The following is a 249,043-nucleotide window of genomic DNA, read 5'->3' on the forward strand; positions in this document are numbered from 1 at the left end:
TCGAGCTACCCCGCCCTGGGAGAAAAAGGCAGTGCAACAAGTGTCTTCACTTTGTTTGGGATTATGATTGGGTAAAAATATAATACAGTAATGGTAAAAAACACCCTAAAAGGTCAAGATGATGATCTTATGTCCGGGGAGCTGAATCCCACCCCGTGAGCAACAGGTACATAAGGTGTTGTGGTGACCAAAAATTCTCAGTCTGTCCTGTCTTCTGTCACTTTCCTGTGGAATAAATGCGTGGTTCAACCCTGGATCTTACTGCTCTGGACTTACTTGCAACCTGGCCTTCTGAACTTAAACAAATTTTGTGATCTTGCTGTTTATTTTCCACACTTTGGGAATTTACTAATTTTTTGGAGCCTTACCTTATTACTGTGGATTATTTTAGCTTTGCACCTCTTTTCACCTCTGGGAATTTATTAATTTTCTGGAACCGTACTACAGTGGCTTTAGTTCATTTTTCCACCTTTTGGAATTCATAATTTAATCTCTGGAATTTATATATTTTTAATTTTATCATCTTAACTTAAAGATAATTTACACCTATTGGATTTATAAAAGCTCAGTCAGATTGGAATACAGGACGTGGTTTTCCAGCACAGCGTCCGCGGCAGGTCTTTTAGTAGCAGCTCAGCGGGGATCACGTGTCTCTCCTTGGGGAGGACTGCAGCGCTGTGCAGGTGCTTCACGGTGTAAACGGCGTGCACTCCGATGCACATTGTCGCTTTTAGCAGCGTTTGTATTGCACCACACTTAGAAAAATTATATACAAGTAGTGTACAGATTTATGTACACTAATATAAATAACAAAATCAAGAGAAGAATAGGCTCAAATGAGCAAAGAAAGTAGTAAACAGAAGGAAGAGGACAGGAGCTGTGAAGCAGCACCAGAAGTAAAATATAAACCATCATGTCTTAATTGTGATTACATTTTTTTCTTAACTAATCTTTGTTGTGGGACAAGATTTAAGAATAAAATCACTGATATGTTAAACACAAATAAAACCACCAAGCTAAGGAAGAGACTTCTTGAGGCCACAGTCCAGGCAGCAAAGAGATAATAGCCTTTGAGTTTATGGGAGGCTAGAGAAATAGGGTCTAAGGTTCTTTCATAGGGTCAAAGGGTTCTGAGAAGGTCACATAAATATCAACCTGTTCAGACTTACAATATACTGTAAATGACAATGATGACGTCAGAATATGGATGGAGGCCGGAGCGAAAGAGAGAGAGAGAGAGAGAAAGAGAGAGAGAGAGACCGGAACTAATGAGAAGCAGGAGGAAAGTGAGACGACTCAGAGAGACACAGATAAATGAGCTACATGAGCAAAACTCTGCCCAGGAAGCTGAGTGAGTCCTCAGCAGCTTCTCTCCTCTTGTGATGGAGACCCTGGAGGATGCTAAACTTTGCTTTCCACATCTCCTTAACGCCTCCTGCAGGAAACATGCTCGTCCTCACTCTGAGGCAATGCTCATTTATGTTCTAGTTTCCTGCATGTCTCTGCTCACTGCGAGTCTCAACCTGCTGGTCATCGTCTCCATCTCCCACTTCAGGCAGAGACTGATGTTTTCACTTTAACATGTTGTTGTACTGACTGCCATTGGAAAATGTTTTCATTGATAGCTTGTAAAACCAATTTTATTACTAAGAAACTGTTTTACTGATTTTCACTGTGGCTAGGAAATTATTTTGAATTAGTAATAATTCAGTGTCAGCAATGTTCACAGTAATACTGTTCTCTCCCTCCAGGCAGCTACAAACTCCCACCAACCTCCTCCTCCTCTCTCTGGCTGTCTCTGATTTCCTTGTTGGTCTAATCGTGATGCCGTTTCAGATCCTCTTCCTAGAACCTTGCTGGTTTCTAGGTGACTTGGTGTGCACTTTTTATTTTTTTGTACCATGTATCACTATTTATTCTTCAGTGACAAACATGGTGTTGATCTCAGTCGACCGTTATGTGGCCATCTGTCACCCTCTGAGCTACGCCAGCAAATTTTCTCAAAAAACAGTTAAACTCTGTGTCCTCTTGTGTTGGCTTTATTGTCTTATGTACAGTTTCCTTATTCTGTATGATAACCTGAAGCAACCAGGCAGGTCTAACTCCTGCTATGGTGAATGTGTGATTATTGTAAATGGAGCAGCTGATCTTGTTTTAAGCTTCATCGTCCCCATCTCAGCCATCATCATCCTGTATGTGAGGGTGTTTGTGGTGGCTGTGTCTCAGGCTCGTTCCATGCGCTCCCACGTTGCAGCTGTTAAACTGCAGCGTTCACTGACTGTGACGGTCAGGAAATCAGAGATTAAGGCAGCAAAGACTCTCGGTGTGACGATTGTTGTGTTTCTCCTGTGTTTTATTCCTTATTACTGTGTGTCTCTCTCTGGATACAACCTCACAATCAATGCTTCAACTAATGACTTTTTACTTTTTGTAGTTTTATCAAACTCTTGTCTGAACCCTGTGATTTATTCTTTTCTCTACCCCTGGTTTAGAAAATCTGTTAAACTCATTCTTACTTTACAGATACTGCAGCCCAAATCCAGTGAGGCCTGTGTAAAGTAGAAGGACTGGATCTGTAAATATTAAACTTTGACTATGCAAAATGTCACTCTGTTAATCACAAAACACTGACTACAGTAACTGAAACATGTAAACTATACACCTCTTCATATATGGAATATGGATTCATCACAGCATCAATTGTCTTGTCTCTTTAGTGAACAGTAAACATGTTTTTTATTTACTTATACATAGTTTCCTGTTGATCATAAATGTTTGTGTTTGAGTGTTTACATAAACAACTATAAATTAATTGTGCTTGAACTAAATTTTCCCCTATTTAAGAATAAACACAAATAAAATTGCTCTTTTTTGACCGCTAGCCTGATCGTTCTTCCTCCACACTTACCCCTCTTTTGCTTTCTTTCACATCGTCCATGGTGCTTCAACTGTGGGTCCAAGGGCAGCAGGGGCCAGCAGAGGAGCAGTGAATTTGAGTTGTCCTTACTTCTGAGCTTTTCATCAAGTCTGGAGTCTATTTCCACTTTGGCAATTTTGTTTGTGTAAAGGTTGGCTGTAATTGAATGTGCACTTTAGATGTGACCAAGACATTCAAAAATTAAAAAACAGTTTCAGGAGAGGGAGAAGCTGCAGCATGTGTCTTAGCCGCCATCTTGAAGCACTATGGATTTAATGTCAGCTTCAGGTTCTACTTGTCACTATCTACCATCAAAGAAGACGAATTGAATCTGTAAGTCTCTTGAAGCGGGTCAGAGCAAATTAAATTTAACTCTAAAATTAAACTCTTTAATCAAAAAAACTGAGACTGTTTGAATGACATCGGTGTTAACTGTTTTGCTTTAACTGCTTATTTTTATTTGAATATTTATTGTGTGTTGATATTTATTTAATTGTTGACGTGGACCCAGAACACAGTTTGTGTTCTGCCCAGACATTGCTGGTGCACAAGTGAGAAGCATGTGGAGAGAAGTGAAAGTGTACTGTAAGCAGGACAAGAAAGTAAAAAAAGATCGTTTTTGATGATGCATAACCATTCCCTTGCAGCCAGCAAGGTGTGTTTATTTTGCATCTGTTCTATGTCGTGTATTTATTTATAATTCTATTTGTTTTTTTCAAAATGTAATGTTTTTACCGTATGTCATAGTTCGATGGTGGATTTTGTTCGATACATAAGGAGCAACAACTGCTCAGAAGGAAGAATAAATACATTAGTGACGATAAAGAACTGCTTTGTTGTGTCATTGGGGGGCGTGACAGTCAAACTCGATTGCAGTTGTTGAACACAAGTGCTGAAAGTCTAGGTCGCACCTGCAGCAAGCTGAAGCGAAGCAGCCGAAAGTCGAAATCAGACCTGCCGAATTACTCCTTTCCTGCAAGACTCCCGACGCATCGTCAACAAGAATCTCAAACGTTAGGACCGTAATCTAAGTTACGTTCGGACAGTTAAGCGTAATCGTAGTATTTTTTTAAGTTAAATGTTGTTATTAAAGGGTCGGTCAATTAAGTTTAATTAAGTGCCATAACTTGTTACTCTGTTATATAGTTTGTCATTTTGTTATTTACCTTATGAAAAGGAAATATTTAGAAACAGTAACTTGCTAACTTGTCTTGGTTGCTTGAATAGTGCTAAATTAATGCTGGTTAATTCCATTTAGACTGTGACTTAGTTTCTAGTAATTAAGATGTCTCAGGCAACCATAGACACTGAGAGAGCCTTAGTTGGTTTAGAACAAGAGGTACACTAGTCAGATGTTCCTCTACCAACAACACTGCCTAAAGAGGAGAAGTGAAAAGAACTTGAACATTAAGAGAAAAAGGAGACGCTAGTGGTTCTCCTTCCACGCTTTGACAGTATTTATGAAAGATGGAAAGCTCTGACCAAGGTTGCAAAGAAATCTGTGATGGGACAGGATCCCAGTAAAATTCTGCAGGAACATATTAGCAGCATTCAGTAAGAGGAATCTGAGCTGAGCAATATTTATGACCACTATAGAAGGATTGACAGTCCAGCTCATGGACAGCTGTAGATCTGTACATTACTGAAGTAGTGGTTCAGAACGCCCAGTTTCAAATTTCAAGTAAGAGAAGATACAAGAGTGAGTCTATGAACAGTTCATAACCAAGGGGAAGGAAGTCCAAACCATCCTCTCAAGTAGGGTGGAGACGAGGAGAGTCTTTGACTCCCTTCATCCAGGACATCCAGGACAGCACCTTTAGTTCCCAGGACTAAATGTTAAGTTCTGGGAGGCTGATGTCGTAACAAGTTGCGTCCAGAGGCCCATAGGAAGTGACAATATCCTCCAGGCGGAGAGCTGCAAAGGAGACAGGAGAGTTGAGGGGGCCGTTGACGAATGAGACAGCACCACCATTGCAGCTGAAGGCGAGGCCATCAGTCCGGCAGCGGAGCACAGAGCGACCAGGGGGAGTCGCTTGGACCACCAGATGCAGTAGAACAGTAGAGCTTAGCTGCAAGATGACGGCAAAGGCTTGAGACAGGTGAGCAAGAACAAGTTGCCAGACCAGGACTTGGAAGGCAGAACAGAGCAGCGGCAGGACAGGAACCCATGAGGAAACCTCTGCAGATGCAGGAGCCAAGGGGAGGGGCTGACCAGCCGAGGTGCTACCAACAGGAACTCCGGGGAAGTTACCTTGACATGTTACAGCAGAAGAGACAGGAATGGTGCCCCCCAGGAGCTAGACAAAGACCAGAGGACAGGACAGGAACTGATGAGAAGCCACTGGGTGCAGTCAGCGGCGTGACCCCAAACCTCTCGAGTCTCCCACCGGACACAGGGTCAGAAGGCGTCCTCTCAGGACCATCACAGGAAACAGGGTCAGAAGGCATCCTCTTGGGTCCGCCACAGGAAAGAGGGTTATCAGGATCAGGGCTGGAATGTTCACTTCCAGACCAACAGGAACTAGGGCTGCAATGGTCGCTTCCGGACCAACAAGAAATAGGGCTGGAGGGATCTGCTTTACTGGGCCGTCAGGGACGAGGGCTGGGTCTTGAGCTAGATGTGGCATAGCTTGAGCCTGAGCATAACATGGCTGAGCTGAAAACTAGGGCTGGGCCTGTAGACTGGGCTGGAGCTGAAGCATGGACAGGGTCCAGTCGGGAAACTGAAGCAAGAACTGGGGAACAAGGGTATGTTTACCACACTCAACCAGGCTTCCGGGGTTTGCACTTTAGTGAAAGCTTTCAGCTGTGCTCCGTAACAATTTTGAAAGTCTGTGGTCAACTCTGACTAGATGAAATCCATGGCACAAAAACAATACATATAACAAAAATAAAATAACTGGAAACTGGATTACCAACAGGCTGGGGCTGGCTGGGCCCAAGCGTGGCCAGATTGTTCTTTCAGAAACTGAGCAGGAGCGAAGGATGTAGGACCCACTTGCACAGCATGAGAGACAGCTTGAATGAAGAAGGCTTTAATAGCATCCATTTCAAAAACACAGCAGGCAAAATCGTGGTAAGGCAGGCAGTGGCCGAAAACAAGTAAATCAAACACAGGCAAAGGTCTAGGCAAACAACGGAAACAAGAACAAGAACTGGTACTGAGTCATTGTCACTAGGGCTGGAATGTTCACTTCCAGTACAACAGGAACTAGGGCTGCAATGGTCGCTTCCGGACCAACAAGAACTAGGGCTGGAGGAATCTGCTCAAAACACAGGCTCAAGATACTGTAGACCAGCAAATACCACACAAACTATAAGAACTTCATGAAAGACCTCATAACTCATGGTGAGGCAGAAAAGGTCCCAGACGAATTATTAAACAACAAACCACCTGGTGTTCTCGGGGATTCCAGAACAGGCGGAGGAAAACACGGAAACCACAATTAAAAACTTCATTAAACAACAGATGAAGATTCCAGCGGAAGTTGTCGACAAGATGGCGTTCCACCGTTCGCATAGACTTGGAGGAAGACGACCGGATGGCCAGCGCCCCCGACCCATCGTTGCCAAGTTTCATGACTTTAAGGCGAAGGAACTGGTTAAGAGCCGGGGCAGACAGCTGAAGGGAACCGACTACAGCGTCAACGACCAGTTCCCCAAGGAGATCCTCGACCGCCGCCGCCGACTGTTCCCCATCCGTAAGAGGTTCATGGCAGAAGGCTGCAGGGCTGTCATCAGCGTCGACAAACTGTACGTCAACGGAGAGCTCTACCGGGACCGGGAAGCAACTCCGTGGCTGTACTAGCAGGTGGTATGTAAAAACAATGGTTTAATATAAAAGGTTTGTTAAAAAAAAAACAATAGATGCAATGCAACTATGTGTTATAACTTTACATCCAGTATTCAAACTCGTTCTCTCGCAGATGTTTCATATAAATGTTTACTGTCATTCTAATGTCACTCACTCACTCACTTTGCAAAGCGCTCACCATACGTAATCACTCACTTTCCTTTCACTTTAATTTTCCTTCCCTTTACTCTTTTTCCTTCACCTACTTTCACTCCACACTGTCTACATCCTTTTCTCTATTCTTCTTCCACGTAGTCAGCCAGCTATGTAGCCCTCCAACAGCCACACACAAACATCTACTGCACAGGGGAAACACGTGCACATACATAGGTAACACACAACTCAGAATACACAGGTACTTAAGGTTAGCCACACACCTAAAGTCTGTCACACTACATACACACAAGACTAGTGATCCACAGCAGTCAGGTAAGATATGACACCACTGAAGATTGTCACTTGGAATGTACGTGGAATCAATAAGAAGGAGAAACGATTTAAAATATTTAACCATTTGAAAACCCTACAAGCAGACATTGTTTTACTACAGGAAACTCATATTCCCAAAATTATAAATTACACTCTGGCATCAGCAGAGTTCCCACATGCTTACTTAGCCGGTTACAATTCTAAACAAAGAGGGGTCGCCATCCTGATAAATAAAAAGATTAACTTTACGCATAACGATACCATTGTAGATCCAGAAGGGAGATATATAATCATTAATATCTTGATAGGAAACATTGAATATTGCATAGCTAATGTGTATGGCCCTAATGCTGACGACCCCTCTTTCTTTCACAGCTTCTTCACATCACTGTCTGCTCACTCTGGTTCCAAACTTATAGTAGGAGGGGACTTTAATTTAGTATTTAACCCAGAGTTGGACAGGCTAAGCAAAGCTGTGAGCAACAGGAACTGGCAATCAGTACAGACCTTAAAACAGTACATGGATGACTTTGGTCTCTGTGACACATGGCGTTCTCTTCATCCTACATCCAGGGAATATACCTTTTTCTCACCAGTTTCACCACTCTCACTCCCGTATAGATTATATTTTAGTAAATAACTCAGTCTTACAAGATGTCTCTGACACCAATATTCACTCTATCACAATCAGTGATCATGCACCAATGTCCATTTCGTTGATTAAGACAGCCACACCATCAACCAGGAATTGGAGGTTTAATACATCATTACTCAATGATCAAGACTTCATCAGTTATGTCAGGAGAGAATGGAAAACCTTTATAGAAATCAACGATACACCGGAAATCTCACCCTGTGTTCTTTGGGAGACTGGGAAGGCAGTTATTCGCGGTAGAATTATTTCATATTCATCACACAAGAAAAAAAAGGACATGTTACTTGAATTAGAATTAGAGCAAAAAATAAAATCTCTAGAGATTAAATATGCAGCCTCTCCAACCAATGATGTCCTAGAAGACCTAAAGAATCTAAAGCTGAAATTAAATAATATAATTGATTGCAAAACTCAGTTTCAGATAGACCAATTACGCTGGGAGAACTTTGACCATGCTAATAAATGTGGTAAATTTCTAGCTAACCAATTAAAAAATAATAAAGAGAAACAAATCATCCATTCAATAACTAATAAGGAAGGCAACATTACTCGTGATCCCCATGAAATAAATGATACCTTTAAAAACTTTTACCAAGAGTTATATACGTCCCAAATAGATCCACCCACCTCAGCCATAGAGGCGTTTCTGAATAAACTAGAACTGCCAAAGCTAAATGAAGAACAATTTACAACTCTAGACTCATTGTTATCTTTGGCAGAACTACATGAAGCTCTGCAGGAGATGCCCAATAAAAAAGCTCCAGGACCAGATGGATTCCCAACTGAATTTTATAAAGAGTTCTGGTCCATGCTGGCACCCAGCTTTTACAAAATGTTAGCTGAAATTAAACAACAACATTCATTACCCACAAATATGAATTCTGCCTTCATAAGCCTGCTCCAAAAACCAGGGAAAGACCCTACACTCCCATCGAGTTATAGACCAATTTCACTAATAAATGTAGATCTAAAAATAGTGTGTAAAGCACTTGCTAGAAGATTAGAAAAAATCACTCCATATATAATTCACTCTGATCAAACAGGCTTCATTAAAGGTAGACAGTCAACAAACAATATGAACAGACTAATTAATTTAATTGATTATGTCACCATCCATAAACTAGAGACAGCCATCGTCTCCTTAGATGCAGAAAAAGCTTTCGATAGAGTAAACTGGAAGTTTCTTTTAGCCACTCTGCACAAATTCGGCATTGGGGAAACATTCATAGACTGGATCCAAATATTATACAACTCAGCAAACGCTGCAGTCAGAACAAACAACCAGATCTCACCAAGGTTTAATCTGCATAGAGGGACAAGACAGGGCTGCCCACTGTCCCCATCACTATTTGCAATATTTATTGAACCTCTAGCCGCAGCAATAAGACAGCATGAAGGAATTACTGGAATACCGACCAAATCAGTAAATCATAAAATAAGTTTATATGCTGACGATGTGTTACTGTTTCTCCTTGAGCCACAGACGTCTCTTCCTACAACTATCAGCCTCATAGATGAATTCTCAGGACTTTCAGAGTACTCTATTAACTGGACCAAATCTATAGTGCTACCACTTAACCTTAAGGTGACTAACATCTCCTCCACCACACTCCATTCAGGAAACATTAAATACTTGGGCATTGAATTGTCGTCTAGGCTATCAGAGCTTATTGATCTAAACTACAATCCATTATTAAAACAAATAGAAGCCAACCTCAAAAGATGGCAGTCCTTACCCATTTCACTTATGGGAAGAATTGCCACCATAAAAATGATGATCCTGCCAAAAATTAATTACATATTTTCAATGATTCCAACTCAGCCAGCCCAGGCGTGGTTTAAGACATTAGACTCCTACATCTCACAGTTTTTGTGGAAAACCAAGCCACCACGAATTAGTTTAAAAACTCTTCAAAAATCCAGACGCTGCGGCGGCCTAGAACTACCTACAGTAACTTCCACCACTATTTTCTTGCCAATAGACTGAACCATGTCCACAAATGGATAAAACCCATGCCAGCAGACTCCTCCTGGATAGACATTGAACAAACATTTTGTGGAAATATTAAAGTTGCAGATCTGCCCTTTATCAGCACCAAAATCAAACATCATAGTTGTTACCAGAACATTAGCATAAAAGCATCTCTGCAAGCCTGGTGGGAGTTTCTTAAAATTAATGGGTCTTCGCTTACTCTTTGCCAAAACACACCTCTCTGGAACAATCCAGACATCATACAAAACAAAAAGGCAATACACTTTCCAACTTGGCATATCAAAGGGATAACACATCTGAAACATGTTTTCACAAGAGACAAGTTTACCTCTTTTGAAGAACTAGTGTCTCACTATGAAATCACTAGTGCCAATTTCTTAGAATACCAACAACTAAAGTCAATACTTAATGCAAAAAGTAAGAATACTGCCATCCACATGCAACCACCACCAGTAATAGAGCGATTTATTGATATATCAGGGAAAAGGACAGTATCCAAAATCTATATCTTAATTTCCAATGTAGACCAGACAGTGAGCCTTCCGATCTCTAAATGGGAAGCTGATCTCAATATCACCACTAATTACACGTTCTGGAATAACATATGTTCTAATTTATTCAGAATGACAAAAAATACAAATTTACAACTAATACAATACAAAATTCTTCATAGAACTCACTATACAGGACAAAGGATGTTCCAAATGGGTCTCACAAACTCAAATATTTGCCCTCACTGTACAGATAACACAGCAGATAGATTCCTACATGCATTCTGGTCATGCTCACCTGTGCAGCAATTTTGGCAAAGAGTATGTGAACACCTGTCAACCCAGTTAAGCTGTCCAATCCCAGCAGCCCCTGCACTTTGTCTTCTAGGAGATCTAAGTGGGCTTGATCTAGAGACAAACTCATCACACACACTTCTTTCTGCCCTCTGTGTCGCAAAGAAAATCATCCTCATGAACTGGAAAACTAAAAAAAAATTAAGCATTACTCAATACCTGAACAGCTTGTTAGATTATACCACCTTAGACACATTGTCTGCTTCATCAAATCAATGACCAAAACTATACTCTGATTGATTCCATTTCCAGGTAAGGATGCGTGGGGCTCGGGTGCTGCGTCATGTCTGGCACAGTGGTGGGGGGGTGACTGGTGGTTGGTGGTGCCTGCCTGCCTAAGGAACCGGGACGGGTTGGTGGACTCAGGGCTGGCCGCATGGGTCCCCTGCGGTGGGGGTGTGGTGGCTGCTGGGACCGGCGGCCCTGTGCCGGGGTGGGACCATTTTGAGGGTTGGCGTGTGCCTGTCTCCGGGGAGCCGGAGGCGGGCCTCCCTGCCGGTGTGCGGGGGCGGACCTGGGGGTGGAGACCTGGGTAACCTGCGTCCGGGGGACTCCCTCTGGGGGTGCCTGCCTGTGCCCGGAGGGGTGTCTCTCCCCTGGGGCGCTGCCCCTGCTCGGGTGGGGCGCTGCCTGCCCTAGCGGTCCGACGCCCTCTGGTAACTGCTCGGGCCTGTTGCAGGGGGGGTTGGCGGACTACTCAGGCTAGAACCTTCATTGGGCCCTGGGCGGAGGCTGGCCCTCAATGCACAACCGCAGAGTATGTGTGTGGGTTTGAGTGTCACACTACACGGGGCGAGCGTGGGCATACTTGAGCGAGAGAATGGGTAAGTGTGAAAGAAGGGTGAGGATGGCTCTGGCTGTGCTGCGTGTGGCGCCTGGGCAGTAGTACTGCGGTCCCTGGGTCTCGGCTGTCCCTTCCTGGCTGGGGGTTGTGGGGCGGGGGTGGGATAGGTAGCAGAGCCAGTCGGGAACCTGGCTCTGCGGACCCTGGTGCTCTGCTTCCCAACTACATTTCTCCGCATTCATCCACTTAGGTCTGCAAGTGGAGGGACCAGGGCTACTGGGAAGTGGTTCCGTCCCTTCCAAGTGGGATGCTCTGCAGTTTTAATTGCATTAGTCATACACACTTGTCCAGGAATCTGGGGGCTCCTTCCGGGGGGGCCAGTAGACTTCCCATTGATGGCTCTGTCTGCTGGACCCCCCGGAGAACTGGGTATCTCCCAAAGTTCCTCATACTTAGCTACATACACATACATTTAGGGCCGGGGGTGGGCTCTTTCACTGGGGCCTGGGGCTCAGGCCAGTTGTGGCCTCGGCCACTGGCCCTGATGGAGAGATCACCACCCAGTTTTAACTGCAAAAAGACATTTAGGGCGAGGGGGGGCACTGTCCGGGGGACACACCGTCAGCCAGCGGTTGTGCTCCTGGAGGTGTCACCCACCTTCAGTGCACTTTAGTTCCACACACTCACGTCCAAGCTGGGTTGCAGGGTTCTGGGGTACCTATTTCTACTGCCCTCTGCCTCCCCCGGGTTGGGGGGGTTGGTCGGGGCTCGGGAGGAGCTGCGGTCCCTGCCTGGGGCCACATGGACGGCAGGCCGGAGACCTACCCTCCCCACGAATGTGATCAAGCGAATGGTGTGGGTGGGAGAATGTATCTGAGAGTGCATTGGTTCACGTATGATTGACTAGTTTGTTGTGAGAGAGTCTATGGTGTGTGTGTGTGTGTTGATGTGATGATGTGTGTTGCACATGTGGATGGGTGTATGCGTCTGTGTTTGTGTGAGTTGGTATGCCTGTGGTGCGGTTGAAGTGTGGGGGGTCCGGTTTTTCGCCCGGGGTACGATGATCGTCTGCCTGGGTGGTCTCTTTTCTGCTGACCCCACCAATTGCTGGCCTTGTGCTGCAGGCCGCTGTAGCGCCAGGGGATGAGGTCGGGCCGATGGGGTAGGCCCCGCTCCGCCCGTGTGGGGGTGGTGGGCTGGGGGCGGGCCCCACTCTGGGCGCGGGGGCATCTTCTGGCGGGCTCCCTACGGACCGTGGGTCCTCGGGCTCTACTCTTTCAGGCCGACCCTCCCGCCGGGGGGAGTGTTTGCCCCTGGTTCTCATGGGGCGGACAGCGTTGACCCCCGGTGGCCCACTCTGGCCTCGGGTGCTGTCTCTGTGGCTGCTGCAGCTCTGCCTGGGGGGCTCTGTGTGGGCGGCTTGGGTCGCAACACCTGCCCTCCTGGAACTGAAGGTGTGTGGGCTCCCTGGCTGCTAGGATTCCTTCCTCTGCTTGCTGGATGGGCGTAGTGGCGGAGCCCCTCACATCATCCTGGCTTCCACAAGTGGCATTGTTCATGCACCAACGTCTGCCTCACCCTTTGGGTGAATAATGATAAGCTACAGCCTTACTAACCTTGTAGTGGGACACTTTCCAAATCCAACTGTAAGTATTATTGATACTTATCACTACCGATATGAATAATGTGTGAATATGGAATTTGTGGTGTTGTATGTCATGACTTTTATTAAGTAGTATGGGATATGTATAATAATGCACATATGTATGTATATTGTATGTATATGTTTGTATTAGTATGTGCACATACCTTAGCACTATTATTGGTATTAGTATTAATCTCCAAGGTAAACCACAGTACAAAAATTGTTTAGTTATGAATGTGTTAGCCTAAGGTACATCCATGCTTCTTATTTATTTATTTTTTTGCTCCGATTGTTTACTTAACAGATTTGCTTGGTTTCAACAGCTAGTGTCACCCCTTATCCCCCCTCCCCCCCACCCTCCCGCATACACACCCTAAAGCAGAAACCTAACCTGTCCACCAACACAGCAACATCACACACATTTTGGATTAGCTAAATAAACCATTAAATAAACCATAAATCAGGAAGAGTATATATATTCTATATATACTCTTCTTGTTAAAGCAAAGCTGTCCATCACAATATGGCATTCAGCGTAATATATGCTGCTTGCTTAACTGCTGGACAGAACAAAAAAAAAAAAAAAAACAACAAACCAGCCTCATCATGGCATATATCACCCTCAAAAGCCAGGGAAGATACGAGTACTCTTTTATTGCGCCGTAAGGTTTCAAGACACTTCCTTGAATAACCATCTTCAGACATTACAAATAACTTGGTGGGAGTTCTTTGTGGGGTTTGTAAGGGACCCATAGCTGTCATGTATGACTTAGAATGCATGTTCCATCAGTTTCAGGTCAGGCTTAAAGACCCGGACTATTTAAGGTTCTTAAGGTGGGAGGATGATGATCTAGAATCTCGTCACCTGGTGTACCAACTTTGGGCTGGTTAGCCAGTCAGTGTCACGATGAGTTCAGTTAAAGCACTGTTAAATTTTAACTTTTTACATTGACGACAGATTATTGAGTGTTATGTCTGATGCTGAGGCAATCCAACTCATTAAGGAAGCCTCTCTGCAGAACAGTCAAGCTTAGACTACGAAACTATACTGTAAAGTTGGTTCCAACAGCAAGCCTGTATTGGAATCAGCATCAGAGAAAGAATGTGCTGATAGTGTTAAAATCCTGGGCATGGCACTGGGAGAGACATTTTGTGAGAGAGCTCTTGGTGTTGAGTGGTGCATATCTTCTGATGACTTTCAGCTCAGAATTACTGTCAAGGGACACCCACTAACCAGAAGAGGAATATCGTCTCCAGTAGCTTCCGTCTATGACCCGTTTCTTAGTACTGTTTGTCCCAAGGGGAAAACAAGTTCTACAGAAACTGTGTTGAGAGAAGGTTGGTAAATGTAAATGTCATGACTGCTTGATCTTCAGAATTTGTCCAAAGTGAAGATCAAAAAATCTGACTTACCAGCAAGCTTCGCTGAGGTTAAGCAATATGAGCTACATCATTTCTCAGACGCGAGTGTCACAGGTTATGGGGGGGGGGGGGGTGTACGTACTGTACCTTAAACGATTAATGCTAATAAAGAAGTCCCTTGCTTTTTTGTTATGGAAAAGGCACGAGTTGCCCCTACTAAGGTAACCATGGTACCACGTCTAGAGCTTTCTGCGACAGTTGTAACAGCAGTGTTGTTCTCAGAGAAGAACATGAACTGTATGATCTTCAAGAACATTTTTTAGACTGACTCAAAGGTAGTCCTTGAATACCTAAATAATGACACAGGTATTTTAATGTGTTTGTGGCAAATCAAGTCCAAAGAATTAAGTCAAGCACAGATTCACAGCAATGGCATTACGTATGTGCAGTTGGCAAATAACCCTGCAGATCATGCATCCAGAGGACTAACGACAGATGAGCCTATTGCTTGAAACTGGCCCACTGACACAGACTTTTTGTGGGAAAAGGATTTACACACAAGTGAAGTGGAAGTGGAAAAAGTCAATGACAATCATCCAGAACACTGAAAGATGCAGGTGCTTGAAGCCAGTGCAAAGGAGGACAGGTAGTTGTTAGATCTTCTGACAAAGTTTTCTGATTGGAAAAGAGACATTAAGGCTATTGCTAGTCTCAATTGCTTAGCTCAACAGATTAAGGAACTGAAATCTTAGGTAAATGAAGGCACAAATGTTGAAGAAAGACAAGAAGCAGAACGCTTCACAATAAAACTAGTCCAAAGAGAAAGATTCAGCAGTGAAATAAAAGATTGTTCTACTGTTTGAAGCAGAGTAAAGGTTATACTTGCTTTTCAGGTACTGTATATGCTATGTATGGTCTTCAAGAGTTAAGTGAAGGTTCAATTGTTCAAACATTGTGATTTGTTGGGATTTTAACTGACATAAATCAAGTGAAGTCATCTTTATTTTTTGTGTTTGTATTTAAATGTTAACACGGACCTGGAACAAAGTTTGTGTTCCGCCGGACATGTTTGCTGGTGCACAAGTGAGAAGTATGTGGAGACAAGTGAAGGTAAAGGCGGCACAAGAAAGTGAAAGTTTTACATTGTTTTATTTTTGATGATTTGTAACCATTCCCTCTGATGTGTGTGGTGAGGTATGTTTATTTTGCATCTGTTTTATGTTGTGTATTTATTTATAATTCTGCTTGTTTCTTTAAAATGTAATGTTTTAATGTGTCGACGCTGGATTTTGTTTGATACGTAAGGAGTGCTCAGAAGAAAGACTAAATCCATCAGTTAAGGTAAAGAACTGCTTTGTTTTATCATTGAGGGAGTGGCAAAAGGGAGGATTGACTGATCTGTCAATCCAATAACATCAGGTTTACATTTTGCTACCGTTATGTGTCTGATGCTCTGCTGAAATAGTGATGATGAAAACTGAGTGGGAACTAGTTTCGTTAAACAGGTCAAAGTGATCAATAAAAACTGTACAGAACTGTCCGTGGGTTTTAAGGAGGTCACATAGTTATTTCTAGTTTGTCCTCATTTACTAGGTTACAGTACCATGTGCATAAGTGAAAACAAACCAACATCATCCTGTATGTAGTATGAGGGAGGGAGGTCAGAGAGAGAGAAAGAGAGAGACTGGGAATAAGGAGGAGCAGGAGGAAGGTGAGATGATACAGAGAGACACAGATAAATGAGCTACAGGAGCAGAGCTCTGCTCATGAAGCTGAGACCTCAGCAGCTTCTCTCCTCTGATGATGGAGACACTGGAGAAGCCTGAACTCTGCTTTCCACATCGCCTTAATGCCTCCTGCAGGAAACATGCACGTCCTCACTCTGAGGCAATGCTCATTTATATTCTAGTGTCCTGCATCTCTCTGCTCACTGCGAGTCTCAACCTGCTGGTCATCGTCTCCATCTCCCACTTCAGGCAGAGACTAATGTTTTGACTTTAACATGTTGTAGTGAGTCTCATTGGAAAACCTGACTTTTGAACATTTTCATTTACAACTTGCAAGCACAAATGTATTACAGAGTCACTGTTTTACTAATATGTGCATATTTTCATTGTTGCTTAGAAAATGTTTTGTATTAATAATAATTTTAGGTTTGTAATGTTTACAGTGATGCTGTTCTCTTCCTCCAGACAGCTCCACACTCCCACCAACCTCCTCCTTCTCTCTCTGGCTGTCTCTGATTTCCTTGTGGGTCTCATCGTGATGCCGTTTCAGATCCTCTTTCTAGAACCCTGCTGGTTTCTAGGTGACGTGATGTGCACTTTATATTTCTTTGTACCGTATATCACTACTTCTGCCTCAGTGGTGAACATGGTGCTGATCTCAGTTGATCGTTTTATGGCCATTTGTGACCCTCTGAGCTACTCTACAAAATTTTCTCATAAAACAGTTAAACGCTGTGTCCTGCTGTGTTGGCTTTATTGTGTTATGTACAGTTTCATGATTTTAAATGACAACCTAAAGCAACCAGGCAGGTTTAACTCCTGTTATGGTGAATGTGTGATTAACATTAATGGAGCTCTTGATTTTGTCCTAAGCTTCATCATTCCCATCTCAGCCATTATCATCCTGTATGTGAGGGTGTTTGTGGTGGCTGTGTCTCAGGCTCGTTCCATGCGCTCCCACGTTACAGCTGTTAAACTGCACCGTTCACTGACTGTGACTGTCAGGAAATCAGAGATCAAGGCAGCAAAGACTCTTGGTGTGACGGTTGTTGTCTTTCTCATGTGTTACTTTCCTCCTTACTGTTTGTCTCTCTCTGGATATAACATCACAATCGGTACTTCAACTAATGACTTTTTAGTTTTTCTGCTTTTGTCGAACTCTTGTCTGAACCCTGTGATTTATACTTTTCTCTACCCCTGGTTTAGAAAATCTGTTAAACTCATTATTACTTTACAGATACTGCAGCCTAAGTCCAGAGAGACTTGTATAAAGTAGATCGTTTTTAAATATAATGATTGCAAAAAAATTGAATATAATTATTAAATATAATAAAAAAACTGTTTTCAAGTTAAAACTCTGACTATGTGAAATGATTAATATTGTTTGTTCTGCTGATTCTCCTTGTCTTCTGTAATTTTCTGTCTCTCAGGCACTGTCTCTAGCAGCCTTCAGAATCAGAGGCTCCATGCTCACATGATGACTTCACATCAATCAGTATTGCATTTATTACTAAACCCCCACTTTTCACTTTGTTTACCACAAACCACACTGTCAGTGACAAGTGAAACATTAACTGGACACGTCTTTAAACAAGGGTTAACCATTAGGAGTGGGCGATACTGCAAACTTTGGAGTCGATCCGATACCAAGTAAATACTGGACCTGGATTAATGCATTATCAAATATAAGTACATTTTCATGACTTTCAGGTGTTTGGTTTTCAAATTGTTTTCATTTAATAAAGTTCAACAGTAAATATAAATATATAAAATAATTTGGTGGTGTTGCCACTGTATTCAACACCCTTTTTGCAGATTGTACAGGTTGATGTTGTTTCATTTTTGTCTTGAAAATATAACCTCACTCTGCTACTTTTTTTTGCTTCCATCTTTGTTCTTCGTCTGTGTCCTCCTGCTTGTTTGTTTGCCGGCCTAAGTCGCTGAGTCACGTGAGATCTCAAAGCAAATGGGTGGAGGGGCGTGTTGTGTGTGTGCCTGCTTCACTCTGCTATACGGCGCACAGGCACACCGCTTACACACAGGCACTTAGAGGTGCAGACAGGAAAGGTAAGGATATCAATACTGCCGTTGGTATCGATATTATCGATATTAGGATTGATCCTCCCACCCCTATCAACCATATGAACGGACTGATCACAGCATCAGGTCTTTCATCTGTCTAGTGAACAGTAAACAACATAAGGTTAGTTTCCTGTGGATCATGAATGTTTCACAAATTTGTTCTAGAAAGGTCTGTGAATCCCAAAAAAGGGGACACAAAATTAATGACTTTCAGGAGGGTCTTCATGAATGTCTAGGTTGTTTCCACAGCGCAAGATCCGAACATGAGGCATAAAAACACAAGGCATTGTGATTTATTGTGACATAGGGGTGGGCGATACTGCAAAGTTTAGAGTCTATCTGATACCAAGTAAATACTGGACCAGTATTGCCGATATTGATACCAATACTGATACTTTTTGACAATTATTGCACTATCAAATATAAATACATACTACAAACACAGAGAGGGGAGAAAGAAAGAAATGATCAGGCAACCAATTAATGAACACAAAGTAATAAACATGAACTAAGATACACTATTTAAACAATGAGGCTAAACATGTAACATAGACAAGAACAAGCACGGTACGAACTAAAGGCGAAAGCAACACAATAGACACAGTGGCACAAACCAGCAAACAGACGAACTGAGTAGGCACCAACATAGTAACACAAACTGACAAAGACTGCTCAAACTAGGATCTTAAATACTAAATGGGTGAAACTACAATCACTCAAGGACTAAACAAGAAGTGATGTTGATGACCACAAGAACAACAAGTACCAACAAAGATGCCAGTGAACTAGTCATGGGAAGTTTGGCTCTTTTCAGAGAGCTCTTTCGGCTCAGCTCCCAAAGAAGAGCCGGCTCACATTTTATTGAACAAAACTGCAAATAAATCCACAGAACAGAACTAGAACCAAACTCAAGTAAAATAGTTTTATAACAACCTTATAATTGCCTAATTTTGTGCATTCATTCTGTTAAAAAAAACAGTTCTACCTTTTGTTTACTATTTTAAGCAAACACTTTTTTGCACAAATTAACAAAAACGAACTGCATGAACACATCCACAGAACAGAACCAAACTGAAGCAAATAGTATTATGGTCCTCAGTAAAGGCTGGCATTCAAAAAAGTCAGATGCCTCAGCTTAGATGAATTGATCTGATTTCCTTTCTTGGTGAGTATCTGCCCTGTTTTTGCCATTGCTGACCAATCAAAACAAAGTTCTACCTTGAGCAGAGCTCAGGGTGAACACTGAGGTAAGCAGCGAAAAAGGAAAAACTGGGAGCCGGCTTTCACTCGATGTGAGCCAGCTCTTCTGATTGATTAAGAAGCATCGTCTCTCGGAGCCAATTCTTTTGCGCATGTCACATCACTACAGGGAACAAAACTGAACAACAGGAGCACCCCCGGTGGCGTGACTGGTTGCCACAGTTCGCGGCCAGAGTCCAGGAACAGCCTCTGTGTGTTTGTGAAAGAGGCTAAGGATTAGGAAGTAGAACAGTCTAATAGTCCTGTCATAGGGTCAATGAAGGCAATGCTAGTATGTCGTAGTTACCATGTGCATCGGTCACGATAGGCAAACATTAACCTTTTCGTACTATAGACAATGTAAATTAGGATGACGATGTCAGAATGAGGGAGGGAGGTCAGAGAGAGAGACCGGGAGTAGAGGTGAGACGACTCAGAGAGACACTGATAAATGAGTTACAGGAGCAGAGCTCTGCTCAGGAAGCTGTGAGTCCTCAGCAGCTTCTCTTCTCTGATGATGGAGACACTGAAGGAGCCTGAACTCTGCTTTCCACATCTCCTCAACACCTCCTGCAAGAAATACGCTCGTCCTCACACAGAGGCAATGCTCATTTATGTTCTAGTTTCCTGCATGTCTCTGCTCACTGCGATTCTCAACCTGCTGGTCATCGTCTCCATCTCCCACTTCAGGCAGAGACTAATGTTTTGATTTTAACATGCTTTCATGATTTGCACTGGAAAACTTGACTATTGACCATTTTCATTAACAGCTTTGCAAAATACATTTATTACAGACATGTACTGATATTTGCAAAATTTAATTAGTAATAAATTGATGCATATAATATTCACAGTGATGCTGTTCTCTCCCTCCAGGCAGCTCCACACTCCCACCAACCTCCTCCTCCTCTCTCTGGCTGTCTCCGATTTCCTTGTCGGTCTTCTTGTGATGCCATTTCAGATTCTATTGATAGAACCCTGCTGGTTTCTAGGTGTCTTGGTGTGCACTGTGTGTTTTTTTGTACCATATATCACTATTTATTCCTCAGTAACAAACATGGTGTTGATCTCAGTCGACCGATATCTGGCCATATGTGACCCTCTGCGTTACTCCACCAAAGTTTCTAAGAAAACAGTTAAGTTCAGTATCCTCCTGTGTTGGGTTTATTGTGTTACATACAGTTTCATTGTTTTAAATGATAACCTAAAGCAACCAGGCAGGTTCAACTCTTGCTATGGAGAATGTGTGATTAGTGTCATTGGAGCTGTTGACTTAATTCTAGGCTTCATCGTCCCCATCTCAGCCATCATCATCCTGTATGTGAGGGTGTTTGTGGTGGCTGTGTCTCAGGCTCGTTCCATGCGCTCCCACGTTGCAGCTGTTAAACTGCAGCGTTCACTGATTATTCACAGGTCACAGCTCAAAGCAGCCAGGACTTTGGGTGTCATTGTTGTTGTGTTTCTCATGTGTTACAGTCCTCCTTACTGTGTCTCTCTCTCTGGATACAAGCTCAAAATTGGTACTTCAACTAATGACTTTTTAGTTTTTCTACTCATGTCAAACTCTTGTCTGAACCCTTTGATTTATACTTTTCTCTACCCCTGGTTTAGAAAATCTGTTAAACTCATTCTTACTTTACAGATACTGCAGCCTAGGTCCAGTGAGGCCTGTGTAAAGTAGACTCAATTTGATTTTTTATATGTACTAATTGTTATTAAAAATGTTTTGAAGTTTAAACTAAAGTTGAAACTTCTATTTAAAATGCTCAGTAATGTTAACTGTGATCTCTAAACACAGGCTGTGTTAAATTATCCTGAGAAACTCAGTTTTCTGTGATTGTAAAGTGGTTGTATGTGCTGAATGAAGACGACTAAAATGTGATGTCTCCTCTCTTCTGTATTTTTTTGGTTGTTAGATTGTTCTCTAAAGTCTGATCTGTGCTTTTCTCTCCTCCACTACAATAATGCAGTTTCAAACTGTCTGTGGATTTGACGTTTGTGTTTTACGTCCAACAGCTGTTGTAGAACCTGAGGCGTCACATGATGAATTCATATGGTTTATGTACAGCAAATGCATCCGTGTTGCTTTTATCTATAACAAAACCACTGTTCACTATGTTAACCACAGACTATGTTAACCACAGAACATACAGTCAGAGACTAGATGTAATGCGTGAAACGGACATACAGACTGACTGAATGAATTGAAAACCTACGGCCGACAGAATTCCATCCATCCATTTTCCATCCATACATCCATTTTCTAAACCGCTTACTGCCTAATGCGGGGTCACGGGGGTGCTGGAGCCTATCCCAGCTGGCTATGGGCGAGAGGCAGGGTACACCCTGGACGGGTCGCCAGTCCATCGCAGGGCAACACAGAGACAGACAACCATTCAGACACACACTCACACCTACGGGCAATGGAGAGAAGCCAATCAACCTAATACACTGTGGACTGTGGGAGGAAGCCGGAGAACCCGTAGAGAACCCACGCAAACACGGGGAGAACGTGCAAACTCCACACAGAAAGGCACCAGGACCGCTGTGAGGCGACAGTGCTACCCACCGCACCACCGTGCCGCCCGACAAAATTCCGTTAGTGGGAAATATCAAAAATACTATGCCAGTGGCCAGACTGACTGACAAATGGAGAACCCATAATCACGACCCACAAAACATTAATAAATAAATTAGTTAAAAAAGGATAGAAATACAAACACAAAACCCAGAGATAGTGACAAGATGATGTGAACTGTCTGTAAACATGGACTCAACATATGAACTGACTAAACTGAGCATTAATTGTCTTGCGTGTGTACAATAAATATGCTTATTATTTACTAATAGTTTTCTTGCTGATCGTGAATTTGTGTAAAACTATTTAAAACTCTGTCACATATTTCCTCTAGAAATGTTTATGAACACAAACAAATAAACTTAAACCTAAAGAATTATGTTTAAACTTCAGTTTTATTCTAGAACACTTAGGCAAGGGCTTGGTAATTTCCAAGGACACATGTAATTGTGAAGACAGGACCACATGTCATACTCATCTACACTCTTAATTTACAAAATACATATATATGCTCATATATACATATATAAAACTCCCTTCTCACCCCACGCGGGTGGTCTCATCCGTTTTCCAAGCTCGGGTCCTCTACCAGAGGCCGGGAAGCTTGAGGGTTCTGCGCAATATCCTTGCTGTTCCATAAGTTCCATATGTTCCATGTTCAAGGTTGCCATTCGCCTGTGGTATTCCAAGGTACTTGTAACTGTCCTCAATGTCTGCTATTGTTCTATTGTTCCTTCTGGGAGTGAGACCCCTTCTGTGTGAATAACCTTGCCTCTCTTTGTCACCATCCGCCCACATCGAGTCCGAATGACATCCCAATGTCCGAGCTGTAGATCCTGGTGGTGTGGATCAGCGAGTCGATGTCTCACTCACTCTTGGCGTACAGCTTGACGTCATCCATGTAGAGGAGGTGACTTATGGTGGCCCCGTTCTGGACTCGGTATCCATAGCCAGTATTGTTTATTATTTGGCTGAGGGGGACCTCAGCGTATCTGTCATTGGGGCTTTTTACCCAATTTCCGGTTGGGGAGATGGTGAAACCTCCCTTCTGACCTGGCGTCCTGGCTCCCCCTTGCCGTAGCATTTGTGTTGTACCCCGTCAATCTCAAGTTGTGATAGCAGTTGCCGTTTGTGGATGTTGGAACACTGAGCTACTAGTTTCGTACTGAGCTACTAGTCTTGAATGTGGGTTTCTCCGTTCCCATTCGCTGCACATTCTTTTCATGTAACCCCTCTGACTAGGGTTACTTGAGTAGTAGCATTCCAACAGAGCCTTGTTCTCGCTTAGCCATTTCTTTCTTGTTCTAGTAGTCCACTTCTTGCCAAGGTGCTGTGGTATCTGGTATCTCATGTGCTTCATTGTCTCTCATCATTATGAGGTAGGCGGTAGCTTGAAGGGTCTTGCCCAAGGACCCAAACTGGATGCTTATTCGCCCTAACGGGGATTCGAACCAGGGACCACCCGTATACAAGTCCTGCGACTTTACGACGACTTTAGCCAACTTTGAGCTATCCAGCTATCCTTTACAAGAGCAGACACTATGTTGTTTGTTTCTGAATTTGTCTTGTTCTTTTCTAAATTTGTCTTGTCTTATGTGTCAAAAGTAATCAGACTTTCACCTGGTGCCGGTCAGACCAGCTTACTGACTTGGCCTGTGGAAATGGTCTTAGATTGCAAGAGTCCACGGCTCGATCTACCAATGTCAGCTGCATTGAGGAGTGCTGGTCAATGCCATGCCACTAGCCCCACGTCGGTCTCCAGCTCAACGCCCACTCCAGTTCACATTGACTTCACCTCTTGCAGCTACAGCATCATAAAAAAAATGATTTTTAAGAACATGTTCAAAAATTAAGTTGAAAAAATGTTCACTCTTAGTTTAGACACCTATTTCCACTATTATTGAGTATTGGTGTCGTGTTCCTCTGCCACCTCTGCCTGTAAACCTGGACAACTGTTGGAAAGCATACAATACATCTGTGATTGCATGATATCAAACTAGACGTACTACTCACAGTTAATCAATGCAATCCTACACAGATCCATGTCATAAAAAATCTTCACTTTAAAGAAAAAGACAGTAGACAATAGTGATGTGTTCGTGAACGATTCGTTCAATATGAACTAATCTTTTATATGACTCAGGGGGGAATGAGTCCTCTCAGTGAACGACTCGTTCAGTTGCTTGCAGTACCTTCTCTCGCCAAATGGCAGCAGCTGCTTAAGCTCAGTCAGCAGGACCGGAAACGAAATGATTTGTTCAGGACTGACTCAACTGAGCGTCGTTCCTCAAGGATTACTTCTTTTGTCACGTGACAGCCGAACTGCGCAGGCTCTGTAGAGCAGCAAGCGCTCTAGTTCGTTTCTGATTCGTTCCTACCGATTCTTATGGAACGTTCGTTCGTTCTTTTGTCACATCACAGCTGTGGCTCAGCTACGGTGCTGTGTGGACTAATAAACAAGGAAATGAGCGATGTCTGATTTCTGACGTTTATTTATTTGTCACCTGACAGCCTACATATATTATTTAATAATGGAATCATAATTAATTAGTGGTCCTTGATTCTTGTAGATGTGTGTAGTGTTATTATGTATATAATGTAAAGTGTGTTTGTAAATAAATACTTGTGAACATTATATCAACATGTTGATTTTGTGGTCCTGTATACTCTGCCACAATGATAAAATATGATGACGACAACAACAACAATAATAATAATAATATTAGTAATAATAATAGTAATAATAATAATGTCATGCACCAGGTAAATATTTTAGAGAACTTATTGTTACTTTTTGCTTTAAAAGTAATTGTCAAAATAACTAATTGTCAGTAATTGTCAAAATAAGTTTTACTTTTACTTTGCAAGCCAAAGGCAGCTCGGCTGCACGATTTAGTTCATTGTTCTCGTTCTCGTTCATAGTTCATCGTTCACAGCTCAGGCTCTGTGGCGAGCACTAAGTACTATAGTTCTTTTGGGACTCGTTCCCATGGGTCGTTCGTTCATTCACTTGTCATGTGACAGCTGTAGCTCAGCTACGGGGCTGTGTGGACTGATAAACAAGGAAATTACCGATGTTTGGTTTCTGACTTTCATTTCTTTGTCACCTGACAGCCGACATACATTATTGATTCATGGAATCATAATTAATTGGTGGTCTTCGAATCTTGTAAATGTGTATATAATGTAAAGAGTGATAAGTGTGTTCATAAATACTTTTGAAAATTCTAGTAACATGTTAATTGTTTTATACTTTGCCACAAAATAATAATATAGTGGTAATAATAATAATAATATAGTAGTAATAATAATAATAATACTACTACTAATAATAATATTAATAATAATAATGTCATGTTTAGGCTTTGCTTTAAAAGTCTCACTGTCACGCTGTTAGTAGCATAGTATATAGTGTTTGAGAACTGCAGCCATTATTACAACACCCACAGCGCTACCTGCTGTAAATGAACGAAATGAACGACTGACTCGAAATGATTCGTTCACTTTACTGAACGAGACTTAAAGATCCGAGTCAGTTGAAAACAGACACAGACAAACATTCAGTGATGAGATGAGACTGATAATAAACCCCAGGAGGTAACAAATTCTCCCAAAAGATAATTAGACGATGTATAAGACGCATCATTGTAAAAAAATATATTGATAAAAAGGTGTTGTGAATTGTTCACACCACCCATATAATCAGGGTGTTGTGCTGTGAAGTTGGCAACATCCAGCATGTTGTAAGCTAATTTTTGCCTCAGTTTAACTTGATTTAGCTCTGCTGGGTTAAATTTACAGATTCATTTGACCACTTTCTAAACCAGGTTGTCTGAAAGTTGAGTCATTACAACACATTACTTCTAGAGTCAAAATGTTTATCTGGGAGCTTCTACAGTCGGTGTTCTTCATGGGGCACTTGTTAAATGGTCTTCACACCACACAGTCCTTTGTTTAACTGACGAGCCAGTCCTTTCCAGGTGGGAAGCCTAAACACGCAGTAAACAAAAGACACCAGAGACATGGTTTAGACCAGGGGTCTCCAGTTGAGAGTTCTGTGCCTTAACCACTAGGCCGATGGTCCTGTGAGGGTTACCTACGAACAGACACTAAGTCCCCCCATACAGCATCATGTTAACAAAGCCTTGATTTGACAGCAATCTTTAAAGGGATGGAACCCTGATGTATTTTCTTATTAAGCAGTTTGCAAATATATCTGGTTCCCATAACTCAGATGAGGTTGTCTGACAGTTGAGTCAAGAGTTTGTAGTTTCTTGTGTGAAGTGAAGTTGAACTAATGTGTGCAACTTTCCTTAGACTGAAGAAGCTTCTGGACTTTGTTAGTTGTTACGTATTTCTGGCTGGTTGAAAAAATGGTCAAGTAAATTTAGCGCTCATCAATATACATATAGTAGTAAGTAAGTAGTTTAATGATTAAATTCTCATTATTTAATAAAATATCCATGTGGTTTATTAATGTTTGACTAAAGGGTGTTTTATTCAAAACTGCTACTGTATGATTTTCTGCTTTAAAGTTAGAATAGACTCTTGCACATAAAGCAGGTGATTCTTCAATACTAAATCAATGATTGAGTTACAGTTTAACCAGATATTCTATTTTATGTGATTAAAACAACGCTAAACTTCAACATTTATTCACTGATAGTTTCGTTAACGCATAAAACATTGATTTAATGTTTATATGTCTGTTTAAAGAATAAAAAAACAGCTATACAGTAGTTTTTGTACTTATTCTAATAAACTTGGTTTCTTATACAATACTATTTACTGATCCTACATTGGGGAAATGTTCTTGTTGAGCAGCTCACAGAAGGAAGCTAGTTTAGGAAGAAGCCTCAAAGGGGGGGCACACCATTAACACCTGTGTGATGCACAAATGAATGGTAAAGCATTTGACAAGGCTCAAACTCAGAGTTCTAGGTTTGGGTCTTGTATTTGGCACTTAATTTTACAGCTACCTAAAAAACTCTGACCCCAATATTTAACACTGCATACAGTATGTTTGATGATTGATAAATACTATTTCTAGAGTGATTAACAACTTCCTAGTCATGGCACAGAATAATGTTCGTCTAGAATATATAAAGCATGTAATATTACTCGACTGATGATTATAAATTATTCCAAATTTTTGTTTTGGTTAAATATTATATACAAATTAGTTCATTAATGAGTTGCCATTTCATTTAAGTCATGTATTACAAATGTATCCTTTAAATAGAAATGTATTTAATTTTAAATCAAAATCAAGTCAGGTAACAGTAACCTGAGCAGGACTCTTCTCTTTGGGAGAAGGCGCTGGTGTAAAACCAGTCTGACCAGGTTTGTATATCGGCCGTTCTGCTTGACATGAGGCTTCTATTGTTGTTCTTATCTGAGCTTGCTTAGAAGAGTCAAATGCTTTTTTCTAAAAGAAAACAGCTCCTGAAGGACACACTACATCCAAGTTTTACAGAAATTTTACAAAGTTGCAATTTCTCAGCTTTTCAGTTGAGGCTGTAAGGTGCCTGTTCTCTCTACAGTATCTTCCAAAATGAAAGCTTAAATACACACAAGAAAAACAGGCACAGGTGAAACCAATCAGAAAACCAGTTGCCATAATTACCGATGCTACAAACCCAGAAACAGACCAGAATAAAATACCCAAATTGCTGCAAAACATGACACTGTCATGTTGGTGCAGTTTCAAAATTTTCACCACCATCCAGTGGCTTCTTCAGTCTGAAGGAAGTACCTTCAGTACCTTACCTTCAGTAAGGTTTCCCCTTCCACCTGTAAACGATGGGCTCGTTATCAGAACAAAGGGCTGGGGGAAGGTGTGAACAATCAACTACTCTTACCAGGTGTGAACTCTCAAGTACTTGGCTCCTCCTTCATCGTTACATGGTTGTTGAGTGTGTCCTTTCTTTTGCACTTGTGAAGTAGTTTTGATCTTCTTTGGAATAGATGATACCATCCATCCATCCATTTTCTAAACCGCTTACTCCCTAATGTGGGGTCACGGGGGAGCTGGACCCAGCTGGCTATGGGCGAGAGCCAGAGTACACCCTGAATGGGTCGCCAGTCCATCGCAGGGCAACACATAGACAGACAACCATTCGCGCACACACTCACACCTACGGGCAATGGAGAGAGTCCAATCAACCTAATGCACGTCTTTGGACTGTGGGAGGAAGCCGGAGAACCCGGAGAGAACCCACACAAACACGGGGAGAACGTGCAAACTCCACACAGAAAGGCACCAGGGCCGCCTCCGGGAATCGAACCCAAGCAGAGTGTTTGAACAAACAAGTGACCACAGCTTAGACACAAAATATGCCAAACTAAGGAGAAGAAGGTTAGTGTTACAAATTGGTGTACGAACATTAACTAGTGCCACTCACTGAAGTGGAAAGAGACAACGGGCTACTCTCAGTGGAATCTACAGCCAGTGAAACTAAGCGGTGCTTCCGTGCAAATTAAATCCCACACAGGGAAGCTCAAATCTATGCTGGTCTGCTCAAAATCTGAGCCACGTCAAGAGAATTAAATACAAAGGGTTAGGACACACACACACAATAAAAATATGAGTGTCCTCTGTTGGCTCGAAGGGCCAGTTGCCACAGTTCAGGCAGCAAAAAGGGAACAGTCTTGGTGTTTTTGTAAGGAAGAATGAAGATCAGGAGGTAGAACAGTGTAATGGTTCTTTCATACGGTCAATGGGCTCAAAGTAATATTGTTTTTTTTTACTTTGTTGTCACAGTTACCATGTGCATCAGTGAAAACAGACCATCGCTAACCTGTTTAGACTGAAGACATTTAGGGTTTCTGTATAAGGGAGGAAGTAAGAACTGGGAGTGAGGAGGAGCGGGAGGAAGGTGCAAAGACAGACATAAATGAGCTACACAAGCAGAGCTCTGCTCATAAGGCTGTGAGTCCTTAGCAGCGTCTTTCCTCTGATGATGGAGACCCAGGAGGAGCCTGAACTCTGCTTTCCACATCTCCTTAACGCCTCCTGCAGGAAACATGCTCGTCCTCACTCTGAGGCAATGCTCATTTATATTCTGCTGTCCTTCATCTCTTTGCTCACTGCGAGTCTCAACCTGCTGGTCATCGTCTCCATCTCCCACTTCAGGCAGAAATCTAATGTTTTCACTTTAACATGTTATTGTAGTCACATTGGAAAACATACTTTTAAACATTTTTATTAATAGTTTGCAAAAACCCATTCATTACAGAGCTACTGTTTGACTGATATTTGCACATTTTCACGTTTTCACGTCAGCGATGCTGTTCTCTCCCTCCAGGCAGCTCCACACTCCCACCAACCTCCTCCTCCTCTCTCTGGCTGTCTCCGATTTCCTCGTCGGTCTTCTTGTGATGCCATTTCAAATTCTATTGATAAAACCCTGCTGGCTTCTAGGTGACGTGTTGTGCACTGTTTGGTTTTTTGCACCTTATATTACTATTTATTCTTCAGTAACAAACATGGTTCTGATCTCAGTCAACCGATATCTGGCCATATGTGACCCTCTGCGTTACTCCACCAAATTTTCTCAGAAAACAGTTAAGTTCTGTGTCTTGCTGTGTTGGCTTTATTGTGTTATGTATAGTTTCATTGTTTTAAATAATAACCTAAAGCAACCAGGCAGGTTTAACTCCTGCTATGGAGAATGTGTGATTAATGTCATTGGAGCTGTCGACCTGGTTCTAAGCTTCATCATCCCATTCTCAGCCATCATCATCCTGTATGTGAGGGTGTTTGTGGTGGCTGTGTCTCAGGCTCGTTCCATGCGCTCCCACGTTGCAGCTGTTAAAGTGCAGCGTTCACTGACTGTGACTGTCAGGAAATCAGAGATTAAAGCAGCAAAGACTCTTGGTGTGACAGTTGTTGTGTTTCTCATGTGTTACTGTCCTCCTTACTGTGTGTCTCTCTCTGGATACAAGCTGAAAATCGGTACTTCAACTAATGACTTTTTAGTTTTTCTACTTTTATCAAACTCTTGTCTGAATCCTTTGATTTATACCTTTCTCTACCCCTGGTTTAGAAAATCTGTTAAACTCATTCTTACTCTACAGATACTGCAGCCTAAATCCAGTGAGGCCTGTGTAAAGTAGACTGACTATAAACGCTGACTATGTACACGTCAACAAGATACTTAATGATTTTTTACTTTAATAATGCACTAAACACGATCTGTTAAACATTGTGGCAAAGAATTGTTTACCCAAAGTGGTTGTATGTGCTCAATAAAAAGGACTAAATTGTCATTCTTCTTTTTTTCTGTGCTTTTCTCTCCATAATAGTCAAATATCATAATCTCCCTGGATTTGGACCAATCTATGTTTCACATCAAGCAGCCGTCAGAACCGGAGGCCTCATGTTCCCATGATGACTTTCTGTAGTATATGTACAGGACATGCATCAGTGTTGCTTTCATCGCTGACACCTATAACAAAATCACTGTCCACTCTGTTAACCAAAAAATACACAGTCAATGACAAGATAAAATGTCTGAAGCGGACACCTGAGTAAGTATAAAAGTACTAAGTACGAATCTAAGCATGTGTCCTTTGTACATCCCATTAAAAATAGAACTGAGCGCAGGTTATTGAGTAGCAGATTCCTCCCATGACACGCTTCTATATAAATATGTTAATTCATTTAAATACCCTTGGGGAAAAATTGAATCGCCTTTTAGTTATAGCTTAAGTGAAAGAGATCAGTTGAGACCTTTTAGGATCTTTACTTGCACAGGAGTGAGCAGTTTACAGCAAAGGCAACTCCCTATCACTCAAAGAGAGAAAGGAGCACAGCTTACAGCAGTTATATAGTTTCCACCCTGGGAGAAGCATTCTGGACCATTCCTATGACTCTGGGTCATGTTTACACAAACTAAGCACGATAGAAGTGCATTTCCTCCTTTTTTCACATTTTGCGCTTTTCTCCAATCGGGTCAAAGCAAGTTCGGTTCTGAAACCATCCTTGCTTTCAAACGCCGTAAGGCGAGAGACTCCTCACAGCAAAACCTGGACCACCACCCCCACAATGGTACCGAACCAAAACTGGACTTCCGCTATTATCACCCTCTCACTCACCGTGAACAGACGAACATGGCGGCTGTAACCACACACGGGGGGAGAAGCTAACAGCTATGGGCCTTTGAGCGGCTACAGACAGAGAGCGGTGGATCAAGCTTTTGTCCTATTGAAATGTGCTGCTGTAAGCTGCTGCTGTAATCACTGCAGACTGTTGGTACACAGCCATCTGCTACTCAGTTCAGGAGTTTACATTTACCAACTGTAAGGTCATTTCTTAGGCAATAGAGGATTTTATTGGTAGATTTTATATTGAATTGAATTGAATTGTTACAACTATGTTTATCTGTTGTTTTAGCACAAGCAGGCTTGTCCTCTTGTGTGGTCTAATCTATAATTGTGTTTTGTTACATTAGAGAAGGTTGTGACCTACTTTAAACATTTCACTAATCCACAATTCTGATTGCAGTACCTTTTTGATGAAGTGATGGTGAGAACAGCCACAGCCTCCATCTGGTAGAGGACTGTTTCCGCTCAAAGTTTTCCAAATAGTGATCAGAACAAGGATTACCACATCTCCCTGGTCATCTATTTACAACTATACCTGTCCTGCTGCAGAAACAAATCTCCAACATAACCAAGTGTACCCCCTACCCAGGACATGGACTGTTTACCCTACTTCCATGCATTTCGTCTGCAAGGCCCTGCAAAAGCTTCTGTCCCCAAACACCCAGACTTCTTAATTAACTCAGTAACCTATACATTGCACATTGAAGTGTGTGTCATAGATTCAGCATCATTGTCTGTTTTCTGCCTGGTTTCCTGTTTTATTTTGTCAACTTTCTGTTTGTTCTTGTTTTCGCCTAGGTATTTCATGCCTTAATTTCCATCAAGGTTTAAGCTTCAAAGTTTTGTTTTGCTAGCTTCTGATTTTACTTTGTATCATCTTTGTAACAGTACAATCTGGCCACACGTGGACCCAGCTCCTTCCATTGATTTTTTGTTCTGGATTATTTTTTGATGATTTTTTGTTCTGGATTATTTCCCTTTTTTTCGTGCTTGGTGGAGCTGTTCATTTTGTTGCCATGGATTTTGTGTGGTTGGACTTAACTGGGGACTTCCGATTGTGCCACAAAGCCCTGCTGAAAGCCTTTGCTGAGGAGCCAAACCCCGAGGTTTGGCTGTGTGACACATACTGCCTCATGGACATGCTCACGATGGAGCCCGGGTGGCTTGACAACCACGGCGAGAGGGAGCTGCTGGTCAGCCTGTGTGTGGAGCGCAACAGGCTGAGTCTCTCTTGACCTTCCACACTCGCCAAGACTCGGACTTCCCGCCCTCTTCCTGTTCAAGCCTCAGCCCCTGCTCTTGGCTGCCTTCAGCTTCCCGTCTGCCAACTGATGCAACTGATGTCTCAGCTCCAGCTTCTCGACGTAATCCACTTAAGAGCTTTGCCCCAGCCCTGCATCGCTCTCCAATTCATGCCTCGATGCTGCGGTCCCCTGTGTCTGCTTTCACTTCAGCTCCAGTTTCTCATCATATTCCACTACTGTTCTACTGCACCTGTCGCTCAGCTGCGTCAGGCCCCTGCTGCGCCTGTCGCCCAACCGCGTCTGGCCCTTGCTGCGCCTTTCACTCAGCCACGTCAAGCTCCATCACAACAGCCAATTTGATCAGCTCCTGCTCAAGCATCGGTTCTGTACCCACATCTAATTACAGCCCTAGCCCTGCTTAATCAGTCAGCCCCAATCGCTGCTGCCACTGCCCTGCCATGTCAAGCTCCAGTACCAGTTCAAGCTCCAGCCATGTCATGTCAAGCTCTAGTTCAAGTTCCACCCCAGTCTGCAGGCCCAGCCTTGGCTCCAACCCAGCCATGTCCCGTTCAAGCTCCAGCTCAACCACAGCTCGCTCAAGCTCCAGCTTCAGCTCAGCTCAAATTCATGATCAAGATCCAGCTCGAGCTCCAGCCCAGTAAAGCCAAGCTACTGCATAGTCCAGTCAAGCCAAGCCTCTGCCCAGTCAGGCCAAGCCTCTGGCCAGTCAAACCAGGCTGTGTTTCTAGTTCCAGTCCCTGTTGGCCTGGAGGAGGACATTTCAGTCCCTGTCCCTGGCAGCCCAAATAACCCATTCCAGTCCTTGTCCCTGGTGCATTATATGGAAACTTGATGCCTTGCTGACATACGGATAATTGAGTCCCACACAGCAGTAACTGCAGATGTGTGGCTGCCTCGTATGTCTAGTAAACAGCAAATTTTGTCTAAGGAAGGTTATTAACCCCAACAATTAAACTTTCATAATCATGTTTAGTCATCAGTTTTAGTTTAAAAGTAATTCAAAATAAGTTGGAGTAGTATGGGCTGGGAGTAATTTTCTTCAGGGAATGAGGTATGTCACTGGGGGAGCGTGGAGAGAGAAGATAAAAACACAACTCATGGTCATTTATTGCGTGGCAGTGGTTCAAGACTTACATATAGGGTCGACAGTCGACAACTTGACTTTAGTAAAACAGAAATCAATGATGAGACAAGGTGGGAAACACAGGATGAAACATGGGTTAAGCATGGGCAATCATGGAGTGAAACATGGAGCATCTTTGAGGAGTGGTGTCAAGCGTAGAGCATCAAATGCAGCATTAAATGACACAAACCAGGCAAAGGTGAAACGGGTAACCGGGTACCAAAATTAACAGTGAGGCAAACCGAAAACAGACCTTTCAGAATAAAATAACAAAAGCTGAAACCAAGCTGCCAAACATGCTCATATTGCTATTTTTAGTTTGTCTCCATAGTTACCATGCTTCATTCCTGACTGGCCAACAAGGACCTGTTCAGACTGAAGACAATGTAATTGAGGATGGCAATGGCATAATGAGGGAAGTAAAAGAGAGAGAGAGACTGGGAGTGAGGAGGAGCAGGAGGAAGGTGACGCAGAGAAATCTGTTACAAGAGCAGAACTCTGCTCATGAAGCTGTGAGTCCTCAGCAGCTTCTCTTCTCTGATGATGGAGACCCTGGAGGAGCCTGAACTCTGCTTTCCACATCTCCTCAACGCCTCCTGCAGAAAATACGCTCGTCCTCACACTGAGGCAATGCTTATTTATGTTCTACTGTCCTGCATCTCTCTGCTCACTGCGAGTCTCAACCTGCTGGTCATCGTCTCCATCTCCCACTTCAGGCAGAGACTACTGTTTTGACTTTAAAATGTTGTTGTAGTGAGTCACATTGAAAAAACTGACTTTTGAAAATATTCACAATAACAAAAGCAATAGCATTTTTTTTTTATTACTGAGATACTGTTTTTAGAAACAACATGTACTGTACGACTGAGATATGCTGTTGTTTAACTGGCATATGTTTAATGCTTTTGGCATAAATTGTGCGTTTGTACTAATGATTAATAACATTAACAGTGATGCTGTTGTCTCCCTCCAGGCAGCTCCACACTTCCACCAACCTCCTCCTCCTCTCTCTGGCTGTCTCTGATTTCATTGTTGGTCTCATCGTGATGCCCTTTCAGATTTACCTGAAAGAGCCCTGCTGGCATCTGGGCGACCTGGTGTGTGTTCTGTTTTATGTCTTATCCTTTACTACAGTCTGTGCCTCAACAGTTAACATGGTTCTGATCTCAGTTGACCGTTTTGTGGCCATCTGTGACCCTCTGCGTTACTCCACCAAAGTCACTCAGTGGAGAGTTAAGCTCTGTGTCGTCCTGTGTTGGATTTACTCTGTCTTGTACAGTTTTCTGTTTTTATACAACGACCTGAAGAAACCAGGCAGCTCTAACTCCTGCTATGGAGAATGTGTGATTAACATAAACGGAGCTCTTGACCTTATTCTAGGCTTCATCATCCCCATCTCATCCATCATCATCCTGTATATGAGGGTGTTTGTGGTGGCTGTGTCTCAGGCTCGTTCCATGCGCTCCCACGTTGCAGCTGTTAAAGTGCAGCGTTCACTGACTGTGACTGTTCAGAGGTCAGAGCTGAAAGCAGCCAGGACTCTGGGTGTGGTTATTGTCGTGTTCCTCATGTGTTACTGTCCTCCTTACTGTGTGTGTTTGTCTGGATACGACATCACACTTGGTACTTCAACTAATGACTTTTTAGTTTTTCTACTCCTGTCAAACTCATGTCTGAACCCTTTGATTTATGCCTTTCTCTACCCCTGGTTCAGAAAATCTGTTAAATTTATAGTTACCTTACAGATACTGCAGCCTAAGTCCAAAGAGGCTGTTGTTCTGTAGAGGTTAAGAGACATATTTTCCTGTGGTGAATCTATGTGTGTGGCAGTTGTAATTTTGTTTCTGTATATGAATGATTTGAAATTTAATATACAATAAGTTTAAGTAATATTTTTTCTTGACATATACCAGTGAATGTTAAATGCACCACTGCTAATCTTTGTTATGCAGCACAGTCTTTGTGTTATTACGACTTCAGTTTTCTGTCTGTGGTTTTTATCATGATCACATCTATCAGATTAGCTACAGTTTCTAATTGAAGGAAATTAGAAGCCGCTGCTGACTTCCCCTTGTAGTATTTTTATGCATGTGTAGTAAACATAATTTGTGAACGTTATGTGGACGTATAAACATTAGCCCGGGGTCTGAGATACAGTATGAACTTAAGGATATGTAGAGATAGTGAATAATTATCAATTTTCATCCCTGTATAGACACACTGTGGAGCCACTGAAAAGACAAACAGTCTGTTGTTTAAAACTTAATTCCTTAAAATTAAAATAGTTTTAAATATTTTCATCTGTTTCATACTTTCATCTATCAGCAGTTTTGTTCATCTGCAGCTGCACTGTTCCAACAAAAGTCGGCCATGCATCATATTGATGTTTTTATTTGCACTCTCTCTCTCTTTATTGGACACATGGAACATAAACATAAACATCGGCCTAACATGCATATATCAACACAATGTGACAAACAATGCAACTTTATCTTCTCTGCTCCCTTCTACCACAATGCTCGGTCATCATGTCCCTTGATCTTCTGCAGTCACGTGACTCCTCCTAAAGCGTTCACCTAACAGTCTTCCTTAATACATTTACGGGTTTATAAGGTTTTAACACCTAATACATGAATATAAACTCTAAAAAAATATATAATGCAAGCATTCACATGCGTCTTTAGACAGTTACATCATCTGTCAATCATTTCATCCACATCAGCATTGATTTTACAGAGCAAGAAAAAGAGTGCATTTTACTACAATAACTGAGCTTGGGGCGCCCTCTGATGGCCTCTTTGGTGAAACACAGTTTGACGCAGAAAAACCAACCATCTTATTTCTGTACTTTATGTGACAACACAGCTGCTGTTGGTTCCAGTGTAAATATTTTAAAACACATAAACTACAACAGTAACAGGCTCCAGCTATTTATCACCTCTCAGAGGACAGATCACACTGTTATATATAATACAATATAACCTTTGTTAAGAATGTAAAGCAATGTCTAAACGTTTGCCTGTTAGATTCAGTTGTGCTTCATTCAGTGCAGAGACATGATGCATCGCTGCCTGAGGCCAGCTCTCAGCTCTCTGCTACGGGTGCCGGTTCCTCACGGGCAGCCTCGTACTCCTCCATACCGTTGGCGCTGTACTCTGTCCAGTACTAATAACCATGAATATCAGACTGTAGAACTCACTGTCCTACAAACAATCTACAGTGGGACCGTGAATATCAGTGCTGTATGGGTCTGCGAGGAAAAAAACAACTGAGCAGTTGCGCTCCATCAGGCTGGCCCCGCCCCCTCTCAGCCTGGCTCCGCCCCCCTCTCAGGCAGACCGTTGCTGGGGCAGGTACAGATGGAACCAGAAAGCATCAGGACCACCACTGCATCATGATCACATCTATCAGGTAGGCTGCTGTTTCTAGTTGAAGGAAGTTTAACTGCATGCAGATATTGACCTCCTAAACGTGATCATCAGTCTTAAACTTTCCCTTAGTCAATCTTATGTTGTTTCACACGTTTATCTGTCAACAGATTAAGGTGTTTAGTCACGGCACCCCCTTTTGGAACTCTATGTTTGGGAAACATAATTTGTGATGGTCTTCAGGACAGAAAGTTGTGCGGATGTATGATTCTGGCTAGTGGGCTATGAACCTAGATATATGTTTAGATAAGCAATATTGTGAATAATTATCCATTTTTATCCCTGTAGAGAGGAAAATGGAAAAACCTATGTTATAAGCAGAGAGTGACTGTATCTGTCAGGAAATCAGAGGCAGCAAAGACTCTTGGTGTGACAGTTGTTGTGTTCCTCGTGTTACTGTCCACCTTACTGTGTGTCTCTCTCTGGATACAAGCTGAAAATCGGTACTTCAAACATGGCATGGCAACAAGGCTAACTCAAACATGGCATGGCAACAAGGCTAACTAATACATGGCATGGCAACAATAACGAACTAACACATCGACCAACCTGACACGAACGGCATAGTGAAACAAGGGCAGAGTGGCGTACGGCAGTGGTATACGGCAGTGGTGTATGGCAATGACCCAGCACAGAGTGCTGTGCTGCAGGAGTCTTTGAAGGGATCCAGAGGCCAGGGCCCAGACCCAAGCCGGGCGGGCGGATGGCCGGAGGGTCAAACAAGAGACCGGTCACCTCCGGGTACGTGAACTTGACTCGGCCCCCTCACCCGGGGAGCCTCTTGGACGTGAACTTGACTCGGCCCCCTCACCCGGGGAGCCTCTTGGACGTGAACTTGACTCGGCCCCCTCACCCGGGGAGCCTCTTGGACGTGAACTTGACTCGGCCCCCTCACCCGGGGAGCCTCTTGGACGTGAACTTGACTCGGCCCCCTCACCCGGGGAGCCTCTTGGACGTGAACTTGACTCGGCCCCCTCACCCGGGGAGCCTCTTGGACTTGGCTCGGCCCCCTCACCCGGAGAGCCGCTTGGACTTTGACTATACCGAGGCGGCCGTCGTCGTCGGAGGCGGACCACCACCGGGAAGCGAAGCGTGCGTGGTCTCCTCCCGACCACCACCGGGAAGCGAAGCGTGCGTGGTCTCCTCCCGACCACCACCGGGAAGCGAAGCGTGCGTGGTCTCCTCCCGACCACCACCGGGAAGCGAAGCGTGCGTGGTCTCCTCCCGACCACCACCGGGAAGCGAGGCGTGCGTGGTCTCCTCCCGACCACCACCGGGAAGCGAGGCGTGCGCGGTCTCCTCCCGACCACCACCGGGAAGCGAAGCGTGCGTGGTCTCCTCCCGACCACCACCGGGAAGCGAAGCGTGCGTGGTCTCCTCCCGACCACCACCGGGAAGCGAAGCGTGCGTGGTCTCCTCCCGACCACCACCGGGAAGCGAAGCGTGCGTGGTCTCCTCCCGACCACCACCGGGAAGCGAGGCGTGCGTGGTCTCCTCCCGACCACCAACGGGAAACGAGGCAGACGTGGGGTCTGGGCGAGTCTCAATGGTCTCAGGGATAAAATCCAATAGTCCCAAGGAGGTGGATAGATGGACGGCCACCTCCCATTGCCACTTGTTTGCCGCCAATAGCTCCCTCGTGGAGTGGCGGCGGGGTCGAGCCGGGGCCAACACAAACACCGGGACCCAACTTGGGGCAGATGCCATGGCAGACACTGAAGCGGGTGTTGTGGCTGGGGCAGGACACAGACCAAATGCAGCGGCAAGACCTGGGGCTGGTGTGAAGCTGCAGCGGGGCATGAGGCAGGACGTGGAGCTGCAGCGGGGCATGAGGCAGGACGTGGAGCTGCAGCGGGGCATGAGGCAGGACGTGGAGCTGCAGCGGGGCATGAGGCAGGACGTGGAGCTGCAGCGGGGCATGAGGCAGGACGTGGAGCTGCAGCGGGGCATGAGGCAGGACGTGGAGCTGCAGCGGGGCATGAGGCAGGACGTGGAGCTGCAGCGGGGCATGAGGCAGGACGTGGAGCTGCAGCGGGGCATGAGGCAGGACGTGGAGCTATTGAGTCCTCCAACAGAGCCATAAGCTGCTCGACTCCTCTGAAACCCTCACAGTCTTTCAGCCAGGGTGTGGCCGAACACACCTCCCTAGCCCAGTCCAGTGTGGACTGCTGGGCCTGTACATTGGGCAACTCCGGGATCGTGGCCAGGAGTCTATACAGAGTCCCAATAACTTGGGTTCCTTGGCCTTCTCTGACTGGGCCCGTTTGTGGCTGGGTCATTCTGTCATGATCCGCCACGCAAGATGGCGGATCATAGGAGTCGTTCTGGGCCAAGTCAGAGAGCCGTGAGGACCGGGAATACATTTTAAACTGTTTATTTTAAGTTCAACACCCCCAAACCGTACACACAAAACACTCCCTCCTGGAAAAAAAACACAATACAGCAGGGGCGAGCCCCACACACACACACACAGGGCAAATTTAACAGGCCTAGAAAACAAAACCACACTACTCTGGCGAGAAACTAAAACATGGTAGAACTAACACCTGGCATGGCACCGAGGCTAACTCAAACATGGTATGGCACCGAGGCTAACTCAAACATGATATGGCACCGAGGCAAACTCAAACATGGCATGGCATGGCAACAAGACTAACTCAAACATGGCATGGCAACAAGGCTAACTCAAACATGGCATGGCAACAAGGCTAACTCAAACATGGCATGGCAACAAGGCTAACTAATACATGGCATGGCAACAATAACGAACTAACACATCGACCAACCTGACACGAACGGCATAGTGAAACAAGGGCAGAGTGGCGTACGGCAGTGGTATACGGCAGTGGTGTATGGCAATGACCCAGCACAGAGTGCTGTGCTGCAGGAGTCTTTGAAGGGATCCAGAGGGCAAGTGCAGGTGTGGCAAGTTGAACTGATTACTATGTCTACAGAGGGAAGGAGAGGGAGTGGGAATGGTCCAGAGCTGAGGCGTGGCATAGTGAGGGAGAAGGCGTGGTACAGGGTGAAAAAAGAAAACAAACAGAATGGCTGGCAGAGCCAGCCCAGGATCCTGACAGGCAGAGCCAGCCCAGGATCCTGAAAGGCAGAGCCAGCCCAGGATCCTGACAGGCAGAGCCAGCCCAGGATCCTGACAGAGGTAGGCTAAAAGCTAGCTATGCTAACGGCTACAGCCAGTCAACTGAGCCTTTGTCGCCTTGAAATGTGCTTATGTGGGCTGCTGTAACCACACACGTGGGGTATCAGGCTTAGGCAGAGATCGGACCCACATTGACAGCGTGAGAACACAAGGTAGGTGGTGAAAAATCAAGGTTTAATCCAGCAATCGTTAACAAAGACAGTCCAGGTCATACAAAGCAAGGCTCAGGATTAGGTACAAAAGGAGCAGGCGTAATCAGGTCCAGGGACAGGCAAGGTTCAGCAACAGATTAAACACGGCTACAGTACCAATCAGGGTAAGCAGGAGTCGGCAGTCAGAAGTACGAAACAGGATCAAAAAAGAGGTAAACTGAACTGAGAAACTGCTGGAAAGTGATGACTTGCATTCGATGATCTGGCAACCGGCTGTGGTGACTGGTGGCGGTTAAATACACAGGTGAGTGATTACTAAATGAGAGCCAGGTCTGCATGATTAACTGAGGGCGACATAGAAACAGCTGGGACGTGGGTGATACAGGAAGTGCTTCCAAATAAAACCGGAAACTGAAACCACAACATGAATGAAAACAAAGTCCCAGAAATCTAACAAAACGAAACAGGAAATAAACTCAGATTCTAACATGAGGAGAAGCTAATAGCAATGGGCCTTCGAGCGGCTACAGACAGAGAGCGGAGGATCAAGCTTTTGTCCTATTGAAATGTGCTGCTGTGAGCTGCTGCTGGAATCACTGCAGACTGTTGGTACACAGCCATCTGCTACTCAGTTCAGGAGTGACTGTGGTGGAAATTTTCCATAAAGAAGTAGATGAAAGAGTTGTCCTTTTGTGCGATTTATTGAAATAATAAAGAAAATAAAAATAATGGGGAAAGCAAATAAAAAGCATGGATGTTGATCGTGCACATCAACAAACCAAAAACCAGCTGGGGAGATCAGTGCACACACCACAAAGGTGTGATGCAAAGAGCCCACGATCCTAAAGTTGCTTCTGCCTTTTAGCTTCTCTGTCCGACTAAGGTGGAATGTCTTTCTAACCCAATCAAATTACATGCACCATCTCCTCCCTGTCGCAGTGTGTGTGAAGATATTTACATTCTTACACCTGCATCGCTGACGTCCAACTATCTTTGAGAAAAGAGCACCAAGTCTCAACAGACAGAGACACAACTCCCCGACCTTGGGCTTGGGAGCTAGAGTTGAGAGTCTATCAGGCAGAGACAACCATTGAACAATGTAGGTGAAATGTCAAATGCATACAGTAAGACAAAACATAAGATATTAATTGCAGAACATAAGTCATAAATCATATAATAACTGCATAGAAATAAGGAAGAGACATAGAAATAAGGAAGAGACAATTTTTGCCATAACACTCCCCCCTTTTGAGTACACGTTAATCAACCACTAAGAAGAAAAATGTCAACATCACATTCTGTAATAATAAAAGATCCTTGCAAATGAAACAATAAGGGTATTAACTCATCAAGATTCAAAATACACCTTCACATAAAATGCAGGTAACTTAGGGACAAAAGGTTGGGAGCTGTTTTGGTGGGTAGTTAAACAAGAATAACCGCTGTATTGGCATGTGAAGAAAATGAGCCCATACCATCGTCAAAGTCATTAAGTGAGTTAGAGTTGGGGTTTTTGAACATAGTGCATTGTGTCATTTGATACGAGAGTGTTGCTGAAGTCGCACGCATGATGAGACCTCTAACCAGTGGAATAACGCAAAAACCAAACAAGAGAATCACAGCCATCTCAGTGATAAAGGAAACAGCTGCAGACATGAGAACAGATTTCCATTTTCCAGACATTTCGTCTAGCCAATTCCAAGAGGAAGAATCTATACCAGAGTTAGCTGAAATTCTGAAGGCTGTGGAGCGCCTTCGCCACAATACCATTAGAATCAGTGTTATTCAGGATGTAAGTACAACATGCCTCTCCAAACATAACACAAACGCCTCTTTTCTCTGCTAACAACGTGTCTATGGCCATTCAATTGTAATGTAATAAATACAATTAATGTATGATAGCCATAGGTTTCCGATGGGGTTCTGTATCATATAATCTTAAGATAGATTTCATGCTTTCGGATCTTTAATTGTACATTTGCGTCTAGAGCGAATAGGAGATTCAGGGATTTAACCACAATGATGATGCATATTTCCGCTTGTGTTGTCTTAATAGATAGATAAAAACTAATTGTAGCAGTGAATAAAGTGATTGTAAGCAAATTAAACACCAAGTCAACTTCAGGATATTTAAACTCAGTGTCGTTGTGAATTATGTGAAATTTTCTCATTCAAAAGTATTGTGTAAAGTTACATAGAAACATCATGTGATAAAGGCAATAATCAGAGTAACAAAATGAAGTCTAACACAACATGGTTACAATTGATGTCTCGTAACAATCTGCTTCTTCCTGTTGAACAGTAGCGTTAGATTGTTTCCAACCTGTGTGTTGAAGTATTGACAGTTCGTTGGGGTTCTTTAGGTTGTGATCAGCTGATCACAGAGACACTTGGGATTCGTTATCACCGCCAGGTTTCCTCCCAATGTCGTCTGAGTCACTGTCACTCCCGTGATGTGAAGAGTCTACACGTCGTCCAGCGTCGGCAACTCAAGGCTGCTCGTGTGTGTGTTTTCTCAGGAGCGTGTGTGTAGATGTATGGTCTGATAGTGTGATTCACCGGCGCAGCTTCAGGCGGCGCTTGGCTCACACCTTTAGCTGAACGGTCAACGCAGCCTCGCCTCAGTGCGTGTGTGAGCACAGCGAGGGTCGTCCTTCTCAGTTCTTTTCGTCAGTGGTGGTTTTCTCGTGTGGTGTAGATGGAGGGTCGTCTGTTGGATCTGGGACCTTCCTGGATGGAGTGGATCCAAGTCGCTCCCTCTGCGATCTTTACAGTCGTGTTGGTCGTCAGAAGGACTTGAAAGGGGCCTCGCCACCGTTTGGAGTCCCAATGCTTCCTCCTGAACTCCTTAACGATCGCCCAGTGCCCTGGTTGGATGGTGTGTAATGGTCCTGTCGACTGTTTTCACCTGTTGGGAAATCTGAATTATGGGGAAAAGGTGTTTGGGCGGCACGGCTGCCATCAGGCCCAAACCAGACTCCATGGCTACAGGTGGAACCATTCAGTCAGCCAGAGTCTGCGTTCCTGTGAGGTAGAAAATGTTTAAAGCACAGGGAGATGAGGAAGGAGAGGGTAGAGAGAGTTGGAGAGAGGGAACAAGGATCAGGAGAGGGAGGGGTTGTTGGGCAGTGACCTTCGCAGCAGCGTCTGCAGCTGCATGTCGGCACAAACAAAGTCGTCACTGATGATGTAAAAACAGCATTAGCTGTAGGTGGCAGGACAGCGTCCAGCAAAGCAGAACCTAATCATGATGTAAAATAGGTTTGCAATCAGACTTCAAAAGCTTCCTATGCTTCCACAGAGAACCAACGTGTGACAAGCATCTGTGGAGTCTGTAGATGGTAACAGACTCTCCTTCTGCTAGTTTACTAGCTTCAGTCAACGCAATCAACTCTGCAGCCTGAGCAGAGTAGTGTCTTAGCAAAGAGCCAGACTTCAAGACGACCTCTTGATAATAATGTTCAGCATGTTGAGTAAGGTGGTGTTGCATCTAAGCCATCAGGCTGTAGAAAATGGGATCTATTCCAAAAGAATCAAAGACACAGTATGAGGACAAAAGAACAGAAGTCGTAAAACTTGATTTCTCATCCACTGTTTGAGTGAAAGGTCGCGTAGGGTCAGATCAGGAAGACCCAAAGTAGGAACTTGACTGAAGAGCAAGCATGAGGTCAGTGAACGTTGTTCAGCCTCAGACGTCCATGTGAGACAAGAAGTGGACGATGAAGATGTCTGCATCAGAACCCTGCGTGGGGCCTCAAAGACAGTAAAGTTAGGAATGAAGTTCCTACAATAAGAACGAAGACCTAGAAAAGACATCAGCTGTTTTTACGTGCACGGTTTAGGCAGGTTTCACATTGCTTTAACTCTGTTGGGTGAGATGGATTTGCCATCAGCTGTAATTACAATGACCCAGAAAATAACCTTTGTCTGAACAAACTGTAATTTAGACAGGCTCTCTTTGTGGCCTGTAGCATCCAATGTTTCAGTAGCTTAGTGGTGTCTGCAGTAATGCCATCTATGGCTCCTTTAAGAGGGTGTTGTTGTTTACATGGTTTGTGGTCAGATTTAGTTGTGATGACCACTGGTTCACATCCTCTGATCAAACCTACATCATATGTGTGTGAGTCACAGGGAAGCAGGGCTTCCTGTGAGGCTGAGTGTTGAGTCAGAGCGTCCTCTGAAAAATGAAAATAAAAACAAAAGCATGTAATGTGGGTAAATACGTCACATAGGGTCGGAAGTCGTTCACCAGTCTCCACCCCGTTGACATCTGTTCACGAAAGGACCCACGTCCTGCATCTGTCTCCATCATGTTTTCACAGAGGGACGTGTGGAACTGTAGAATAAACATCAAAATCTTTTTGTTCGTTAGTAAAAGAAATCGCAAGCGCAGACCTGTGTTCATCCCAAAAGAGGGAAGTTGAGGTCAGTTTGTGTGTGTGTGTGAAATCATAAACAAGCTGTGATGCAGCCTGTGTGAGGGCCTCAGTTACAGCCCCCCCTCAGCAGCCAATGATAAGAGCACAGCTGAGCTGAAGTTAACACTAACAAAAGAGGGATTATTTAGAATGTCTGTAGATGTGACCTGCACTCCGTCTGGAGTGGAAATCAATTAAATACCTAAACTACACATGAGATCTCTTCCTAAAAATTTAACTGGGCATAAGTTTGAAAGCAAAAATTAATGTTAAGGTGTCTTTCTGTCAGATGTTGCACAAGACAATGAAACAGTAAGTTTTTCTTTAATAGTCCTTTACGTACAGTAATTATTATTACTTCTCTCTAATAGTCATCTTCCCTTTAATAGTCATTAATAGTCTGTTTCAGTCTCAGTCTTCCTATAGTCTGTTTTTTTGTTTTTTCTACAGTCTGTTTTTTTGTTTTTTCTATAGTCTGGCCAGACAAACCTATATTGTGCACAAATCTTTTTAGAAACATGAAGGATTTTATTACTGAATTTGTTGCAAGTTAAAATAGTTTGAACCCATCAGACTGTAAAGTCATGCAGCAGTTGTCATTTAGCTGTTTGTCATAATTTGAAAATCACTCTGTGGGATTTTTTTGAGCAAAAAGCGATTCTTCATTGCGAGCAGATAAGCATGAACATGAATTTGAGCGTGTATCAGCTGTAAGCGTGTTTCTTCATTGCGTGTATGAATGTGTGTGTGTGTTTGCGGTACCGTCTTGTACGTCACGTGAAAAGGAACCGTCACCTTCCTCCTTCCCCAACCATCAGTCTGATGTGAGCGCCAGCGGGTGAAGCCTTTCGATGGGACAGTTGTTCCTCGATGACAGACCTTTCCTGGATCCTCAGATGCAGCTCTATTGGGCCGATCACGTCTGAAGCCTCTCCTGTTGTTTCAACCAGTGTCTGTGTCAGAGCACGTCTTCTCACTCTACTGTTGCTCTGTCCTTGTTTTCCTTTGCTGATTGTCATAAGCAGGTGTCTGTGTCAGACACACACGCTTGTAGTAGCTGGTTCATCTGATGAGCCCAGAACGTGATGGCTGCAGACGTTGTGAGAGTCGCTGAGGCGTCCATGCTGTGGTCTGTGTCCTCCAGCTGCTGTGGTGTCAGAGCTTCCACCCCGTTCTGGTTGTTGGTCGGCGCTTCTTCTCCTTCAGTTTTTCTGCTGACAGTGGGAAAGGAGTCCAGATCCGGATTTACCCTCATCGCGCTCAGTTCTGCATTAGAATAGAGAGCAGAAACAATGGGAGCATTTGCTCTTGACATGATATGTGTGTGTGTGGTGTGTGTGGCAGAGTGCAAACAATTCTTCCCCAGAGTTGTTATCTCCTTTTTTTCTGTTACTCTCATCTCTCTTTTGTTTCTTTTAGGGCTTTAGTTTTGATAGTTTTGCTTTTTCAAATCTCATCTTTTGTATCTAACATTTCTGTTAAAGGTGCATATGTCTTTTACACTAAGTGATTCTCCTTTTGAACCCATAACCAGTTTTCCACTCATGGAAACATGAAACGCACTAATAACCATATTAACTTTTTACTTTAATTACGTTTAATTTTGCAATGTTCCTGTCTGGTGGTGAAGACTCAAATTGCCCCGAACCCATCTTTCAGAGTCCAGCGGTTTCCTGCCTTAGATTTTTTGTGTGTTCCGGCCGGAACCTTCCCAAAATGCCTTTTTATCGGACGTCTCCGTAAAAAGGGAACCAACCTGATCTGGCGACAGAGCCTTTCCCGTATTTCCTCAACGTTAGGCCCCTCTAGGCCCGGGTCCCTCGTATCTTGAAAATACTTCACTCTGCGCTCCATCTTTCAGAAGCCGTCTTTTATACTCAGTACCCCACGTGTGGACCACGCACAGATAAAAAAAACATGTCTGTATTCTCAGTACAGATGGAAGCTCGGTTCCACGAGCCAACCCTTAGCAACCGACGTCTCACCACCCAGAGCAGACTTTCACCTAATTAAGAACATGTAATATTGGGATTTTTTGTTTTCTCGATCTAATTAATTTTCCTAATCAAATTTAGTGTTTCAACCAAATAGAAGATTCCTTTTCCTTTTCTTTTTTTTTCAACCAATTGAAATGTTTCAGCTAAATTAAAAATAAAAGTTCCAATCAAAGGAATCTCTCTCACCGGGCCTAGCCAAATTAGGATTTGAGTTTGAATCTGAGTTCGTGGATCTCGTCAGAGGCGATCCAGACGGGTGAGCAGTCCTCCCAGCTCTGAACGTCTGTAGAGGTTTGGAGGCTGAGCGAACCTAGTCCTCAGGACTATCGTCCCTGATCACACCGTCCAGACGACCTGCCGCGGGATCCTGCCGACAACGCCAATTTCTGTGGTGGAAATTTTCCATAAAGAAGTAGATGAGAGAGTTGTCCTTTTGTGCGATTTATTGAAATAATAAAGAAAATAAAAATAATGGGGAAAGCAAATAAAAAGCATGGATGTTGATCGTGCACATCAACAAACCAAAAACCAGCTGGGGAGATCAGTGCACACACCACGAAGGTGTGATGCAAAGAGCCCACGATCCTAAAGTTGCTTCTGCCTTTTAGCTTCTCTGTCCGACTAAGGTGGAATGTCTTTCTAACCCAATCAAATTACATGCACCATCTCCTCCCTGTCGCAGTGTGTGTGAAGATATTTACATTCTCACACCTGCATCGCTGACGTCCAACTATCTGTGAGAAAAGAGCACCAAGTCTCAACAGACAGAGACACAACTCCCCGACCTTGGGTTTGGGAGCTAGAGTTGAGAGTCTATCAGGCAGAGACAACCATTGAACAATGTAGGTCAAATGTCAAATGCATACAGTAAGACAAAACATAAGATATTAATTGCAGAACATAAGTCATAAATCATATAATAACTGCATAGAAATAAGGAAGAGACATAGAAATAAGGAAGAGACAATTTTTGCCATAACAGTGACCCTATGTACGTTTACCAAATGTAAGGTCCTTTCTTAGGCAATAGATTTTAATTGTTAGATTTTATATTTTGAATTGTTACAACTGTGTTTATCTGTTTTAGCATAAGCAAGTTTGTCCTCTTGTGTGGTCTAATTTATTATTGTGTTTTGTTACATTAGAGAAGGTTGTGACCTACATAATACTGAACATTTCACTAATCCACAATTCTGATTGCAGTACCTTTTTTGATGAGGTGATGGTGAGGACAGCCACAGCCCCATCTGGTAGAGGACTCCTCCCGCTAAAAGTCTTCTAAATAGTGATGAGAACAAAGATCACATCTCCCTGGTCATCTGTCTAAAACTATACCTGTCCTGCTGCAGAAACAAATCTCCAACATAACCAAGTGTACCCCCTACCCAGGACATGGACTGTTTACCCTACTTCCATGCATTTCGTCTGCAAGGCCCTGCAAAAGCTTCTGTCCCCAAACACCCAGACTTCTTAATTAACTCAGTAACCTATACATTGCACATTGAAGTGTGTGTCATAGATTCAGCATCATTGTCTGTTTTCTGCCTGGTTTCCTGTTTTATTTTGTCAACTTTCTGTTTGTTCTTGTTTTCGCCTATGTATTTCATGCCTTAATTTCCATCAAGGTTTAAGCTTCAAAGTTTTGTTTTGCTAGCTTCTGATTTTACTTTGTAACTACTTTGTAACAGTACAATCTGGCCACACGTGGACCCAGCTCCTTCCATTGATTTTTTGTTCTGGATTATTTTTTGATGATTTTTTGTTCTGGATTATTTCCCTTTTTTTCGTGCTTGGTGGAGCTGTTCATTTTGTTGCCATGGATTTTGTGTGGTTGGACTTAACTGGGGACTTCCGATTGTGCCACAAAGCCCTGCTGAAAGCCTTTGCTGAGGAGCCAAACCCCGAGGTTTGGCTGTGTGACACATACTGCCTCATGGACATGCTCACGATGGAGCCCGGGTGGCTTGACAACCACGGCGAGAGGGAGCTGCTGGTCAGCCTGTGTGTGGAGCGCAACAGGCTGAGTCTCTCTTGACCTTCCACACTCGCCAAGACTCGGACTTCCCGCCCTCTTCCTGTTCAAGCCTCAGCCCCTGCTCTTGGCTGCCTTCAGCTCCCCGTCTGCCAACTGATGCAACTGATGTCTCAGCTCCAGCTTCTCGACGTAATCCAGTTAAGGGCTTTGCCCCAGCCCTGCATCGCTCTCCAATTCATGCCTCGATGCTGCGGTCCCCTGTGTCTGCTTTCACTTCAGCTCCAGTTTCTCATCATATTCCACTACTGTTCTACTGCACCTGTCGCTCAGCTGCGTCAGGCCCCTGCTGCGCCTGTCGCACCACGTCAAGCTCCATCGCAGCAGCCAATTTGACCAGTTCCAGCTTCTGCTTAAGCACCGGTTCTGTACCCACGTAAAATTACAGCCCTAGCCCTGCTTCATGAGTCAACCTCAACCGCTGCTGCTGCTGCACTGCCATGTCAAGCTCCAGTACCAGTTCCAGTTCAAGCTCCAGCCATGTCATATCAAGCTCCAGTTCAGGCACGTCTCACTCAAGCTCCAGCTTCAGCTCAGCTCAAACTCAAGCTCAAGCTCAAGCCCAGTCAGGCCAAGCCTCTGGACAGTCAAACCAGGCTGTGTTTCTAGTTCCAGTCCCTGTTGGCCTGGAGGAGGACATTTCAGTCCCTGTCCCTGGTGCATTATATGGGAACTTGATGCCTTGCTGACATACGGATAATTAAGTCCCACACAGCTGGCATGGCTGACCTGATCGGTCTGCAGCTCCTTCTGAATGCCCCCATGCCTGAAAGCCTATGACCACTATGGTCAGCACCTGGATGTGACTTGGTGGTTCTCTCTGTGTTGAGCTCCAACAACAGACACATCTAATGTATTCTGTAATTAAACCTGTAACAAATAATCTAACATGGCTATAGAATGCACATATGCACCGTTTTGCTCATATTTTTATATCCTCTGAATAAAATCATTGCAATGATAATCTCAACATACGTGACTCGTTTGGGTGAAGTAAGGTGTGAGGAGGGGACACAAACCCAAGGAGCAATAACCAACAGGTTTGGAGCAATGAGAAAAAGGTGGAAATTACAGAGCAGGACCCCTCTATTTCCATAGTGTGAGATCAGAAGGTAAAAACACAACGCATGGTCATTTATAACGTATCATTCCTGACTGGCCAACAAGGACCTGTTCAGACTGGAGCCAATGTAATTGAGGATGGCAATGGCATAATGAGGGAAGTAAGAGAGAGAGAGAGAGAGACTGGGAGTGAGGAGGAGCAGGAGGAAGGTGACGCAGAGAAATCTGTTACAAGAGCAGAACTCTGCTCAGGAAGCTGTGAGTCCTCAGCAGCTTCTCTTCTCTGATGATGGAGACACTGGAGGAGCCTGAACTCTGCTTTCCACATCTCCTCAACGCCTCCTGCAGGAAACATGCTCGTTCTCACTCTGAGGCAATGCTCATTTATGTTCTACTGTCCTGCATCTCTCTGCTCACTGCGAGTCTCAACCTGCTGGTCATCGTCTCCATCTCCCACTTCAGGCAGAGACTACTGTTTTGACTTTAAAATGTTGTTGTATTGAGTCACATTGAAAAACCTGACTTTTGAAAATATTCACATTAACAAAAGCAATAGCAAAAAAATTTTTTAATGATCAATAACATTAACAGTGATGCTGTTGTCTCCCTCCAGGCAGCTCCACACTCCCACCAACCTCCTCCTCCTCTCTCTGGCTGTCTCTGATTTCATTGTTGGTCTCATCGTGATCCCCTTTCAAATTTTCCTGAAGGAGCCCTGCTGGCATCTGGGCGACCTGGTGTGTGTTCTGTTTTATGTCTTGCCTATTACTACAGTCTGTGCCTCAACAGTTAACATGGTTCTGATCTCAGTTGACCGTTTTGTGGCCATCTGTGACCCTCTGCGTTACTCCACCAAAGTCACTCAGTGGAGAGTTAAGCTCTGTGTCGTCCTGTGTTGGATTTACTCTGTCTTGTACAGTTTTCTGTTTTTATACAACGACCTGCAGCAACCAGGCAGGTCTAACTCCTGCTATGGAGAATGTGTGATTAACATAAACGGAGCTCTTGACCTTATTCTAGGCTTCATCCTCCCCATCTCAGCCATCATCATCCTGTATGTGAGGGTGTTTGTGGTGGCTGTGTCTCAGGCTCGTTCCATGCGCTCCCACGTTGTAGCTGTTAAACTGCAGCGTTCACTGACTGTGACTGTTCAGAGGTCAGAGCTGAAAGCAGCCAGGACTCTGGGTGTGGTTGTTGTCGTGTTCCTCATGTGCTACTGTCCTCCTTACTGTGTGTGTTTGTCTGGATACGACATCACACTTGGTACTTCAACTAATGACTTTTTAGTTTTTCTACTCTTGTCAAACTCTTGTCTGAACCCTTTGATTTATGCTTTTCTCTACCCCTGGTTCAGAAAATCTGTTAAACTTATACTTACCTTACAGATACTGCAGCCTAAGTCTAGAGAGGCTGTTGTTCTGTAGAGGTGAATAGACATATTTTCCTCTGGTGAATCTATGTGTGTGGCATTTGTAATTTTGTTTCTTTATATGAATGATTTGAAATTTAATATGAAGGAAGTTTTAATATTTTAATATTTTTTCTTGACATATACCAGTGAATGTTAGATGCACCACTGCTGATCTTTGTTATGCAGCACAGTCTTTGTGTTATTACGCCCTCAGTTTTCTGTCTATGGTTTTTATCATGATCACATCTATCAGGTTAGCTACTGTTTGTAATTTAAGGAAATTGAACTGCATGCATGCTAAACTTGAGCATCATCAGTTCTAAGTCATCGCTTTGTCAATATGTTATGTTGTTTCACAAACGTTCACTTATGAACAAGTTGAGGCGTTCAGTCACGACCGCTGGCTCCCCCTTGTGGTATTTTGATGCATATGTAGGAAACATAATTTGTGAAGGTCTTGAAGAAACAACATTATGTGGACGTATAAACATTAGCCAGGAGTCTGAGATACAATATGAACCTAAGGATATGTAGAGATATTGAATAATTATCAATTTTCAGCCCTGTATAGACACACAAACAAACTGTTGTTTAAAATTTCATTCTGTAAAATTAAAATACTTTTAAATATTTTCATCTGTTTCATACTTTCTATCTCTCAGCAGTTTTGTTCATCTGCAGCTGCACTGTTCCAACAAAAGTCGGCCATGCATCATATTGATGTTTTTATTTGCACTCTCTCTCTCTTTATTGGACACATGGAACATAAACATAAACATCGGCCTAACATGCATATATCAACACAATGTGACAAACAATGCAACTTTATCTTCTCTGCTCCCTTCTACCACAATGCTCGGTCATCATGTCCCTTGATCTTCTGCAGTCACGTAACTCCTCCTAAAGCGTTCACCTAACAGTCTTCCTTAATACATTTACGGGTTTATAAGGTTTTAACACCTAACACATGAATATAAACTCTAAAAAAAATTATAATGCAAGCATTCACATGCGTCTTCAGACAGTTACATCATCTGTCAATCATTTCATCCACATCAGCATTGATTTTACAGGGCTATAAAAAGAGTGCTTTGTACTACAATACCTGAGCTTGGGGCGCCCTCTGATGGCCTCTTTGGTGAAACACAGTTTGACGCAGAAAAACCAACCAGCTTATTTTCTGTACTTTATGTGACAACACAGCTGCTGCTGTTGGTTCCAGTGTAAATATTTTAAAACACATAAACTACAACAGTAACAGGCTCCAGCTATTTATCACCTCTCAGAGGACAGATCACACTGTTATATATAATACAATATAACCTTTGTTAAGAATGTAAAGCAATGTCTAAACGTTTGTCTGTTAGATTCAGTTGTGCTTCATTCAGTGCAGAGACATGATGCATCTCTGCCTGAGGCCAGCTCTCAGCTCTCTGCTACGGGTGCCGGTTCCTCACGGGCAGCCTCGTACTCCTCCATACCGTTGGCGCTGTACTCTGTCCAGTACTAATAACCATGAATATCAGACTGTGCGCGCTGAAGAACTCACTGTCTTACAAACAATCTACAGTGGGACCGTGAAGATTAGTGGTGTATGGGTCTGCGAGGAAAATAACAACTGAGCAGTTGCGCTCCAGCAGGCTGGCCCCGCCCCCTCTCAGCCTGGCTCCGCCCCCCTCTCAGGCTGACCGTTGCTGGGGCAGGTACAGAGGGAACCAGGAAGCATCAGGACCACCACTGCATCATGATCACATCTATCAGGTCAGCTGCTGTTTCTAGTTGAAAGAAATTTAACTGCATGCAGATATTGACCTCCTAAACGTGATCATCAGTCTTAAACTTTCCGTTAGTCAATCTTATGTTGTTTCACAAACGTTTATCTGTCAACAGATTAAGGTGTTTAGTCACGGCGCCCCCTTGTGGTACTCTATGTTTGGGAAACATAATTTGTGATGGTCTTCAGGACAGAAAGTTGTGCGGATGTATGATTCTAGCTAGCGGGCTATGAACCTAGATATATGTTTAGATAAGCAATATTGTAAATAATTATCTATTTTTATCCCTGTAGAGAGGGACTATGGAACCACTGGTAGGACAAATAGACTGTTTTTAAAAATCTAATGACTTCTAAAACACTGACTCTAGATCTGTCTGTCTAGTGTTGTTTTTATTAAAGGAATATTAGGTAATGTTTGCCATTGTGTTTGTAACAAATAGTTCCTCAGTGGTCTCTGTTCTGCAGAAATGGAAACCTTGGAGAATATTGATGGTATTTATCAACAACAACCTAAGTTGAAAACAAAACATCAGCTGTTAAAAACAGGAACAGCTTCAGCTGATGATTAGTGTGAAGAACAACCAAGCAACAAATCACAGCTGACAGTAATTATTATATTGTTTGTTTAATGTGTATCTGTATGATTAGCAGTTTACTGTTTTATGAAAAAGATGTTTCCAACCCAAACCAGGTAAGATTTCAATGTAAACCACAAACATTATAGATAATGAAACCTTTTGCTAAATCATTACTTTGCTGATTAAGATGCTTTTCATTGGTAGGAAATCCATCTCCAATGGAAAACCCTATGTTATAAGCAGAGAGTGACCCACAGCTGGTGAGACATTATTGTTTTGTTCAAATAGCTTTGGAGAAGAGGTGTAACAGATTCACATTTTATTTGCATATTTAAATAAATACCCAGATGTCGTGTATCATGCTTAACCCAGAGTAAATGTTCTACTGAATGTCTAGAAATGGAATAGAATATTGATGGTGGATCAACAACAACTTAATTTGAGTTATGACTTACTGTGAAAGTGTGATTTATGTTTATTTATAAAAATGTTGTGGAATATATTTTGAACATTCAATCTTGTCTAATTAGTCATACACATTGCTGACACCATCTGTCAACATGTGCTTCCTGCTCTAAATTGTTCTGATAAATAATTGGATTGCCTTCAGAGCAGCTGACTTGCAGACACCTTTGTTTACTGACATTTTCAAGTTAAGGTTCAAGTTTTTATTTGTACTTGCTGACACACACATCACTCAACAACAGCCTCGGTCTTTTGTCTCGTACTTCCACATCCACTACGACTGCCCTTTGCTAAAAGTAGTACATACAACTACTGTATACTACTGTATTGTATACATGTTTTAAACTAAAAAGGAAAAGGCCTCCTTTAAGTTCACCTTTGTGCACGTATATACTAAGATATACCAAACTAAATTATATTTAAGTGATCAAGTATACTTCTACTACTTCTACTTACAAGTATAAAAAGAGGTTGTGTTTTACATCAAGATTTGTAATTATACTCCAGCATACAGTACTTGACTTTAACTGACAAGAATACACAAAAGTCTAAATATGTTACTGTACAGGTAGGTGAATGACTTATGACTTAACTGAATGTATAAGGCTACTGCTTGGCTCCTTCCTTTGTTTTTTATGGCCAGCACCGGGTTTTGCAGAGCTTACAGTTTGTTGGTGTAAAATGTTTCGAATACAGGATGCAAGATGATTTTGGCCTGTCTCTCCATAAAAGAAACAAGATTCGGGAAAGGTGCTTTTTTGTCCACTAAACCGTGTAAAATCCAATTTTTTTTTCTTAGATTTTTCATCAGCAGGTTATGAAAAAAATACAGTAGCTCCTCCCCAGCTTGGGGTCTTGCTGTCAACGTTAGCATTAAACATTAGGATTAAACGACATTTCAATGTTACATCAACATCACAAAAACGACTGACATTACTTCAACCATATTTTAACAATGAAGGTGGTTGTGTGCTTCTGGGTCTGTACACTGTTTTGTGTTGTTGTCTTCTTAGTTCAGGGGCCCGTTTCAAGAAGGAGGTTTAACAAACTCTGAGTTAAAACGAAACTCTGAGTTGATTTACTCTGAGTTTGCAAACCTGGAGTTGTCGGTTCCAGAACAGCTGAAAAGAGTTGGTTTAAGCAACTCTGAGTTGTCTGACTCAGAGTTAAGCACGTGCACCGCGACGATACAAAGCCCTGATCAATGGAGTGAAGATATTACGAGTCACCATGGCAACAGGACAACAAATGGATATGTTACGTCAAGCAAATAGCGACTACGAGCCTATAATCCGTAGAAAAGGCAACACGGCTGCAGCGGCGCAAGAGAAAGAATTAGCTTGGAAGAAAATAGCTCCTCGAGTCAATGCGTAAGTTTACATTTTAATCATACAGCGTAACTAATTACTAAAGAATTTTAGTATTGTTGTTATATTTCACTCGTAAAGTAAGGACTTTTTCACTCATGTAAGGCGTTACTTCAGTAATTGCATGAAATACCGACGTTTGTATGAATTAAAAGTGCAGTGTTATGTCTATGCATTTTTAAAATTCCTGTTGTGGTTGATGTGGGATTTGTAAAGTAATGATAATTCAATAATCCAATACGTTTTATGGAGAGCAATTATTACATTAATCTAATTAGGTTTTTAAAAGTTACCCAAAACACGTAATAATATAAGAAATTAATTTCAGTTTTCATGTAGGCACAATCCTGCAGACATAGAAGAACGTGGCTAAAAATGAAATATAAAAACATAATTCAAACAGGTATAAGGCACCATCATGTCATGGGTGTAGACTACCTGACTTTACAATATTTGATATATTAAATAACTAAATAGCATGCAGAGTATAGCAGTGCAGCAGCATTTTCAACATGGCTGTAATGTTTTCACACAGTTAAACATTTGACTTCTACTCAGCCAACAGAAAGAAGGCAGAGGCTAGAACAACTGGTGGAGGACCTGCACCTCGCAGGAGGAGGTTAGTCACATTTGCTGCACAGATGCACACGGTTCAGTGATGTTCAGTAAATGCCAGAGTTCAATTCTGTAAGTGTAATGAGGAACATGTCATGTCAAGATGTCATGTAACTCTAAATCTTCTGTATTTTAAGTTACCGGTTATTGAGTTGTATAAACTAAATCTCAAGGAAATGTTATACTTGTACCACAAGATTGAGAAGCCAGATCTAGAAATTGAAATTCCCAAACACAAGCTGGAGATGAGTGTATAGTTAAAGGTGAATTGTATGAATTATTGGAAGAATCATAAAATCTAACATTTACCTTTGTATTTGTAGGAAATGAAAAAAAACAAATTATGATTTACATCTATTCAGTTTCTTTTATTGGTGGTGGTGGGGATGGTTGATTAAGACATTAAAGCAAATCTGTCCATCCACTCTGCAGATCACTGTGATGGAAGGAGTCTCCTCAGGGTCTTGTATTTGTAGGGCAGGGTGTTGCTCCTCTCTAATAATTGCAATAATGTGGAGAACAACACATGTCACATTAATGTCACAGGCCTCTCAGGTATTTCCCTGAGGTGACGTAGACGCTGAAGACATGCTTTCAACAGGTCTATGGTCATTTCCACCCCGGCTCTTGTTCTGCAGGGCCACATTAAAGCGCTGCTGGGGGCCTGCTTCAGGTTCTGGGTCAGGCGTCAGTAGTGTGCGCCTTCATGGGTGACCCCTATCTCCAGCAGAAAGCTGTCAATCTCTCCTAGAAGAAAGTTCACATTACTTTAGTGCTACATAGAAGTGTTCCTGTGAGTGTGAGTGCATGCATTGAAATAAGTGTATAGGACATACATGTACTTACCCCAGTGCAGCCTGTTACTTAGGGTTGACTCACTATATATTCATGAATTCACGTTTATGTGCAGCATCACATATGATCTTGGTGATGTAAACAATGTAATGTCAGTTACAGTGACCATTAGAAAGAGTAGTCAGTGCACCTGCAGTTTATTTCAGATCACAGCAAGATATTATTAACTGATCATCATTTTTCAGATTAGCCTCAATGAAACAAATTAAATACCACATACCTGCAATCCTGTGAAACTCCTCTTTAATGGCTTTAAGGAGTTTGTGTCAAGGAAAGCGCTTGAGGTCGAACTTTTCTACATACAGTGGCTTCACTAATGTGCTCAGCATCTCCAATGTTATAAAGAAAACTACCGTTTGCAAAAAAAAAACGTAACGCAACACAAAGAATCTGTTCGGATGTAAAAGCACGGCCACGATGGGTGATGTGTTTGACGTATGGGTGAATAAGATGTATGTATGGAGTCTCGATAAAAACGGTACAGCTAAAATAAATATGCACGGCGATATGACAGAAAATTAAACGTAAATTCAACGTCGTGTGAATTAATACAGCGTCCTCATCTACAGGATCCTCTAGAAACGGACATTTTGGTCTCTGCGCGAAGGAAACAGGTGAAATCTATGAATGAACTGAAAGATTAAACGAGGTATTTAAACACTGTTCACTTTAAAAAGGGGCGGAGACCGAAGGAAACTCTAGGTTTCCCGAATAAAACCTGCTCGCGACCAGGTTTGGTTCAGAGTAAGTTGCCATAGTAACTGACTCTGAGTTTCGATTACCTCGCTTCTTGAAACGGGCTTAAACTTACCCCGCTTTACGGGTTTAAGTTACCCCGCTTTCTGAAACCGAAAACTCTGAGTTTTCCTCATTTCGGGGTTAACAAACTCAGAGTTTCCACAAAACCACCTTCTTGAAACGGGCCCCAGGACATATTGATGTCGACAATATTATAATGTCACTAAATTAAGTGATTCCTCTTCTCTCTTTAGCTCATTTCTCGTTCTGAAGATGACATAGTTCGTTAGGTGAACAGGTTTGCCTTTATGCTACAAAGTAACAACTGGACTCTGTAGGACAATAGCTCTGAAGCATATGACTTCTGGGTATTGTTTGTTTGCTGGTGAGAGAAGTATGTATAGAAAAATACATCAAACATGAACTTACAGAACAGGTGATACTGTGAATCTGTCATTCGTCTCTTCAAGAACAAAACACCCATGTTTCACCTGCTGTGGGTCACGCTGTCCTCTTTGCTTATAACATTATAGAGTAGATGGATTTTCTACCAATAAAGAACATCCTAATCAGCAAAGTAATCATTTTGACAAAATATTTTATTATCAATCATGTTTGTTGTCTCTAGTGAAAACCTACAGTATTTGGCTTGTGTTGGAAACATCCTTTCTAAACTGTTAATAATACAGATACAGAAAAAACAACTGTGATTATTATAATAATAAATATTAGCTGTGATTTGCTAGTGTTAGCTTGTTCTCCATACTGAGTATCAGTTGAAGCTGTTTCTGGTTTTGACATCTGACAATTTCTTGTAATACATCTAGAATTAGCAGGAACGTGGAGAGGTAGGACCCACATGCACAGCCAGACGCACTGGAGCAGAATGCAATGCAGCAGTCGAAACAGACTGGGGCACTGAGGCTGGAACCGACTGAGGAACTGTCGCTGATGCCTGCTGAAGTCTGGTGGTCCAAGCATCAGAGGAAGGCAGGAAGTCTGCAGTAACAGCCTGTAGATCAGTAGCAGGAATGAGCTGGGGATCTGTTGCAGAGCGATGCAGCGAAACAGAGGTAGGTGTAGCCGGTGAAAATCAGAACAAACTTGGGTTCAATATATAAAATCGTTTATTCCTTTACTTACAACTGACTATATAAAAATCATGACTTTGAGAGAAGCAGCAGCTGCAACTGCAGCCGCAGAGATAACACTAGAGGTCAGAATGAACCACTGTTGGGTCAACACCCGTCCACCCCAGGAGAACCAAAGGCAAACATTCTGCCTAGTAAAAGTGGAATCCTAGGACAAGTCAGTGTCTAATAGGAACAGGAAGACAGCAGAACTAAAAAACAGAAAGTGAAAGAATCTAAGCTCATTTGCTGTTTGCAGCTGCTGAATGCTAAAGTTAAGGAGCTTTTCTACCTTAATGCCTGGAAACCATAACGCTTTTTTTGAGATATTTTCTGTTGAATTTGTGTCACATGACCCAATAGGTGGAGCCACAAAGTAACACAGTGTCAAAGATCAGTCTGTGCTTGTAACCTTGTTTATTTTTGATCGACTGTGTGAAAATCCTCCTGGATTTCTCAGTTCAGCGACTTGCCAACAGTTTGGAGTATGTAGAGGACAGACGTTAAGAGACTAAAACAGGTAAAAACGTGCATTAGGTTGATTGACTACTCTCCCGTAGGTGTGAGTGTGTGTGTGAATGGTTGTCTGTGTGTTGGCCTGCGATGGGCTGGCAACCTGTCCAGGGTGTACCCCGCCTCTCACCCAAAGACAGCACACTCGCAACCCCGTGTGTGCTATGGGGGTGGAAGCGGTACATCACTTCAACTGCTGATTAGCTTTACTGTTAATTTGTGTCGTATGTTTCAGAAAAGTAGCAACAAAACCAAACTGCACTGGTCCAACCAGCTCACTGTGTTTAGGGCGGAGGGAATGTAGGTGTTGATTGAAGGTGGTGAAAATACCAGTTCTTCAACTGTAGCAGCTAGTTTCCCCAATGTGTGTTGTAACTTGAATCATTTATTCACAGAATTCCAGAGCAATATTGTCATCACCATCATTTTTTAACCTGGAACTACCAGCTTCAAATGCAATGTGACTCCAGGCTGGTTTGTAGGAAGGAAGTTGGCTGCTTATTTCAATTTTATATTAACCAAAGGAACACAATATGCCAATGGTTATAAAACATTACACATGCATATTTTTGTACATTTCAATTTTGTAGGCTGAGTTTGTGTTTATGAACTTCACCATTATGAGGCTACAGTTTCTTTATGGATCGGACCCTTGTACAACAAACAGTATTTTATTAAATATGTTTACAATACGTTACACGTGTTATGCATCTTGTCTTTTGTTAGCATTAGACTGTTTGTGCGAACGGTTTATGAACAGACTTCCTGCTGTGTTTTTGTACTCAGGTCGTTCGGTGTTAATCCTTCCACCTGCACAGAAATTAGTGTTTTATTTACTTTTCAGATTTGTGAACAGATGCCACTGAGAGAAACACGTGTTTCCGAGGTCTCTTGAACGTGTCTTTGCTGTCGTGAAGGAACTCGCAGTTTGGCTCTGATCCAAAAACAACCCAACCCAATATAACAACGGCGGTGAATGTCTGGGTAAATGTCAGGTCCGTCACTGTTAGAACTGCATGGCTGCCCACAAAGCCTTTTTGTCAAGGACGAGTTAGAACATGACCTGTAATAGAAAAGTTAACCGTTACACGATGCGAGTCAGAACAAAACTGCTGCTCTCCGTTTTAGAAGTGAAAGTAAAAAGCAGATAGTTTGTAACTGTGTTACTTTAAAACTGTTTTGGTGTTTTTTTTTCCGCAAGTTAATAAATTTTTTAACCAAATCTATGATCTTATCATTTGTCAAACATAACATAGAAGAACCTGGCAGCAGGCTCAAGAAAATATTGAATTTATTTATTTACTTTACTTTATTTACTTCCTGTTTTAATTGCAGATGCTTTTCTTCTGTGTCTGGAAGTTACAACTCAACGAGCCTCATCCCAAACCTCAGTGAGATGGTGTCTTCTGAACACTGTCAGTTTGCTGTTGAAGATGATTTTGAGGAGGAAATCTATGAAAACTACTGTCCTGTTTATTACAGTAAATAACATCTTAATATTTCCTTAACCTTTACTTTTACAGAAAAGAGTAGAGTTCTTCCAACAACATGCACATTGATTGTAGGATCTAGTAAACATCTGAAACCTCTGAGGCATTTTTGTTGCTGTTACACAAATTGTATAATGTCATCAGCTGAACAGAGACAGAATATTTGAAGCTGTTACTGGTAGTTTAACTCTGGTTAAGTAAGTAAACCAAAGGGAGCTGGCACCAGTAGAACTATCACCTTTCTGACAGATTCAGCTTCAAAACTAACTAAGTACTGAATAACTTGGTAAAAGTAGTACGCAAATGAATGTTACAGCTGTGTAAAGTCAATCTGTGGCTGGAAAGTTGATAACGTGGTTTTAGAAAGGTCAGAGTGTAGAAGAGTTCCAGTCGTTAGCACTTCTCAAAGTTTTAAAGAATACAGTTAAGCAGAATCCTTAGGGAGATGCCAGATAGTGTAATATAATATAATAATAGTATAATTAGAGTATATGTAATACCTCTTGGTATCAGATGAAGTTGATGTCAGCTCTGCATGATACTGCTATGTTACTGTAAGTGCATTTTAATGAATTATGTGTGGAAACATACATAGTCACACACTTGTGACTCACATGACACACCTGTCCTGTGAATACTGGCAGTTAAATGGCAGTAAACTGCCATTTAACTGCCAGTTAAACAAACCTCCTCTCCTTTCCTGATGGTATTTACTTTGTCTTCTTGACTTGACTCTGCTTGTGATGATCAGTTCAGTGTCTGAATTTTAACCAGTCTTCATTCATACAAACTCTGTTTTGTCCTCACAGATGATAGAGATGAACATCTTCAGTGGACAAACACTCAGTTGTGATAAAAATGAGTACTCGATTGAAAACAGGTGCTGCCCCATGTGTAATTCTGGTAAGATCCAGCTGAGGGTTAAAGGGACCTTTCACTGTAGTTACAGTCATTTATATCATGTTGATGATGTTGTCATGTTTTTTAAACAGGACAGAGGGTTAAAACAGTTTGTGCAGATTGAAGACCTACGTCCTGTTCTCCCTGTTTAAAAGGAACGTTCATGAATCATTCCACTGAACTCAAACAGTGTTTCCCGTGTGCAGACTGTGATCAAGGTAGATTTACATTTTTGTCTAACAGTCTTCAGTGCAACAAACAGATAATCTTCATGAATGTTTACATCTGTCATCATCATAACCTTATATAACAAAATATTCCACACCTAAATACAACATCATGAAACAATAACAGCTACTATGATGATGAAAGGTTTGTCGTAGCAGTTAAGACACAGCCTTTAGTTACTGAACTCCAACTCAAACTTTATCTGTCAAATCTTGTGCTTTGGTAAAAGTATTTGAGGAGCTGATAATTCAGGAAAATAACAGGGAAACAAGGGAGGAAGATTAGGCTCTGAAAAGGATGAAGAGTGGAGAGGCTGTTGGTCCTGATGACGTACCTGTGGACGTGTCTAGGGGAGACAGCAGTGGAGTTTTTAACTAGCTTGTTCAACAGGATTCTAGAGCATGAGAAGATGCCTGAGGAATGGAGGAGAAGCGTTTCGGTGTCCATCTTTAAGAACAAGGGTGACACGCAGAACTGCAGCAACCACAGAGGAATAAAGTTGATGAGCCACACAATGAAGCTCTGGGAAAGATTAGTGGAAGCCAGGCTTAGTAAGGAGAAACGGGTGAAGGTTTGCTCTGGAAAGAATAGGTATGAAAGTCAGTCATAAGTAGTAGTAGAAAGTAGTCGTAGTACAACAAGGTAAAACAGTGAGGCTACAGGGGGCTGAGGTGAAGAAGGTGCAGGAGTTCAAGTACTTGGGGTCAACAGTTCAGTGTGATGGAGAGTGTGGAAAAGAGGTGAAGAGGAGAGTGGAGCGGAGCGGGTGGAGGAACGTGTCAGGAGTGTTGTGTGACAGAAGAGTGTCAGCAAGACTCAAAGGAAAGCTGTTCAAGACAGTGTGTGTTTGGACATGTGCAGAGGAAGAAGAGAGAATATATTGGTGGAAGGATGTTGGAGAGGGAGCTGCCAGGCAACAGGGCAAGAGGACGACCAAGGAGGAGATATATGGATGTGATAACAGAGGTGATGAGGTTGGCTGGTATCAGTGTAGAAGATGCTCAGGATCGAGTGAGGTGGAAATGGGTGATTCGCTGTGGTGACCTCTGAGGGGAAAAACAAAAGGAAGAGAAGATTGTAAGCTGGTGGCTTTATTCTCCATGTGTTCATAAATTGATGAAACTGTAACATCCCTTTACTTTAATATGAGAAAAGATTAAAATTTTTGTTCTTTTCCAGATTAAATGTTTTTGATTTTTCTTACTTGTAATGTTCATGTGTTCACAGGTTCCGGGTTGAAAACAAAGATGTCATGCACGACAACATCAGACACAGTCTGTGAACCACTGGAGGGATTTTACTGTGTGGAGCCTTCAGATAACGGTTGTTATGCAGCAAAGAAACACAGACGCTGTGAACCAGGACAATACGTCAGTAAAAATGGTTGCTGTCTTTGAACGAGAACTGTTAAAATACATGTTCATCACAGTGTTGTGTTATCATCATTGTGGATTTATTAACAGATATTGTACATGTTGGTTTATTCTCCTGTGCTCTTTCTTCACTGGTACAGTCTTCCCTTTTTCTTTATAAAACAATTTGACCTGTTTGATCAGGAACAGCGTTCTCTGACACAGAGTGCTCTGACTGCTGCAATGGAACCTTCTCATCGTCATCATTTACTTCCTGTCGACCACACACACAGTAAGCCTCACATTAGACATGTTCACACATAGTCACAGCAGGAAGTTCATGAATCCTACAAATGTACAAAACCTCTGTCATTTCAGATGTGACAGAGAAAACCTTCAGCTGGTAAAAGCAGGAACAGCTTCAACTGATACTGAGTGTGGAGTACAGCCTGATACCAACGAATCACAGCTGACATCAATTATAACTTGTCACGATCTGGGTTTTGTTTTGTTTATTGTTTCCTGTTCAACGCAGTAGCTTCTGTTTTCACTTTGTGTAATACCTCCGGCTCCTGGTCATTGTGTTAGCTTCCGCTTTTATACTGAAAGGACTTCCTGTTTTATTTTGTATACTTCCTGTTTTATTTTGCATACTTCCTGTTTCTCTGTTCAGTCCCCGGATCACTCAGCACACCTGTTAACAGTTTACTAATCAACACCGGTATATAGCATTCACCCCTCACTAGAGATGTCGAAATCGAAGCTTCGTGAATCACTGAGCAACTATGACACAGTTGGTCTGAAATCGACACATTACTCGACACCATTTGACACAGTCACAACAGCGACATCTGCTGGTTGTGTGTGAGAACTGCATCAGAGCAGACTGACCATCAAACTCTCGCTGATACGTGGTTGTTCAGGATCACAGTCCATGTTTTATTGTCAAATAAAAGTTGTTTAATCAAAGGTGTGTAATTGTGTTTCTCTGTGGATAATAATATATCAGCAATACACATCAGCCTTGATGTGGTGAATATTTTTGATAGTCAGATGTTATTAGAGCTGTATTTGGTGCTTCTGACACTGTTTATTACCACATTGAGGAGACATGTTTTTTATTTAGGTAAATCAAAGACTTTTATTTTATTTTATTTTTCCACAGAACATGACTTTAATCACATTCTCACCACCTCTCCAGCTTTAGAGAGGAGCCGTTTGCACGGCACTGATGTCTGACTAATAAAGGTTGTAGTCTTTAATTACATTTTGAACTTGTCATAAATAAATTAGATATCCGTAATGTGAAAATTGTCGATCTTAAAGATCATCTATCATCTTATAGATCATCTCCGGTCCGCTGCCACGTTTATAAAGCTCTGAAATATTGAAACAACCAGTCAGTTCAAACTTCAGATAAGCCGCTCGGCAGTCACGTGACGTATCGACGCCTCTCGCTCTCATTGGTCACGTGATTCGGAACGCGCTCGAGTTTCTGCTTGACGACACTTCCGCTTCAAGAGATCGATGCTGAGTCGAGTGGGGGGTCTCGAGTTGGACATCTCTACCCCTCACAGACTCCAGTTGCCAGATTGTTGCGTGAGATCACCACTTTCCAGCGTTCAGTGTCGTATCTTGTCGTGTGCCGTGTATCCTGTTCTGACCTCGGATTCTGAGCCTGCCTAGTCCCTGTCTGCCTTGTCTGCTTGGATTTACCTGTTACTGCCGGTTGCCGAACTTGCCTGCCTGACCACGATTCTACGCCTGACGTTTGGTATTATACTCACCTCTTGTGTATGACTGTGCCTGTCCCTGACGCTGTCTCTGCCTGATCCTGCTTAGCCCGCTCTGATCTCCTGTGTATGACCCTGCCTGGATTTGACTCTGCATACTGGAATAAACTGTACTCTTCACATCGGAAACCTTGTATTGTGCTGTGCATGTGGGTCCTTCATCTGCCGTTCCTGACATAACTGGCATAGTTATTGTTTTAATTGCCATATCTGTAGCATTAGTAGCAGTTTACCATTTCAGATCTTTTCAACGGCAACCAGGTAAGATTTCAGACAACAAACATGACTGATGAAACCTTTTGCCAAATTATTACTTTGCTGAATACGGTGGGTTTTATTTTATTATTGGTAGGACATCCACCTGACACAGAAGAGCATATGTTATAAGCAGAGAGGACAGCAGGTAAAACATCAGTGTTTTGATCACATAGAGAGTGAGATGATGTGTAACACATTAACATTTAACTGATTCTATTTTAAGTTTATATTTTATGTGTATATTTATATGCATATTTTTCTTGTCAGGATGAGACGTCAGAAGACGAACAATACCCAGCAGTGAGTAATTTACGCTGCTGAGTTAATGTTCTACAGAATCCAGTTGTTACCAGTTGGATTCTAAAACATTGTCTTTGTAGGATAAAGATAAAACCTGCTAATTGAATGTACCATGTCATCTTTAGAACTACTGATCAGCTGGAGAAAGAAGAGGATTACTTCATTTAGTGAATTCACAATAATGTTAACATCAAAAACAGAACTGAAGAACAACGAAAGTACACAACAGTGTACAGAGGAGATACTGCATTTGTTTTAATGTATGATGAAATTTCTAAGAAGAAAAGAAGGATTTTATAGTTTGTACTGTATCATTATGAGTCTGTTAGTGAAGAAAATCACATAACGTTGGAACTAACTAACAGCAACACGCAACAGAGCTTCACAAATCTCAACTGTGTTAAGACAAGAAAGGAACAGAATCAAGAGACTTGTGCCTGAAGCATTTTTGATAACGATGCTTCTGTTCATACTTTGATGCTGCAGCAGAAACTGAGCTCAGCAAACACAGAAACAGCAACCATCCTGCATCCAATAACTAGTAATATTCAGGTGTTAAACCAAGCATCTGGAGGGCACTAGGAGGGAGAGACGTTCATCCTGCCACTCGTGTGCTCCCGTAGCTTAAACATGTTGGAAAAATAATGCATTTAATCATTGAAACATATTTTGCTCAAGCCTCGTTAGCTGTGCTATAGCCTTGAGGTTTTCTTCCTTCTGCTCTGCAAGAAATAGGGAGTACCGGTGTGTAGCATGCTTATCTGATGAGCCCAATGCTTTGTGCAGGAAATATTTCCCACGTACTGTGTGACTATGCACCTCCCAAAATGCAATACATATTATGAGCTGAATCCTTGTCTTCTCTTCAGTGAGAGGAAGTTGCCTTTGCTGTAAACTGCTCACTCCTTGCAAGTAAAATCCTGAAGAAGGTCTCAACTGATTGTGTCTGCTTTATTTAAGATTTACAAAGGGAACTAACAATTTCCCTAACAAAACATAATTTCAAATTTGCACTCAATTCTGTAACAGACTTATTGTAAAACAATACACACGCTGTCTTACATTAGACACTTTGTTCAAAGCCGAAATCACCTGTTCTCATTGAGAAAACACAAAAGTTCAAAAGCAGTGCTCATCTGTCAACTGGAGTCACTCACACACAAACATCTGAAAACACCTGCACAAAAAACACAAAACTGAAGTCTGAGCCTCAGCGCTACAAACAGGCCCCAGGTCAGACGTAGAGAACTATGCAAACATGGAGGCAATGAGAGTCAGAGTGAGAGGAGGAGAGAGAGAGATGAGTTGGATGTGGAAGAGGATGAGGACATCGCTTTTGATGTCGATGATGTCTTGTGGCCAGATATAAAATGAGATCCATCTATTGTGTGTAGAGTTTGAAAGTGTGTAAGCAATAGACAAAAACTGTAGTGAAATCTTTGGAGATCTTTTTGATTATAGCGCACCCTGCTGTAAAATATAATATACTAAAGAGAGGTCACAAAACCTTTAATTTGTCACACTCACGTTCAATTATGCTTCCTGTGTTTAATTATGGAAGTGGTTCTGTCAGGAATCCTGTTGTTGTTCAGCTGTTCTGCCCATTTCTGAGTTTTATTTTGAAAGATTCAGTTCTTGTTTCTATTTTACACTGCTGTTCCTTCTAGTCAGTTGCCAGATAGTCTGCACTTCTATTTGCACAGTCTGTCTGTTTGGATCCAGCCATTAGTGAAGCCTAACAGCAACTCTGAATGTGCAGTGTTTGCAATTTTTTGTAGCTGATGGCAGCAAAAGCAGCTTGTTGGAGTGAGCTTGTGTCACACTCCAAGGAGGGGATTCCAGAACGATAAGCAATAAGAGGGATGGTTGCGGGTTCTTGAGATGTAGAAGGCTGTACAACTCAGGCGTCCGCCATAAAGTTTGTGGCCTGTGCCCCTGAAGCATCTTTGATAAGCGTCTGTTTCATTCTTTGATGCTGCAGTAAAAAAACTGAGATCTGCCATGGTACAGTAATAATTATACTACTACTACTACTACTACTACTACTACTACTACTAATAATAATAATAATAATAATAATAATAATAATAGACATCTTATTAGTTATGTTGTTTTTTACTTTCTATGAACACTGTACTGGTGACTGCTCTGGTAAATCACCCAAGACACAATAATAAAGAGATTCAGTTTGTTATGGTGTAGTGTGTTGTGTTTTCATCCTTCACACCTCTACACAAAGCCCTGCACAATCATTCCTGGGAACTTACCTGGACCCGTCTACCTACCGTGAAACACAAACTGGAGGAGGATGGTGTGGACCTCCATCTGACGGAGTGGTTTATGTATCCCAGCGATGCACATCCAGGGGAGTGACATTAAGAGAGTGGACTCTTACAAGTACCTGGGTGTGCATCTGAACAAAAAACTGGACTGGACTCATAACACGGATGCACTGTACAGAAAGGGTCAGAGCAGACTCTACCTGCTGAGGAGACTGAGTCTTTTGGAGTGAGGGGCCACTCCTGAAGACCTTCTATGACTCTGTGGTGGCATCAGCCATCCTGTACGGTGTGGTCTGCTGGGGCAGCAGCATCAAGGTGAGGGACAGGAAAAGACTGGACAGGATCATAAAGAAATCCAGCTCTGTCCTGGGCTGCACTCTGGACACGGTGCAGGAGGTGGGTGAGAGAAGGGTCCTGGTTAAACTCACATCCATCCTGGACCAGGACTCTGACCCACTGGAGTGAGTAGCAGTAGTAGCAGTAGCAGCCGCTACTTTCTTGAAGATCTTTCCTTCCTGCTGCTATCAGACTGTACAATGAGAACTGTTAACTGCATTTGCCCTGTTTTTGGATGTGTCTTTGGATGGTTTCTCTCTGTCTTCTGTCTTCTTGCTGTTGTAAGGTGCAGTTTCCCTGAAGTGGGACTAATAAAGGCAGTCCTATTCGTTTTTCTTATTTGACAGATACACATCATGTAATAATTTACTTGTGGTCAAATTAAAAGACCTTTATTGCACAATTGACAACAACAACGTACATATAGAAACAGTGGCCATTTGAATTAGCAGTGTTTAAGATAAGCAGCTTCAGAGGGAAAAACAAACAAACAAATAAATAGAATGAAGTAAAAGTGACATATTTTTAGTAAGTTTAGTAAAGAGGGAAATTAACTAGTAGTTGGTGCTACTGTAAAGTCCAAGCACTTAAATTATACTACAATTATTTAAACTTTATTTATTTAGTGCTTAATAACTGCGCAGTGTTGAATTGGTGCTAAGTAATAGCAGTTTTTGCCTTTTACTTTCACACAATCTGCAAATTGTTGCCCATTATGTCAAAACACATACAAGCCAGGCAGACATCAGTACTTTACAACTCACATCTTTACCAAAATGAAACACTGTAATCAAAACTTAACACACTTTTTTAAAACACAAATCATTGCAACAAAACCTAACATACAAGCCCTATTTAAATCACCCTTTCATCACCAGCAACACACTGATGAACTTTATATAAAACACTCCAGTCTTTGTGTTTTTGCTCAGACGTCTTCTGTAAAACTCAAAAGTAACGTTTCTGAAGTAATTGTACAATAGTTTTCACACAAACAAAAAACATTCTTACAGAAATATATCAACAAAAGATACAGAAGAAATAGTGTGTGTGGGTGTTGGAGGGGCTTATGGATCCCGTCTTCTTTGTGGGTTTGACCACAAGACCTCGTCCACATCACAGGTGTGTGTGTGAGTGACTCCAGTTGCTAGATGAGCATTGCTTTTTGAACAGTTTTTTCTTAATGATAACAGGTGATTTTGGTTTTAAACAAAGTGTCTAATGTAAGACGTGTGTATTTTTTTGCAATAAGTGTGTTACAGAATTAAGACCTAAGTGCAAATTTTAAAATGTGTTTAAGCTGTGGTTAGTGTGGTGGAAATTTTCCATAAAGAGGCAGATGAGAGAGGTGTCTTTTGTGAGATTTATTATAAAAATAAAGGAAAATAAAAATAATGGGGAAAGCAAATCAAAAACATGTTGATTATGCACATCAACAAACCAAAAACCAGCTGGGGAGATCAGTGCAGACACCACGAAGGTGTGATTGAAAGAGCCCACGGTCTTCAAGTTGCTTCTGCCTTTTAACCCCTTTCTCTGGCTCTGGTGGAATGTCTCTCTGCACCAATAGAATTGTTTGCGCCACCTTATCTTGCCTTGAGTGAGAATGTTTACGTTCTCACTTCTGCATCGTCATGTCTTGTTATCCAAACGAAGGAACACCAAACTTCCAAGACAAGATGCATTCGCTTTAACAGCCTTGGGTCTGGTGGGGAGTCAGATAGGATGGAGACCGGCTGTAAAAGACAAACTATATTAAACTATTAGTCAGTCAAATGGAACATCAGATGTTTAAACTTAATGTACGTCAGGGCACAAGAGACTGGTTGTTTGTCTAAGAATGTTTAGTTCAGTATTGCACTGAACCAGCACATGACAACTGTGTTGAAATAGCACAAAGGCACAATTTTTCCATTACATTAGACTGCGTTCAACATTGTGCTACAAGAAGTTTAAGTATTGAGGCTTTAATCTAAGCATTCGCTTTTAGTGTGTAAGCAATAGGTAAAAACTGTAATTCTAAAAAATGTAAAACTGTAAAATTCAAAAGTAACATTTCTGCAGTAATCAAACAATAGTTTTCACACAAAAAAGATGATAACAAAGCTGGGCTGCTCTGGTCTGTCCTGCACATCTGCATGTAGTGCATCTAGAAATGACATTATCTGTCCAGTGTTGAAGAGACCTAGTGTGGCATGGTGATGCGGGACTCCTTGGACACTAATTGCAGCGCACAAGGTGATATTCACCCCACGTTGGCCAGGGATATTTACAGCAGCCCTTTGACCAACTATGTTGTGGCCTTGACGTCTGGTTTTGGCCAGATTGAAGCCTGCCTCATCCACATAGATGACCTATGTGGCAGTTTAGCAGCATCAAGTCTAGAACTGCCTGTAAATATTGAATAGCATTACTGAAAACGCATACAGTAACTACAATGTCTTGATTTTGAATCACTTAGGGGCTGGGATGGGCAATATAGACAAAAAGTACAAGCTACAGGCACCTAAAACCCTCATCCCCACATCACATTATATAGTATGTAAAGTAAACATACCTGCATATAATCATGGTGCAGATCCTTGATTCTGACACTGTTCCTCTCAAATAGAACCCTGTACAGCTGCTTTATCCTGAAGTGATGTTGCTGGAGGATGCGACTTAGTGTGGAAATGTTGACCCTGTTGGTATTGCTGAATGTGTTCCCATCTTCCATTATGTGTTGTTGCTACTCACAAAGTCAGATGGTGTTACTGTATGTTGTCGCACCATTTCAGTAATGGCCAGTTCTTGTTAAGTAAAAAGCCGCTGCATTCCACCTTGACAAGGTCGTCCAACCATTCTGTTGAAAATGCCACGACAAGATGTCATTGGTTGTGTTCTTTTCCACATATGTACTTTTAAACTGTACACAGCACTGTAACATCACAATCACAATGTACTGCACAGCACTATCCATTTTTGTATGGTACAGTACAGTTACTGTAATATTGTATGATACCGGATCACGTGACACATACAGTAGGCAGAGTATAAACTTGAAGAAATACCTGTTCTCCAGGCGGAATGTCCTTGGATGGATGGATGCTACTATCAACTGTATGGACTGAGGTTAGAGTGGACTCTTTGTCTAGCCTTTCTCCCATGGTCCACCAGAGCAGCCCTAATTTCATCTGATACATGTCTCTGCACTGGTCCTCGCCTACTGTATGTCCTTGTCCTCGTCCTCTTCCACGTCCACGTCCGACTCCGCTCTCTCTCTCCTCCTCTCACTCCTCCTCTCAATGCCTCCATGTTCTCCACATGTCTGACCTGGGGCCTGTTTGTAGCGCTGAGGCTCAGACTGTTTATCATGGTGTTGTGTTTTTTGTGCAGGTGTTTTCAGGTGTGTGTGTGTGTGTGTGTGTGTGTGTGTGTGTGTGTGTGTGTGTGTGTGTGTGTGTGTGTGTGTGTGTGTGTGTGTGTGTGTGTGTGTGTGTGTGCGTGTGTGTGTGTGTGTGTGAGTAACTACAGTTGCAAGAGGAACATTGATTTTTTGAACATTTTGGATTTGAACAAGTAATGTTTTGCAATAACTGTGTTACAGAATTGAGACCTAAGTGCTGTAGCAAATCACATCTGGACCTAGGTAACTTAACACCATGTGTAAGCTTCACTCCCTTACACAGAGACAAAGCTATGATTCACCAGAATAAGAATACACGGAACTCTTGTCTATTCCACAGCAGAACTTTAGTTTAACATAAACAACACACATATGACTAAGTGCGACACCAAAAGACCATAAGTACTTTTGGGTGACGCAACCTGCCTTATCACTAACCAGACCAAGACGTGTCTCATAATTTCTCTACCTAGACTCACTTCATGGACTCTCCCACTAGCCCAGGAGATCTGGATCATAAACCAAGAGTGTGAATTAATAAAAAGAAAAACTCTCATTTGGACACAAGTTCTGGTTCAGATGCACGAGAACTTTCAACTGTCATGAAACTGATGTCATTGTATACTGTGTACAAAATGCTATTATTTGATATTAGATTGGTTTCTGTGTGATGTGTGTATGTTTTAGTGTTTAGTTAGTGTTACATAGGGACAAGACCATTTATCATGGAATAACATTTCATTTGTTACAGCGTTTTAAAGGACAACATATAAAGCCTTAATAATCGATGCATTTATCTTTGGTGTTTAACCATTCTGACTTCTCTGCTTATTTGAGTGTCAAAGTGATCGTTACATGTGTATTGTGTTATGGTGTGATGGAACTTTGAGCCTGATGAAAAGAGGAAAGCGTAGTTATTCCAGATTTAGGAGCAGCCAAAATCAAATAGTGTGATACCTGATCTGAAGAGGAGGAACTCCACCGGTTGGCAACCGCGGTGGTTAGTTTGACATTCGACCAAAAGTACCTCCAGACAAGCGGCCCGTGTGTGAACAAGCGATCTGCGTTTTGTGTTTGCTACACGGACACACTGAATGTAGTCAGTGGGTATGCTCCACAAGTATGTGTGAGTTGGAAGAAAAGAAGAGACTCTGCAGTGAGTTTGATGAGGTCATAGAGAGTATCCCTAGAGGAGAGAGGGTAGTGGTTGGAGCAGACTTTAATAGGCATGTTGGTGAGGGGACCAGAGGTGATGAGGAGGAGATGAGCTGGTTTGCTGTCAAGGAAAGGAACTTAGAAGGACAGATGGTGGTGGACTTTGCTAAGAGGATAGAAATGGCTGTAGTCAACACTTACTTCCGGAAGAGAGAGGAACACAGAGTGACGCACAAGTGTGGAGGTAGGAGCACGCAGGTGGACTACATCCTATGTAGACAAGGTTATTTGAGAGAGGTTAGTGACTGCAAAGTGGTGGTACTGTAGGAGAGAGTGTAGCCAGATGGCACAGCATGTTGGAGTGTAAGATGACAGAAAAGAAGACCAAGTGGTGGAAGCTAAAGATTGAAGAAAACTGTGAATCAAGGCAGATGTTGAGGCAGACTCTGGGTGGTCAGGAAGAGCTTCCAGATGACTGGAAACTACAGCAGAGGTTATCACGAAAACAGGTAGGAAGGTGCAGGTGTGTCATCTGGATGGAGGAAAGAAGATAAAGACAATTGGTAAGTACAGGAATGCATCCAGAGGAAGAGGTTGGCTAAAAGGAAGTGGGAAAGTAGACAGGACTACAGGGAAGCGAGAGAGGGAGGTGGCAAAGGCCAAATAGAAAGCTTACAATAAGCTGTATGACAGGTTAGACACAAAGGAAGGAGAAAAGGACTTGTATGGGCTAGCCAGACAGAGATATAGAGATGGGAAGGATGTGCAACAGATAAGGGAGATTAAAGACAGCAATGGAAAGGTGCTAACAACCCAGGAGAGTGAGTAGAGAAAATGGAAGGAGTATTTTGAGGAAGGGAGGAAGATGTGGATGTTGTGGAGCAGGAAATAACAGAAACAGGTGAGGAAAGCTTTGAGAAGGATGAAGAGTGAAAAGGCTGTTGGTCCTGACGACGTACAAGTGTGAAAGTGTCCAGAAAAGACAGCAGTGAAGTTTCCAACCAGTTTGTTTGAGAGTGAGAAGAGGCCTGAAGAATGGAGGAGAAGCGTTCTGGTGTCGAGTATGGTTTCATGCCTGTAAGAGCACCACTGATGCCATGAGGTAAAGAAGGTGCAGGGGTTCACGTACTTGGGGTCAACAGTTCAGTGTGATCGGAGTGTTGAAAAGAGGTGAGTGCAGGCAGGTTGGCAGGTGGAGGAAAGTGTCAGGAGTGTTGTGTGACAGAAGAGTGTCAGCAAAACTCAAAGGAAAGGTTTTCAAGACAGTGGTGAGACCAGCTCTGCTCTGTAGGTTGAAGACGATAGCAATGAAAAGAGACAAGAGGCAGAGATGGAGGTAGCGGAGATAAAAATGCTGAAGTTAGGAGTGACAAGATTGGACAGAACCAGGAACAAGCTCATCAGAGGAACAGCTCACGTTGCATGTATAAGCAACAGTCAGAGAATCCAGACTGAGATGGTGAGATATAGACACAGGACAGCACGTCTTGGACCAGTAGGTCACGTGGTTTGGGCAGTATTGAAATATTACAGTATTATTCATACTAAAATATAAAAATTATGCAGCATGACTATTGCCTTAAATAAATGGTAGTGTCTTGTGAAGGAGAGATAGACACAGGTTTTGGAGCAGGTTTTGAACTAGAAGGTTATATGGTTTGGACGCTATTGAATTATAAATTTTTTGAAAATCCAAATAGTTTATCGATGGTCCCTAAGTCAACGTCTTCGTGTGCCAAGCAGTCTCGTTCTGTGTCCGCGTAGCGAACACGAAACACAGACCGCTTGTCTGGAGGTACTTTCGGTCAAACGTCTGTTGAATGTCCAACGTCAAACTCATTTCTCTGCCCTAAAGTAACCACTGCCCCTCTGGGGTATTTAAGCAAGTGACACCCTAGTAGAAGGTACTACACCTATACATTTTTGATTGAACTAATTCAATTAGATTCCAGTCCGTTTCCTTTTTTGGGCTAGTTTAGTAGCGCTGACGCTTTGAAACACCTTGGAAAGTCCAGACTGGCTGACTGTAACTGTAACTGAGTCGATAATCCCTGGCCCAGAGGCCGTGGCACCTGGATCAGAGAGGGAACGCCTGCTCAACCAAGCCGGTAACAGGACACGCTGTTATGGGGTGCCAAATGTAAAAGGAGCACCTATAACTAGTTTTCTCCCATTTAACTAAATGACACAACATGTTTTCTCACATTTAGTTAAATGTGCAAAAGTCTAAATGTAAATGTTAAATCTAAATGTAAATGTTAAATGTTAAATCTAAATGTTAAATCTAAATGTTAAATGTTAAATGTAAATGTTAAATGTTAAATCTAAATGTTAAATGTTAAATGTAAATGTTAAATGTAAATGTAAATGTAAATGTTAAATGTTAAATGTTGAATGTAAATGTTAAATGTCAAATGTTAAATGTTAAATGTAAATGTTAAATGATTGAACTGAATATTTAAGTAGACTCCACCCCCTATTATCCTAGATCAGTGACGCGGACTCAAACACGTCAAACAGTACGCATAGCCCCGCCCACATCTGACTCTGGATCGGTGAAGCCTGAAGTCGAAGCCATCATGGCCGCCAGCTCCGACTCCCTCCCGTTGGGGGAGATTGAACGGGCTGTAACGGCAGGTGTGCGGGCTGAGGCTCTGCTTCAAAATGCCGTTCTGTCGTAAACACCATTAATGAGGAGTTAAGTAGGTTTAAAAAGAATATTTCTGTGGCGCCGGGTGAGAATTAGTTGGCTAACTATACTAGCTAGCCGAAGTTACGTCCAGGCTAAAAACAAAAGTTTCCAGATCAGATGTGGGCGGGGTTTGCGCGCACTGTTTGAGGTGATTGAGTTCGCGTCTCTGATCTGAGACCAGCGCTGTTTGAGGGTAGGGGTAGAGTCTACTTGCCCATTCATGAATATTCAGTTTACACTCGGCGAACATTTAACATTTACATTTAACATTTAACATTTACATTTAACATTTACATTTACATTTACATTTACATTTACATTTACATTTACATTTACATTTACATTTAACATTTACATTTATATTTACATTTAACATTTACATTTAGACTTTTGCACATTTAACTAAATGTGAGAAAACATGTTGTGTCATTTAGTTAAATGTGAAAAAACTAGTTATAGGTGCTCCTTTTACATTTGGCACCCCATACGCTGTACAGTGGCCTACAGCTCCAAACTAAGGCAAACATCTCTAATCCTCTGAGAAGTCTTGTGTTTCTCAAAGCGCCAAAATTGAATATTCCAAATTCAAAAATTAGTTTTCTTTAGATTTTTATAAGTTAAATAATTAGTCAGAAATACTCTTTTCACTTGATCAAAGCCATTACACACTTAGGTCTTGACCATTCCGTGTCCTTTCACTAATTAATTAATTAATTGCTGTGTTTTCTGTGATTATGTTCACATATCTTCATTGATTGCCGTTAACATTATCTGTCAGACAAAGCTTTCAACACACACACACACACACACACACACACACACACACACACACACACACACACACACCCTCAATCACCAACACTCTGTTCTCTGTTCATCCATTGCTGATAATTTTATGCTGATTGTTTGCTCTTTTCCTGTTTTGTTTATTTGAGTATTTTTTCCTATATCCAGTAGTATTAGAAAAATACAATGTTAAAATGAATCTGGTTTTGTGTCCATTGTTCTTCAGATTTAAGCAGAAGTCACTGAACAAGAATTCATTACATTAGAGACTGATTTGGTTTTATCGCAAGAAAGTTGTTATTGTTGTTCATAACTAGTAACTCATTGAATTGACATCTGGCGTTGACTAGATTAATACAAGCGTGGTTTTAGCTTTAAAACAAACCTGGTGCCCCAACTTGGAAGAATGTTAATGTTTCCATATTAATATCAAACTATTCATTTGAATCCGCTACAGTGCAAACTTGAAAATGTGTTTAAGCTACAGTTACACTATGTTTAACATTGTGCTACAAGAAGTTTAAGTATTGAGGCTTTGGTCTAAGCATTTGCTTTTAGTGTGTAAGCAATAGGTAAAAACTGTAAAGCATGATAAAATTCATATTAAAACACTATCTGTGCTACAGTAACAAAGAAAGAAAATAGAACTCAATGTCATGTTTATAAATATATAAATAAAAAACAATACATCATACTGTATACCCACTCAAGTGATGTGTGGGAATTCAAATGCCATAAGGAAAGGGTGGGTTTTCAGCTTTGTTTTACAGGTTTTGTCTATTGCTTACACATGTTTTGTGAAATTTGGTCTATGATCTAGCACTTGAAAACTAACAACTCACATCTTTACCAAAATGAAACACTGCAATCCTTAAGACCTGCTATACTTTCCACCGCCTCAGTTGCATTTAGAAAGGGGCTGTAAGGGGGCAGGTAGGTGAACTGCTTATGGTTGTTGAACCAATCCTGGACCAGAGCTGCACCCTGGAAACTAACACAAACCTGGGCTGCTCTGGTCTGTGCTGCACAACTGCATGTAGTGCATGGGACCTAGTGAGAGTGGCCATGATGTCATCTGATACTGTACACGTCTCACACTATTCCTCGCCTACTGTATGTTCTTGTCCTCGTCCTCTTCCACGTCCACGTCCAACTCCCCTCTCTCTCTCCTTCTCTCACTCTGACTCTCATTGACTCCATGTTTGCATAGTTCTCCACACATCTGACCTGGGGCCTGTTTTTAGCGCTGAGACTCAGACTGTTTGGTGTTGTTTTTTGTGCAGGTGTTTTCAGGTGTATGTGAATGAGTACAGTTGCCAAATGAGCACTGCTTTTTGAACAGAGTGTTTTCCCAATGATAACAGGGGATTGTGGTTTTGAACAAAGTGTCTAATGTTGCTTAGGATTCTCTGTGCTTAACAGAGAACACACATCATATTAGAGGTCAGCTTGAAAGCATGACACATGATTGTTTGATGATAATTATTAACATTAACACTGACAGTAAATATGTAGCAGTCACATGATCAGAACATTATTTATCCCACTGCTCAACTGATGTGATCACAGCTGTTCTCAGCCTTCTTCTTCCTCATCACAGGTTCCTGTTTATGTGTTTTTTACAGTTTAAACATGATTTTAAGCATACAATAGCTGGATTCCCTTTATTACAGTCTCACCTACACAATGTTAAATGTGTCATATTTACTGCAGGTCACCAACATATTAAAGTTAGTAAATTCTGTTTTTTCTGTGATGTCAGGGTGGGTTCAAGACACTGTGGGAGGATGTGCATAGTTTCAGTAGAGCGATTTAACCCACTTGTTGAGCTGCACCATCCTTTAATGGCTGTAGCTGCTCTGTGTTTACATTAAACATGTTCCTGTTTATATAACTTTAAACCTTTAAAACAATGGGCCGACTAAACAATGTGTGTGTGACCAGTGTATAAACATTAGATTTAACTCAAGCTAAAACTGACCTTCATGTGTTGAAATTTCCCTTCAACAGTTTCATCAGGGATTTTTGTGTCTCGTGCCTACGTTTCATAATTAGTGTGGTTTTACTGTAACAGCAGCAGCAAGACTGGAACTTTACTAAAATCAAACCAGAACTGGTTTGTCACCACTTTACTCTTTTTAATCTCTTTAGTCTAAATGTCTGAATGCTTCAGTCTATCTGTTGAAGTTTTGAAATACAAGGTTAAGAAAGAGAATATGACTGCACAGTTACATGTCCTTTAGAAGAAGAAAACAAAGCAAATATAAAGTCTAATTATGTGGAATTAAGTGAAAGACAGACTCTGTTCACAATATAAGGTCCAAAAAAAGAATAGATAAACTGGTTTATCTGTATGAGCTGATAGTGGTTCTTATAATAATGTCAATTGTGCAGTTTTAATAGTGATACTTCCAGTCAGCGTTTTTTTATTTCACTCCAGCTGACACATTGAAAAGCCTGTTAAAATGAAAGAAGTCACAAGATGCAATCTGTATAAACATCTTGGTTTAATGAACTCAGAGCAGGATGTGTGGAGACACTGTTCTCATTCAACAGTTCTCTAAACTGTAACAGGCTTTTGAAAAGGGCAGTTCTTCATCTATAACATCTATAACAGCAAAAGCTGCCAGTTACTGCCGTTTCCACCCTCACTCAGTTTGTTGTGACTTGTACTTGTACAACCGGCTTCAAATGCAAAGAAGCGTAAAAGGGAAAGGACACATAGACAAGATAGAACAGAACTGAGTGGTTTCATAAAAGGCAATTATTCTTGTACTGTCAGGACTCTAGGTCTACTTCCTGTTTTAGCACTGTAGTTCCGGTTTCTAGTATCATTCTGTTCACGCTAACTTTACTTCCGGTTTTCAGTACACGCACCTGTGTTTCATTTGTCATTACTTACCAGGACATTTAACCACCACCTGTTACCTCAGTTATCCGCCAGATCGTCGTACGCATGTCGTCACTTTCCAGCAATCAGTTATTCAGCTTACCTCGTCTTCGACCCTGTTCCGAGTTCCCGACTGTTGATTCTCGCCTGATCCTGACCGGTACCGTACTCTGTAGATTCTGTTGCTGAACCCTGCCTGTTATCTGGAAGTGATTAAGCCTACTCCCTCTGTGCCTCAATCTTCGTGCCTACACGTGTATGACCTGGACTGTCTGAGAATACGATTCTTGTATTAAAGCTTTTTTTTTTTTTACTCATACCATCTATCTGCTGCATCTTTGCTGTGCATGTGGGTCCGATCTCTGCCAAAACCTGACAGAACGATCTGGCCAGACATGAATCCAGCCAGCGTTGATACCCTCTGTGCTGCGCTTCTCGCTCAGGGACAGCGGCTCAGCAAGCAGGTGGAGAGGACAAACGACGCGCTGCAGAAGCTGGCGGACTGCGCACTGCGACAAATGGAGGCGGTGAGCCGGCTGTTTCAGGGCACGACTGGAGAAAAGAAGCCGATCTAGGTGCCCGTAGCCACCGCCGGGGCAAGCGCGGCCGCTGCCGTTCCCATGGTCGCCATCCCGGCTCCCGACGCTTGTTGGGGAGCACCCACACGCTTCTCGGGTGAGTCCGGAGACTGTCGCGCGTTCATCACTCTGCGAGATTTACTTCGAGCTGCACTCACCTGCTTTCCCCACGGATAGATCGCGCGTGGCCTATGCCATTTCCCATCTGACAGGCGAGGCGGACACAGTGGGTGATCCATGCCTACTGGCTAAAGAAGCTCACTGCAATCCATGAGCGCCTGGCAGCACAAATGAACCAGCTGCTAAAGGATGGGACTCACCCTGAATGGATAACTGAAGGGCGAACAATCCTGATAATGAAGGATTCCTCAAAGGGTACAGTCCCATCCAATTACTGGCCAATAACCTGCCTCTCCACAACATGGATCACTGAATGCTTGGAGCTGTACAACATCAATAGAACTCTAAGGGCCTTCATTGCAAACTCAATGAGGTTGTGGAAAACCACCCTTGAAGCCAATGGGAAGCCACTTGCCCAAGTATCCATCAAATGTGGCATATACCAAGGAGATGCACTGTCCCCACTGCTGTTCTGCATAGGTCTGAACCCCCTCAGCCAAATAATAAACAAGACTGGCTATGGATACCGACTCCGGAACGGGGCCACCATAAGTCACCTACTCTACATGGATGACATCAAGCTGTACGCCAAGAGTGAGCGAGACATCTACTCGCTGATCCACACCACCAGGATCTACAGCTCAGACATCGGGATGTCATTCGAGCTTGAGAAATGTGGGAGGATGGTGACAAAGAGAGGCAAGGTAATCCACACAGAAGGGGTCTCACTCCCAGAAGGAACAATAGCAGACATTGAGGACAATTACAAGTACCTTGGAATACCACAGACAAATGGCAACCTTGAACAGGCAACAAGGAATGCGGCAACAGCCAAATACCTCCAACGAGTAAGGCAAGTCCTAAGAAGCCAGCTCAATGGCAAAAACAAATCCCACCATGCATGGAGGGTTCCACCCCAAATCCAGCACCCTGAGACTGTACGCTAGTCGCAAGGAAGGAGGTAGAAGACTAGTGAGTGTGAAAACCACTATCCAGGGTGAAACATCCAAGATCCATAAGTACATCAAGGATAAGGCCCTGACAGATGACGTGCTGAGTGAATGTCTCAGGCAGTGGAGAACAGAGGATGAGATGCTGGAAAAGGGACAAAAGGAACCATCATGGGAGGACAAGTACTTACACGGGATGTACCATCAGAACATAACTGAAGTGGCTGATCTCAACAAATCCTACCAATGGCTTGAAAGGGCTGGGCTGAAGGACAGCACAAGGGGGACTCATTCTGGCTGCACAAGAGACAGGTCCTGAGCACCAGAGCCATAGAGGCCCAGATCTACCACACCAGACAAGACCCAAGGTGTAGACTGTGCAAAGAGGCCCCTTAGACAATCCAGCACATAATTGCAGGGTGTAAGATGCTGGGAGGGAAAGCATAAATGGAACGCCATAACCAAGTGGCTGGCATAGTATACAGGAACTTCTGCGCGGAGTATGGACTGGAAACCCCAAGGTCAAAGTGGGAAACGAGCGAGCCAAGATCCTGTGGGACTTCCAGATACAGACAGACAGAATGGTAATGGCGAACCAACCAGACATTGTGGTGGTGGACAAACAGTTCAGTACAGACAGATAGAGACTGGTTAGCAAACCAAGCAGCTTCATCAGCCTGTCTGGGAGTTAGACGCTGTGTTTTAGGGCTTTAACTTGTTGCCTCAAATGAGGCTATAGCCTTTTACCGATACTGCTATGTTCAAGAGGTATCGGACATTACAGTGTTCAAAAACACGCCAAAGGAAAATTCAACAACATGTGCACATATAATACTGTGTTTTTAAATGGATTGTGATTTTTGAAGTTGTTTTCTGTTCGTATGATAGTTTGTGTCAAAATACTTATAATTCTTACTAATAATACTTGTTACAAATAATACCTTTTAAGCAACAGTACCATATTTATTCATTTCCCATCTGGCAACACCGATAAGACATTCCAGCTACCCTGTGCCTTCCCCTCTGTCAATGCAAAAGTCATTCATTTGGGCCAGTAAACAAACAAGCAGGAGGAGGTCACAGACACACAGATGGAAGCAAGAAAGAGTGTGGCTATATTTTCAAGCCGAAAATAAATGTAGCGAGCTGATTCGTCAAGGAATTAGAATATTGTTTCTTTTGTTTACATGGTTCATCATAATGTTACTTGTACTATATTCCATGGAAAAATAATTAGGTTTATAATTTTATTATAAAAGTTAATCTATGTTTGAAATGTTAAAAATATTTCTCAGAAGGAGTTTCTTTATTTTTTTATTTGTTTACAAGAAAGAATGACCCAGATATTTAATTCACTATTATTTCGTGATACGTTGAACGCATCACGGGAGAGAGCGAGAGACGGAAGTGGAGAGCAGGAGAAGCAGGAAAGGAGAGGCGGGAAGAGATCGGCAAAGAGAAAAGTACGGAGGATGTCACCGAAACGAGTGGATTTTGCTGAAAGTCATCTCCAGTAGGCCTGGACAACTGCTTGTAGTGATGGGTAGATGAGGCGTCATGAAACGTTTCGACACATTGCAAAACTGTATTGATACTGTGTCACTGAATACTGACACCTGCTGGACATTAAAACTCCCTACAGGCAACCTAGTTGACGTACTCAGCTGACACTGATTTTGTGACTTAATATATACAATAATATAATTTGAGCTATTGTATGTTATATAGTATTATTTCATATCTTCATTTACATTTAAAATTTATATTTTTAGATACAGTCGATAAAGTGGACATGTATCATAACGTAAAAATATAAGTGAACATGTTGTGAATGAAGATGCCTTTTTTTTAAAACAAATTTGGTCTCTTTGCCCACTGCAATGAGGAGATCTTGACAAAGGTTATCTAGAAACAAGACACTGCCATTTTAGTGCACCATTTCCAAACATCAAGAAACAAATAATGCTGAATAACATGCCTGAAGTGGGTGTAGACAGCTGCTGTTCTGACTGCAGTCTACTGACGGCCTCATTGCACTTGGAGGAACTGCGGAACCAGAGTGATTTAAATCTGGGGTCTAGAAGTGTTGCTGAGGTCAGCAACACTTGAGGTGGTTTTGTTTAAATATGAAAGTTCTGTCGAATAAATACGAAATTTAACCTGCATAAAATAATATGATTAGTAAAGAGTCACTTCAATTAATCTGAATTCAAATAGATCAAGTGAAAGCTTTTTTAAAATTATTTAATTATTTTAATACTACACTTTCACTTTATCATAAAATTAAATCATAAAAGAAACCTTATTTTCCGATAGGAGATGAATTATAGATGAATTTGACGATGAACGGCAAGCGCTCATGGATTCCATTCGGCAGATGCAGCCCGACACATGCGCTTCCTTATATATGGCGGGCGCGTCAGACAGTGACCGATACAGGAACTGTATCGGTCACGTGCTTTCCCAACGCGATACGCGCACCGACACAGTGTTTAGCTCTAAGAGCTCGACGCAGGCGCCGACGCATCGGTGTTGCCGGACCCATCACTAACTGCTTGCTTCCCGGTGGATCGCCGGGGAAGTTGGAGAACGACCCGCGCTGTAGGGGAGTAAATTGGGCTGCGTTTTCAGGGAAGACGGAGTGAATTCAATGCTAACGCTAGCGCTAGCATCCTCGTGTCCGAGCAACCTACCTGGGTGCAGAAAGGAAGTAGACGGAGTTGTCGTCGGACATTCACCGCTTCCCCCTGCGTGGAGGACGACAGGACAGTGGAGTTCTGGGTGGTAAGCCTGAACACAACTTATTCAGACTAACAAGGAGGAGATATTTTCGATGGAAATGGGCTCCAACGCGCGCCAACGCAGGCCTGAATGAGACTTTCAGTTTCACAGTGAGATTAACTGTTGTGGATAAAAAATATTATTTGCCTGTTTGACTGGGTACGTTTATGGTTATGTTTGCTTAATACAATATATAAAGTCTTGATGTGTGTTGTTTTTTTCACTGTGAACATTTGGGTAAGGCGATAATCATACCTGACCCTAGACTGTTTTATACATCAGAATGTCTCTTTTGCCCATTGATTATTTTAATGTTTAAGGGGCCATAACATCTATTAGTTATTCTTTTTTTTTTCATAACGAGCTGGGTGGCAAAAGGGTTACATAAATGTTAATGCTAAATGCAATATGTTAAATACAGTGGCGACACCATCAATTTATATTATATATTTATATTTACTGTTGAACTATGTCTGAGTTTTATTAACTTAAATTTTTAAAACAAAACACCTGAAAGTCATAAAATTGTATTTACATTTGATAATGCATTAACTATTAAAAAATTAGCTGGCGAACGTCTCCATAGGCCAGAATGCAGCTCATGTCAAGCACATGTTCCCACCTGTAAATGGATGATGGGAGGTTTAACAGGATGCCTGCAGGTCTTCAAATAATCACAAGCCACTTTGTTAAACGCTGACCTGCACTAAAGCAGTTATTGTGTGTTGGTTGATCTATTGTTGCTGTTTTGGCTCATTTTATCAGCGATACTGGTCCAGTATTTACTTGGTATCTGATCGACACCAAAGGTTTAAGTTTCACCACCACTAGTGTTAACTGTCAAGCTCCTCCTCTGTCATTACAGAGTCCTTGGGCTTGTTCTTTGGGTTGGACTTGTGAAGTGGTCTTGAACTTGTTGGGACTAGGTGAAAGGGCAGCATGATAAATGAGAGACAGATTGTGTCCAAGTCTTCCTCTGTTCAGTGAGGGTGCATTAATGTGTACAGGCTCAAACCACTTTTCTTCTCTGTTCAGAATGTGAACATTGTCCTCAAACTATTGGCCTTCGTCATTCAGAGGGAGTCGTCATGTTTCCGAGGCTACCTGAACGTCTCTGAACGTCTCTGAGCTGTTATTGTGAAGAAGCTTGCTGTTTGGAAGCGATCGACAACGGCAAAGGTACGTTTCTGGGTCAACGTGACCAAAACACTGTAGAACCGGTTTAGGACAAGGTTGTTATTGATACTGATATCAAATCATTGATTTGTGAAAAACTTTGTACTAACTCGGGCTAGGCCTGTGTGGTATATATTGCGCAGTTGTATTTAGTGATTACACAAGACCTTAAAATGTTTTGACCAGTACAGACGTGTCGCAGCTAACGTTCCACGTGAACGAACACTGATGGTTCATGTGAACGAACTCGGATCCAGTAGTTATGGAACTGGGCCCAGGTCCGTCTTTTTTAAAACTGTAATGGCTGCGCGCACAATGCATTTGTCTCAAGGACGAGTTAGAACATGACCTTTTTATTAGAGAAGTTAATCATTACACAACACGAGTTGGAGCAAAACTGCAAACCTGCTTCTGTTTCGTTTCTAAGTAAAAGTAAAACCTGAAGCAAATTGTTTGAAACATTGTAATGGAAAAATCTATGCGGCTGTCACGTGATTTATAAGAATAAGAAAACCTTTAATAGTCCCGCAGTGGGGAAATTACGTCTTACAACAGCAGTACAGATGAGCGAGAATACAGGTACAGAACAGTTTGTGTTGGCACAGTACAAAGCAGTACAGTACAGTTAGAGTGAGTATGAGGTCATTGCAGGGTTATTGCACGGTAATGGGTATAAGATTTGTACAGGTAACATTATACATGATTGTTCACAGATTTACACAAATACTGTGCAGAGCAGGTTGCTATATAAACCACTGATGCAGTGGGTGAGTGACTGTAGTGGGACTTGGTCAACAGTTCTGATTGTACAGTCTGACAGCAGCAGGTAGGAAAGATCTACGATATCTCTCCTTCACACAGGGAGGGTGGATCAGTCTGCTGCTGAAGCTGCTCTCCAGAGCAGACAGTGAGTCCTCCAGTGGGTGAGAGACCTGGTCCATGATGGATGTCAGTTTAGCCAGGACCCTTCTCTCACCCACCTCCTGCACCGTGTCCAGAGTGCAGCCCAGGACAGAGCTGGACTTTCTGATGATCCTGTCCAGTCTCTTCCTGTCCCTCGCTGTGATGCTGCTGCCCCAGCAGACCACACCGTACAGGATGGCTGATGCCACCACAGAGTCATAGAAGGTCTTCAGGAGTGGCCCTCTCATTCCAAAAGACCGCAGTCTGACCCTTCCTGTACAGTGCATCCGTGTTATGAGTCCAGTCCAGTTTATTGTTCAGATGCACTCCCAGGTACTTGTAAGAGTCCACTCTCTCAATGTCCCTTCTGGATGTGCATCAGTGGGATGACAGATGGCGGAAATCCACCACCATCTCCTTCCTTTCCCTGCATTGATCAGGAGGTGGTTCCGCTGGCAACAGTCCACAAAGTTCTGAGTGAGTCCTCTGTACTCTGCATCGTCATCATCGGTGATCAGTCCGACGATCGCAGAGTCATCAGAGAACTTCTGCAGAACACAGCTGTCCGTGTTGTGTCTGAAGTCTGACGTGTAGAGGGTGAAAAGGAAGGGGGCCAGTACAGTCCCCTGTGGGGCCCCCACACTGCAGGTCAGAGTGTCAGACACACAGTCCCTGGCTCTCACAAACTGAGGCCTGTTTGTGAGAAAGTCCATAATCCACTCCGTCAGATGAAGGTCCACACCAGCCTCCTCCAGTTTGTGTTTCAGAAGCATCGGCTGGATGGTGTTGAAGGCCCTGGAGAAGTCAAAGAACATGATCCTCACATTGCTGCCGGGCTTCTCTAGGTGGGAAAGGGCTCGATGTAGGAGGAAGATGACAGCGTCGTCTACTCCTATGCCGTGTCGGTAGGCGAACTGCAGCGGGTCCAGGTAGGTTCCCACTGCAGAGCGGAGGTGACCCAGGACCAGTCTCTCCAGTGTCTTCATCAGGTGTGATGTCAGAGCCACTGGTCTGAAGCTGCTGGGGTCTTTGGCGTGCGGTGTCTTGGGCACTGGTACCACGCAGGAGGTCTTCCAGAGCTGTGGTACCACCCTCAGCTTGAGGCTCAGGTTGAAGACATGCTCCATAACTCCACACAGTTCGCCTGCACAGGACTTAAGGAGTCTGGAGCTGATGCCGTCTGGTCCAGCTGCTTTCCTGGCCTTGATCTTCCTGAGCTCACTTCTCACCTGGGTGCTGGAGAAGGATAGGGGTGGAGGGAGTGTCTTAGTGTGGTGTGAAGTGAGGGGTTAAGGAAGTGACTCAGTGTGGTGTGAAGTGAGGGGGTGTGGTTGGGATGAGTCACCAGTCGTCAGGGCTGAGGGTAGAGGGCTTTGTGTAAAGGTGTGAAGGGCTGTGGGGGCTGGTAATCCAGTGGTATGAGGTGACAAGAGGTTCGGAGGCAGCTGCTGGGAGGTGTGAGTGGGTGCTTGGTCAAACCTATTAAAGTGTGAGTTCAGCTCGTTGACCCAGCTCAGGTCCCCCTCAGCCTGTGGGTGTGGAGCCTTGAAGCCTGAGATGGTTTTCAGGCTCCTCCACACCTCACTCACATTGTTCTGCTGCAGCTGCTCCTCCATCTTCCTCCTGTAGCTGGACTTCCCCTCACGGATTTTCCTCCTCAGCTCCTTCTGCACCCTCCTCAGCTCCTCCCTGTCCCCTGATTTAAATGCTCTCTTCTTCTCCTTTAGCAGAGCTTTAATATCAGGGGTGACCCATGGCTTGCTGTTGGTGAAACACCGAACCCGCCTGGTGGGAACAGTGTTTTCACAGCAGAAGTTTATGTAGTCCGTTACACAGTCTGTTATTGCGTTAATGTCCTCCCCATGTGGGTCGCAGAGCTCCGTCCACACAGTGGTGTTAAAACAGTCCCTGAGAGCCTCCTCGCTCTCAGCTGTCCACCTCTTCACTGTGCGGGGCACCACCGGCTGCCTGTGTACAACAGGTTTATACACAGGCAGGAGATGCAGGGTGTTGTGGTCAGCTCTGCCCAGCGGTGGGAGGGAGGATGCAGCGTAGGCCTCTTTGGTGTTGGCGTAGAATAAGTCCAGTGTTTTATTGTCTCTGGTGGGGCAGGTCACATACTGGGTGTATGTAGGCAGAGCAGCTGAAGGAGGTGCATGGTTAAAGTCCCCAGAGATCAGGAAGAGGGCCTGTGGGTGCTGTGTTTGCAGCCTGCTGGTGACTGAGAGCAGGGTCTCAGAAGCTGTGTCAGCGTTAGCGGAGGGTGGGACGTACACAGCAATTATTATAACGTGTGTGAACTCCCGTGGCAGGTAGAATGGCCTCATGCCCACCGCTAACGGCTCAATGTCTCTGTTACACGGCTTCATTTTGACATACACCACCTGATGTTCACAAACACAGCCAGACCCCCTCCCTTCCTCCTACCGCTGTTCTCCGTTCTGTCCGCACGTAGCAGATGAAAATTGTCCAGTGCGACAGTCGAGTCCGGGATGAGTGACGTCAGCCAGGTCTCCGTGAACAGCAGGACGCTGCTCGTTCTGTACTCCGGCTGGTGCCGCGTGAGCGCCGCGAGCTCGTCGATCTTGTTGGGGAGAGATCTCACGTTCCCCATGATGACGGAGGGGACAGCGGGCCTGAAGCGTCTCGTTTTCTCCCGTCGTAGTTTTCCGGCGCGGCGCCCACGTCGGGTCTTCACCAGCACCTCAGCGGTGATCTCGTGTCTGTCTCTGGGCAGAACTACGGCGCTGCGCAGCGCGATCAGCTGCTCCGCGGTGTAAACAATGCGCGCTCTGACCCCGACGCACATCGTAGCTTTAAAACAGCGTTTGTACTGCGCCAAACTTAGAAAAACTATATACAAGCTGTGTACAGGTTGTGTACACTAATGCTACTAACAAAACACTAGAAAAGTAAACTTAAATAAGTGAAGAAAGTAATAAATGGAAGTAAGAGGACAGGAGCTGTTGTGACCAGCAGCCAGCTCGACCGGCGCCGGAGAAAAAAAAAAAGACTTATGCCCTGCAATTAATATCTTGTGTTTTGTCTGTTTTATGTATTTGACATTTCACCTACATTGTTCAATGGTTGTCTCTGCCTGATAGACTCTGGACTCTAGCTCTCAAACCCAAGGTGGAGACTGCGGTCAAGTGAACCGTCGTTCGTTCATCCGTCGTTCAGCCAGCCGCGCTTCAAAAACGTCTTGCGCCCGTATTACGCGCTTTACAGCAGAGCACAAAACACGCTCGTCGCGACTTCCTCTTTTCATAGCGAGACGTCGGTCTGTTCAAAAAATGGAAAACTACGAAACAAAATATTACATATATAGAAAAACTGTCGCCCAATAAAGATCTGTGTACTTTTACTGTAAAATTAAGCATTTATTAGTATTTAAAAAAAAAACATGTCATACTGTAAAACTTTTATAATTAATAACTTAACTTTGGTGCATAGTTCCAGGCTCAGACCACTTTCCCCCTGATCTACTAGAGGTGTACTATCACCACACAAAGATGTGTGTATTTTTACTGTATAGTTTAGGATTTATTAGTATTAAAAACTACTATTTCATACTGTAACTGTAGGGGCTGTATAGTCAACTTTAATCATTAATAACTTGACTTTGGTGCATAGTTCCACGCCCAGACCACTTTCCCCTTGTTCTACTAGAGATGTACTATCACCCCACAAATATTTGTGTACTTTTACTGTATAGTTATGATTTAGCAGTACTTGAAAGTACTATGTCATACTATAATACAGTCAACTTTGATGATTAATAACTTGACTTTGGTGCATAGTTCCAGGCCCAGACCACTTTCCCCTTGTTCTGCTAGAGGCGTACTATCACCCCACAAAGATTTGTGCACTTTTACTGTATAGTTTAGGATTTATTAGTATTCAAAACTTCCAGGTCATACTGTAATACTCTATGGGCCTTATATTCAACTATGATGATGAATAACTTGAATTTAGTGCATAATGCCAGACCCAGATTATGTCACTTTTCATATGAAAAAATGTGAGTGAGGCTAAGCACGCACACATTAAATCCTTTTTTTACCATCTGTTAGGTCTCCAAAGTGTGACTTTTAATATTGAAACTAAATTTTTAATGTTTAATATAAAGTCATGGAACAGTCAAAAACTGAACATTTATGTGTGAAACATACATTAACGTGGTGGAGGAGTTTGTGTGCCTGAATGACCCCGGGAGCTATGTTGTCGGGGCCTAAATGCCCCTGGTAGGGTCTCCCAAGGCAAACAGGTCCTAGGCTTGGCTGAACTGGAGGAAGTGTCCGGAGAGAGGGAAGTTTGGAGTTTGCTTAGACTGTTGCCCCCGCGACCCGCCCCAAGAAAAAGCAGTTGAAAATGGATGGATACTGAAATCGTTATTTGTTCTCATCAAACCATTTCGCATGTCTGGAGTTTGTTTTATCAAAGTTATTGCCGTCTCTGTTCTTGCACATTGTAATATCTAGTTTTGAACACTAAAATGTAAATACAAAGTGTATATAACCAAATGTGCAGGATTAGATTTAATGCAATTATTCTCTCTTCACAATACAGACTTAAACAATAAAAAAGAAAGTTACACACTACACTGTTTGTAGTGCAGTACTTAGTGGTTTTGTGCTTGACTGTAAGGGCCATATTACAGCATAACATGGTACTACTAAAATCCTAAACTATACAGTAAAAATACACTAATTTTTGTAGGGCGATAGTACACCTCTAGCCTGAATATAAGGCCCATAGAGTATTACAGTATGACCTGGACGTTTTGAATACTAATAAATCCTAAACTATACAGTAAAAGTGCACAAATCTTTGTGTGATGATAGTACACATCTAGTAGAACAAGGGGAAAGTGGTCTGGGCCTGGAACTATGCACCAAAGTCAAGTTATTAATGATTAAATTTAACTATATGGCCCATACAGTTACAGTATGACTTGGTAGATTTGAATACTAATAAATCCTAAACTATACAGTAAAAATACACACATCTTTGTGTGGTGATAGTACACCTCTAGTAGATCAGGGGGAAAGTGGTCTGAGCCTGGAACTATGCACCAAAGTTAAGTTAAGTTATTAATTATAAAAGTTTTACAGTATGACATGGTATTTTTAAACACTAATGAATGCTTAATTTTACAGTAAAAGTACACAGATCTTTATTAGGCGACAGTTTTTCTATATATGCAATATTTTGTTTCGTAGTTTTCCATATTTTGAACAGACCGACATCTCGCTATGAAAAGAGGAAGTTGCAACGAGCGTGGTTTGTGCTCTGCTGTAAAGCGCGTAATACGGGCGCAAGACGTTTTTGAAGCGCGGCTGGCTGAACGACGGATGAACGAACGACGGCTCACTTGACCGCAGTCCAGGGAGTTGTGTCTCTGTCTGTTGAGACTTAGTGCTCCTTCCTCCCTGATAGTCAGACGCCAGTGATGCTGGTGTGAGAATGTAAACATCTCCACACTCACCGCGACAGGGATGAGATGGTGCATGCAGCCTGATTGGGCTACACAGACGTTCCACTGTAGTCGGACAGAGAGGTTAAAAGGCAGAGACAACTTAAGGATCGTGGGCTCTTTGCATCACACCTTCGTGGTGTGTGCACTGATCTCCCCAGCTGGTTTTTGGTTTTTCAACAAACCAAAACCAGCTGGGGAGATCAGTGCATAAACCAAAATAAAAATAATTTATTATTTTTATTTTTCTTCATTTTTATAATAAATCACACAAAACACAACTCTCTCATCTGCTTCTTTATGGGAAATTTCCACCACATACATCAAAGCATTTAAACCCACATTTTGGTTGTTTCCTGCAAGTTGATGTATTTCTTTACCAAATCTATAATGTGATCATGTGTATGACATAATGGACCAAAACAAAAACCTAGCAACCGTTTGATGTCTGTTCTTTTTGCTTGCAGATTCTGTTTTGCTGTGTCTGGATTTTACAACACAACTCTCATCCCAAACCTCAGGGAGATGGTGTCTTCTGAACACTTTCAGCTTGCTGTTGAAGATGATTTTGAGGAAGAAATCCATGAGCTTTACTGTCCTATTTATTACAGTAAATAACCTATTCTTAATATCCCTCCTTGTTTTCATTCCTTATTCCTGAACCTTCACTTCTACATAAAAGACTATTGTTTTTCCAACAACTAGAACTTACACGTTAGAATGTAAGAGGTGGTAAATCTCTGAACTTTTTCAGGCATTTGACCATTGTTTGTGAATTTGTTTTAAAATACACCAATTATGTGATGTCATCAGCCGAATGGAGCCAAAATTTTTAATATAGAAGTTGATACGGTCATTAGTCTGTGATGATCATTTCAAATTAAACCAAAAGGAGGTGCCATCGCACACTTTATATTCTGGTACACAGGTTAACAGAGGCAGTAGAACAGACAGAAATCAGGCAATCAGCAGTTAATCTCCAGCAGAGGTCAATACACAAGACACAGTCCAAACACCAGAACCGAGGGAGCAGGCAAGATCAGACGCAAATCAGACGCATTAAATGCAGAAACTGAAAATTACAAAGTGTGCAGCTGGTAAGGCACGTGACATACAAAATACAATAGGAAACTAAACTAAAACAGGGCTAAGGCACAGGTTCTGTGACATATCTCTTAATACAGTATAATGACTCCATTACAACTCCAGCTCCTCTGTGATCTCAGTAATAAATATACAGTACGATTATCAGGGTTCTGACAGATTCAACTTAAAAATTAACTAATTATAACTGGATAAAAAAATAATTAAAAGCAATATTAGTGAAGTGGACATATTAACTAGCAGTTGATAATGGAACTGTTCTTTTGCATTAATTTTTCCTGCCATATTTAATTATGCCAGTGTGATTGTGGGTACTTTCCATCTCTTGAACTCTGTTCATCTCAGTATAATGTGAGTGATGTTGGAAACGATACTGTTTTTTGTTGAATTACCTGCCGCGCTGTGGGTGATCTGCTGACCAGGTCACACCTCAAACAAATAAAAGTCGGAGCTGTGACGCTGGTGAATGTTACAGCTGTGTACAGAGAAACTACTGTGGCTGGAAAATTGGTATTGTGATTTTATAGCAAGTTCAGAGTCCAGAAGACTTTGCATTTAAAGAAGCATTTAGCACTTTATGCTAAGTCTCAACAGGTTTAAAAAAACACAGGTAAGAATAGTTTTAGTGAGATGTCAGACTCTGTAGTCATACAATATCATAATAGTATTGGTGAGGAAAATGTGATACCTGCTGGTATCAGATGAAGTATGTTGTCAGCTCAGCATGATACTACTGTTTGTGACTCTACTTAGTATCAAATGACTTAACTTTCATGTGAGTACTAGAAGTTAAATGAACTGTCAACTTCTAGCAAGACTAAAATAAAAATACATAATAGGTTTTGCACTTTGCACTTGCACTTGAAGATGTTTCCAGACATGTAACTTACCTTCCTTTCCCACAGTGTCTAAACAATAACAAAACTAAAGTTTAATAAACACATTATGAATTTCAAAAGTAATACAAAACATTCACAGCAAAACAATAGGCAAGATGGTGAAAACAAAAATCAAATAATTTTATAAAGAAATATCAAAGAACACAAAACAAACAACATGAAAAAAACAATCAAATGCTGATGCATTATTCTAAAACATAGAAAGCAAATATAAAATAGAACACAATGGGGAGGAAAAAGTTAAACAAAAACAGCTGCTTCACTAAACAAAGCTATCGTAAAACAAAATAAAACATTTTACAAAAATACAAAACATAATATAACACACAATGAAAAACAGTTAAAGTAACACAAAATAAATAGAAATTAAATAGAATAAAAAAGCATACGGTAAAATAGTGCATAGTTCTACACATTTTATTCACTGTTTTTATTGGTCGCTTTGACCTGTTTTACAAAACTAGTTTCCACTCAGTCTTCATCATCGCTATTTCAGCAGAGCATTGGACACATAAAGCAAATGTGTGAACCTGTTCTCACTGGTTTGACACATTTTCTCCTCCCTATTGCAAAGCAATTAACACTGATGTCATTCAGTCTGTGTCTGTCTGCACTCTTTTTTCTGAAATAATTTTGTATTTATGTTGCTCAAGTGTTCCATTAATAACCTCTAATCACTTTAGAGTTTATTATTACATATTGCTCATAATATGGATCTTCCATAACAGTAAAAGCCTACTGTACTGTGTAACATGTCAATTATTTATTTCTCTGTATATTTAATTGAACATACATCTAAAACACTGACTCTAGACCCCCAGTTTTGATTGAACAGATTGAATATACCCAAAGAAAAGTTACAATAGTTTTGTTTTAGCTTGTGATTCCATTATGATGCCTTTTGTTTACTTCCTGTTCTGCTATATTTTATCATTGTAGGAAAGTCTTAAACTTTCCAGGTGAAGGAATGGTGATTGGTGATTTCCTCATTGCCTGTAAATCAACCTCTTTTTCCTGGTGGTGATGGTGTTGTTTTTTTTTTTTTGTTTTTTTTGTTTTTTTAATAGGAACATTAGGCAGCGTTTGCTGCTGTGTTTGTGGCAAGTAGTTTGGTAGTGGTCATTCTTTCCTGTACAAATGGAAACCGTGGAGGATGTTGACGGTAGATTGACTCAGCGCTTCAACAGACCAACACCAACAACTTAATTTGAATTACGACTTACTGTTAAATGTTGTTATGTTCTGGTTTAAAATTTTTTTTAATATGTTAATCTATAATTAGTTGTACACACAGCTGTCAATGTGTATTTCCTGCTCTAAATTCTTTAGCTGATAAGTAATTGAACTGATGTCAGAGCAGCTGACTTGCAGACACCTGCGTTTGCTTTGTGACCTACTTACATCAAGACTAAGTTTTTATTTGTACAACATCTAACATCAGGTCCCTCATTGCTTTGTCTCATCGTTCACTTCCACATCCAACATGACTGGGCATTACCACACATTCACCATAAGTCATTGGCGTCAAAAATCACAGGACATGCTCACCAAACCACAAGAACAAAACCGTAATGACTGACGGTGGGCACCAGGTTAAACCCAGGTTCTTCTGGCTGTAACAAAGAGCTGATGACCGTCATCACTGACATAATGCACACATACAGGAAGCTAGTGAGTTGAAAAGTATTGTAGTTTCTCATCCAGTGAATGTGGGATAGTCACAGTATCTGGTAACAATGAAATGTTATTTCTTTGTTTCTGAGATTCAGATTTCAACCAGGCTTTCTTCAGACAAACTCTTTTTTTATCTTCACAGATTTTTGTGATGACTGTCTTCAGTGGACACACACTCACGTGTCATCAAGCTGAGTATCTGATTGAAAATGAATGCTGCCCCATGTGTTTACCTGGTAAGATCCAGCTGGTTGATAAACAAAGTCACACTTATTGTAATGGTGTAATTATTAAATATTACGCTATTATTTTCAACAGGAAGTAGAGTAAAAACTGACTGTACAGAATTCAGAAGCACATCCTGCCTATCGTGTTTGGAGGGAACCTACATGAACCAGCCCACTGGACTTAAATACTGTTTAGCCTGCACAAATTGTGATCAAGGTTGTTTCTGCATCTGTTCATCTTTCTTAAATATTTGAAAACATGACCTTTATGTGGAGTTATACCTGCAATTCTTACTGCGTTCAACAGTGTCTAACTTACATTGAGTAAGTTAGCTTCATCATCATCATCAGGACTGACTCCTGTTTTTAATATCACTCGATGAGCTACTAACGTCAGCTGAGCCTTTGAGGTTGTGTTAAACTAAAAAGACACTAGCTTCACAGTTGTGTACACAAATTGTTTAAGATTAGTAAACAATTGTTTTAGGCTTAATAGTTAGAAACTATAGTTCTTAGTTTTTCTAAAACTGTTTTCATCTCTATAACCCTATCTGTAACATCTGTGTCTTCACAGGTTCTGGTCTGAAGACAAAGAAGTCATGTACGTCAACGTCAGACACAATCTGTGAACCACTGGAGGGATTTTACTGTGTGGAGTCTTCAGATAACGACTGTAATGCAGCACGACAACACAGACGCTGTGAAACAGGACAATACATCAGTAAAAATGGTTGGTGTCTGAAGGAGAACTGTGATACCTTGGATGTTCATGCACATCTTGCATTGTCAACAGTATGGATTTATGAACAAACTAATTTTTACTTTTTTTTTTATCACTCTTCCTTCGCTGGTACAGTTTCACTTCTTTTTTCTTTATAAACAGTTTGACCTGTTCTAATTTAAATGTACATGTCTGCTCAGGAACCTCGTCCTCTGACACCGAGTGCTCTGACTGCAGTGATGGAACCTTCTCAGATGGATCATTTACTTCCTGTCGACCACACACACAGTAAGTGAAGCTTCACATCAGCCACGTTCACACATAGTTTCTTAAAACAGCAGGAAATTCATGAATCCTACAAATGTACAAAACCTTTATCATTTCAGATGTGACAGAGAAAACCTTCATATGGTAAAAGCAGGAACAGCTTCAACTGATGCTGAGTGTGGAGTACAGCCTGATACCAACGAATCACAGCTGACATCAATTATAACTGGCACAGTTATTGTTTTAATTGCTTTATTTGTAGCATTAGCAGTTTACCATTTCAAACTGAAGAAAATATGCTTTCAACCGCAACCAGGTAAGATTTCAGACAACAAACATGACTGATGAAACCTTTTGCCAAATTATTACTTTGCTGATTAAGATGTTTTTTTATTGGTAGAAAACTCACCTGCCACAGTAGAGCCTATGTTATAAGCAGAGAGGACAGCAGGTAAAACCTCAGTGTTTTGATCACATAGAGACTGAGATGACATGTAACACATTAACATTTAACTGTTTCTGTTGTAAGTTTATATTTTTTCTTGTCAGGGTGAGACGGTCAGAAGACAAACACCTCCCAGTAGTCTTACGCTGCAGAGTTAATGTTCTACAGAACCCAGTTGTTACCAGATGGATTCTGAAACATTGTCTTTGTAGCGTAAAGATAAAACCTGCTCATTTAATGTACCATGCCGTCTTTAGAACTACTGATCAGCTGGAGAAAGAAGAGGATGATTTTATTTAGTGACTTCACAATAATGTTGACATCAAAATGTCCAGAACTGAACTAAAAGGACATCGACAGTACACAACAGTGTACAGACGAGATACTGCATTTTTTTAATGAGCTGATGATGAAATATCTAGAAAAGAAAAGAAGGATTTTATATTTTGTACTTGTCACACTGTATCATTATGAGTCTGTTAGTGAAGAAAACCACAAACCTTTGGAACTAACTAACAGCAACACGCAACAGAGCTTCACAAATATCAACTGTGTTGAGACAAAAACAGAATCAAGAGACTTGTGCCTGAAGCATTTTTGATAACGATGCCTCTGTTCACACTTTGATGCTGCAGCAGAAACTGAGATCTGCAAACACAGAAACAGCAACAAGAAGACAACAACAAACTGCTATAACAATACACTGTGTCGTTCAAGATGATGCAATATCTTAAAAACACAATTATAGTTATATATTATATGTGTATAGAGTGAATGTGAGGTCCTTCTGAGCAGGGATGAGTAATACAATACATTATAATACAGCTTTTGTGCAAAAAATGTATTATAATTATAACACATTGTATAATTATTCTAAATTGTGCATACATTGTGTATACAGTTTGTATAAAGGTGTACATTAGTTTGTACATGTATCATTATTGTTTTATATGGTCAAATGTAATATTGCATCTGAATATTTATTTGTTGTGATTTGTTTATGTTTTGAGAAGTAATGACTCATCAGCCAGAAAACCATGACTTGGAGAAGACAACCAGAGCTGTGTGTTTCCAGTTTGCATTTAGTGGTCCATCCTGCATCCAATAACTAGTAATATTCAGGCGTTAAACCAAGCATCTGGAGGCCAATAGGAGGGAGAGACGTTCATCCTGCCACTCGTGTGCTCTACCGGTAGGCGGCGGTAGCGGCCAACGCGGAAGTGGGAGTAATTTTTTTTATTTGCAATGGTGGCAGAAAAATGTTCAATTAATAGATTCTTAATATATTCTCATGTTTTTAGTTAGTTGAGTTAAATGTGACATGTTCCCCACGTTGTTTTTGTTTGGTAAGTCTCGTACGTTTGGTCAAATTCCGTCGTTACAGCTAAAAGCGTTACACCTCCGTAATGAGTGTGTCCTAGCTCGCAGCTTGGTTAATAGTTAACTTTGGTTTTACAGGGGTCGTCGCCGTCTTTGTCTTTCCGGGATCGTGCTGCCAATCAAACGAATATACGGCACGTGACGGACAGTGTTGCCCGAGATGTCTAGAGGGTATGAAAGCAAGTCGGGACAAGCTTCGAGACTTTAGCTGAAGGGTGGCGGCTATAGGTTCCGTCTCTTTCTAGTTCAGAATATTTATATTCATAACATCCCGATATTCAGATATTACAGTGTAGTGAAACATTTGTGTAAATAACACCCAAAAACCACAAACTGGTAAATAATATGAACCAGTGTCTTCGATAAGCCGAGACTGCAGGGATGTTGACGGGTTTGAACCACTTCCTCATCGCCTCCTTCATAGTATTAACAGAGGAGTTTGTTACAGTTCTGCCAAACTGAGTGTGTTGCCACGACCTTTTTACATCACCATTATTTTTAGCTGAAACCTTCTGAGTCTGTTACTGTTTGTGCTGTTGATCTACCCCCGGTGCAGGCATGTGTCCGCATATTCTTCGCACCTGCGACCGTGGCAGGTATTCCTGCATGAAGCAAGTTTGTTTAAGGCGCTCGTTAAACAAAACCAGTTGTCATTTTCAATTTCTATGAAGACCGAATGAAACGTTTCTACATGCAGGGCAATGGCTGAACTGCAACACTTAATACACAAAGTCCTAATTATCATTAGTTTAAAGTTACCATCATAAAGCGCTGATTGGACTCTTTCATAAGGAAATTGTAGTTTCTCAATTGGATAGACACTTTCATGATTTTATGGTTTAATAAATCGTTAATAAACCAGTATTATTTGTCATATTACTTCATAATATAATTTGTATTTCAAACAAATCTTATGTTTTCATGTGATGCTTTCACCAGGCACAGTTGTTCTAAGAGACTGCAAAGCAGAGTCAGGCACCCAGTGTGTTCCTTGTGAGGAGGGGACTTACATGAACCGACCCAATGGCCTGAAAAGCTGCTTCCCCTGCACCTCATGTGATCCAGGTACAGTTAGACATGCTGTTATGAGTAAGTGTCTGATCATGTGGAATAAAGCTTGTTTAAGGCTGTCTCTCTTTTAGGTGACGGTCTTTTCAAGAGGTACAACTGTACAGTAAAAGTTGATACAGTTTGTGACGTTTCACCTGGATATTTCTGCAAAAGCTGGGAGGAAACAATCTGCATTTTTGCAGACAAGCACACGGTCTGTAAACCTGGACAAAGGATAAAAGAACCTGGTAAGATGAACTCAGGTCAGCTAGTTTGACAGTGAAGCGACACATTTTCAGTCTGATGAAGGTTTTACATTGGATGTTTGGTAATCCTTGCTGCTAATCCTTGTTTTTCATTAAGGAACCGAAAGATCCGATGCAGTGTGTGAAGACTGTCAACCCGGCTTTTTTTCACCGCATGGTGTGAACTGCACAGCTTGGACAGTGTAGGACAATGTTTTTTAGATATTCAAAAAAATATGTATTATACTTTTTCATATTTACACACATAATATATGTGAATAATCTAAACTACGGTTATAATTGTATGTGTTAACAAGGGCTCATTAATGTTGATTCTGTATGTAACTTTAAATAATTCTGAGATCTAAGTCCAAATACATATGTCTATAGACACTCATGCAAAAGATAACATAAAAACTCATTAGCCATTAAACACTTGAAAATATTTTTTCTTGTTTTTTCACCTTTTGGTCCAAAAGTTGCTCAGACACTGAAATAAATGTCAGAGCAGGCGACGCACAGACTGACGTTGTCTGCAGGGACGCATCAAGACATCATTACTTCCTAGTTTTTGGTATTTCGTGTTCTTTAGTAACACTCTGTGGTGTTACAATCAAAGGTTAGTGCTTGTTGCCTCCTGTTGATTTCACTAAAGGTAGCTTTAATCATTTTAAATTTTAACATTTCCTTCTACTGTAGGTTGGATTTCAAAAAAAACAAAACACAGCCACTCAGGTGAGACCTTTCAACATACAGTATATGTTCACTTTAACCAAGTTTGTGTTCACAGATCTAATGGTGGTGTTCAGCTTACCGTCAGGCAAAGCACATGAGCCCTTCATTATGTGTATCTATCATAAAGGTTTAGTGTGAGCATCTTTAGAAAGGAGGAGGTTCAGTGAATTACTGTAGTATGTATTAGAGAAAATGCTTTAGCACAAATATTTCTAAAAGTATAGGTAGCTGATTGGTCATTGGTTTAATGTTCACATGTTTAATTAACTTTACAAAGAAATTGTTGAAATGTTGGTTTTATTAGTAAGTTATTTAAGTTAAGGTATTTTATAATTATTAAAAAATGCTGCAATTTTCTTTTAAAGAGTCTTTGACTTAAAATAATTAAAAATAACATTTAATTAAGCATTTATTTAAGCCTGGCTGAAACCGTTCCCCTTAATATTTTGCCTTTTTTTTCTGTTTCATAGGTTGTGAACTCCAGACTGCTGATAAACAAATCACAGCTCTTGGCTGTTCGAAGAAGGTCATGTTAGACACCAGAGATGAAGCTGCTGCTCTCTAGAAAGACACGTATGAAGATGTCGTGGAGCAGTTCACAGCAAACATTCTCATCTGAGCTGGTTTCTTACAGTCCCTCACCGTCTGATCACAGGGTTAATTTACATACATACATACACACACACACACATATATATAAACATTTGACTTAACACTACCTTTACTATTTTTGATATGGGATGAAATTCATTTAAGGTTCGGCTCAGTTTTACATAATGTTGATGTTACATCTCACCAAAGGTTCCTGAATAGGTGACCACAGTTCTGTTTATACTGTAGGTTTTAGGGACCTAGTGTTCAAATTTCTACGTGCAGCTGCAATTTGAATATTATTGTTGAATTTAACGTTAAAGTTGGTCAAGTTATAGTTAGATAATGGTTTGTTTTTTGCCTGTGTATATATCATTAATGTTGCAGACTTTGGTTAAAATATTGAATAAGTTGCTGAACCTTTAACTTTGGAACCTTTACCTTTCAAGGAGCATGGTGGCTTTCAACATCATTATTATAATGAATAACCATGAGAGAGTTGGAATAAAACAGTTTTGTATTTGTGTGTGTCATCTTAAAAACATCAGTGTGTTTATGACCTTCTGCTTTTCAATAAATGCATTATGTATTTTTAATTTATGTTTCTGTCTGGGTTTCAAGTTTCTGTTGTTGTCTCAGTTTGCTGATAGTTTTGCGTTTTGTTGCCCAGTTCAGCACTTTTTTGTTACAGAAATAGGGAAATGGTATGTTATGCTGCCTCATATTCTCTTGAGGTTTTAACTTTAAACCCTTCCCACTTTCCCATCTTACTTTTTTAACTTGGGGGCTTTACAGTCAATGAGCATCAACAGACCTCAATAAACTTAGTTGGTCAAAGTGGGCTGCTAAAGGATGATGAAGATGTCTCTGTTAATTTACAGTAAACTACTGGCAGATACTGTTTTACAGTAGGTACTGTACTGTACAAAAACAGCTTCTTAATGTTAAAAAATACAGTACTGTACTGTGTAGAATAAATAATTTACTGTATAATACTAACTATACAGTAAATTATAGTAATACTAATAGTAAATACTAATTTACTAATATAATACAGCCAACCCACAAATTATTATTTTACTGTTCCTACTGTAATCTTAATAAACAGTATACTTCTATAAAATGTAAAATGTGAAAGTGGAGTCATGGCAACTGGATTTCTTAGTGTAAGTCTCGCCAGTGTACCAATTCTAGTTCTTGCTTCTGACCTTGCCTTGCCTACTCCCTTGGTTCTGGTATTTGGATTTGCCTTGTGTTTTTGACTTCTGCTGAAAACTGACTGCCCACCGCCTTATTCTTGGCTGTACTGCTGCTTTCACTACTGCAAACCTGTGTACCGACCTTCGCCTGTCTGACTACCGAGTATCATTAAAACTTCAAATCCACTTCCTGTTTAAGCCTTGGGCGTCTCTAAGTGCCTGTGTGTAATGGCGTGCCTGCGCTTGTACACCGGAGCGAAGCAGACCCCCCCCCTCCTCTTCCGTTGAGATCTCACGTGACTCAGCGACTCGGGACAGTAAACAAAGAAGCATGAGGAGGAAAAAGACCAAGGATGGAAGCAAGAAAGAGTGTGGTTATATTTTCAAGCCAAAAATGAAACAATGGCAACCTGTACAGTCTGCAGAAAATACATGTTGATGCCAAATACAATATGTTAAATACAGTGGCAACACCACCACTTTATATTATATATTTATATTTACTGTTGAACTTTGTCTGGGTTTCTATCTACCGGTCCAGTATTTACTTGGTATCGGATCAACACCAAAGCTTGCAGTATCACCCACCACTAGCCTCTAGCTAGCTCTACGGCTAGTAACTAATTAACAAGTAGAGGACAAAATGCTCACTAGTAACACTAGTTGAATAAATTACTATGGTGGAGATGGTGGGGAATTATGTAGACTGAGGCATCCTATTGTCTCTGAAATAAAAAAAAAATAACTCAACCAATCAGGATTCTTGATATTGTTAATATTTCACCCTTTGCATTTGCAAATTACACAGTAAATAACATGTTTGTCTGAGGAACAGCAACTAGCAACACTAGCAGTTAAATAAAAACTGTCAAGTTTACATGTTATCTAGTGGAAGCAAAAATCCATACTACTTCACTAGTTACATCCACATTACTCAGCTAGTTAACTAGTAAAAACACAAAAACTCACACTAATTATCTAGTGGAATTCCAATGGTTGACCGGTGAACTAGTTATGGTAATTTTCCACCACTAGTTAACTAGTGAGAGGAAAATTTGCTCACTAGTGAACATGTATGTTATACTTGATAACGTGTAATTCACCCGAAATTTAACAAAATGGCGAACTAGTCATGTGTGTCCTACTAGTTAATATGTATCGGACTCCGAGTGTGATACATGTTAACTAGTGGAGTGTTAAGTACTTCACTAGTTAACTGGTTCACTGAGCATGTTAACTAGTGTGTCATTTTGTTGAACAACTGTGACATACATGTTAACTACTGTGCTGCACATGTTGTCTAGTACGATAGCGCAGGGCACAACTTCAAACGTGTGGTAGTTATTTGCATTTGCTAGTTAACTAGTAGACACCACGCAAGTAGAACCAAAAATGGCTTCAGGTAGGTAAGTAGTGATGGTTTTAGCCACTAGTTAACTAGGTGCACATTTTGATGTCACTTGTTAATTTGTAAGCATTTTTATTTGTGTGTGCTGACATTTTCGGCTAGTGAGTGCTTACTAGTGAACTAGTGTATGAAAATGTACTCTGATATCAGTGATATGTAATAAATGCTGAAAAGGCTTTCCATAGAAGTCCAACCTTGCCAGCTCCAGTTCCTGTCGTGGACTCTGAGCCTTGTCGAGGAGCAGCCCTGCTACCAGGGACCACTATTCCTGTCTCCTTCAGTGAAAAGAAATTATTCAAGCCAAAACATCTTGAAGTCATGTTGCATATTTTCTATAATATTTTTGTGTAAATATTACTGTGATTTTTCAATACCGTCCACACCATATGACCTACTGGTTCAAAACCTTCTCTAAAATGTTCATCTACATCTCCTTCACAGGACACAACCATTTTTATGAGGAAATAGTCATGTAGCATATTTTTCTATAATATTTTTGTATAAATATTACTGTAATATTTCAATACCATCCACACCGTATGACCTGCTGGTTCAAAGCCATCTCTAAAATGTCCATCTACATCTCCTTCACAGGGCACAATATAATATATATATATATCTACACAATATATATCTACACAATATATGTCTACATGTCCTTCATGGGCACAACCATTTCTATGAGGAAATAGTCATGTTGCATATTTTTCTTCAATATTTTTGAATAAATAATACTGTAATATTTCAATACCATCCACACCATATGACCTACTGGTTCAAAAACTGCTCCAAACTGTGTATCTACATCTCCTTCACAGGACACAACCATTTTTATGAGGATCCAATCATCCTGCATATTTTTCTATAATATTATACTATAAATATTACTGTAATTTTTCAACACAATCCACACCATATGACCTACTGGTTCAAAACCATCTCTACAATGTTTTTCTATTTATACTATTTTTCTGACGAAATAGTCATGTTGCATATTTTTCTATAATATTTTTGTATAAATATTACTATAATATTTCAAAAATATATTTTTATATACAAAAATATGATAGAAAATATGCAACATGACTACAGGTATTTCCTCATAAAAATGGTTGTGCCCTGTGAAGGGGATGTAGATGAACATTTTAGAGAAGGTTTTGAACCAGTAGGTCATATGGTGTGGACGGTATTGAAAAATTACAGTAATATTTACACAAAAATATTATAGAAGAATATGCAACATGGCTATTTCGTCATAAAAATGGTTGTGCCCCGTGAAAGAGATGTAGACACACAGTTTGGAGCAGGTTTTGAACCAGTAGGTCATATGGTGTGGATGGTATTGAAAAATTACAGTAATATTGATACAAAAATATTATGGAAAAATATGCCACATGACTATTTCCTCATATAAAATAGTTGTGCCCTGTGAAGGACATGTAGACACATAAAAAAAGAAAAATATGCATGATTTGATCCTCATAAAAAATGGCTGTGCCCTCTGAAGGAGATGTAGACACACATTCTAGAGAGGGTTTTGAACCAGTAGGTCATATGGTGTGGATGGTATTGAAAAATTACAGTAATAATTATACTAAAATATTATAGAAAAATATGCAAGGACATGTGGACACATAGTTTGAAGCAGGTTTTGAACCAGTAGGTCAGTAGGTTTGGACGCTATTGAATTATTAATTTCTTGAAAATCCAAATAATTTATCGACGGTCCCTAAATCAACGTCTTCATGTGCCGAGCGGTCTCGTTCTGTGTCCGCGTAGCGAACACGAAACACGGACCGCTTGTCTGGAGGTACTTTCGGTCGAACGTCTGTTGAATGTCCAACGTCAAAAGCGGTTTCCCCAGTCAGAATATTTGGATCACGCTTGATATTGACGGTGGTAAGTTGCTAAATATGATCGCTATCTTAATCCAGCAGCATCAATGTTCGCATGAGCCACTGCTGACGTCCGTGTGTTGTTCTGTTCGTGGCCTCGACACAGCTCTGATTATTTCGAAAGACAAAGCAACGGGGTTTGCAGAGCTGCGACAGACGATCTCCCATCAGAATCAGACTTTAAATGAGTAACACGGTGAAAGTGTCTTTGTGTTTGAATCACAGGCGCTGAACACGGCCAGAATAACGAGGACGATTACATAAGAGAACATCATGTGAAGTCCTTAATCCTACTCCGCCTCCCCAGAACCACAGAACCATGCAAATGATAAAGGTATTGGTACCGTCAATAACCCGACATGTCTTTGCTTTCTGTAGTGAAACACCGAGCTGATGGTATGAGAGCGTCTGAGCACAAATGTCAGAATAAAGCTTTTGAAAGACTGGATCCAGTTTATATGTTACTAATGCACATATTACCAGACTGGGACCCAAACGCAACCAGGAAACAAGGTCTTTCAAAACCAAAATTACAGAACTGAAAATTACAGCAGGGACGGTCAACACTTTAAAATTTAGAAAAAGCATTAGAACTAAACAAAAACCCTGCGTTGAGCAGGAACTAAAAAGGTCAAAAATAAACGATCAAAAGCTGAAATTACTAAAAATTGTACTTACAAAAGAACAAACCTCACTTTGGAAAACGCTATAAAGAAAAATTCTTGCACAGCAGGAGCAAACTAAATTAACTATGAAATGACCGGGCAATACTAACACACGAGAACCAGGGAAGACAGACAAGCAAATGACAAGTGTCTGCATCTACACAAGTTAATAAGAGACGCATGAGAGAAAAAACTACAGGGAGAATAGAAAACAAAACATTTATTCGCCACCTGGTGGCTGGGGGATGAATTGCCACATAGTTTTACTCAAACTATTTCTGTTGTTTGTATTGGATGTTATAGCTGAGCCTCAGAAGACGATGGACAGCTTCTCCCATGATGGTAAAACCCTCAATAACAGAAATATTATCCTCACTTTTCACTTTAAGCTGGTTTGAACCAGTTTTACCTTGAAGCTGTCAGCTAATAATTCTACTGTGATGTGTGCTTGTAAAAACAAATAAATATTACCCATTCCAATAAACCATGTTTCCTCTCCTGTGTTTCCATTAGTACCTGCTGTACTCTTTACCTTCCTCCTCTTGCTTGTCTCTCCTCTTGACTTTTCTACCTCAACGTGGCCTCTGTCAGTCACATTTCACTTTCATTCTCTGCCTGAATCCTCCACCTCAGTGTTGAGTTTCAACCAGGCTTCATTCAGACAAACTGTTTTTCTGCTCACAGGTGTTAGTGATGAGCGTCTTCAGTGGACACACACTTGCGTGTCATCCAGCAGAGTATCAGACAGAAAACGGATGCTGCCCCATGTGTTTACCTGGTGAGATCCAGCTGAGGGTTAAATGTCCTATCACACATCCATGTTATTCTGGAGTCACTGATTCTGTAGGGGACAGGCTCAGGGGGGGATCACATGATAATAAATTGTCACAAGGTCACATGTTACTGATGGTGGTAATGACTTAAGGTGCATCACCTGCAAGTTTTAGTATTTGCCAGTTTGCAGTAAGCGGGTGATGGGGGAAGGCCTATTTTCGTTGACCGCTGTATTATGGCGATACAATACGTTACTCTGGGGATTACTGGATGACGTATTTGAATGTCATTATTAATGGTAATGGAAAAGAATAAACGGAATTACATATATTGAACCAGACTCCGTCAATATTTGTACAGATCGCATCAGACAAGCTTCCCTCAATCAGCCACTCGGCTACTCTGGAAATATTGAAGCCTGGGAGAGTCGCCAACAGATACTCTCAGTCTTTTTCTTTGATTTTAACAGGGAGTCGAGTAACAAGAGTCTGTACAGAGACGATGAGTACGTCCTGTCTGCCCTGTTTGGACGGAACCTACATGAACAAGCCCACTGGACTCAAACAGTGTTTCCCCTGCACAAACTGTAATGAAGGTAGATCTCTGCTTATTATTTGCTCTGTGAATTAATGGGGTAAGTAATTAATACGTCTAAGCTCAGATTTTAAGACAGGGCTGTATTTAAGATTATTTATAAAATTGTGGACTAGATTCTGAATCAGCTGATCAGTGCAACTTATTGTTTTTTTTCAGATTAAATGTGTTTAATATCTCTACCTGCAATGTTTGTGTTACTGTTTCACAGGTTCTGGTCTGAAAACGAAGACGTCATGTAAAATAACATCAGACACAGTCTGTGAACCGCTGGAGGGATTTTACTGTGTGGAGTCTTCAGATAACGACTGTAATGCAGCAAAGAAACACAGAAGCTGTGAACCAGGACAATACATCAGTAAAAATGGTTGGTTTTTATTGTACAGTCGAATTACACACCATTAAAATTTGAATTTGCATGAGTTTGGCCTCTATGAGCTCACGTTAATGCTACCATGTAAAGACCTTTATTATTGGATATAAGTTAAAGGTATGACTCCCATACTCCAATAAACCATACACATAATTCCATCATAATGTATATTTGAACCAGCTTAACTGTGTGTGATCAGGAACAGCGTCCTCAGACACAGAGTGCTCTGACTGCAGGGATGGATCCTTCTCAGATGGATCATTTACATCCTGTCGACCTCACACACAGTAAGTGAAGCTTCACATCAGCTACATTCACACCTAGTTTCTAACAGTAACAGGAAGTTAATTAACCTTCAAATATGCAAAACCTCTGTAATTTCAGATGTAAAACAAAAAACCTTCAGCTGGTAAAAGCAGGAACAGCTTCGGCTGATGCTCAGTGCTCCTCTGAGGCAGTAACGTCGAGGAACGTCTCACTCATCTTATTATTTACTGCCTCATTTTTATCATCAGTTTACTTTGTCTGAGAGAAAAAAGGTAATATTTGCAAGCAACCAGTATGTGTCTCATACCAACTCATGAACTGTATCCTCCTCTGATGCACAAAGACATGGAAGAAAAAGACGTGACCTGTTAGTGGTGACCGTGACCATTAATAATGTAAACTAATACTCTCACACCAAGTCACTAAAAGCTCAATATTTATTTCAATGTATTTGTATATTTGATAAACTAATTCACATAACTGCTATGGTTGTTTTCTAGCCCCCTGACGTACACCCAGTAATTTGATGACATCATCAGCCTGACCCACTGCATCGCAAGCTTAACGTCTGTGTGGAGACCACTGTACCCACTCAGAGGCTGAAGTTCTTCTTTAAGAACAAGCCCTGAGTAAGGTGCATCTCAGGAGGAGCAGCAGAGAGTCAGTACAGTGCCAAATCAGTGTTGCAATCCACGTCTGGACTGAGGTAACCTGACCTACAGTACATGTGAACTTAACTCCCTCATTGAAGAGCCTCTACGTCCTTTCCAGTCCCCAGAGATAGGGAATCTGTGAATCTTTCTCCATCACAGGAGACTGGTTTCTATCATAACAGGCACCAATTGGCACCAACATCTCACATGTCCATATTAAAGAACCATGAGCCTACTTTGTTGATCTACCTGTAAATCTCTCAGGATTCCACCTGTGCTTATCATTCCAAAAGGACAGGCTGTCACATTTATCACTGAGAAGCTGTCTCTCCCAGAACTGGGACCACCAACCATAAATGTGGAATGTGCTCATCAAGAGAACAAGAGACTTCATTTGGACACTGATTCAGATGCACCAGAACTTCCAACTTCCATGAAACTGATGCCATTGCATTCTGTGGACAAAATGTTTTCATTTGATATTAGATTGGTTTCTGTGTGATGTTTAATGCCTGATCTACAGATTTGCCAGGAAATGCCTAAAGTCACAAAGGGACTCCAACTTATCACCACCCTTTCCTTTGTGTGTAGGCACAAAGTTGAAACACAGATACTCACCTTCTTCACTTCTTTTAATCTGTGCATCATGCATATTGGCTATGTCCACCAGCTGAAATTAGCTAGCCTCATTATTGTATTGCATTTTAAGTGTTACAATAGTTTAATTAGTAATATCTAGATTAATTCATTTACAAGTTGATTTTGCTTGCATTTATTATTTGTATATGTTATGGTGTGATGGAACTTTGAGCTTGATGAAAAGAGGAAAGCTTAGTTATCCCAGATTTAGGAGCAGTCCAAATCAAATAGTTTGAGTTAGTTAGTTGAGTTTGAGTTAGTGATTCCTGACCTGAAGAGGTGAAACTCTCACCACTTGTTGAACTCATTTCTCCGCCCTCAAGTGACCCAGTCCCCAACTGCGGTTAAGCGCTTTACAGCAGAGCACAAAACACGCTCGTTGCGACTTCCTCTTTTCATAACGAGATGTCTGATTTGTTCAAAATATGGAAAACTACGAAAAAAAATATTGCATACATAGAAAAGCTGTCGCCTAATAAAGATTTGTGTACTTTTACTGTAAAATTAAGCATTTATTAGTGTTTAAAACTACCATGTCATACTGTAATACAGTCAACTTTAATTATTATTAACTTGACTTTGGTGCATACAGTAGGTCCAGGCCCAGACCACTTTCCCCTTGTTCTAATAGAAGTGTACAATTACCACACAAAGATTTGTGTACTTTTACTGTATAAATTAGGATTTATTAGTATTCAAACTATCATGTCGTACTGTAATACAGTCAAATTTGATGATTAATAACTGGACTTTGGTGCATAGTTCCAGGCCCAGACCACTTTTTCCCTGTTCTACTAGAAGTGTACTATCGCCAGACAAAGATTTGTGTACTTTTACTGTATAGTATAGTATTTATTATTATTCAAAACAACCATGTCATACTGTAGTAGCGTATGGGCCCTATAGTCAAGTTTGATGATTAATAACTTGACTTTGGTACATAGGTCCAGGCCCAGACCACTTTCCCCTTGTGCTACTAGAAGTGTACTATCACCCCACAAAGATCTGTGTACTTTTACTGTATGGTTTAGGATTTATTAGTATTCAAATCTACCATGTCATACTGGGAGGCATCCAGGAGGCATCTGAACCAGATGCCCGAGCCAGCTCAGCTCCACTCGATGTGGAGGAGCAGCGATTTCGCCCAAGCTGGAGCGAACAAACCACATTTTTCAGGTCGAGAACCATGGCCTCAGACTTGAAAGAGTTGATTCTCATTCCACCTGCTTCCCACTCAGCTGCAAAACGCCCCAGTGCATGCTGGAGGGCCTGGCCTGATGAAGCCAAGAGGACATCTGCAAAAAGCAGAGACGCAATCCTGTGGTCCCCAAACCAGACCCCTCAAGTCCCTGGCTGCGCATAGAAATTCTGTCCATAAAAATAATGAACAGAACCAGTTAAAAAGGGCAGCCCTGCCGAAGTCCAACATGCACCGGGAACAGGTCTGAGTTGCTGCCGGCAATGCGAACCAAGCTCCTGTTCTGGTTGTAAAGAGACCAGCACTCCCCAACAGAATTCTACAAGGGACGTGGTCGAATACCTTCTATCAGGCCACAAAACAGATGTAGTCTGGTTGAGCAAGCTCCCACAAACCCGCGAGCACTCTGGTGAGGGTATAGAGCTAGTTCATTCCAACATTCCAAGACCAGGTCAAAAACCACATTTATCCTCCTGTATCTGAGGTTCGACTATCGGCCGAATTCTCCTCTCCAGTACCCTGGCATAGACTTTCCCAGGGAGGCTGAGAAGTCTCATCACACTCTCCTGTCCCCAAGAGGAACAACCTCCCTGATTGTCCAGTTGATGTCCGCGCGATGTTGCAGAGGCGTGTTACTTAGGACAGCCCCACAACTTTGACTTGAGGTACTCAGGGTGGATCTCATGCAACCCTGCTACCCTGCCACCAATGAGCTTGCGAACTACCTCAATGACCTCAGCCTGGGTGATGGGCCAAGCCCACCTCTGAGAGCCCTGCCTCTGCTTCCTCATCAGAAAGTGTGTCGGAGGGATTGAAGAAATACTTCTTCTACCATCTAATAACATGCTCAGTCGAGGTAAACATTTCACTACATCCACTTAAAACAGAGTTGGTGGAAAACCGCTTCCTCCTCCTGAGATGTCGAATGGTTTTCTAGAATCTCTTTGAGGCTGAATAATAATCCTCGTCCATGGCCTTCCTAAACTCTTCCCAGGCCCAAGTTTTTGCCTCCACAACAGCACGGGCTGCAGCATGTTTGGCTCGTCGGTACCCATCAGCTGCCTCAGGAGTCCCACAGGTCAACCAGAGCTGATAGGACTCCTTCTTCAGCTTGATAGTGTCCCTTACCTCCGGCGTCCACCACCAATTTTGGGGATTGCCACCATGTCAGGCACCAGAGACCTTGCTTCCACAGCTCCAAACAACCATGTTGACAATGGAGATGGAGAACATGGTCCACTCAGACTCCTGTAGCCTCCCTCAGAATCTTGTAAAAGCTCTCCTGAAGCTGTGAGTTAAAGATCCTTCTGACAGAGGGTTCAGCCAGACGTTCCCAACAGACCCTCACGATGCGTTTGGGCCTGCCAAGTAGTTCTAGCCTTCTTCCCTTCCAGTGGATCCTACTTACCACCAAGTGGTGATCAGTTTACAGCTCAGCCCCTCTCTTAACCCGATTGTCCAAAACATGGCTGAAGGTCAGGTGACACGACTACAAAGTTTATCATCGACCTTGGGCCTAGGGTGTCCTGGTGCGCTGATGGATACCCTTATGTTCAAACATGGTGTTAGTTATGGCCAGTGTGTGCCTAGCACAGAAGTCCAATAACATAACACCACTCGGGTTCAGATCGGGGAGGCCGTTTCTCCCAATCACACCTTTCCAAATGTCTCTGTCATTGCCCACCTGTGCGTTGAAATCCCCCAACAGAACGATGGTATCCCCAGAGTGCTTTCCAACACTCCCTCCAGAAACCCCAAGAAGGCCGGGTAGTCCACATTGCCATTCGGTTTATAGGCACAAACAACAGTGAGTGACCTATTCCCAACCCAAAGGCACAGGAAAGCGACCCTCTTGTCTACCAGGGAAAATGGCGTCTGAGCAATAAGCAAGCCCACATCAGCCCTTTGCCTCTCACTTTGGGAAACTCCAAAGTAGAAGAGAGTCCAGCCCCTTTCAAGCAGTTGGGTTCCAGAGCCCAGGCTGTGCGTGGAGGTGAGCCCGACTATTTCTAGCCAGTACTGCTCAACCTCCTGCACAAGCTCAAGCTCGTCCCCCTGTCCCCCAGTGATGTAACATTCCATGTTCAGATAGCCAGATTAGTTTTCCTGAGATTGAGTCACCGAACTTGACCAAAGTCAGGTTATTGATCATCAAAGTTGGCTATAAGACCCAAACGCTATTTCAGTATGACATGGTAGTATTGAATACTAATAAATCCGAAACTATATGGCGGTGGCCCGGCACCGACTACGCCTGCCTTGGTTCCTGGTGGCCTGGCACCAACCATGTCTGCTTCGGTTCCCGGTGGTCCGGCTCCAACCACATCTGCCTCCGTTCCTGGTGGTTCGGCGCTGACCACGTCTGCCCCAGTTTCGGATAACCCAGTGACGTCTATGTCTGCCCTGGCTCCACGTCTGGGTTCGTCTCTGGTGCTGGCTCCTGTGTCTCGTCTGTCTTCCTCCCTGACTTGTCTCTTGTCTCTGGTTCTGGTTCCATGTCGATCCTCGTCTCAGGCTCCAGTGCCTCGCCTGGCTCCGGTTCCTCGTCACCCTTTGTCTCTGGTTCTGGCTCCGGCACCACATTTGTTCTAGTCTCTGGTTCTGGTTCCATGTCTATCCTTGTCTCTGGTTCTCTCATCTCGTCCGTCTGACTAGTGGCCTCGTCCTTGGCGCAGCCTGCCGCAGGGGTGGTGCTGCCTCCTGCATCGTCGTCCACCTCAGCGGTCCTGCCTCTGGGGCGGCTCTCTGCCTGGAGTACGCCGTCTTCTGCCACAGTGATGGCGCGGCCTTTGCTGTCGCTGGCCGCCTTGGCCCCTCGGCCTCCTGGAACGTCGCTCGCCTGGAGAACGTTGCCACTCGTGTCAGGCCGTTGGAGTCTCTTGCTTAGATGTGGGCTCCTTGGACTGTAATTTTGCCCTTGGGCACTAAGAGTGCTGTTCTGACCCAGCGACTGCTGGGGGGTTTGTTATTGTGCCCTTCTCCAGTCCGCCCTCTGCCCGCCCTGTTGGTGTTATGTGCCATGTTTGCTTGGTGTTGTTTTTTTTTCTGCCTTTTGGTCTCTGCCAGATAGTTTGTTCAAGCACCCAGGTTGTCAGCCTTCCAACGATATCTAGTAAGTCAATGGTTTTTTGACTCGTGCCTGTATTCTGACCGTGTTTTTGCCTTGTCCCTGCCTGTACCTTTGCTAGACTTTGTGATTACTGTTTTTTGACGATTGCCTGCTTGACTCACGTTTTCGCATGTATGTGTTCAACTGGTAAGATCCAGCCAAGGCGTAAAGGTTCAGAGGTTGTTTTACTATAGAACTTTGATCCATCTTTGTTTGTCGTGGTCATTTTAACAGGAGAACATGTTAAAACTGAGGTAAGGTATCCAGACCTACTGTACTTCCTGTAAGCCCTGTTTCAACCAGAGCTACATGAATCAGTCAACTGGACTCAAACACTGTTTTCCTTGCACACATTGTGATGGTGGTTCAAGCAAAAAGTTTAGTTTTAGTTTTCAAATTACCAGATCTCTATACACAACTATTTTTAATCACAAAATTGAGAGATCATTTTTCACATACATTTTAGCAACAACACCTTGTTGCTGCACTGTAATGTTTGTGTCTTCACAGGTTCTGGTCTGAAGACAAAGGCGTCGTGTTCAGCAACATCAGACACAGTTTGTGAACCACTGGAGGGATTTTACTGTGTGGAGTTTTCAGATAAGGACTGTGAAGCAGCAAGGAAACACAGAAGCTGTGAACCAGGACAGTGTATCAGCAAAGAAGTTTGGTTTAGCCATTGTTCACTGGGCAGGACACAGTACGTTAATGCAGATATTTGTTAATGGTGCTGTTATAATACATCTACTGAACCTGTTTTAACTGTGTCTGATTAGGAATAGCGTGCCTGGAGTCTGCAGGCTCATGGTAAGACTCTATGGTATCCTCTGCTGCCCACGTGGGCACGTTTTCTACTTCCTACTGTTTTTGCATCTTGTTGTTTCTTTTTTCCTGTTCGGGCCATTGGCCATCACTGTTTGATAAATGAAGCAGATCTTACTCAGTGTCTCTATAACTTTGCTTCCGCCAAACTGTAACAGATTCTGTCCTTTCCACCGGAAACTAGAGGGAGTTGTGTTTCCAATGACACTAAGCTCAATAATTCAGCTCTGACTCATTTTCATTTATTATGCACCAAACGAGCTTGGTTGACACCCACAAGTGTCAGAGACCAACACTGATCCTCTGTCACTGGGCCGATGTACAGACTTGTCTTTGTAGTGATGGCTGCTCAAAAACAAGACAATCATTGTCACAAAACAGCACAAAATAAAAAAGCCTAACAAGTGGACGGATGGGGATGCACGTTTGTACTGCAGAAAAGAGCAGCTGCCTGTCATGAGACTTTTAATTAAAAAATGTGCCAGCTGTTAACGGAGAAATCAGCTTTTTTGTCTGTTAACCAGGTAATGTGTCATTTTTACCACAGTAAATGCTTCTTGTGATCGTATCATTAAATCCAGTGTAGTTTGATTTCATGGATTCAGCCTTCATCAGAACATCTGGTTCATTACAGGCTATCATTTATTTGAACTTTTCATAATTTGTCACAGGTTATTGTTGATGCTGTTGTTTCCACTGTGGCTTTTATTAATTTGTAACACATGGAAAAACTACTTGTATAAAATGTGCAGACAGTCATGTAGTGATCTACTCTGTGTGGTTGTGGTTGTTATGCTTCATGCCCAGAGCAGTTGGAGTCAATTTCACTAAATAAAGGCAGATATAAAAGTGAAACAAAGCAGTTCTAAATCATTGTGAAATAAAATCTTAATCTCAAATCTGCCTTTTTTTGCATAAAGGTCACAGTTGTCCACGTTCTCTTTCCCACAGTTTCTGTCTGTTTCCAGTTCCTTTTCCAGCTCAACTCCACCCAAACTGTCAACCTGCTCCTAACTATGACTTCCAGCAGAAGATACTGGACGGTTGCATCTCTCCTGGTAAAATACTTTATTGGCCTAAATAAACCTAAAGTCCTCTTTTCATAATTGTGTCTTAAAATTGAGTCTTTCAGGTCTGAATTCGTTGGCGTCTAAGCTTCAACCAGACTTTATTCAAACCATTTTTCTGCTCGTAGATGTTGTTGACCAACGTCTTCAGTGGACACCCATCAACATGTCGACCAGATGAGTATCCGATAGAAAACAGATGCTGTCGTATGTGTTCACCTGGTAAGATCCAGCCAAGGCGTAAAGGTTCAGAGGTAGTTTTACTATAGAACTTTGATCCATGTCTGTTTGTCGTTGTCGTTTTAACAGGAGAACACGTTAAAACTGACTGTAAGGTATCCAGACCTACTTCCTGTAGGCCCTGTTCCAACCAGAGCTACATGAATCAGTCAACTGGACTCAAACACTGTTTTCCTTGCACACATTGTGATGAAGGTACAAGCAAAAAGTTTAGTTTTAGATTTCAAATTACCAGATCTCTATAAGACAAAACTGTTTTTAATCACAAAATTGATCACAAAATCATTTTTCACATACATTTTAGCACCAAAACCTTGTTGCTGCACTGTAATGTTTGTGTCTTCACAGGTTCTGGTCTGAAGACAAAGGCGTCGTGTTCACCAACATCAGACACAGTTTGTGAACCACTGGAGGGATTTTACTGTGTGGAGTTTTCAGATAATGACTGTGAAGCAGCAAAGAAGTGCTCTGACTGCAGCACTGGAACCTTCTCAAATGGATCATTTACTTCCTGTCGACCACACACACAGTAAGTGAAGCTTCACATCAGCCACGTTCACATCTGGTTTATAACAGCAGCAGAAAATTCATGAATCCTACAAATGTACAAAACCTCTCTCTCATTTCAGAGGTAACACCGAAAATCGTCAGTTGGTAAAAGCAGGAACAGCTTCCACTGATGCCGAGTGTGAAGAACATGCTGATGCCAACGAATCACAGCTGAAATTAACCTTGATCCTCGTCACCTCAGTGGCTGTTTTAAGTGCCTTAGCACTATGTGCAGTCTGCGCTGTCATATGGACGAGGTAACGTTTCCATATAAACATATGCTGGTCTTCATTCAATTTGCTGATGCTTCATATTCATTATGAGTTGGTTGTGTTTTCTTCCATATTTATCCAAAACGAAACGTCATGAAGAAAGCAACAAACACCGCAATGTAAACTAAAAAGTAAGTCCTCAGTGTGTTTTCCACGTCCTGATGTTTTCAGCTCAATCAGCTGTTGCCTCATTTTTACTCCTGCTTCTCTCCTCAGAATGAAACCAATGGCTCGGCGCTGCAGCGATTCATTTTTGATTCTCCTTTTTACTGTGACTTTACTGGGCAGCTACTCCAGTCTCCATTATAGGGACACGGGCCTCTGTGGGAAGGACTCTGCAGACCTTTAGTTCAGCTGGATCCAAGAAGACACGCACAGCAGTGAACCTACGCTCCAGCAGAGGTTGTTGGAAGCCACATTGTAATGTCATAATAACTACAGAATAACTGTCTTGAGAAGAGCTATACGCTGTCTAAAATAACAAGTACAGAAGGTTCATACTTCACGGTCTAATCTTTATTTTTAGTAATAATGTAACGTAGTGTGGGTGGAAACCAGTCAGGTTAAAAGCACTCTGTTCACTGCTGGTTTGCCCAGTTTTGACATAATGGGCCAAATTTTGCAAAACGTGTGTAAGCAATAGGAAAAAACTGTAAAATGGTGATTTACAATACCACACAGTCGAGCCCAATCCAAACACAATAACCAAAACGAAACCAAACAAAACCCCAAGCAGAGTATACAAAAAGCATTAGTGGCGTCTACAAAGAAAGTCACAAACGAATACAACAATTAAAACAAAACAAAAACGTCTTGCGCCCGTATTACGCGCTTTACAGCAGAGCACAAAAGGCGCTCGCAGCTACTTCGTATCTTCGTAACGAGACGTCCGATTGGTTCTATGGAAAACTATCCATCCATGAATCAGTTTTCTACCGCTTACTCCCATGCGGGGTCGCGGGTGGTGCTGGAGCCTATCCCATCTGTGTTTGGACCAGAGGCAGGGTACACCCTGGACCGGTCATTAGTGTATCGCAGGGCAACACACACACAGGCCACGCGAACACGGGTAAAGCATGCAAACCCCTATGGAAAACTAGAAAGAGGAAAATTGCATACATACAGGATGAGAGAGTAAAGTCTAGAGAGTATACAGGGTAAAGCTCTCGCCTAATACAGATCTGTGTAATTTTACTGTGTATTTCACTATTTATTTGTTTAAATTGGAATCCAATGCTAAAAAACAGTATTACTGTAGTTTGGTTTTGAGAACAATGACTTTGATCCATAAGGCCAGACTCACACGGGTATGTCCTTGTACTAGAGGTAGTACTAGTATAACCTCACAAAGATCTGAGTACTTTTACTGTATACTGTATATTGGGATTTAGTAGTACCTAAAAATGTCATGTACTGTAGTACTGTGATACAGTAAATTTGATGGTGAATAACTTGATTTTGGTACATAATGCCAGACCCAGACCATGTTCTACTTGTTCTACTAGAAGTGCACTATCACTCCACAAAGATCTGTGTATTTTTACTGTATTCTTTAGGATTTACTAGTGTACCATGTCGTAATGTAATACAGTCGACTTTGATGTTGAATAACTTGACTTAGGTGTATAATATGCTATGTGCATAATGTACTGTCACCTTTTCATATAAAGAACTGTGAATAAGACTAAGCAGGAATACAGACATTAAACCCTTTTATTAACATACTGTAAGATTCAAAGTGAACATTTTCGAAAATCTTCGGAGCAATAACAAATATTACTGAATATGTTAAATGTTTTATAGAAAGTCATGGAACAAGTCAAAAATCATGACAATTTTTCTGTTAAACATGTAAACACATGCCAATATATTTATGCCAATAAAAACAAACAGTAAGTCAAATATTCAGTTGTTGCTTTCATAAATGTGTCTTCAGATAGTTGTGCATGAAATACAGTATATCAGGCTGTTTACTGTAAATGCATTGTTAACGTAAACGTACTAAAGCAAACGTGTGGTTTAATAAACAATCACACAGTCACAACAGCAGCGTTACTGGAACAAACCCACCTTAACTCCAGCTGCATCATAACATACTGTACTGTAGCATGGCATTGCTAATAGCCTGTCGGCTAACATGCTACGTTAACGTCTGATCAAAACACCAGTTTAACGTTCGCGTAACTGCATCACCTCTGCAAATCGCAAGAGTAACGTCAGACTTCATAAACATGAATATGAGTCGTCATGTCTATCTGATCATTAAATATAATTATTTTTTATCAGTCGCTTTGACGCTGCCGTCCAGTGAAACAACACATTCTCTTAACAGTTCACACACAGGTCTAAACAGCAACTCTAATGTCATAAAGACACATTTTGTTTGCTAAAGGCTCTAACTGTGTCAAAACACTGGAAATATGCAGCAAAAACTCATTTTGCCTTCAAACAGTACAATTTGCAACCAAGTATATGAACACAACCAATCAGTCATAACACAGTGGACAGCAAAATACAAACCACTGATCTCAGTGTGAATCACTGCTTCATTGATTGTCACTGTAGCCTGTTGCTATTCGTTGTCTTTGTAGTTTATGTCAAATTTACCTTTTGTGCAAAGAATTGGATTCAGATGAAGAAATGCTTTAATTTATTGAATCCATGACATTCATTTTTCAAACTGTGGCAGAAATATTGTAAATATTAGAGAATATACATGTAAACCAAAATACAGTCATATCTATTGGAGGATGACACACCGCCACTGTTGACAGACAGACCTGGTGCCATTTTTAAGGTCTAAGGACTGATAGCAGAGTTTTGTGGAGGAGTGTCAAACAGGTGCTATGGTGAGTTCATACTGGTCTTACTGGTTTCTAATATTTAGGAACAGATGGTTTTCCTTTGGCCACAAAGCTAAGACAATGGAGTTCAGACTGTTTGAATGACGTCAGTGTTAACTGTTTAGCAAAAGGGAGAAGAAAATGTGTCAATCCAATGAGAACGGGTTCACACATTTGCTACTGTACATGTGTCTGATGCTCTGTTGTAATAGTGATGATGAAAATAAATGGAACCTAGTTGTGCAAAACAGGTCAACGCGACTGATAAAAACTGTAAAGGTATGAATCAGTCCACCAGCTTGTTGCTGCTTGTGGAGCTTTCAGGATCTGCTGTGCCATTTTCAAAGGACTGCGACAACTTCCTTGTTCATCAGCCAATCAGAATGTGTTTTGTCTAATTTGGGCAATGCAGAGCATGTAGGAAAGGCAACGATGTGTACAGCCGATCGTACCTTATGTGTGGCACTAAAACGGTTCCTGCACACTGTTGTACAGTTCCCAACCACAAACCTGTGTGTTATTAAAGATAAATTCCACAGAGTGGCAGGTTTGTCTTTCATATAATAATAATCTATCTATCTGTCTGTCTGTCTGTCTGTCTGTCTGTCTGTCTGTCTGTCTGTCGATCAATCGATAGATTAGATCTATAATAGATAGATGTTTAGTGTTTCCAGATGAGCATTGCTTTCTGAGTGTTTTCCCAATGATAACAGGGGATTTTGGTTTTTAACAAAGTGTATAACGTAAGTAAACGTGTGTAGTGTTTCGCAATAAGTGTGTTACAAAATTGAAACCACATTGCAAAGTTGAAATTGTGTTTAAGCAATGGTTAGACTGTGTTTAACATTGTGCTACAAGAAGTTTATGTACTGAGGCTTTGGTCTACACACACTTTCCATTTCAGGGTTTCCAAATGTGATTGGGTGCATTGATGGCACCCACATTCCTATTAAAGCTCCTTCAGTCAATGATATTACAGTTTTGCTGAAGCAAACACATCAGCGTCTGACAGGAATATGTGGGATTGGAGCCACGATGGAGGAAAACACATGTGAAAGGAGCCAGCCTGTAAACGGACTGGGGGAGGAGGCTCTGCTGGCGTTTGCTGTTTTGCTCTGGTATTGTACTGTACGCATTTCTTCTGTTGCTGGTGCAGTAACCATGACAACAGCAAAGCGCTGTTCGTACTTGTATAGTTTGTATTCAATAGTTTGATTTACATCATTAAGACTATTCAAGAATGATTCTGTGATTGATTCATTGTAAATTACTGTGTTAATGATTTTGACCATAATCAGCAGAATACACCACAAAGACACTATTTGATATTGTTAAACTTTTTTTTATAAATTTTGACTCTTGAATTTGATGCCTGCAACATGTTGCAGAGGAGCTGGGTGTGTGAAAACAACTGGGTGTGTCACAGTGTGTCCACAACAGCTGGACAGTGCATTAATGCGAAAAAGGGATTGTTCCTGTCAATGGTAGAACGTGCAGCGTGTCAAACATTTAGAAGACGATTGGTTTAATATTTGCGTCACAACTGAGCAACTTGTTTGATTTCAGCCACCATTTACTCCTGGTACTAGTGGAAATACACTGAGCTTCTAGGATTTTTAGGATTTATTCTTATTTGCACCTATTGTATGTATTGTGTGTATTGTAGGTTTAGCCTGTGTTCCTTCATACAGGAAATGCTCCTACTCTTGAGTAACCTTCTCTGAAGCAAACACATCAGCCTCTGACAGGAATATGTGGGACTGGAGCCACGATGGAGGAAAACACATGTGAACAGAGCCAGCCTGTAAACGGACTGAGGGAGGAGGCTCTGCTGGCTTTGCTGTTTGCTCTGCTTTATGATGTACACATTTCTTCTCTCCTGCCTTCCAGAGGTTTAATAATTGTGCTAATAAACGTGTATCGGTTGGATATTTCTTTGCTGTGTTCCATGTTGAGTGAAAAGAGAAAGACAGATTGATTGACAGTCTACTCTACAACAACATCTGATTTCTGGATACGAACGACAACGCAGGTAAGAGAGTTACATAAAAAATGTGAGTCCTCTGTGGTCAGGATCACTGGACCCAGCTTTGCTTTGCTCTGAGAGTTAGATTCTTGGTGGGGTGGGGTTCAGCCAGAATTCAGAATGAGCAGATGGTTTAAGACGCTGAAGAGCTCTGCTGGGACGTGGACAGAGGTTATTGAAGCCAATACATTTGCCACTGGTTTTTCTCTGTTTTTCAGATTTAAATCTTATATCTCACCTCTTTCCAAACCACCAACCTGCTCTTTAAGATGACTTTCAGTGGCCAGCGCTGGACATTTGCTGCTCTGTTGGTAAAAATGCTTCATCAGTGATTAATTAGTTGATTGTACGTCTCTTTCACTCATAAAAGCTGACTTTATAGAAAGCAGCTTGTGAGTCTGGATGCAACTGTGCACTTTATTTCTCTGATTCATTCAGACACACTCATTTGTCGTCACAGATGTTTGTGATGAACGTCTGCAGAGGACATGCACTCACATGTCATCAAGCAGAGTATCTGATTGGAAATGAATGCTGCCCCATGTGTTTACCTGGTAAAATCAAAGCGAGGTTTAAAGGTTGTTATAAAGAGGCTGATGCTCAAGATCTTTGTCTTTGGTTTCAACAGGGAATCGAGTGAGAACAGACTGTACAGAGTTCAGAAGTACGTCCTGTCTGCCCTGCTTGGATGGAACCTACATGGACCATCCCACTGGACTCAAACAGTGTTTCCTCTGCACAATCTGTCATCAAGGTGCATTAGTGTTTACTAATCTTTACTGAGTCACATATAGTACACATGCACATAAATAAGGTTATTTGCATATGTACTTTACATAATTATTGACATTTTGACTTACATCATGACATTTTTAGGATTTTTCTCCTTGTGTTCTTATGTAATCTCCATTTGCTGACAGGTTCTGGTCTGAGGACAATGTGGTCATGTACAAGTACATCAGATGCAGTTTGTGAACCACTGGACGGGTTTTACTGTGTGGAGCCTGCGAGTCATGGTTGTTATAAAGCACAGAAACACACAAGCTGTGAACCAGGACAGTACATCAGCAGAAATGGTTGGTTCACTTGTGCTGATGTTCACCCTTACCTCCAACCTTTACAAGTGTTGTATCACTGAGCTAAATGCAGGTTTCTGTCTTTATAACCCATCTCTGATCAGGAACAGTGTCCTCAGACACAGAGTGCTCTGACTGCAGCAATGGAACCTTCTCAGATGGATCATTTACGTCCTGTCAACCACACACACAGTAAGTGAAGCTTCACATCAGCTACATTTACACTCGTTTTTCAATTCATGCATCCTACAAATGTACAAAACCTTGATCATTTCAGATGTGACTCTGAAAACCTTCAGCTGGTAAAAGCAGGAACAGCTTCATCTGATGCAGAGTGTGAAGAACAAACTAACCTAATGGCTCTCGTTTGGAAATATGCTATACTAAGAACTAAGCTTTCTGTCCTCAGTTTATTGATTCCTGCAGAAGATGGCCAAAAGGCAGATGTTCATTAATACAGCTCTCAAAGAAAATGAATAACATTTTAAATAAGGTTTATAGATAAAATTCAGTAATGCAAACAACATTTAAACCAAGTACATTTTCAATTTATCACAGCTGACAGCTGAGTGTGTGTGGTGGAAATTTCCCATAAAGAGGCAGATGAGAGAGTTATCTTTTGTGAGATTTATTATAAAAATAAAGGAAAATAAAAATAATGGGGAAAGCAAATCAAAAACATGGATGTTGATCGTGCACATCAACAAACCAAAAACCAGCTGGGGAAATCAGTGCACACACCACGAAGGTGTGCCACGATCCTCAAGTTGCTTCCGTTACTACGTTTGAACGTCTGTGTAGCCCAATCAGACTGCATGCACCATCCCATCACTGTCGCTGTGTGTGTGGAGATGTTTACATTCTCACACCTGCATCACTGGCGTCTGACTATCAGAGAGGAAGGAGCACTAAGTCTCAACAGACAGAAAGACACAACTCCGGGGAGTCCAGAGTCTATCAGGCAGAGACAACTACTGAACAATCTAGGTGAAATGTCAAATATATCAAACAGAAGTAAGACAAAAAAAGAGATATTAATTGCAGAACATAAATAATAAATCATATAATAACTGCATAGAATAAGAAAGAAACAATTTTCCCATAACAGTGTGCTTATTTGTTTTCTTAGTATGAACTTTGCCTTAGTAATGTAGGCAAACATATCATATATGTATATTATAATTGATGAGAAAATGTGGACTCAATGAACAATATACCACTTTACAAAAAAGAAGAACCAGATGAAAGTAAATCATAATGAAAACAGTGTGGAGCCACGTTTTTGCTGTAACCTGCAGTAACCATGACAACGACCCAGCAAAGCGGCCTGCTTTGGTTTTTATTCTGCAGTTGGAAGACAGAATGATTCTGTGACTGATTTGTTGTAATAAATGTCCAGTGTGATTCCAAATTTGTTCAAATCAATCAAATCAATAAAAACAAATACAATGACACCCATAATCAGTTGAACACAGCATAAATGTAAATTAACTTTTTTGGTAAATCTCATTTGATGCCTGTGTCATGTCCCGGAGGAGCTGAGCGTGCGGAAACAAGGGACTGGGTGTATCTCAGTGAGGACGCTTTGTGCAGGATGTTAAAGATTTAGAAGACATTTGGTTTATTATTTGAACAACTTGTTTCATTACAGCTGTGTTTAATCCTGGTACAAGTGAAAATAAACTGAGCCTGATGTTTGAGGTAATATGTATTTTTTTTACATTTTGTCGTTGGGTAAAACATTAGAATGTTTGAAATATCTGCTGACAATACATAAAGGCAGCAACATTCGAGACCAACACACTACAACCTTTGTACTGAACTACAGACCTGTCTTTGTTGTGGCAGTTGCTTTTTTTTCAAACAAGAGAACTAGTGTGCCTGTAGAAGAAATAAAGGCTCTAAAGGGCGTGGACACAGTTTTCTTCCAAATACAGAAATCGTAGAAAACACGACGCGCCAGCATTTATGGAAACAAAACTACAAGTGAAGCTCAGGCTGCTAATGGTCTAAAACTTGTCTGACATCAGTTTTCAGCAAGATCTCTGTCAACCAGGTAATGTTTAACTTTTTACTTTTTTACTAGTCATCAGGTTCCCGTAGACATTTAAAGGCTGTTGTTATTTACACTGTTTAATTTATTAGAGTAACATCTAGCTATTCCTCAATTATAGCTGCGCTATTATTAATATAACACAGGATTATATGTACTTTTATCTGTTTCATTTTATTTGCAGATCTCATTTTGATTAATAATCATACAACACAATGAATTCCACCTCGAACCTCAGTGGGACCTTGTCTTCAGCGCATGGAACCCTTTGACCGGCAGTAAGTGACCCTGGGGAGCACAACAGCTGTTTTCCTGGTAAAACAGTTTGTTGCAACAGTAGCTGTAGAAAGTTTCTCTTCATTGTCTCTTTCAAACATTTGGTTTCTCACCATGTTTTTATCACTGATTTATGTTCAAGTATAATGTATTTATATTAAATATGTTTATAATAAAAGCTGCAGATCTTAAGTCAGATAATCTTATAGTCACTAGACATGTACCACAAAGTAAATGTAACAGTATTTGAATTTAAAAACAGCTGCAACAGAACATGAAGAATATTTTTGGAAATAGTAATTATTATTTCCTAGTCGACTCGAATAATAAGTGACAAACTCATTAGCATTGTGTCACTTTACCAATGGAGTATTCAGTCCATTAAAATGATCAGATCTATTCTTCAAAATGAGGCTAAGAGGAAGGAACCAATATTGAACATAGTAAAAGATACTGTTTGGGGCGTAAATGGTTTCTGTTTGAACCTTATTAGTTCTTTTTTTTTAAATATGAAGAAAGGAGACCTGATATAGATATCTGACTCTTACTTCTCTCTGTTCTTCAAGTGATCTGAACACCCTGACTCTGAAACTATACCCACTTAAAATGAGATTCGGGAGACAACAGTGGTCAACTGCATCTCTGCTGGTATGGTATTACAAGAACCAGACGCATGACAGACAACATGGACACTTCAAACTAACAAACCAACCAATGTTGTTTAACAGTGAACAAAAACCATGGTAACAGACAAGCAGAAACAAAGTAACCAAAAATGGCCACTTTATCTCTCAGTTCCCATTCTCCTGTCTTATTCTGAGCTGTGTTATTCGTCTTTCAGTTAACTGTTTTCTGTCTGAATCCTTTATACTGCAGATATTGATGGTGAAAGTCATCAGTGGACACACACTCAAATGTCAACCGGCTGAGTATCAGATACGAGATGAATGCTGTCCACTATGTCCTGCTGGTAAGTAGAAACATTTCTCTTTACTGTACTTCCATCGTTGTTATGATAGTTTCATATATAAATTAATTATAACATGTTTGGTTTTGCATTTTAACAGGAAGTCGAGTTAAGACAGATTGTAAAGTGGATAGAAGTACATCCTGTCTGCCCTGTTTGTCTGGAACCTACATGGATCATCCCACTGGACTTAAAAAATGCTTAATTTGCACAAACTGTGATAAAGGTAATGTCCTCCTTGATGTTTTCTAATTATAAGTAGCAGCACTGGGTTATTACTCTTTTAGTAAAAGAGCTGTTTTAGTCCAACAAGACCACAGGCCCCTGAAACAGAACAGCTTAGAAAAGACAGCACGTAAGGATGTTTATATTATTTAATTTTTTCCTAAGCTAACTTGTTTTCTAAATTCCAGTCTCCACCCAGCCTTTTATTCCAGATAAAATCCTTTCCAATTCCACCTGCCATTGTTTTTCTTCTTTAAGAAGATGCAGCCTGTGGCTACATCTACAGTATGTGTCCCACCGTGTCTTCTGTTGCTGTGCATGCTGTAAACGTACTGTGATGGTGTTTTAGCTACATGTAATATCTAATTTTCTTTATTGCATTTATTTACAAGTGTCTTGTTTCTACCTCTAACATCTATGTCTTCAGGTTCTGGTCTGAAAACGAAGAAGCCATGTACAATAACATCAGACACAGTTTGTGAACCACTGGAAGGATTTTACTGTGCGAAGTCTTCAGATAACGACTGTGATGTGGCGAAGAAACACAGAAGCTGTGAACCAGGACAATACATCAGTAAGAAAGGTTGGTTTTAGCACTGACTTAATGACTTAATCTAAGTTATGATTTAGATTAAGTTACAGAGTATGTTTCAATTGTGGACTCTATTGAAGTAAACTTCAATTCAATTTAATTCAATTTTATTTATATAGCGCCAAATCACAATAAAGTTATCTCAAGGCACTTTACAAAGTAAGGTTTAAGACCTCACACAACTAAACCCAACAAATCCCACATACAGCAAGCATTTAATTTGACAGCAACAGTGGAGGGGAAAAACTCCCTCTCTAACGAGGAAGAAGACTCCAGCAGAACCAGGCTGGATGTGGGCGGGCCCTTCTGCCTCGACCGGTTGGGGTGAGGGGATAGAGAGAGAAACTTGCAAACAAGAATTTGGGTGACCTGTTTTTTCTGAAAATCACATGTCGTACCTCTTAATGTCAGGACAACAACCTCCTGCTGTTTCTACTTTTTCATGAATTTTTTGTGAAAGCTACTATAGAAAGGTTGGTTCAGTGTCCACATTTGAAAACGTGTCCTGTGTCATAAGTTTCCATAAGCACAAATCTTCTTCCCCAATTTTTAGCCAAGGCAGTTGATCTTTAACATTGATTTAAATTCCTTATGTTCTTGAAGCCCTCAGTCTGTTAGTTAATCAGGATAAAACTATTAAATGTGTATTGTTATAACGTTTTAACTTTAAGTGCGTGATCAGGAACCCTGTCCTTGAGTCATGGTTGTTATAAAGCACAGAAACACACAATCTGTGAACCAGGACAGTACATCAGCAGAAATGGTTGGTTCACTTGTGCTGATGTTCACCTTCACCTCCAACCTTTACAAGTGTTGTATCACTGAGCTAAATGTAGGGTTCTGTCTTTAAAACTCACCTCTCAGGAACCGCATCCTCTGACTCTGAGTGCTCTGACTGCAGTGATGGAACCTTCTCAGATGGATCATTTACATCCTGTCGACCACACACACAGTAAGTGAAGCTTCACATCAGCCCCGTTCACACCTGGTTTCTAGGTTTAGCGGTTTATTCTAAAAATGGCCTATCATTCCAGGTGTGAATCAGACCTTCAGGTGTTAAGACAAGGAACAGCTTCAGCTGATGCTGAGTGTGGAGAAGAAGATTTGAAGAAGAAAACAATTTGGATAATATTATCGGTTGTTGTATTTCTTGCCTTAATAGTATGTACAGTTTTCTTTGTTAGGTGGAAGAGGAAGAGAAAAAGGTAAGATTTTTCTTTAATGGATGAACATACCTCAGATACTTTACTTAAAACCTTGTACCAAACAGTTGATGTGCTAAAGCTGTCTTTTTCTTATTGCGCCTGATTTTTAGGTTAAGGTAACACTGCATACAGTAGCTTCAGAGGCAGCCTTGATGCTAAGAAGAACTCTGGCACCAGTTGTGTCCTTGAGCAAGACACAAGCTGCATGTGGCTGCACTGCTCCCCCAGGGGATGGGTTAATGCAGAGACCTATCATTGCCATTTACAGTACTCGTGTAATGACAATGAAGCGGTTTCAAACGCACAATGACGAACAATTTCCACACACACACTGTTGTAATATGATGGCAGCTAATAATATTAGTAATAATAACTACATTTTAATATTGTTTAATATATTAATATATATTAATATATTCTAATATCACTGTAACATCAGTGTTCCTGTGCATATAAGACCAATAAACTTTGTCAACTGACCATTCTTTACTGGTTTGTTAGAGCTAAATTCAGACTGAGGAAACATCACACCTGAGAGTTAAATTACAACATTTTTCATTTTATTTTATTTACACAAATTATAACATACAGTTTATGAGCAACGGCTGCTGGCTGTTGTTATATATAGATTATTTCCTGTTCGTTACAATACATTTTTACCCATATGAAGCGTGGTTATTAAATCATCCAACAGAGGGCGCTCAACCATAGTTTATTCTCACTGAAAGCCTGAAACCGCTGTTCTAAGTCTTTAGTGATGAGGCTGCGGGCGAAAGCATTAATTAAAACAAAGAGCATTAGAATACACCTCATTAGCTAATTTTCTAACGTGATGAAAAAGCTGACGGAGCTGGAATATTATAAAGACATAGATCCGTGTAGAGCCGCTTTAGAAGTAGCAGAAACACAATATGACTAAGTAGTAATGTAAAGTACCATTATCCAGAATACAGTACTTTCAGACTAATGTTACTGTCCATATAATAATCACAGTTTAATGCTGGAAAGTCAGGAACGTTAAAAACAGACACAGGTAAATGTAAATTAGTCACCATAGTGATTCGTCAAGTTTCTCAGAGTTACAATCCAAGCTTGACAAAAGCTCCTTTCAAAATAAAAGAACTCTTGTATTCAACGTCAAGGCAGCGTGTTTTATTTCGAGATGTCAACCCGGAAGCTGTGACATTACTCAGTCCGCCTTGACTCAGACTCCGCCAGCGAACCTCTTCATGTCTCAAGGAGAGAAACTTCAAAGCTCGATAAGTTTCCACTGGGCCGTGTGGTACCGAGACTAAACGTCCCGACCCAGAGATGTGTTCGTGTCGGCTCTGTTAATGTTCGGCTCGCGGTGAGGAGAACCAGGCTGTGTGAGATGCATACGCGGGCGTCAAACGGAACCATAATGGACCCGGAGTCCGAGCCCGGGCTGGTGAAAGTTAAAGCGCACTACTGTGGGTGAGTAGCGGTGCGGAAACACCTGAGGCGGTTACAGGTGCCGCGGGTCCTGGACTGGGCCGGGTCAAACCCGCTGAGCAAGAGAACCGAGACGACCACCACCATGTTCTTCATAGTTCTGTTTGTCGGGCTTCGGTACCTCCTCAGTGTTATGTGGTGCTGTGTTCACGTGCTTCTGAAGTTTAGCCGTAATTATATTGCTGGCGGTATCATGACGTCATTGTAATGTACCAGTAAATATTTTAATGTTTTACAATACAGACTCTGTTGCTCCATAACGCTTATTATTTACTTTATGTCATGTCGTTTATGTCAAGATGGGAACTTTAACTTATTAAAAGTTGAGTAATGCTAAAACGTGTACAATATTACTAAACAGTAGCATTATAGCTATTATATTCTCATAATAATAGCTTCAGATAGATAGAATAGATTCATTATAGCTATATAACTAATATGACACATTAACTCTCTGTTACTGTGTCAGTGTAAAGTTTTACTTTTACTTTAAAGCTTGACTCTGGTTCATCCTCTCAGGACACAGTCACCAATCATATTAGACACTGACTCTGTGTTACCTTTGATTATACTGTAAGCTCAACCTGGACAAACTACATCTGCTGCTCCTTCAAACACACTGATGAGGAGCACAAGTTTGTTAGTCACTGACACATTTCACTCTAGTAGTAGTAGTATTAGTAAAGGTACATTATAATATATTTGTAAGTATTCTATGCTGTTCCTTCTGTCTACAGCTCCAGTGTCAATCTTGGGGTACTTATACATGTATCAGTCTGTGCCTTTATAATTTGTGTTCATCATATAGATATGACACATGGCTACAGTTAAATGGTTTAGTTTAATTATTCTTAAATACTTTAAGAAATAATAATATTCACTTTGCCATTGCTGCCCTGGGGTTCAGATTTAGTTTTTTGACCAATAACAACAACAACAGTAAATGTTTTTGCTTTATTTCTTTTACACTATTATGATGTACATACATTCAAATACACAAATGTTCAACACACAATAAACAAAAAGATCCCATTACCAAGATACATGTTGAACATCATAGAGATGAGTCTAATCACCATGCACATGACAGTTGTACAGTGATGGAGGAGTCAGAGACGTGCCGCCACCACAGGTAGCTTAGTGTAGTTTACTGATGTAGAACCTACTCACAAGTCGAAATTGGGTCACAACTCCGAGCCTGCTTGTGTATTTTTAGCAGAGAGACAGTGTATACGGAGTCTGGGGCGGCGATGTGGCCCCATTTAAACGCAGCCTCACTTTAATGTACTGTAACCGCTACAACAGAATGATCGTTTGACACTGTTAACGCTCAAATGGTGATGCTGCCACGTGGCATCTAGTGAGTCTGGGCAGTCATAAAACTACTAGATGGTGAAGTTTGAAAGTGAAAATGACCAAATGGTGATTACTGGACTAGTTGTAGCAGGTGCAAACCCACTAACACAGTCTTATCAGTTATCAGTCGTACGTGTTTGAGCTGCAGGTGACTCAGATATTTTGATAACAGGGATCAAAGATCAACGCGTAGATTTGTATAGTGTGTGCTCCTGCGCAGGGCCGAGCCCACAGTGCTGAAGTGCTGAGCCTGCACCAGGTTCTTCACTCAGCAAATGGTGCAAAGGCCACACGGATGCTTGAGTCACTGCATTTAAAAGTGTTTAATTAGTGTATTTTATGTCCAAATGCTGCTGAGGTTCATCATCGTGGTCTTGATTAAATGTCACAACATTAATATAGCTTTGATTTTATGGGCTCTGCACAGCAACTCAGCTGCCGTGTTTAACAGCACCGTTGAGTCAACCAGATCTAATGTGATTATAGGCAAATATTGGATCAGTGTGTTATGGGCGAGCCTCTCGCACACAGGCCTCCTTCATGAAGGTGTGTGATTCCTCAGTCCACCCCGGCCCCAGCGGAGCATTCCCTGCTGAGAAGCAAGCTGTCTGATAAACCAATGCATTTATAAAGGCCAAACCGAAACTCAAGTAAAACTTGTGCATGATTTCACAGACAGACGTTTGAACACAGATTTCCATGTCGGGTTTGTATTAAATGTCTCTCACTCGATGTAAATCATAAACCTCATCAATAAACTTTATGTTTAATTTGGATATACATCTACCGCATGGTTTAAATGTTTTCACTCCGAAATATGTGGTTGTCAGAAATAACACAATTCTTTGTGTTTGTGGGATGTGAAGAAACTTTTCAATATTTGTTTTCTTACTAATATTTACTTCCATAGACCATGAGATTCACATTCAGGTGTCAGTAAAACACACTCACTTTAGATGCTGATTTAGACTGGGCTGCGTTTGAAGACTCAAACGGTAATGAACGAACGTCCTGGACCAGAGTGATGATGCAGGTGGAAAACTCTAGGAATGAAACACTGTCCCATCCCATAATGCAACTTAGCAACATGTTTCACCCGTTTTTTCTTGTGGATTGGTTAAAATACAGTGTTAAGAATATTTTGTCAAAATGCTGCAAAACATTCATGAATAAACATTAACGCTATTGTGAAACTGCTTTCACAGCCTAAATAACATTGATTTTCATCTTCAGGTCCAGGATCAGCCTCTTCATTATCATCCTTAAACTACTGACTGCATCCTTCTCTCATTTCACTATGTTTGCATGCTGTAAATACTGTGACCCCAATAAAGTGTCTTCCTTCCTTCCACTGAGGCGTCTCCTCATCTGTGTGACTCATTCTTGGCGTTCTCTCTGTGTTTGTGTATTCAGGGACATGCTGATCGCCGACTTGGCTGCCACACTAACCTTTGTGGAGTTGTGTGAGGAGGTGAGGATCATGTGCAGCGTTACCAGGCAGCAGCCCATCACGCTCAAGTGGATCGATGACGAAGGTGGGTGAGCGGCGCGGCACCGCCCGGTCCTGGACGTGGGCCCGCGTGAGGTCGAACTGAGGCCTCAGAGTCAGTTTGATTTTGACATGTAAACACATGATGACATTTAAATCAGCAGCATCTGCAGCGATGTCTCAGAGGGAACTCCGCTACTGCAGTTTGTGATTACACAGGAGGCTCAGTGTTGAGTCACCTGCACTGATCCAAACACATGGGAGCAAAATGTGAGGAAATGTACCCCAGGTGTAAAAAGACAGATTTTAATTCCTTCATAAATTATAAGGAATCAGGCTGAGAAGAACAGTTTTGTGGTTTAATGATGGAAGATTCTATTCACTCGTCTCGACTTGTACCTCACTGAATTTCAAAGTGCGGTGTTGAAGGCTTGGGTTTAAGGACGCTGGAGGATGAGGATGTTACACTGACGCTGCGTTCGTGTGCACAGGGGACCCTTGCACCATCTCGTCCCAGATGGAGCTGGAGGAAGCTTTTCGCATCCACAGTCGAACCAAGAGGTCGGGACTGTTGCTGCACAGTGAGTTCATTTTTCACTTTGAGTCACAAATGATTGTGACTGTTTGTGTTTTATCGACTTGTTAAACCTTGTTTATTTGTAAAGTTCGCTACCTACTTTATTCTCTACAACAATAAGAGTTATTATGTTCAAACAGTTATTATGTTTTAAACATACCAAAACAAGAAACAGAATTTTAATTGAGCATTCTCAGACTGTGGAGTCTGATTACTATTTTCTTAACAGTAATTCATCTGGATGCAGGCTGTGCTCAGCTGCTGCTGCTGTTTCATCTCTTGGGCTTTTCTCACTCATGTTCTATGAAGTTGTGCTCTCACACATGTGCTTCATGACGGGAGAAGACAACAAACACTGAGGCTTCCTTTTTCATTTTGTGTTTCCAGTTTTCCCCAGCGTCCCGGAGAGGCCTGGAATGCCGTGCCCTGGAGAGGACAGTGAGTCCATCATGTCTGCTTTCATTCTGTCCCCTGTTAAGCCTCTGAGTCACGGTAGCTGCTAAGGCCAAGTATCGGCTGTAGAAGGACGTGATCTGGGTCTGAGCCCTGTGGTGTGATCTAGCGATCGGTGAAGCTAGGTTTTGGTGACCTGCAGTGGAAATAGGTGAGGTGGACCACAGTTTAAAGCTGCGGGTTCTGGATTTGCTTGAATCCCTGTAAGAAATAGGAGCTGGCTTCTTTGTGTCTCTGCTTTGCTTTTGTTGGGACGTTGGGTCTACTTGTTTGCCATTATTCACCATAGTCTTGTATTTAATACAGCCTCTGACACCTCTATTGCTTTTGGGGTCTTTGAGTGCTGTTGGTTTATGCGTTAACGGCAGCTTTGGGCTTTGTTGGACTGAATCAGGGACTTTTTTATTGCTTTTGTAATAGTTTAATCGAAAGGCGAGCGAGATGCAGCGAAGCTCCTCAGTCAGCGTGAACCAAGGTCTTTCCTCGCTCAACTCCTTCTAGCCGCTGCACACAAAGCTCTCTAGCCCCTGAATACCTCAGCAGCCCATGACGGGATACATTCTTTCATATTGTTTGTGTGCCTCAGGAATTTTTACAGGAGTCCAGGAATTCTTTCAGAAACTTTTCATCAACTTTCACCCGAGGAGTCACATTTTTGTCCTCAGCTCTGTTTCCAGGTGCTGAGGAAATCCCGGCTCCTCTCGATGCCTCGCTGTGCCGCATTGTTTGCTGCCATGACGTGAGCTTGTTGGATGCGATTCCTCGTGTTTGGCAGGTCCTCGTAGCGTTTAACCGTTAAACTCTCCTTTCACGCTGCACATTCGAAGGGCTTAGCCGAGGTCCAGGACACGCGGTCATTAAAATCACAGAGCTTGTGCTCCTTGGCGCATGACCGTGCTCAGCCAATTTCATGGCACTTCTTCTATTACAGTATAAGATATCTCATGTGCAAATTGGAAAGTTTGTCCCAAGGACTAACTCAGCAGAGGAATCGCTCGTAGAGACTGTGAAATGAGGTGACAAAACGTGTGACGCAGCGTCCACCTGCAGCCGGTTCGGTCCTTATAATGACTCATAAATAAGCCAAGTCAAGTCAAACACTATCCCAGAAGAAGTTTCTCTCCTGTGCTATGCAAACCCTGTCACTTCATTGGGTTTTATTTAAGTTAAGAAACTAATACAATGCATTCATCCGCTGGGGATCATGGGCCTTTTCTGTATCAGCAGCTCCAGCGCTCACACAGGAGCATTAGCATCAGCCAGCGTGTTTCTGTATACTGGACCCAGGCTTCAAACATGCTAAAATAACAAACTGGAAATTTTAGATGAAAAATGTACAAGTGTTTTTTTATACAGGGAAACTTGATGGGGGAAGTCAAATAAAGGTCAGAGGTCAACTTGAGGCTGGGTATTCATTGCGTTAGTTCTTCATTGCATTTATTACTGGTGCGGCGTGTGCGGCGTGTACACAAGCCTGAAGACTGATTGGAAAAACGATCAGCTGTTGCAGTGTAAAGGCGACCGGTTGCTGTAGTTTCGCTCTCTGGCTCTTTCTCTCTCTCTCTCTCTCTCTCACGTTTACTGCCCTCTCTCGCTGTCTGTTTGCTGTGACAGCATGTTTCATGCTCGCGCTCCTGCATGTGTGCATGTGTTTGTGCGTTTGATGGGAAGGGACGACTGTGCTCGTTCCCTGAGGCAGACTGCTGGTTTACTGGGTGAGGAGCAGAGTGGGACTGTCCTTCTCTAGGTAGGTAATGAAGGATGTGCCACCAAGTTGCTTGCTTTCATGGCTGCTGCATAAAGGTTCTTTTTCTGCATCAAGCTCAAAAGGATTGAGGAGGAGGAGGAGGAAGAGGGAACAAGTGGAGGATTCAAGAGGAGGAGTGTTATGCCTTCGTTGTTACCAAGTTGTGTTATCAAGGTTGGCTGTGCTGATAGGACTTGAAACATTGTAGGGTCAGTTCATTTGTTAACACAATAGGCCGCGTCTCCTCCTGTGGAAACATGAGAACACTTGAGTTATGTGGATTTACTCTGACGTACGTCAACTTGGAGTCAATCAGTCATGACTCTGACTCAAGCTGCAAAGTTTACCGTCACCATCATGCAACTTAACTTAACATTTTTATTATGTATCCCCATGTGGAAAGGTGGTGAATGTGGGATGTCAGAGTTTGCTAACAGCTTGTCTTTTGTTTTAAATTTAATTTAAAGTTGTAGGAAGGTTAAGAGGAGTAGCAATGAAGAACATAAGGAATTACTACAGCAGCATGCACACATTCCCAGTAATCCATCCACTAGTGTTCTGACTGGTGTCAGCCAAATGTCAGCCTTTTCCTGGTTGAGTGAAAAAAAACGCTTCATCTGGTTCCATTAGGTGACACATATGTTTATCAAGCCAATATTTGTCCAGACCACAGTGAAGAAAAAGCAGTTTTCACCTCACTCAAAACAAAAAGGTTGTTGGTTTTTCTCATTCCTCCACTCTTTGCTTTGTTTTACTGTGACTCTCAGGTTAAAAAGGCGACTTGCAGCTTTTTCACGTTGCCAAAATAGGCAAAGAGAAGTTTAATATCTGAGCTTGAAAATGGCTGAAGTCAATATCAAAGGTAGAACTGCCAACAATGGACAAGGCTTCCCTTAAAGAGCGGCTTCTGGGTATGTCTTTGTCCGGCTCAACGTGTGACTGTGTGTGTTTAGTGAATAGACCCCCTCTGTGCAGAGGGAGCGATGGAGGATGGGTTCAAATCCTCTGTGATGCGCTCAGTGGACGGAGGCTGCCCTGCCTTGCACCGGATTCTCCAGCAGAGTCCCCACCCCGCTGCCTCCGCTACCAGGCCCCCATCAATCCCCCGCCCGCCCCGCCCCTCCCCTACCACTGCCATGGCTTTTTCCCAGCATCCCCCTCTCTTTCGCTCAGCTGTGTGGCACCGCTGTCTCTCCAGGGAGGAGCCTGCAACGCTGCTGCATCACACAAGACACAGAGGAGGGCAAGGGACACAGCGTGGAGGAGAGGGAGGTGGAGCCTTGTATCGTGCCCTTATATCGGCTTTTTTTATTTCTTCTTGTTTCATGCATTTTTTTTTTGGACTCTGCCTGTGCCAAAAAAAACAGGGAGACACGACTTCATCGGAGATAACAAGCCCTAAAAGCAGAAGGAGAACCAGGCAGAGAGACAATTAAATAGCCTTGAAAAACAGGGAGGCGACTCTATCAGCTGTGAGGAGAGGGAGCGAGGGCGAGCGAGAGGGAGGCAGGGAGGAAATAATGCAATAATCCCAGGGAGGAGAGAGAAAGAGGGAGGGATCGTCAGAGCGAAGGAGAGGAGGGGATGTAGCAGTGTGTATCCTCGCCAGCTCGTCACACATACACGCGTACACACACACTCACACACACGTACACGCACACACACTCACACACACGCACACACACTTACCCTGGATAATGTGCTGAAAGAGGTGGAGAGAAAGGAAGACGGCAAAACCGGTGAGCTATCCGTCCTTGCATCCCATCACCCATCCATCCGTCTTTCCATCAAGCTGTCAGTTTTTCCACAGCAAACAAAGGATGTGGACGAGCGTGTCCTTGTGTGTGTGTGTGGTGTGTGACAGTGTGACTGGGAAGCATCGCTCTGCTGTAGCATGTGTGCTTGGTGCTGCCTTCGTGGCCCGTCATGTCACGGACTGCAGGCGGTGGATGGTGATGGTAGCACGCTTGCTGCTAGCCGCGCTAGCTGGCCGGCCCCCCCTCGCCGGGCCGGAGCCCTGGAGGGAGCTCCGCCGGCCGTGCACCTGCCGGCGGGCGTGTGCGTCTATGGCGCCGGCATTGTTGTGGTGCTGCATGGTTTTAGCCGTGGTAATGAGGCTGGTGCTGCAGCTCTGCATGACGGTTGCAGAGCACAAAAGTAACACAGGCTGCGTTCCTAACCTAGATGGGCTCTAATGGTCTAAATGTTGCTGCTGAGGCTCATCCGTCCTGACGCGGATGAATTTCTGCCTTTTTTGGTTTCTAGTCCAGTGAAGATTCAATTATGTGACAGTGATGATAGCAGCTTAAATCCAGACATTAATATTAAAGCTTGACCTTCAGAAGCCTCTTGATGCCAAATTAATGATAGGCCAGGACGTAGACCAGATTGAAATGCAGGTATTCTTACCTGGCAGCTGTGCTCGAAGTGCAAAAAGTCCAATTAAAAACAAGCGTTGCGTTTTCGCGTCTGTCTGAGAGAGAGGATGGAGACGTGCACAGCTCAGAAGCTTTAAGTGGACAATTACACAGCTGCTTCTCGTGGCTGGTTCTTCCAGCTCTTATCAGGCTGAGACTTGTAAAAAAAAGCAGTGCTGATGTCATTGGGGTTACCTCAGCTTTGGCTTTGGCTTGGAGACAGTGTGTTTGAGATTTAACAGACCAGATAGACTGGAGGGGGGGGAAATGTAGGATGCACCGTTCTGGGGATTTGACCCATAATGTGTGAAGAACAAGAATCTGTTGTGGTCTCATTGTCATGGAAATGCCTGCAGATCATTTTATTAGGTCCGTGTCAATTTTAGTTTGTTTAATAAGAACAAAATCTTATTATGTGGGCTGAGCTGGACGGTGGTTCTACAGCTGATTCTGATGGATCCATGATTTGCAGACACAATTCTGACACTATAAATATAATAATAAGAAAATGTTGAAGTCTGTAGAGTATGACAGAAACACATGGGTCTTTATCCTTTATTGTGTGATATTAGGACAAGTTCACAGGATGTGATTGAGCCATTCATCTGTACTTGTTGATAAAAATGGCCATTGCTCATCCAGAAAGCTTTTCATTATCAGCCCCAGCACCGAGCTGAGAGCTCATCCTTCTCTCGCTCTCCTGTGATTCATTGTCCGTTACCACTGCGTGTTAAATCCTGCACCGGGCTCACCCGACACTGCGCCGCTGGCCGGAGCTCAGGCCTCTGTAATCTGCACCTTCCCCTGCTGGAAGTGACGAGGCGTTTTAGCATTCAGCCCCTCCGTCCTCACCTTCGTCTGCAGCTCTGGGAGCTGAAGCCAGGCCTGGAGTACTATTACACCTCAGAGGCTGGATGTGGTCTGGGGGCATTTGGGGCTGTTTGGAGCCGTGCAATCGGACTCACCCTGTGCATCGATCACTGTGCTGTTTGGGACTATTTATGGGCCATGTAGGAAGCACTGTGCCAGTGTGTGTGTGTGTGTGTGTGTGTGTGTCTGGTTGGAGGTTGCTTTCCTCTGCGTCCGTTTTGCTGACCACACTGCTGGCCACTGACCTATTAATAGCTTTATGGATAATTCTCAGTTGAACATGTTCTGCAGTGCAGTCACTGATGTTGATGCGACAGCGCTTGCATCTGTTCCCATTCCCTCCTGTTAGTGAATATGACTGGCAGTCTGTGTGTGTGAGCGGCTACAGGCCCTTCGGCCCGCTGGGACCCTGTTAACGAGCCCTAGTCTGACTTTAAGTGGTTAAACGGGTTAAATGGAGACCAAACTCAATGGACTGCTGTCTTCGGTGACTGGCTGGCTGTTGTGTAAGAAACATCTCATGATGCGTGCGTGAGTCATTAATCTGTTTTCCCACCGTTGGGCCAATGCCACGCTGGTCTTCATAGCTGCCCGCTACCGTTACATAACGCACTACACATTCATCCGCTCCCGTCACAACGCCAACAGACGCACACCTTCCCCTCTAACACGCCTCTGGCTTCGTCTCAGTCTGCTTCAGTTGTTTATTCCTTGACCTTGGTGCAAAGAGCTGTGAGGCACAGCCGCTTTCTGGTCGATCACGCCACATTAACGCTGCCATCAGAACCAGGCTCAGCTTTAAAACCGCCACACGTTGCCTTTGCAGTTAGCGATGAAGGCGACTGCTTGTTGAGGCGCTGCTGTGGACGGACATCGATGAGTATGAGCTTGTACGAGCCATCTGGAGCAGCCGGGTCCCGTTGAAGCACAATGCATTCTACATACTGGCAGACTGGGATTGCGTGAGCCCATCAGGCTGGCACCTGGCTCAGAACCAAAGATGGGGCAAAATCCAATTTCATCATAGTCAGTACAGGCTTTAAGTTGTAGCCACTGATGTAATCCTCAACAAGGCCTCAAGTCCAAGAAGTTGATTGAACCCCAAAATAACGTGGACTATAATCAGACTAGTCTATTTGAACTACAACCATCAGAACAAAAACATTTGGAAATTTTATCTTAGTATTCAGACTAATGCAGAGATATCGTCAGGGCTCACATTCATTCCCATGCCATCATTGTGAATGTCGGCAATAAAACGCATTCCTGCACTTTGTTGCTTAGTTATTCGACCTTGAAGCCGCCTGCTGCTGTGGGCTGTGAGCGCAGGCTCCTGAGCTGCTAAACTACCCTCATCCTCATTTAGAGTTTAGCGCTGAGACACACATGATGGAGGACTAACGGAATACATGGATTAGCATTCTCCAGCTCCTCGATTCAACAGTAACTCCATTAATCCCTAGTTCCACCTCTCTGGGTGTGTTTGCAGGCGTGTTTAACTTGGTTCTGTGAACAGTATCCACAGAGGAGCCGCAGCCTTGAAGGAGGCTGTGTAACGACATCCTGATTCAATCAGCTCGGCCTCCTTTCACCGCGCCTGCTCTCCTTACTCGCTCGCCCCGTCCAGGGAAACAAGTGGCTTTATGATGCCGTGCGTTATATAATCACTGTTAATGCTTGCTTTGCTTGTACTGGTGCAGTGGCACAGATCCACTACTACTACTGAAGGATGCAAGGGTCACACTAGTGTCTAATAGCAACAGAAGGTCTCACTTAAGCTTCATGAAATCTAGTCAAGGCACCTCAGCCGTGCTCACCACCACCTCAACGTTGTGGCTCATGTGTGCGTTGATCTCTGGAGGTAAATAAACCCACAGCATGTACAGGAGCTGAGATGGTGAGTTTAGTGTGTGCGCGTCGCTTTCTGTGTCGGCTCCACACGCAGCCGCTGGCGTTCGATATCAAGCTAATGATGCTGTTTTCCGATTTGAATCCTTGTGTTCAGAATCACTGAGGCTGAAACATGCTTAAACAATAGGACACTAAAACACAATCAGGTAAATGAATAACCTGCTCAGCAGTGCAGCGTTAATTCACTGTAAGCGGGGCCCGAAGTGTTACGTAATGAACTGAAATTAACGGGCGCCCTGAAGCTCTCGCCGGGTTCACGGCGTTAACAACAACTATAGCAGCCTGAAGGCAGGGCCTCACCACGGGCCCCGGAGACAACATCAGGCTTCTGTGTAGCAGCTACAGCGGAACCCAAGGGCAGTCATTTCCTCTGTGATGTCAAAAGTGATATTTTATTTGTTGTTTATGGGTGGACATTTATCCCAGCTGTCAACCACATCTGTGCTGCATTTGAGTGCAGACTGGACGACATGCGACAAGGCTTTGGTGGGGTTAGGGTCAGTATCATTTGAACTCATCCCACAGAGACAGACGCCTGTGATTAAGGGTGGTGCATCGTACTAAAGTTCAAAAGTTCATTCAAGTATAAAGTTATTTTAGCACCAACGGTTGTTTGGTAGTTCACCCCTTAAGGTTGCAGCGCACTTCATCAAATAAAGCCACACTTGTTTTGTAAAGCCTTAATATTAATGTAGTTAATTGTTCTACTTCAAAGCAAACGTAACCACCAGCTTACTGTTAGTAGTTCAGCCTTTCTCATCCTTAATCCTGAAACGTCTTCAGTGAATTAGAAGCTTCCTGACTAATAAACACACCTGTGTCCTTCATGCTCGATTTCCTCAGTTAACACAGTTGATGTCCATTTACAGTAGTTGAGAAGTAAATAGACTGAGATGTGTCATATTAAAAGGCTCCTGTATTGTGCTATTTATATATGTTGCTTATTTGCTTTGTATATATTTGTATTGTATTTACTAGTGGGTGAGACTTTTCAGAATCCTGTGTAAATACAACAATATATGAGTTATACGTTAAAGCCCAGGTGTGCGCTGGTCTTTCACAGCTCTGCTCATGCTTCATTAAATGAGCCCATTACTCATGTCCTGCCTCTGTAAATGCCTCATAATTCTCTCCAGCTGAAGGTCGAAGACGGTTTTTGTGAAATCTCTCCCACTGATGTGTTGGTTGAGGACACTGTAACTTATTTCTGTTACTTATAAGCGAGCTGTGGCGTCATCCTGTAAATGCCTGCTGCAGGTCTGAGACGTCCCCTTTTTGTAACAGGCCAGATAGTAAAGTATCTGGGTTGACGGGCCAGCAGTGGCTAACCGGCTGGAAATGATTTGAAATGTTCTGTATCCGATCCATGCCCTGCTCTTATTGTGAAATGGACCTTCTTCATGGATCGGATTCACGCTGTGATGGGCAGAAAGGCTGCATTGATTTTTCTTTTTTGATATTATCCACATGCCGAACGTGTCGGGCACTTTGAAACGCATCAATTCACAGCCGCATAATCTTTAATCCACTTAAAATGCAACTCGACCACAATACAGAACTGGATACGTTGGCCTGTGACTTTTGCTGATATGTTTTATGGATAGTTTTTTGGCCCTGACTCTCAATGTAACTGTGAGTTTGGCAGGGTTGGCTTGTCTATCAAATGAAAATCAGCTGCAGCCCTGTTCTTGCTGTGCGTTGCTGGAGTTTCACTGGTCGTTTGCCGCTCTACATTCTGTATAGACTAACCAGCAGTAATGGTGCCTTCGCTGTGCAGCGGTCATTTTAAACTTGTGGGTTTCGGTTTGATTTGTCCTATAACTGTTTGTGTTTACAGTGGAAACAGTTGACGCTTCTAACCGGTGTGTTCACAGTCCAGATACTGAGGATTTCTCTGTCTGCCCAGAGTGGAATAGTACAACAAACGTGTTAACATGACTTTATCCTGTGACTCTGAATATGTGTGATGCTGATGGTGCAGCTGTTGGTGGTATATGGAGCTTTCTGGGTCAAATTGAGTCGCGTGATCCTGCCTCTGTGCCGCTACGGTAAATCTCTGTTCAGGTCAGCGCCGTTTCTACCTTTGTCAGTGTGTGACGTCTCACTGGCTTCGGTTCTGGCTCCAGCTGTCGGAGCTTAACTCGTACGACAGAGGGGGTCAAAGTGCGTCGCGCTGAAAGAGAAAGGACGAGGGTCTTACAGCTGTGTGTGTGTGTGTGTGTGTGTGTGTGTGTGTGTGTGTGTGTGTGTGTGTGTGTGTGTGTGTGTGTGTGTGTGTGAAACCTTAGCCTTGGTGGACGCGCACCAGCTTTCGCGTGCTGTGTTCGCGTGCTGTGAGAATGAAGGAACGTAGTCTGTGGGAGAGGAAGAATAAGAACGCAGGTCCTTCACGCTTCGCAGGACTGACTGTCAAAGTGTGGACGCCAGAGTGACGGCAATGAATTACTTTAGTCTGGGACACGTGGGAAGGATGAATTTTAATAGGCTGAATCAAACCAGATTCAAGTCTGAAAACGCTGCACAAGGAGGGATTCACTAGAATCATCAAGCCTCCTGTTGGATTTTGCCAATGGAGCTGTTGTTCTAGGCCTCTGTCTGTTATTTAACTCAGAACGTTTGGTTGTCTTAGTTGTGGGACTCGAGTGTAACGGGGCAGAGCTACAGCAGGTCAGTGAAGTGCTTTGCTAATAAAGCTGGTATTTTGTTAAAATCCCAGCTGAAACACACCAGTGAGCTTTTAATCTGACGGGTTTTCCCTTCTTTTAAAACTCACTCTCTCATTTAGTCTCAGAAGAAACAGCATTTTTCACCTTCTGGTCTCGTGGTCTAAACATTGTGTATTCTCTGTTGAGGCGATAACGCTCCGTGTTGGTTCCAGCTATTCCAGATGTGTCCATTCAGCCGCGTGAAGGCCGCCGTTGCTCGTACAGTGTTGTTTTTAGGGCAGCCTTATTTTTAGAAATGGAGCTGGTGAAGTAATAGAAGCACCAGAGGCTGTTTTCCCTTCCCTGTGTAGAACACACTCATTAGAATGAAAACTAGTTTAGCTTACAGAATAAAATTGTGTGTTAATGTTCAAGCGTGTTCTTTATGAGGTGTAAATTTAGCATCTTAACACATTTTCGCGCCAGTTTAATCAACATATCTGGGTTTGTGATGTCACTTCCTGTCTCTGGTTTGTTTACGGCACTTTTTTTTTAAGAACAGCTGTTTGAACGTCGCTTTCAATGTTGCATCACGCATTGTGATGGTTGCCATGACTCACAGTGACATTATTTCTGTGTGTGTGTGTCATGTCAGGGTGACGTGACGCATCCTGGGGCTGGTTCATGTCAGGTCGCCTCCTCTAACACAGGCTGAGTCTCTCAGAGTTTCCTTATGACACGACCTGAGTTAAAGTAGAACTTGAACTTCTTTGTCTTTTGGATCAGTCTGAATTCAAACAGACAATTGGTTCACGTAGCAACAAGTGTGAGCTGATACAGGAGCAGAGAGAAGCTCCTTTATCCTAATTAGTCTTTCTTTTCTTTCCTGAATGTGTAGTTTTACAACAGTGATGCTAATTCATTTAATTGTTATGTATTAAATCCTTACAATGATCACGACTTGGCTAAAGGTTTTATTGCATAGTTTCACATTCTTACTCAGCTCTTCTCTCACTGAAGGAAATCCAGAACTGAATGATATGTCCGTTACTGTATGTGCATACAACGTAGTCAGATTCCACAAAGAAAGTAAAATGATTCATCACCGCTCAGCATTTAGCACATCTGTCCCAGTGTTTCTGTAGCAGCTCCGCGTCTCCTTGGAGAGAATGCAGACGCCATGTGACAGATGTCATCTGTGGTTACAACTGGACGCCCGTAATCCTCAATGCAGCTCTTGACTTATGAGCATTTCTTGCACCAGAAATAACAGCGGCGATGCGATGATGTGATGTGGGTGAGCTGTCGGGCAGCAGCTCACCCACATCTGCTCCTTCCCGCTCATATCTGTGCAGCTGAGACTGTTTTTGAGATGAGTTGCGAGTCGTTGTCAAAATAAGACTTGACAGCTTTGACGTGGCAGTTTAACATCAGAGTGGGATCGTGATTTCTGCTCCCCGGTGGTCGTGTTTCTCTGGTCATTCGTCTGGTTTCAGCAGCAGGGTGTAGCGTTCAACACGCTCTGACTCAATGGTAGTCTTGTTGTGACACAGTGACATACTGTAGCAGAGCACGATTGTTCTGCCTTCAACCCAAACCTTGGTGATGCATTGTTGTTTAACTCAGACATAAGTAAAATAAGCTTTTCAGGAAAGAAACCACTGCATTCAGTTTATTTGTAGTCTATGTCTACAGTAGATTTATTAGGCACAGACAAGTGCAGGTGTGAAAGATGAACAGTGTGGATTTAATATCTCCTATTTATTTTATTCCTAGTTTCAGAGACATTCTACTGTTCCTGTCAAAATCCATGAATGAACCAGAGGAACACTGGAGTACCTTGAATGGCTGCAACCATCCATGTGTCAGTGTTACAGTCTCCAGGGGCAAATGTAGTGAAATGGTGTCTAACAAAAGCTTTCGCTGCCTGTGCTGAAAAGCTGTGCATCATCTGTAAGAAGATTAAATACACAGATCTGTCCAGCAGACCTCATCAGTCTCCTTTAGTGCGTCAATGATAGCGAGCGGACCGAGCGCAGAGGGCGACCAAATGGAAAATGGTTCCACGCGGCCCTTCTCGCGTCGGCTGAAGCAGCTGATGTGAAGTCACGATGGCCGGCTCAGCGTTAGCCGTCGACAGGCAACGTGTCCAAACACCCCAGCGCTTACACACCATCCATCACACCTCTGTTGAGTCTCCACTCAGGCTCTAAATGATGTTCATGGATGCAGATGAGCGTGATTCTTCAGCGACCACAGTGTAAAACGAGGACAAACCCGCAGGTGGAGGCGTCCAGAGCAGCAGAGCGTGATGACGTGCAAGGCGATTAATAACCTCAGTCATGAATCAGATGATGTCTGGACAGTGAGGCTGAGATTCCACGAGCTTTCGCTGTCTAATTCCTCTATGGACTGAGTGGGAATTTTTCCAAACGTGGCAGGATTGTGTTGATTTTTGACACTGGCAGAGCCGCCTCGCACATGCAGTGGTTAGTAGTACTGCTATACCATGAAACAGCCTTGAACTTATTAAGCAGATGGTTTGGTCTCCATCCACTCCTCAGGGGCTGAGACGCGTGTTCACGGGTCAGCCTCGCCGGCCGTCGGGCTGCAGCTCGGTTCTAGCCCGGCCTGTGTTCACTGGATTTTATTACATCCCACCATGTTTTCTTTAAATCCCACAATGACGGAAGCATTTAGGTGGTGCATGTGTGACTTTGTGCAAACACATTCCTCAATATTTTAGCAAATATTAACAGAGCCAGTCTGGGTTTCTCGCACCCACAGCGTCAGGATGTGGCAGTTGAGAGAAAATAGTCACAGTCATAGCCACGAATGTGTGAGTCTCATTTAGTTTGTCTTCTTGATTACAAACTACACTGTCCCTGCCTTGGCACATGCCTGTAAAGTGGGCCGGACACGTGCTTCCCTTCTGATTAAAAAGCCTTAGCCCGACCTTTTCACTCCTACACTCTTAGACTTTGTCCTGTTAAAAAACAGTAAAGTACAGGCAGAACAGTTGCCATTATTTAACTGTAGATTAACAGTGCTTTTATGTAGCTGAAATTTACAGTTTAGTTCTGTTTTTGGAAATACAGCATAGAGATTGACACTACTTTTTACCAAATCATTGCTAGCAAACATGCGCAAGTACAGGTGCACATAGCAAAGGTTCAAGACAGTGTAAATTTAAACTTACCATGAAATTTACAGGGTGACAATAAGAAGTCCAGTGCCAGTTTATAATGTCACAAATTCCTCTAAAGAGAGAGAAAAATTACTACCATTCCTCCCATAAGTGCTTTTATCTTTGAATTTGAAGACATCCCTGCCTAAACCTTACATCATTTAGCAATTGTAAAGATCTACACTCGTCGTGTTCATGTTAAGCTTGTTTGTAAATGTGTTGCACTTTACTAATTCCAACAAGCAAAAAAAGCCACTTAAATTGACGGATGAAGATGAGGGAAAATTCAAAGTGGATGATTTTCTCAATCATGTGGGCTTACTAGTTGCTTGCATCTCCACGATGCATTGCAAACATATTGTAAAGTACTGTTTTCTCTCTTTAAAGTATTAATACTGTAGAAAACTGGTAAATGACATTTCACGAAAATGATTTTATATGTGAATTGCAGCAAAGTCTATGAGTGTATCCTGTCTCTACCTGCTCATGTAGTTTTCTCATCTTCTGCCGTGGGAAGTGTCTCTGGGGAAAAGCAGCTCCGAGAGGCACCTGAGTCCACATTGATTTCCGTTCGTTGTGAAGTTGACATGTAAATAGGAGCAGGAAAAACATGGCGTTTCAACTTGATCTTTGACTTGGAGTCTGGCAAATGAAGTAACAGAGTTAAGAGCTACGGCAGGTTCACAGAACCTGGGGAGAGGTTAAAGTGCTGGTCAGCAGCTCCCAGTGTCGGATGGATGAATGCACCAGTCATCATTAAAGGGCTCAGATAATGTGCTGGCGTCACTGGATCAAGCTGAAGAAATGCATGATGGTTCCCCTCAGCAGGCGACAATGAGTAAAGTATTAAAGCTGTTAATAAAATCTTAAATTCTCGAAGGTCCTATTCAGGCTCAGTAATTTTCAGTAAATAAGCATCTCCACCAGGAGAAACTGAAGAATGTTGTGTTTTCATACCACTGGTTGATCACAAAGCCTGTATATTTTATCTCCAGCGGCTTTAAAGCTGTGGTGCAGCTTCAGTAGCTTTGACGACTTTCTAAACCCAACAGATGGAGAGGTTTGCAGAGGAATCAGCCAGGAAACCTCTCGGTAAATCGCCTGAGTTGAGCTGAGAGCGTAGATCAGCATCTTCTGGTCCGTGTGTAACTGCGTGAGCTTCTCAAATACATTTTCTGGCAGCTGTGCAGTGAAAATACTAAATAGCTCCCAGAAGCTACATTAGACAGCTGCTGAAGTAAAAGACCTGGTTCTGGTCGTTTCTCCCGGGCCAATCATCCTGTTATTGCCTTTTTAAAGGTCCAAAAAAATGACTTTATCTGCTTCGGATGTTTTTGGGGGGACGCATGATCCTACCACAGCATACGCAGGCCTCAGCCTGTAGCTGCTATCGCACCTCGGCTAATGAGTCGCTCCCTCGGCCCAGCGGCAGAACGAGCCCCCGTTCATGTTAGCGTGATTGATTTTTCCCTAAGAAAAGCTTAGTTTGTGATTAGGTTTTCAGTTCCCTGTGTGCGTGCGTTGGTGTAACGTAAACGCCCTGATGTAGCGCAGAGGACTTCCTTTTGAGGCCAACTAACTAAACACTGATACTGAGTCAAGCTCTAAATGAACTCTCTTTAGTCCAGTCGGCGACTGGGACGGAGCGGTTTCACACAGTAGATTAGAATGTGACTCAAACAGCTCCTGTAACATCAACAAAGTCAACAAAGACGTGCTTTAATTCCCAGACGCCTGTGTTTCCCTGACTGGGTTGAAAGTGAACCAGTAACATAGCAGGTGTGTCGTCCTTGGAATTTGGGTCATACTGTATCACCCAGATGAAGAAGTGAAACCTGTCTGCTCCCTGTGAGTTTAAGGCAGATCCCTTTCTTCCTGATAAGCGATAAGAATTGGGGCATTTTGCACAAAGACAATCCCTCCGCTGCAGCGCTTTGTTGGATCCGTGAGTCGCCCTTCTTTCATATCGTAAGCTCCTTTTTCTTCTGTGGTACATCTGATGGGGTCACCCATGCAGCCGGAACCTCTCGGGGAGAAGCTTATGAGCTTACAGCGCGTTGAACAGTTCATGTAAAATTTAAAGGGGAGTTTTTCGCTCTCATAACGAGGAGAGTGACTCAGACGTGGAGGATGACAGGAGCCGCGTTATCCACCAGAAATAGGTCTGACACCTGCAGGGAAGACGGCCTGCACCACGCGGACACGCTGGGACACGGGAACATTTATCCAGATTTAACGTGTCTGTTATGAATTAAACAGTAAATGTCAAAGTGGAAGGAGCAGCGGTTACACAGCGCTGCAGCTGCAAGTCCTGCTGTGACTATTACGGACGACGTGTTATTTGCAGTTGAGGCGCGCGCGCTAATGGATGATTGGTATCATGAGCCCACTTGCCTGAGCTTTCAAGGAAAACACAGATTAGTCATGATTTCCGAGCGAGCGTTTCTCGTCGCAGACGTCGGAGCAGCTGGTGCCGCTCGTCCGCGCGCAGAACGCTTCGTGATCGGATCGGCACAAACGCGCGGCGCGCACAACAATGGTGCCGCTGACGCCGGCCTCTGAGGCTGCACGCTAAGCTCTTACATTCAGCCGAGGCCTGCGAGCCGCTGCCCTACTTTCACAAGCCCCTGCCCTGGTGTTTTCTCCCTGCCGTCCTCTGCCCTCTTGCTTGTTTTACGGCCTGCATCCATCGCTGGGTCGTCACCATCATCATCATCATCATCATCACCATCATCTTCTTCATGCATCCGTCTTTCAGCCAGCTTTCCTCTGCATCGTGCATCATATGAGTAGGTCACTTTGTTACTTTCGATACTGGGAAGTCAGAGCATTTTGCACCCAGCTCTGCAAAAATTTTTCTTTTATATCAGGATTATACCAAACATGAGCATGTTGTTGTTTGTGTACAGTTTCACTCCAGTGAAGATTGGCGGAGCATGAAGACGCCATTAGTGATACATCCCCTTTATTACATTTCAGCACGTATGAGCTATGTGATACCCAGGAAAGGTGTGCGGTTACACTGATCAGGTATTCACACAGTAGAAGCTTCACGTGCCCTGTTGTCTGATATCTGTCTGTATTCAGTGCCGTGAATGTCCTGCTGGCAGCTGATGTTCATCATTTAATATTTATAACTGGAACATCTTGTACATTTTTCACAGCTTTGAAATCTTTATTGGTGCATGTGCATAAAAAATGACAAGACGCGACAGAAACCCAAGGATGATTGATATAACACCTTGCTGTGGTGTGTTCACTGACCTACATTACAAACATGGATTCCGGAGTGGGAGGGACCATCACGTGCAGCATGCAGGAGATACAGTAAACCTCTGGTGTTTGCCTGACAGTTCAACCTCCAGCTCTGGTCACTGGTCCATTGTCTAACACCAAATTCATGAGGAGCAAGTAATTCCAACGTGCATGTGAAGTATGAGAAGTTTTAGTGCAAGCTGCAGGGGCTTGTTAGGGGGAAATATTGCACAGTAATTGGATACTGTAGGAACAAGCAACAGAGGAAATGCCTTGTTCTGCTTATTGAGCCAGTGGAGACGTTTCCCAAGCGCCCTCTGCCTCCGCAACCATCCGGCCTGCTCTTCGCCAGCCGCTCCTGGCCAAACTGATAAAGTAGAAGGTTCCCGTGATAAAGTGGTGAGCCCGGTCCAGAGAATAAAGCCTCCACCCTCACTGTGAAGGAATGCAGAAAATGCTTGCACAACCTCCCTAGTGTTGCAACTTCAGTCAAGTTAGACATTAATGTGTCCAAGTCTGAGTTCGGCTGAGAGACGAGGGAGAGCTCTAGGCGCGCCCGCCCTAAAATAATCAAAGTTTTTCTGATGGAATTTATGGAGTTTAATCTGTAAAGCACGATTTTCACTGGAGGAATGCTTGTAGTTTCACTTCATCTGGCTGGGTGGATTTACACAGTTTTAACTTTAACATACCTTTGACTGAGTTTAGGCAAAGGGAAGGGGTGGTGTCACACAGTTTAAGGTCACATTTAGGGGAATAAAGATGCAATCCAAGAGGATTTAGACCAGTTGTCACGGCAACAATCTGCTGTAGCAGCCAGTGGCACAAACACAGGTTGTAACAATTTCTCTCAGTGGGACTAAATCAAACTAAACTTTACATGATTGACTTTGAAGAATCACATTCAAATTTAGTGATTTGCTTATTATGCAGATCAGTAAAGACTGACAACTAAGACTTGTCTGAACAATCCCAGCAAGGCAGCCACGGTTTGCATCCATGTGGTGCAGCATGTCAATAATTGTGACTGAAGGGTGATGCACAGAACTCTCGCATCCAAACCCGAGGGAAGTCTAGCTGTTGTCCAGGACGTGCTCCAAAAGGCACTGCACAGCCACTAAAAATAGTCCACCAGGTTTAAATTTAGCTTTAAGTGTGCAGAGGTGCTGCTCTCGGATTCAGAGCCACTTCTGCCATCTTGTGGGCAGAAATCTGCAAATGCAGTGTGAAATCAATGATCGGTCATGTGGTTAAAATCCCCGAGCAGGCAAGCGCACGAAGGCGTCCTTTAAGAGGAGGCTGGACGCTACATCTGTGCTTGTTTGGCTTTGCTTGATCGGAAAGAGGTGACGGTGAGGGTGAAGAGAAGCAGCCTGGAGGTGAGGGAAAGCAAATAAGACAGGAAGCGGAGGAGGCGGGAACAGCAGCGCGACGCGTGCACAGTGAGCACAGGAGGAGGAGGAGGAGGAAGAGAGGATGAGGACAGGAGCCGGGGAGGAGGTGCAGGACGCCAGCGTGAGACCCGGACCGTGAGGACGAGGGGAGACGTGACGCTTCAGCCGGAGGGATGCTGCTCACGCTGCTTTTCTACCTGCGAGTCAAAGGTAGGGCCCGCGGGGTCCGCAGTGGGATCCGGACGGCGCCGGGTCACCAGAGGTCGCACAGAGGTTCTGTAGCACAGAAGCTGGGTCACTCGGTCTGTTTGTCCTCGCATGAGGGCAGCGGGTCGCACTGATGAGGTGTTCCAGCACTAATGCTTTTGCTGCTCGACGCGTGGTCTGGATTTTACAGTGCACTTTGATTTAGGAATCACTTAGTTGTCGCTAAGGAGTCGGGTTTTAGTGCAGCAGGGGAGCAACACAGGAAACAACATCAGGCGTGCAGCAGGAGACATGAGGGAGAGAACGCGTGTATGTACCGTATGAATGAATGCATGATTCGAGGAACTAGTGTAAAAGTGTTCTGGATTTCCTGCCCTGTTGTAGCTCTGGGCATCAGCGTTTTCCTCCTGCCGTCATCATCTGCGTGCAGCTTCTTCCCTCTGTCACTGAAAGCATGCCAGGCTCTCCTCCTCTCATCTGCCTCCTGTCAGCTCGTGGCCCTCGGCCTCTCCTGCCGTCATAGACTCTGCTGGTTGGGATCGATGGAACCTGTTTATGAGCCTCCGTCTACCTGACTCCTTCAAGTAGTGGCTATTAGCAACATTAGGATCAGAGCATGTCTCTCTGCATGTGGATCTAAAGACCCTGCGGCTTTGCTTCATCCTAACCCACTCTTACTACAGTACATGCTGTAGCGCTGCAGTCATGAAAGTAGGTTAGTTTGAATTGTAACACTGAGCCACAGAGTGTGCAGCAGCATGAAGTGCTCACTCGAATCACTTAGTAGCTGATTTTAGGTTGGTTGGACGCACAGTACAGCTGAAGCCTGGGTCACAGGGAGAAAGAGAGGCTTCACCTCCAGTATACTGAAATGAAATGTAAAGCATCACTTACATTTTGTGCTGTGGAAAGCTCCACAAATGACCTGAAGCTAACCTTCAGTTGATATCATATATTTATATAAGTTATATAATAACTCAGGAACTTCTCATCCAATACATTGAGTACTTTATATATACACACACAAGTGTACTACAAACACTTTACTGTCTGAATTTTCCAGATTTTATTTATTTATTTATATTCAACGTCAGATGCCTGGTGTGATTCTGGGATTTCCTAGCCATGTGCCTTTGTTTCTGGTATTTTATTGACTGACTGACTAAATTCTTCATGTATTACATTTTGTGGCTGCTGGAGTGTGGTGGCGTTGTTTATCCTCGCTTGTGTTTCATCGGTACAGGACGAGTTGCAGGTGCTGTATAGATTCTTCAGATGATTATGCAACGTCACCGATGACACAAACTCTCCCAGATCGATGCACAGCTTTGTTACTGACTGTTTCTCTGGGCTACTGTCCCGACCGCTTTCCACCTGTGAATAATCTTCCTTAATAAGTGTGTTCCATAATAAGTGTGTTAACCTTGTGTCAGTGCTGAGTAGCCGCTGACTTGACTTTGAGTGTTCGTCCTCTGGTCTTTGTTTATCGCAGTGAATTCCTGCAGGATTTTGTCAGGGACATTCTGAGGCCTCACATCACACTCTGGTGACTCCTCCGGATTAACAGGACAGTTGATTATATGCTTCATTAAGTGAAACTAAAGTGAGTCACAGCCTTATTGTGCGTCTCATGTCACAGAGGTCAAACAGTGTGTAAAGCGCACTTCATGGATCCTTTGGAAGCAGAGGCCTGTAATAACCTTGCTTTATGTAACAGCTCCCAACCATTTGTAGCTGGAACAGCGCGTCCAGAAAGCCTTGCACTAGTGCAGAGGTGAGGAAGCTGCAGGAGAACAGGCCTCTCTCGACTAACACACGCCCCCCCCCCCCCCCCCCCCCCCGCGCCCCCCCACCCCCCCGATCGCTAATTGCTGCTCGTGCTTTGATAGGGTTGAGACAGTCTGTTAATGAGGTGGCTGCTCTCTGTCTTTTTTTAGTTTTCGTCTATTTGCGGGAGGGGCCGGTGTCGCTAGCAACTCGCATTCCACCGCTTTCCTGTGAGTGAGAGAGAGGAACAATGTCTGGAAATGAGTCAAGCCCCTGTAAATGTTGACCTGGAGAGACATGGTGGTACCACCCCACTGCTCAGCGCTGCACGGCGACCACAGTGCAGCAGGAGGTCTCGCACCCGCCGCCGGCAACATGGCAGGACTGTGCGCCTTGGTCTTTGCGTCTGGAGGTGTAGTATTGTGCTTGAACTCGTCCTCTGACAAAAACGCTTTCACTTGTCTCCTTCGTTTAATTCACTTTGCTCGTTCCGGCATCTCGGCGGAGAAATGGGGCAATGCACCACTCGTCCCTCCACCGGTGGGAGATGTTGTAATAGGTCATCTCATTGAAGGTCTGCGAGTCGAGTCTGAAGCAGCCGAGCTTTGGTGGTTCAGCGTCTCTTATAGGCTGAAGAGAATTGAGTTTTAATCGGAAGCTGTAAACAAACCCTGCTATAAACAGAGAGGATGAAGATGAAGGTGTCAGGATGAAGCATGGGCGAGGAAGAAGGAACAGCTGAGGCTGGGAAATCCCACGGGTGTATTTATGGTTTGGCGTTAACAGAATTTACATAATCGTTGACTGGTCTTAATGAAGCCACTCTTTGTTTATTAGCTTTGTTGCTGACTGTTCGCCTGCGCTCTCGCGTGGCTTCGGCTTTGGCTCCACTTCCCCTTCCCTGCAGCGACACCCTTCCTCTCGCCGTTCTAATTTGGTGACTGTATTTACACATCACCACACGCCAGCTCCGTGACAAGATGCGCCGTCCCCCGAGGCTGCAAGTCGAGCCAAGTCGCTCTGTTGCTATTTACAACCAGCTTTGTTCTTTGAGTTCAATATGTGCAGTCAGCTCAGACTTCAAAGTAAACAGAAATGCAGGAATTAATTCATCAGCGCAAGCGTGAATCCATAATCCTACCTTCTAAAAGCTTTGCTTTCGATGGACAACTCTAAGTGGTAAAAAAACGCACCAAAGTCAATAGAGATCCAACATATGATCATTCTTTGTCACATAACTAGTATTTATTCAAGAGCAACAATGACGACTAATTTATTTAGTAGGAGACATATCTCAGCTGAACTCATGCCACCACTACAGAATATCTGTAATTCACAGATTCTTTCTGCAGGCGTGACTACTGAGGTCTCAGAGTGTAAGAAAGGAATTGCAGAGGAAACAAGTGGACAGGAGCAGACCGCTGCTCAACTCATTGCTTTAAAACACCCAGCTGCTATCAATTTTTAATGCCTCTGAAACCTTAATGCTTCTCAAATCCTTTAAATGTTTTTTTCTATCACATGAAATATTCACGACAGAAGCAACAATTGAAAATGAAGATGGCAAAGAAAACACCACGTGGTCTAATAAAGGTGTTTATTTAGCGTGTAAGCAGTGAATTTACCCGTTCATCGTTTCTACGCAGCCCGTCTGCTCCGGTTTATCTCAGTCTGGCTGAGATAAGTGCATGACACGGTGATATACTATATGCCTGCTCTATTTCCTGATCATGTTGTTAGTGAAGTTGGTGTATTAGTATAAACACCTTTATTTCTCTAATCCTAAAGACAGGAGAGTGCTAACTGCTTCTCTGCCTGCATGACAGTCCATTGGTATTCAAGCTTCTGTCGCTCATCTATTCATTCATCAACAGTCTGATTAAAGAGGCTGAGCTACATGTAGGAGCTGCAGTTTGTCAAAACATCTGTTCCAGTTAATTATTTAATGGTAGAAACTGCACTGAGCATCTGACGTGGGCCCCGAGGATGAGTTAACATGAAGTGTAGGTAAGAAACTGTGCGTAACCATGGAAACAGCGCAGACGGCGTTTTCCCCCAGACGCTTTGACTCGACGGGATTAGAGGGACTTCACAGAGGAGACCCTGAAAGGCAGGACGTCTCTGGGTGTCGCCCCGTGCTCTCATTCAGTTTCATCCGTCTCCTGGAGCCTCAGAAAAAAATCCTAGAAACACAAGAGAATGCGGTCAGAAAAGGCAGAAAGTAAAGATGATGAGAGCAGCAGCAGCCGAGGCCTCTGGCGATGCTGCGGCTCCATTTCCATCCTCGCAGCAGATTTGCTGCAGCGTTGCCCTTCCACAGCAGGTCATCTTCTCGCGTATCGAGTGTCCGCCTGAACAATCGGAGCAGAAATGAGACCACAGATGAGCAGCCTCAGACGTCACAGACGCTTCCACTGGCTCTGTTTCCACGCTAAGATTTACAGTTTGCAGTCAGTGTCATCCTGACATCCTCACAGCCACTGATAATAGCTTGGTGTATGGTGGGGCTGTGGCTGCCATAGCAACAGAGGCAAAAAGTGAGGGCATCACAGCCGCACCCATCACCAAAGTAGGCAGCCAGTCTAGAAACCAGTGCAGACAGGGGCAGGTACTGGGAGAGAGGCTGGTGAATATTTAGTGGAGTGGGAGTGGGAGTGGGAGTGGGAGTGGGGAGAGCAGCGGCTGATGCGGCGCAGCCAACCAGGTCACTTCATGGCACGGGAGATTGTTTTGGCCAGCAACACATCAAAATTGGCTGATGATTCATTAATAGCGCGGCAGCAGCATTATCAGGCAGGCGTAGACAGTAGCGTAGGTGTTTAAGGAGAGAGTGGCCCTCGCTCGCCCAGCCCTTGCTCTGGATCCACTCCCTTTTGAATGCTTTCAGACCTTTTTAATACACATCCCTGTGTGTTCAGCTCTGTTCCTCATAGTGAGCCACTGTTTGTGTTGTCCCTGCTCATGGTGCATCACATGCAGTACTTTTCTGCCTTTAGATATAAAATCACGGTTCCAGGCGGTGCTTGTTCACGCCCTGCGGTTTGTGATTCGCTGTGTCCTATTTCAATAGTTCCACTTTGGTGGTTCCTTCAGAGCAGAAGCTTTACTAAGCGGTAATACGTCCATTCATCACCTGCAGGAGCAGAAGGAGAGAGCGCTGGGAGAGGGAGTGGACGGATGTGTGTGTGTGTGAGCATGCGTGTGCATCGAACACTAAGCCTGACGCTATCGTCCCCTCACTTGAACTCGGGCCGGCACCAGCACCTTCGGGCCGGCTCTCCTTCCCTCTCTGCTGCTCCATCTCTTCCTCCTCTTCCTCCTCCTACCACCTTCACCCCCTGCTCCACACTCAGTCCTTCGCCATGCTGCTGCTCTACAGCCGCTTCCTCTCTCTCCTAGAATCGATCTACCGCCGCGGGGCCAGAAGATGGAGGAAACTCTACCGAGTCAACGGACACCTCTTCCAGGCCAAGCGCTTTAACAGGGTGAGTGGCTGCATCTCGCTCCAACACTCCCAACAACAGTGGCCGAGTGGGTCGGTCCGTTCAGCGGAGCCTGTGTTTTGCTGTTTACTGGGTGTTTACTGCTTTAAGTTGTAACCAGATGTAGAATTAATTGGAGGCGCTGAGCTTTTGCTGAATAATGTGGAACATATAGGAAACAGACAGAGCAGCAGGAAGACGTAGCATCACTTTGCTCTGTTGCTCTGTCGATGATTTGATCATTGCTTTCCTGGCAGGTGACTCACCACCGACTGCCCTGATCTCACCCTCACAGCAGATTTTAGTGCCCAGCTAGAACCTAATTAGTCAATGAGCTCAACCCTAGAACCACCCAGCGTAGTAGTGAGTCAGATGTCAGGTGACTTGCTGAGTAAACAAGACTCTACAACCAGCGAGGCCGATGTAAACAGACCCTGACCCACTATTTAACTGGGCACTGATAATAACCCACTGTGTCTCGTTATGGATTCTATCTGCTCTCACGCACCTGGATGCACATGCAGGCTTTTGTCATGTCTCTGCCAGGATGTTAAAGAGCTGCTCTGAAGCCTCAGCATTTAATCAGTTCTTACTCCAAAAAGCTGCTGCTCTGTCAGACAGGAGGAGGAACATTAGTGCTGCTTCAGGCCTTGAAAACCAAATGTGTAAAAAGATCAGGGTGCAGATCTGCTCAGCTTAAATCTAGACAGTGAGTTGTCGCTGTTTAGGTTTCTGGGTTAGTTAAACATGGTAAAAGACATCAGATTAAACGCTGATGCGTCGCTGACTCAGCACTTCCTCGACACAGCCATTACTCGATGCGCCGTGGAGCCTAGCTTATTCAATAAGACTCACGCAGGTACACAGCTGAACATTAGTGCTTCCAGCTAGAGCAGTGACCGTAATGGACGGGCTGCAGGGAAACAGGATCTGAAACCGTTCACATTAAGGCCAGGCGGCTGCTCGCGTGCTTCATGCTGCCTCTATGTCCAAACTCTTGTGAGGATGCTGATCTGTTTCACTGAGTCTAGACCGGGTGGGTGGACTGGGTCAGTCACTAATCACCGGAATAATACAGTACAGTACAGATCATCAAACACAACTCCCTGATGAACATTAAGGCATGATCTTTTTCTGCTTGGCATTTGTGCATGTTTAAACAAAAATGAGTAGATTCATAGTGTTTGATCAGATGCTGTTTCATCGTAGTCGCTGTGACCGTGGAAACCAGTTGTTTCCCCGACTCTTGTTGCTATGCCACCTTCAGGCTTCTGGTTGGTTCACTGTGTTGTTCTCAGCATATAAATAAGGCACAGAGAAGTAGGTCAGTACATCCTCCCTTGTTTCTCCCTCTCCCTCCTCTCTACCCCCCCCCCCCCCCCCCCCTTAATGTGGCTGCTTTGTGGATCCCTCCCATTAGACATAATGGGACCTCTGAGCATCTGTCCTCCATGTGATGAGGCACGATTGATGTTCCTCCATAAGTATTTGCCTTTAAACATTACGTTTTCTGCCTCTTTGAGGATGTTTTGCCTCAGACATCCTAATGTTTCAGAAGCCGTCATTATGCGTCACTGTGGATAATCTCCTCTTGACTGACGTGTCCTCTGTTGCTGCTTTCTACAGTGTACGCAGTATAGTCTTGTCCTTCTCTGACACAACTCTGTGATGCTGAGCCGTTGAGCAGCATATGTTACCTTTCCATCCCCACCAGGAGGCCACAGCAGAAAGCATGAACACCGGCTTCAGCCTCCTAAAGAAGCCACTAGTTTATTGATAGGGCGGCTGTTATTAGACAGACTCATTAGTTTTAGGTTTGAGTGACGCATCTTATTTCATTGTAGTGTAAGTACACACATGTTTGTAATAGCCACCACATCTGCTTATGATAAAAAAAAGTTCAAATAAGTTCAAATAAATGAAATAAATGATGATATTGTTGACAACTCGAACTTGTAAATGTCAGTTAAAGCCAAAGCTGCCGGACTGGATTGAGTCAGACTCTGCAGGTGTTCCTAATAACATTGCCAGTGAGTGTAACGCGTAATTAGCGTTATAGTTAGCGTTTGATGCTAATCAGTGTATATTTGAATGGTCAGAAGTATCTCAGAATCGTAGAGCTCTCACATTAGTGAGTGCAGCCCATCAGCATCATTTATTCTTTTTACTTATTTGAAGCTTTTTGTTCTGCTCAGATCATCCTAAAAAGAAGCTTCCACTGTTGGCAGTCTGGAAGCAAGATGTTTTCTGTACCAAGGACTTAAAGGTGCAACTAATAATAGTCCTGACACAGTGACGGGACTCTGCAACGAGTTTTACCTGACTTCACAAATTAGCAGAAGGCGCCTGTGAACGAGGCGACTGTGTGCCGTCCATTTCTGAATGTACTTCTTAACCTCGTCGTGGAGTCAGATTAGAAATGCTGAAAGACTCCTTTGAAGTCACGCTGAGGCGTTTCCATGGCGACGCCGCGCCGACTGAGGCTCTCTGTTCTCCGCCGTCAGCATCCAGCGCCTGTGAACAGGCCTCGTGGACACACCAAAGCACACGCGCTGCATCTTAAGCATCAGCGACAGGCTTTGGTTCCAATATAGCAACATAACAGCTGAGCTCCAAACACAAACACCCTGGAGACCAGTAGAGTAGTCCAGATGACGACTTATTTGTGATTAGAAAGGACATTAAAGGGTTAAAGCACATCCAACCTTTCAATCTCCTGCAGAGTTAACAGGTCTGTGAATGTGAAAGTTTATTTAGTCAGAGTGTGGGTTTTAGGAAGCACAAAGCTGAAGCTGCATTTACTTTACATTCATCTTAATAGGAGAGAATGTGAAGTATTTCCCTGATTAATGTGTAACTGTGTGTAACGTGTAATGCCTGTGTGTGTCCTACAGAAAGCCTACTGTGGCCACTGTAGTGAAAGGATATGGGGCCTGGGCCGGCAGGGCTACAAGTGTATCAACTGCAAACTGTTGGTCCATAAGCGCTGTCACAGACTCATCCCTCAGACCTGCCAAAGGCTTATGGTGAGTACTTCATCATGTCCGACACCAACTCACATCTCAAGCACCAAACGGCTTTAGTTCCTGCCGTCGTTCACTCAGATTCTAGATCAGGTTCAGGGCTCGCTGAGTTTCTTGAACTTACAGTATTGATTGCTAATGCAAACTTGCAATTAACTGTTCAAGTTCAGGGGAGGTTCAACCCCCCACCCCCACCCCAACCCTGTTACAGCAGACAGATGCTCAGATGAGAGCTAAATATATATAAATCTGAAACCCCAATACTACTGAATCTAACAAATGGATATTCAAATATCCTGATATTTAGGTCAGAAATATTCAAAACTGTGATATGACAAGGTCAGTTACCAGATACGTAGCACAGATTAGATCTGTTTAACATCAGATGAGTAGATTACCTTAAGACGTGTGTCTGTGGACTCCTCCTGTCTTTCTCTCATTCTATGAAAATGATGTAAATATTCAACGTCTCACTGAAACCTGACAGGAAAATCAATGTAATCAGCTCAGTGCTTGATATGAGGTGAACTTTCCCCCACCAGCCGTGGGGACACCTCTGTCTCAGTCACTGCTTCATCACAAGTTGACTAGATCGGATCAAACCCTTCAGCTTCTCAGAGTGTTAAGAAGCATGTCTCGAAATACCTTAGACCTGGCAAATATGCTCCTCCGTACACTCCTGAAGGAGCGTAAAGCCGTGAGTGCATATGTGCAGGAAAGCCTTTGTGGATATTTAGGGGGGCTGTTGAATTTCTTTGAGCAGGATCCAGCCATGCCGTCACAGGAGCCCCCCGCAGACGCCAAGGACGAGGAGGTGGACCTCCCACCAGACGACACGGAGGACACAGATGGAAGTAAGCTGAGAGGAGAATGATGGGTGTTTGTAATGTACCGTCACAAGCTTGGTGAAGAACAGATGACACAAAGTCCGGACCCTGACTCTTTGTGAGTGTCGCCTTCGAGCGAACTCTGTCAAAGTAAAGCGGATGAAGGCGTTTCTCGTGTTCTTATTGCTGCACGGATTCAGACTCGCCCGTGGGCTTCAAAGTTTAATAATGTGTTTACCAAGAGTACACGTCAGTCTCCAACTAAAGCCCAGCGTCCAGGCTTGTGCTGTTTTTCTGCTTATCAGTGACGGGTCCTCGCTTTGCTGGAATCATGTGACCACTTCATATGTACTTATTCACACAAAAATAATCCAACTGAAGTGTTAAACTGGGCAGGAGGTCCATCGCTACTGCATCGCACCTCTGTAGCTGGATTCTAACGAGCTTCTGCACGAGGCTTTAATCAAACCTGTCCATAGCGTGACCAGCACTCAGCAACATAAAGCCCACATCAGAGTCACGCAGGTGTGTACAGACGTCTGTACATAGCACCATACACAGGTGCCCTGAGAGAAATCAGCATCTCCTGATTTCATTATCCAGACTAATGAATCATGGAGCCGCTTCTTCAGTCAGATGACGTGTTTAGGCCTGTGGTAGCTTGACCTATGAACCCTCAGAGTCTCTCTCTGACCTCTTATCTAAACACATCACTGCTCTCTGGTGAGATCTCATGTTGAGTGTTGAGCTCTGGGACCCCCAGCGGATTGACCTAGTTTAGTGTTTTCTTTAGACAGGCAGACTGTTATCGTTGTACTGCACCTCCCTCTACTGGCCAAAGCTAAAGGTGCACATGGAGTTGAGAGTTTAATGAGTGTCTCTGTTTTTCACAGTATCATTTTTACCACACAACTGTACAGTGGACAAGACAGAGGATGCAGATACCGAGGTGAGAACTGTGTTCAACTCAAAGCTGATGTGTCTGAATGTGATGGTGACTCAGGCCGTTGTTCTGACCCTGTGTCTGCTGAAGGACATCAAGGCCGTAGTGGACGGCATCGATGGCATCAAGCTGTCCCAGGGCCTGGCCCTCGGGCTGGGCGACTTCGAGCTGATCCGAGTGATCGGGCGTGGCAGCTACGCCAAGGTCCTGCTGGTCCGGCTGAAGAAGAACGAGCAGGCGTACGCCATGAAGGTGGTGAAGAAGGAGCTGGTGCACGACGATGAGGTGATGACGCTGGATGCGCTGGAGATGTGTGGAGGCTTAGGAGCACCGGGCTCACGCGCTTAAGGGGAAATCAATGTGAAAGCGAGGGAGGAAAGCAGAGGTTGAACATGGTGAGGGAGGGATGGAGAGATGAAAAGGGACAGCGAGCAGGAGGAAGCCAGAACTGAATCAGACTAGCAGGAGGCGCTGAATGGGGCTGAGGTTAGGAGGAAGCGGGAATAAATAAGCAGCTGAGTCACAGAGGAAGGTGATGAGACGACCAGTTGGTAAAATCGTTATGAAAAGAAAACCCCTGTGTTTTTCTCTAAGCAGGAAGTTTAGACGTAAAGATGTTATTCACATCTACTATTTACATCTAACGTGATCGCAGCTGGTCTGACACCTTCATATTCAGGCTCTTCACCTTCATTGTTTCCAGTGGTTTTCAAGACTCAAGATTCAAAAACTTGATTAATCCCAGAGGGAAATTATTTTGCACACTTTGATCGCTGTCACAGACGGAGGCAAACAAGAAGGAAGGGAGATTAAACATAAGAATGCTAACACATCTACACACACTCACATCAAGTCTAATTACTATTATCTAATTACACCTAATTACTAGCTTAAATAAGAATCTGTCTGTGTGTGTGCATTCATCTGTAGTAAAACCTGCCGTGATTATCCTGGAGACGTTCACATTTACTAAACTGTAATATGTCAGTGTGTTTCAAAGAAAACGACTAATCTCTTCCGACAGACAAAACCAAACTATATGTGTGAAAAGATGACAGAGTGGAGTAAGCTTGTTATCATCTGGTCGAGTTAGTTAATAAAAGTTTTTCCAGTAGAAGTAGAAGCTTTAACTGAGACATTATAACCTGGTAGAAGTAGAACTAAGAGACTGAATGGCCAAGTGTGTATAGTGTGATGTGAAAGACTGTTGAAGAGCTGAAGCTGGTCCTGCCTTCACTCTAAAACACCACTAGGTGGCACTATTGTTTAAAAAATACCTCCAGCCTGATGGGCTCATGAAGCCAGGAGATGTCTGTCCACAGCTCCATCCAGCATCTGCACAGCTCATCCTGGGCCAACGAATCGCAGCCTATGGCCTCACTTTCCTCTGAAATTCAAATTAGACCTGTGTCCAAACCCAAACTCCCAATTCGTGATGCGTTTATTCTCCCAGAACATTTATTTATCCACGTTCACTCATGTTGGTGTAATAATTCATCTCAAATCAAAATGCGTTTCCTCCAATGGCCTAACAAACTGCTGCAGCAGCTAAAAAAGACCTGTGGACTGGAGTGTTGATGGAGCATTCTGCATCATTCTTAGTTCTTCATGTAGTAACGAGGAAGAAGGCCAAAATTCAGCCTCACTTCGCTGCAGCTGCAGTTGCAAAACATCTGACTCAACTTAATGAACAGTCTCCATAACTGAGGCCTGGTTCAGGTGATGCTTTTGTATATGTGTCATAAGGGCTTTGGTTACTTCCTGCAGCAACCATGTTTATCAACTGCGTGTGTTTATTGATCAGACACATCGATTGATTAATGCATCTGTTCTTGATGCCGTCTCTGTCTCCGTCTGTCTCCCCGCTCGCCTCTCCAGGATATCGACTGGGTGCAGACAGAGAAGCATGTGTTTGAGCAGGCGTCCACCAATCCATTCCTAGTCGGCCTCCACTCCTGCTTCCAGACAGAGAGTCGGTAAGTTTCAAAGGGAGCAAAGCGAGCGCTCGTACTCCGCTCAGAGCCGGTGCATTTCAGGTAGAGCTCGCTTGGAATATTAGGATGGAGGTGGGTTTCTTCAATGCACTTCCATCAGCCAACTACATAAAGTACTTGGGGAGTGTGCCTTAAAATGGGCTTTTGATGTGTTGTTCCCTTTTCCCCATCATGCTCTTGTTTCCAGACTCTTTCTGGTGATCGAGTACGTAAACGGCGGGGACCTGATGTTTCATATGCAACGACAGCGGAAGCTCCCTGAAGAACACGCAAGGTAAATGTGCAGCTGTGATCCTCCAGAGCTCCCGTGGATGCAACACGCACCTGAGTCACATCTGAGGCTTCACATACTGTACATGAGCATTCATAAACATGTTCTCTGGATGGCATTTCTGCTGCATACTAACTGTAATAACCGGGTATCAGCTCTCAGGAATCCATCAATGGAATCAGTGGGGTGAATTTCTGATTGGATTTAGGTTAAGATGACATTGCACAGAAAAAAAAGGCTAGAGAGAAGAAGCATCCATGCAACTGGCAGCTCTATCTGAGTGAACTGGCTGAACCGTTTCCAGATGGGACCTGCAGTTATTGTGTGTGTGTGTGTGTGTGTGTGTGTGTGTGTGTGTGTGTGTGTGTGTGTGTGTGTGTGTGTGTGTGTGTGTGTGTGTGTGTGTGTTTTGAAGTTTTGAAGCTTTTATACACACGTTATTTGCACCCAGTCTGAAACGCTCTTCACCGGCGCACTTCCTTCAAGTACATTTTCAAACCTTGCGCCTAGTGGGGATGCTTCAGCAGCTCTTCACGGACGCGGCGACGCATCCAAAGCCCAACTTGCCACTTTCTTCTTCACCTCTGAGTAATATAATGAGCACCCATATTTCATTGTGCCCGCTCGCTTGCGGGGCACTTCAGCGGCGGCGCCGATAGATGCCTGGATCAAAGGCTGGGTAATTTAGAGAGGCACCGCGAGGCCCCGTATCGGCCCCTGCGATCTGCATTCTGAACACGGCGGCTGTACATATGCAAAGCAGCATGTTAATCACTGGTGATGAACGTACATATTCATGAGGAGCGCTCTTAGAAAGAGCCCTGCCGCATTCCCCCGCGCTGTGGGGGAGGCGGGCCAGTGGGCGAAGGATGGTGCCGCTGATAGGACGCAGCTCCCATCAGTCTGGTGCCAGCGACGCACAATGGAGGCTGTCACGGTGGGGAGGCAAAAAAAAAAAAAAAAACGTGGGAGAGCAGTGTGGGATTCGTGATTCCTCTGTCAGACATCTCGGTTTGACAGTCCTGGGTTTGCAGAGACAGAAAGCGGGCTACCTACACACGGGGAGCCATGCTACTGACTCACCAAAGCAGCCGCGCGTATCAAGTCATTATGAGAATCAGGCTTGAAGGGCTGCGAAGAATGAGCAGCCTACACGTGATTCCTGCATGTCAAGATCCAGCCCACGATAAATTACCTTCATGAATCGCTGAAGCCCGTAGTCAGTGCAGATGTTGAAATGTGTCTCGCGCACCGGTAGAAACTCTCGGCCTCGTCCCCCTCTCCCCCCTCTCAGGTTTTACGCCGCTGAAATCTGTATCGCTCTGAACTTCCTGCACGAAAAGGGCATCATCTACCGTGACCTGAAGCTGGACAACGTCCTCCTGGACCACGAGGGGCACATCAAGCTCACAGACTACGGCATGTGCAAGGTAAGGCAGCCATTGATTTTGTCCAGCGCCGCGTGGATGGCTGGCGTGGGGCTATCAATAATGCAGTGGATCAGTATCGAGTGCAGGTGCTGAAGGGGGGCTGTGTTCTTGCCTGTGCCTCTGTTCACGCTCCCGCAGATCAGATCTTCCACAGCAGCTCTTTTATCTGTGCAACTGTTGGGTTACTTATGCACTTCTTCCTTTCCTTGTTCCTTCTCTTCCACTCAGGAGGGGATCAGACCGGGTGATACCACCAGTACTTTCTGTGGAACACCCAACTACATTGCACCTGAGATCCTCCGAGGAGAGGACTACGGTGGGTGCGGGAGGCTCCACCGGCGCGTTCATTTTTAATGATCACGCCTCACGCCAGCGTTTGAAACCCGTACACGCGGGACGTGTTTCCACCACTGGCCGAACCGGCCTCCGCTTGTGGTTTGTGTGCTAATGAGTGATGCCGGCGTGTCTTCCCAGGCTTCAGCGTGGACTGGTGGGCTCTGGGCGTGCTGATGTTCGAGATGATGGCTGGGAGGTCCCCGTTTGACATCATCACTGACAATCCTGACATGAACACAGAGGAGTATCTCTTTCAAGGTGAGACGTGGGGATTCATACCTGCAAGACGAGCGCACATCATGTTCAGAGAAAAGGCCTCCTATTCTGAAGGCCCTAGTGAACATTTGCACTGAAACCATACATACTTTTCACATCCCTTTTAAAATTCATATTGTGGTTGGTTTGTGACCAGTGTCCATATAGAAATGGGTCATTCCTTAGGGGCCGTGCTTGAATTTATCAGTGACCTCTACAGGAAGGTACTGTATACACTATATGTTTCCCATGGTAAATTCAAAAAGGTATTAGTTTACAGAATACAGACTCATTTGTCAAGAAAATGTTGCCTGCCCCAAATTAAACCTCATTATCCAGTATGCAACATTAATGTCCGTTGTGATTCGGATCGGTTCGGATTCGGTTGGATCAAAATTCACATCTTCTCGTGCTGCTTCTGCTACCAGGTCAAAATAGACTGCACTAATGCTGTAATCAATAAAATGATTATTAAAACTGCTTCAGGAGAGGCTGGAGTTCCCAGTTAGTATCAGAATGAATATTTAGCAAGAGGGATTTTTCACATCAGAAACTTGTTTTGGTTGAAATAAGTCTGTTTTTTTAGGTTCCTTCCTTCGTGTCCTACGTCTGCCCCAGATTCGTCAGGAGCGTAGCTGCTCTCTGAGGTGTAGCTTTGGAGAGCGAGTGGGAATAGAGGGTGAATAATAAGAACCCACGGCAGAAGGTTCGGCGGCAGTTAAACAAAAACATGGCGATTTCACCCTCTGTGATGCGTCACTGATGCTCCGAGAGCAGGGGAGAAACAGGATTTGGCGTAACCCAATGACGATCAGCTCTGGGCTGAGGATTTAGGCCCCCGTAAATCCTGGTGCGCTTCATTCAAACGGAGCAATCTCCGAATCAGGGCACATTTTTTCTCCTCTCAGATGTTAATTGACTCCACTTTGATGTCGCCTCTTAATGCGGGCCGCTTGTTTCTGTTTGTGGTGTTTCCACCTACTCCGTGTCAGATGCTCGTTAGGTTGACGTGCGGTAACAAAGCGGCGGACGGCTGCACAACACTCATACAGTTCCCTGTGTGTCGGTTCCTTTACGGCCCCGGGTCATTGACCCCCGCGGGGCGAGGGCTGAAACGGGCAGGGGTCTAAATCCTGCGGGCGCCTCCTTTAGCGATGTTCACTTCCGTGTTTGGACTGCGTTACTTGATCTTTTGCGGTGCATCGTTGGCGTCCTCGTAATTAAATCACGTGGAACGCATCACGCGACAGACATACACATAAACATGTTTACGCATCACAACAACACTGATGCAGACGAGCCACGTAAATATTTCCTCGTGTCACGCCACGCGTGCGGACGTGCGGCCGGTGAGGCGCCGCGTCCCGCCGCCTCGCGCCGCCCCACACCACCCGCATAACACGAATTCCTGCGCGGTGCCGGCGCGTTGTGACGCATGGCGGCTCGGCTGCGCCCGTCGGGAGCCTCGCGCGGCGCCGCGGCTAGCATCTGCCACCAGTGCCGTCCTTCTGGCGGCCGCACCGGTGGAGCAGCAGGTTCCTGGACGGGCTCCTGCCAACGGAAACCAGTCCTTTCGCTATAGGAGCCACCCAGCCATATGCCCCCCCATAAAGCCCCGGGACCGGCTCGTGGGCCCGTGCCAGGCCCACGAGCCGGTCCCGGGGCTTTAGACAGACAGACAGACAGAGCTTGGCCAACATTGGGTCTGGGGGGGGGGGCAACACCAAGGTGGTTTTTTATAACTAATAAGCAGGTTTCGATCGTTCCTGGAGTAATGATGGGACTGTAATTATCTAGTGTTTCGCACTGGATCCAATCACTGAAGAGGCTGCTTCAGTTTCTTGCCCCTTGACAGATTTGTCCCAGCCTCACACATCTCCTGCAGTGATTCTGGCCACAGCAGCCACATATATTATTTGAAAATGCCACATTTATGATTTTGTATTTATATAGGAGAACAAACACTGGTTACCTTGAGCTGTTATTTCAGAGGGGAGCGGCCACCGTGAAGCCGTACCACATCCTTGGACTGAAGTTTCGAAGGGGAAAACTATTTTCGGAGTGTTTTTGTTCTCGTTAGTATGACATTGTTGAGCTGAGAGAATCCCAAGGCTTAGACCATGAAAAGTGAGCGAAACAACAGAATACTGTCCTCTGCGTCTCCTCCCTCCCTTTGACTCCCACGCAGCAGACATGGTCACCCACAGGCAGGTTGGAGTGTGAATCATCCTCCTCCCTACTCATGATTGTCCCTCTCTCTCTCTCTCTCTCTCTCTCTCTCTCTCTCTCTCTCTCTCTCTCTCTCTCTCTCTCTCTCTCTCTCTCTCTTTTGCTGTCCACTTTCTCTCTTTGCCAACAGTTATTCTTGAGAAGCCCATTCGCATCCCAAGGTCTCTGTCAGTGAAAGCTGCCAGCGTGCTCAAGGGCTTCCTAAACAAGGTGAGAGCAGTCCACTCCCATCGCCCTCATCCCTCTCTCCCTCTCCCTCTCTCAGTCAGTCAAATCACCATGTGTGGGATCACGGCCAAGAACTGTGCTGCAGAAGGTCTCCTGATTTAGATTACGCGGAGTGTGTGTGTTTGATTAAACCTTTGTTAAAGTCATACTGTAGTAGGAGGTGAAAATGAAATACAGAACATGCTGTAAATGTACACACGCAGACAAGTTCTAACTGTTCCATAAACAGAGTTTTAAATTTAAAACATTTTAAAACAGAACCCTGGATGTGGGAGACGGTGGCGGTCACCAGGTGTGCCTTTGAGCAAGGCACTCTGCGCTAGCTCCTCGGGCGCTGCCACTGTGTCACAGTCAAAGGGCAGAGACTAATTTCCTCTGCGATGGCTTCCTTCAGGAACTGTATCTAACTAGCTGTCCTTAGTTTAGCCTAATAACCTCAAATGAACTTTTTAATGGCTGCTTTTTTTGGTTCCAACAGGATCCCAAGGAGCGACTGGGTTGCCAGGTCCAGACGGGGTTCACAGACATCAAGTCGCACACATTTTTCCGCAGTATAGACTGGGACCAGGTGAGAGCTCGCTGATTTTGTAAATCGGATGTTGACCCTCTTAAAGCACACGTGGTCTTTTAGTATTAAATACCAGCAATTACTGAATGTCCAACTAAAGTATGATCAGTCGGTTGCAGTCTATTTATTATGTGATAGAAATATTGACCTTGCCGCTGATCTGAGGTCTGACTCTACAGCCGGTCAGTTCATTCAGAAACACAGCATAAAGAGTCTGGAACCATGGAGAACAAGCAGCAGCTGCCGTTCTGCTTAGATTTGCCTGATTTGGCTCTGCTGTATGTATGTCAGCGCTCCCCCCTATTTACAGGCTGAACAGGAACACGACTGTACTGTCTGTTAAAAAATGAATGATCCTGTTACAGACGTGTGTGTGTGCGTGCGTGCACCTCTCCCCGTGGAGCAAGAAGCCAAATAACAGTGAATTTCCAATAACACACGTATTCACTTATTAATTAAACGTTGGCGCTGGACGCGTGTTGAGGCTGCGGGTGCGCGGTGCTGTAGGCGTGGACGCGCCCATAGAAGCCCCCCAGGAGCGTCACGCTGTCTAATAGAAAGAAGCAGATCATGGTAAAATAAGTAAAAACCAGAAGTGATGACGTCTACGACTGGATCGTGGATTTTTAAGGTTGCACTTGCGTCAATGCGTGGCCTGGATCCTCAGGCTACTGGTGCAGCTAGATTTGTAATGAATGACTCATCCCAGGAAAATAGGCCCAGTTCAGAATCCTCTCTTCTCAACTTGAACTCGGCTCACCAGGAGGCCGGTGCTGTGGTATGAGTCATGTTCAGACACTTCTCCTCCAGCCTCAGAAAGGAAACAGTTGCTTGTGAAAGCCTGTGAATGAGGGTCAGGAGCCCTTTCTGACGGGCGTCTCCATCATGTGCCGCCCTGTTGCCAGCCTTCGGCGATGTTTCTGTGAATGGAAGTTGTCCCCCGAGCACGTAGCAGTTTCTGTGGCGTCAACACTAGGTTCTGAACAGGTCCACTATGTAAGACAGAGGTTTCTGACTCAAATGACTCAGTTTCTTTAAGCCTCGAATTTAACAGGAACTTAGTTCATTATTTGATGACTCTCCTGAAAAATTACAGTGTTATCTTCTTTTACAGTGTAATCTATAAAATATCAGAAACAGGCTCCTTAATACATCAATTTGCATTATATTGTCCAAATGGAAGCCGCTCTTCTTTCCAGCGCGCAATCACTCGATAAAAGCACCATTCATGACAATAATTTCGTATGAAGCCACGTGCTTACCGTCGCCGCGTCCCTCGTGGGACAATTAGGTGGGCCGGCAGGTAGCGCCGCGGAATAAAAAGCAGTTGGTGGCGTGTTAATGAGCGCCGCCACCAAAGGCGAGCGGGGAGAGGAAATCAAAGCGGGGAGAATTCCCGAGCGCGACGACAAAGCTCCCGTGTAGCGCGGAGGGAAAACAAGTTGACAAAGCAGCGAGAGCCGGAGAAGCGCCGCTCTCTGCCCTCGAACCAGAAAGCCGTCTCCAGACCTGACAGGCCTGGCACGCCGCTACTGTTGTTACCGCGTATTAATATTCATGAGGCGCCTCCTGAGGGAGCGCTGAGTTTCCCCTGTCTGAAGAGATGACACGTTTGAATATCGCTTACCTGCCGTGCTCTTTCATCCTCTCCTGCCAGGGAGCCGTCAGCCTGATATACGGCTTCGTCAGAGGCTCGGACGCACGCCCTCCGTCTTTGTTTTTGTCATGTTCCTATGGAATGAGCGGCAGCACCTTGCAGACGAACACTTCCTTAAAGCAAACCTGGCTCTGGTAACGGCGCCGTGCAGTCTTGGCAGCGTCTCGACTCGCCGCAGGACGAAGCCCGCACGCTGGAGGCAGTTTCCACATGCTGAGACATTCATGACACGCCGCCTGGTTGGGTTAAGGTTGGGTTCAGGTTAGACCCGGTTCTGCTGGTCTAGATGCATAGTCTGTCCGGCCCTGTTGTACTGGTCACCTCCGACCCTCCTCCTCTGAGGCTGATGCTTGTTTGCTACTTGAACTCTACAACGCGCCGACTCGGCATCTGAGGTGTTTAGCGTATGTGGGAACCCACCATCCGAGTTATCGGACCGGAACCACGAGCTGCTGAGTACAGCAGGTTTCTGTGGCGTCTCCCCTTCGGTGGATCCGCTCAGTTTGAGGCACGTTTACCGCTGGTTCTGGCTGCTTCCACGCGTTGTTTCCACAGTCGGCTTCCTGCGCTCTGGGGCCGGTGCTTTCCAAAACCGAACGCACCTGCTGTGTGCTGCTGGTCTCCAGACATCTGGAGTTCATCTATGAAACTGGCTTATTAAAAACCGCTCCCTTTCATTCATTAAATTCCCGCAGCCTTCTGACGGCAGAATCCCTCACTTGTGTTATTTGCCAAAGCGGAGCGGTGTGATGAGGCCGGTCCAGCGCTAATCCTCCTCCTCCACCTCTCGTGCAGCATGACGGCGTTTTCTAAATGACCCATGGGCTTGTTTAATAAATGGACACCCACAGTGGAGTGAAGGCACTCAGCTTCTCTGATGTTAATCTCCTTGTTCTTATGGAGAGGTGCTTCGACGCCGCTGTGGAGGATGACTGAGAGGTGTGTGTGTGTGTGTGTGTGTGTGTGTGTGTGTGTGTGTGTGTGTGTGTGTGTGTGACTAAGTGATGGAGTTCACGGCAAGTGTGTGTGCGTGAGAGACGCATCACATTGGTTCATTTTCGTCCGTGTCCCATCGCTGCTTCCATTCAAGGGGGTGGAGCGGCCCGTCGCGTCCTGCGGATGCCACCGGGAGGCAGGCAGGTGCTGTGATCTGCAGCCCACCTATCGGCTGCCTGACCCTGGAGCTGGTCCCCGTCTTCCACGTGCCCCTCTGGCCTCAGGGACGCATGTGTGTGTGTGTGTGTGTGTGTGTGTGTGTGTGTGTGTGTGTGTGTGTGTGTGTGTGTGTGTGTGTGTGTGTGTGTGTGTGTGAAGGTGACCGGCTTGTTCCTGGCCTTCAGCGCTCCTCATTACCACCACACAGCGCTCCAGCCTGCCCAACAACACATCAGAGAGACTGGGGGAGGAGGAAGAGGGGGAGGAGTGAAGAAGAGATAAAAGAATTGAGAATGAGTAAGACTGAGGTGAATGAGAGGAGAGGAGAACGGAGACAGGATGTGAGGGGGTGAGGCTGACGAAGTGTAGGTGGAAAGATGAACAAGAATTTGGCCAAACAGGGAGATTTAGGGGAAGATGGGATAAACTGATGGAAGGAAGGAGAGAAATGGCTAATGTAGCCGGTCGGTGTCTTTAAAAAAAGCCCATACCAGTGATTTCTGATAGGCTACCTCTGCAGTTGAGGTTTGGCTGAGCAGCTGGTTCAGGCACTGGCACCAGAGCAGGCGTCAGCCCGAACCCCCCCCCCAGCAGCGACGCAGCTCTCTGATTGGCCCTGAGTGGCCGAGCGCAGGCCCAGACTTTCATCTGTGGAGAGCTGAAGATGGCAATTCACACACACTTTCCATCTAATCTGCCAGAGCTTGAAGACCCAGGAAGACCGAGGTAAATGGGCCCGATCGGCTTGTAAGAGGTTCGCAGGGAGAAGCCTGGAAGCTGTGATTAAAGCTGCATTTTCCTACATTAGGCATCTGAACGTCGTTATTGACAATTGCTTGTAGATCAATTCTATACATTTCGATACGAATGAATCCGCTAAGCCCACTTCCAGCGAGGTCTTTGAGACCCGGCGCGTACTTAGATGGAGGAAACTAAAGCCGAACACGGAAAGCACCGTGTTTACTGTGTTCACAGAAAATGTCCTCAGTGCACATTTTAACAAGATGAGGGACTGATGTGAAACCATGGAAACACACCAGACAAAACCTCTCCTGCTGAATCACATGGGCACAATTACTCTGCTGGCTGAACCTTCGCCATTCTGTTGTTTTTCTCTCCCTTTTTCAGTCCTGCCGTCATTGCCACTAGTGCTGGAACAAGATGCCCGTTTCTGCTGGGGCACGTCCCAGCGTATGGAAAAAGAGACGGGCTCTGTGTTGATGTTATTGGGGATCAGCTGGGCCGCGCCAGTGTCAAAGTGCTGTTTGGTGCAAATGAATCGACGGCTGGTGACGTCGTTGGTCAAAACAAATGACTAAGTAGCAAGTCAGGCTTTAAACTGTTTGTCCACATCTAAGTGAAGCTAAGATAAGCAGGCTCTTAAAGCGTTTATCTAATGCGTAGATGAAGCCAGTGAAACTATTGCGCTGGAACAGACACAGAACGGCAGCATGACTGTATGTGATCCAATGTGATGCTCACAGAATCCAGGATTCTCGCGATCAGACTGCAGGTCGATATCTCCAAAGCTAATGATGGTCCGGTTTATGAGCGGCTGAGTGGCGACAGTGGCCTCAGACAGTGGCCGTCTCCAGGGTGTCGGCAGCGGTGGGTGGGGGGGGGGGGGGGGGGGGGGGGGGGGGGGGGGGGGGGGGGGGGGGGGCAGTTACAGTAATACATTCAGATTGTTTTCTGAGATTCCAAACATTCAAAAGCTTCAGTAAAAACAAAATCTTAATGAAGTAATGTTTGATTATTTACACAATAAGTACGTTTACTAATGGGTTTTTTATGCTACATAGTGGAGTATTTCTATAGTACATTGTGTTGTACAGTACTTTGTGGTATACAAGCAGCCAGAAGCACCAGCTGAAAAATTACTGAACATTTTACCAAAGTGAAAATGATTGTTAGTTACAGTATATGAGTGAAGAACATTTCCTATGACAGAAATGAATAATGTTGGCGATCTGAGTTGCATGATTATCAACCTTTGAGTAAATCATCGATAAATAATGGTGCGACTCGAACAATGAGAGAAAAAAGCTGGATTCTGCAGAACTCGGACTTTTGATGTGAGCTCAAAGGTCCCGATCCGTTTGACACCTAGCGGAGGCGCAGCAGCGCCACTAGGCCCTTTAGGTAATTAGCTGCGTTGGCCTCTGCGGCTCCGCTCAGACAACGACGCGGCCGCTGTTCAAAGCGCTCCATGTGCTCGCGAAGCTCTTCCCTGCATCGCTCCCGCTCTCAATTACTGAGTGAAAACAGTCGTTGTACGTAATGCATTTTTATGTGTTTGTTTTCCTTCAGCTGGAGAAGAAAGAGGTCACGCCGCCCTTCAAACCTCAGATCTCTGACGACTACGGCCTCGAAAACTTTGACACACAGTTTACTAATGAACCGGTGCAGCTAACGCCAGATGATGAGTAAGTACTGTGTGTCCAGCTCAGCCTCGGGTGACTCAGTCACAGAGCTCCTCGCTTGACAACAACACTCATGGAGAGAAACATGCAGTTTATCCACAGCAGGAACTTGGTGTTTAAACAAGAAGAAACTATTAAATCCAGCAGGTCTTAAATGCGCAGGGAAATAAATTAAAGTGGAAGATGTGAGAAACTATTTGGACATTTTGTCCTATTTGAATTAAAAGTAATTTAAATCCTTTAAATATCATTGAAGGGAAACTCAGTAATACTAAAACTGAATGGGTTGTTTTCTTTACATGAAAAATCTAAAACTACTTTTTATATTCATGGGAGCAGCAGCTGAGAGCTGATGTTCATGTTTGCCTCCATCTATTGTACCTGGGAGACCACGACCTGTTTGATTCTAATGTGACGTCTGAACCTAGAGTTTGAGGACCAAAGGTTGGAAATGCTGGATTTGTAGATGTTGTGTTTGAGGTTTAAATCACCACGTGTCGTGCAGGTAAAACAGGTGAAACTCTGCTCAGTTAGACCGCACTGATCATGTGACAGTGAGACGGAGGCCCACACACACAATAGGTGCAGTCCCACCTCAACACGCAGTAAAGGACCCGCCCCCGACTCTCCCCTTCGAGTTTCCTACACTCACGTCTCTATGCGCCGGGGAAGGTTTTGCTTTGTGCAAACGCGGAGCCTTCAGGATCCGACAGGACGCCCTTGTTGGAGACTAAAGTTGGAGAGAGAACGGCTGAGGAGATCTGGCACCACAACAGACGCGGCGCGGGCTCCGCTGCTGCAGACTGTCTGCAGCCGCCGCATGAAAACACAAGCGCAGCCTGTTTTTCCCTGCGCCGTCACAAAATGGATTCCATAAGGCTTTGACAGACCCTGCCAATAGATATTAGCCGGCTTATGTTAGACAACATTTTCATTTAAATCCATGCTGGATTGATTTTTCAGGCTCCAGCGTTTCTATTTTTCCTGCAGAGCTTTTATTAGGCTGATGTTGCTGTTTCTCAACAGCGCTGCTCAGGAGAAGACGCTTAACTGTAAATTCAATACGGCATCCACTTAAGAGTCCGGGTCTTTATTAGCATTAGCATTTAGGATTAGTAAGGATTGTAATCTGCAATCGAATCGGTGTTAATGGTCTTCCTCGTCAATGTCCTATAAATTAAACAGAATTTATTGTCCTAAGTCCGAATTGATTCCTCCTGACTTCGCTTTTCTACAAAATCACAGAAGAACGGATGTTTATTGTCACGTGTAGACGAAACGAGCGGCAGGAAAAAGAACATTGAGAAAAATTCCGCTTAGTTTTAACACCAAGCAAAGTAGCCACAATTATCTTGAGAGAAGACAGCAGTTCAGGACCCAGCAAAGCTTTCACAACTCATTTTCATTGTATTTGTCCTTGAAAGAAGGAGAAAACACTGAATTGCTTAATACAGGTGACGGCTCTCATTCAGTCCTGCAAGGTTAATAAAATCCAAGCAATCGCTCTGTTCTTTACAACTAGACTTCGAGTTTCAGGAGAGTTTGAGTATTGCAGCCGGAGCTCAGCGTCCTCTGATGCCCTCCTTGCACTCGGAGGTGTGAGGGATTGTGCGCGCTCCAAATCAAGTGGTCATCTGGCTGCATGCACAAAAGTGTGACGGGCAGCGGGGGTCCACGCGGCCTCACGCTGGCTCCGCACACCGCTCGGCTGCTGTTACGGCCACACTGCCCTTGATGAGCAGCGCGGATGGAGGGTTAAGTGCTCTGAGACAAGCTGCTGAGCGCTTACTTTGAAGCCCAACGAAGCTTTGAGATCCAAAATAACACACAACGCGATACAAACAGATCAAATCTCTGGATTTAAAATCAGGCAGAATAAGATGCGTGATTGGAGCCGACTCCTTGCAGGTGTTGACTGGGTGCGGCGGTGACGGACAGGAATGTGGCTTCTCCGCTTGCAGGATTTGAACGTGTACATCTACACTCTTGGCGTGGAGTGGCAGGAGCTCCCCTTGTTAATTGGAGCCTTATTAAATGCCCATCATGCTCTGCACTCGTGACAGGAACCATTGGGTAGCGTCTGCGGCTCTGGCTCCCAGTTTTGAAGGTTGCGCTCGTTCGCTCGCTCGGCGCCGATTGTTCAATCCGTCCTGGGAAGTGGGTGAGCCTCGCAGCTCATTAAGGGGCTGCAGCGAGACAGCTTTGAAGCTCGTCCCAGCTCATTTGTGACAGGGCTTTGACGATGGGAGTCCCTGACAGAGTTTTGGGGAGGCAATCGTGGAGAGGGGTGGGTGGGAGGAGGGAGGCGAGTGGGAGAGCGGGGCGGAGAGCTCCCTGCCAGTTCAGCGGTGGAGATATCAACCTGGCATCAAAAAGCGCGGCACATCAAACGCAGCCTCCTCCCCGTCGTCTCGCACTTTATCTCCCCATCCCTTTCTCTCCCGCTGTTACCAAGGAGAGGGGCTGACGTCGCCCACTCCCGCGAAGACGGGGTGATTCACACACCTCTCCAGTCTCCCCTCGCTCCCACTCGTGACGGGCTTGGCACCAGAAGAAAGGGAAGCGAGAGCCGCAGGGAGGGGGGGGGCCACGCTAGATTTACATTGCAGCGGTAAAAGCCAGTGTTGCTGGGGGTCCGTGGTGACGGGAAGGGAAGCGGAGGCTTTTATTTGCGTTATGCCAGCCTCAGGCCGGACACCTAAGCAGGGACTGGCCCTAGAACGAGCCCCTGAGGCTGTGGAATGACCCTCCTTGTCTGGGAAACTGTTGAGTGTTGTAAACATTTTAAGAACAACAAATTAGTCCAGCTTTCATCAGTGGCATTTGAGTTTAGTCTTGCATTTCGGGGGTTTCCATGGTTACCATCTTTCGTGTTTGAAGTTAGCGTGTCGCGCTCATCTGCAGAGATCAGTGCTGATGCCACGCCAATTGGGTCGTGTGCTAGTCGGGATAGATTTTCGCTGATTGTGCTGGTAAGAGTCGATGTAGAAACTGAGGATGTAGATTTCATACTCATCATCGCAGGGTTTCAAAAATGGGAGACAGATGTGAAATAAAGACCTGACAGATGCAAATGAAATGAAATGAAGACCCGACAGGGAGCAGGTCTGTTCCTTTTCACATTGTGAAATACTGGACTGTGACTCCCTAAAAGTACCCTGCTCTAAAAAGAAACTGCTCTCCTCGCTCGTCCACTCGGCTCCCTCCTCCTCGGTCCCTCATCGCTCCCTCCTCGTCATTCTGCATCTGGTAATGCCGGTTGGACACAGTTTGTTTTGGTCAACTCCCAAACCTTCTCCCTCCTCCTTTGTGTGGCCCTCGCTGTGGTCTTTCTTCCTCTGTCTCCCCGTTTTCTCCCAAGCTCCAAAATAGAAAAAACATCGTTTTCTAAGTGTAATTGTTGTATTGGTGGTTGACCTCCTCCTACGGAGCGAGAGAGGGAGCCTCACATGGGATCAGATGGAGGAAAAGTATTTGCTTCCTAAGTATTCCACCTGGCGAACTGAAAGGAAGACAGTGTGGCGTGTTATTCATCTCCATTCATACCCTGGCGCTCCGTGTGGGTGGGATCTGCAACCTGTGCGACACCGACGGCGCCCCCCACCCACCTGGTGCGGGAGGGGGAAGTCCAGTGAACGCACCTATTGTTTTAACTTCAAAGCCCTCTACTGTCTGTAGGCAAAGAGCTGCTAAGCTTCTCCCAGTGAGAGGCCCGGCTTTTGGACTCGAGTTCCGTGTCTTGCCATCGCCACACGCAGATGAGTAAACAGCCTGTTGCTGCAGGAGGAGAAGCCAGCAGTGTTGCTAGGGGAGGATATTTATTTTTACTCAGCGACTCAGAGCCCACTAGTTATGGGGTTCCGCTCCATTTACCTGTGATTATGCCTTTGGTAATGGTAAGAGGCATACAAAGGAGAACGAAGCAGTTTGAAGTTCCTCCACTGATTTCTCCATCTGCCCTGAAGCCGCGCACTGAGGATAAATCAGCTCATGCATCAGGTGGTTCCCAGGTTGTATTGGGTAGTGAAGCCAACATGACGGTTTTCACCTTGGTGATAATGTTAAATATGCATTTGACCCCCTGGTCATTGCTGTTTAATAACTTGCTGCCAGCTTTGACATTATTCCCATGATAGATAGCTGCAAAAGTTGTTTTAAAGAAGGAAGCCGGAAGCAACGATGCCAGGTCCATAAAATTCAGTGTCTGTGCTGTAGAGATCAAACACGTCCTGCCTTTGTTTGTGCTCCGGTTTGTCATGAAACAACACCTCTAATTCTCTGTCTTCCTCAGGGACGTCATCAAGAGAATAGACCAGTCAGAGTTCGAGGGATTTGAATACATCAACCCCCTGCTGCTATCTACAGAAGAGTCTGTATGAAGGAGAGACCAGCTTCCTTCTTCGCCCACCTACTGTCTGTCCAAGCTGCCGTCTTAGCCAAAAACCACTCGCAAGCCAACTTTGAAAGGCGAGGAGGGGGAAGAGGAAAGGACAACAGGGAGGACGAACTCTCTCTCTCTGGACCTGTCGACGAGGCAAAGCAAGCGGGGGAACGGGCCAGTCTGCCTCCTGGATCACTGGGATTGTTCTGTTGGTGGAACCAAACTCCAGTTCCTTGGTATCTACAGAGAAAACGAAGACACTGAACTGGAAGAACAGTCCCTGTTCTTCCCTTCCTTCCCTTTTTGATTTTCTTCAGTTGTATTGCTTTCTCAGTCTCAGAATGTCCGTTCTCCCGTCAGAGCACGACTGGTTTTTGTAATTTGAACTGTTTCATTCTGTGCCTGCCATCGTGAACACATTTCAACCCGTCGCTCATCCCTGGATGATATGACAGTCCTGAAGTTTTACAGGCCCCGTCTTTTGTTTTGTTTTGTTTATTGGGGGGGACTCAAACAAAACAAGAATGTACAATGACAAAGGAAGAAAAAAATAAGTTATTGTGTACTATAATGTAGGTAATGTTTAAAAAATTGATGCCTTTTTTATTGATGCAAGTGGCACATTTTCATCCTAAATCACAAGTTTTTTAGTTGTTTTAAATTCCACAAACAATAGGGGGAAAGAAACGCTAACTGGGAGATGACTTTTTATTTAAGAAGTGCCTCAAAGATCAAATTAATCACCGCATCTCTGATTGCACTTTTCTCACCCTTCACAGCTTCAGATGGTAGAGACCAGCTGAAGGCACGGCTACACTCTGCCAGTGTTCATCCGAACTTCAGATTTTTAATGCATCAGTACTGATAATGTACAACCGGCCTACAGACTCCCGTGAGCGGCCTCTAAGCTGACAAGAGGTCACAGGCAAGGGTGAACGGCGAAAAGGGTTGGGCTCGATGCGTTTAGTCGTGAAGTTTTCCTGATGCCAAACTATCATTTTGTTCTCCAGCAGTTCGAGAGGAGTCAGTGTAGCGTAAAGAAGGCCACGGTACACGTATATCAGGAGCCGCTGACTGGCTGTGGTCTCCACAGTGTGCGCAGGCTTGCTGGCCGAGCTCGGACTCTTCCACACCAGCTGCCACTGCGTGACCATCTGCAGCCGAATGAAAAATATCACGTGACCCCGTTGGTCAGCCTGCCTTGTGGTAACGTGCCTCCGTTCCTATTTTGGGCACATTGTGTGATTCCATCTTTGCGTTGAGGCTGGTTTTACATGGAGGCAACAGCAGCTTAGTACAAGTTTTACTTAAAGTTTTCCCTTTGTTCTTAAACAAAAAAAAACAAAACAAAAAAAAAAAAACAAGCCGGTAATAATCGTGTTTTGCTTTTGAAAATCGGGCAAGAAAAAGGTCCTCAAGCATTGATCCAAAAATGCTTATGTCTTTGTACACGTCGGAGTATTTGTCAGATATTTAATGACAACCAAGATGTAGCGTAATGGCAAAGAACAGATGGCCTGTTGTTAGCAGTGGCTCTAAAAAAATGATGGTTTAGCATGAGGAACATACAAACCTTTTCCCATTAGGTTTCTATGTTTCCCTAAAAGTGGATTAAATAAATTACAGATACAATATTCAGATTAATATCATTTTATCGTCATGTAAGTGGTATTTTCTTCACTAAAAGCTGAAGTACAGGCTTTCTACATAGTTCTCTAGCAACATAGCCTACAGCTGAGGCAGTAACTTTGGCTATTTGTTGTTACTTTTAGACATTTTAAACCGTTTAAGGACCATAATAATATTGGCAGGTTATTGGTATTGATAATCATCAGTGTCAACTGTAACTTTAAGGGACGCTCTCACCCATACTGTACCGCACCTTGATGTGGAGGTGATCTCGAAGGCTACTTTAGATTTAACAAGGGTTTTTTAACAAAATCAACTGGAAGGAGCCAACCTTTAAACTAAGTTTCGAATAAAATGGGGTTCATGTATATTCCTCCATGTAAGGTTTTGGTACATTTTTGCTGTTTGAATATGGATAGGTTTAAAGCCATTGGAGTAACTACAGGCCCCCCAATCGAAAGTCCTTGAATGTTCTGAAGTAGTCTGTAACCTCCAGCTGACAGCACAACAGTTGCCCAGTGTAAAGCCAGCTCAACACATGGTGGTCAGCGGTTTGCAGGCTCAGCTCGCCAAGCTCTTAGCTCACTCCTGCACCATGATGATTCACTAAAGGGTTTCCAATTCAGAACTTTCGTTTCCACAGATGTTGGTGTTCAAAACCATTTCAAAAGGCCATTAGTATGTGTACACACTAAAACGAAAGCGGTTTGTAGTTCAGGCAAGTAGAAGTCAATATACTGCCACCTTTGTGTACAGCACACGACATGTGTAACCAACGTAGGAGCTTAGTGCAACTACAAGGCTGGGACGATATCAAACACATGCACAACTCATCTGTGAATATGAAGTACAAGCACGGATTAAAGTCGCCTGTGAGGAGCTCTGAGCCTCGGATACAAGCTTTGTGTTGATCTATGGATCTGTGCACTACCGAGGAAAGAAGAGCTCCCAATTGGCTGGGAATTATTTGATGAAATCGAACCGATGCTCAATTCTTCACCACATAATAGGATTAATTATAGTCAGGGTATCAGTCAAAGGCAGGAAAGGAAAAGCGATAAAACAGAAGCTCCACAATCACTGATCAGGCCACCATCATGAAAACACACACACTGCATTTATTAGTCAGTTCAGTTGACCGCCCGAGTCAAACTTTAGTGGCATTCTTTTATTACAGAGGGACCAATGAATGAACTGGGTGTCCTTGAAACCACATCACAGAACAGCGAAGGCCAATTAAAAATAAAATACATGAATTGAATCTTGAAACTGGATGAACTTAGCCTATGATTTTGTTCTAACATTATGCTGGTTGCATATGCTTAATTTTGCTTCACAGCATCTTTGTAAATATGTGTAATTATTAAAAGCGATACTGGTTTTCCGTGAACTCAATGCTTCCTTTTGCCAACCACAGCAGAAAGAACTCTTTGACATTATCTTGTTGCTATCTGCACGTTCGGTCTGTGAATGTATTGTGTTGGAGTTGGCCTCGTGCACCAGCACATCCTCTGATCACCACTAACTGTCCACACTGGAAGACTAGAAAATCAAGTAAGTGAAATGAATCACCTAAAACTACTTCTTGTGTTTGACACATACATTTATCATTCAGAAACATTTATTTATCGTCAATTTCAGAGCTCATGCTTGGAGCTAGGATATAACTAGTCTATCTTGGCATAAAGGCTGGAAGTAGAAGGTTCTAATGGATGGATGCACTCTAAAAGTACAAAAAAAAAAGTACACGCACGGTAGACTGGTAGACTGTGTTTGGTGCCTCTGGCTGCATGGATTATTGCCAGACATGATCTGTACAGACATGACGGTAACAAGACACTCCACCAGACCAGGCTCGACAAATTCATTACTTCATATATCTTTTATATTGCTTGGCTGCATTAAAAACACACCTTCCATCGCTCTGTGTTGCACTTCTGCTCCATTAGTCAATTTATTTTTTATCCATTCTGAGCAGGATGCTTTAGAAGTGAAAACACACACCACTGCTTCAAGATACTTAGCAGTTTGAGACACTGGGTAAAAAAAAATACACTCTGTAAACCCATTGCATGTGTACAACAAAGTCCTGAAACTGTTTATTTCAACATCAGTCAACTCTTTAGTAAAATGATGATGCAGTGATCAGAGGACGTCATGATAACAATACCCATCAAAGCAGCTGTGCAATTCTCATTTGATTCATGTAATAAAGCAGCCAGCCTTAATATATTTTTGGAGAAGCAGCTTTGTAAAATGGATGCAGCCCGTTTCTATTTTGGTCTCCCATCTCCCAGAGGAGGGCAAGGCGGGTTGGACTGACATTTTAGTTTTGAGATCCTCTTGACCAGCTGGAATCAAAGGCACCAGAGGCCAAGTGGAAAAGTTAAGCAATCCAATTTTGGCATTTAGAGTCTAGCAAATATAAACTGAACCCGGGAAGAGAATCGACCAGAGATATAGAGGTATAGCAAATATTCCTCTCACAGTGTTTCCCTCAGCTCGTAAATATTCTGGGTTGCTCACCTTGAGGTAAAACCCAGTGTGCCCTTGAGTCTCTCACAGTGAACACCCTGTCACCCTGTGTCCTCCTTCCAACGCCGTCCTGCAGTCTCTGGGCATCTGGGCTGTTCAAACTCCCTGGACAGGAGCCAGACAAGCATCACGTAGGCTTACCAGGTCAAGTCCACGTCCATCTCTGACAGACACTGGGCCAGGTGGCCGTCACAGTCCATCTGGGTGAACCTGGTCGAGACGGGGACATGAAGCTTCACTGTTGTTGCTGCCACCGTTCAATAAACACACCTTTGCATACGCATACAGCCGGGCTACGTTGGCTTTTATCAAAACATCCAAACATGCCCACGTGTCAAAAGCATCAGGGTCAAAACAATAGAAAATAAATACTAAACATTTAAGTGTCACAGCAGTGAAAATTCTACTAATCATACGCTGCCATGTTGTTGTTTTTTTTCTTTAGTTGGCTGTGGTAGTAGCTCACAAACACAGCAGAGATGCAGGCTAAATGCTGTTGTTAGCATGCTAACAAGGTCAATGGTGAAGTCATTTCCTGGCTTCACTATCTCATCCTATACTGTTGCGTGTTATTGTTTGTATAGATCTACATTTTATTTCTGTTAATCTGGATTTTAATGAATTCAGGTCCCATATGGGAGTCAAAAACCTTTCTCAAGCCAGCCATTTAAATTAAATTGCCCATTTGTCAAATGTACAGACACAGTGACTGTGGATGAACTATTAGGCAGCTGGATATTATATTTCATCTGTAGTTGATAGATTAAGCTCAATCTATAGATATTGTCTGCTGATTCAAAAAGTTAAGAGTTTTATCAACTTACATTAAGAGCAAAGACACTGTGTTAAAGATAAAAAAGTGCCAGTCTGCATACAAATCCATATTATAAAGCATTTTATGACTGCTACTAAAACTCCACCCAAGAAACTGCAGAGATATAACAAATGAGCTTTGTTGCAGCTCTTACCCAACAGGGAACACCATCAGGCACATGGGGCAGCTCTGAAGCCCTCCTCCTCCATCCTGCACCTCCTCTGCTGCTTTATCTTCCATCACCACCACCTTTTTATTTTCACTCCCCTTCTGGAGAGAAACCCGGCTGTCAGACATCTTCATCTCGTTTGTGTGAAGCTGCCTGTTGACAGTTACGGCTTGTGGTTCTCCTTGCTCCCCACCTTTTCTTCCTGCTTCACTCCCAACATTTGAGGATCCTACTGGTGGTGCAGCCGTCTCCCAGCAGTGGAGGGATGGCCGTGTTTTTTTGGCGAGGCTTTGAAGGGTTGTTGTTGTTGTTTTACCATCGTGACTCTCCCTGCTGTGCAGTGACTGCTGTCTGTCAGGCGGGTCTGGTACAGGTTTGGTGTGTACTGACAGGTCCTGCTGGGAGGATTGGAGCCTGAGAGGAGCAGGTTCAGGAAAGGGGGAAACCTCTTCATTTAAGTCACACCACCGCTGTTCTTCTAACTTCAATGCTGTTGGTTTCTAACATGATACAGAAAGTAAAAGAACACTTAGTACCAACACCAGCATTTAAACTCAAGGTCTTTTACCAACTGAAATAATGCCTATGCCTAAAGTGGCATACTGTGAATAAAACTAAAAAAAATAACATCCACTTATGTTTTTAGACTGGTGGTCTAAATAATCTGTCTAATCCATTTTGCATTAAAGTCTATTAAATCCAACTGTACAAAATCCTTTACAATCATCAAAAGACGGCTGGTCTCATGTGGCTGCTTCATCCTTCAATAGTTTAACCCGTGTGAACACTGGGTAAGTTTGCTTTATGTGATATTTTACTAATTAACCATAGCTTTAATAGCGTTGTGGTTTGACGCAATAGTGTTTAATGTTTGAGCATTTATTTTTCTTTCACTAGTAAATTTTGGGCAGTGTTTGTTTAAATGACTTTGAACTAATAACTTGATAGGGCAAGGAGGTTAGTATCTAATGAATTGTTCTTCTTGACTCTTGAGATTATTTGATTCGCTACATTCATTTGATAGAAACCTACTATTGTAGATGGCTGTGGAAAATCAGGAACCAGATCCCAGTGCTGGTTGTCCAGGTACGGCAGAGCAGACCTTAGTGTGAGCATCCACAGCCTCTCTGCAGCAGGCAGCTGCTCTCTCTTCCACCATGGTGCTGCTGGACTCACTGAGCTGCAATCAGATATTACATACTGTCGGTTTCACACAGCTGCCACGGGATCAGTGGGTTTGTCTTCAATGCAGCTCCAGCTTTAACATACTGTTTAGTTGACTGAGAATGTCAGTGTGTAAAAAGAGATTTCGCCTGTCACTACCAGAATCTGAGGGCATTGCAATAAGTGCATTTTAATCAGTCACACATTTATGAAAGTGCTTTCATCTATTTAATATAGTGGTGCCAATGGAAAAAGAAGATGTGTCCCAGTGTACAGACCAGTAAACCACATAATTTATCGGTATTATTTCAACAACATTCTGTGACTTACTGGTGCATAATGGTTCAGACCACTGAACCGATTCTATGCAGTTTTTTTATAGTTCGTTCATTGCGCATTTGCTCCTGTGTTATTTACTTTCCTTCATGTTTACTCCCACGCTCCCGTTTGGCTGCTGCCGGGAGAACACGCTTGTTCTGGTGAAAAAAAATGAATTTAGCCCAACATTAAATGACACTTTTATCACCTACACTTGTCGAGTCTAGGAAAACAGCCCTTTCAGCTTATTGGTAAATCCTGCCAAGTCTGATTTTGTTGGTATTGAGAGGAAATTAAACTGGTCTTGTACTTTTGAAGCTATTATTTTGTATTTATTTGTGTGTTTGTACTGATCCCAACTGGTTTAACATCAACATTGCTAAATTAAAAGTTTTTACCATTTCACAATCGATTTGTCTTCATTTCAGGTTTTAAGAAATTGTTCCTCTTTTACTACCTTCGTTTATTTTACTGTGTCAAAGTAGAACTATTTCATTGTTAACTCTTTTTATGAACACAAATGTGTTCATTTGTTTTGCCATGTCATGAGGGGAATGTTTCACATATTAACGTATTACATATACAGGACAAATGAACAGAACAATAAAATGCATTTAATATTTTCAATGACGACTTTTTTATGCGGATGCAGGAGTATGAACTGATAAAACCGAGCACCAACCGATCCGTCTGAGCCGTCACGTCACCAGGCAGTAAGGAGTCATCCCTCTTCGTCGTCCCAATCCTGGTTTCCTCCCGGTGAATCTCCTCCACAGCCCATTTCTTTCGCTTAAGCTTGGATTTGGGCTGATTGTCCGCCATGTCGCTTGTTTGTTTTAGTAACTTCTGAACTTCGCGCCAGCAACAACAAGGACTTCCTTATTCCTGACATGTGACGTCACGTGACCCTGTCCAATCAGAAGAGCGTGCAGATTTCCTACCCTCTCGCGCGTACACAAGCGTTAAGGAAGTTTTACGAATTTGTCAACTTATTTATGTACATATTCATTCTTTTACATTATTTGAGCATCATCTGTGTGACATTGTTTTTATTAAGTTTTGCAATGTCAGCTGAGCAATAGAAAGAAGAAAACACACGTGTTTGGTAAGGTCTAATTTTCTCAAGTTGCTGCTTTTTTAGTGTGGGACAGTTTGGAAATAATAATGTAGCTTTTCAAAACTGAACTTACTCTACTAATTACTATAAAAAAATACAATGTAATTTGCAGAAGAGAACAAGTCATTCATTAAAGTAATTGATGCAGGTTCATGAACCAAATTACCACATGGAAAGGGGCGTGGACGGAGTTCAAACTACAACACAGTTTTAGCAAAATATTGAGGATAAATATGATCAAATCAGCACAAATCAGCTAATCAATACGTCTCACTTCTAGTAAACTAGTTATTATGTCACTCTTGCACAAGGGTTTCTACTCACTGCAGATTACATCATACAGCTATGCTAACTGTCAGGATAATACTTTGTTCCCTCTGCTAGGACACACATAAAGTGGAAAGTTGAAGTCATAATAATGGTGGGACTTTCTGAGGCTTTTAAGCAGTTGGCCACAAGAGACTATCCGACCAACGCAGAGAGGCAGCAGTTATGCAATGGAAAAAGACGAGGGAAAGCTGGACCCAACAGGAGGACGGGGGGAAGGAAAGAGGAGAGCATTATTAAATGAATGGAAAACAGTACGTTGGGAAAACTAGCCACTTTAAAATAAGGTGAGAGCATTTCTTCTGGAAACGCTGCCATTTGATGAGTATTCCAGGCGGGCCACTGTCGAGTTGCTGACTTTGGCCAATTGGTTTGTTCTACCTCAAGTAACACAAAAGCAGAGCAGTGGGCCAGGCCTGTGGTCCACGGCGCTGCTCTGGGAAAAAGTGATTCGGCGCCTGGAAAGAGAGGTTATGTCATCCGCCCCACGTGATGAGGTGTTGTGCTCCGCTGCCATGGCGACAGTGGAAGATGATCAGCAGAATAGATGTGAGGTAGTAACCGTCTGAACCGTTTAAATTGAAACACTACAGAGGTTTTCTGTTTCTCCTCGGACGATGACGACAAACACAGAAAATCACTTGAGTGTTGCTGATAGATTACAGCTAGTCAGATTACTGGCATTTAGGTGATGCGTCAACGAAGCGCCAATTGTTTATATACTGACGTTCCTTTTGTTTTTTGTGGAATGTAAGGTGCAAAACTTCCTTCATAATCTGTCCTGTTCCATCGTCATGTTGCCATTTTGTTTAAATGACCCTCTGCTCCAGGTCAGCGTGGCTCCTGCAGGGTTTGTTTTGCATGAAGCAACCCATCTCACAGCAACCTTCCTTTTAAAAGGCCTCTTGTCATTGCTGGTGTAAACCTTAGTTGGAACTTTGGCTTTGTGTCCTCATCCTGCTTCTGAGAATTTCACACTCGAGTAAGTAGAGGGCATAATTTCGTATTATTTTTCTGTGTAGGTGCCCGTTATTTAATTAACTTTGATACCTGAGGGACATGGAGAATCGTTGTATCTTTCCAAACTCACAGTTTCACAATCATATTTGTGTTAGCCAGTGACCAGCCAGGTTCCTGAGGTTCATGGAAAGCAGGCAGGTTGCCGATCTTCACCTCAGGGAAAGTTTCTAATCTGGTAGTGAGCTGGCACAGATTCCAGCCCAGCCACTTCACCATTGGAGCCATCACAGCTCACCACTGCTTTGATGTGATACAGACTTATAGTGATTTACTCCGATTTTTTTTATTTCTAGCCAAGGCTGGAGACCTAGCTTTGCTCAGCATCAAGGCTGCCTCCATCTATAATTGTACAATGTCCTCACTGATTGGAAATGTACATACATAACTTCTAAAAGTGGATGGAAATAGTATCGAATAATATTTTGTTCATTGTGCACATCTGTGCAGTCTACCTGGCCAAATAACCAGCTCACTGGTGGATGAACACAGGTTTTGGTTTTGTTTAAGGCGGTGAGCCAACTAAACCTGTCAGCCTCGATGTGACATCCCTCAGACCACAAACCACCAACTGTCATTTGCATGAACTAAACAATAAGTCTTATGCTAAGCTAGCCTAGGCTAACCACATCCTCAATTCCATCTTATTGTTTTGCTAATAAGCCTCACAGATGTTATCTACCTAAATCAAATCGGCAGGAAATGGTTTTGACATTGGTTATAGTTGGGATTAAAAACGTTACATACACCAGTCTGGAACACGATACAGTACTGTTCTTTGGCTAAAATAAAAATAAAATAAAATACAAAGTCTTACACTTCAGTGGAGCCTTGTATCTACAGGTGCACATATCATTCATGGACAGAGCCTGAAAACCTTTGCACAATACACAATACCTGTAAACATGTGGACAGCCGCTGCCTGTTGTTATTATTTCCTCTCACCTCAACTGGTCAGGGCAGATAGCCGCCCACTGACCCAGATTCTACTGGGGGGTTCGTCTGGTAAAGGGATGCGCTCCTCTCCACGGTCTCCTTCTGATGCTCATTAGTGTCTTTTCAGCTTTTCTATATAGTTCTGGTTTTAAGGAAGATGTGGATCTTCAGAAATAAACATTCATAAACTGTTATAGTCTATTACTTTTGTTTTCCACTGTTTATTATGGGGGCCTATTTAGATGTCCAGCATACACATGAATTTCAAAATGTAAAGCTACATCTGTCCCCCAGACTGGCCTTCCAGATCGTGCCCCCTGCCGCCATGTTGCAGTTACAGCCGGGTTTGGCCAGGGGACGCCACAGGAGCACCAAAGCGCTGCATCAGTGGGTCTGGAGTTGAACTTGCTCCGGACACATGACCTATCTGCAGGTTGTTTCTTACTTCAACTTTATTTACTGTGTGTGATTAGTACATGTGACAGACAAGTGACTAGATTCAGATCTGCATGTAGTCAGAATATTTTAGAGTGGGGACATATTTCTAATTCATGAGGAGCAAAACATCTTCAAAGCATCGTTGAAGAACATGAGAAATTAAACATTTTTAAATTAAAAGGATTGCATTTGCAGAGATTAAAAAAAGTCAATGCATGAATAGAAAGAATATAAAATATTCAAATAAAATAGATTGCTTTTGTTGACAGCTTCTAATGGCTGCTTTGTGAAATACAAACACAAAAACAAATGTCCGCTTGTCATTTCATTAGCGGGATTATCTTCGAAGGTCGTCAACACATACAACTTGTTTTTCGCCACTAGTTGCCAAACAGTTTTAACACATTTACGCAACAAAGAAAATAAATCAACCGCAGTCAGTCGCGCAATTTGCGTTTCCCCTTCCAAAGCTAAATTTGTATTGTCTCGCAAAACAGCATCCATTGAAACGCTCGGGTCTTCTGCTCCATTCGTAGCTCATGGGGAAAATAGTAAATATGGACTTTCTGCGCTGAAATCCAACAATCAATTTATGTACGCTCACGTTTCTGTTAAGATACCCTCAACAACATAAATTTGTGGTGTTACAATATTATTACGTTGCTCAGCTACAGAAATACTGGCTTAGAAATAGATTTACATATACATTTTTCAGTCTCTGGGCATCGAAGATAAAGATTATAAAAACGATGCCTTTTAGTGCAATTATGTTATCGTCAGCTGTTTGTAGTATTAACTGATTATTAACTGTAGCCTACTGTAGTTGTTGCTTTTCACCACTGTAATAATTACTTTAAGGAAAGTTTGAAGCGATTTTAGCTGGTGTTTCCTATGCTCCGTGAATGCATCACGCGTCTCCTTCTTTCTCTGCTCTGTACGGGGCAGAGGAAAGAGGAGGGGGTGACGGCTTGTTCCTGGAAGAGCCCGGCCTGCCTGCAGAGTCACTCACATTCCTGGCTGGGATTCAATGACTGAGCCAGACACACAAACACAGAGGGAGGGGGCGCGCGCGAGATAGAGAGACAGAGACGCACTGCCACGGAACGGAGAGAGAGAGAGAGAGAGAGAGAGAAAGAGAGCAAGACGCAGAGCCACAGACTAGAGAGAGAGCCGTAGACTGGGAGGAGAGAGAGCGATCGAGCAAGACGCAGAGCCACAGACTGGAGAGAGAGAGCGAGCGCGCGCGGCAGGCTGGCTCTCAGACTTCTCATCTGAGCGCAGTCAGAGTGAACTGCGGGGGCAGACCGAGTGGATTGCAGCAGTCCTCGACAGCGGAAAGAACCTCAAACAAGGATTTTCATCGAGCCGTATCGACTCCCAACTCCCCCATTTTGATTCATTTTCGCCTACTTCGCGGCTGGACTCGACAAACGGAACTTTTTCTTCGCCCGCGTGGAGTTTGGGAGCGCTGCTTTTCCTGAATCCTCCAGATATGGACAGTCGGCGACCCGCTGCAGGGAGCGACTGGCCGGCGCTCGCGCACTAGTCACAGGAGTCGCGCTGTAAACTCGCCGTGTGTGACTTTCCCCCCCTTTACTGGATGTTTGATGAAGCGCTTCGACATTTCGCTCATTCTCGGAACACCGTGGATTTACCAGCTCCAGGAACGGGTAGATAGTTGTGATTCCCGGTCGTCGACGAGAAGGATTTACGCGTCTAAAGTTGAAGGAAAAACATGGAGACTGTAAGTCGGCAGAGCTTCCAACCTCATCCGGGACTGCAACAAACTCTCAAGCAGTTTCATCTCAGCTCTATGAGCTCTTTGGGCGGACCGGCGGCGTTCTCTGCCCGTTGGCAACATGAGCTCCTCTTCAAGAAGGACGGAAAGGAGCCCGAGCCGGTGCTGCAGCATCTGCCGCCGCCGGTGATGCCGGGCCCGCTGTTCATCCCGTCGGACCGCTCCACGGAGAGGTGCGAGACGGTGCTGGAAGGGGAGACCATCTCGTGCTTCGTGGTCGGCGGCGAGAAGCGCCTGTGCCTGCCGCAGATCCTCAACACGGTCCTGCGGGACTTCTCCCTGCAGCAGATCAACTCGGTGTGCGACGAGCTGCACATCTACTGCTCCCGGTGCACGGCGGACCAGCTGGAGATCCTCAAAGTCATGGGCATCCTGCCCTTCTCGGCCCCGTCCTGCGGCCTCATCACCAAGACCGACGCCGAGCGCCTCTGCAACGCCCTGATCTACGGAGGCGCCTACCCGCCGCGCTGCAAGAAGGAGATGAACGGAGGCGCGCTGGAGCTGGAGCTCACCGAGCGCAGCTTCAAAGTCTACCACGAGTGCTTCGGCAAGTGCAAGGGCTTGTTGGTGCCGGAGCTGTACAGCAGCCCCAACGCAGCGTGCATCCAGTGCATGGACTGCAGACTCATGTACCCGACCCACAAGTTCGTGGTGCACAGTCACAAGGCGCAGGAGAACAGGACTTGCCACTGGGGCTTCGACTCGGCCAACTGGAGGGCGTACATCCTCCTGGGCCAGGATTACACGGGGAAAGAGGAGAAGGCCCGTCTGGAGCAGCTCCTGGACGAGGTCAAGGAGAAATTTGACTTCGCCAACAAGTACAAGAGGAAAGCGTCATCCAGGGTGAGTGGGCAGTTTTTTTTTGGGCTCGGTTTCCTTTAGATTCAGCTCATGCATGTCTCAGTAGGACTGATTACACTGTTCAGATGCATCACAGCCTCATTCTACCTTAACCACCGCAGCGCTAGTGTTAAACTTTAAACCAACATCCACTTATTGCAGCTGCCTGATCCATGCACTTTCCCCCCTACGTGGGAACTTACAGCTCAGGTTTAGCTGCATCGGGTGAAATGCGCTCAGCTACAGACGTGTGCTGCAGATTCTTGGTTCAGTCGCTTCGAGCTGTCAGTCCTGAAACATCTAGTTAAAGAGTTCGTAAAAGTGTGATATGTGTCTGTCAGGAGGCTGGAGCCCCGTCCCCTTCTCCTGCTGCAGAGAAACCACTCTATTTGGTCACCATTACCAGATTATCACTAATTGGGCCTCATCCAGCAGCGACAACAAAACGCCTCCGGTGGCAATAAAGCCATTATTTCCCCGTGAAACACCTCTCAGGACCACTTTTTATTGGTCTGTACTGTAAATACAACCTCATTTACCAACAAATGCCTCAGCGGGCAGTAAACAGCATTGTGTGGTGGGGTGGGGGTGCAGATTAAACACAAACTGCGTTCACATTAAATGGAATTTCCCTCTTCCTTCCTTCCCAACACGCTTCTTAGTAAAAAGTTTGGTTGTTTCAATGTATGTGTTTCTATTAAATGAGATTTAAATGATCAGCAATGTTGTTGTTAGAATCAAAGTCGCTGCATTTGTGTGTGTCTGTGTCTTGTGTGTCACGTTAAACGTTGATCTGGCCGTCAGGAGTGTGGCTTCCTGTGGCTAAATCAGCGCTGCGTTTGCTCTTGAAGCCTTTTTTTCCTCCTGAGGTTTTATAAACATCGTCTGATTCTGACTTTACAACACTGGCGCGTGTTCGTTTGGTGGACGCACAAACTTCCAACCACATGCAGTAGTTTAGACACGGTCCCCCACCACGCTCTGCGTTGGGGGCTGACTGTAAAGCTATACGCCGGGCAGGCGTTCGCAGGAGGGGGCAGTTGCAGGGTGGCAGACTGATTAAAAAAGATCCCACCCCCACTTCACCTCTAGAGAAAAAAAAGGCCAATGCGGCCATTTGCATGAACTGTTACACATGAATGGAGCTGATGAAGCAGGGTTTAGAAGTATTGTGGTGGAAACATAATATGATCCCAACAAAGGCGAGCATTCAGCAAACACGGGGCCCATCCCCCCCTCCAAACGTCCATCCCACCCCCGCTCTTACCTGCCGCTCTGATTGAAACCAGACTGGGCCCGGAGGGCAGCGCATTTGTTGATGAGGCGCAGAAAGCAACCGCAAAAGTGTTTACAAGCAACTTCTCCCCGGTCCTCCGCCGAGAATCTGACAAAGGGAGAGAAATCAGAGAGACCCTTAAAGTCCCGCAGAGTGCCAAAGTCCTGCCATGCACGGTGAATACCCACTCTTGGCACACACTTTCATTCAGGCTCGAGTGGGCACACCTCGAGGACCCCCACTATCTGGGGGCCTCTTCTATTTTTATAAGTGCCGATGGGGCACCCGAGTGTTAAGCCCAAGGCTCGTTTGAGCTTCTACTCTGCTTTTTTAATTCGACCCCCCCTTCCTTTTTCCTCAAGTGCCCTGTTTCAACAAGCGCTAATGAGCGGATGCATGCTGGGTAAGAGTTGAGGAATATTTCTAGACTTATGGCGACGCGGCTCTACTTTGTCAGCACATTTCCACACAGCCGAGGCGCTTTGAACGCGCTCTTGGAGGACGCGAGGCGAAGTGCGAGACGGAGCCGTCTACCTCTCAGCACCAGAAAATGCCAGCGTCAGTGCGCCGTCAGCCGAGGCGCTGGGCGTCTCTGTGAATATTAATGAGGGTGTTACAAAAGTGTTAGCAGCGGTCTCGCGTACAGACAGACACAGGAAGTGATATTGCTGCACTTCCCTCCTTGCAGACGCTCATTTCGAGAGCTTCCCTCCCGAGAAGCGCGCACGCTTCTGACTCACGGGCGCTTTTTCGCTTTCCGCAGAATGACGGCGTTTCGAGTGAGAAGCGCCAATTCTCGGGAAACAAACTCATTCTGCCCTTATCTCGGCGGACGGGAGCCGCGGCGCTAATTGTGAACGGCAACGGCCGAATGCAGTGAACTGTTGAGCGGGTTGGAATTGGTTGGTGTGCTGGGCTCATGCTCATGCCAGCCCTTGGCCGCAAGTCCTTTGGTTTCTGGCTGGTACACATGTGGGTGGCACACATAATCAGTGGCTTTCCGCATCAGGATGTTTAGATAAGGATTGCGGCTGCAGATTTAGTAGGTTGCTAACTTTATAAATCAGCCTCAAGATGAAGTGATTTCTGCACAGCCTGTCTGTTCGGGGGAGATATGAGCAGAATTGGGGGCAGAGGGCGGCGTTTGCAGAAGACGGACTCCATCCAAGGCTGAAACCGCTACTGTAGTTTTTGCAGATGAAACAGGACTGATTGGCTGAAGTCATGGCGATGGGCTGTTCTTTTTTCTTTTTTTTTCAAGCGGATGAATGCTGGTGCATTAGCAGCAGACAGGCGGCTCACATTCCACAGCTGCCACTCCCTCACGGAGGTGAAGACGCCTCACGCTGAGCGATGTACAGTATGAAAACACTCGTGACCGGGCTTGAATGGAAAGTGGCCCACATGCATGTCTGTCAAAGTCAACAATGACTCCACTGCTCCCTCTTGAGCGAGGCCGAATTCCCATGCGGAGGTGGCGGGAAGTGTTTCATTTAGAGGCCGATGTGTAATGAATGCAATAAAGCGGGGTTGGAGGCTTTCTGTATTTATGCTCTACATATGCCGTGCTGCTGTGCTGACACCCAGCACATTCCTGCAGCTGCGTCCTTTGTGACGGAAAAAGCTGACAGCCCGTTAGAACTCTGAACCACGATGCCCTGAAATAGAAAAACAAGACTACATTTTGGCGGGTTGTAAATCATTACACTCGGATTTTTTTGCTGCCATCACTAAAGTGCAGGAGCTGAAAGTTCCTCATTTACTTCCCCAGCGTTCCACCCCCCACCCTCCATGAAGCTGCTCGGGGTATCTGGCCTCCAGCTGAAGGGGTTGCTTGTTTCGGGAGGAGGTGTTGGTGGGGGGGCTCAGAGGAAGTGAACTCCCCAAGGGAATTCAGGCCCATGTCCTGTTTCATATGCAAGGCGCAGTGCTGGCTAAGCCTGCTGACAGCCAGCCATGTCCCCGCTATGGACAGGACAACAGCTGGGAGCTGTGCATTTAAATGGCAGCTGAGGGAAACTTTTAACTAAATAAATTTAAATTTAATGGACGTTTGGCAAAAACGTGACAGTTGCAAAAGTTCGCACAGAGCCTCATTGTTTCCCGATTGCGTGGGTGCTCTTTTCGCTTTGAGTCAACGCAGCGTCGTGTGTTTTGATGTTCTTTTCTCTGTCTAATAGTAGAACACAGCATCAGCGCCATGAGCCCCGGGTTCCGCCGTCGGCTTTCAGGCTAATGCTGGACAGTGGGTCCACGTTACAAGAACGACAGAGGCCCGGGGAGATCAATGCCACATCGACGTTTCACTGTCTTTGTGTTAAGTGCGATTGGAATCTCCAGCTCAATAAACCAGAACGGCAGACCAACACAGGAAGTTCCTGTGGCTGTGGAATAAACACACAAGACCGCCAAGAGTAAAGCACATGTGCGTTTTATGTTGATCTGGTGGCAATTATTTAAACAGTAGATAATGAACATGAAGCAGACTATATAAGACAGTAGCAACTAAAAAAGTTTATGAACAGACAATAATAAACACTTGGAGTTTCCAATACAAAAAATAATAATCAGTGTGTTTAACGTCTTATTCTATGCAAACAGCTGCCTCCAAATAGATGTTTTGAGAAAGTGGGACCTGATTATTTGTATTGTAAACAAACGAAAGCCACCCAAATAAAAAGACTAAATAGTAGTTACATTATAGAAACTTGGTTTCTCCCTTTCTGGAAAAAACGAAGCTGCAGAAAAAAAAGCAACCATTCTTCATCGCACTGACAGAGAAACTCACAGGAACTGTGTGTAAGACTTTCTGATGTGCCTTTAAACATCTGTCTCTGCCTGCGTTTCCACCACAAGCCAACGCGCGAGTAGCAGAGCTTCGCCACCGCACAGTCTGCAGCGTTGGGTAATTTCTCAAATGCCTGGCATCGAAGTAGGAGCGGAAAATGAATTAAGTGCTGTGATTCTTTTCAAACACGAGCTGTTGAATTGAAAGCCTCTAAAGCTCAGCAGACAAATGGGATTTTCCCAGTTGCGATTTTTTTTGTGTGTAGGATATGAAAGTGTGTTGATGGCTGTTTGTTGTAGGAGTCAGAGAAAAGTGCGAAGTCGTGCTGAATAATAAATTCCAGTAATAAAGTTACTACACAATTCTATTCTGAAACTGTTTGACTTGAATTTGGAGGATAGTTTGGATCATTTATCTGCACCTTTCTATTCTGGGCGAGTTCCTGGACATTGCAGCTGTTAGTGACGGAGGCAGAGGATAAGGAGACCTTCAATCCCTCCTTGCCGTCTGTCCAGACGCCTCCACTCAGCAGCGATGGTTCTGATGGTTCTAATACACCGGCCTCAGTAAGACACGCCTCCTCTGGGCGTCCGGCGCTGCAGAGGAGGCAGGAACTGGGTGACATGCGACGACTGTGGCACGCACAACTAAAGCGGCTTCGGGATTCAGAATATTCATAGCCTTCCCATAAAGCGTGAAAATGCCAAGCGCACTCTGCTCGCGCGTCTGGTTGGGAACCGAGTACAGGAGCAGCACGGAAGGAGGAACCCGGTGACCTCAGCAGGTGTCGCGTGTTGGAGGAGCTCTTCCTCGTCGGTCAGGTGGCGCTGCCGACGTCTGGCTTGCGACTCGGTACATATTTTGTGTGTGTTCAATATTGATGACCGGTGACTGTAGGCAGCACGGCCGGCCGTGTTTATTTAATGAGAGGGATATTAAAATATTCATCATCCTCACATGGGCGCTGTGGGCCCAGCTGCTGCCTTACTACGCGTACCCGGGCGCCGTCCTCTAACCTTCTGGCATCCTTCAGCCCGTCCTGCAGCAAAGGACCCTCTGTGATGCTGCGACGGTGGCTCTGAGCTGCTCTCTGCTGAGGTTACAGCGTGGACTGGGCATCTGAGACGCTGGGGTGAATGCAGCATTAGGATTAACCTCTCGGATTAATGTTGGCGTAAGGCTGGCTTTCATAGACGCCGTGATGGGTTTGTGCTGTGTCAGCCCATATGATGCGTTGGCCCCCCCACCCCCCATGCATTTTCCCCTGTGCACCCATATGTTTGGAATAGTAGCCAGCACCACATGACCTTTCCTTCCCCAAATAAAGAGGTCACCCACCCCACCCTGTGCCTCTTTTTTTAAGTGCTTTCGACCAATAGCATGCTGCCGAGCAACTCCCACGGGGCAGATGGCTGTGTGACGAAGGCAGCTAGATTCACACACACACACACACACACACACATACACACACACACACACACACACACACACACACACACACACTACCAGCAGATTAACTTCTCTTGACATGAAATGAATGAAATGATCTTTTTGCGACGGGGGCTTCTCTGGGACGTCTTTGCGATTTACGGGTTGCCCGTGCGTGACACCTGAGGGCGGCTGAAAACCGGCGGAGGCCGCTGGCGCGTGTGCGTGTGCGTGGGGCTGCTTTGAGTGTTTGCTTTGCAGTTGTGCGTGCTTGTTTTGTGCCTGGATCAGCTGTAGGAGCTGTGGGAGGAGATTAGCATGAGCTCACTGCCTACTCATTTCCATCCCCATCTGCCTGTCTCCCACGGTGATGCTACCCACCATCCCCACCCCCACTCCCAACCACACAGACACAAGCACAGACATCCACACAACACCCATATCCCACCCCCGCAATGTCTCCCGAGTCCTATAATGAATACTGAAGCAGACAGGATCGCGTGCTAACAAACACACATGCACAGACTTTTCAGCTGCACTGTCAGTGTGTAGCACTACATCCACCAAGCCTGGCCTAGAATATCCGCTCATAGTTTCATTTTAGAGCAAGTGCTTCGTCTCAGACTGCTGGAACGATCCCCGGCTGGCTTCCTCTGAAGGGAGTCTCCTGTGAAGGACAGGTAGTCAGAGACGGCACATACAGGGAGCTTTTCAAGCCAATAATAAGCTACGCTAATCTTAGTTCTGATTAAACTGGCACGGTTCCTCCTCCGAGGAAGCTGCCAAGTCAACTCAGCAGCTTTGCAGAATCCCTGTCAAGTGGAAGGGATGGTTATAGCGGTGAGAGATGGAGCACGAATGAAACACTTGAAAATGTCAAGACCCCGGCTCTGTATCTTAAACCGTGCTTTGGAGTTCGGCTTGAAACCAATAGTGAAGGAAACCTCCTGGTTTATTGATTACTATTGTTTTATGCACACATTTCTGCAAAACCATACAGAGGTGCACTACAGTTCATTTCATTCAGTTAGTTGAATCTGGATTATCAGATGATGGGGGGTTGGGGTTGGGGTGTGGGGGTCACACTGGCTTGGCCTCAGCCATGTGGAAGGGCAGCTCCCAGGAGCTCTGTGAGGTATTGTTGCGAGAGCATGACGTGGTGTTTAGAGGGTGGGGGTGTGTGTCCGCTGGCCAGCCTTTGTCCCCTTCCTGTGCTGGATATCAGCTGTGAAGCTGTGACTGTGGGGCAGATAGAGGCGATAACTCAGCCCCACCCCCCCTCACTGTTGGATGACCAGAGCACCCAGAGCGCCTGAGTCATGGACTAGGGCTTGATTGTTTGACCCCCACCCTCGACCATCCTCCACCCTTTCTCTTGTGACTGTGTGTGTGTGTGTGTGTGTGTGTGTGTGTGTGTGTGTGTGTGTGTGTGTTTGTGTGTGTGTGTGTGTGTGTGTGTGTGTGTGTGTGTGTGTGTGTATGTGTGTGTTTCCTGGAAGTCTCGCGTCTGCTTCATTACACAAGATAGATTTTGCAGCTAAAAAAAAAAAAGAAAAGAACCATCTTAATATTTATGTCAGTTCACACCTGATGGAGAATTTATACAGGAGGATTATGAACATGCCTTCCAAACGTTTCTTTTCAAACCATTTGAGGGGAATAAACCCGAAGCTGCAGGCGCTGCGTTTCTCTTACAGGCTTTCGCCAGGTTTACAGTTGGAAAACACAAAGTTATGAATGAGCCATTCACCGGTCGGTGAAGCAGTTTCAGTGCTGACTCGCACACGTCTTCTCAGAGAAGCACGTTTCCTCCGCAAACACACTGACTTTTACTTTTGTTTGGTCTTCAGTGACTCATAGTTAACATCTAGCTGCTCCAAGTTATGTTAAGACAAGAAGGGTTAATTTTAAACCGGATTAATCAGGGGGTGGAATGACCAGCCCTATTGATCCAACAAAGCAGCTTTGTCCTGAACTTTGGCTGACCATTATAACCTCCCAGCGTTTATCTGCTTGTCGTTAGTAGCGAGCGCTGCGAGGCCAGGCGTGCCGCAGTCGCAGGGGGATTTGGTGCTGGTGCAGGCGGAAGTTTGGAGCTTGAGATCATCTGGGCCTGAAGTGGAGCTCGGGTCCGTGGAGAGCAAGCTACGGCGGACAGAACCTCAGACAGGCAGAGCAGAATTCGCGTCCTCGGGTCGATGAACTGCAGCCACACCTCGACTGCAGCTCGTCAGGAAGTGGAGGCGGAAGGTGTGTGTGTGTGTGTGTTTGAGCAAAGCAGCGCAGGGGTAGGGCCGCGTCGGCTCGGTTTACACCTCAGGAATGAAGTGTTGGAAACAAAGGCTTATAATGTGGTTAACATCCGTCCTGCAGACTGGCCGGCCCGTTCCTCCTCTCCAAGTCACCAATCTCCTGAATTAATCCGTCCCAGCCGCACTCTGGCAAATGAAGCGGCCATGCAGATGCTAAATAAAACAATATGCTGAAAGGGGATCCGTCCTTCTGGCACGGACGCCTGCTTCTCAGGTTCAGGAGCCCTCCACCGGGCCCAACCCCTACCTCCCCCCGATCCACCCACCAAAGCCATTGATTTCATATCCCACACCCTCCCCCTGTCGTCCACGCTATTCATGCCTTGTTTTTTAGTCGCACACACGTGCACGAATACATTTCTGCTCGTCAGCTTTCCAGACATTCGCTCTCTATACACCCAAAGAGGCCACGCGTGCACGTGCACGCGTGTATGCTCGTTTTGCTCCCACGGAACAGACAATAGGCCTCTTGAAGCTCGCTGCACATAATTAATGTAATTGTAGATCCTTAAGACAAGGTGATGTGTGGAGTGTGGAGCTGCCTCCCATCCACAGCGAGCACAAAGACGTTATTCTGGGCAACCTCCTTCCAGGAAACGCTGAGCCACCGATATCTTGGCGGCGAGGACATCTGCGTATGAAGCCCATAGCCATTTTATATATGTCTGCTGTCGGGCTGTGTGTGTTTGTAGGGGGGAGCAGACGATCGGACTTATCCCATCTGACCTATAGCCTCCTCACTAGGCTCATCTGTCTGCCCCGTTTAATTATCCCCTCTCTCACACACACACAGAGGTCAGGGCTGCAGCTGAACCTTTCCACGCCACCTCTGCTCCCACTCCCCTCCCTCCATCCAGCCTCTGCAGGCATGGCTACTGGGTGTCTGCATGGCCTTGCAGAGGATTAAAGGCTGCATTCAGACAGTAATTTGCCCCCGTGTTCCTTTTTATTTTTTTTTCAACCTATGGCTGTATTATTCTGGACATGCATTTTCCCATCAGGATCTCAGGGACGTGCGTGTCTCTGCCACGAGCCTGAGTCTGCATCCAGCCTCTGTCCTGCAGGGTAAAGTCCAGATATCCGTTTTGTTATGATGTTTGTTTGTACTGTACGTGCTGAACCTTGGTCTCTAGGTTACATTGCTTGCTGTGACATCTCTCTCTCCGTGATTGCTTAGTGTGAAACACTATTGATTTCCTGATACGTCAGCTGTCAATGAGCTGATTTAATACAGCCACAGCTTGAGGCTGGTGCACAATGAAAATCAGAGGCCTTGACCCCTGCAAACCCACGGGTTCTCTGTCAAGATTTATTGACGGTTTGAATTTGGTTTACAAAAATATGCAAAAGAGCTGTAAAAAATTTAAATTGCTATTGCTTAAACGTTTACAGTAGCTGATGAAGAATAATAAAATAACATAACTTCATGTGTCCATGAAAGAATACACATTAGTCCAATTTTGCAGTTAAACGATAAACTATAAATAGCAAATGCATTTGATGAAGGTCCACGTCCACCTGGCACACATGCATTTTCCCTCTTTAGAAGTGGTCGCATTCCTCATAGATACCACCAAATGTGAGCAGGGAGGTTAGATCCAATCACAAGTGGTCGGCCTACATACGCTGCTCTTTAAACCAGGTTGAGGTATGTTCTGTGGTACTTTTCATCTAGATTCAGTCTCAAAATGTGAATATATCACAGCCTAAGATTGAAAAGACTTTGGAGCTTTGCTTGGTTTTCCTCAGAACTCTGAGAATATTCTGAGCGGAGGCTGAGATGGGAGGCAGTGTTTAGTGTCAGGCCAAGGACAGAGCCGGAGATGTTATGTCTCTGTCCTGTCTTCCCCCCTCTCATGTTTTCTTGAGCTGCTTACTTCCGCCTTCGTGAAACTCCCCTCTCTTCCTCACCAGAAGCCCCCCCCCCCCAAACACACACACACACACACACACACACACACACACACACACACACACACACACACACACACACACACACACACACACACACACACACACACACACACACACACACACACACATCTCAGTGCTTTCACAGTCCCTGGTGCTGCGAGACATCAGATTCCACTTCCTGCAGTTATCGATACATCTCGGCTCCAGCGGATGCACAACCACAGTGTATGCGTGCTTGAAAAATCTTTGTACCAAATAACTTACAATAGCTTGTCCAACTTTTTATTTCTAAGCTTTAAAGTGAAGGTGAAGGGTTGTAAAGGCCTGTGTCCTTCACAGCTGCCAGTTGTGAGTATCTCTATTAACTAGATGAATGGTAATGAGCTTTTAAACACATAGTATTTACCGTAAAACAGTGTCAGTGTTTTCAAAAAAGCCTCTTTGCTTCTTAACAAGCTTCCAGAGCACCTCGGCAGTTTCAGCAATCCCTGAGATGGTTCAAGGTGAACCTCAATGGGCTTACATTTACTCCTGATTTGGCAGAGAAACGAGGCAGAATCCAAGCCACTAAACTTCAAGGAGAAGCTTTTGAGAGCAAGAGCTTCAACGTTCAATTCCACATTCTACTCGATGCAATTCCTGTAAAACCGACGCGAGGAACGGCTAAAACGAACCCAAAGAGAGCATGTATGTGAGCTAAGGGCACATGAATGACAAGGCATTTCTGCAAGATGGATGCTGACTCTGCTGCTACCTCGTCCCACCACTAAGGGAAGAAGGGTGTGGATTGATACCAGCCTTGCGGTGATGGTTGGACGAGTCACCGTGAGTGTGTGGATCAAAGAGTGCGAGGGCTCGGCCAGAGCTTGTGCAAGCTATTTAATGGCAAACTCAAGTAGACCCTAATCTTTCCGAAGTTATATACTGCAAAGTGACACAGCCGAGTCGCATATAGAACATGGCTCAGCTGCTAATCTTGTGCTGAATAGAAGTCCAGGCAGGGATCACTGAGTTCGCTTTTAAAGGGACAGTAGAGCAGCATATTATCACCAAAGCAGTGATAGGAAAACTGATACCAGTGTCCCACGAGCACAAAATAATAATTTCACTTTGAGTTAATAAAGCTGGAACAATCCCAGTAGGATGATGGAGGACATTTCGACCAGTAATGGTTAATATCATACAAAATAATCCAGTAAAATCTCTGTCTGCCTGCCACTTGTTAATTCCTCCTACACGGTCGATTTTTACACTGAAATAAAGCAGCAGATAGATGAATTAACGGAGGGATAGATGGATGAAGCGAAGATGGATGCCGTGGCCTTTCTCCCCATCCTCCTCCCCTACAGCAATAATGAAATGATAGATCCCTGATGTGGATGGGAGCAGAAGTGAAGGGATGACCTCACAGCCACCTAATCGCCGCGGAGGGACACGCCGGCAGATAATGTGTCCATTAGCCTTCCCTCTGCCAGAGGAGAAACCAACCTGGCTGGAGAGAGAGAGAGGGATGAGGCGGAGGACAGGAAACGACACCAGAGTGTCTTTCCTCAGACCACAGCTCTGACTGAACTCACTCTAATCCTCATTTGTTGGGCTGCTTCTGTGGCATTATGTCCCAGTTCCCCTTCCTTTCAGTGTCAGTGATGATCAATTACTTATTCGCTGACTTTAGCACTTCAAGTCAGGAGCCATTTGCGATCCTGTTTCTTGCTGCTCTAGAGCTCATCACCGAGGGTCAGACCAGAGTTTGCTCTTCTGGAACCCCCCCCCCCCCATCACAATGCTATTGTCACTGGAAAACTGCCAGAAGCTCGGGGGTAGGCCTTTATGCACAACATGTAAACCTGAGCGCTAGCACTGCAACGTTGCACCATCACGTGCTCACCTGCTGCGCTACAATCCTTCCTACTTCCCCTTTTCTGAGTAGAGCCGGGCCGAGCAGTGTGCTGGCTGACAGCCACAACAACCCTGCAGACTGTCAGTCTAAGCTTCCACCGCAGAGCCGTGGTAGGCAGCAGCTTAGACTTCTGGTTTCGACACCACACCAGCTTCCTGTGGCGCCTCCGCCCTGCTATCGGATGAGACTTCAGCACTCCTGATGCAACTGTCTCAAATATCTACATTGTGTTCTCCCAGAATAATCATACCGCCGACTAAGTCGTCATCTCGAGCTTTTATTTAGCATTAGAGCTTGATTTTTGGGCCTCAGGTTTTAAGCAAAACCGGCATTCATGGAACGTGTGGAGCAAACACATTTATCATCAATGAAACCGTGTAATTTGGCCCCAGAGTTCAAGTCTGCTTTCTCCCCGTGTCTCTCTTTCACTCTCTGATCCTCCTCAGAGTTCAACAGTGGAACAAAATGTCCAGCTCCTGGTCGGAAAGCACCAGTACGTGCTGGCCTGGCGGGTCAGTGTTTGAGGCTGCCCAGTACCCTGCGCTGAACCAAAGATCCTCTTTGTGCTCCGCTCTCACAAAGACCTGCCCAGAGCAACAGAAAAACACCTCCAAACACAAAACCAACAGCAGCGCTCCGGCCAGGAGGCTCTGCCTGTAGGGTCCAAGTGGAGGAGCTGCCAAAAGTGGAGGTTACAAATAAAACCCGTGAATACACAAGAGAGGAAGGAAGTTTTCCATTTGACCTGAAAAAGCCCCCACGTGGTTGACTTCCCCTCGTTTCACTTCCTTATGGACTAAGCAGGGAGGGCTGTCTGTGTCTAAATCTGTGGGGTAACGGAACACTGTAAATGGCTTCATACATTTCTTTATTTTGTCCATTAGGACAAATACTTGTGAAGTACTGGAGTGTACATGCAGGAGAGGTTCTGAACCTAACTTTAGTTTAGTTTAGTAATCTCCAAGGGATTATGTGGTGACATTTCTTCTTCACATGACGTGTGCAGCTAACGACGCCAGAGAAAACATTGTTTAAAGCCCAGATGGTGTTAAGTATTAGGTTGAGATAGTGTTTTGAATAATAACAAACTTTGGAACTTCAGCTTTCTTTTGACCTCATGGACGTCCAGATGCAGTCGAATGACCGGCTGGGCTTGTGTGTTTGTTAATGTACAGTCACACTCGTGACCTTTGACCTCATCTCAAGGCCTCAGCATCTGTGTGTGATAGACACAACACAGCCAGTAGCCATGCGGGTGTTGTTTTGTGGCCGCATTTCGTCATGAAATCTTTACAGCATCAGAGATAGGCTTCAGTTCCTGCTACACACAGACACACCCACGCACGGCGTGAGCCACCTAGTTGCTGACTGCTGGCAGCGTCCAGGGCGCAACATGCAAAGTCCAATTCAGAGGTTCAACCTCAACCTCAGCAGCCGGCAATTCACTGCAATTAAGCCCATGGGAGAAGGCGGTGTGTGTGTGTGTGTGTGGGGGGGGGGGGCACCAGAAGCCCCCCTGGCCGTTTCTATTTCTGTCTCTCTGTTTTAAGCGGAGCCGCAGACGGTCAGACACACCTGTGGCGTGCAGAGGGGGAGGCGGGACGGAAAGCAGTGCTAATGGATTTGCTTTAGTGTGTGTTTCTAGGTGGTAGACGCCGTCTCTCTCTCTCTCAGCGCAGGAGCTCAAGCATTAAGCCAAAGGCGCTTGGTCTTGTGCAGGGAAATAAAACCTTCTCCCCTTCTTCCTTTTCATGCTTGGAAAGAGCTGCAGTGTTAGGGCATCAGACTAGTGTGTGTGTGTGTGTGTGTGTGTGTGTGCGCTTCCTGTAATGCACAGCGCAGCACACAGCTCTACATTATCCCAAATGCTGCTGCTGTGATTGGAGCGGTAATGCGGTTGCTAAGCAAATGCAGTCTTCCTGGACTAAATTGGAATGGGCAAGACGGCTTCCTGGCTGGCTGGATGGTGGGCCGGGCCTGGCTGCGGCTGCTGCGTGCTAACATGACTCACACATGGCAGCGCTGGTGCAGCAGCATCGCACCTGGGAGAAAGTACCTCCACAAGTCAGCCTATAAACTCCCGTTTTTAAAATCAAGATCAAAATAGGAGACAGATCCACCCCCAGATTATTGACTCTGTCAACAGTTTGTCGGCTCAGGGTGAGGAGCTGGTGACTAATGGTGAGTAGTGTGGGGCTACAGCAAAAGGCTGACACACCCGTTCAGTTCACCCATTCACCATCAGACTGAGCTGGTTCTGTACAGTGGTGGGCTCCATTTGGTTAATGGGAGACGGTGGCGTGCTGTTGCGTTTAGCCCGGGCCACCCGGCCCACTGCTCACCGGCTCGGGTTTCTGGTAAGGTAAGACGGCGGCTGTCAAAGTGTGAAATGGAGGTGCAAGGTGGAGAGGGGGCCGAGGGGTCGCTTCTCGAGTGTGGCTTTAATTAAAGCGCCAGCCAGTTAGGTTACCGGCCAGCGTGACACATTCCCGTCCAGAGACCCGAGAGCCACGGGGCCGGCAATTAGCCTGTGGAGAAGTCAAGAGGTGGCACCGAGGAGGGATCCGCTTTCGGGCGCGTTCAGGTTGTCGCGTTGTCTATATATGCGCGCAGGTTCGTGCGCGAGAGCAGGGTGTCGTCTGCTTTTAGCTTCACACCCCAGGGTGTCATGTTCCCCCCGCTTACGTCCACGCTACTCTACTGCCCTGCATACGGAGGATGTCTGACGGCAACAGAGTAAACAACCCTACACTTGGAAGCGGTGAATAATGGTAAAATCACTCATATTTCGCTCGTGTGCTGCATGAAACTAACTGTGGCATTAAGGCACGGGCTTCGTCAGTAGCGCAGCCCTTTATAAAATAAAGAAAAATAGTTTTTGCATTTACAGACATATTAAACCTCGGCAGTGCAAAAATGTTCATTAATGGGTCAGAAAAATGTATAAATTGTTACTCTTTCAACCCATTTATCACTGGGATTTTATGATAGGAATAAATAATAACATGTAATTTAACTGATATAGAAATATTCATAAAGTTTATGGAAATGCTCTCGTTTGTCATTTAACCTTTTGATACATACTTCGTAGCATAAGCTGGAACTCAATTACAATTATGAGTAATGTGGAAAACCTCTCATTTTTGTGTTTTAGTATTTAGGCTAAGACGCAGCGTTTGAGCTGTAACGAGCTGGTGTCAGACCGTTTGCTTTGGCTGCAGACGTTCTCTGCTTCTGCGTTGTAGAGTGTTTTGCGAGGGAGGCCTCGTGTGGGCCTGACCTGATTCCAACCGAGCATCGCGTGCCTGACCAGAGCGTCTCTCTGTTCGCTTTCTCTTCATCCACTCGTTCGCCCATCTCTCTCTCTCTCTCTCTCTCTCTCTCTCTCTCTGTCTCTCTCTCATCCATTCTCCTCGTGCACTCTATACCCTCCACCCCCCAACCGCATTATAGTGTGCCTCATCGCCCATGCTGCTCAGTTCATTTGAAAACGGCCTTTCATGCGCACGCACACACACACACACACACACACACACACACACACACACACACACACACACACACACACTGCGGGTCCCACGGGCTCCCAGCATGCTTACCTTAGTACAACCCAGCAGAACAGTCTCACAGCAGACACAGAATGAAAGTGGCACTGTCTGCCTCCATGCTGTTCAGTGAGGCAGGAAGAAGAACACACTACATTCAATTACATATTTGGGGGGTTCAATGTAATATATTCAGCCGGAGTAATATTGAATTTGTACATTCTGTGCCTTTTGTCCCAGTTGTTTTCACCCTCAGTAATATTTCCTGTAGCGTCCACAGCTGGATGCGGCCTCATCATGGGTGAGGAGACTTGACGGCCCAGTTTAACCTGCCAGCCTGCTGCTGGATGTGCGCCAGCGTGGTGCGAAGGGTGTGAATGCTTTGTCACAATTTATGTTTCACCGGGCTGCCTGAAAGATTGTCCCGCAGCTGCAGCTTTTATGCTCAGAAGCAGCAGTGAGCAGCAGGGCGAAAGCCACAGACGCAGGCAAACGTTCACTTTGACCTACTAAGGTTTGAGGCAGGAGACCTCGGCCCTCCTGTCTTTCGCGTGCCTCCTTGGCCCCCGGTTTAATTTCCTGCAGCTTATTCTCTCAAGAAATTCTTTGCAAATGCAAGTCTAGCATAAAACTACCTGTTTAGTCCACCACGTTTCAGGCTCCGTAGGGCCTGGGCTAGCTTCCCCCACGCCCTCAGCCATCGCTCAGAGGTCCTGTTGGATGGTGGGATGATCCAAGGCCTGTCATCCCCAATTACCCAGATGTGCGCCTCAGCCAGCATCGCTCCCATTAATTCCTCCTTTCTTTTCCTCTCTGTCCTTTTACTTACAAATAAATGTGTGGGCGAGTAATGGGATTGTGTGAGTCTTGTGCACGGCTTTTTAGTGCCTCGTATGGATTGTACAGTTCTGTTCGACTTTACAGGATCCAAACCATGGTTGTGTGTAGATGGTGGAGACTTCCAGCAGTCTGGGACGTTCTAGAACAGACCTGACGTCATCCTCAGCGGCTGCCGGCACCGGCCAACTGATTGTTGAGCTTGTCTGTCAAGTTGAAATTCTGCCGTCTCATCCACATTAGGCACGTTGAGGAAGTTTTCCTCAGTCATTAACGATCAGTGCATGGAGCTTTGTCTTTGTTCCCATTCTGTTTTTTTAGCCACATGTCTGCATGCCATTTGACTTGGCATTCCGTGCTGGCGCTATCAAGGTAATGCTTTGCTTGTAGCCGGACGATGCCGGCTGGAGGCAGCCAGGGGGGAGAGAGGACAGGCTGCCACCACTGCTGCGTCTTTAAAAACTCTCTCTCCAAGCTGCTTTTCAGATTACCAGTGCTGCAAACTAGGTAATCGCCCCTCAGCACGAAAGGGCTTATACACCAACTGCAAAGTACGCACAATTCATTTCCAGCGCCACCTCACCCCGTTCGCTGCTTTAATCGGATTCTCGTTTTTGCTGTTTTGTTCTCACTGTTACGTGAGTGGGTGCTGTTGTTTACCACTCGCCCCCGTTTGAATGCACAGCACACATGCTTATGGCCACTGTATGTGAGTGGGAGTGTGTGCTAGGTGGCGTGTGTGTGTTTGCGTGACTGATCATTTCAAGCGTTCTCAGCTTTTTCCCGGTGGCAGGTGGCACCAATATGGTGCAACAGTGTGAGCCTACACCAAAGATGCATAACTGGAAGGAAGAGGAAAGGAAAAAGATGCAAATGGAGGCAGTGTGATAAAGATCTTTCACTTTTAACACCGTTCACTGGTTGGGTTCTAGTGGATCAGTTTTGTTTTCTGGATAAGACCCAGGAAAAACAGATAAGGGATAACATCTAGCTGCTAATCAGTAACAGATGAGGTGCAACTTCCACCAGCAACCTCTATCCAGATCCCCCACGCGGACCACTCCCAGCTGTATTATTTTCTTCTTTCCCAATGTTTTTTTTCTTCGGAGGCAGCCATTTTAGAGAAGAAGTGGTGGTGGTTGTGGTGGCCAAGCAGCACAAAAGGGTGTATTTTGGCCCTGAGGTGCTGCTCCAGTCCAGCTCATTGCCTGCCAGAGCCAACAGGAGTTCATCAACAGACCCCCCACCCCCCACCCCCGGCGTTGTTTTGCAATGGGGAGCAGTGTTCGATAACTCGCAGGCAGAGCCAAGAGTCCCTGGTGATTGGCCTTGTGCACATAGTTTCATAGTAGAATTAGCCAAAATCATTCATAGCTTGAAGCTACTGTAAGAGATTAGATATTGGGAATAAGTTTCAATGATCAGAGGAGGTCAATTAAAGCATAAGCAGCCGTGCATGATGAGGGAAAAACTGGAAATGTGAATGTTTTAACAAAACCTGCAGGATCACTTGTGTGTTCAACTCCACTTCCTCCAATGTCGCTCTCCAGCTCATATGTTTCCCATCAAGCAGAGTGATTTGCCTGACGTCAGCTTGTGTGTGTGTATGGGGGGGTTCTGTTGTCCAGATGTGAGGAGAGAGGACGGAATTGTGGAGAGCAGGATGGACGATGCAGTGCGACGGCACTATGTGGATTGTGGTCTGCAGACTGCGTCAGGCAGCTCCAGTCCATCTTGGGGTCTGTGATGTTTGCCAGCTTGGAGGCGGAGTCCTCACCGGCCTCGGTAATGCAACCAGAACTTCACCAACGATATCCTCAAACCACTGTTTCCTCATCTGCTCACACTAATTCTACCCCCTCTCTTGACGTACACTTGGCCTAGGACGTTCCGGCGTCCACACCTCCTCTTCTAGAACAAACTCCCCTCTCAGAAGTCACAACAGCTTCTTTCTAAGCGCCTGGGCTCTACCCTCCCAGCCCTCGGCCGAAGTGGGCCGCCATTAGCTGCTCTGGACGCAGCCCAAACTCTCTGCTGGACTGTTATTCAACCTGACCCCTCTCCGACCTCACTGTGGCCTGGACTCCGTGGCCATTAAAAGTGAGGATGTAAAGGCTTCTGGTCATTAAAGGACATTTGGCGCAATTAAGCCTTTAAGTGTCCCTCCCTTGATTACTTCTCAAGATTGTGTTTATAGAGCGAGCCTGCACTCTAAAGGCCAGACACAATCGCCCCTCCCCCAAACAACACCTCCCTCCCCTTCCTCTGTTTTGCTATTTTTACAGTGGTCCAGACCATAAAGTCAGTCAAGAGGTGGCTTTGGCTGTTTCACAGCCAGGTCACGGAGGGTCATGAACCCTCCGTGACACTGACAAACAAGCTCTCTCCCTCTCAATAAGGCAGAACTGTTGAATACACTTCTTTATCAGTTGGCATCACAAGGCCTCCTGATAAGGTACAAGCTCTGACTGTGTGGTTCCCTTAGTACTGATACGTAGAGAAAATGAGCTTTTTGGCAAACTGGAACATTAATGTTCAAGCGAGTTGACACCACATGATGAATGTTGTAAGATCACAAGCTGACCTGCTGCAGGAGCTTGTGAAAAGTGTTTAATAAATCAGATTCAAGGCTGCTGCCCACCTTTCCCCTCATAAGGCTATGTCTGTGCACTGAAACAGGGCCGGAAATCAGATGACGGGGGGGCATATTTAAACGCAACGCATGTTGGTGGTTGGAGCCTTGGTGTCTTAGATGCCAGGTTTATATGGCTCCGGGGTCAGCTGGTCACAGTTTTACAGGGGTGTAGGCTAGTTGACAGGTAGCCCAGGCCCCTCTCGTGCCATCTGGCAACCATAAAGCCAGGCCAGTAATTCTGACTTTTGTACCATTTAATGGGGCTCTCTGGGGGTTGAGCAAAGGTGGGAGAGGATGTAGGACGCCTGCTTGGCCCCTCACTCCTCACCTTTTACACAAGCGCTGCTGTTTAATTCCTCCTTCGACTAGCATGAGGTCAGATGTTTGCCTTGGGCAGGTGTTTGTTTTGTTTCAACCCATGTGTACACATGCAGGTCAGTGCAGCAAAAATTCCACTTGGTGCTAAGAGCTGCAACAATTTTATCGGCGGTTTGTCATTGCAATTGACCTTTGCATCTTCACGAATGTAGAAAGCTGTTAAACATCCCTCATCATTTACTGGATTTCTTCCTGGAGAGGTTGCGTGGAGTGAATGGCCGATGACAGCAGAGAGTTTCTGTGAGAGCGAAGCAGATAACATGAAGACAGTCCACGTTTGCGTCGTCGTCTTTGGCTTTTCTTCTACACCAGCCTCAATGGCATAACTTTCATAGGCGGTGAGGCCTTGCAGACATGTCAGATAAGAGAGTGAGAAAGGAAACATGTGAGCCTTCTCAGCACCACCAGAACTAGACAAGGCAGGAATAACAGGCAGGCCAGTGGAAAGGTTGCAGATAAATGAAACCGTTCTTTAATCTGACTTATAAGAGTTGAAGTGTTCCAAGAACAGGCAATTGGGGGGGGGTCTACGTGCATCCTAAACCCAGCACTACACCAAGCACAATGAATTTGACCACACAGGATCAGTTTGGTTGCTGCAAAGGGACTGACTGTACTTAGTGGCGTGTTTTAAAAAAGGAGGCTCGGGGTGAAAAAAGCTGGAGGACAGCGCTTTTGTCCCGATTACAGCTAATCCATTTAGTTGCAGCGAAAGCGGGGACCCCCTGCCAGCCGGCTCTGGCCAGACAGGGGAAGCTATGCGAAGAGGAAAGCCAAGCAAAGCTCTGCTGCCTGCCACCCTACCCCTACAGTCAAAATCTATCATCTGCCTTTTGTCTTTGGGATTCATCTGGCTTTTCACTACCACTTTTCAGCCGGGGCTTGAAACACGGTAAGCAGAGACACATTAGCCAGACCAATCCTGTTATGAGCCTCAGTGCTGAGGGAGGGGGGTGGCTACAGGGGAGGGCGCAATCTTCTTAAGTGATTAATCAGCATGAGAAAGTGAAACCCACATGAGGGATTTCTCCACCTTCAAATTTCAGCCACCCTCATCACTATTGTTTCTTTTGCATCAAACCTGAAAAGCTGTTCCACCCATCGACGCTTGTTCACTCAGACAGTGACAATCTGACTTTATAAAGACGAAACACACTCATTTACTCCGATTGTTTGATCAGTAACTCGGTTTTCTGTTTGATCCACTCCAGAGATTCTTTGAAAACCAGACTCTGAGCAAAAGGCGTTTTCATGCACAGCTGATACCGCGTTGACGTGGCTTTAGTCATCATTAGCATGGAAAGAGTAGTTTGTCAACTGGCATCATTATGCAAGCTGTGGGGTTGCAGGAGAAGGCAATTAGCAGCGCCCGGGTGTGAAAAACAAACACATTTGGTGAAGTTTCACCCTCATTACCTCATTAGGTGGTGCAGTGAAGGAGAAGGCATTTCTTCTTTTTTTTAGCCTACAGGCCTCTGGCTGTGTGTTCAAGAGAGAGATGTCAGTGGGGCTCTGTGAGACGGAAAGCCAGACGAAATAACAGCAGCAGAAAAATACTCTGCAGTAGGTCGTAACCCTTCCACAGAGAAGAGAAAGTCACGGCACAGTTAGTTGTCTGTAGTGGGTTGGGTGCGCTAGAAGCTGTGTGGGTGCCTACGCTGTGTGCATGATTAATCATTAGTGCTTGTGAACGTGTAGGTACCCGCATGTGTGTGGGTATGTGTGGGTACGATCTGCAGGAATTAAAAGATACAGCAACCCAGTAATGATTTTTTCAGTGTCCACGGCTCAGAAGCATCTCTGAAGCCAAAGTAAAATGAGCCCTGTGGTCCTCAATGCCAAGATCCCATCGCAGCTTTGGTAACACGCGCACGCATCGCTCCCAACCTCAGCAGGTTGTCGCATTGAAACCTGGAAGGAAATTAATTTGAGTTTTCCCCAAGCACCAACACTCCCACAGCTGGGGTCCGCCCTTCCCATCCCACAGGCCGCTGCCCCCGCGGCACACACCCCTACCGTCTTTTGCCTTTTATGCGAGGAGATGGGGCAGCTGCTGTTCGCAAAGCAATTACTGTGCTTTAATGAGGCTGTCTGGAATTTCACAGGCCCTGCCGCCGTGTCACTGGAGCCAAGTGCAGGACAAATACTCCACTGCAACCACCTACGAGCAAACAACATCTTAGAGCGAATGCAGCTTCTAGAAAAGGAACAACGACGTGAAACATGATGTTTTGATTGCATACCAAGGAAACCGTCACCCACTGAGCCCCCAGACCCACACAGGGGCCAAGCTTTACTGGGGAACTCCAAATGGCAGCCTCACTGATGATTGGAACCATAACTCATACACATGCTTGAGGATAATTTCAATTAAAGTCAAATTCAACTATTTCTCATTTGGCGCCGAACCCCCTAAATGACCATTTTCTGAGCGAAAGCCTTATTGTGTAATTAGTTAGCTATAATTTGACTAACTCTCCTCTTTTTTCTTTTCATGGCTCTGCGGTGTGTTGCTCCTGCTGCTGCGTTCATCCTCAGGTGAGTTTCACTGTCTGCACTTTCACACTCGTTGCCAGCGTCGTCTCCATTTGCAGCCGTAGCTGCGCTCGTAAGACCCCGTCAGATGTAGCGGGGTCTGTCCATTTTCACACGCACGCTCCTAGAAACAGCAAACACAGCAGCTGCACGACTGACTTCGCAGTCGCATTCAACCCGCGTTCAAACGTTAGTAAACTGAGATTTGTCTGGTAGGTTTAGGAGGGAGGAGCTGCAGCGCGGGGAGGGGAAGGGTGCGGTAGCGAAACCCCCAGCGCAGACCGACGTTGGTTTAACCAAGATGGCCGCCTACCACAGGCCTCTGTGAGATGGAGCAGGGTGTAACCACATGCCTCTCGCTATCTTCCACGTAGCAGCAGTGCATGCTGTGACCTACAAACTGTAGGGCTTGCGCGCAGGGCGAGTCGCTGCTTTGTTCAAACCCCATGTCTTACAGCTTTTTTTTTCACCGCTGTGCCCACCAACAGTTCTCAATTTGCTTCACCAGAGCGCCTCAAAGCCACAAAGCCCTGCAAAGCAGCGGTTCACTTGAAATCAACTGTAGTTTCAGCCTTTGCAGTTTGGAGCCTTCCTGTTTACTTATCCCCATTTTAAACGTCTTCTACTGATTATTTGTGTGTTAAACAAACTTATAAATATTTAATTCTTGGAAACAATAGACTAAGTCTAAAATTAAGGCCCAGGGAAGAAACATATACATGCGGCAAATCAGTGAAATGCTCCTTTAAAATGCATATTAGTGTATAGAGGACCACGAACAGTTCAAACACCTGAGACAACAAACCATTGCATTGTTTTCCTCGTGCTGTGGTGGACTTCCAGCATTTGTCTGTGGGTGGAGGTTGCTGAAATCACCTCCTCTGCACTGAAGAAAACTTCACTCTAAGTTTTGAATCTTTAAACTGCATCAGAGAACGAGGCCAGCGTTTATCTAACTGCAGACGCGTCAGCTCTTCTTGGGTTGTGGGAGACGCAAGGACGGCCCTGACGGGATGTTGTGGCATCCGTACTTCTAACGCTGGACATCCTGAACGATTGTGGGAGGAGTCGATGTCCGCAAGCGAACAGGAACAGGATTTCGATCCTAATGTTGGTTGATGTTGTTAAGCAAAGGTGGTAAACCACAGATTTTATAGGGACCACTTTGATTGTAATTTGGATTTAGAGGTGGTTAAGTTATTTTTGTGTAAGTGTGCTACATGTAGTTGTGTGTTGGAGCACAGTGAATTCTTTATGGTTAATAAGTAGCTGGCGAGGTTTACAAGAATGGGAGTATTCTCCAAGGGTGCGGTTCATTTGTGGTACAGTTTTCAGTCACAGCATGAGACATTGGTACCACTTTTCAGTTTTGGTTTCAGATCCGTCTCTCCCCTGGTTACAGCACCTCAGATGTTTGTAGTATAAAGGGATGAAGCTTTGTGGGTCGGCGTGACGTCATTTTATCACCGTCTGGGTTCAATGGCTCTGTCAGCTCATCCCAGCTGACGCTCCAGCAAAGAGGCTGAGGCAGAAGGAAATGAAGAGAAATTAAAGAAGAGAAAGAAGAGAGCACACGAGCAGAGAGAAACTGAGTCTCAGGTGTGTGTGTGTGTGTGTGTGTGTGTGTGTGTGTGTGTGTGTGTGTGTGTGTGTGTGTGTGTGTGTGTGTGTGTGTGTGTGTGTGTGTGTGTGTGTGTGTGTGTGTGTGTGTGTGTGTGTGTGTGTGTGTGGCGGGCAACACGCCCTTGCAGGTTTCTCTATCACTCAGCTTCCATTAATTTTTAATTGCTTCCTCCGCCTGCCACACAGCTCCACTTTTCACTCAGTGAGCAGAAACAAGGAGGCAGGACTCCCTGGCAGAGGAGAGGAGAAGGAGCGGTGGAGAGAGAGAGGGAGAGAGAGGAGAAGAGGAGGGACGGAGTAACAGACAGGGAGGCAAATACCAAGATGCCTCCATGTGCCGGATTTGCATTGATCCTCCGTCACCAACTGCGTTTCTCCTTGCCTACTGTCCTTCTGTCCATCTCCTCCCCCCTTCATCCTCTTTCCTTATTCACTGTCCCTGAGCGTTTGCTCTCAACTCCAGCCTGGGGTCTCCTTCAGCCCTGGTGAATAAATGAAGAGGAGAGAAAACCTGAAGCCTTTGATGGAAAACAGTGGAGTTTCAGCACACTCGACACTTCCACCGCCTCTCCCTCCATCCAGCCTTCACCCTTTTACTTTCTCCTTTCCCCTCTCTCTCCTCCACTCTAAATTAAACATCAAAGGCATCACCCTCCACTCCAAGTTCTCGCTCGCCCGCACCAGCACCAATGCCACGGCGCCTTTGCCTTGTTTGAAAGTCGCAGAACGTATTTCACACCCAATCAAACCCTCTTCTTCCCCCGCTGCTGCTGCTGGAGTGGCTCTCTTGAGTTTCCAAGTGTGCGTGCAGGGCCAGGTGAGGGAAGAAGAAGCACATTGTAGTTTGAAGACAACTGTCGGCGGACGCTTTGCGCCCGTCGAGCTTTTAAACTCCCAGATTATCAACAAACAGGAACTCATTTTGTTGCAGTCACTCGATCGGCGAGGGCTGCGACCGGAGCGGCGTTCGTCTGCTCGGCAGTATCGATCCAAGTGTTACATCGATGGTTTACTGAAAGCCATTTATTGTGTAAAACACACAGTCGTTTGTAGTTTGTGGGCTGCACTAATTAAACTGGCTTGAGAGAGGGAGACGGAGGAGCTGTGTAGCGCCGTGCCTGCCACTGGGAGAGACAGACGGAAGGATGCATTATCGCTGTCGAACAACCACAGAGGCAGACAGAGAGCGAGGGAGGCGGGTATTAATGCGAAGGGGAGGGAGGGCAGCCGGGACCACGGAACAGCTGCAGTCTGGGCCTCCAGCCTCCTGGCTAGACTGCTAGAAGTTAATATTGAGCTCCTCTCCATCCTTCCATCCATCCATCTCGAACAGAGGGATGAGAAAAAAGGACAGAACCAGCAAAGGAGGTCAGCAGAACGGTGGCAGCTCACTGAATCCCTGACTCGTTGTGAAGCTAAAACCTGCTCTCCCAAAATACAAATGGATGAAAACGTATCCAGGAAGTGTTTGGTTCTAATGAGGCAGAACACTAACTGCTTAGTGTCTGTTGTGTTCTGGCTTTTTATTCTTGGTTCAGTGTGTCGTCCAGGGTTGTGGGTCCAATTATCCATTGGTCTCTGTTCATGGATCTGTTTCAGCTTAAGGACACAATTATATAATTAAGGAACTAATTTTCAGGTTCGGCGCTGGCCTTTAGTTCTTGAGGTCAGTGACTGTTTCCCAGCCGTCAATAGATGAGGCTTATGTGTTTATACATGACGTATGTTGTAGAGTAACACAGAAAGTGTTAGCCCTAGCTTGGGGAGTTAGCAGATGAGTGTGGAGAGGATAAAGCAAAGACAAGGGAAGGCAGGAGGAGGAGAGCAACTACTGGCTCCTTGCCATGCCCTCTCAGTGTGACCTTCCTCGTAAATAGCTCACACGGCTCCCCCCCCCCCCCCCCCCCCCCCCCCCCCCCCCCCCCCCCCCCATTCCGATGGGAGGAAGGTAGAGAAAGCTGAGACGGATTTGAGCACCTCACCAAGCCCCGTTTTGTTCCTGCCAGTGAAGCCAGGTGCAGCAGACGAAGTAACGGGCGTCCTGACCTCCTCCGCGTGCCCCTCAGCTTTTGGTGTGAAAGATGAAAAGCCACTAAAAAGACCAGTCACAGGACAGTGCAGCGCTGATAAAAGTATGACATTTCTAAGGTCACGAGACCGAGGACATGTTCCAGAGCTCATCTGACTATTAAATAGAGCAGTGTTGCAATTAACTATTCCATAAATTGGTTTGCCAAATTAAATTGGCAGAGTGTGACGTCGTCCGTCTCCACAGACGGGCCTCTCCTTCCACTATGCTGCAAAACAGATGTAGGCCTGTGTAAGCTGATACTAAAGAGTTGGACTCCAATCAAAGTTCTGCACAACAAAAATTTATTGCCACCATTAATATAGGCGCTGCTGGCATAATAACACGGCGGTATAGCAGCAGCGGCGGCGGCGGCGGCGTTTACTGCAGGGGCAGAAGCCAAGTCTCTGTGGCGAGAGCGCAGGGGAGGATGGTGGTGAAATGAGCAACCGAGCTGTAGGATTCCTAACGTGGCGGTGCTGCTCTCTTCCCCCGTCCCTCTGTCGCCTCTTCGTCACTGCCGGCCGAGGCAGATGGCACGTGGATCGTGAAAGGGCAGCGCCCGACAGTCCTCACCCACTAACCCAGCACCCATTTGGGCGCCACCTGCTTCTCTTTCCTGCTCGACCCTCGGTGCCAGTCACATGCGCAGAGCAAGGACAGCAACACGTGACACAAAATGCCAGTAAAAAAGGAGGCGGGGCTTCATGGCGCCTGCTCCTCCTTCAGTAGAATGCTATAGACAAGTACAAATGAAGATATGAGACATCCTGCAAGTTTGTCTTAGCTTTGTTACCTCAGAAAGCTCTGGCTGGTTGTGCTTCTTTATACTTCCCTTTCTGTTGTGGTTCGGGGGAACCTACAAGTCCCATCATGCTTCCAACTGGACGTTGTGCACACGGCCTTCACTGATGTCCAGCTTCATCTCTTCACTCATCCGTCCATGGTGCAGCGTGTGCTTTTCCTGCATGTTGAAATTAGAGTTAGCGTTTCAGTTTGACTTTCACAGAGGGGGGTGTGGATTACCTCAGTGTGGGCCTCCAATAGGGCCGCCTGCTCCAAAACAGATGTGGTGCGCGGCGCGGCGCTCTAGCAGGGAGAATGAGCTCATTGTTTACAGTTGAACCTGGTGCTAATCTTTTGTGAAACGCTAACAGCTGCCTAACTGCCCCCCAGCCAGCCTTGGTATCCGCCTCCCCCACCTGAAGAGTGTGTGTGCTCGCGCTCTGGCTTCCACAGACTCCACAAGACCAGCTAGGCGCCTCATTACTGCCACCCCCTACTCAGAGCACCATCATCTCCATCCCAGTGCACTCCCCAAATCTAATCTAGGCAGAGGAATCGATCCGCGTTGCAGCTCTCTATGGCCGACGCAGACTCGCCAGTGTAGGGTTGCCTACTTAAGCCCAGCGACCACCAGCCCCTGGATTACACACGCCGGACCACATGGAGACATTAACCCGGCCGTCTGCGCACGGGGTCTCGCTTCAGCTTACTTTCATTTCCAGCTGTGATTGCACAATCCCTGGTTCGCTCTGTGTGCGGTCGAATTTGCGGTCGCGAGCGAAGCGACGAACCCGGAGCGGTTCCGCCGTGCGATCACAGTGGCCGATAGACTTCTGACACATTTCCTGATACCATCAGCCACTTGTTCAGTCGTTATCGCCGCAGCACAGTCCTACGCGCCGCAAACGTTGGAAGCTATTTCTCATGACTAATTGCGTTAAATGACGAAGAGCCGTTGGCTTCGCAGGAGAGCGAACATAAAACTAGACGAATGGGAGGGTGCAGGCAGCAGAGGGATGATCGTTGTACTACTCCTAATTGACTTAAGTGCCCTTATTAGTCCTGGGCCATTAGCACCTCAGCTGTGTTCTAATTTACCATATCTATTTGCAGTCCACAGCACTTATCTGCCGCCGCGAGCACGCCGGCCCGCTACCGCCGCACGCCGCCGAACTTTGACCTTTTATTAACGCGTTCCCTGTTCAAGTCGAGCCAGTGTGCGGTTTCACCTCAACGTGTACGACTTACACTTCCATTAAATTTATATTTCATGGGCCGAGGAGACGCCAACGAGAGGCTGGGCCGTTGTTTGTGCTGCGCTGTGTAGCTAAAGACAGTTTGATGTTAATTTCTCTGCACTTAAGCCCGCGGGCGGCTTCCTGCCCGCCTTGGCTCTTGATGCATTTTTTATTATTCCTGTGCCATTCCTCCCCCTCCCCCCTTCTCTTGTTTTGCCTTTGTGTTTTTTTTTCTACTTTCTCCTTTCTGGTGCACAACTGTAATCTCCCTCCCACATGACAGGCCAGAAAAAAAGGAATGGGGAAGTGGAGGAAATGACCATTTCCTGCTTTTGCTGCCACATTGCCTTCACACATCCCATCTCCTTTTCCTCTCTGCCTTGCTGTAATCTGTGAAGCGGAGGCTTACCTCGCAGATGAAACGATGAGACTGTACAATGAGGAAGTTCGGAGACAGGCAGAGAAAGGAAAAGAGGGAGATCTCTCAGGGAAGTTCAGCCAGTGGAAAACCTCCAGCCTGCCAGTTCCAACTGGTACATTCTGGACTCTGGACACAACACTATTTCCTCAGTCCTCTAAGAGAAAGACAGATGTTCTGTCATCCTGCTCTCCAATTTAAGCTCTTCCCCCTATTCACAACCTTTCGAGGTGTCCCAAAGGCCAAATCAGCCCCCAGAACCCTGAATTTCTGGCACTGTAGCTGTGACTTCCAGGCTTTATTGTTACGTTGGCTGGGAGCACAATTTAGACAAGAAGCCAAAACATTACAAGGCTGTTTGTGTAGAATGGCAGCGGTGCCCAGAACTGAAAGTCCCAGAGCTGGACAGCTGCATCTCACCACTTACAAGTGTTTAATTATGATACAGCCGACCGCCATCGCCGACGTTAGCAAATGTGCTGACAACCGTCCTTTAGGAGGTTTCTTAGTCGAATGTTGTCTAGCATTTGCACAGCCGCAGCTCTGATAAAACTCTCGCCCAAAAACAATGAGCTCACTCGGGGGAAGCGGCACACAAACGCACACTCACCATACGGCCGATACGAAATGCTGCACAGTATTGTGCTGGTGCGATAAAATGGAGATTACAGTCAGGCCACTTTATCTGGAGTTTCTCAGCATTGAAACGAACGCAATCTTTGATTGGGAGGAATTATTTTTTTCTTCTCCTTTTGAAGGCGCAGATGAAAGTGAATGTGTTCCACTGTGCCGCAACAAAACAGACTGTGATAAGTCTGTCTGGGAATCTCGTCTCCTCAGACGCAGACATAACAGATGAGTGCTATGTGAGGTTGGAGGGAGCTGAAGGGGAGAAGCAGGGGGAGTTGGGGGGGCGGGGAGGGGGGCTGTCACATAGTTTACCAAATGCAATTATGTAACTGTGTCATGCCTGCAGACGATGGGGAAACGAGGAGGGTAGGAGGCGCCTGGGTAAGAAAACAGACCTTGGATCAGCGGGAAGCGTACGGTCTAATAGTGCCCTCCACGCTTGGCGGCTGAATCAGAAAATGGTGCGTTTATAAGGATAAGCAATAGAAGCTACAGGGTCTGCGTCAGCGCGTGGGCGCTTGAATTGACAGGGACAGACAGGACAAAGACATGGCACTTGGGCAATTGAGGTTAAAGGCTCAGTAGAGAGCGAGAAAGGGAGAGAGAGAGAGAGAGAGAGAGAGAGAGAGAGACTGCAACAGACAGCTGACAGAATCCAGAGACAGCTGATAGAGGCTCTGTGACGTCTTCTGCCACAGTCGGCCTCTCTGGCTCTTGTCTGTGTGTCACGTACACTATTTCCAGAGCCACCGTCGGTGCTCGTCCTCCCTCCCACTTTCTGCTCTCCCATCCCCAGATATCCCAGTGGGCCATCGGCTTTGCTGAGGGCCGATTGTCCAGAGTAACAGACGGCCGGACGATTGGCCTGGCGCTGGCTAGTGTCAGCTGACAGTGGCCCAGTGTGTCTGTGTGCATGTCGTCCCTAATGAATGTGTGCGAAAAAAGGCAAGCGCATGAATTACGGAGCCTGGCATTGAAACAAATGTTGCTTTTTAGTACTGGTAGATACTCACTAGTCTAAACATCAACCTGTGCTGGTGGATGCTTAAGAAAGTAAAACAGCATCCATCTGGACCACAAAAGCAAAATTTCACAAGTTTAGTTTTTTCAATTCTATTCTCAAATAGGTCTTAAACTCGATGCTATCTAGCCTTAATTGGGTCTTATAAAGTCGTACAGTTGGCTCGGGGAGATGTGCAGCTGCCGGGTCTTTGGCAGCGCACAATGGGCAGCAACGCGCTGGTTACGCTGGCATTACCGCGCGCCGGCTTCCCCACTCACAGCGGAAGAAACCAATGCAAAGCCGCACCACATGTGCACTCGCCTTTTCACTTTTTTTCTTTTTAACACCGCTGTTGTTTTCCACTGATTCAGACACACTCCGAGATGTGTGGGTTTCATTGAACAGTTTGCGTCGTAGGAAATGGCTTGGAAGCCAGTCAGCCTTCCCCTGCTTCTCTGGCCAGGAAACGCCAAACGTCTGAGATTCGTCACTCGCTCCATCTGGCAGACCCGGTGGAGGGTTTGGAGGGGCCGCGGGCTTACATAACTAAAACAAATATCCAACATTTTGCAGGGATTACATCATGACAATGGGATCAAATTGGGTTTCGGATACATTCGCGTGCAGTGCTGCGTTTTTAAAAGCAAGGTTGAATGCGGGACGGCGACGCCGTCGCCTCCTGGTCGGGACGATTCGATGATTAAGGTCATCGATGTACATCACAACTGCTGTAGCACGTAATGTCCCATCCAGTGATGTAGTAACCAATAACATTATGATAAGAACCAGCAGTTGTAGGAGGATGTTATTATGTCTGCAGGTGTGGTAATGTCTGGATCTATTTCTATAGTTTGTTCAATTGCTTCCTTCAATTTTTATTTTATCATGCCGTTAGCAGGAGACTTGCCGAATGACGTCTGTGTTCAGAACTTTGTTCTAGCCCCCCGCCCTCCTCATCCTGCTGGAGCAGCTCTAAAATAAGGCGTGAGTGCCTCATGAAGCGAGAGGGGAGAAGGGGGGAAAAAGGCTGAATGATGAATTTTATTTGGTCTCTGTTTGCAGAGCTCGAGCTTGGCTGTGTCGGTCTGTTATGTCGGTTTCTATGGTGAAAAACACAGGCCATGCCAGACTCCGAGTAGTACAAGAACAAAAAAAGAAAAAAAAAAACCCCGTGCAAGGACGGGGAGGGGATGGCGGCAGGGTTATGAGGGAAACTCGATTCCAAGAATTTGGAGGGTGTGGAATGGAAGAGAGCAAGACACGACAGACAGGCGGTATGTGTGCAGCAAATCGAAACAGTGAGGCGAAGTCAGAGCAGCGCCACAGTCCAGCAGATTTAAACAGCATCGTCCAATGGGGCTTTTTACTTCAGTAGAAAGCCCATTTAGAGGTGAAGGGTTTGTAGGCTTTCCACTGTTCTCAGGCTTCTTCCTTCTGGATCCTGATGGAACCGTGCCGGTGTCACTGAGTGAGACCCTGAACTCAGGTCTTGTTAGGTAGCGTTGACTAATCACACCTGAACGCAACACATGCAGGGTTGTCAGCGCATGATGCTGCTAATCCAGTGTTTCAGCACGAGCAGAGCCGTTTCCTCTCCGCACATGAAAGATGAGGTGCATTAGAGGCGCGGAGTGCTGACGGCCAACCAGTGGTGTGTGTGTGCGTGTGTGTGTGTGTGTGTTAGAGGAGAGGTATGTTAGTCAGTCAGTCAGTCAGTTGATGGAGTGCACTTGATTCTACAAGTGAGTGAAAGGTCAGGTGTGAATGCAGCTGCTGCTGCAACACTGCCATTTTCTTGATTGGTGTGTGTGTGTGTGTGTGTGTGTGTGTGTGTGTGTGTGTGTGTGTGTGTGTGTGTGTGTGTGTGTGTGTGTGTGTGTGTGTGTGTGTGTGTGTGTGTGTGCGCGCGCGCAGAAATTACTGTTTAGTCTAAGTCAAACCGCTCACGCCTGCTATGTTTGCAGCTGCATTGAACCTTTGTTCATCATTCCACATCTGTGCCTCATGCCCATACCTGCATGTCTGTTATCGGCCTATCTTGCTGCAGCTTAGCTCGTGGTATGCAGCTCACCTGCAGTAAAAACTCCCACACGCCAGCCGAGCCAGTGTACATGCATTTGTGTGTGTGTCGACAGTAGAGAGAGTGAGGCAGTCGACACATGCTGGCACACAAGCGTGCATCGGTATGACCCCCCTCGACACACACACGCGCACACACACGCACGCACGCACACACACACACACACACACACACACACACACACACACACACACACACACACACACACACACACACACACACACACACACACACACACACACACACTCTCATGGCTACTGTTGCCTGTCTGCAAACAGGTGAGGTGAGTCACTTACCAGCTCTTTGCCCTTCTACTCATGCTGTCAGTGTGAGTGCAGTCAGCGCCCGCCCACACACACACACACACACACACACACACACACACACACACACACACACACACACACGCACGCACGCACGCACGCACGCACGCACTTTAACCCACACACAGAGAATCTGGCCAAATCCATGAGCAAACAGATGTCACTCTGACCAAGCGAACAGCAGCGTGCGGCGTGTTTCTGGCAGGTCACGTTGATCCTTGCTCTCTGGTGTAAACACTTCGCATGTATGTAAATGCGGACGCGCGTGTGGGGTCGCGCCGGGGGTCTGCTTTTGACACAGTCGAGTCTAGTCCTCTCCAGTAAAACCACAGGCCTGCCAGTTGCTATGGCGACGGCTCAGGCCGACACGGCAGGCCCGGGCCGACACCAGCTCACACCTATACAGGAAGCTGATGTCAACGGTGAACACATTTGTTAGTCTGTGCCCCGTTAGCTGTCTCGTGCGTATCGAGTCAGTCAGGCAGTAAACCAGTCAGTCAATGTGTCGGGCCCCGACCTGACATGGTCCAGTTATCTAAAGCTAATCAGCTGTGACTTTGCAGGCCGTCTGCTCATCACAGCGGCACGGCTGCCGGCCCAGGTGTGTGGCCGTGCATGAGCGTGCAGCTCCTGAGCAAGGCACGCCAGTCAACACCTCCCACAAAACACACCCTGATTGATGGGAACGCCGGCTGACTGATGCCTCGGCCCGGTTGCTGTGGCAACGACACAAGCTAAAGCACATACAGCCCCTTCCTGGTTCATTAATGTGTTTGGCAGTCATCTAAACTAATCCAGCTCTTCATTTACCTTTCATCACATAGTCATAACTCAAACGTCCTGATGGCTCCGCGGATGTAAATCAGCCAGCTGGTCGAGGTGGGATCGGCTTTGAGGACCCAACTTGTTATGGTTCTGCCGCGACTCGTATGCGACGAACCTTCTTGCGGTGCAGTACAGAACTGGTTTTCTTTGAGCATGTTGGGGAGGGGATCTCGAAAGCGCTCAACCCCACCTCGTCTCCCTCACGGCTGTCTTGCTTCAGAGCATGTTTGGAGAACAGTCGGCTTCCCTCGGGCACACACTTACTGTAAAACCAATCCTTTTTAATTAAGACAGATTCCAGTGAGGAAAGAAGAGGGCCTACGAAACTCCCCCCCCACCCACACGACCACAACATCCTGCCATTTGTTTTCCTTCCCAGCTCCTTTCTCTCCCCATCGTCTTTCTTTCTCATTTGTTCTCTATAAGCAGCCGACCTGTTCCTCCGCTCCTCCGTTTAAGACTGCGGGTGCAGGATGCAGGTCACGATGGCAGCCAGACTGACCTGATGCTGCTCCGTGAATGACCCCGTGTTTTACTGGCCACACTTTTTTCCCCTCCACTTCCCTTTGTTTCTAAGGCGTCCTCGCGCCGCTCGTCCCTGTTGTGTCTTTGCACCCCGACCCCTCCCTCCTGGTGAGTCGTCAGGGCCAGAATGCTGCGGAAAACAACAAACCCAAATAGTGGCTATAAACTTCAGACTTGTTTATGACGCGGGGTCTGTGTGCTCACCTCCCGCTGAACTCCTGCAACAGACACCACTGTCCTGTCTTCTTGGGGCATGGAACGACGTGACCCCAACTTCACCCTGCTCAAGCTGCCCTTTGGACGACTCCAGCGGGACGGCGGCCTTTTTTCGGTTTCATACCACCGCTGCCTCCTGCAGTAACGCTCTCCAAACTCCACCGCCCGCTTTACCACTTCATTTAATTGAACTTATTTAATGAGCGCAGTGCCCATATGGTTTGACTTACTTAAATATTTGGGTCGCCAATGTCTGGCAGCTAAAATGACAAATGATTCAAATGACACAGGTTCCTGATAACCACTATAAGGAACTACTGCCCAGAGCCAAGCAGTGTCTTTTTTGGGGGGGACGTTGGCAAAACAGAAGTTGTTTCAGCTGAACTGAGATGTCGTGTCATAAAGAGGAAGACCGTGGTTTGCTTTGGTGGCAGGAGTTTGTATTTGAGACCAAAACCATTTGACTCGCAGACCATGGCTGAGCCAATGACTAGCGTTGACTGGTTCCCTGACATCGCTGCCAAGCTGGTGGTGTTTGGCTCTGGAGGGACCGGCACCTCAGCCGTGTGTGCAAGTTTTATGGGTGGAAGTAGGGCACAGAGCCTGGCAGCGGAATGGCTGTCAGCGTTTTCCCATCCTCCTGTGCATAATGAAGAAGAAAGGGCCTGTTTGGTCGGCGTCCAACCCGTAACGCTCTGATTTCGGAGCCTTTGTAATGATCGGCACAGACGAAAGTCGCACCGCCCCCAGGACGGAGCTCACCTTCAGCGCGTTCACCGCTACTGGATGAATCCTCGCGTGCTACGCTCCTTGTTGCACTTGTTTTCCCCTGATTTCCACCCCTGCGAGTAGACGGAGCACAGCACACTCCAAAACTCCAAGTTGTTTGACATGCTTGACAAGTTCACATTTGCATATACACTTGTATCTATGATGACAGACTGTCAAGTGGAGGGGAACGAGAGACATCACCTGCAGCGATCTTTACGTTCAAACATATCCAGTACTCGCCACGTTCACTGAATAAAACAACAGTCCAGCTCTAGTTTTAGCTTAAGGAAGGCTTTTGCTAAGGGTCGCTAAGTTCCTGCTAGTTTAGTGGCTCCAGCCTAATCTGCCATCCTAACAAACAAAGCACGGCCAGAGCAGCATTGGTTTGCCATGTTGACCCCTGAGCCACTGATTGAGAGGCTTTACGGTGTCTGCGGTTCCTACGGAGCCAAACTAAACAATCTAAACGCCCTCGTTTTTCTACCCTTCCTGCTGTCTGGGCTCGGAAACATGCTCCGACTGTCTGCGCTCCCTCCCTGCCGTGCGTCTGTTTGGGTTGGTGCGAGGTTAGTCGCTGAGATTTTAATCTGCTCACTGAGCCATCTGCCGCTGTCATCGGGCCGCATATCTCGGGGATTAAATCAGAGGCCGCGGCTGCACGTGAGAGGCTCCGTGCGCGTCGTCACAGCTAGCGACAACCGCGGCGCATTCCGCCGAGCGCGCGCCGCCGCTGAACGCGGCCGCCGGCGTGTCGCCGCGGCTTACGTTGGCGAAGGCTTCTCCACCGCTGGAGCCGACGGCCGTAATTACCATTTTATTACACTGCGTCATTATCCTGATGCTATCAATGAAAATGAATTGGCCGACAATTGATTTACAATAACAGTCCCCTCCTCTGCGCCGGCCCTCGGGGAGCCTCTGGTTCTCATTGATTCCTTCCTCCTGTCCGCTCTGTCTGGCTGGCTTTAATAAGGCTTTCGCCCATCGTGGACTCCCCTACTTCAGCGTGACAAATTAAATTTATTGCCTTATGTTAATAGTTATCTGCTTTTAGACTGCCACCTGGACAAATTGCTGTAATATCTGCCTCTAGTCTCTGGTCTGGTCTTTTCCATAGGAAAGATATTCTGAAGCTGCATCTTGTTCAGTAGTTTGTGACCGGCAGTGGCTGCAGTAGCCACCGCTCACACACCTCCACTAAAAATTAAGGTAAAAGTCACCGTTGTGGCCACCGACACTAGTCTCCAGAGGTTCAGTCCTTTACTGTAACAACAGCTGTCACATTCCCAAGTAGACAACCTTTTCAAAACCGTGCATGCATGAATTAAAGAAAGAGTGACTTCACCTGGAAGGGACTCAAGGAACTTGTTCATACAGAGCAGGGATAATTATACCCCGGTCCAAAATTAGATTTTCATGGAGCAAATGCATCTAGATGGATGAACTGGCAGCACTGGCATATGACATACAGAGCCTGCAGCAGTGGATGGTGTCAACAGAATGCATTATATTGCATTGTGCATTGTGTGTCTATGAGTCCACAGGACATAAGTCCGTATAATGTGGAAAGTATATTTTCTCTTTAGCCTGTTTCTATTTTAACTTGTCTGAGTCCAGGCAGCAGCATTCTGGCTGAGCTGGCACGTTTCTATGGCTTTGCTGCTGGTGAAACTGTTCAGCAGACTGATTGGAGGGAGAAGAAGGGAAGAAAAAAATCCCACATGGCCACAGGGCATGCAGAACATCATTAGTGCCAAGTGTCTGAAAGCTGTCGAAAACATTTCCATTACGGCACAACTGGAGTGCTCGCTAACAGCTCAGACCATTATGCCTGCGCTGCCAGAGTGAGCCCGCAGACATTGAGCCGTGAGCTCGGTACATGCAGCACATGTGCAGCGGCATCCGCTCTCGCACTTTAGTCGAGTGTGTCAAGAGTCACCGCTCAGAGTCTCTCGCCGCGGGAAAATGCATGTGACAGTTTTGGGACTCTGCCCAGACTCTCCCCTAAAACACTTGTACGGATCCAGTGGCGAGTGGAGCTCACCGTGATCTCCCCCCCCCCCTCGTGTGATAAATCGCTCGAGAGTTAGCAGGAAGTCCAGTCTGATGAATTGTGATAGACAGGAAACTCCACCAGCTGCGGCGTTACAGGAACACGGCTGGTGTCTGAAAGGTCCCCAAGAAGCAGCACTTAGCTATGACCTCATGCGTCTCGCTTGAGATACTTCTCGTTTTTCACCTTGCATTTGCTAACTTCCTGTCTGACAGACTTCCATTTACGCCTGTGTTTGTTTGGCCGAGTTCGACCCCTGTGAGTTTGCATAAAACGCCGCTGAAACACAACAGGCTCCCGCACAATCTTTCCCGCGGCACGTGGACCCCTTAAAGTGAACCCTCTCATTCTGCGCCATTAGCCCGTCCCAGTAAGTAAGCAGCGCCCGCGGCTGCATTCAGGTGTTTTCACTTCAGCTTTTAACTAATGGAGAGCGCCCGCATCTCTGGCGTCCCCTGGTTTGATGCTGCTGTGATTATGTTGCAGGTAGCTGTCTGTCATGAGCTCCAGGAAGCCTTCATTCTGAACCAGTAGTCATTACTTTAACAGGGTTTATATGTTCCTGGTAGTATTAGTAGAAGTAATAGTAGCGTAACTCCCATGGTATGTTGCACTTCACACGCTTCATCACGTCCTGTGTCTGCGTTTAACACTTGAAGCCCACTCCTTGCGCCTCGACAGCCGGCTCGTGTTTCACCGTGACCGAGCGCGGGCTCCGCGGGGTGCCTTCTATCGACCCACTGTGTCGGCCCGCTCGCTGCCCAGTGACAACAAACAGCGCCGTCAGTACGTACAGTTGGCTTTTTGTGCATATAGGGAGCCGCTGTCTGGTGGCGGCTCGTCTGCTCGGGAGGCTGGTGGCGGCTCCCAGCTGACAGTCTGACCCCGTCCCACCCCACAGACGGGGAAGGAAGAGGAGCGCAGCCTCCAGCCATGCGAGCTCTGCTCCCTGAAAGACTGGCTGCTTTGTGCAGAGCGAGGGCTTAGCGCTTGGACGGGATGCCTGAGCGTGGCTGAAATGGCGGCTTATCAGCTTTATTCCCTGATATTTTTGGTTTTCAACTGATTTCATTTCAGGGAATCTAAAACGTGCCCTAACTTTTTAAAAGCGGAAGCCTGATTTAGATTAGACACAGAACCAGGATGCTGAGTGCTTTAATTCTCTTAAAGTCTTCTTAAGCTCCATAAAAGTAGACGAGCTCAGATGTCACTGCTGAGGTCTGAAAAGCAGCCGACGATCAGCAGCAGCTGTCTGTCACCAGCGCCGTCACCTCGGGGTAAGATGACGCACTTCTCCCTCATTTGTGTCAACGTCTAGTCCTTGAGGAGGGGAGGGGTCTTGCTACTTAGTAAAGCGCATAGTGGCCTGTGAACCCCCCCACCCCCCCCCAAACGGCCCTAATCCCATCACGTCCTGCCTCAGTTGCTCGGTCCCACACGCCTGGGGGCAAAACGAGGCACAAGGTGAATCCGGGATCGTCTTCCTCAATATCTGTTGAGACAGTCACTGCAGCTGTATGTAGATGGATGTAGGCGCAGCTACATCTGCTGAAAAGCTTCCATTCAATAACAAAAAACAAAACCCACTTCATTATAGAGTTAAACAGGCTGAACTGGTCAATCACTTGTACTTATTCATTCATTCCGAGCCAATAAAGGCTTGTTTACTGTGAAGCAGGAGTAGCGGTGGTCCACGCAGCCCCGCTCACTGTAGGATTCACACCTTCCATTATCCTTTTAACGATCATCTCACCTTCACTGTCTCGACTGCCGCAGGCTTGTTTATGTTATCAACAGTTCATTTATAGCTACTGAGTCATAGCATGAATTATTCTCCTGTTTACGTTTCACCGGGCCACTATGTTTGATACTCCACAGTTTTATTCCAGATCAGTAATACACATGCAAAGCGCGTGTAGACCTGGCCGAGTGTGATGCTGATGCTGGTCCTGTTTCTTCCTCATCGTACTGACATGTCCTAATATTTATTTATTCCTAGTGGTGGTGGTGAACCACAGATGGATCTCTGTAAGGGACACGCCGTGGTCTCCTCCGGGTCAGTAGACAGTGCCTGTAACGGTAGCAGCTTTCGCGGTCTCCCACGGGGCAGCGTCCTTTATCAACCCCCCCTCCAGCTGTAGGTGACAGCGAGATGGAAACACAGAGGGCACCGCAGAGGTTAAGGCTGTAATTGGTGGTCTATCCTGGTGCCTGGTCGGGCAGGGCTCCAGGGACGGGGCTTTAGTGATGCCTGTAAGATGAGAGGGGATTTGGCTGCGAGCCCCCGCCCTCACCGACTCCCCCACATCCTCCTCCCTGACGAGGAGACGCGCACCACAGAGTGCCAGTGCAAGGACACGCAATGCACCTACAGCGAGGGGGGTTCTTTGACCGTGTTTTAGGAAGTCGCTGAGCAGGGTGCACTGACATCAACTCGTAACCAGAGACTTGTGCCGAGGAAGAAGCCGTGTGGTCAAAGCAAGAAGGGCACGACGGCGCCTGGTGTTTTGTTCTGGGTGAAATCGGTCCCGGGGTTGTTTCAGGTGCGGCGGTGTGCTTTATCGGCCGTCTCCTCAGCTCCATTCACCGCCAGCGCCTTTGATGTGTGGGGCTTGGGTGGATTTGCTTTTTCGGCTGTGTTTGCATTCGTGTGTCTGTGTGTGAGTTGGCGCGCCTTTGAACCACAGCGCAAACGTGTGCGTGTGTTTGCGCCCGTTGGCTCGGCCCTTCACACGTGAAGGCATGTGCTGCAGCGTAGTGGGGACGGCGTTACCTGAACGACTGGCTGCTGGGGTCCACTGCACCGTAGGTCATACTTGGAAGTCAGACTCTACCTATGTATTTGTGTCTTAACCCTCTCACAAAGCAGAGGAATGGCCTTTGCTCTGTATTCCCCTATCTGAGAGAGAGAGAAAGAGAGAGAAAGAGAGAGAGAGACACACACACACACACACACACCCCTCCTCCTCCTCCCCGTTACCCATAATTCACATCTGGCCTGCTTTTAAACGGGGCCAGTTTTTGCACTGATTCGAGTAAAAGAGCCATCAGCAGATTCCTCCCACTTGCGCCTCCTCACCACCTCCCTCCGTCCAGAAAGCAGCGGCATGCATTTACGAGAGCGGTGAACGGAGGAATGTTCCCTCTGCTCTGCCGCGGCGCACGGCATGAACTTGTAGTTCCGTCTCCGTCAGTCAACACAAATTAACAGCTGTCATCGGTTCCAGTTCTTGTAAATGTCTGTTTTCTAATGTTTGGACCAGTAAACATTTGAAAATTTTTATGGTAAATTGGAGACACAACACATGTACACAAACACATTTGCACGTCCAGATCGATACAAATGTCCATTAGTCCATAAACAGCGACTAAAAGAACTTTAAAAAAAGCAGCAAATTGAATTATCCTGCTTTTAGAAGGCCTGAAAACATTTGCTGTTGGTGATCATTATGTGGACATTAAATTCTTTTCTGGGCCGAGTCTTAAAACGCAGCTGCAAACGTAAACACGCTTCATAAGAAGTTGATACAGCCTCTAATTAAATCAGCGTTGTATTTGTCTTCATCCTTTACAGTGTAAAGGATTCATATAGAAAACGCATCAGATATTGGTCTTTGATGGCTAATTCCATACCTCCAGCCCATCGTCCCGGCGTCCCACTGTTAGTGTTTGATCCAACTAAAAACAACAAAACCCACAAAGGGATGAAAAGGCAAAAGCTATAGAGACGTCCAGCTGTATTTACTTACCCCCCGCCCCCGTCTCCATCTTGGGCTTTGGAGCCCTCCGTCTCCTCGGTGGGCCGATCCCTGGCTCTCTCCGGCCGAGGAGCGCTGGTCTCCCACCATTCCCACGGAAAGAGTTGCCAAAGCAAATTTGGCGAGAGGAAATGGAGACCCCTGCTCCCTTCCCAAAGCTCCCAATCGCTTCCCTTTCCTTCTCTGTTTCTGTGCGTGTGTGTTGTGTGAATCGGGAGCCATTCTGCAGGGCCTCCGGGCGGCTGTGGGAAGGCCTGCGGTACCAGAGGAGCCATTCGCTGCCCTCCCTCTCATTACTCCTACTCACAGGCGCGTTTCTTCAGTGCACGTCGCTGTCGCCGTGCAAGTTTTGATTTGCACATTTTAAATGAAGCTGTGAAAATTCGATAAATCTTGTGTTTCGGTGGCGTGCTCTGGAAAACAATTCATTTCATTCTGGCTGTGCACCATCTGTGTAGTATTTCTCCCACCGTCAACCTTTGGAGACGAGCAGACCGAAGTAGCGTCTTATCTGTCTTTAATATCGATGGGCATTAAGTCATTTTTGGAGCCAATGCTACAGTACATCAGTACATGAAGCTGCAGCCTGACCTGAAGCGATCCGGGGCGCGTTTGGCCGTTGTTGCTGCTTTCTTTCAAGCAGCAGGGGAATGCAGGCGAAGCTTCCCCCCCAGAACGAGATGAGTGATGGGTTATGTGAGGAGACGTGGTACGGGCAGGTACTGCCGGGGCCTCCGCTCTATCCACAGCTACCTGATAGTCTGAACATCTGCCATTTGTCTGTGCAAACACACGCGCGCACACATGCACGGTGTTGGGTTGGTGCCTGGCAGGTGTCTCTGGCTGCTCCCAACACGTCCAACAAGTCCACGCTCGCATTTAATAACCCACTACACGCAGAGAATAAATACAGCAACTTATGTGCTGAGCCTGGGAGAACTGCTTCCTTCTATATCAAAGTGAATATTACATGAGGTCATTACAAGTGCAGTCAGCAAACCAGTTCATCTCCAAGTCGGAGCGGTGAGACGCCTGAATAATGGCGTTAATTTGATCCTGTGCAGAGGCCTGCTGCAGACGCCGCGCTGTATACAGAGAGTTCTGACTATTTACTTCATCGCAGACAGAGGCCTCATTGTTCTCGGCGACTCCTCAGCCAAGGAGATGATGGTGGGATGAACTAGTTGCCAAAATTGGAGCTCGACGCGTGTGTGTAACCCACAAACACACAGTCGAGGAATCTCGCTCCGGCGAGCGGCCGCTGTATTTTTATCCGGCGCGCTCCTCTTTCCTCGATGTTGAACCGAAGCGCAAGGAGAGGAGTGGAGTGTCACTCTGAGCGGGGAATTAGCATAAGCAGGTGGTTAAAGAGCAGTCTTTCCCAGACGGCGCTGCCCACGGCCGAGCGGCGCACTCGGAAACCAGGTGCAGCGTGCAGGTGGGCTGTTTGCTGGAAGGCCGGCGGTGGACGAACGCAGGCTGCGACCCCGGCGCCCTCGCTCGGCCTCGCGTTCCCCCTCTCCCACAAACACCAGCACAACATGTTGTCTGACACCTGTTTGTTTCTCAGCACGTGCGGTTTTCTCTCCGGCCGATGCAGCTCGAGGTGAGCGCGGCTCTCGCTCGGTCTGGAGGAAGGGGCCCCTCCCTTTCCCACCGCTGTAGGGAGGCCGGCGCCGGGTCAGAGGCAGGGCGCGGCTCCGCTCAGCCGCCGTGTGAAGACAGAGCAGAGAGAACAGGTTGTGCCCTTTCATCTGGGCCCCGTCGGGAGGGACGCTGTTCGGTTGAAGCCACCTGTGCATCGAACCCCGACGAGGTGCGAGCGTGGTGCAGCGATGCAGGACTGACGCTGACACAGGGGAAGCGCTTAAGCCACTTAAAGTGCTTAGTGCTGACTTTTCTGGGGAAGCTGAAGTAATTCAGGCGTCCATTTTGGACGTTTGCTCTGGACCCGAACCCTCGGTGTTCACTGGCTCGTGCATTCAGCTCGCTGTCGCTCTGTGCGACTGGAATCTTGCATGTTTGTAGAGGACATCCTGTAATCTTTGACACAGGAAGTGCACTCAGACAGATAGACGAGCAGAGCCAGGGCGGCGGGTTCGGCGCAGACCGCGAGAGGAGGAGGAGGAGGAGGAGGAGGAGGGAGTGGCCCACCAAAAAAACAAAAAAAAACACATGAAGGTGGTGGCAGGGAGATGGAAATGACAGATTGTGTCAAAAGGCAGATTAGAGCGCGGCGCTTTTCAAAGCCGTCTGATTTGTCGGTCCCCCTCCGTTTCTCCGCTCGTTTTCAACACCGCGAGGTATTTGCGTCATCCTCGCATCAGCGTTTCTCCTGAGGCGAGTTTCACCCCAGCCTGTTTCTCTGTAAACCATGGGCTGCCTCCCAGGCCCACGCTGGCGCCCGTCCAGCTCGGTCTAGCAAATATAACCTTTCCTCCACATTTAGTTTTGACTGTAACAGATTCCCCTGTTGACATGTTGACATTTAGTGGCGCTTTAAGGCAAATTGCCCCCCCCCCCTTATCTTTATGAAGATAATGCTCTAATATCTGCAGTCTGTCGTTTTCTCCCCAGCAGCTTCGGGGCTGGAGTTTGATCTGCGGTAGAAAACCTCTCTGACCTCTCGCCTCGCTGACTCGCTTGTAGCCCACCGTGACCTTTGCATCCTGGCTTTACTAGCCAGCAACTAGCAGCCAGCCCCACCGATTAGTAAAAAAAAAGGTGCAAATGAATAAAGGAGCCAGTGTTTTCTCCACAAAGCACAGCTGATTGTGAGCATTTCACGCATTCCAGCGGGCAGCGCCTTCTCCCATGCTGGAGCCACCGGGGGTCTCAGAGCGTTGTGAAACGCCCCAAACTTGATGATTAAACAAGTTTGTTAAACTGTCCCAAAGGTCAACACAGTGAAAGTTCTCATCCCAACTTTCGCTTCCCCCGTCGTCTTTCTACTGTACGAGTTATGTAAGGTTCCCTCAACATGCGTGTGCGCTCTCCTCCGCAGACGGGCGGCGTCGGGCCTTCGGCTTTGCTGGCGTTGAGAGCACATGATGCAAATAAACCAATTCCACTCCAGGATGACGGATGCAGAGCGGCGGTTTGGTGGAGCAACCCTTTAGCCTTTCTTGTTCACGAACTATTCATAGTGTTTTAGTCTCACTATGACAAACACCAGTGTCTTGCAGACAGAGGAAGTCAGCTAAAACCGAGGGTTTCAAAAGACACAGACAGTGTTCAACCGTGAAGTCTGTTATCGCCCCACCCATCCTGTTTCTACCACGCGCACACACACACACACACACGCACACACACACACACACTGCTAACACACACTTGCCCAGACACGTGCTCACACATGAGCCCCTGCATGGGGCCCCCTACGGCAGCTGAGATGACCCTGCCACTCTCAGTATTTCCACATATCCTGCCCCTTGACTCACGGCTCTGAGTTTCTCATGCAGGGGATATTCCTAGTTGCCATGTGTGAAGCGGGGCGCTGACCGATCTGCTCGCTTTAATCCCTACATATTAAAAAAAAACGGATATCTGACTTTTAATAGCAAAGGTCAGCGTTGTCCCCCAGATACCAGAGTAATGACGGTGAGCACTGTAGCTGTTACGAGGTGTCGTGTTCTCAGCGAGGTGTCTGTGCTGAGTGCATAGACGGCATGTGTAACGCACACCTCAGCAAACCATAAAGTCTTATCTTAGAAGTGTGACATCCTGTCTATGCTGCGTAATCCACACCGGATCACAGAGCGCATGGATGTACACACACATTTTTGTGTCTTTGAAGTCCAGCCTGGATCCGCTATTTGCCGCAAGTGGGTCTTATCAGCACACGGTCAGGTGTCCAATAAAAGCGTCGCGCTCGCCGCCCATTCAGGGTCTCACTGTATGTGCGTCACTGAGCAGGTATTTATTAGAGGGGCAGATTTCCCGGTTTGACACTGTTTGATCCGGTCTGTAATTCAAGCAGAGGTGGGAGCGTGAGATTAGCAGGCGGGCGGAGGAGTCCTCACCCGCGGCAGGGTGCGAGGTCAGACGTGTGGGGGGAGCTGGTAAAAGAGCCCACGCTACAGAGGTCATGTAACCTGGGGAGGCCTCAGGTCGGCAGTTCCTACGGCCTGAAATCAGCCGGAGAGCCGGAGGATCGGGCACAGCTGGAGGTTACACAACCCAGACGTACAGGGAGCGTTTCCTCCCCTGAATCCCCCACCACGGATGAGCCCAGCTGCCAAGCGCTGACCCCTCGACGCTGTCCTCTGGCCAAGATTACCAGGGTCAAGTCTCAGCCTGATGGAGAGCTGTGGCGCTGGCAAGCCAAAATCCACGAGACGAGCTTTGGCACGTGGCACGGAGACTTTGTCCAGAGGCAGCGCTGCATGAGCGAGAGAGAGAGAGAGAGAGAGAGACGAGACGAGAAGAAACGAATGCAAGACTGCGACCTAAAAACCGCCCACGCCACGGAAGGATGCAAAAAGATGGGAGTAAGAGAGACGAGAGAGAGAGATGTAGAGAGAGGAGGAGAGAAAGAAACGACAGAGAAAAGAGGATGGGGGAGGAGAGAGAGAGGAGGACTGATGAGAGCTGAGAGAGGAGAGAGAGAGGGAGCAGCCAGTCTGGGTTGAACCCTCCCGTTCTGCTATATAGGCCACATTTTATCTTCACATAACCTACAAATGGACCAAGCATCTCCACAGATGTTTTGTCAGATAAGAACACAAAAACCGTGCAAGTTCCGTGGTTCTGGAGTGAACTTGCAGGCGGTGAGGCCAGGTGGGCCGGGGACGGCTGTCACGCCGCTGGTATTTGCCCGTCTCGCTGCACCACTTTCCTGCGAGAGCAGCTCCGATTACGCGGACATGTGGCGCAGCATCGAGAGAGAGAGAGAGAGAGAGAGAGAGAGCGGAGGAATGTAAACCCATCACAAACCACCACCTGTTGGCACCACTGGGGGGGTGGGAGGGGGGCTGGCAGGACACCGGCTTACTGAGGACATCCCTCAGGAATCCACAGAGAGCGATCGAGTGGCTCTTATACCGGCCGACACCGGCGACCCGGTCCAGGTTCCGGGTGCGAGTTAATCTCCTACCGTTAATCAGCCGCTTTGGATTGGCATCAGAATGTATTTGCAGCCCGTGTCAGCCAGTGACAGGCTCGGCGCAGACGGGCTGAGGTCATAGCCGCACAGCGGGGAGAGACAAGCCTCTGCTTGTGCGTCTGTATGGGAGGCTGTGCGTCCGACAGACACACACTGCCCCAGTCACCCTTTGCCTCCTCTCTTGGCTGCCCATGAGCAAACACACCTAGCTATATTGGGTCCTTTGTGTGACTAAGTAACCCTGAAACAACTTCCCCAGCCACACACACGCACAAAGTCAACACCGCATCTAAATTTACACACTCTGGCGCTCACAGCTATCAGACACCTCCGCTGGCACTCCCCCTATCAACACAAACAAACACACAGTTGTTGGTCTGTCTCGCACTATTGGGTGCATTTTCAGTTCACTGACATTTTGGTCACGTCTGCCCTCGCCACATGCCAACGGGCGACTGGCGGTGCGTTCGTGCTACGTGGGAAAAAGAATCCACCGGGTTGTATGTGCACATCCAGGCGTGTTTGAGTTGGGACCGATTTCCCTCTTTCCCTGCTTGCGAAGGGAGAGTGGTTCTGATTGTGGGTTCATGTAGGCACGGCCCTCGACTTTCCTATTTGTACTAAACTAAATTAAAAAAAAATCTAAAACCGTTCTTTTTTCTCTTCCAGGCGTCCGATCCTGTCCCCATCAAAAAGTCCAAACACGAAGACTTCCCACTGCCATCGCCGCTGGCCGACAAAGACAAGCAGCACGACTGGCTCCAGTCGCTGTCCTCCTGCAATAAGGTTGGTGCTGCTGCGTCACGTGAGACGTAACGTTATACGGACGTATTCACATGAGGGGGGCGCTTAAATTTAGATTTGTGAGGCGAGCGCGGATGACGATTCACTTACCGAGACGGAGCGAAGTTGGAGCGAGGAGGTGTAACACAATATAAGTGCAATATGATGATGGATGTTCCCTGCGAGGATCGATGGTAGCAAAAAAAACTTCCATGGGGTTATTCTATGTTCACCAGTGGATCCCACACTGACCCCTCTATGGACACACAACATGTCAGTCACACAAAAACAGTCAGTGTAGTTTGTGTTTAGTTTATTTGCAATGAACCTGAAGCCATTTGGACGAATTAGAATGTGAAATCAATATTTATGAGAAAAAACTGATCATAATATCAGCAACAAAATACAAAAAAATATATCCAATGAAAGAGTTTTATTTGATACAGGCAATATTCTCAAACAAAGGCATGCTGACAGTTAGACATGTGTTAGACACTGAAGAATAATAGGATTTGTTTAATTTTACAATATGAAGCATCAAGCTAACATTAGCGTCCTTCTAAGCTGGTTTGTGTGTAATTTCAGGGGCTCGGCTGCATCCAGCCCAGACAGAGGCCCTCCGCCTTCAGGCCGTGGTCCCCTCACATCTCTGCCGGCGACAAGGAGCCGTCCAGTCACCCTTTGGCCCTGCTGAGGGACAGGTGAGCCTAGCGCCCAGCACTTCAAACCACGCATCCAAACCACCGACTTCAGGGCGAATGAATCAACAATGAGATTTCTGTTGTGTTCTGTGGAGGAAAAAAAAAAGTCTCGCTGGCTGCCATTTCGCTGGGCTCGATCCGACGAGCTCCCAGCATGCTCTCTCACTTGTCTGGGTGGGCCGGTGTCACAGGGGTCGAGTCTGACTGTACCACAGACTCCCACACGCCACCATTCACACACATTTGACACACACTCATAATGTGGGCACCCACTTGGCACAGCACTGCCAGTGCAGGCTGCGCCGTATCACAGTAGATCTGGCCCAGTTTCTTTTAAAGTGGGAGGAAAGAGCTGCAGGCACTTTATTTCAGTGCTTCTCTACCCTAGTTTGGCAAAGACTGCTCCAATCTGACTATACAATATGGTGATGACTGTGTTTACGTGCATGCAGAATCAGCTTTTGTTAATGGTCTAACACTCCTTTGGCTTATTGCATGTAAATATCCTCATACTTTAATTAATTTTGCCTGCAGCTTCTACAACTACAAGAGCCTGGAGAACGCTGTGGCCCCGAATGTCGCCCTCACACCTCTTCCCCTGGGGAAGGTGGGCCCCATGTCCCCGTCTGTGCCCAGTACCTCCCACCCCAGCGGAGGCGAACCCCCGGGTGAAAGTGCCAACGCCAACTCCAGGCCTCGCAAGAGACGAGCCACCGAAGAGCTCCTGCCTCCAGCGCCAGAGGCCTCCTGCCCTCCATCCTCTGCTGCCAGCAAGCCGCCGCCACAGGACGATTCAGAGGTGGAGATTGAAGTGGAGAGCCGAGATGAGTGTAAGCATGAAACACGGTGCCAGATATGTGTAGATAGCTGGAATAAGTGTAATGCACTGGTCTTGACCCTCCCTCCGGTCTGCTTTCTCCCAACAGTCACCTCCTCCCTGTCTTCCCTGTCATCACCATCGTTCACCTCGTCCAGCTCTGCCAAGGACCTGAGCTCGCCGTGCGGCCAAGGGCCCATCTGCACGGTCACATCGGCCGAGGGCGCCGCTCCCGCCGCCGTACCGAGCGCGACCCCCATGACCCCTCCTGAGCTGGGGCTGGAGTCCGAGCTGGAGAGTCTGAGACAGGCGCTGGACAGCGGACTGGACTCCAAAGAGTCTAAGGAGAAGTTTCTTCATGAGATTGTGAAGATGAGGGTGAAGCAGGAGGAGAAGCTGGGATCGGCCTTGCAGGCCAAGCGCAGCCTCCAGCAGGTACATGTTCGCTGATTTCACTTCCGAGTTATGTTCACTGCAGCTTGGCACGTAGACAAGAAATCTAGCTGACATAAAAAGGCAGAAAAATAGAGATCCGAATGCTTTACCTGTTGGTGGATAGCCAGTGTTTAGATTTACAACCCTGATGATTAAACATTCCCAAATAATAAGCATCTCTGCTGGCTGAGATGCTTGGATTCCTCGGCACTAGCAGCCTGTGACAAAAATCTCGAGATTCCCTAAATATTTTTTAATGTTTCTAAGTGGGCACAATGAAATGCAAAAGTGGATTAGAAGACTTAGCGTGAGTTAGCAAGCAGTAACAATGACAGCGGATGTTGCTGCAAAGGGAAGAGGCCACACTTCCATCTTTATTCTTGGTCTTGGACGGAGAACAAGAAAATGCCGACGACAGAGTTTGCGTGGGTGAGAAAAAAAAACATAGAATACGTCCTGAGCGAAGAAAAGCCTAATCAGCAAAGCACTTTCGTTTTTAGTCTGTGCTTAGAGGAGACTTTGAGAGGAACCCACCGTAGGAGCTAAAGAAGAGGAGCCTAACTTTACAACGACATGCTGTAAGGAGCTGAACTGGCACTAATATAAAACCTCTGAGTGAGATGGGGCTGGAACTTCTCTCCTTTGTAGTAATCAACAACTCTCAATAACAAAGGTTCTCATGGGTGTGTTACCACAACACACACTCATTCGGTGTTTCAACGGAAGGAGATCTAACTTCTGTCAGCCCACACTTTACCCCAGGAGCGCAGACACTGCCAGGAACGCTCACACAGACACACCCATCCACTGCCTGCACTCAACAGTCGTCTAAATCGCACACAGACACCAACATCCCGAGTCCCCCTCTCTTCCAGGAACTCGAATTCCTGCGGGTGGCCAAGAAGGAGAAGCTGCGGGAGGCGACCGAGGCGAAGCGAAACCTGAGGAAGGAAATCGAACGTCTGCGAGCCGAGAGCGAGAAGAAGATGAAGGAGGCCAACGAGTCGCGGATCCGTCTGAAGAGGGAGCTGGAGCAGGCCCGGCAGCTGAGGGTCTGCGACAAGGGCTGCGAGGCCGGACGCCTCCGCGCAAAATACTCCGCTCAGGTCAGTGGCTGCATGCACACTGGGTTGGAAAACACTGAGACGGGAGCTGAAACTTCAGACAGCAGCCGCTAACTGTCCAATGAAAGTCTAGACACTTATGCCCACACCCTCAGAGTAATTGCAGCGTTTTGCAGTCTTACATGCTCAAGGTCAGAACAGCAGAAGGCAAGAAGAAAAAAAAACAACAACACAATTTCCTCTTCCCCAGTCAAAAATAAATGGGTGTAGCTCCAAGTGCGCAGACATCTGATAAGTCACGCACCAAAGGGAAACAGGAAAAGACGTCGACTTCCCTCAGGCACCATGGGAAATGCAGATTAGACAAAACAAGAGGGAGGTTGTGCTCTCCAGCTGCGTCTGCGTACCTCCCTGCAGAGACGGCAGTCGTCCTTGGAAGGCTGTCATTAAGAGATGTTTGTGCTGTAGCAGCTCGGGCTCGGGACAGACACATGTCGCATTTCCACTCTTATACTGGCATAAACAGAAGTGATCACCGCGCGTAACGTTTGTTCAGTTTTTGGAGCTAATAGTAAAGATATCGGTAAAGATGCAGCTTAATAATTTATCAATCAAAATCACCTTACTGAGATGAGGGGGTGCTTTTTAGACCAATGTTTCATAGAAAATAGCAGAAATGAATGAACAGAAAGCTCGCCAATTCCCAAACTCCCCCTGCCCTCCCTGCTTCCCATTTCCTGGAGCAGGTGTGTAGGTTCTAGGCGCTATAGTGCACTCAGGCATGTGGGTAAACAGTTTCTATATAAACAGTGTTTTGTGCAATGCGTTTTCCAGATCGAGGACCTCCAGATGAAGCTGCAACACGCGGAGGCCGACCGCGAGCAGCTCCGAGCAGACCTGCTGCAGGAACGGGAGGCCAGGGAGCACCTGGAGAGAGTGGTGAAGGAGCTACAGCAGCAACTCTGGCCCAAATCCCACAGCGACAAGGAGGAGACGCACAAGGACATGCCAGCTGCCAACTAGACCAATGGTAACCGTCCCCCGCCCATCACCATCGTCCCCAGCATCTGCTGCCCATCACCAAACATGCTTACACCCAGGAGACCTGGACTGGCCACATTACACCAATGTTCATCACAATCTAAAAGCCAGAAAGACTCGTCCTCCAACAGAGACAGAGGGAAGGCATGAGCAAAGACTAGTTTTCTTTGAAGAACAATTAGAAGAAGGCTCATTTGTAATCAAGCACTGTCTCGCACCTTCTGAAACTGCAGAAGCAGGAACTGGATCGGAAGAATGAAAGAAAAGCTGTATAGCACAAAATATGGTTGTGCCTGTATACTTTTTTAAATTGGCAGGAAAAGAGACAAGACTCTTAATGGACGTCTGTGGTGATAGGCGCTCAGAGACCATCCTGTTGTGAGTTTCCCGGCGGTGCGAGCTGGAGGACAGGGCTCAGAGGCAGAGGAGTCTGAAGACATTATAAGCTATTTAAGAGACTACAGAGCAGTGTATTTGTCCCCTCTGTTCTCCTGGAGTTTGAAAATAATAAAAAAAAGCTATCAATAAATTAGAAGACGAACAAAACAAGCAGATGAACCTTTCACGGTTCCATGTGGTTTTGTGGGTTTTATTTTTTTCAGGAAGCCATCACAGTCCACTGGGAAGAAAAGAGCTCAATATCAATGTGACTTTTTCTTTTTATTCTCCTCATGTTGGGCTTCTTTTCTTTCTTTTTTTTGGGTTAAAACCCAGACGTTTCTTCGAATCTTCTAAAGATAAATTCCCCGAGACGCGAGCGTGGCCTTGTTTTCTCATCTTGAAACTTCTGAGCGATGAATGTGGGCGTTTTTACTCCAACGGACATTAGAAAAATCGTTTCTTAAAATCACAGTGGACTGGGTGGGTCTCTCTTGGCAAAAACCACAAAGTGTTCATTTGAAATAAATTAAGGTGTGTAAATAATAAATCTTTTTTTTCACTTTACAATAATGAATCGCACTTTGTCATAACAAAATACTGTTATACTGCATTGTACTCCGACTATTGTCTTCAAACTTACTTTTAAAAACATCATCGTATACACGACTGCTACCATATACTGCTACCAGTAAGCATTTTGTTGGGTATATGCATCTTGAATATAAATATTGTTGTTCAGTTTTCTTAAGGAAAAGTATTGTAAATAAACAGGAAGGAGAAAAAGGCTGTGACGCAGAACGGCTTGTTGGCAACGCCTCCCAATTATCACATGGTTTAAAACTCCACACGAATGCAGCAGAACTTCGCTAACGACACACGTGGCGTTGGCGAGGTGGAAAGGAGCCTTAACAAACGGTCACATGTTCAAAGATGAAAATGTGTTAATCCAAAGGCAGACGACTCAGATCTGCCTCCAACAGTGGGTACAATGCAATCAGAATGTACATTGTGTTAATGCTAATTTTCCTTTGGTTGTTGATGTTGTTTTACATGTGGAGATATTTGATTGCTTGTCTGTTATGTTCACGTTTTTCAATAGAACTCATCGTTTCTTTATGCATGAAATTTGAGAACGTTTGCCACACATATAGTCAGTTACTGGGCATTGACTCTGTACATTTAAGGGTTTTATTGTGTTATGCAACTATAAAGCAATTTGTATAATGTAGGAGCGAAAGAGCTAAAAAAAAGTAACGGCAAAACAACAGCAAACCACATTGTTCTTGAGAAAAGGCTTCACACTTTCACACAATGAAAACAACAACGGTAAAATGGGACGCGATGCTGGACAACCTCAAGTGCCTGAACATGGGCGAAAGGTTTCCAGAGTAGAAGCTGTCAGGCGGGGGCCTCTCCCCAGACTCCTTTCAAATTAAAAGCCCCCCCACTTGCACAGCGGGTCATTTTTTGAAATCAGTGTTCCTAAAAGCAAGCAGTTTACGAACAGTTTATCTTTTTCAATGCAGAGTTGAACAACGTGTAGACGCTCAAAATTTGTATTGTACTGAATGAGTGCTTTTATTTTCTTCATTTGAAAACAATGATATGCATGTTCAACGTTTATTTTTTTTTTATAGATTTTAAAAAGCCACTCGCTTCAGTGAATTGTTACTTTGACTTGTACATAAAGACGTAACTGTTTATTCCCAGTTTGTCGGCCGGTCCCCAGGCGGACGTGCCGGGGAGGCTAAACAAAGATGGCGCCGCGAGGAAAGACGTTTCTTAACCCACGCTGTCGTTGCCGCCCAGCGAGGGCGCGTCTGCAGCTTTCGCAGGCCTACAATTGGTACATTTTGTAGTTGTTTTTACGCTCCAAGGAGTCGATACGCTTACGGTTTTCTACAAAAAAAAGGGAGGCGACAACGACATTGGCTCTTCGCTCTCCCGCGCAAAAAGAAAAAAGCTGTTTAACGACGTCTTGTTTTCTAAAGAAGAATCATTTTGCTAAATAAAGCAGCAATAACAGTCCATATTAATAAAATAAAATACTAGCCAGTGTGAAGATTTGAATAAGAATTTACAAATGTAAATAGTTTTTCATTTACGATATTGTAAAATATATGTACATGGTGTTTCCTTTTTCAAAAAGAAATCTTTTCTTACAATAGCCGTCTTGTTTTTGTTTCTTTTTTGAATTTGTGTTTTAACAGATGTTGCAGAAACAGTTAATGCAGTGTGTAAGAGAATATTCCCCACATAAAACATGTTAATCCATTTCCTTAATTTTTTATTTTACTGTAGAGTCTTTATATTGAATGACTTTTTTCACCGGTTCATATATTTTTAACAGTGCGTTCAGTATCAGATAGCAGACCTACAGTATGACTATGCGACCTTGCAGATTGTTTCCCCCCCTCATCCTCATGTATCTTTTTTAGCCCTGTGCTGCTGCTAATACTATATAAACCTTACAATTCTAGAAATATTTTTATGTAAGACATAAATGTAAGTGTTCCCATTTATTAATGCTACATATACAGTATGAAAGAAAGCTTGGCTTATCCATCTATCGTCCTTGTTTACCCTCATCTTTTCACTCCTTTCTCCCCCATCGCTCCTCCAACGACGCCTCCCCCCATCACCACCACCACCAACCCATCCCTTCTCTCACCACACGGACTATATTGTAAAGTAAAGGACTTTATGAGATTATGTTTGAAAATAGCTATGCTTATATACTACAGTGACTGAATGTACAGTGTATAGATGCATTACCAGAAATAAAGTTGTTTGTCCAGACTGAGCGAGTCACTTTCTCATTTTTTGTTGCCTGAAATTTGCATTTATTCATTTATACATTAATTTAAGGAAGTCAGCCTAAATTACTTTTTGGTGGAACTCTGGATGGGAAAAACTAAAAGCCTGTGCAGGAAATATATTTGTCAAACACATGTAGTAATGTAAAGGCTAATAATGGAGGATGGTTGTATAAAAAATAAGCAAAAGGTCATCAATCAGAACAGCAATACCATTAATATGATTCAAGCACCATGAAGACAGAACCCAGCTCCCATGATGCAACAGAACGTGTCTGATGTTTGATCTTTGGACCACGAAAGAGGTGAATGAGACCAGATAACAGGAGACGTTTTGAATCTGAAACCTGTGATAACAAAATACACCACGAATACAATGAATAAGAAATACATCCTGATTTCCTGTAACATAAGCAGCATTGATTTAATGCAGCGCAGACTCCACGTTTGAAGGCACCAAAGCGACAGAAAACATTCCTCTTGTTTCACCCTCTCATCTGTTTCGTGTAAGCCAGGTTTGGTTTGAGGACAGTTGCCGGAGAAACCTCCGTAATTACCGTGAAAACAGTAAAAGGAAAAGATGTGCAAACGGCCAAAGGAGTCAGGAATGTTCGCCGGGTCCAAGCGTCGCCGCCCACTCAGCCTGACAGCCCTGCGTGTAAACACTCATTAGTGCGCCGTACACTCCATGTTACACGGCCAAGCGTGCGGGGGGGGGGGGGGGGTCATCGGCACCCGCCTCTCTGAACGACCGGCGGAAGACTTTCAGGCCAGTTTGAGCTGAACGAGTGAGCGAATCGCTGCATAAAACGACGGCCTCAGACGCCGCTCATCGTCGACCTGTGCCAAACAGCTGGAAGCTCTGGAGGAGCCAGGACGTGGACTTCTTCTTTAAAAGGTTTATAGCCACAGATGCTGAGCTGGTTGTGTCAGACGGGCCTCAGCAGCAGCAGCAGCAGCTCGCAGCGACTTACAGCAGGAGGAAGGAGCCTCGCACCGATTTATGATACGAGGGAACACAGTAAAAGACAAATGGTATTATTTAATCAAACCCATTTCATTTCATTATTTAGTCCTTTGAATATTGTCAGTGTCAGAGTTTTGTAGTGGGTGTGTTTCCTTGTTTTTCATGTTTAAAGTTTTTTCACTCATTTTGAGTTTTTACTCATATTGAATTTGTTTTATGTCATTTTCGTGTCTTTTATATCTTTTAGATGTTTGTGCCATTTTTTTGTGTCTGCTTTTAATCATTTTACTTTGTTTTGTGTCTTTTTCTAGATGCTTCAGCCAATGTTTAGTCGTTTTGTTGTTATTTGTGGACAGTTTATTTCTGTTTTTAATCCTTTTATTTTGCTTTTATCATTTTTTTACCTCATGCCTCGGGTTGTGCACCTGGTGGTCCTTTTGAATCCTTGCTTTCATTTCTGTATCTGTGTCTCTGCTCCTGCTCTTTGTTGGCTTAGAATCGTATTTGTGTTTTGAATGAGGACTATTACTGATGTCAAGACATTTGTCCTGCACATTGTAACACTGGCCTTTTATTCTTTTCTATGACTTTGATTTTATCTGACCAGGGGAAAAAAAATTGGAATGTTCTGCGTTTATTATAGTTGCCATGACAACTAAAGTCTCATCAAAGACAGCCGCCTACTGAGCAAACCTGCCAACCACACCTATGGTGCTGATAACAGCTAATAGCGAGGTTTGAGAGTCGGAGCTAAATGCATTACATGGTGTCTCTCCTCTGCCCTGTGATAACAGCATTTAACTGAAGACTATCTTCCTAAAAATAAATTACCCTCTCTGTTGTTTAGCAGCCATAGCCTTGAATGCCACTACACCACCATCAGCTTTCTGTCTATGGCTCCCTGTGGAAGATCTCCAAATGGCTCTGGTTTATAGACCTTAACCCAGTAGATCGATGCACTCTAAATGGTCTGCATCTCAGGTCAGAGAAGAAAGAAACAACCTAATGATAATTCCGTATTCATGGTGATATTATCTAGTGAACATTCCCACCACAGGAACGGCTGCGATCTGGGAACACACTGACATTTTTGCAACGAGGTCCCGACTAGGCAGCCAGATAGTAAACAAACCAAAATGAGACTTCATGCAGACGATGCAGAGCACTTAACCCAGGGTCAACCAGACTCTGAGCGGGAAATCTGTGTAATAAAGCAGGAAGTCGTGTGTGCACCGCGGGTAGCTGCTCCTGTTGTTTACCACCGTCCACCGACCTCATGAATCTTTGGTTCTAGTTACACGTTAAATGAAGACACCTGATTCCATTATTACACTATTTTCACCAGCTACACCCCCTTTCTCCTTTGGAGTGGACACTTCCCTGAAGCCTGACGGACGCGTCTCGCGCGCTCCCACAATGCACAAGTGCCACATTCAGCCGGTGCAGGTCACTGCCCCGTAGGCAGGTTCAATATTTATGGATCGCTCCAGCATTTTACTGTCTCTGCTTGACAAAAACGATCAGCATCTCAGGCACTCGGCCTGTCAATCCAGCAGCTGCACACATGGCGTGCGCTGCCGTCACAGTCAGCCCTGCAGGATGTCACGGAGAGGGGGCCAGCGAGGCGACGTTGCCCATCCAGCCTGACATGTGCACAGATGGATGGATGGATGGCATATGGAAATGAGCTGAATCCTAATACAGTGTGTTGAATTCAGCTCATAACCTGACTAATTGGGGACACGTCCATCATTGCTGTGAATGACTGTGTTTCCAAACCAAGCAGACCTACATTATCAAAGGTTGAGCCCAGGTCTACTCAGTTCTGAGTTCCAAGATCCTATTTGAAAATCATTTAACACAGGAATCTTTCATAAAAGCTCCCCTGTTGTCCAAGACCTGCACGAATCAAGTGCATAGCTTGAAGTTTGTGTGTGGACACTGCCTGGATGTATAGAGCTGCAGCCACTGCCGGCCCAAACACACAATAACGACCAGGTTCTATCACAGGCCGACCTGCAGTGTGCTGAAGACAAGCTGTATTCATCCAAGCGCCTGCAGGAGAAAATGTCAGGGCGTTTGGTACAAAGAGAAATCTTGGGTGTTCCCTTTCAACAGGATGAGAAGAGCTCAAAGTTCACCAAGGATTGGTTGCAGAAGATCGGTAAGAGTCTAGAGTGTATTTAGAAAATATATATAATTATACACAATATAAAGCGACTGCTGCGTCTCAGGGGAATGAGGGTGTGATATAAAATATTCAATGCTGGGTTTGAGGACTTGCATTGTTGGTATTAGTCTTTATTATACATGTATTTCACAAATGTTCAGGGTTAAAGCCTCTAGTAGCCGAATTCTTCCACCGGTTTCAGCCTGATAATTATCAGAAATTCCATGTTTCAGCGTCTGCTGAGGCGGGTCATGGGTTCCGTCTGTGCCTTTGTTTGCGTGTGACTAGTGGGTCTCAACAGCTGAGCCCATTCACACTCCCAGAAGGAAAAAAGCCATTTCATTCCTGCAGCCCTTTGCAGAGGCTCCGTCAGGTCAGGCCCTCGCATTTGAAATGAACACCTCCACAGCTGATCTGCTAATCACTACTCCAGTCACATCACTACGCTTTTTTAAAGATCAAATAATCGGATTCAAAGCCTCAAGGTGAATGAAAATTACAGTTGATCCTTCATATTACTGTTAATCTTGCTGCTTGAAGAATTAATTCCTGCACCTTGGCTTCCTGTCAAGGACAGAGACTGTTGCGTATTTAACACAAAGAAACATTATTTAACAAATCAATAAACATGACACATGAATGTCCAGTCGTCCTAAACCCTAAAACCCTTGTTGGGTTATTTTATTGCTGCTTATAAGAGTTCAGTATCAGACAGAAGGGAACTATCTGTATATACTTATATGTACGATACTATACGTTGCTATAGGTTAAAATGGGTGGAGCCAGGAGCAAACATTCGGTCAAAGCTCAGGCTAACTGTGACTGTTTATAGCACAAAAATACTATGCTGATATTTCTTCAACTTTAGCAGCGCTCACTGAGGGACTTTGACTAATTAGATGTTGGTGGAGAAAGGTTAAAGGTCACTGGTGCTCTGACCTCTGTATGTCCATATTGACGAATGTAATATCAGAGCAATGACTTCAGGGAACGTACCTATTCAGTTTGGCCACAAGCATACAGCTGGACTCAGAATATACAGATTTTTTGCCATGTAAAGGTCAAAGGTCAACATGACCTCACATACAACCGGTCTTGCTAATGCTATTTTAGAGACAGTCATGAGGGATTTTTCCAATTTTCCACAAATGTCCTTTTGGACCTAAGAATAGACCCTTGGTGGCCACGCGCTCAGGCCACTGTCACAGGGAGGCTGTGAATCCAATCGACTCCCTCCTGGTGATTAAAGCTCAAGATCAGTAACATGTGTGTCCCATTCTCAATGTTGTGGTCTCATTGTCATCGTCATTTTGTGACACCTGCCACAAACGTTTTCTTTAAAACGCAGAGCGCTTTTCTATAGCGGGAAGGATGCGTGTGGACCTGGGGCACAAGCTACTGCATCAGAGGGAAGTAATGTCAGTAACAATTGATCAACACAGGGTTCAGGAGGTCACCTCTGTGGCCGGAGACTTGTGGGAGGTTTAGAGAGAGAGAGAGAGAGAACACTGGCAGAGCAACCGGGTCAGCGCTGAGACGCTTGTTCCTATAATGCAGGTTTGGATGAGGACGGATTCACACAGCAGCAACCCTCCGCAGCCGTCCACAAACGGAGGCGTCCACTGACATCGTCCACAGACGGAGGCGTCCACTGACATCGTCCACTGACATCGTCCACGGACATCGTCCACGGACATCGTCCACAGACGGAGGCGTCCACTGACATCGTCCACACACGGAGACGTCCACTGACATCGTCCACAGATGGAGACGTCCACTGACACCCAGCCGTCACTTTGACACGGAGCCGCCGATCCTTCGCTGACCACTGGAAGCACACGCTTCTCCGCGGTGACTCACGCGTTCACTCCTGGGTGGCGTTGGCACGGCCGCTTCCCAAGGTCAAATGAAAGCGCTTTGCTAATTTGGTGACTCAACCGCCGGCTCTCCACCCTCACCCCACTCCGAGGAGAAAAGCAACAAAGGAGCGGCGCGAAAATATCCCCACGCAAGTCTGCCTTGAATGTAGCCTTGAGGGGTTTGGTTAAATGAATGGAGCAAGCGTGTTACTCATAGCTGCTTATACCCAAAAAAACAGAGTCTTTCCTTTTCTCAGAGATTCGCTTTAATGCCAAAAAACACTTAACTCCACTCACTTGCTGCACTGGTCAATCAAATCTGTGCATGGGCGCATTTTCTGCTCATTACTTTGTTAACAGTGTCACTCAGCTGCTAAACTCTCAATCATGAGAGGAGCATAAAGACTTAATTGCTACAGTATAAAAACTACCCACAAGAAAAAAAGTCCTCCTAGTTCCAAGTCCTGTGAAATGAACACGACGTAGTGCTTAAAAGTAAAGTAAAGTAAAAAAAAAAGCCTGTTCGCCA

General features: G+C 44.8%; 13 protein-coding genes and 3 long non-coding RNA genes across 22 annotated transcripts in view; 15 read left to right on the forward strand and 1 right to left on the reverse strand.

Moving 5' to 3' along the window:
• Positions 1-3,708, forward strand: part of LOC114859014 (trace amine-associated receptor 8a-like) — a 4,008-nt gene extending 300 nt beyond the window's left edge. Inside the window, exons 1-2 of the mRNA XM_029156832.3 lie at positions 1-1,555; positions 1,752-3,708. The exon at positions 1-1,555 is cut by the window's left edge and continues 300 nt beyond it. Of these exons, the coding sequence (XP_029012665.1) occupies positions 1,383-1,555; positions 1,752-2,562 (984 nt within the window). The 5' untranslated portion in view covers positions 1-1,382 and the 3' untranslated portion in view covers positions 2,563-3,708. The remainder of the gene's footprint in view (positions 1,556-1,751) is intronic.
• Positions 3,709-16,286: 12,578 nt separating this feature from the next.
• Positions 16,287-17,945, forward strand: LOC114859247 (trace amine-associated receptor 7a-like). The gene is made up of 2 exons (XM_029157242.3): positions 16,287-16,459; positions 16,676-17,945. Exons 1-2 carry the CDS (start codon positions 16,287-16,289, stop codon positions 17,484-17,486), a joined length of 984 nt encoding a protein of 327 aa, XP_029013075.1. The 3' UTR covers positions 17,487-17,945.
• Positions 17,946-18,245: 300 nt separating this feature from the next.
• LOC114859483 (trace amine-associated receptor 1-like) lies at positions 18,246-22,445 on the forward strand. Its single transcript, XM_029157670.2, has one exon. It carries the CDS (start codon positions 20,367-20,369, stop codon positions 21,210-21,212), a length of 846 nt encoding a protein of 281 aa, XP_029013503.1. The 5' UTR covers positions 18,246-20,366; the 3' UTR covers positions 21,213-22,445.
• A 6,262-nt stretch (positions 22,446-28,707) lies between these two features.
• LOC114859302 (trace amine-associated receptor 8a-like) lies at positions 28,708-30,361 on the forward strand. The gene is made up of 2 exons (XM_029157349.3): positions 28,708-29,244; positions 29,417-30,361. The coding sequence occupies exons 1-2, from the start codon at positions 29,069-29,071 to the stop codon at positions 30,225-30,227; spliced, it is 987 nt and encodes a 328-aa protein (XP_029013182.1). The 5' UTR covers positions 28,708-29,068; the 3' UTR covers positions 30,228-30,361.
• A 3,787-nt stretch (positions 30,362-34,148) lies between these two features.
• LOC114858745 (trace amine-associated receptor 7h-like) lies at positions 34,149-35,389 on the forward strand. Its single transcript, XM_029156261.2, has 2 exons — positions 34,149-34,321; positions 34,579-35,389. The coding sequence occupies exons 1-2, from the start codon at positions 34,149-34,151 to the stop codon at positions 35,387-35,389; spliced, it is 984 nt and encodes a 327-aa protein (XP_029012094.2).
• A 23,638-nt stretch (positions 35,390-59,027) lies between these two features.
• Positions 59,028-61,831, forward strand: LOC114859434 (uncharacterized). 2 transcript variants are annotated; one of them, XR_003786522.3, is made up of 5 exons: positions 59,028-59,310; positions 60,148-60,275; positions 60,639-60,784; positions 61,603-61,696; positions 61,786-61,831. It is a non-coding gene; the product is annotated as an uncharacterized LOC114859434 (long non-coding RNA). The 2 variants fall into 2 exon arrangements; XR_003786521.3 differs by lacking the exon at positions 59,028-59,310 and having other exon boundaries at positions 60,044-60,275.
• Positions 61,832-65,389: 3,558 nt separating this feature from the next.
• Positions 65,390-65,831, forward strand: LOC129604354 (uncharacterized). Its single transcript, XR_008695158.1, has 3 exons — positions 65,390-65,469; positions 65,592-65,624; positions 65,750-65,831. It is a non-coding gene; the product is annotated as an uncharacterized LOC129604354 (long non-coding RNA).
• A 29,128-nt stretch (positions 65,832-94,959) lies between these two features.
• On the forward strand, positions 94,960-101,016 carry LOC114858750 (uncharacterized). The gene is made up of 13 exons (XM_055510278.1): positions 94,960-95,047; positions 95,130-95,255; positions 95,613-95,768; positions 95,960-96,047; positions 96,146-96,284; positions 97,607-97,691; positions 97,930-98,022; positions 98,791-98,916; positions 98,994-99,149; positions 99,265-99,349; positions 99,626-99,765; positions 99,846-99,881; positions 100,352-101,016. The coding sequence occupies exons 1-13, from the start codon at positions 94,963-94,965 to the stop codon at positions 100,444-100,446; spliced, it is 1,410 nt and encodes a 469-aa protein (XP_055366253.1). The 5' UTR covers positions 94,960-94,962; the 3' UTR covers positions 100,447-101,016.
• Positions 101,017-104,818: 3,802 nt separating this feature from the next.
• On the forward strand, positions 104,819-109,435 carry LOC114859300 (tumor necrosis factor receptor superfamily member 14-like). Its single transcript, XM_029157347.3, has 9 exons — positions 104,819-104,978; positions 105,200-105,308; positions 105,943-105,981; positions 106,324-106,417; positions 106,883-107,008; positions 107,219-107,374; positions 107,580-107,667; positions 107,765-107,919; positions 108,148-109,435. The coding sequence occupies exons 2-8, from the start codon at positions 105,294-105,296 to the stop codon at positions 107,907-107,909; spliced, it is 663 nt and encodes a 220-aa protein (XP_029013180.1). The 5' UTR covers positions 104,819-104,978; positions 105,200-105,293; the 3' UTR covers positions 107,910-107,919; positions 108,148-109,435.
• A 3,536-nt stretch (positions 109,436-112,971) lies between these two features.
• On the forward strand, positions 112,972-118,098 carry LOC114859350 (tumor necrosis factor receptor superfamily member 14-like). 2 transcript variants are annotated; one of them, XM_029157419.3, is made up of 8 exons: positions 112,972-114,592; positions 115,037-115,126; positions 115,264-115,357; positions 115,445-115,570; positions 115,724-115,904; positions 116,005-116,181; positions 116,296-116,327; positions 116,413-118,098. In XM_029157419.3, exons 1-8 carry the CDS (start codon positions 114,545-114,547, stop codon positions 116,415-116,417), a joined length of 753 nt encoding a protein of 250 aa, XP_029013252.1. In that variant the 5' UTR covers positions 112,972-114,544; the 3' UTR covers positions 116,418-118,098. The 2 variants fall into 2 exon arrangements, with proteins under 2 accessions (XP_029013252.1, XP_029013253.1); XM_029157420.3 differs by having other exon boundaries at positions 112,976-114,592; positions 115,020-115,126.
• Positions 118,099-120,805: 2,707 nt separating this feature from the next.
• Positions 120,806-123,846, forward strand: LOC114858876 (tumor necrosis factor receptor superfamily member 14-like). The gene is made up of 7 exons (XM_029156534.3): positions 120,806-121,071; positions 121,284-121,376; positions 121,526-121,619; positions 121,694-121,819; positions 121,986-122,141; positions 122,246-122,333; positions 122,419-123,846. The coding sequence occupies exons 2-7, from the start codon at positions 121,335-121,337 to the stop codon at positions 122,594-122,596; spliced, it is 684 nt and encodes a 227-aa protein (XP_029012367.1). The 5' UTR covers positions 120,806-121,071; positions 121,284-121,334; the 3' UTR covers positions 122,597-123,846.
• Positions 123,847-124,826: 980 nt separating this feature from the next.
• LOC114858628 (tumor necrosis factor receptor superfamily member 14-like) lies at positions 124,827-127,572 on the forward strand. 2 transcript variants are annotated; one of them, XM_029156085.3, is made up of 6 exons: positions 124,827-125,118; positions 125,347-125,440; positions 125,538-125,663; positions 126,090-126,245; positions 127,156-127,206; positions 127,289-127,444. In XM_029156085.3, the coding sequence occupies exons 1-6, from the start codon at positions 125,077-125,079 to the stop codon at positions 127,312-127,314; spliced, it is 495 nt and encodes a 164-aa protein (XP_029011918.1). In that variant the 5' UTR covers positions 124,827-125,076; the 3' UTR covers positions 127,315-127,444. The 2 variants fall into 2 exon arrangements, with proteins under 2 accessions (XP_029011918.1, XP_029011917.1); XM_029156084.3 differs by having other exon boundaries at positions 124,970-125,118; positions 127,119-127,206; positions 127,289-127,572.
• Positions 127,573-127,579: 7 nt separating this feature from the next.
• Positions 127,580-180,428, forward strand: prkcz (protein kinase C, zeta). 3 transcript variants are annotated; one of them, XM_029156080.3, is made up of 18 exons: positions 127,580-128,914; positions 131,702-131,823; positions 132,269-132,358; positions 132,742-132,792; positions 155,607-155,692; positions 158,584-158,715; positions 159,476-159,566; positions 160,433-160,488; positions 160,573-160,767; positions 162,361-162,458; positions 162,664-162,750; positions 164,042-164,177; positions 164,406-164,493; positions 164,652-164,771; positions 167,128-167,207; positions 167,704-167,793; positions 172,916-173,031; positions 177,320-180,428. In XM_029156080.3, the coding sequence occupies exons 1-18, from the start codon at positions 128,832-128,834 to the stop codon at positions 177,405-177,407; spliced, it is 1,809 nt and encodes a 602-aa protein (XP_029011913.1). In that variant the 5' UTR covers positions 127,580-128,831; the 3' UTR covers positions 177,408-180,428. The 3 variants fall into 3 exon arrangements, with proteins under 3 accessions (XP_029011913.1, XP_029011915.1, XP_029011914.1); XM_029156082.3 differs by lacking the exons at positions 127,580-128,914; positions 131,702-131,823; positions 132,269-132,358; positions 132,742-132,792 and adding an exon at positions 145,122-150,443; XM_029156081.3 differs by lacking the exons at positions 127,580-128,914; positions 131,702-131,823; positions 132,269-132,358; positions 132,742-132,792 and adding an exon at positions 152,396-152,619.
• si:ch73-70k4.1 (Fanconi anemia core complex-associated protein 20) lies at positions 178,723-184,950 on the reverse strand. Of its 2 annotated transcripts, XM_055510507.1 has the most exons (5): positions 184,721-184,859; positions 184,051-184,196; positions 183,589-183,736; positions 182,542-183,056; positions 178,723-181,783 (listed from the first exon to the last, which is right to left on the reverse strand). In XM_055510507.1, the coding sequence occupies exons 2-5, from the start codon at positions 184,056-184,058 to the stop codon at positions 181,711-181,713; spliced, it is 744 nt and encodes a 247-aa protein (XP_055366482.1). In that variant the 5' UTR covers positions 184,059-184,196; positions 184,721-184,859; the 3' UTR covers positions 178,723-181,710. The 2 variants fall into 2 exon arrangements, with proteins under 2 accessions (XP_055366482.1, XP_029011916.1); XM_029156083.3 differs by lacking the exon at positions 184,051-184,196 and having other exon boundaries at positions 184,721-184,950.
• A 36-nt stretch (positions 184,951-184,986) lies between these two features.
• On the forward strand, positions 184,987-188,296 carry LOC114858629 (uncharacterized). Its single transcript, XR_003786410.3, has 3 exons — positions 184,987-185,143; positions 185,540-185,769; positions 185,870-188,296. It is a non-coding gene; the product is annotated as an uncharacterized LOC114858629 (long non-coding RNA).
• Positions 188,297-189,042: 746 nt separating this feature from the next.
• On the forward strand, positions 189,043-243,501 carry skia (v-ski avian sarcoma viral oncogene homolog a). The gene is made up of 7 exons (XM_029156078.3): positions 189,043-190,514; positions 236,150-236,266; positions 236,849-236,964; positions 237,499-237,794; positions 237,891-238,216; positions 239,092-239,322; positions 240,115-243,501. Exons 1-7 carry the CDS (start codon positions 189,609-189,611, stop codon positions 240,301-240,303), a joined length of 2,181 nt encoding a protein of 726 aa, XP_029011911.1. The 5' UTR covers positions 189,043-189,608; the 3' UTR covers positions 240,304-243,501.
• The last annotated feature ends 5,542 nt before the right edge of the window (positions 243,502-249,043 follow it).

This window comes from Betta splendens, chromosome 7, assembly GCF_900634795.4.
Source record: "Betta splendens chromosome 7, fBetSpl5.4, whole genome shotgun sequence".
NCBI lineage: Eukaryota > Metazoa > Chordata > Actinopteri > Anabantiformes > Osphronemidae > Betta > Betta splendens.

Bases quoted from the DNA above. Each gene is read 5' to 3' on its own strand.
- LOC114859247 (XM_029157242.3), top strand. From the start codon at position 16,287: ATGGAGACACTGGAGAAGCCTGAACTCTGCTTTCCACATCGCCTTAAT. The intron at 16,460-16,675 runs GCAGAGACTAAT...CTCTTCCTCCAG, and splicing joins GTCTCCATCTCCCACTTCAG to ACAGCTCCACACTCCCACCA.
- si:ch73-70k4.1 (XM_029156083.3), bottom strand. From the start codon at position 184,860: ATGGCGGACAATCAGCCCAAATCCAAGCTTAAGCGAAAGAAATGGGCT. The intron at 183,737-184,720 runs GTTGGTGCTCGG...ATCTGATTGCAG, and splicing joins GTGACGGCTCAGACGGATCG to CTCAGTGAGTCCAGCAGCAC. The intron at 183,057-183,588 runs GTAGGTTTCTAT...GTATCATGTTAG, and splicing joins TTCCACAGCCATCTACAATA to AAACCAACAGCATTGAAGTT.
- skia (XM_029156078.3), top strand. From the start codon at position 189,609: ATGGAGACTGTAAGTCGGCAGAGCTTCCAACCTCATCCGGGACTGCAA. The intron at 236,267-236,848 runs GTTGGTGCTGCT...GTGTAATTTCAG, and splicing joins CGCTGTCCTCCTGCAATAAG to GGGCTCGGCTGCATCCAGCC. The intron at 236,965-237,498 runs GTGAGCCTAGCG...TTTTGCCTGCAG, and splicing joins TTGGCCCTGCTGAGGGACAG to CTTCTACAACTACAAGAGCC.
- LOC114859350 (XM_029157419.3), top strand. From the start codon at position 114,545: ATGTGCCAGCTGTTAACGGAGAAATCAGCTTTTTTGTCTGTTAACCAG. The intron at 115,358-115,444 runs GTAAGATCCAGC...TCGTTTTAACAG, and splicing joins CTGTCGTATGTGTTCACCTG to GAGAACACGTTAAAACTGAC. The intron at 116,182-116,295 runs GTAACGTTTCCA...AACGTCATGAAG, and splicing joins TGCGCTGTCATATGGACGAG to AAAGCAACAAACACCGCAAT.
- LOC114859300 (XM_029157347.3), top strand. The intron at 105,982-106,323 runs GTAAAACCCTCA...TTCTGCTCACAG, and splicing joins GGACAGCTTCTCCCATGATG to GTGTTAGTGATGAGCGTCTT. The intron at 107,009-107,218 runs GTAGATCTCTGC...ACTGTTTCACAG, and splicing joins CTGCACAAACTGTAATGAAG to GTTCTGGTCTGAAAACGAAG.
- LOC114859302 (XM_029157349.3), top strand. From the start codon at position 29,069: ATGATGGAGACCCAGGAGGAGCCTGAACTCTGCTTTCCACATCTCCTT. The intron at 29,245-29,416 runs GCAGAAATCTAA...CTCTCCCTCCAG, and splicing joins GTCTCCATCTCCCACTTCAG to GCAGCTCCACACTCCCACCA.
- LOC114858745 (XM_029156261.2), top strand. From the start codon at position 34,149: ATGGAGACCCTGGAGGAGCCTGAACTCTGCTTTCCACATCTCCTCAAC. The intron at 34,322-34,578 runs GCAGAGACTACT...GTCTCCCTCCAG, and splicing joins GTCTCCATCTCCCACTTCAG to GCAGCTCCACACTTCCACCA.
- LOC114858750 (XM_055510278.1), top strand. From the start codon at position 94,963: ATGACTGTCTTCAGTGGACACACACTCACGTGTCATCAAGCTGAGTAT. The intron at 95,769-95,959 runs GTTGGTGTCTGA...ATGTCTGCTCAG, and splicing joins ACAATACATCAGTAAAAATG to GAACCTCGTCCTCTGACACC. The intron at 99,882-100,351 runs GTGAGACCTTTC...TCTGTTTCATAG, and splicing joins AACAAAACACAGCCACTCAG to GTTGTGAACTCCAGACTGCT.
- LOC114858628 (XM_029156084.3), top strand. From the start codon at position 125,077: ATGAGATTCGGGAGACAACAGTGGTCAACTGCATCTCTGCTG. The intron at 125,664-126,089 runs GTAATGTCCTCC...CTATGTCTTCAG, and splicing joins TTGCACAAACTGTGATAAAG to GTTCTGGTCTGAAAACGAAG. The intron at 126,246-127,118 runs GTTGGTTTTAGC...CTCACCTCTCAG, and splicing joins ACAATACATCAGTAAGAAAG to GAACCGCATCCTCTGACTCT.
- LOC114859483 (XM_029157670.2), top strand. From the start codon at position 20,367: ATGCATATAATATTCACAGTGATGCTGTTCTCTCCCTCCAGGCAGCTC.
- prkcz (XM_029156080.3), top strand. From the start codon at position 128,832: ATGCATACGCGGGCGTCAAACGGAACCATAATGGACCCGGAGTCCGAG. The intron at 160,768-162,360 runs GTGATGACGCTG...TCGCCTCTCCAG, and splicing joins AGCTGGTGCACGACGATGAG to GATATCGACTGGGTGCAGAC. The intron at 167,794-172,915 runs GTGAGAGCTCGC...GTTTTCCTTCAG, and splicing joins GCAGTATAGACTGGGACCAG to CTGGAGAAGAAAGAGGTCAC.
- LOC114858876 (XM_029156534.3), top strand. From the start codon at position 121,335: ATGACTTTCAGTGGCCAGCGCTGGACATTTGCTGCTCTGTTG. The intron at 121,820-121,985 runs GTGCATTAGTGT...ATTTGCTGACAG, and splicing joins CTGCACAATCTGTCATCAAG to GTTCTGGTCTGAGGACAATG. The intron at 122,142-122,245 runs GTTGGTTCACTT...ATCTCTGATCAG, and splicing joins ACAGTACATCAGCAGAAATG to GAACAGTGTCCTCAGACACA.